The sequence below is a fragment of the Oncorhynchus tshawytscha genome, linkage group LG28 (genome assembly GCF_018296145.1).
Source record: "Oncorhynchus tshawytscha isolate Ot180627B linkage group LG28, Otsh_v2.0, whole genome shotgun sequence".
Lineage (NCBI taxonomy): Eukaryota > Metazoa > Chordata > Actinopteri > Salmoniformes > Salmonidae > Oncorhynchus > Oncorhynchus tshawytscha.
Genome location: NC_056456.1, coordinates 5,169,590 through 5,422,089, shown reverse-complemented (window position 1 = coordinate 5,422,089; position 252,500 = coordinate 5,169,590). Strand labels below are relative to the sequence as shown.

The 252,500-nt window shown below is 42.7% G+C and overlaps 4 protein-coding genes across 9 annotated transcripts in view; 3 read left to right on the top strand and 1 right to left on the bottom strand.

Annotated features, from left to right (window-relative positions):
* LOC112226549 (voltage-gated potassium channel subunit beta-1) overlaps window positions 1-32,323 on the top strand; it is a 72,949-nt gene extending 40,626 nt beyond the window's left edge. Inside the window, exons 3-14 of the mRNA XM_042308137.1 lie at window positions 461-498; window positions 1,649-1,728; window positions 3,651-3,695; window positions 4,398-4,442; window positions 5,654-5,697; window positions 10,250-10,336; window positions 28,402-28,487; window positions 28,849-28,969; window positions 29,140-29,234; window positions 29,328-29,448; window positions 29,570-29,658; window positions 30,506-32,323. Of these exons, the coding sequence (XP_042164071.1) occupies window positions 461-498; window positions 1,649-1,728; window positions 3,651-3,695; window positions 4,398-4,442; window positions 5,654-5,697; window positions 10,250-10,336; window positions 28,402-28,487; window positions 28,849-28,969; window positions 29,140-29,234; window positions 29,328-29,448; window positions 29,570-29,658; window positions 30,506-30,601 (947 nt within the window). The 3' untranslated portion in view covers window positions 30,602-32,323. The remainder of the gene's footprint in view (window positions 1-460; window positions 499-1,648; window positions 1,729-3,650; window positions 3,696-4,397; window positions 4,443-5,653; window positions 5,698-10,249; window positions 10,337-28,401; window positions 28,488-28,848; window positions 28,970-29,139; window positions 29,235-29,327; window positions 29,449-29,569; window positions 29,659-30,505) is intronic.
* Window positions 32,324-58,875: 26,552 nt separating this feature from the next.
* Window positions 58,876-124,168, top strand: klhl24a (kelch-like family member 24a). Its single transcript, XM_024390938.2, is given in 9 exon segments — window positions 58,876-59,151; window positions 63,148-63,251; window positions 66,916-67,760; window positions 71,420-71,466; window positions 71,469-71,603; window positions 84,265-84,383; window positions 108,034-108,222; window positions 119,290-119,478; window positions 119,736-124,168. Coding segments are annotated over 8 exon segments (1,803 nt in total). The 5' UTR covers window positions 58,876-59,151; window positions 63,148-63,176; the 3' UTR covers window positions 119,940-124,168.
* Window positions 124,169-129,617: 5,449 nt separating this feature from the next.
* yeats2 (YEATS domain containing 2) lies at window positions 129,618-188,817 on the top strand. Of its 6 annotated transcripts, none has more exons than XM_024390934.2 (31): window positions 129,618-129,910; window positions 130,742-130,847; window positions 131,016-131,113; window positions 134,840-134,932; window positions 135,028-135,261; window positions 135,542-135,675; window positions 145,433-145,594; window positions 148,971-149,082; window positions 150,243-150,287; window positions 150,475-150,673; window positions 151,304-151,546; window positions 151,941-152,102; window positions 155,127-155,221; window positions 160,943-161,137; window positions 161,830-162,058; window positions 162,201-162,362; window positions 165,337-165,455; window positions 166,557-166,706; window positions 172,379-172,564; window positions 173,064-173,505; window positions 173,697-173,831; window positions 173,922-173,999; window positions 174,461-174,616; window positions 179,155-179,329; window positions 179,686-179,762; window positions 180,234-180,313; window positions 181,727-181,937; window positions 182,749-182,984; window positions 184,987-185,061; window positions 185,311-185,384; window positions 185,507-188,817. In XM_024390934.2, exons 2-31 carry the CDS (start codon window positions 130,748-130,750, stop codon window positions 185,613-185,615), a joined length of 4,566 nt encoding a protein of 1,521 aa, XP_024246702.1. In that variant the 5' UTR covers window positions 129,618-129,910; window positions 130,742-130,747; the 3' UTR covers window positions 185,616-188,817. The 6 variants fall into 6 exon arrangements, with proteins under 6 accessions (XP_024246702.1, XP_042163573.1, XP_024246704.1 ...); XM_042307639.1 differs by having other exon boundaries at window positions 129,618-129,935; XM_024390936.2 differs by lacking the exon at window positions 173,922-173,999 and having other exon boundaries at window positions 174,464-174,616.
* A 3,206-nt stretch (window positions 188,818-192,023) lies between these two features.
* LOC112226545 (MAP6 domain containing 1) lies at window positions 192,024-199,496 on the bottom strand. The gene is made up of 3 exons (XM_024390933.2): window positions 198,671-199,496; window positions 197,431-197,785; window positions 192,024-192,737 (listed from the first exon to the last, which is right to left on the bottom strand). The coding sequence occupies exons 1-3, from the start codon at window positions 199,198-199,200 to the stop codon at window positions 192,660-192,662; spliced, it is 963 nt and encodes a 320-aa protein (XP_024246701.1). The 5' UTR covers window positions 199,201-199,496; the 3' UTR covers window positions 192,024-192,659.
* Between the last annotated feature and the right edge of the window lie 53,004 nt (window positions 199,497-252,500).

Sequence of the window (252,500 nt, the reverse complement as noted above, 5' to 3'; positions counted from 1 at the left end):
CATAACACACACACACATGAAAGGACTCACACGTACACACACACACACACATGCAGCTCCACCCAGGGTGGGTTTAGCAGTGGTGAATCATGGGTAAGTATAGTCGAGGCCAGGGTTGTGACAGGAAGAGAAACAAGAGGAGGAGTACTGAACCTGCCAGAACTTATCCTACTGTGCCCTCTGACCTTTCACATTTTTTGTTAGATGTTGGATTTGAGAGTGTTAGTCATATTTCTGTGTCCAAAGTTAGCAATTGGGTGACTTGTGGTGACACTTTCTATCACTATCAACATATAGGGGTTTAAAGTTAAGATTAGAATGTTCCATTTTGGGTGACTTGTGGTGACACTTTCTATCACTATCAACATATAGGGGTTTAAAGTATAGATTAGAATGTTCCATTTTGCACAAATGTTTTTTTTTGTTCCAGAATTATGACTTTGACATGTATTTTTCCTAGGTACTTGGGTAACGTTTGGAGGTCAGATTTCAGATGAGGTAAGTCAGGATTCAAATTACAAGCTATGCATGAGACCGTTAAAAGGAATTGCACCCACAACACTGGTGTTACCAGCGCAGCATTTCAACCAACTGAGCTATCCCGGACCCCTGGTTAGTGTGGTCGTCCCAAAACAGATCTCCTTCCCAGTCAGCTCCTGTTAGCACCAAGACCTCCTCTGCCTTATCACTCCCTCACCCTGATGCCTCTCAGATCCATGGGCCAAAACCCCAGAGGCTTTCTGGCTCACACGTGGACAGAGAGAAGGAGATGAAGACAGTTCACACACAGTTGAACAAACACACACACACACATTTACATACATGACACATGCATACACGTGCATGCCATGCACACACACACACACACACACACACACACACACACACACACACACACACACACACACACACACACACACACACACACACACACACACACACACACACACACACACACACACACACACACACACTGGTGGAGTGAGGGCATTGAACTGTGACATTTGTCTACTGGAGACGCTGATACGGGTAGACTGCATTGTCCTTGTGAAAGTGGCCTGCAGGTACAAAAAGTAGAATGATGTTGACAAAGTGTTGTGGGGAAATTACAGGGTGTTGATATTGTGTATTGTATGTATAGTAACAGGGAGATCCCACAGACTAGATAACAAGACAACATTCATTTAGCTACTAAAACATTGAAATAGTACAAAAAGGGATAGTTCACCCAAATGACACGTTGGTTTCCTACCCTGTAAGCAGTCTATGAACAACGTCTGAGAACAATCCATGCTTTGGTTTAGTTTCCCTGTCACTGTTTCCACATGTTAACGTTTTAGCATTCATGGCACAAATCCCAACCAAAATGTATTTCTCTCATTTGTTTTTGCTGAATTCTACCCAGTACAATATATGCTATTTAGCAGATGATTTGATCTGAAAAGATTTACAGTCATGTGTGCATACATGCGGTCCAGGAATCAAACCCATTATTCTGGCGTTGCAAGTGCCCTTGCTCTACCAACTGAGCTACAGAGAACTGTTTCATTTTGAGTTTAAAAATCTTTTCTCTTGCTTTGTCTCTGCCGAATGCCTCTCAGCTGCCAGCTCTCTGTTCTCTCCTGGGTTGATATCTTGTGTTTCTCAGGTGGCTGAGCAGCTGATGACCATCGCCTACGAGAACGGGGTCAATCTCTTCGACACAGCCGAAGTTTACGCTGGGGGGAAGTGAGTGTGATCTGAATACCTATTACCTACCTCCCTGAAACCAGAGGACAGGAACGGCTATTGTATTTGTTTCACCTTTATTTAACCAGGAAGGATAGTTGAGAACAAGTTCTCATTTACAACTGCGACCTGGCCAAGATAAAGCAAAGCAGTGTAGGGGTCAGCCAAGCTGACAGTGGTGTGAATCAACCATATGGAATGGGATTAGTTCTAAAGCAAGTAGGTTTACAGCGTGGGTGCATGCCAGACTGTTTGTGTATTCAACATAGTTGCCTTGCCAAGACAACGAGAATTCAGCTGAGGCTGAAACAAGCTGGCACCCACACTAGTACATTTACACTTCCATGCACACATGATTGAACGTAGTACAGGATGCATACAGGGTATATGGAGAGCATTGATAATGCAATGGTTCATTTGATCAAGTTCTAATAGTAGTTCCTGTTATACAGTATGAAACGTGCTATCTTCCCGAAACGTGCTATCTTCCCGAAACGTGCCATCTTCCCGAAACGTGCCATCTTCCCGAAACGTGCCATCTTCCCAAAACGTGCCATCTTCCCGAATGACTTCTGACGCAGCGTTCTGGGGCTTCGGTTTCATCCTCAACTGAATTCCACAGTAATGGGTTGGTTGGATTTAGCAACAGATTGGAACGCTTTATCAATGCTCAAGCACTTTACATTGTAAAGTCACCTACCAATGTGTAGCACCACTAGCATAGCACAGTTTCCCTGTGATCCCGCTCTCCTCCAAAAAATCTAATGCGTCAGCCACTCACAAAGAACAGACAATCACTGTCCATGGTCCTGAAATTTCGAGATCTATGCGGCTGCCTATCAGATTATGTTTTTATTTATTTAACTAGGCAAGTTGGTTAAGAACAAATTCTTATTTACAATGATGTCCTACCCCAGCCAAACCCTCACCCGGACGATGCTGGACCAATTGTGCCCCACTCTATGGGACTCTCAATCACAGCTGGTTGTGATACAGCCTGGAATCAAACCAGTGTCTATAGGGACGCCTCTAGCACTAAGATGCAGTGCCTTAGACCGCTGTGCCAGTCAGGTGCTAGTGCTTGTAGTAGCCTATAGATTTCCTTTAATGGATACATGTTTATTTGTATTTGGTCGCCATTTCCTCATGTTAAGCCTAATGTTTATGTTTCACAAAGCTATCTGCCTACGGTGTCGCAATGCTGCAATTCAGAATGCTGGCCTGCAGCAATAATACACAGTATTTACTTGTTCAGTAATTAAAGGGGGAAATTCAAACATTGCAGATTGTAAAACATATTGTCAATGCAACAGCATACTAATCAGTAACCAAAATATTTTTGGGACTATAGAACTAGAACTGTCCTGTAGGCCAAAAGCCTACCTTAGACGACTTCTGCTCTCGCGCAACTTTGAAATAAAGTCTGTGCTGCGTAAAACCAGTCCACTAGCCGCTGGGTCTCTGGCAGTCATCAGCTTGGTTTTCTGGGAGAGGAGGAGGAGAAGGAGGTCTTCACTAGTCACTATTCTCCAGGGGAGGAAGTAGAGGTGGAGCAAGGCCACTGTCATTGTCGGGCCCGGGCAGTGAGTTCTCTGTCGGGACTGGGAGGTTGCTAGTGCTAGCTGATGCATAAGTATGACTACTAGCTTCCACCTGCGATGGTGTTTCGTCAGTCGAGGATGATGTGGTAGCTTTGCTGATGTGGTTCCGTAATTTGGCACGAGCTTGATCAGAAAAAGCTTATTTTGCAGCTTTCTGTGCACCACTTGTTCTTGGCCTTTTGTTTATTCACCGGCACCGCTGGCAAACAGGCTAATTAAATGCATGACAACTGTATTGTCTGTCTGTCTCAGCTACTACCATGTAGACACACACACACACACACACCCTCCCTTAGAGTTAATCTCCCTGCTTTATTACAGAGCTGAGATAATCCTGGGGAACATCATCAAGAAGAAGTGCTGGAGGTATGTATCATCTTTAAACTGTGTGTATCTGACTGAGAGAGAGAGAGAGAGAGGAGAGAGAGAGAGGGAGAGAGGAGAGAGAGAGAGAGAGAGAGAGAGAGAGAGAGAGAGAGAGAGAGAGAGAGAGAGAGGGGGCCAGCTAACAAACGTTAATCTACCGTTAGTCTACCGTTAATCAAACCACAGATTTATCTCAATTCCATCACCAATATAACTCATCCACCCATCTGCTAAATAGGTCTGCAGCAGTAACCATGGCAATCAGAGGAAAGTTATGTGTTCTTGGCTATGCAAAGGCTGGTAGGCTGGTAGGTGGTCAGGCCTCAGCTATCAGCACATACTGATCTCATACATCTTTGCTGCTTCATTTTTCCAATGTACATTTCCAATCATAACGTCTTCACTCTCCAGTTCTTCAGTTCATGTCGGTTCACTGCCTCCGATTGAAACATTAAACAGCCAATCGATGGGGATTTGACTTTACTTTGAGGAGATACACTGTATCCTATCAAAGTTCAGAGAACGTGCCCCAGAATACTTTTCTTCATACTTGAATACCATGTATAAAAAGCTGAAGGATCCATATTGTTGACTCCCCTACAGTATTAAGACATTACATAAGGCTATATTCATCAGGATAAGGATGTCCATGTCTTTCCCTCTGTTTGTCTGGCTGATCTCTCTCCCTTTGTCTTCATGTAGGAGGTCGAGTCTGGTGATCACCACCAAGCTCTACTGGGGAGGAAAGTAAGTATGTTCCTCCTCAGACATTCTAAGCACCACGCCAATGTGATTCTGAGGTGTGTGAAGTAGGATAGATCTTTGAACGGTCTGTACTGAGGCTCTCCTATACTGTCTGAATTCTGTCTGAGTTCTGTCTGAGATCTGTCTTGACAGAAGTTGAACACGATCACCCATCAGTGAGCTCTAACCTGTTCATCTTCTCTTTATTAGACATATCCTGTCTATTTGAGGTTCCTAATGAGGATCTAGATAATTGGTCAGGTCGGAGTCGTTCCTGCTACTGACTCTGCCGTGTCTGCAGGTTAAATCTCAACTAAAACTCTCTTCCCTTTACAGTGCACTAGAGCCACAAAAGGCTGGATTTGCACTATGATGAAGGAGGGTGTCTAAGATCTGTGCACATACTCAGGCCAAAAGTAGCGCACAGCGAGAGAGAGAGAGAGAGAGAGAGAGAGAGAGAGAGAGAGGGGATGATTAACAACCAGCCTGGCAGTCTGTTTGGGGCCTGACGAGGCTCTCTGCATCTCTGAACAGACTCGCACACACAGCTGGGGGAGCCGATAACATAACAGAGAATAACACAGCCAGAGATCCAGGATGACTCAGCCCCACGCTACAGTTCTCTGTATGCCTGGAATATCAGTCCCCAACTCTCAGAGCAAGAAAGAGAGTATGTGTGGCTCTGTCAGTAGAGCATGTCAGTAGAGCATGTCACCACCAGGTTGTGGGTTTGAGTCCTGCTGGGGCCACCCATGTTAAAATGTATTCAAGCGGTATTGTAAGTTGCTTTGCCTGAAAGTGTCTGTTAACTGGCATATATTATAAAAAGAGAGGGGGGTGGGTGAGCATGAAGAAACAAATAAGGAGAGAAAGACAAAGAAAGGACTGAAGAAAGAGATGATGATGTTGCTGACGGTTTCTCATTGACTCAGACATCCACTATGAGAATAGCATTTTCAGTGCTGTCAGACCATAAACTTTGTTTTGTCGCTACCAACACTTCCCAGGGCCTGTTGTGTCTCTTGTCTATTCATCGATTTGTAGACAGCTCATTAGAGGCTTGTGGGACAAGTTCAATGCTCTAGTCACTGTAAATCTGTGTGTCTGTGTGTCTCTTTCTCTCTCTGTGTGTGTGTTTGTTTGTGCATGCACTGGTGTGTGCCCTTTTGTGTATACTTTTCTGTGTGTATATTTACTTCTGTGTTCTTTTCCAGAGCGGAAACAGAGAGAGGACTCAACAGAAAGCACATAATTGAAGGTAAAGTGGCTGATTTCCTCTCCTCCTCTTCCTTATGTCTTGTCCTCCACATCACTCCATGCCCCAGTTCACCTCTATAATCCCCTCCTTTTCATATCCACATCACTTTTTATTTTCTCTCTTCTCCCTCTCTCTTGTGATTGATTGCTGCAAGAATGCTGTTCAGTGACTACAGCTCAACACCATAGTACCCTCCAAACTCATCAGTAAGCTTGAGACCCTGGGTCTCGACCCTGCCCTGTGCTGGGCACTGGGTCCTGGACTTCCTGACGGGCGCCCCCAGGTGGTGAAGGTATGAAACAACATCTCCACTCCGCTGAATCTCAACATTGGGGCCCCACAAGGGTGCATTCTCAGCACCCTCCTGTACTCCCTGTTCACTCACGACTGCGTGGCCATGCACGCCTTCAACTCAATCATCAAGTTTGCAGACGACACAACAGTAGTAGGCTTGATCACCAACAACGATGAGACAGTCTACAGGGAGGAGGACAGGGCCCTCGGAGTGTGGTGTCAGGAAAATAACCTCTCACTCAATGTCAGCAAAACAAAAGAGATGATCGTGGACTTCAGGAAACAGCAAAGGGAGCAGCCCCCTATCCACATCGAAGGGACAGCAGTGGAGAAGGTGGAAAGTTTTAAGTTCCTCGGGGTACATATCACCGACAAACTGAAATGGTCCACACACACAGACAGCGTGGTGAAGAAAGCGCAACAGCGCCTCTTCAAATCAAAATCAAATCAAATGTATTTATATAGCCCTTCGTACATCAGCTGATATCTCAAAGTGCTGTACAGAAACCCAGCCTAAAACCCCAACCAGCAAGCAATGCATGTGTAGAAGCACGGTGGCTAGGAAAAACTCCCTAGAAAGGCCAAAACCTAGGAAGAAACCTAGAGAGGAACCAGGCTATGTGTGGTGGCCAGTCCTCTTCTGGCTGTGCCGGGTGGAGATTGTAACAGAACATGGCCAAGATGTTCAAATGTTCATAAATAACCAGCATGGTCAAATATGAATAATCACAGGCAGAACAGTTGAAACTGGAGCAGCAGCACGGCCAGGTGAACCGGGGACCGCAAGGACTCGTCATGTCAGTTAGTCCTGAGGCATGGTCCTAGGGCTCAGGTCCTCCGAGAGAGAGAAAGAAAGAGAGAAAGAGAGAATTAGAGAGAGCATACTTAAATTCACACAGAACACCGGATAGGACAGGAGAAGTACTCCAGATATAACAAACTGACTCTAGCCCCCCGACACATAAACTACTGCAGCATAAATACTGGAGGCTGAGACAGGAGGGGTCAGGAGACACTGTGGCCCCATCCGATGACACCCCCGGACAGGGCCAAACAGGAAGGATATAACCCCACCCACTTTGCCAAAGCACAGCCCCCACAGTGAGGGATATCTTCAACCACCAACTTCCCATCCTGAGACAAGGCCGAGTATAGCCCACAAAGATCTCCGCCACGGCACAACCCAAGTGGGGGTGCCAACCCAGACAGGAAGATCACATCAGTGACTCAACCCACTCAAGTGACGCACCCCTCTTAGGGACGGTATGAAAGAGCCATATAACAATGGGTAGGCAGACCATTCCAGACCATTCCATAAAAATTGAGCTCTCAACCTCAGGAGGCTGAGAAAATGTGGCTTGTCACCGAAAACCCTCACTAACTTTTACAGGTGCACAATTGAGAGCATCCTGTCGGGCTGTATCACCGCCTGGTACGGCAACTGCACTGCCCACAACCGCAGGGCTCTCCAGAGGGTGGTGCGGTATGCACAACGCATCACCGGGGGCAAACTACCTGCCCTCCAGGACACCCACAGCACCCGATGTCACCGGAAGGCAAAAAAGATCATCAAGGACAATAACCATCCGAACCACTGCCTGTTCACCCCGCTACCATCCAGAAGGCAAAGTCAGTACAGGTGCGTCAAAGCTGGGACCGAGAGATTGAAAAACAGCTTCTATCTCAAGGCTATCAGAATGTTAAACAGCCACCACTAGCACAGAGAGGTGGCTGCCTACCAACAGACTTGATACCATTGGCCACTTTAATAAATGGAACACTAGCCACTTAATAATGTTTACATATCTCGCATTACTCATCTCATATATACAGTATATAATGGATATTGTATCCTTCACTATCTATTCTTTACTATCTATTGCATCTGTCACTGCTAATCCATATATTTTATACTTATATATTCTTATCCCATTCCTTTACTAGATTGTGTGTATTAGGTTTTGTTGTGAAATTGTTAGATACTGCTGCACTGTCGGATCTAGATGCATAAGCATTTCACTACATTCGCAATAACATCTGCTAACCATGGGCATGTGGCCAATACAATTGTATTTTATTTCCTCCTGTGTGCTCAGTTGAACTTAACCTCCTCTTTTGAAGTACCTGTATGTCTCTACTACCGTTCAGGGTCGGATGTCTCTGGGTCTTGAGTTGGTCCATTTGTAATATGACATGATCACCCCTCTATCCATATCGTCCTGTAGTGTCCTCACCTGTTATCTTCTCTCTTAGCATCTCCTTTCCTCTCCTCTCCTCCCCTGTTATTTTCTCTCCTCTCCTCTCCTCTCCTCTCCTCTCCTCTCCTCTCCTCTCCTCTCCTCTCCTCTCCTCTCCTCTCTCTCCTCTCCTCTCCCTCTCCTCTCCTCTCTCTCTCTCCTCTCCTCTCTCCCTCTCATCTCCTCTCATCTCCTCTCATCTCCTCTCCTCTCCTCTCCTCTCATCTCCTCTCATCTCATCTCATCTCCCACCTTACCATGTTTCCCCTTTCAGTCCCCCCAGTCTCCTATTTGACCGTTTTTAGGGTGTTACACATCTAAACCTGACACCCAGGTTACCCCCATCCGCACGCTACCCCAAACCAATTCCCTGATCCAGCCCAACACAGCAGTGCCTGCACCTCCTGCAGCACTCTCATATAGTATTAACATTCATATCAGCTTCTAACTTCCCCCCAAAGAAAAACAGAATCATATGTTTAGCATGAGAGATAAAGGATGGGGAGAAGGGGGGGACAGAGAGAGAGAGAGGGAGGGAGGAGAGAGAGGAAGAGAGCGGGCAAGATAAATTGAGAGAAAGTAAGAAAACTTAGGGAGGGAGAGAAAGAGAGCATAGCAAATTAGTTGGGCTCAGCTGTCCTGTCTGGAGGATAGATAACAATACTGAGGCACAGCGCCTGTGTCACCATAATGTGGTGGATGTCACCGCAGGCTAACTGATGAAGCACACGATTGGCTGAGAGACACAGTTGTTGGCAACCTATTTAAACTGTTGATGTGGATGTCACTGCTGGCCAATCGATGCAGCATCTGTCTAAAAGACACAGCTGTTCACAGCATTTTTTGAAGGGCATTGGCAGGTGTGGTGGTGTCACCTCAAGATAATCGATGTTGGGCCGAGAAAGACAGTTGATGACCGTATTCATATCTCTAAGTGAGGTCTAAACTGGTTTCTATAGTAAAGAGTAGAGGACTAGTGAGGCAAACTGGTGTTGGACAGGGATGTTTTTTGGTGGTTTTATCTACTGATTGACAGGATATTTAAAGATATTTTTAAGCAGGACTTCGTTCATGACTTTGCTTGATTCCTCCTTTATCCAATATCCACCAATGGAATTAATTTGCTGTATTACCCTTCTATCCACGTCTCGCTAATCTCCACAAATAGAGGCACGTAGAGGCCTTAAGACTGCTTGATCAGTGCAAGTCGTGTGAGTGTGTGTGAGTCACTTCAAAATAGAGTCCCTTCAGAGTCTTATAAAAATCATGGCAGAGCAGGCTCAGATTAGTGTGTGTGTGCACGTGCACATGCGAGTGTGCGCGCATGTGTGTAATGCTCCTGGGATTACCGGGTTGTAGATGACAGGACATGGATTAAGATGTGTGAATGGTGACAGGGGAGAGCATGACTCCCTCACAGGATTAACTCTAAGGACTGGCATTCATCTGTCACAGAAATGTACACATGTATACACACACACACGCACAGACACTCATACAGTATACACGTAAACACACTTTTACAAACACTCATATGTACACACTCAGGTACACACCTCCTTTCTTTGCCTGTCTTATTGTGTCCCATCCTCTCCTCTCCATCCGTCTGCTCTCCTATTAGTTTTTGTGAATGGAGCTGAGCTGACAGACACAATACCTCATTCATCTCTCTCCTCTCCTCTCCTCTCCTCTCCTCTCCTCTCCTCTCCTCTCCTCTCCTCTCCTCTCCTCTCCTCTCCTCTCCTCTCTCCCTCTCCTCCCTCTCCTCTCCTCTCCTCTCCTCTCCTCTCCTCTCCTCTCCTCTCCTCTCCTCTCGGGATTCAAACAGCAAAGCCTTCATCTGACAGGATGAGAGAGACAGAGGAGGAAAGGTCTCCCTCACCTTCCCTCAGATCCTCTGCGTTCTGTAGCTGCAGGTTTCTAACAGGTGTTTACCTCTCTCTTTCATTTCCTTTTCTCTCTCTCACCATCCTGCTCCCTCTCTACCCACCTCTCTCTCTCTCTCTCTCTCTCTCTCGCAGGTCTGAGGAGCTCTCTACAGAGGATGCAGCTGGAGTATGTGGATGTGGTGTTTGCCAACCGGCCCGACAGCAACACCCCCATGGAGGGTGAGTGACCACGGGGGAGAAGGGAGGGAGAGGATGAGAGGATGACTCTCAGGGATGGGAATGATTGATGGTAGTTGTTGTTGGTTTACTTTGGCACTCGTTTGTTTCACATGCACACACAGTCATGTGCATCCATAAACACACACGCACGTACACACAAGCAAGCAAACAAACACAAATAAGCACACTCACACAGGCATATACACACTGACCCCCCCCACCACTCTGTGTTCAGTAAGTTTCAACAAGGCCTCTGTGTGTGTTGCTCCCCTCCCCTCATTCTATTGAAACAGGATTAGAGTCCCCCTCGAGGGTAGCTGGTGTATTTTGGGGTTAGTCTCCATGGAGATAGAAGCCCTACTGTGCTCTCTCTTTCTTTTCCTCTTCTTTTATTTCTCTTTCTCTAATTTGTGTCTCTTTGCTCTTTTTTTCTCTGCCTTTTCCTCGGCTTACTTACTTCCGCTCTTTCTTGGCTCTCCTATAACAGAGTGGGTCACAACACTAACTTGCTAGTGATTTCTTGTCTCTAAACCCCTTCTCTCTCTCCATCCCCTCCTCTATTTCTTGGAGTGGATAGACAGCCCCTACTGTTCTCTCTAAGCTGGGATCCCTCTTACTCCCTCAGCCCAAAACAAGCCACCGGGGGTCCAGACTGTACACAACCTGAGCCTGTCACCCAGAGCTGCTGATGTCTGTCACACATGCCAATTGGCAGACATTTTCAAAGAAAGATTGCTAGATCGTCTTTGCCCCACGGCCAACAACAGACAATGTTGACTCTTCTGATGTGCCCATCACTACCAAATACGATACTGATTGGCCGATTGACAGACACAGAAAGCAAAGCAGATGGATAGATGGACGGACAGATGGACTGACAGACAGACACGCGCACGCGCACACACACACACACAAACTCTATCTCACATGCACACACCCAGCTGTGATCCTATCCCAGCTAACAATTTTAGGGAAGTGAACGTTTTTGCAATGTTACCCTTAATGTTCCCCAGATATTTGAGTGTCTAGTTTTCTGTTAGTTAGGAGAACATTTTATGCTAGCAAAAACCTCATGAGAACCTATTTAGTATGTCCTGGTGTTAGAATTAGAAATGTCCTTGAAGACAAACAGAGCATACCAGAACGTGGTTGCCATGTTCTCAGAATATAACATATTCATGTTCTAGACACGTTTCATTGGAATGTTGCAAAAACAGTCCCGTGTGCAGCTTTCCGAGCGTTTGGACAATATCCTATCAACGTCCCACCAAACATAAACAGAACAGGGTTGCCGTGTTCTCAGAATAAAATATATTAATGTTCTAAATACGTTTCATGGGAACGTTGCATGAACATTTCTGTGTATCATTTGTCAGGATGTCACCTGATGATCCCAAAGAAATGTTCTCCCCAAAATAAAAGGGTTTCATTACCCACCACCCGTTGTTACTGTTGCCGAGCCCATCAAGGCCATAATTGGTGAACCACTGATCTTTGGCATATATATATATTTCTGTATTGTGGTCTAATGTTGGTGGGTCATTTTACCCTGTTTTAATGTTACTCCTGATCAATAAAACTGTTTTTCTTGAGTGTACTTTTAACAGAGCTGAGATTCACTTCAAAGTACATTTCAAGCAGACGATGGAGAGATGTCCAGCTACATAGAATCTAAAACCCCAAACAGCAAGCAATGCAGGTGTAGAAGCACGGTGGCAAGGAAAAACTCCCTAGAAAGGCCAGAACCTAGGAAGAAACGTAGAGAGGAACCAGGCTATGAGGGGTGTCCAGTCCTATTCTGGCTGTGCCGGGTGGAGATTATAACAGAACGTGGCCAAGATGTTCAAATGTTCATAAATGACCAGCATGGTCAAGTAATAATAATCACAGTAGTTGTTGAGGGTGCAACAGGTCAGCACCTCATTGGTAAATGTCAGTTGGCTTTTCATAGCCGATCATTCAGAGTATGCCTACCGCTCTTGCTTTCTCTAGAGAGTTGAAAACAGCAGGTCTTGGACAAGTTAGTATGTCCGGTGAACAGGTCAAGGTTCCATAGTCGCAGGCAGAACAGTTGAAACTGGAGCAGCAGCACGACCAGGTGGACTGGGGACAGCAAGGAGTCATCAGGCCAGATAGTCCTGAGGCATGGTCCTAGAGCTCAGGTCCCCCGAGAGAGAGAGAGAAAGCAAAATATTATATATATATATATATATATATAATATATAATTAAAAGTGACATTAAAGTTTGGCTACATTTTCAAGCGCTTCTCTCATGTCAGTATAGGTCTGACCATCACCTGCAATTCGATATGTAGGCTTATTTTAATAATTTATCTACATTTACATATACTTGTTTTTTTCATAACAGAATAGCTGCGATATTTCGGTTTTCAAAGCAATTTAATTGGCTATTTTGGTTAATGGCCTTGCTGCCCTTGTAGATTGGGCATCTCTTGAAGGCCAATTGGCATTTCCTCTAAAATCATGAAATTACAGGCCTGGTCCACACAAGACATGAAACAACATAACACAATACAGAACATTAATAGTCAGAACAGCTAAAGGTCAGAACTAAATACATTTTAAAGCAGCACACATAGACTTCATATCAATATATCCACACAAAATATCTAGGTCCAATAGAGAATGTGCAGTGAGGTGTTGCTTTATCTGTATATTTAAACCAGGTTTGCTGTTCATTTGAGCAATATGAGATGAAATGGAGTTCCATGCAATAATAGCTCTATATAATACCGTACACTTTCTTGAATTTGTTCTAGATTTGGGGACTGTGAAAAGACCCCTGGTGGCATGTCTGGTGGGGAAGGTGTGTGTGTCAGAGCTGTATGTAAGTTGACTGCGCAAACAATTTGGAATGTTCCATACATGAATGTTTCTTGTAAAAATAAGAAGTGATTGCAGTCAGTCTCTCAACTTTTAGCCAAGAGAGATGATTATTATGTATATTAGCCCTCTGATTACAATGAAGAGCAAGACATGCACTGACATGCACAGCTGAACTAGGTCTTTCTTTTCAGCACTTGACAACATGACTGGATAATAGTACAAAGAAAACAAAACTAGAGCCTGGGGGACTTGCTTTTTGGAGTGTGGTGTCAAAAGAATCTGAGCATCTCTTTATTATGGACAGACCTCCTCCCATCTTTACAACCATTGATTCTATATGTTTTGACCATGACAGTTTACAATTTAAGGTAACACCAAGTAATTTAGTATCCTTAACTTGTTCAACAGCAAGTGGCGCAGTGGTCTAAGGCACTGCAGCTTAGTGCTTGAGGTGTCACTATAGACACCCTGGTTTGATTCCAGGCTGTATCACAAGCAGCCATGATTGGGAGTACCATAGGGCGGCGCACAATTGGTCCAGGTTTGGCTGGTGTAGGCTGTCATTGTAAATAAGAATTTGTTTTTAACTGACTTGCCTAGTTAAATAAAGGTTAAATTAATAAATAAAATAAAAAACAGCCACACCATACCAGATTCGGCTGAGATTTAGAGTTTAGGGAATGATTTGTACCAAATACAATGCTCTTAGTTTTAGAGATGTTCAGGACCAGTTTATTACTGGCCACCCATTCCAAAACTGACTGCAACTCCTTGTTAAGGGTTTCAGTAACTTCACTAGCTGTGATTGCCGACATGTATATGGTTTAATCATCAGCATGCATGGACACACAGTCTTTGTTTAATGCCAGTGGCAGATCATTGGTAAAAATAAAAAAGGGTAGCAGGGCCTGGAGAGCTGCCCTGTGGTACACCACATCCTACATGTTTGACAATAGAGAAGTTCCCATTAAAGAAAACTGAGGTTATGGTCAATAATATCAAAGGCTGCTGATCCATTTCTTTCAACCAATCATCATCCATTTGTGTCAGTACATGTTGAGTGCTCTTTTCTATAAGCATGCTGAAAGTCTGTTGTCAATTTGTTTACAGAGAAAAGGCATTGTATTTGTTCAAACACAATTTATTCCAATAGTTTGCTGATAGCTGGAAACAAGCTGATAGGTCTGCTGTTAGAACCAGTAAAGTCCACTTTACCACTCTTGGGTAGCGGAATTACTTTGTCTTCCCTCCAGCCCTGAGGACAAACACCTTCCTCTAGATTCAGATTAAATGTATGACAGGCAGAAGTGGCCTTAATGGCTCACTGTTCATGGTTGCCATTTCCTGCCTAAGTTTGCCCACTTTGCCAATAAAGTAATCATTAGAATAATTGGCAACATAAAATGGTTTTGTGATGAATACGCCATCTGATTTGATGAAAGGGTGGAGTTGAATTTGTCTTTCTTCCAATAATTTAATTTAAAATACTCCAAAGTTTTCATCCTTTATATCATTGATCTTGGCTTCGTTTATTTTATTTTTGTTGAGTTTAGTCACATAATTTCTTAAATCTGCAATAAATCAGCCACAGATGTGCAGCCAGACTTATTAGCCACTCCTTTTACCCCATCACTTTCAACCATACAGTTTTTCAATTCCTCATTAATACATTAATATTTCTAAATGTGATTTTCTCTTCTAGGTGCATGTTTATCAATAATTGGAAGAAGCAATTTCACAAATTAAACAAGTGCACCAGTCTGGATGCTCTTTATTAATCACATCAGACCAACAAATATTTTTTAGATCATCCCACATAAGAGCCAAAGCAAAAATGTGATCACTACATGTGGCTGATCTTGTTCCTGTCGTGTTTGTAAACACCCTGGAGGTTGATTAATTAATAACCTGAACCAGATTACAGTCACTGGTTACAGTGGGAAGCTTCCTCTTGAGTGGACTGTTTGATGAAAACCAGTCAATATTGAGGTCCCAGGAAAGTTGACCTCTCTGTTAACATTGTTAGTTTTACTCTGGTTATTTAGAACCTAATGGACAACTAGGAAAAGCTCAAACCAAGTTTATTCACCCACTGGGTCAAACAGCTGCAAAGACAAAGACCTCTTTACACAAACACATATTTATACCCCCATTTAGGCAGAGTCTCATCCTTTTCTCTAAACACTACATTATTGTTGCTAGGCAGGAAGTTTAGTGATGTGGGTAATAAACTGTGCCTTCTCCCTTCATGTGACCTGACCACAAACTAATCAACACCTCTCCACCCTTATCAGTGACCGCAACCATGTGATTCCCTTTACCCTTTTCAGGGCGCTGGCTCTTATACAACCTCCATTGACCCAACCATATACATTCCTCATACATGTCAAATCAAATCAAATCAAATGTATTTATATAGCCCTTTGTACATCAGCTGATATCTCAAAGTGCTGTACAGAAATCCAGCCTAAAACCCCAAACAGCAAGCAATGCAGGTGTAGAAGCACGGTGGCTAGGAAAAACTCCCTAGAAAGGCCAAAACCTAGGAAGAAACCTAGAGAGGAACCAGGCTATGTGGGGTGGCCAGTCCTCTTCTGGCTGTGCCGGGTGGAGATTATAACAGAACATGGCCAAGATGTTCAAATGTTCATAAATGACCAGCATGGTTGAATAATGATAAGGCAGAACAGTTGAAACTGGAGCAGCAGCATGGTCAGGTGGACTGGGGACAGCAAGGAGTCATCATGTCAGGTAGTCCTGGGGCATGTTCCTAGGGCTCAGGTCCTCCGAGAGAGAGAAAGAAAGAGAGAATTAGAGAGAGCATATGTGGGGTGGCCAGTCCTCTTCTGGCTGTGCCGGGTGGAGATTATAACAGAACATGGCCAAGATGTTCAAATGTTCATAAATGACCAGCATGGTCGAATAATAGTAAGGCAGAACAGTTGAAACTGGAGCAGCAGCACGGCCAGGTGGACTGGGGACAGCAAGGAGTCATCATGTCAGGTAGTCCTGGGGCGTGGTCCTAGGGCTCAGGTCCTCCGAGAGAGAGAAAGAAAGAGAGAAGGAGAGAATTAGAGAACGCACACTTAGATTCACACAGGACACCGAATAGGACAGGAGAAGTACTCCAGATATAACAAACTGACCCTAGCCCCGACACATAAACTACTGCAGCATAAATACTGGAGGTTGAGACAAGGGGGGTCAGGAGACACTGTGGCCCCATCCGAGGACACCCCCGGACAGGGCCAAACAGGAAGGATATAACCTCACCCACTTTGCCAAAGCACAGCCCCCACACCACTAGAGGGATATCTTCAACCACCAACTTACCATCCTGAGACAAGGCTGAGTATAGCCCACAAAGATCTCCGCCATGGCACAACCCAAGGAGGGGTGCCAACCCAGACAGGATGACCACATCAGTGAATCAACCCACTCAGGTGACGCACCCCTTCCAGGGTGCAGGGTGTAACCATTAACTTCTAGTAAAGAAAGTATTTCAAACTAGAATTCAACAACATCACATACACTATCAAGCATTTCACACACATTATTTAGATGCTGACTGTTAGCACTTGGTGGCCTATAGCAACACCCCAAAATAATAGGCTTTAGATGAGGCAGGTGAACCTGCAACCACAGCACTTCAATAACACTTGACATGAGATCTTCTCTAAGCATTACAAGAATATGGCTCCTAATATATATATAGAAACACCTCCCCCATAAGCATTCCTGTCTCTTCTATAGATGTTATATCCTTGTATTGCTACTGCTGTATCATTAAAGGAATTATCTAAATGAGTCTCAGAAATGGCTAATATATGAATGTTATCTGATGTTAGTAAGTTATTTCATTAACCTTATTTCTAAGGCTACATATATTAATATAGGCCTTTCCTGTGTAGCTTCTCAGAGATTGACATAATATGGAAAATAACAAACTAAGCAAGAGAAAAAATTATAATTCCGTGGACCATTAATCAGTTGGTGTGTGTGTGTGAGCCTGTGGGGTTGAATCTACGAACCCATAGGCTTGGCTCTCTCATCCCTTCCAGGCTTTGGGAATGAGGGCGGACACTGGCCTGTCATAGCAGATGTAAGCATGGTCCCCACGAGCTCTGGCAGCTTTCATGGACGGGATAAGTTATTTTCTCTTCTGGCGCACAGCTTCATGATAATCCTCATTGAGGAAAATGTATGTTCCTCTCAAGTTGTTGGCTCTTTCCAGAACAGCTACCTGGTCCTTGAACATCAGGAACTTGATTGGCCTGGGCCTGTCACGTGGGCCGGTGGTGGGTTTTCCAATCCTGTGGGAATGCTCCACCTCAATCTTCCTGTGGTCCATCTTCCCTCACTTTGTTCTCAGACTCTGTCCAGGTCTTATGTGGAGATTCTGCAATTCCGTCCACAACAATGTTGTTCTGCCTTGATTGTCCCTCGAGATAATCTGATTTGTCCGTCATTGTTATCATGGATTCACATACATAATTAAAGTCCTCTCTCAATGACTTACAGATTGCTGTCATCTTGCCATTTTCCTGTTTAAACTCATCGAGCTGACTCTGGGAGAACTGCAAACTGTTCTTCGGGTCCTGGACCAGTTTGATCACGGCGTCCATTATTTTATTAGTTGACTCCACCAGTATTTGTACACAATTCTTGAAGTTATTTTCTTGATGTTGTAACAACTGCTTATAGCAATATTTTTGTTTGTCTAAAATATCCCTCAACTGTGATAGACAGACACCACTATCCTCAAAGGTACTCCCACCGCCTTTGGTCTTTCTCATGGTAGCAACGTAGGCCACGCTGTTACTCCTCGCCGTTCCAGACAGGTCAGCTTGCAGGGAAGGTGGAAACAGCAACAAAAAGCAGGGATCACATGGAAACCATGTGTTTGATGTATTTTATACCATTCCACTTATTCCGCTTCAGCCATTACCACGAGCCTATCCAACCCAATTAAGGTGCCACCAATCTTCTGTGATGTTAACATATTTTAATTATACTCCTGAATCACAATGATCAATAAACGCGTTTCTTGAGTGTACTTTTAACAGAGTTGAGATTTACTTCAAAGTGCGTTCACCCTATTTCTTACAGCCTTACACCTATAAAGTTGTTTCAGATTCACACAAGTACCTAGGGAGGAAGGGTTAGGCTTTTTCAGTACTGGACAGGGCCTAACTATACCGACCCAATAAGCACATGTCCTAGAGATATCCTTTATTGGGACAGTGGTTATGGTGTTTGTCATTGGTGCTGATGGCCTGGATTTGAGACCCACTAAGACAGGTGTGTCAAAGTCCTTACATGGAGGGCCTAGTGTCTGCTGTTTTATTTATTATTATTTGCAATTAAGATCAAGACAACCAGGCGAGAAGAGTTCCTTCCTAATTAGTGACCTTACTTCATCAATCAATTACAAGGGAGGAAGACACTCGGCCCTCTGTGGAATGAGTTTGAGAAACGAGCTAAGGGAATCACCCTACTCTCACATTCTTATCAAAACATGTTAATGTCCAAGTTAAAATACCTATCTGATATAGTTCAAATGAGTTTTTCACTCAAATATGGGAATCTGTAGGATTTCTTCTTGAACACGAATTTTGACCACTTTCCACATATTCAACTACAAAGAGGTTTTCCAATGCTCCGCTAAGAAGGGTACTCATTGGTAGATGGGTAAAACCCAAAAAAAGTAGACATTGAATATCCTTTTGAGCATGGTGAAGTTATTAATTACACTTTGGATGTTGTATCAATACACCCAGTCAGTACAAAGATACAGGCGTCCTTCCTAACTAAGTTAGAGAGGAAGGAAACTGCTCAGGGATTTCAACATGATGACTTTAAAACTTCTTAGGGATCAAATCCCGTTAGCGGGATCGATTTGACAACATCCGGTGAAAAGGCAGAGCACCAAATTCAAATAGAATTATTAGAAATATTTAACTTTCATAAAATCACAAGTGCAATACACCAAAATAAAGCTTAACTTCTTGTTAATCCAGACACTGTGTCAGATTTCAAAAAGGCTTTACGGCGAAAGCAAACCATGCGATTATCTGAGGACAACACCCCATCATACAAACACATGACAATCATATTTCAACCTGCCAGGCGTGACACAAAACTCAGAAATAACGATATAATTCATGCCTTACCCTTGAAGATCTTCTTCTGTTGGCACTCCAAAATGTCCCAAAAACATCACAAATGGTCATTTTGTTCTATAAATTCCGTCTTTATATCCCCAAAATGTAAATTTATTTGGCACATTATATTCTGAGAACACGACAACCATGTTCTGTGTATGTTTGGTGTGATGATGATGGATTATTTTCCTAACACAGGAAACTGTGCACATGCATATTCTTGCAATGTTCCCATGAAACATGTCTGTAACATGAATATCTTATGTTCTGAAAACATGATAACTATGTTCTGCGTATGTTTGGTGGGACGTAGATGGAATACTCTTCTTAGGCCCACAGAAAACTGGACAGATAAATGTTCTTGCAACGTTCCCATGAAACATGTCTAGAACATTAATATCTTATGTCCTGAGAACATGGCAACCATGGTCTGTGTACGTTTGGTGGGACATTGATGGAATATTCTCCTAACCCACAGAAACGGGACACATGAATGGTCTTGCAACATTCCCGTGTGTAGAACATTCATATCTTAAGTGAGTTCATGGTAACAATGTTTTAGGTAAGTTCTATTTGACTTTAAAGGGAATATTTTCTTGGAAATACTCCTAGCACATCCTGGGTCCGTTCCTATGTAAACGTTAGGTAATGACCTATAGAGGGAAGGGAACATTCAACATTTTTTTGTTAGCTGGGTTACTACAGTACGTCCATTTTTGGACTTATAAAATGTTGATATGTACCCATTGATTCTTGAAGAATATAACTTAGAAATGCCTCATGAGTATAGTTCAACTGACTTGCTTCATCAGAACCCAAAATAGAAGTATGTTTTACCCCAATGTTTGTAAACAAAGTAAATGTAAACCATGGTTAAAACTATTATTTTGTTATCATGGATGGTCAGTCTTTACATCCATAGCTCTGTCAAAGACAGTGCAGTATAAAGATAGACAGAAACTGCTTCTCCAATAAAATCCCAGATCACACTCTGCCATGTCATGTCAATGTTGGCTAGCTAAGGTCATGCGCATCTGTTCTAACAGTTCCCTCACACCAAACTGCGCATATGCAGGGCGTCAAATCAAAAGCACTTCTTCAATATATAAAAATGTTTTTGACAAAAATTAAAACGTGTCAGCTTGTCACTTTCACAAGGTTGGAGTAATCACATGTTCAGCTCTTTAAGAAGTTGTCTCGAATCTGGGTTGTGCCTTTTAGATTTTGAGAAAATGACAACAAAGGAAGGATTTTTCACTTCTCTCATTGTCTTCTCAAACCCAAGCCTGGTCTGTTTGTTTTCACTTCTCTCATTGTCTTCTCAAACCCAAGCCTGGTCTGTTTGTTTTCACTTCTCTCATTGTCTTCTCAAACCCAAGCCTGGTCTGTTTGTTTTCACTTCTCTCATTGTCTTCTCAAACCCCAGCCTGGTCTGTTTGTTTTCACTTCTCTCATTGTCTTCTCCAACCCCAGCCTGGTCTGTTTGGCAAGCGTTTCCGGAATTCTTATGACGTTGCACCTCCAGTTTTAGAAACTCTGTGAGTCTGTCTATGAATTTGAGAGTGGTTGCAATTCTCCAGCCCCGTCCCTCAGTTTTTAGCAAAACAGTGGCAGCAAGAACACATTTTACATTTTTTCAACTGCTGATTGCCTCTTTAAGAATTCATAGAATCTGATGAACAATGTACAGCTATCTCTTCCATTCTTTCTCCATTTCTCTCTTCCATCTCAGAACAGATGTATTGTTGTTCATGCCTGACATTTTCCCCTCTCCACTTCCCACCCGTTTCACCCACACACTCTGGCACTCTCCGCTGTTTGTAGGCTCACAGAATGAGTTGCTCATGAAAGGGAATCACTTTTTTTAATCACACTGACATAGGTTCATCTATCTTTTCCATCTCTCCCTTTTTTACAATTTCGTTGTTCAGCATGATTGTAGTTATTTATGGAGAAATGCACCCAAACCCAATACATCCTGTTGCATTTCTTGATTAGACTACACATTTGTAAGGGTAAGGGGAAAGGGGGATACCTAGTCCGTTGTACAACTGAATGCATTCAACTGAAATGTGTCTTCCACATTTAACCCAACACCTCTGAATCAGAGACAGATGTTTACCTTGTCAGCTCTGGGATTCAATCCAACAACCTTGTGGTTACTGGCCCAACGCTCTAACCACTAGGCTACCTGCCACACCGTCATTTTATCATCGAAGCTCTCTGTGTGAGATTTCACTTTTTTTTCTATATATATATGTATATACTGTACTGCATGTTGAGTTGTACTGTTATCATCTTACCAACGTTTTTTATTTTATTTTGTAAAGCTACCAAATTGCACCGTTTGCCAAGCATATTTGCCCTTGCGGGACATCTAAAGTATATGGAATTGAATTGAATGTTCTAGTTTCCTTACAATAGAGCTTCTGGTTGGTTACAACTTGAGTAGTAACATTTGATGTAGCAGAAGCCACCTGTAGTGGACCTTTGTCAGTTCTGTTTGTGCCTGAGGGTAGAGTGGTATTGCAGGGCCATTGTGGTGTGAAGAGCCATACACAAACACTGTTCAATGAGAGGAGAGAGGTTATTGAATTAGAGAGGGTCATAGGCAGCATTACAGAACTGACAAAGGTCCACTACGGGTGACTTCTGCTCCATCAAATGTTATACTACTCTGATTAGAGCCTCTACAAGCTACCCACTGGGCACACGCACACCACACTATTTCAACATGTAAATGTGGGTAATATTTGGGAGAGACGTCAATGAGATTACAACCTTTTTTCACCAACTCTAAAAGTCAGCCAGAAGTTTGATGAATTCCTAATGTGTTATCACTATGCTTTCAGCCATCTAAATGGACAACCAAATTCCGATCGAAAAACAAAGTCTGATTTCTTGTTTAGTTGTCATCTACAGTAAATGTATTATCACTGCGCTTTCAACCATTTTAAAGGACAACACAGTTTAAATGGGAATACAAAGTCAGAATAGTTTTATTTATTTTATACAACACAATGTTTGTGAGAAAGTTCCCACAGGGCACAAACTGGTTAATTAAATCAACGTTGTTTCAATGTATACTGAACAAAAATATAAACGCAACATGTTAAGCATTGATCCTATGTTTCATGAGCAGAAATAAAAAATTGCAAACATTTTCCATTTGCACAAAAAGCTTATTTTTCTCATTTTTTGTTGCACAAATTTGTTTACATCCCTGTTAGTGAGCATGTCTCCTTTGCCAAGATAATCAATCCACCTGACAGGTTTGGCATACCAAGAAGCTGAATAAACAGCATGATCATTACACAGGTGCACCTTGCGCTGGGGAAAATAAAAGGCCACTCTAAAATGTGCAGTTTTCTCACACAACACAATGCCACAGATGTCTCAAGTTTTGAGGGAGAGTGCAATTGGCATGCTGACGGCAGGAACACCCACTAGAGCTGTTGCCAGAGAATTCAATATACATTTCTCTACTGTAAGCCGTCGTCAAGGTCCGTTAGGGAGGCTGCGAATTTTCGCAGCTTTTTGTTAAAAATCGCGCAACATTTCAGCGCCCTGCTACTCATGCCAGGAATATAGTATATGCATATGATTAGTATGTGTGGATAGAAAACACTCAGACGTTTCTAAAACTGGTTAAATCACGGCTGTGACTATAACAGAACGTCTGTTTCATCGAAAAGCGCAGGAAAATCTGATCACTGAAAGAGGAAATAAATATCCATGCGCCACTTCCAGGAATTGTTAAAGGTGAACCGTATTAAATGAGGCCGAGGTTGCAGTACCTACAGCTTCCACAGGATGTATAGAGTCTTCTCATTTGATTCGGATTTGATTCTTGGTCGAACCGACCCAAGGGAACCGATTCCCTCCGACCTCAAACAGGATGTTTTGGTCGAGTTTTTTCCAGTCATTTTTTCCAGACGGTCGCCTATAGCATTTACATCGCCTCCTGATGAATTTTATCGCTTATTAACGTGTACTAATACCTAAAGTTGCATTACAAAAGTATTTCGAAGTGTTTTGTGAAAGTTTATCGTCGACTTTTTTAATTTTAAAAAATGACGTTACGTTATGAAACGCTATTTTTTTCCGTTTATCACACAGTCTTCATAGATCGATATCTAGGCTATATATGGACTGATTTAATCGAAAAAAAGACCCAATATTGATTATGGGACATCAAGGAGTGCCAACAAAGAAGATGGTCAAAGGTATTTTTTTATATTTTTTATATTTTATTTCTGCGTTTTGGGTAGCGCCGTCTACCGCAAAATCTGTCGTGTTAGGTGACGTTGCAGTATTTTGGGGGTACATGCTATCAGATAATAGCTTCTCATGCTTTCGCCGAAAAGCATTTTACAAATCTGACTTGGTGGATAGATTCACAACGAGTGTAGCTTTAATTCACTACCTTGAATGTGTATTTTAATGAAAGTTTGATGAAATTATGAGTTTTATCAAAAACTATAGGTGGCGCTCTGAAATCCGCTGAGTGTTGTTCCTGCATGGGAACAGTATTTTGCGTCATCCTTAAGAAGTTAAAGAGAATTTGGCAGTACGTTCAACCGGCCTAACAACCACAGACCACATGTAACCACGCCAGCCAGCGTCCACATCCGGCTTCTTTTTTCTATATTTTATTTATTTAAACTTTATTTAAAGTCAGTTAACCTCTTGATCCTACTTGAGACGCAGACGTCCCAACTAGAGCTCTGGAAATGCAAATGCGCTACGCTAAACGCTAATAGTATTAGTTAAAACGCAAACGTTCATTAAAATACACATGCTTGGTATTGAATTAAAGCTACACTCGTTGTGAATCCAGGCACCTAGTCAGATTTTTAAAATGCTTTTCGGCGAAAGCATGAGAAGCTATTATCTGATAGCATGTAACACCCCAAAAGACCCGTAGGGGATGTAAACAAAAGAATTAGCATAGTCGGCGCTACACAAACCGCACAATAAAATATAAAACATTCATTACCTTTGACCATCTTCTTTCTTGGCACTCCTTGATGTCCCATAATCAATACTGGGTCTTTTTTTCGATTAAATCGGTCCATATATAGCCTAGATATCGATCTATGAAAACTGTGTGATAAACGGAAAAAAATAGCGTTTCATAACGTAACGTCATTTTTTTAAAGTTAAAAAGTCGACGATAAACTTTCACAAAACACTTCGAAATACCTTTCTAATGCATCTTTAGGTATTACTACACGTTAATAAGCTATAAAAATCATCAGGTTCGATCGGCTTAAGAGGTTTTAAGAACAAATTCTTATTTACAGTGACGGCCTACCAAAAGGCAAAAGGCCTCCTGTGGGGAAGGGGGCTGGGATTAAAAATAAAAATAAATTAAAAATATAGGACAAAACACACTTCACGACAAGAGAGACAACAGAACACTACATAAAGAGAGACAAAAGACAACAACATAGCATGGCAACAACACATGACAACACAGCATGGAAGCAACACAACATGACAACAACATGGTAGCAACACAACATGGCAGCAGCAAAAACAGGGTGCAAACATTATTGGGCACAGACAACAGCACAAAGGGCAAAAAGGTAGAGACAATCAACAAAAACAAAGCAGCCATAACTGTCAGTAAGAGTGTCCATGATTGAGTCTTTGAATGAAGAGATAGCGATAACTGTCCAGTTTGAGTGTTTGTTGCAGCTCGTTCCAGTCGCTAGCTGCAGCGAACTGAAAAGAGGAGCGATCCAGAGATGTGTGTGCTTTGGGAACCTTTAACAAAATGTGACTGGCAGAACGGGTGCTGTATGTGGAGGATGAGGGCTGCAGTAGATATCTCAGATAGGGGGGAATGAGGCCTAAGAGGGTTTTATAAATAAGCATCAACTAGTGGGTCTTGCGACGGGTATACAGAGATGACCAGTTTACAGAGGATTATAGAGTGTAGTGATGTGTCCTATAAGATGCATTGGTGGCAAATCTGATGGTCGAATGGTAAAGAACATCTAGCCGCTCGACAGCACCCTTACCTGCGGATCTATAAATTACATCTCCGTAATCTAGCGTGGGCAGGATGGTCATCTTAATCAGGGTTAGTTTGGCAGCTGGGGTGTAAAAGGAGCGATTACGATAGAGGAAACCAACTATTCTATATTTAACTTTAGCCTGCAGCTTTGATATGTGCTGAGAGAAGGACAGTGTACCGTCTAGCCATACTTCTAAGTACTTGTATGAGGTGACTACCTCAAGCTCTAAACCCTCAGAGGCAGTAATCACACCGGTGGGGAGAGAGGCATTATTTTTACCAAACCACATGACCTTTGTTTTGGAGGTGTTTAGAACAAGGTTAAGGGCAGAGAAAGCTTGTTGGACACTAAGAAAGCTTTGTTGTAAAGCATTTAACACAAAATCCGGGTAGGGGCCAGCTGAGTGTAAGACTGTATCATCTGCATATAAATGGATGAGAGAGCTTCCTACTACCTGAGCTATGTTGTTGATATAAATTGAGAAAAGCGTAGGATCGGGCCTTGGGGTACTCCCTTGGTGACAGGCAGTGGCTGAGACAGCAGATGTTCTGACTTTATACACTGCACTCTTTGAGAGAGCGATAGTTAGAAAACCAGGCCAAAGACCCCAAAGCCCCACAAGAATGGAATGGTCTACCGTATCAAAAGCTTTGGCCAAGTCAATAAAAACAGTTTCACAACATTGCTTAGAATCAAGGGCAATAGTGACATCATTTCCAATTGACACATCCATAATTGCTAAACCAGATTGTCATTATTTCGCCATCAAGAAAGGTCAGTTGATTTATTGGTTTTTTTTTCAACAATCTACAAGTTCATTATAAATACACTGAGTTTACGACACATTAAGGACACATGCTCTTTCCATGACATAGACTGACTAGGTGAATTCAGGTGAAAGCTATGGTCCCTTATTGATGTCACTTGTTAAATCCACTTCAATCAGTGTAGATGAAGAGAAGGAGACAGGTTAAAGAAGGATTTTTAAGCCTTAAGACAATTGAGACATGGATTGTGTATGTGTGTTATTCAGAGGGTGAATGGGCAGGACAAAAGAATGAAGTGCCTTTGAACGGGGTTTGGTAGTAGGTGCACCAGACGCACCAGTTTGTGTCAAAAACTGCAATGTTGCTAGGCTTTTCATGCTCAATAGTTTCCACTGTGTATCAAGAATGGTCCACCACCCAAAGGACATTCAGCCAACTTGACACAACTGTGGTAAGCATTGGAGTCAACATGGGCCAGCATCCCTGTGGAAGCTTTCAACGCCTTGTAGAGTCCATGCCCTGATGAATTGAGAGTGTTCTGAGGGCAAAATATTAGTAAGGTGTCCTTAATGTTTTGTACTCTTAGTGTATGTTGGATTCACATCTCCATCTCAACCAAAAATCTAAGTTAAAAAAAATAGAACTAAATCAAATCAAACTATATTTAAAGTGCATTTAAAGTTGGATTGGATTTGATTTTCCTCTATTCTTTAACTTAGATTTTTGGATTGAAATGAGGACTTAAAGCCAACATATCAATAATTAATTTGTAGACAAACTGGAATTAAAGCCAGGCTCAGTGGCACAGATGGAGCTATCCAAGCAGAAAAAACATCTCCTTCATGTCACGATCGTCGTATGAAGCGGACCAAAATGCAGCGTGGTATGTGTTCATGATGATTTTTTAATAAAAGAAAGCACTGAACACTGAATACAAACTATACAACGACCGTGAAGCTATAATGAGAACTGTGCTGACACAAGCAACTAACATAGACAATCACCCACAAACAAACAGTGAAACCCAGGCTACCTAAGTATGATTCTCAATCAGAGACAACGGATGACACCTGCCTCTGATTGAGAACCATACTAGGCCGAAACATAGAAATCCCAAAATCATAGAAAAACAAACATAGACTGCCCACCCCAACTCACGCCCTGACCATACTAAATAATGACAAAACAAAGGAAATAAAGGTCAGAACGTGACACTTCAAATGTTGATTTTGTTTGTGTTGACAATCTAGCACAATTCAACAACACACTAGCAATACGGTAAATAGCCTATTAACTTGTCGACAAGTTAACAAATGATGTGTTGGATTCACGTCTCCAACTTAACCAACAATACAAGCTATATATATCAAATATATCAAATAATAGGATTAAGCCAGATCTAACTATCCAAGCAGTAGATACATCTCCATTAAATGTTCATATTTGGTTGCAAGACAGTAAATAGCGTAATGGTAAGGCTATCTAACAAGCTAATGTAACAGTATTTATTAATTTTAAAAATGAGTAACACATCCTTGGCCACAATTTGCGGTTACTGTAAAAATAAATGTCTTCTTATGTAATCATAGAAAGCGTTCAAGTTCAGGGTCGCGGGTCTGTGGAAATCTTCACAATTGCTATTATAACCTACACAGAATCTCAGACGGCAATGAAAAAACAACAAAAGTCAATATTTTCCTTTAAGAAGATTGAACAGGATTTTAAGCACTTTCAAATTGCTAACACATTGTAGGAATTGGAATTGGTAACATATACACATTTCAGGAATATTTTTGTATTTGATTTATTTACCAGAACGTTATCATAAAACATTATCGTGGACCCGTTTTGGCTTGTGAGCGCTACCTTCAAAACTACTGTCTGAAATGATACAAAGCCTTTAGTAATGCATCGTTTAGTAATGAGAAGTGATCTGTTGTAGGAGGAGGTGAGGCGCCCTCATGTCTCACACCTGCTCCTTAACATTGGAGTGTCTTCATCGTATCAGTTTCCCTCTATGTATGTTCCACTTAAAACAAAACCAGGCTTCCATTTACAGGTAAACAGACAATTCATGTATATTTTCAGGGGAACATCACTTTAAAACATAATGTATCTTATTTTGATATACTCTCCCAACTCCCTTTGTGCGGAAAGGGGCAGATGCCAACCTACACCAATACCCACAACATCCCATTTGTCCAAAAAAGCCATGTTTCCCTCCTGTAGCTAGCAGGTGTTTGTTGTTTTTGTCTCTGCAGAGATTGTGAGGGCGATGACCCATGTGATCAACCAGGGTATGTCCATGTACTGGGGGACATCACGATGGTCTGCCATGGAGATCATGGTGAGTAGGAACACACTTCCTCACAACCTCACAATACATGGATTTCATACTCTAATTTGCTGTTGACCTACTATCTAGATTCTGTCCACATAATTCACTAGCATGCTTGGGAAATGAATACTTCTGAAGTCTGACATTAGGAAGTAAACAAACACTACAGGGGGTTGACAAGGTAAATGAAGTCTGAAAAGTTCAGGTGATGTCTTGCAATATCAATGCTTTTGAAGATATTAAAGTTTGGTCTGACAAGAAATGCCAAGCTTTAAAAGATGAATGCAGTCAGTAAAGTTCAGATCCCCCTTTCCTCACCATGTTTCTCTCCCCTTCTTCCTCCTCTCTTTCTCATCCTTCATTATTTTAGGAGGCGTACTCTGTGGCTAGGCAGTTTAACCTGATCCCTCCAGTGTGTGAGCAGGCCGAGTATAATTTCTTCCAGAGGGACAAGGTTGAGACACAGCTGCCTGAGCTCTATCACAAGATAGGCAAGTGACATCTATATTGGACTGTGCATGCTGTGGTCTTTGACATACCAGTCAATATTCCATGCCTCAAAAGGTAAACTGTAGATACCAGTTATTTTGTCCTTCAGTACCATGGTCGTCTGATGATTACCTTGCCTGTCATGTGGCCTGACTACCACGTGCCATTGCAGGTGTGGGTGTGGTATCCTGGTCGCCTCTAGCTTGTGGAATCATCACTGGGAAGTATGAGAATGGAATCCCAGAATGCTCCAGGGCCTCCATGAAGGTACTGCTCGTATCTTCTTGTCCCAACAACATCTGAGGGGTTTTATGAATGTCTGCTTGGTCCTCAGATCCTTCTCCATTCTCTCTCCTCCAGCCGTATGCCTGGCTGAAGGAGAAGATAGTGAGTGACGATGGGAGGAAACAACAGGCCAAGCTGAAGGAGCTGACTACCATCTCTGAGAAGCTGGGTTGCACTCTGCCACAACTAGCCATCGGTAAGATATCGGTACAGACAGATAACCATGCTAAATGTAGAGGATTGCCCTATTTTGAGTCTTGGAAGGACTACCTCCACAAGGGACTTGTCCTGATTAACCTCTCTCTCTCTTTCTCTAGCCTGGTGCCTGAGGAATGAAGGAGTGAGCTCAGTGTTGCTGGGAACATCCAGCCCCATCCAGCTTGCAGAGAACCTGAGGGCCATGGAGGCAAGGAGCATCTCTCATATACTATCTAAATTTAGGGGAGCAGGACCCCTTTGAAGAATACATTTCAAGCTTTAATATATAATAATAATAACAATAACAACAACACATGACATTTAGAACACACATTTATCCTCATCTGTGGATACAATTTTTACATATGAGTAATCCCAGGAATAAAATCAACTATCCTGGCATTGCAAACACCATTGTAACGGTTTTCTTCTGGTGAAAGAGAAGCAGACGAAAATGCAGCGTGGTTATTTTTGTACATCTTTAATAAAGATGAAAATACAACAATCTACAAAACAAGAACCGTGAAAAACTGAAACAGTCCTATCTGGTGCCACAAACACAAAGACAGGAACAATCACCCACAAAACCCAACACAAAACAGGCTACCTAAATATGGTTCCCAATCAGAGACAATGACTAACACCTGCCTCTGATTGAGAACCATATCAGGCCAAACATAGAAATAGACAAACCAGACACGCAACATAGAATGCCCACCCAGCTCACGTCCTGACCAACACTAAAACAAGGAAAACACACAAGAACGATGGTCAGAACGTGACAACCATGCTCTACCAACTGAGCTAGACCTGCTGTCTTACTGACGACCAGGCCGGAACCTGGACCATGGATGTAGTAAATACATTTTAATTTTTTTGTCATTTTTATGGCATCCCTTTCTCAGCACTCAAAAACTGTTCCCTCTCTCTAGTCTACACTGTTTGTTGAATATTTTGGATACATTACATCTATTGTGGTGTATTTACTAACTACTGCTATCAACTTTACAACTAACTGAATCAAATGTTTTCTTTCTCCTCTTCATATATTGTAGGTCATTCCAAAGATGACAGCAGGCATTGTCACAGAGATTGACCAAGTCTTGGGAAACCGACCGCACAGTAAGAAGGACTTTCATCAAGCACATTAGGATAGACCATTTTACAGAACTGTGATTGATAGGCCTAATCTGGACAAGATCTCATCAGTGGCACCTCCAGTATGTGCCCAACCCTGCTCTTGTGTATGTGTGTGTGTTCTGCACAGCTCCTCCGCCTGCCTCGTCCGTATGAAGATCAGCCTGTACTCAATGTCGTTAACTGAGAGCTCTACTTGACAAAGCATGCATGCCACAGCTCTGCTACAGTGCAGACAGTTTAAACTTGCCTAAACAATCATTGTTATCAAGATGTGCTCATAAAAGAAAATCACACCATTTCTTGAATGGGGTCCATCTGTTTGTAAAAGTAATCTTTCTCTTGATTTGAGAGCAACTTCCTCTGTCTCTGTAACATCAGAGGATAGTATATAGTGCATCTCAAACAATAATTCATCCTCAGAGCTACCAATGAGCTTTAAAAGCATGTCTGTAATACATTTTTAGACATGCATGGATCAGGGGAGGTTAAACATAATTCCAAGCCACTAAATATCCCTTTGAGTATGGTCAAGTATGGTAATTCATCTCTGGATGGTGTATCATATCACCCAGACACTGCAAAGATCTGGCCACCCTTCCTAAATGTGCTGTGGCTGAGAATGGAAACTGCTCAGGGATATCGCTATGAGGCTAAAGACGTACATGGATTAACAACATCCCATTCACTCCATATTACTGGCATGTATGACAAAGTAAAAAGAAGGAAGCCTGTGCTAAACAATCCATTCCAAATCATCCATCCAGTTTGCAACAAGGCCATTAAGTAATACTGCAATACATCATGGCAAAGAAATGCACTTTTTGGACTAAATAAGGAAACAGGAAACGTTTGGGGCAAATCCAACGCAACACATCACAGAGTGAAAACCTCTGGATTTCCAAGTATTGTAGTGGCAGTATCATGTTATGGGTATGCATGTCACCGGCAATATCTGGGGAGTTTGTCCAGATCAAAATAAATATAAATGGAGCAAAGCAAATCTAACATTTTACAGGAAAACATGCCTCATTCCTCTGAAGACCTAACACTAGGATATAATTGTATTTTTCAGAGGGAAATTTATATGACTTTTAAAGCCAAAAACACTCCAGAATGGCTTTCGAATAGATGTGTTCCTTAGTGGTCTAGTCTCAGTCCTGACTTGGCCTAAATCTGCTTTAAAATCAGAGACAAGATTTGAATCTTCCTATACATCAATAATTCCCAACCAAACTGACTGAGCTTGAGCAATTTTGACAAACACAATGTATATATGTTGCCCTAAAACTTGTACAAAGTTGGTGGAATCTTATTCAAAATGAGTCATAGAAGTAACTGCTGCCAATAGTGCATCCACCAAGAGCTATGCAATCAAGATATCTTTACTTCTTATTTTTGAATCCGTTTAGACATTTTCTATGCATCTCCTTTCACTTTGAAAATGTGTGTAGATTGTCTAGATCAGCAGGAAAACAAAAATCCTATTTAATCCCATTTCAGATTTAAATTCAAGGCAGCAAAATCTGAAGACTGTACAAGCGGTGCGTAGGTTTTCACTAGGCACTGTACATGACTTAAGTGACAACGCATGCCAATATATCCTCCAAACACCGGCTTCGAGGACATTATCACTATCACTATTATCACATATTCCAGTAATGATTGACATATTTTCATTAAAAAAAATATTTTGAATAATTTATTAATACTATTTCATCCTTCCACAAGATATAGTCCCGACACAAATCTAGGGTTGCTACCCAAGCCGGCTGGTCGTTCGTTCTATCGGTTCGGTTGCCAGAGATGCGACCCAGTCGTTCAGTCTTTTTGTTCTGTATCTATGGACGTGACCCAGTCGTTCGTTCTAAATGTTCCATTGCCATACTGGCTGGCATCGTTCTTATCCCTTGCTTGCTAGGTAGCCAACTACGGCTAACTTACAGTCACATCAAAAGTGCTGACAGAATAACAGCAAAGTAGCTGCATTTGCATTTGTTTAAGCTGTTTACTGGTGACATTTAATTGGAAACATCCATAACAAGGAGCAAATGAGACACGATTTTGCCTGGCATTGAAATTGTGCTCACTCGTCAGGAAAATGTTGTTCAGGGGAGCTAACCAACAACACAGCTAACACAATGACTTCAAACTGAAGCTGGATACTGTTGTTCAGAGGAGCTAACCAACAACACAGCTAACACAATGACTTCAAACTGAAGCTGGAAAGACTGCAACCTAGCTGCACTTCGTTTCGTTTGACCATTTTTACAATTGACATTTCTTTGCATATATACATAAATATTATGCCAGCTGATTCATGATTTCGACTGGCTGACATGCTGACCACACCGCCCGCGTAGCGTGTGCGAGCTTTGCAAAATAAATCTACACATACATGTTATTCAATCATTGCATCCACACTGCTCGCATGCATCAACGAGCATCTACGTAGCCAGGTGCTAAAATAGAACTTGGCTCTTTTTGTGATGCTTGACGTGCTGTAAGTCCCGCCTTTCCCATCTCCTCATTGGTTTTTAGGAGCATATACACACGTGAGTGACTGAAAGATGAACTGAGGTCCACAATCCAGTCCAGTTGGTGCTGGTAATGCACCTTAAAGTTGGTGGTCAACCGCCAAAATCCAAAGAAGAAGACTGAAGGAGGACAGATTACTAGAAACTAACTCAGTTTACCCTTTGATCTGTGGATTAATTGTCGGAGTAGAGGACCTTGTGCATTTCAGGTATAACAACAACCCAATGTTTATATCCCAGGACAAATTAGCTAGCAACAGCAAGCTAACTAGCTAAATTACCATAAATGTTTAATGCTTTAGGACCTGTCCCCAAATTAATATATTTGGTTCAGAGTTCGTTTTGATATGGACAAAATCAACATGCGTGTGATGGCACACACAGATGCATGTGCGCGAGCAGTGTGGTCAGCATGTAAGAAACGCTGTCTGTCTCGTCCCAGCTCCCTACACATTCATTACTATGGGGCAGCTGGAGATCGAATTTGAATATTGAAACAATGTTACAAATATTGGAGAGATAAACTGCAAGGTTTATATAAATCTCTGCTGTTGAAAACTAAATGTTAGTCTAAAAGAAATGTGAGAAAATGTCTAGATGCTTTTTATAGTGGAGATCAAGTTTATAAAGTGCCTGGCTGGGCTGATGAGACAGCGGATTGCGTAGTCAGATGGAACAGAGTAAATAATTGATTTAGCTGGTGGTAACTTGTGGAATAGACACTGGCTGGAATGCAGTTTTAACCAATCGGCATTCAGGATTAGACCCACCCATTGTATAAATGTCAACGTTCTATGGCAGCCATGTTAGCACCTCATTAACATTGCATGGGGAATATTTAAATTAACTGAATGTCTAGAATTAGAACAATATTCAAAAAAGTGTCCTAACTCTATATACAGTGGCAAGAAAAAGTATGTGAATCCTATGGAATGACCTGGATTCCTGCATAAATTGGTCATAAAATGTTATCTGATCTTCATCTAGGTCACAACAATAGACAAACACTGTCTACTTAAACTAATAACACACAAACAATTATACATTTTCATATCTTTATTGAACAAACCGTGTAAACTTTCACAGTGCAGGGTGGAAAAGCATGTGAACACTTGGATTTAATAACTGGTTGACCCTCCTTTGGCAGCAATAATCTCAACCAAACGTGTTCTGTAGTTGCGGATCAGACCTGCACAACGGTCAGGAGGAATTTTGGACTATTCCTCTTTACAAAACTGTTTCAGTGTCTGGTGTGAACTGCTCTCGAGGTCATGCCACAGCATCTCAATGGGATTGAGGTCAGGACTCTGACTGGGCCACTCCAGAAGGCATATTTTCTTCTGTTGAAGCCATTCTGTTGTTGATTTACTTCTGTGTTTTGGGTCATTGTCCTGTCGCATCGCCCAACTTCTGTCGAGCTTCAATTGCGGACAGATAGCCTAACATTCTCCTGCAAAATGTCTTGATAAACTTGGGAATTCATTTTTCTGTCGATGATAGCAAGCTGTCCAGGCTCTGAGGCAGGAAAGCAGCCCCAAACCATGATGATCCCTCCACCATACTTTACAGTTGGGATGAGGTTTTGGTGTGGGTGTTGGTGTGCTGTGCCTTTTTTTTCTCCACACATAGTGTTGTGTGTTCCTTCCAAACAACTCAACTGTAGTTTCATCTGTTCACAGAATATTTTGCCAGTAGCACTGTGGAACAGCCAGGTGCACCTTTGCAAACTTCAGACGTGCAGCAATGTTTTTTTGGACAGCAGTGGCTTCTTCCGTGGTATCCTCCCATGAACACCATTCTTGTTTAGTGTTTTATGTATCGTAAACTCGTCAACAGAGATGTTAGCATGTTCCATAGATTTCTGTAAGTCTTTAGCTGACAATCTAGGATTCTTCTTAACCTCATTGAGCATTCTGTGCTTTCTTCTTGCAGTCATCTTTGCAGGACGGCCACTCCTAAGGAGTAGCAACAGTACTTGACTTTCTCCATTAATAGACCATTTGTCTTACCATGGACTGATGAACATCAAGGCTTTAAGAGTTACTTTTGTAACCCTTTCCAGGTTAATCTTAGGTCTTCTGAGATCTCTTTAGTTCGAGGCATGGTTCACATCAGGCAATGCTTCTTAACAAACCCACATTTTGCGAGTGTTTTTTATTGGGTAAGGCAGCTCTAAACCACATCCCCAATCTTGTCTCATTAATTATACTCCAGGTATAATATTAGCTGACTCCTGACTCCAATTAGCTTTTGGAGAAGTCATTAGCCTAGGGGTTCACATATTTTTCCAACCTACACTTTGAATGTTTAAATGATGTATTCAATATAGACAAGAAAATTACAATAATTTGTGTGTTATTAGTTTAAGCACACTGTTTGTCTATTGTTGTGACAAATTTGATAACCAATTGATGCAGAAATCCAGGTAATTCCAAAGGGTTCACATACTTTTTCTTGCCACTGTACATGGCTCTGGGTACACACAGCTGTCCTGCATTCTGTAGAAGCCAAAGTGAACCCTCTCTCTATCCATCCTGCTGACTTCTGTAGACTACAGTAGCACATTTTGAGGAAAAACTATTGGACTGTGTTCCTGTTTTCAAAGTGATTGACAGTGGCATACACTCATTATCTCTACTGTCCATGATGGTCAGTCATGGCTGAGCCCTTCCTACCCTACGACCTGAGTGCTATCCTAGCCCTGCATTGTTGATGTGATAATGAACTCTCTGGTACATGATGACATCTTGAGGCGTTTTTTGCATCATGATGCTAAAATACCAACAGAGGTGTGTGTGTTGGGTTGAATATTTCAAATTCAAAACATTTGTAATGACTGATAACTCATTCACTTTTTTCAATGATGGACAGCAGAACACACTATACTATTTTCATAGCATCTTCCCATTTCTCTCGATTGTCTCTTCTGCTGATAGATATTGAACTCATGTACGTAGTTTTATCATTGTGTAAACAACATTACCCACAAAGCACGTACAGAAACATTAAAACATATATATTAATATATACATATATATATATATATATATATATATATATATATATATATATATATATATATATTTATTTTTACCCCATTTTTGTCCACAATTTCCATCTTGTCACATCGCTGCAACTCCCCAACCTGCTTGGGAGGCGAAGGTCGAGTCCTCTGAAACATGACCCGTCAAACCACGAGAAGCATTTTCATTTTGTCCAAGCTATTAGCTGTGCCCTTTATCATTGCAGCAGGGGTAAAACTGAATAAAATGTCTGTTCAAATGCAAAATTGTATAATGAGATTTTGTTAGTGGTTGAGTTTTCAGTGAAGACTGTATTTGTTATTGTTGTTGTTAATTTGTACATATATTAATAAATATCCAGTGTGAACAATGGCATTCTCTGTTCAGAAAACACCTCATATTAAACAGCACTGTAAATATGTAATCAATTTTTAAAGTAAAAGACAAGTTTCCAGGACTAAGGAACATGATTCATATTTGTGAAATTAATGGTCAGAGTAGCATTGATGACTTTATTGGGAAAATGTTTGTCTAAAGTTAAGGATGTAGGCTACCAATTTCATTATGTAGCTTTTTCCACCAGAACGCAGAAGTCAATAAGACATCTAAATTGTCTCGATGTTCTATCTGAACAACATTAAACCTTTTATTGATTTCAAAGGAATATTAACTTTTGCTCTGATGCACACAATGCACTGATTCATCACTTTTTCACCAATGCACTCTTTGGTACCTCTGCCAAAGCCGGTTTTGTCTGGACGGGATACAGCTTCTGTCAAAATGGACTTTTCGTAGAAGGTATAGGAGAACCACACTCTCTATCAAGAGAGTTCTCATCTGTATTATTTGTAGCCGTCTATTTACCACCACAGACTGATGCTGGGACTAAGACCACTCTCAACCAACTCTATGAGGCCATAAGCAGACAAGAAAATGCTCCTCCAGACGCGGCCGGAAGTGGCCGGGGCCTTTAATGCAGGCAAACTTAAATCAGTTTTTTAGAGGTACCCAGTGTCACGGCTTCATTGCTCCAGACCACCGCAAGGGGGAGTTAGAGCACTCATTATGCATTTGGGTCCCAAGTTTTTTTTATATGACCAATCATATCGAGTGGTTCCAATGATGAATGACGAAGCTGGTGACTTTCTTCAGCAAAGATGGCTGACAAAACATTACGGTGGAACCAAATGTAAGTAGTTATAACGTCATAACCAGTCAAGCAAAACATTTACAATTGAGAGGAATATGTTAGTTAATGTAGAGACAAATGTTTGTGCATATTCTTCTGTCATAAAGTTAATTTACGAAAATCGCTATTAAGCTGGTTAACTGACTAGCTAACATTAGCTAGTCAGAAAAAAAATAAGCAAACATGTTTGGTGTTCACTAAATGGCATGTGGGAGACTCCCCAAACATATGGAAGAAGGTACTCTGGTCAGATAAGACATAATGTTGCTTTTTGGCCATCAAGGACAACGCTATGTCTGCTGCAAACCCAACACCTCTCATCACCCTGAGAATAACATCCCCACATTGAAGCATGGTGGTGGCAGCATTATGCTGTGGGGATGTTTTTCATTGGCAGGGACTGGGAAACTGGAAAGGGAAATTCTTGAGGGAAACCTGTTTCAGTCTTCCAGAGATTTGAGACTGGGGTGGAGATTCACCTTCCAGCAGGACAATGACCCTAAGCATACTGCTAAAGCAACACTTAAGTGGTTTAAGGAGAAACGTTTAATATTGACTATGAAACAAATAGGACATGGCCTGCTTCATGTTGCCATGAAAGAAAGTTAGATCAATTCAACTGAAAATGGCAAGAACAGGCGTTCGTAGCCAAATGTTTTTGGTTAGCTTGAGAATAATAATTGCATTATTTATCATTCTACTTTATGTATGTATCTATGTCACATTGTAGAATGTTATGAACCACCACTGCATCGTAGGAGCTAACTACTAGCTATGTAGAAGTTGGACGGAAGAACGACCAGTGCTGCTTACCTGAGATGTCAACATCACACAGTCCTTCGTAGGTGGCCGCTATGACTTCCTTTGTGTCGGAAAGAAAGGCTGAACAGTATTGTTGTAGCCAAACTGACACTCATAAAATTGACAAAATGGAGGGTGGTAGAAAGCGATTTTTTTGTTTTCAAATACATTTTTTGTTCTCTAAATATTTTAGGGGAATAAAATGCATAACGTTATGCCCTCTATTACAAAATATTTGAATGCAAAAACTTCTTTTTTTTAAAACTTTGAAGCCTAATTTTTGCTCTCGATAAAAAAGTTTTGCTCTCGACAAAAAGACATCCATTTGAAGCAAGTTGGGGAGGGGGGATAATAGCTGAACAATAGACTATTCAACCTTTACTAAAGAATAGTCCAATAGCCTGAGCTTGGTGTGAAAACCCCCCGTCCTATCACAGACCAGATTTGGGTCCCAATGCACTGCTGTGTCTCTAGCTGACAATGAATGGGCAATATAAACCAAATAATAAACTGATAATTGTGCAGACTTCAAATGAAACAAGCAGGGAGCAGGTTTCCAACCCTCAACCTTCTTGCCCGATGTCCAGCGCGCTATCGACTGTGCACCAAAAGCATGCTCAAGCCGCAGAGTCGTTGAGCGTTCTCAATGGACATTCTGGTGCATTCATAAATTCGCTCTGTCTCTCTACTCGGATTTCAGAGCACTCTCGACTGAGTACCAGAGCGCAGAATAATGAATTTAAGAGCGCTCAACACCTGTTGAATATGGCCGGTGTCAGTAAACGTCGGCAAAAAAAGCATAATTAAATTGTTTCCAGCAGCAACAGTTAGTCACCAACGCTCTGGTTAACACAGAAACGGCCTAACTATCTCTGCTAGGGTGTGTAAAATGGTCAGAGTTGTCTCATTTGTGTCTGGAAGTAGCTAGCAAGCTAGCCAATGTTAGCTTGGGCGCTTGACCGCCGTTGTAAGGCTAGAACGCTCATATCAATTCCTCTACCCGAACATCCAGTGTGCGCTCCAAGAGCGAGAAGGTCTGAATTTTGTTTTTCATGGAATAGAAACACCATAATATTAATCTAATTAATTAAGCAAGTACCAGTCAAAAGTTTAGACACACCTACTCATTCCAGGATTTTCTATATTTTTACATTGTAGAATAATAGTGAAGACATCACAACTATGAAATAACACATCAGTTAAGAACACATTCTTATTTACAAGGACAGTCTACTCCTTCCTCCTGGTTATCAAATGCTTCTCAAAGATGTCATCTGGTGGTCAAACTAGCAACAAATTCAATTAACAGAAAAAATGGCTAACAAATCGATAACATGCCACAGAATGCTGCAGCAGCCCGCAAGGTGTGCCGCAGTATGACACAACTTTTAAAGGAGGAAGCACTGTAGCAGACAAGCTAAATGCCTTTTATACTGTCTTCGAGTCAAGCAACTCTGAAGCATGCACGAGAGCACCAGCTGTTCTGTATGACTGTGATAATGCTCTCGGTAGCCGATGTGAGCAAGACCTTTAAACAGGTCAACATTCACAAAGCCGCAGGGCCAGATGGATTACCAGGATGTGTATTCAAAGCATGCGTGGACCATTTGGCAAGTGTCTTCACTGACATTTTCAACCTCTCCCTGACCGAGTCTGTAATACCTACATGTTTCAAGCAGACCACCATAGCCCCTGTGCACAAGGAAGCGAAGGTCACCTGCCTAAATGATTTCCGCCCCGTAGCACTCACGTCGGCAGCCATGAAGTGGTTTGAAAGGCTGGTAATGGCTCACTACAACACAATCATGCCAGAAACCCTAGACCCACTCCAATTCGCATACCGCCCCAACAGATCCACAGATGACGCAATCTCAATCACACTCCACACTGCCCTTTCCCACCTGGACAAAAGGAACACCTATGTGAGAATGCTGTTCATTGACTACAGATCAGCATTCAACACCATAGTGCCCACAAAGCTCATCAGTAAGCTAAGGACCCTGGGACTAAACATCTCCCTCTGCAACTGGATCCTGGACTTCCTGACGGGCTGCCCCCAGGTGGTAAGGGTAGGCAACAACACATCTGCCATGCTGATCCTCAACTCTGGGGCCCCTCAGAGGTTTGTACTTTGTCCCCTCCTGTACTCCCCGAGTCCAGTCGAAGCAGGGGGGGCACCTCCCTTCCCCTCTGTATTAAACCCCAGGGGGCGGTGGTGTGTGGGAAACCCCAGCAGCTGAGGGATGGTCTGCTGAGAACCCAAAGACACCTTTGGAGGACTCAAGAACTAGCAGTGTTCCCCCCTCCTCTCCTTCCCAGTCTACAGAGAACCAGAGCCCTCACAACACTGTGAGCAGCCAAATGGAAAGGAACTGTCCTCTGGTAGGACAGAGTGGTATCTAATATACATTTTCATCTTTATCATAGTTATGAGTTCTGCACCCTTCATTGTATTTTGAGGTAATGGCTGAGGGAAACGAGACTCATTTTATGGACCTTTTGTATTCAATAAGCTAAAGTAGCTTTTGTAGCTTTTTGTAGCCGTGTCCATATGCTGTAGTGGGCTCCCTAATGTAGCTCTATTGAATAGTCCTCAGTCAGTCTTTGGTCCCTACAGGATGTCACCTTCCTGATGCCTGCCTTCAATGAGTGTTCCTGTGGCTCGGAGAATGGTGCCAGTCCTCTACCCCATCATCCAGGGGGTGGGTTTCTACACACAGGCTCGTCCAGCCCCTCCACTAGAAACACGGTTGACTCTTCTAGTTCACTTTCTCTCTTCATTGTAGAGCAGTGTTCTTTCTCTCTTTGTTATAGGGGGCCGTAGTGTGTACAGGCTTTTGTTCCAGCCTAGCACTAACACACCTGATTCAGCTAATCAACAATTCATCAAGAAAGACTTTGATTGTCCCAGTTGTGTTAGTGCTGGGCTGGCACAAACGCCTGCACACACTGTCTCTCCAGAACCAGGAGTGAGGAACACTCACTGTTGTAGAGATTAACAATGTGTGTGTAGTGCCAGGGACACAAGGCATCTGAACCTCTATTGGTTTAGCATCAAGATTAGCACCTGGGCTGGGATGCATCCTGTAATCCAATTTGGCGCTTTCCACTGCATGAAAACAAACACTGTTGGAGGGCAGCCAGCTATGGGTGTTTGTCAGACTCCATATTTCCTGCATCTCTAGTAGACAGAGCAGTAAGTGTCTGTTCCTCTCCATCTCACTCCTTCCAGACCCCTGTAGATGCTCTCGTCGTTCTAACCCTGTCCTAGAATGGTCACTCATCGCAGTCACACACTCCCAATGGGAAGCAAACTTCAGCAGGGAAAAGTTTGGCTCTCACTCATCACTAACTTTTCTGATGTTTCCCGTGCTCGTGTTATTCATGATATCCATTTCCTTTTTGCATAGTCAAAGTGTGATTATCCTTCATACATACCAAAATGAACCTACCCTCCAAACCATTCTTCCTGATTTCAATTGTTGTGCTGATCACATCGCTGATTCTTCTTCATCGTGTCTCAAATCCCCAAATCACTGGTACTTTTATGTAATCAAAGTAAGGCTGCCAAAGAACAATTCAATAGGGATTGTGCTTGTTATTCAAATAATGACTTTTTTTTTCTAGAACCCACCTCTCTACTGGCTGGTGACATGGCCATGGCACAGCAGGCAGGACTGGGGAGAAACAGCTCCACTGGAAAGGGCAAGATCTTTACTGGGACCAGAACAAGAATGGAGCAGCAGGGCAGCACTCCCTCCACCATGGGCCCTTCTGATGTTACCTCCACACCCATGGTCAGGTGAGTCACCTCGTTACCTGTGGGCAAGTTAGTTCAGTCCCGAAATAACCACATAGCGTGGGTGCGTCATGCTCCCTTTGGTTTTCATACTGATTTTCATTTCCACTTTGGCTAGTAAATGGCACTGATACCTCCCACTGACACCTCCCACATATTAATCAAATACCAAATAAAATATAACGATAAATCAGCAGGTGTGAGGCCCTGAAGTAGGCGAATTGCATGTCTAATACAATCTTTGTAGATCTAAGTAAAGTTCAATTGTAGGGGCTAAGGGTGGATATGAGACTAGGCCTAACTTTCTCAGTGTTTCTGTAGGGGCAGAGGGTTGATATTGGAAGGGGCCTAACTAGGTCTCTCCACAAGGCTGATGAAACTACAGAGCTGTAGAGGCTAGGTGGAAATATGGGACTGAGCTTAACTGTGATATGGGATGGTACCTAAACTAGGTGTCTCTCCACAGGGCTGATGATAACGACACTACAGAGCTGATGGAGGAGGCATCCCAGGTGGTCCTGTGTCCCAGGGGGCTGAGACACTCTACCTGTCACCCACTGACCCTCCAACCCGTAGCCCAGGACAGCAGCTCCTCAACGGGGTGGGACCAGGTCTTAATGAAAAGTACATTTTACAGTGTTTTGGACAAGAAATATGATTTTGAAATCTTAAAATGTTATTAGGTCGATTGAGAGTCGTGTAGTAAATTCACATTCACTAAATATTATAGAGATGCCTAGTGTTGGGGGACATGCTGATAATGACGAGTTCCTACTATACCTCAGATGATACCACCAAGCTCCTGCACACCCCTTCCCCGGGCTTGGTCCGACCCGCTTTTTAGTTTTTTCTCCTCCCTCCAGAGGTGCAGTGTGACATCCGTAGGGCTGAGCTCCATGGGGGCAGGTGTGTGTTTGGTATGTGGCTGAGCAGGCCTGGCCAGCAGGATGCCATGTTGCATCATAGTGACATCTACAGCAACAGTGCTTCACTACAGGACGCATCCGCACTTAGTCTGGTAGAGGTCAGTATACAGACAATGGAAATTCCTGATTGATCTGGAAAAAAAATAGTTTTTATTAAATAAACAGGTAGTTGAAATGTTTTTATTTCCAGTAAACATATGAGAGTATTCCACTTTGTAAAACAAACAATGACTCAGTAATTCATGCCTTCTGGGAATTGTATTAAGTCTAAAAGTTATCGGCAGAGTTAGGGCTGTGGCGGTCATGAAATTTTGGCAGCCGGTGATTGTCAAGCAAATAACTAACTAACTAACTAACTAACTAACTAACTAACTAACTAACTAACTAGTAATTGACCGTTAATTAACATAAACCAATTTCTCCTGGCTTCCACACATCCACTGATGCAGACCTTTGGAACATCTACATTTTAAAAAGTCTAATAAACACATGTCATATAGCCTACACCTTCAAATAAATGCATTATTTGTTTTAGGTCTAAAGAAACATGTCGTGACTTTACTTTCATTAATCTGATGACTGCTATTTATCGAATCAACTAACTATGTTTAATTGTTACCTGGTTAAATTAATCAGGTAACAATTAACTCATTAGGAATTTGGGGCACCATGAGAGCAGTTGTTTAAAGAGTTACCGTCTCCCGAATTAAACTCTAAAGGTCTGTACCCATAACATCCATAAAACAGTCAACGTATTAATAATAACCTCTTATCAAATCATAATTCTGAACAGTCGTGACCTCCCACATCTGCAAAAAAACAGCAATACTTATGATTCAGTACTACACAAATTGGTTGAATAATTTCTTTCCTAGCTAACTAAATAATAACACAGGATAAACATACACACTTAATACATTAGAAAAAGGTCCCTAGCGGACTGACAAGAATATGGCTGCTTCTTACACAATGACATGGAGAGAGAGAGGGGGAGAGAGACTTATCGTTGATACATTTTAGAAACTATTCTCACATTAATCATATACTTTGCACACGAACCCGCCACCCGTTTGAAATAAGAAATCATTCATGTGTATTTACATGTGAATGTCTTTGTCCGTTGTGTAGTCCTGAACAGAACTACAGAGTTCACTTTGTTCCTGAAGCTGCTTATTTGAAGATAGGCTAGCCTGCCGTGTCGATGGTTCACCTTTTGGTTATTAGAGTAGCGTACTATGGTGATTTGAGAAGAGTAGTTGAATGGTCCCACGTAAATTCACCTTTGTAGATAATTCAGTTAGGACAGCTACTCAGCCATACCAGTGATTGTCTGAGAGGGGAGTTTTCTTCTCCACCTCTTGTTGGTATTCAGGGTTCAAACCATTTTACACAGCTGCAGCCTTGAGATGTTCTGGTCTATGAGATTCAGAGTTCAACCACTTTAGACGTGCGCTGCAACTCCCTGTCTTTCCTGGTCTAAATGTTAATTTCTTTACAAATCCTTTTATGCACTCTGGTCGACAGGGACCTCACTCTGGGTGTGGCTACTTACTATGCAAAGTTTATAGTAAACAATTATCTCTTATGGTGCCTAAAATCACTTTACTATCTTAACAAAAATACTTTCTGATGTTAGTATTGAAATATTGTTCCAGTATTCACTCTTTGAACGTGTTAGTCTGTTAACAAAGACCATTCCTTTGGTTAGCACTGGAGGGGGAGTCTTCTTCTGCTTTAATTTACAACAGGGCATGAATTGTCATCCCGGCCCAGTTCCCTCCTCCTCCTCCTCTCTGTGGGTGAAAGGGGTCTGGTTGATTTATTCATTGCAAACCTGATCTGACCCATTTGGATCCTCACAGGACAGTCATGACACATGATATGATGAAAATGTAGTCTATTTCAGAAGAACAGAATGTCATACTCCGAGTTGTCCTTCTGTTAGGTCCTGATCTGGCAATGCCATATGGCTGTGGGCTACACTAGTTCATTTAGCGAGATTTGCTTCGATTTCCGTGGCTTCATTTTATATTATTTTATAGTATGAAGAATACAATTGAACAAGGCTGAATAAAATCAAAATAATGTTTTCTCCAGGTGATTTGAGGGACTGCGCACATGCGGCTATTCAGTATTGAGCGGTTAACAAAGAAATAGGTACTCCTATTTAATTTAGAGTTGTCACGTGTGCTCCCTCTCCGGCCTCTAGGTCACCAGGCTGCTCGTTAGGGCACACACCTGTCACCAGCGGTACGTGCATAATGACACTCACCTGGTCGCCATCACCTCCTTGATTACCTGCCCTTCATATGTCACTCCCTTTGGTTTCTTCCCCAGTCGTCATTGTCTGCTTTGTTGTTTTTGCACATGCTGTACACACTTGAGAGACACATCAGTCTCTCATTCACAATTTGACAAGCACTTAATAATGCCTTGAATTTCCCGGCGGCATCCCCTTTATGTGGAGGTAATGCCCTCAACAACAAAAAATCCATGCATTTTGCGGCCAGTGGCCGTTGTACCCCTGGGTTAAATATGATAATTATAATTCCCTTCTCGCTGAGTGCTGCGTACTCCGAAACACCTCTCACTCACATGGCTCTCCATCATGTGATTGGGTCTTTCTCACACGCTGATTGCGTCCTTGTCCAATTCCGAGGTGCATATTGAAGATGTTGGAAGAACTGTCCACATTTGCTTTTTGTCAGCCAACAAGATGAGTAGGCCTAACAAACAGCAAAAGCACTAGCCTATATCAATCTACTATCCCCATAGTACAAAAGTTGACCTATTCTATTTCTGTGCCAGAAATAAATATTCCAAACATACTCTGGAACAGTTGTGGGATCAGATAGATCCCAAATGAATACAACCACTAGCATCAAAACATTTTTTTGACGCAATGTTGATAAACTATTAGGCTATTTCTTCACATAAACACAGCAATGCACACAGAGCAGTAGGCTATAAGCGCGAATGTTCCGTTAGCGTAAAAAAACATTATCAGAAGTGACCGCAAATTTGATTATGCGTGTAATGCTTCTATTATGAAGGTGCATTTTTATGGTGAAATCATACTTGCTTATGTCTGCCAGTTAGGCTCTACACCCTTGTAAAGCTGATTAATGTGCTTCATTTTAAGAAGTTATTTGGCCACATTAGTTGTGAAACCTACCTTATCAAATCATGTAGGCCTATGGGCTAGGCTGCATGAGGTGTGCAACTATAATTTGAAAAAGTAGCCAAAAAAAGGCATTGCTTCTTGCCTTACGCTGGGCATCATTCACAAGTGATAATATATAGTTCATAAGTTATGGGCTGATATTGTTACCCATCAGACTATTTTTGATTTTGTCTTTACATATACTAAATAATGTGTGAAATGTATTTCATTTAGAATGGACCATTATCATGCACCTGTTTCGAAACGGGGGCAGTGGAAAAAATACATGTCATCTATACACTTAAATAGCGAATAGTGGACTCTTTTCCCCTGGTTAATGTTCATACCAGCCAGGTAGGCCATGCTACTCTTGTTAAGAAAAGCAATGTGCTTAATATTAGGAAAGTTGAGGAATAAATATAGTAGGCCTAGTCTATAGAAAGATGATGGGATCCTCCTCTATTTAGTAGAAGCCATCACTCTGTTTTCTCACACAATTGCATAGCCTATAGAAATGTTGCGCAACATTATCTCATGGGCTCTCATTAAGTGTTTGGTTAGATTTTTGATTACATTTGCATTGATGTCAGAGTGGTTAGAGGGACAATAGAGTGCGGAGTACCAGGCAGTTAGCAAATATGGTAGGCTACTAAATGACCAACAGTAGCATCAGAGCTTGGAGAAGCCTAGTTACCGTGAGTAAACAGTCACATGGAATTTGACTACCTTCATGACTCATGACTGCCAGTTTGACCGTAATACGGTCACCGTAACAGACCTAAGTGGAGTTAGAAAGTTTGGTGTCAGAACTACAATCTACAATGTAAATGCACTTTTAATCCACAATGTAAATGCACTTTTAATCCATTTGTCTGCATATTTCAAGGCATGAGTGAGATATCCGATGGGTTGGACGATACTTTTCTCATCAATCTTGAAAAAACGTGTACTTAACCTGGAAATCAACCATCCTCCATCGTTAACACAATGGAAAGGAATAGCATGCTTTATTATCTAAATGTTGAAAGTGCGTGGGCAATGGAGAAAAACAAACAAAGTGGTGCAGTTTGAGGCCATGTGGCGGAGAGTGATACGGTAGCTGGAGACTGAGGTTGAGCAAGCAGGTGGGTCTGGGCAGGGGTGATGTTGTGTATGTTTGTGTGCATCTGTATGTTGCCATGTTAATGTTTTGTATTGTAAAAAAAATGACATAAACATAAAATCGTACAAATAAATAAGAGTATTCCACTTCAGACTATTGAAATGTATAATATCTTTGTATATTTTCACACACTCGACCATGGAGGTCAGACACAGCGGGGTCGGGGAGGCGTTGCACTCCATGGTGGACCTGGAGCACTCCCGTGTGTGCTAGGGCCAGTTCTCAGAGGAATAGATCCTTAGAGTTACCAGCCTCAGAAATTGCAGCCCAAATAAATGCTTCACAGAGTTCAAGTAACATACACATCTCTACATAAACTGTTCAGAGGAGACTGCGTGAATCAAGCCTTCATGGTCAAATTGCTGCAAAGAAACCACTACTAAAGGACACCAATAAGAAGAAAATACTTTCTTGGGCCAAGAAACACGAGCAATGGACATTAGACCGGTGGAAATCTCTCCTTTGGTCTTATGAGTCCAAATTTCAGATTTTTGGTTTCAACGGCCGTGCATTTTTGAGACGCAGAGTAGGTGAACTGATCATCTCTACATGTGTTGCTCCCACCGTAAAGCATCGAGGAGGAGGTGTGATGGTGCTTTTCTGGTGACACTGTCTGTGATTCATTTAGAATTCAAGGCACACTTAACCAGCATGGCTACCACAGCATTCTGCAGCGATACGCCATCCCATCTGGTTTACGCTTAGTGGGACTATCATTTGTTTTTCAACAGGACACTGACCCAACACACCTCCAGGCTGTGTAAGGGCTGATTGACCAAGAAGGAGAGTGATGGAGTGCTGCATCAGATGACCTGGCCTCCACAATCACCTGACCTCAACCAAATTGAGATGGTTTGGGATGAGTTGCACCACAGAGTTAAGTAAAAGCAGCCAACAAGTGCTCAGCATATGTGGGAAGTCATTCAAGACTGTTGGAAAATAATTTTGGGTAAAGCTGGTTGAGAGAATGCCAAGAGTGTGCAAAGCCGTCATCAGGGTAAAGTGTGGCTACTTTGAAGAATCTCAAATATAACAGATATTTTGATTTGTTGAACACTTTTTTTGGTTACTACATTATTCCATATGTTATTTCATCATTTTGATGTCTTCACTATTATTCTACAATGTAGAAAATAGTAAAATAAAGAAAAAACCTGGAATGAGTAGGTGTGTCGAAAGTTTTGACTGTTACTGTATATATGTATATATAATAATTACATTACATTTTACAACATGTTTGGTGTGTGCCACCCTTGTGTGTGTGTGTGTGTCCGCTGTTCCTCAGTTTTTAAAATCTGATTTTACTGCTTGCATGAGTTACTTGATGTGGAGAAGAGTTCCATGTAGTCATGGCTTTATGTAGTACTGTGTGCCTCGCATAGTCTGTTCTGGACTTGCCACCAGAGGTCTCTTCACAGTCCATTTATTGTGGGGTATGCATTAGTGTCTGAGCTGTGTACTAGTAGTTTAAACAGACAGCGCGGTGCATTCAATATTTTCAATCCTTCTTACAAATACAAGTGGTGATGAAATCAATGTCTCCTCTACTTTGAGCCAGGAGAGCTTGACATGCATATTATTAATGTTAGCTCTCCATGTACATTTAAGGGCCAGCCGTGCTGTCATGATCTGGGTCCATTGTTATTTTCCTAAGTTCCTCTTTGTGGTACCTGACCACATGACTGGACAGTAGTCCAGGTTCCACAATCATTTATTATCAATTTCTCTAATTTCTCAGGTGGTGATGGTGAAGTTCATCAGTAAGGGCAGGATAGTGAGTGACTGCTTGGTAGATGACCCCATGCTGGGCCGTGTCTGCCAGGAGATCGCCATACTCACCCACCTACAGCACCACAACATTGTCAAGGTAAAGAGGCAACATTTTAAAGGACTAGAGGGGATCACAACTTTTCTCTCATCCTCTTTGTGTTTTTCCTTCTCATTTCATACTTGCTTCTGTGGTAACCAACATCTAGAAACACAAAATAACACAAACCTTATACACTAAAAACACAGATCGAAATGACTCTTCCCTTCGTTTATCAGTTCATCCTCTTTATCTCTATACATCTTCTGTGGTAACCAACATCTAGAAACACAAAATAACACAAACCTTATACACTAAAAACACAGATCGAAATGACTCTTCCCTTCGTTTATCAGTTCATCCTCTTTATCTCTATACATCTTCTGTGGTAACCAACATCTACAAACACAAAATATATACATCTGTCTGTTTCTAGGTGTGGGAGGTGTTTGAGAACGAGAGATAGCATGGAGAGGGCCTTCAGACAGGTAAGGGACAGGAGAGGGAGACATTCTCTCTGGTTGACAATCTCAGGAAGAATGGGTGCTTTAATCTCTTGGCATAAAGGAAACTGTGAATTATGGGCACAAAAATATAAGTGCTAATGATGGGTATTGTGTGAAATGTCATCTCTTTATCTCTCCTCTCTTTCTTTCTCTCCCGTTCTCTCTCCTGTTGGTGGCAGCAGTGGCGTATCTGAGGAACAAAGGCATCTTCCACAGGGTCATAAAGGATAAGAACATCATCATCAACACAGAGTTCCACATCAGACTTATTGACTTTGGCTCTGCCACCCTGCTAGCACCAGAGAAGTATTTCTACACCTTCTGTGGCACACTGGAGGACTGCTCCCCAGAGGAACTGTAGGGCGTAAGTACATACAGTTGAAGTCGGAAGTTTACATACACCTTAGCCAAATACATTTAAACTCAGTTTTTCACCATTCCTGACATTTAATCCTAGTAAGAATTCCCTGTCTTAGGTCAGTTAGGATCACCACTTTATTTTAAGAATATAAAATGTCAAAATAATAGTAGAGAGAATGATTTATTTCAGCTTTATTTCTTTCATCACATTCACAGTGGGTCAGAAGTTTACATACAGTCAATTAGTATTTGGTAGCATTGCCTTCAAATTGTTTAACTTGAATCAAATGTTTCGGGTAGCCTTCCACAAGCTTCCCACAATAAGTTGGGTGAATTTTGGTCCATTCCTGGTGTAACTGAATCAGGATTGTACGCCTCCTTGCTCGCACACGCTTTTTCAGTTCTGCCCACAAATGTTCTATAGGAGTGAGGTCAGGGCTTTGTGATGGCCACTCCAATAACTTGACTTTGTTGTCCTTAAGCCATTTTGCCACAACTTTGGAAGTATGCTTGGTGTCATTGTCCATTTGGAAGACCTATTTGCAACAAAGCTTTAACTTCCTGACTGGTGTCTTGAGATGTTGCTTCAATATATCTGCATAATTTTCCTCCCTCATGATGCCATCTATTTTGTGAAGTGCACCAGTCCCTCCTGCAGCAAAGCACCCCCACAACATGATGCTGCCACCCCAGTGCTTCATGGTTGGGATGGTGTTCTTCGGCTTGCAAGCCTCCCCTTTTTCCTCCAAACATAACAATGGTCATTATGGCCAAACAGTTCTATTTTTGTTTCATCAGACCAGAGGACATTTCTCCAAAAAGTCCCCATGTGCAGTTGCAAACCGTAGTCTGGCTTTTTTATGGCGGTTTTGGAGCAGTGACTTCTTCCTTGCTGAACGGCCTTTCAGGTTATGTCGCTATAGGACTCGTATTACTATGGATATAGATACTTTGTACCCGTTTCCTTCAGCATCTTCACAAGGTCCTTTGCTGTTGGTCTGGGATTGATTTGCACTTTTCGCACCAAAGTACCTTCATCTCTAGGAGACAGAACGCGTCTCCTCCTGAGCGGTATGACGGCTGCATTGTCCCATGGTGTTTATACTTGCATACTATTGTTTGTACAGATGAACGTGGTACCTTCAGGCATTTGGAAATTGCTTCCAAGGATGAACCAGACTTGTGGAGGTCTACCATTTCTGTCTTATTTTCCACCATAATTTGCAAATAAATTCATTAAAAATCCTACAATGTGATTTTCTGGATTTCTTTTCTCATTTTGTCTGTCATAGTTGAAGTGTACCTATGATGAAAATTACAGGCCTCTCATCTTTTTAAGTGGGAGAACTTGCACAATTGGTGGCTGACTAAATACTTTTTTGCCCCAATGTATGTCTTGAGGTCGATATCGATTCTTACTGACACACGTCAGTCAGACTCATTCTGAACAGTTTTCAGTCTACCAAGGTAAACCCACCAGAGGGGGCTACGATGATCCACAAACCAGGACATCCCATGTTCATTTTTATGGTGGGTTGCAACTTGCAGAATCTTTCCAAGGTTGAACCCACCAGAGGGGGACTGTCATGATACACGTGAGGATCCAAGGGCTCAGATCAGCTTGGCAATGGTTGTCAATAGCCAGGCCCTTTCTCAACCACACAAGAGGAGAGGGGGGGCTGGGCCGGTTTCTGTCACCTCACAGCCGGTCGTAAATTAAACAGAAGACAACTACAATTGAAATCGGAAGTTTACATTCAACCTTAGCCAAATAGATTTAAACTCAGTTTTTCACAATTCCTGACATTTAATCCTAGTAAAAATGCCCTGTCTTAGGTTATTTTAAAAATGTGAAATGGCAGAATAATAGTAGAGAGAATTATATATTTCAGCTTTTATTTATTTTATCACATTCCCAGTGGGTCAGAAGTTTACATACACTCAATTAGTATTTGGTATGTGGCAGAACAGGGGGTTTGGTCAAGACGTTTACACAGATCAGACACTGACAGAGTAGGATTAGCTCAATTTCCAGGGTGTTTATTTAAATAATTAAAAAAAAGAAAAGGATAGGTCTCCCCCATGAGACTCTCTCCGGGATACCGTCTTCTTGGCTCCGGGTTTTGCTGTATCCTGTCGGGATCAAAACTGTACTCACTCCTGTTACCTCTGTAACCGTCCCCAACTATACAGGAGTCCTTTCTGGCAGCTTTATGGGCCTTGCACAGCTGGTGAGCAATCAGCCCTTTGTTACTCACCAACTCCCAATCAGCCCCAATTAGTCAGAGAACCCGTCGAGACCTGGCACGTCCAGCAGATGGAGCCATCGCCTCGTGATGTATACACCGTCTGTCACCAGGCCTTGACGAGTCTCCCCCTGGTGGCTGACCTGCTGTACGCCACAGGTAGCATTGCCTTTAAATTGTTTAACTTGAGTCAAATGTTTCAGGTAGCCACAATAAGTTTGGTGAATTTTGGCCCATTCCTCCTGACAGAGCTTGTGTAACTGAGTCAGGTTTGTAGATCTCCTTGCTCGCACATGCTTTTTTTAGTTCTGCCCACAAGTCTTCTATATGATTGAGGTCAGGGCTTTGTGATGGCCACTCCAATACTTTGACTTTGTTGTCCTTAAGCCATTTTGCCACAACTTTGGAAGTATGCTTGGTGTCATTGTCCATTTGGAAGACCCATTTGCGACCAAGTTTAACTTCCTGACTGATGTCTTGCTTCAATATATCCATCTATTTTGTGAAGTGCACCAATCCCTCCTGCAGCAAAGCACACCCACAACATGATGCTGCCACCCCCGTGCTTCACGGTTGGGATGGTGTTCTTCGGCTTGCAAGACTCCCCTTTTTCCTCCAAACATGACGATGGTCATTATGGCCAAACAGTTCTATTTTTGTTTCATCAGACCAGTGGACAATTCTCCAAAAAGTACGATCTTTGTCCCCATGTGTAGTTGTAAACCGTAGTCTGGCTGTTTTATGGCCGTTTTGGAGCAGTGGCTTCTTCCTTGCTGAGCGGCCTTTCAGGTTATGTTGATATAGGACTCGTTTTACTGTGGATATAGATACTTTTGTATCCGTTTCCTCCAGCATCTTCACAAGGTCCTTTGCTGTTGTTCTGGGATTGATTTGCACTTTTCACACCAAAGTACATTCATCTCTAGGAGACCGAACGCGTCTCCTTCCTGAGCGGTATGATGGCTGCGTGGTCCCATTGTGTTTATACTTGTGTACTATTGTTTGTACAGATGAACATGGTACCTTCAGGCGTTTGGAAATTGCTCCCAAGGATGAACCAGCCTTGTGGAGGTCTACAATTTTTTTCCTTCGGTCTTGGCTGATTTCTATTGATTTTCTCACGGTGTCAAGAAAAGAGGCACTGAGTTTGAAGGTAGGCCTTGAAATACATCCACTGGTACACCTCTAATTGACTCAGATGATGTCAGTTAGCCTATCAGAAGCTTCTAAAGCCATGACATCATTTTCTGGAATTTTCCAAGCTGTTTAAAGCCACAGTCAACTTAGTTTCTGACCCACTGGAATTGTGATACAGTGAATTATAAGTGAAATAATCTGTCTTTAAACAATTGTTGGAAATATTACTTGTGTCTTGCTCAAAATAGATGTCCTACCTGACTTGCCGAAACTATAGTCTGTTAACAAGAAATGTGTGGAGTGGTTGAAAAATGAGTTTTAATGACTCCAACCTAAGTGTATGTAAACTTCCGACTTCACCTGTATATCTTGGCTCTCTACTATCAACTAATGGAATGTCTTTGTCCCCAGAATACTTGTGCCAGCCCAAAACTCTAACGGGGAATGTGGGAAATGGTCAGTGGGTAGATGTAGAAAACTATTGTCATATTGTTTGTCATTTTTGATGTTATTAAAAACTGTATATACCAAATATTGTAACTTAGGAAGGAAACCCTGTTTAACTGTCAAGTTCTCATCCAATCTGATTTGAATACAATTTGAAGAATGATGAAAGTATGCTTTTAAGATAGGAATGTGATTTTGGTTTTCTTTGCACATTAAGTAGCAACGCCCCGAGCGAGGTCAGAAAGCTTGTCAGCGTGATGGAACCACCCTTTTTGACCAGAGTGCTTAAAAGGACTGGCTAAGAATGAACATATCAGACCAGACTTCTTCCTGTTTTTCCCATGCTGGTGCTGCAGGCACTACTGCCACCATGATGCCCTGGACCTCCCTAGTGGTGTCATGCCCTGACCTTAGAGAGAGGTTTTATTTCTCTATTTGGTTAGGTCAGGGTGTGATTTGGGGTGGGCATTCTATGTTTTTTATTTCTATGTTTTGGGCGGGTATGGTTCTCAATCAGGGACAGCTGTCTATCGTTGTCTCTGATTGGGAATCATACTTAGGCAGCCTGTTTTGCCACCTTAGGTTGTGGGATGTTGTTTCTTGTTAGCTCTGTAAAGCCTACAGAATGTGAAGGTCGGTAATCTTTTGTTGGTTTGTTTAGTGTTCTGAGAAAATAAAGAATCATGACCACATACCATGCTGCACCTTGGTTTACCTCGTACGACGAAAGTTACAAGTGGTGTGTAACATCTTCCTAGTGCTGCCCAAAGCTCTGGCACCGTACCTGTATGGCCTCAGGTACAGAGACCTGTGTGGGGCCCTGTTGTCCTTCTATGGGCTGATGTGTCCACGGATGTCTCACCTGTCATGTGACAATTGTATGAAGTGGGCTATGGGAGCAAAAAGGACTGTAAGGTCCTTGAATAATTGGGAAATATTTGGTTGAGACGTTGATCGATGAGAGTGCAACCGACAGGTAACCAAATTAAAGGAAACTTTTGAGTAAATGAGGGATACAAAGTACATTGAAAGCAGGTGCTTCCACACAGGTGTGGTTCCTGAGTTAATTAAGCAATTGATCATCATGCTTAGGGGTCATTTATTTCCAGTTGCCCATTATTTTGGCTCCATGAAGAGATCTCTGTGACTTTAAAAGAGGGAGCAGAGGGGGTTTAAAGAGTGTGTCTGTGTATGTCTCAATCTGGAGACAGCGTTTTCCACCACCATCAGCAAAATTCCAAATGATGGAATTTCTTCCGGAAGACTGGTGTCACATCCCTCCAATAGTGTTCCAGACACTTGAAGAATCAATGACGAGACACATTGAAGCTGTTCTGGTGGCTCATGGGGGCCTGTATATATTCATCCACTCAAAAAACTACCAAAAGTTAATTGAATTTGCAATGTGTTATCACTATGCTTTCAATCATCTAAAAGCGCAATTAAATTTAATTGGAAAAACAATGTACTGCTTGGGTAGTTCCATCTGAGCCACTGGCTTAATCCTGTTCTCTAACCTGTATTTTTGGTTGAGTCGGAGTCTTGAATTCAACATACAATTTGTTAACTTGTTGACAAGTTAATAGGCTATTTATTGTATTTCAAAAGTGATATTGGATTGTGTTTGGTTGTCAACGCAACCAAATATCAACATTTGAAGGAGGCTTATCTTCTGCTTGTATAGTTCCACCTCTGCCAGGGGCTTTAAATCCAGTTGGTCTAAAAATGTATAATTGATATGTTGTATTCAAGTCTCCATCTCAACCAAAAATCTAACTTAAAGAATAAGACTAAATCAAATCGAACTTTAAATGCACTTTTTAAATAACATTTGATTTAGTCTTATTCATTAACTTCAATTTTTGGTAAAGATGGAGATGTGAATCCAACATAAATTATTGCTTCAGAAGAGGAGGATGAGGCTCCCTCCCAAAATGGATTTCCATTGATCTGGTTTGGCAGTCAGGGAGACCAAAGGGTAACTGTAGATAGATATATACTCTAGCAGGAGGTGCTGACCAACCTATTGTTTTTTTTCTGATAGTGGATATAATGTTCAAGACCTGACGTTGTTTTAAAGGTACAAATGCAACATATTTCATATAAGGTTTGTCTATGTTGAAATTTGGTGACCATGATTACATAATCATGTGGTTGAAATTTGGTGACCATGATTACATAATCATGTGGTTGAAATTTGGTGACCATGATTACATAATCATGTGGTTGAAATTTCACCCCCTAAACAACAGTTGACTTATTTCAAAATCCAATGTATCTTCGATGTAGATTCCACATCACAGTACATATTTGAAAATGTCTAAACCCGTCCACTTTCCAACGGGGCTATACATTTGGGCTATACAACGAGTAGCCTCGTTTTGCTGCCAAAAATAAAATGAAACCACATCACGTTGACAAATTATGATGAAACAATGATGAAACCTAAATATTCTGATATAACTTTTTATTTTGTAGAAAGATAAGCTTGAAATGGTGATGGTCTAATCGATTTAACAAACGAAAAAACATATCTAAGTTTAGCTTTTAAAGTGAACCATAAAAATGACTGCTTATTTCTGGTTGCTCATCAAAGTTGGCCGGCTAAATCATTGACTCTGCTTTGTATTATGTCCCTCAGATAGTCAACAACATCTGGAATCCACATCTGTTGCAGGATGTTAAAGGTGCAGTACCACAGATCATGTGTATGTGACTACCTACCTATCTACTGTATCAACCATCATGTGGTTGATACACTAAACTAAAGGCAAAATGTTTTTTTCGAAAATCATTTCATCAAGAATGCATGTGCACTGAATATCCACTAGAGGGTAATGGTGTTTCAAAACAGGCTTTTGACTTATGATGACACATTGCATCGACAGGTTGGGACAAAACATTGAAAATGGGCCAGAGACCCAAAAACAGAAGTGATTCAGAGACGTGAGGAAGTAGCTCTCTAAGTATAGCTCTCCTTATCCGAGTAGGATTGTACAACATAATAATGTAGCTATGAACTTATGCCATGATCCATTTAACCCCTCCCCTTGTCCCTTGTGTAGAGCTGCAGCAGCATGTTTTCCACCATTCTACCCAAATGCCCCATATCGGGTTACACCTGAAAAACATACCCTTTGTTTACCCCATGCCTGAAAGTTCCAAGTATCTTCATTGCTTTTATGTAGATTTACAATTATACATACCTTGCAAGTCAAAGGTTTAGACTCCTACTCATGTTTCTTTATTTGGACTATTTTCTACATTGTAGAATAATAGTGAAGACATCAAAACTATGAAATAACACATATGGAATCATGTAGTAACCAAAAAAAGTGTTAAACAAATCTAAATATATTTTATATTTGAGATTCTTCAAAATAGCCACCCTTTGTGTTGATGACAGCTTTGCACACTCTTCGCATTCTCTCAACCAGCTTCACCCGGAATGCTTTTACAACAGTCTTGAAGGAGTTCCCATGCATGCTGAGCCCTCGTTGGCTACTTTTCCTTCACTCTGCGGTCCAACTCATTCCAAACCATCTCAATTGGGTTGAGGTTGGGGGATTGTAGAGGCCAGGTCATCTGATGTAGCACTCTATCACTCTCCTTCTTGGCCAAATACCCATACACAGCCTGGGGGTGTGTTTTGGGTCAGTGACCTGTTGAAAAACAATGATAGTCCCACTAAGAGCAAAGCAGATGGGATGGTGTATCGCTGCAGAATGCTGTGGTAACCATGCGGGTTAAGTGTGCCTAAAATTCTCAATAAATCACCGACAGTGTCACCAGCAAAGCACCCCCACACCATCACACGTCCTCCTCCTTGCTTCACAGTGGGAACCAAACATGCAGAGATCATCACTTCACCTACTCGTCTCACAAAGACACGGTGGTTGGAATCAAAAATCTTGAATTTGGAGTCATCAGACCAAAGGACAGATTTCCACCGGCCTAATGTCCATTACTCGTGTTTCTTGGCCCAAGCAAGTCTCTTCTTATTATTGGTGTCCTTTAGTAGTGGTTTCTTTGCAGCAATTCGACCATGAAGGCCTGAATCATGCAGTCTCCTCTGAACAGTTGATGTTGAGATGTGTCTGTTACTTGAACTCTGTGAAGCATTTATATGGGCTGAAATCTGAGGCTGGTAACTCTAATGAACTTATCCTCTGCAGCAGAGGTAACTCTGGGTCTTCCTTTCCTGTGGCGGTCCTCATGAGAGCCAGTTTCATCATAGCACTTGATGGTTTTTGCGACTGCACTTGAACATTCAAAGTTCTTGAAATTTTCGCATTGACTGACCTTCATATTTTAAAGTAATGATGGACTGTTGTTTCTCCAACCTTCTTTCCATAATAAGGACCATTTTTTTTAACCAAATAAGGCTATCTTCTGTATACCACCCACTACCTTTTCACAACACAACTGATTGGCTCAAATGCATTAAGAAGGAAAGAAATTACACACATTAGCTTTTATCAAGGCACACCTGTTAGTTGAAATGCATTCCAGGTGACTACCTCATGAAGCTGGTTGAGAAAATGCCAAGAGTGTGCAAAGCTGTCATCAAGGCAAAGGGCGTCTACTTTGAAGAATCTCAAATATATTTGGATTTGTTTAACACTTTTTTTGGTTACTACATGATTCCATATGTGTTATTTCATAGTTTTTATGTCTTCATTACTATTCTACAATGTAGAAAATATATATTTATATTTTTTTATAATAATACAAAAAAAAACTTGAATAAGTAGGTGTGTCCTAACTTTTGACTGGTACTGTATATAAAATACAATTAATATGATAGGATATAACACAACTATGTTATTGACCAGAGTGGGATTGTAAATCAAGTAAATTGTTGTTTTTCATCCAATTAAACTTTAAAACTCTTTGTCAGCATTCAGCAATAAGGAAAGTTACTGAAGTTTGTCTGATTTATACTTTACTAGTCTCCCAACTCATGCGCATACGTGACTCAATGAATAATCATTAGGCCTAGATTACTATTAGGCAATATCCTGTACATGATTACTCAATCGGTGTTGACAACAAAGTTTCAAGGGTTTTTGTGAAAAAGTGGACAACGTCAGGGGAGTGTTTGCAAACAAAGACCAGCCACGTGGAGGACAAAGGTACGTTGGGAAGTGCTGTTTCTGATTCCACAACTGAAATACACTACCCATAAGCACCAATATTTCTAGTTGACTAGGTCGGCATATCCCGAGGATGTGACATGTATCTCCGTGTGATGTTTACACTTTGTTACAGTTCTTTGTCTCGAGCATAATAAATCATGATGTCTGGGGCATAGATACATATATTTTTTTGTATAAGAAACATTGCCATCATACCATTTTTGGATCAAGAATTTCCGGATCAACATTTTCAGAACTTTTTTCTTGTTTTTTTTCAGCACTCGAAATAGCCGAGGCGGCTCATACGAAAACTCCAGGATAAGGTAAGGTCTTTAGTCCTAACGTACTGTAAAAATAGTATTTAATACTTTACGTGTATTTCAATACGTTCTTGTATTCAATTGTGGCACTGGATAGTCGTATCCTGTTTAAGTGAATTTGGTGTGCCTTTGTTGAGCTAAGCATAATTAAGCACCGTTCAAGGTTGACGAGAAGAGGTCATCGACAATAAAAACAAAAGCTACCAGATAGGCTAATGTATAATTTATGAGATTATAATGCCTGCCATAAAGAGAACTCACGGGGTTTGAACTTTTTTGCAGTTGTTATTGTGCATATGGCTACATGCATTTTATTAAAAACGATTTGACATTCACGTTCCATTAATTGCTGCATCAATATTGACATTTAATCATTCGCCTATAAACGAATCTCTCAAAAAAGACACATGACAAGATAGACATCTGGTCACTCTGGCTAGATAAGTGATAGCTGCATAGAACACTTTGTTGGTGTCTTTATGGCCAGGGCCGGGCTTTTTTGCTGGGGGGCTCTCAATGTATTATTGAGAGTCAGAATAGTAAAATTCATCAGGTGCAACTTCGATATTTGGTTGTGCATCCGCAATTTTTCCCTTATGTCAGTCACTGACAGCCACTCAATTAGCCATTTCAGCTAACAATTTTTAGATTGGTAGTTAGTCCAGCCAGCAATCAATCTAAACTTGTAGTAATCATGGCCAAATATGGACTGGACACCCAAGGCACATGCCCAGGGTCCCTGACCTCCAGGGGGCCCCATTGATTTTGTTAGTCATTCTCACTCAGATATCATATTAACATGGCATAAGTCATGGCAAAATGTGTAGAATTTCAGGAAATTAGCTTTAAAACTGCAAAAATGTATCTTCGCAGCATGGCAAAATGTGTAGAATTGCAGGAAATGTACTTTAAAACTCATGTTTCTCTCCGAAGTCAAGAGGGGGTCCACTAAAATGTTTTGTTTGCGAGGTGCCTCCCCCCAACCAAATCCCGCTTAGGGCCCCCAAAAGGCTAGAGCCACTGGCAAAACCTGACTTTCTTTGTGTTGCTTGATTAGAAGGAGGTGCTACGGACAATGATAAGCTAACAGGTTCCGCTTGTGCGTCTGGCTGTGTGTGCCAGGTTAAATATAGCCTGGAGGGAGAATGGCCTAATTTATCAGTAAAGCCAGACGCATTCGCTTTATGAACGACCTCTGTCCAGTACGTGCTCATGGAGGGACGGGGCACATGCTGGTGCCTCCAAGACAATGCAAGCAAATGTCAACTTCTTTATCTTTACGAGAAAGCAGTTGTTATGAAGGATTGCATTTTTAGAAGTAATTAAACGTGTATGGTTTGAGATCGTCAGCATAGGATAGCCCACGCCTGTGGGTGTGTGTGCGTGCCTTCCTGTGTTCCCGTTTCACTTTTACCATCTTACCAAAGTCAGAAAACATTAGACAAAATGTGTGAGTTGATGAACAGACATGGTATACTTTATACCCGTTTAATATCCCTCCGCCTTGACACTCTGTGGAGGTGAACAAAAGATACTTCAGAAGAGGAGGACGAGGCTCCCTCCCAGAATGGATTGACATTGATCTGGTTTGGCAGTCAGTCTTTCCGTTCGGCCCACGCAGTTAGATGATCACCGCTGAAAAGACTGTAGGCCCGGTTTTAACCGGCTTCACAGATAGCTAGCCCACTGTTGAAAACATGATGACGTGATGCCTGTCTTTCCTTCACCTGGTTTCTTTCACAACAAACGCAATTGACATTTGGGGTGGGCCCCGCTACCGTTGCACAACAACCTCTCTCTCTCTATAGTCTCTGTGATTATGGCCTTGTCAACTGTTGCACTGTGCCCCCGGGGCACAACTGCTTCAGTACAGAGCCAGAGGAAGGGTTTAGGAGATATTTGAAAATGTCTAAACCCGTCCTCTTTCCAACGGGGCTATACATTTGGGCAATACAACGAGTAGCCTCGTCACGCTGCCAAAAATAAAATGAAACCATCTAGTATTAAGCGAAATAAGAATGTCAAATGTCAAATTCTGGTAGCCTAGTCAAATAATGAACATCCGATCACATTAACCGTTACTCTCTCGCGGGAATTCCACTAATGGTCCGTATGTAGCCAAACGTATCTGCTGCTCATGTTGGTATACTGATGGCGCAATAGCCATGACAGGGAGACACAGTGGAGTGGTAACACACGTGCAAGCAGTTGCTCCCTACGCCACTTGGGTACACTGCAGCATCCACCGAGAGGCTCTCGCTGTCAAGTGAATGCCTGACAGCTTGAAAGATGTTTTGGACACTACCTTAGAAATGGTTGACTTTGTTAAAGCAAGGTTCCTAAACTCTCGTGTATTTTCTGCACTATGCACTGATATGGGCTGCGACTATGTAACGCTTTTACAACATACAGAAATGCGCTGGTTATCAAGGGGCAAAGTATTGACACATTTTTTTTAACAGAGTGACGAGCTTAAAGTTTTCTTTACTGACCATAATTTTCACTTGTCTGACCGCTTGCATGATGACAAGTTTCTCACACAACTGGTCTATCTGGGTGATGTTTTTCTCGCCTGAATGATCTGAATCTAGGATTACAGGGACTCTCCGCAACTACATTCAATGGGCGGGACAAAATTGAGGCTATGATTAAGAAGTTGGAGTTCTTCTCTGTCTGGATTAACAAGGACAACACACAGGTCTTTCCATCATTGTATGATTTTTGTGTGTGCAAATTAACTCAAGCTTACGGACAATGTCAAATGTGATATAGCGAAGCACCCGAGTGAGTTGGGTGTGCAATCCCGGATGACACAAACAACTTGATCCATTATCCCTTCCATGCCCCGCCTCCAGTCCACTTACCGATATCTGAACAAGAGAGCCTCATCGAAATTGCAACAAGCAGTTCTGTGAAAATTTTATTTAATCAGAAGCCACTGCCAGATTTCTGGATTGGGCTGCGCTCAGAGTATCCTGCTTTGGCAAATCGTGCTGTTAAGACACTGATGCCCTTTGCAACCATGTGCCTATGTGAGAGTGGATCCTCGGCCCTCACTAGCATGAAAACTAAATACAGGCACAGACTGTGTGTGGAAAATTATTTAAGACAGACTGTCTCCAATACAACCCACCAATGCAGAGTTATGTGCATCCTTTCAAGAACACCATTCTCATTAACCTGTGGTGAGTTATTCACCATTTTCAATGAACAAATACGGTTTTATATGTAAGATGGCTAAATAAAGAGCAAAATGATTGATTATTATTATATTATTATTTGTGCCCTGGTCCTATAAGAGCTCTTTGTCACTTCTTATGAGCCGGGTTGTGACAAAAACTCACACTCGTTCTTATGTTTAATACATTTATTGTATAGTGTGTGTGTGGCAGGCTTACAATGATGGCAAAAAAACAACATTTGAGAGTGCGCTGACCCTGGTGCTGGAGGGGGTGCGCAGCTGGAGGTTGAATGTTTGAAGGGGTTCGGAACTATAAAAAGTTTGAGAACCACTGCTCTATTGTGATGCAGGATACTGTATATCTCTACCCTGAAGGCTTTGGAATTTTTTGTTCAACTCGTTCTCTTCTCACTGAAGCGCAAAGTAGGTTGTTTCCCTTATGACTTCTTTATATCTACTGCCTCTGTTGTGTACTTCTTTTCTCCAATTCATCACAGCAACAATGGTTCAAGTTAAGCTTAAGTTCATGTAGCTTGTATAACTTGATTTATACTTATATATTGTACGATTTGATCTCGAGTTACACAGGCTTAAAACACATCTATAACACATGTATAATCAGATCTACAGTTCTATAGGGTATAACGCAAAACATATAAGCTGATTTACACTTATATAGGCTTATAACATTCTCTCTCTCTCTATAATGTATCGGGTATAATCTGATTTAAACATACAGGCCTGTAAAACCTGTAAATAGTAGCTTGTGCCACACATTAATTTACCAATTTATAAATGATTTTCTGTCTTTCTTCCAGGTATCCGGTAGTTCTACAGAGCAGCAGCCATGGTGTTGATCCTGGGCAGACGGCTGAACAGGGAGGACTCTGGGACCCGGGACTCCCCCGCTGTCAAACGAAAGGTGCACACCAAACCCACTCATTTCATCAGAATTCAGAGTTCATCTTAGCTGTTTATTTTGTCCAAAAATTGAAACATTATACTGAAATGATACTGCGGTGCATTTGTGCTGATTTTAAATCCAGTGTGTTTATCTTGTCTTGAAAATCAATTAGAAGTGCAATGTGAAGCAATCATTCCCCAGTGGCAAATAAAAACAGAATAAAACATAATAAAACATAATAAAACGTAGTAAAACATAATAAAAACATAGTAAAACATAATAAAACATAATGAAACATAATAAAAACATAGTAAAACATAATAAAAAATAGTAAAACATAATAAAAACATAATAAAACATAATGAAAACATAGTAAAACATAATAAAAACATAATAAAACATAATAAAAACATAGTAAAAAATAGTAAAACATAATAAAACATAGTAAAACATAGTAAAACATAATAAAAACATAGTAAAACATAATAAAAACATAATAAAACATAATAAAAACATAGTAAAACATAATAAAACATAGGAAAACATAATAAAACATAATGAAACATAATGAAACATAATAAAAACATAGTAAAACATAATAAAAACATAGTAAAACATAATAAAAACATAGTAAAACATAATAAAAACATAGTAAAACATAATAAAAACATAGTTAAACATAATAAAAACATAGTAAAACATAATAAAAACATAACATAAACCTAGTAAAACATAATGAAACATAATAAAAACATAGTAAAACATAATAAAAACAAAGTAAAACATAATAAAACATAATGAAACATAATAAAAACATAGTAAAACATAATAAAACATAATGAAACATCATAAAAACATAGTAAAACATAATAAAAACATAGTAAAACATAATAAAACATAATAAAACATAATAAAAACATAGTAAAACATAATAAAAACATAGTAAAACATAAAAACATAGTAAAACATAAAAACAATAAAACATAATAAAAACATAAAAAAACATAGTAAAACATAATAAAAACATAAAACATAGTAAAACATAAAAAACATAATAAAACATAAAAAAAACATATAAAACATAATAAAAACATGAATAAAAACATAGTAAAACATAATAAAAAAAACATAATAAAACATAATAAAAAAAACATAAAAACATAAAAAAACATAGTAAAAATATAAAAAAAAAGTAAAACATAATAAAACATAGTAAAACATCATAAAAACATAGTAAAACATAATAAAAACATAATAAAAACATAATAAAAACATAGTAAAACATAATAAAAATAGTAAAACATAAAAAAACATAGTAAAACATAATAAAAACATAAAACATAATAAAAGCAATAAAACATAATAAAAACATAGTAAAACATAATAAAACATAATAAAACATAATAAAAACATAGTAAAACATAATAAACATAGTAAAACATAATAAAAACATAGTAAAACATAATAAACATAGTAAAACATAGTAAAACATAATAAAAACATAGTAAAACATAATAAAAACATAGTAAAACATAATAAAAACAAAAATAAAGACATAGTAAAACATAATAAAACATAATAAAAACATAGTAAAACATAGTAAAACATAATAAAACTTAATAAAACATAGTAAAACATAATAAAACATAATAAAAGCATAGTAAAACATAAATCATAGTAAAACATAATAAAAACATAGTAAAACATAATAAAAACATAGTAAAACATAAATAAAAACATAGTAAAACATAATAAAACATAATAAAACATAATAAAACATAATAAAAACATAGTAAAACATAGTAAAACATAATAAAAACATAATAAAAACATAGTAAAACATAATAAAAACAATAAAACATAATAAAAACATAAATAAAAACATAAATAAAAACATAGTATAACATAAAACATAGTAAAACATAATAAAAACAAATAAAAACATAGTAAAACATAATAAAACATAATAAAAACAAATAAAAACATAGTAAAACATAATAAAAACATAATAAAACATAATAAAAACATAGTAAAACATAGTAAAACATAATAAAACTTAATAAAACATAGTAAAACATAATGAAACATAATAAAAACATAGTAAAACATAATAAAAACATAGTAAAACATAATAAAAACATAGTAAAACATAATAAAAACATAGTAAAACATAATAAAAACATAGTAAAACATAATAAAAACATAGTAAAACATAAATAAAAACATAGTAAAACATAATAAAACATAATAAAACATAATAAAAACATAGTAAAACATAGTAAAACATAATAAAAACATAATAAAAACATAGTAAAACATAATAAAAACAATAAAACATAATAAAACATAATAAAAATAGTAAAACATAAATAAAAAAACATAAAAAAAAAACATAGTAAAAACAATAAAACATAAAAAAACATAGTAAAACATAATAAAAACAAATAAAAACATAGTAAAACATAATAAAACATAATAAAAACAAATAAAAACATAGTAAAACATAATAAAACATAATAAAAACATAAATAAAAACATAGTATAACATAAAACATAGTAAAACATAATAAAAACAAATAAAAACATAGTAAAACATAATAAAACAATAAAAACATAAATAAAAACATAGTATAACATAAAACACAGTAAAACATAATAAAACATCATAAAAACATAGTAAAACATAATAAAAACATAGTAAAACATCATAAAAACATAGTAAAACATAATAAAACATAATAAAAGCATAGTAAAACATAAATCATAGTAAAACATAATAAAAACATAATAAAACATAATAAAAGCATAGTAAAACATAAATCATAGTAAAACATAATAAAAACATAGTAAAACATAATAAAAACATAGTAAAACATAAATAAAAACATAGTAAAACATAGTAAAACATAGTAAAACATAATAAAAACATAATAAAAACATAGTAAAACATAATAAAAACAATAAAACATAATAAAAACATAAATAAAAACATAAATAAAAACATAGTATAACATAAAACATAGTAAAACATAATAAAAACAAATAAAAACATAGTAAAACCATAAAAACATAAAAACATAATAAAACATAATAAAACATAATAAAAACAAAAAAAACATAGTAAAACATAATAAAACATAATAAAAACATAAATAAAAACATAGTATAACATAAAACACAGTAAAACATAATAAAAACAAATAAAAACATAGTAAAACATAATAAAACATAATAAAAACATAAATAAAAACATAGTATAACATAAAACACAGTAAAACATAATAAAACATAATGAAACATAATAAAAACATAGTAAAACATAATAAAAACATCATAAAAACATAGTAAAACATAATAAAAACATAGTAAAAACATAGTAAAACATAATAAAACAAAATAAAAACATAGTAAAACATAATAAAAATAATAAAAACATAGTAAAAACATAGTAAAACATAATAAAAACATAGTAAAAACATAGTAAAACATAATAAAACAAAATAAAAACATAGTAAAAACATAGTAAAACATAATAAAAACATAGTAAAACATAATTGGCCTAGAAGCTAAACACACAGTTACATTCCCCCTTCCCCACCCCCTTAGTTTACTAGTCAATGCAGGAATACCACTTTGGACCATAAAATCAAACTCATCATCACGATTTTCCTCCCTCCCCAAGGTGTTCGAGGTGGACTCCAAGACGCTGACCGGTAATGAAGTGCTGGACTTCTCCTCCGGCTCCTCCCACTCAGAGGCCATTTTGCAGGTGTTCAATGAGTTCCGCGACAGCCGCCTCTTCACTGACGTGGTCATCAGTGTGCAGGGCCGCGAGTTCCCCTGCCACCGCGCTGTGCTCTCTGCCTGCTCCTCCTACTTCCGCGCTATGTTCTGCAACGACCACCGTGAGTCACGCGAGATGCTGGTGGAGATCAATGGCATTCTGGCCGAGGCTATGGACTCCTTCCTCAGCTACGTCTACACGGGCCGCGCCAAGATCACCACCGAAAACGTGCAGTTCCTATTCGAGACCTCCAGCCTCTTCCAGATCTCCACACTGCGTGAAGCCTGCGCCAAGTTCCTAGAAGACCAACTAGACCCTTGCAACTGCTTGGGCATCCAGCGCTTCGCAGATGCCCACTCTCTGAAACAGCTAGCCAGCCGCTGCCGCTCGTACGCCCTGGCCAGCTTCCCTGATGTGGCCCAACACGAGGAGTTCCTGGACCTGAGGAGGGACGAGCTGGAGGAGTACATCTGCAGTGACGAACTGGCCATCGGGAAGGAGGAGGTAGTGTTTGAGGCAGTGATGCGCTGGGTGTACCACAGTGTGGAGCCCCGGAGGCCCGTGCTTAAAGAACTGTTGCACCACGTCCGTCTGCCCCTGCTGCACCCCAACTACTTTGTCCAGACAGTGGAAGGAGATCAGATCATCCAGACCGCTCCAGAGTGCTACCAGCTCCTCCACGAGGCCCGACGGTACCACGTACTGGGCAACGAGATGATGTCACCCAGAACCCGCCCACGCAGGTATAGTGCAGGGGATGCTGGGAGGTGTAGTTCAGAGGGATCCAACTTAGTCACTCTCTTCTATTCAATTCAATACAACTTTATTTTCCCTCAAGGCTAAATTAATATGGAACATCTTTTGGGACCGAATGTTCTGATACAATTAAGTAGGGCTAGTTATCTGTATTGTGTATGTTTCTCTGGAGTGGTGCTGTGTTGTGCATTCAAATCAAGTCACATTTTATTTGTGACAGGGGCTGAATACAACATTACTCTGAAATGTTTACTTACAAGCCCTTTCCCAACAATGCAGAGTTAGAAACTACCACCAAAGAAAAGGAAATAGTATCACAATAAAATAACAATAACGAGGCTATATACAAGGAATACCGGCACCAAGTCACTTTGCAGGGATACAAGGTAGTTGAGGTAATGGATGTCATATGTACATGTAGGTCGGGGTAAAGTGACATTGTTGTTGCTCTGTGTAGTGTTTCTGTGTTGTTGTTGTATTTCTCCACAGCGTCTAGTGTTTAGTTTATTTGTTATTTGGCATATATGCTGAAACGGGAAGTGTTGTGACTGTGTACGGTACAGTTCCAGATCTATCTTATTCCTCGCCAGAGAGCTGGAAAGCAGATTATGGGTAATTTCTATTTCCTCTTGGCTTGTCACTTATCTGACACTCATTTTACGGAGATTAACTCGGATCCCAAAGTATTAGAAATGTCTGTTTGCAAACGAAAACACCTGCCGTTTATCTTAGCTTTACTCTTAGTTCGGTCAAATAACCCGCCACCTTTTCTTCTGTGAGGGAGAGAGAGAGAGATGAGACCGAGAGAAAGGTGAGGTAGAATGTCAGTGCCCGCTGTTCACTGTTTTCTCCTCCACACTAGACGGTTTGTTCATGAACTCATAACCCTTTGCTTGTGTGTTATTGTGCAGACAGAGACTCATTTAGTTTGTTCTGTAGTCCCATTTTGAAATGGAAATGTGTCATGAGGTGGAAAGCCATACACATTCCGGTTTGCTGACAGAATAGGTAGGTTGCAAGCATTCGTAGCCTGAACCACATGTGCGTTGGATCTTGTTTTAATAGCAGAAGTGAAGCAGTGTGTCACATACAGTCCTGTTTATTGTAATGTTGTTTGTTTGTGTACAATATACTGTAGATAGGTTCATGTGAGTGTGTGTGCCTCTGAGTGTGTGTGCCATCCATATCATTTTCCATTGGTCTTAAAAAGCAACCTAGGTACATACAGTATCTGCTGTTTAGACGCCACTGGTTTAAACAGTGCTGTTCTCTTGTCTATGGAGTTAAGTATTATTTGACTCTGGGTGTCAGTTAGATAGCCAGGAGGTGACGTGTCTCTCTCAGGCGTACCGTGTTAGTATCCAGGCAGATCACAACAGACCAGACATAGAGCCTCCTGTATGTTTGTCTTTGTCTGTGTGTGTAGCCTCGGGGGCCACGAGTTTCAGCTCCTGCCAACAGATGCATGCCATCTCCATTCTCCACCCTCCAAACCCCAAAATGGTCCCCATGGGGAACGTCTGGGGGTCTGACTGCCCTCTATTGATCTCTCACATACATGTGTCTGACCTGAGCTAATCTTTACCAGACAGGTGGGGAATTTAGGACAATATAGGCTAATATAGGCAAAAGTGCACAAAACACGTTGTTAACTAGCATGTCATTGAGTTTGATTTCAAGTTAGCTTAGCATTTCATCCAGGTGGGGATGTTTTGAAGTTTAATTATAAAGATGAATGTTTCTTTGACAGTACCGTGGAGTTAAAGGGGATCATGCTATAGCCCTGGCATACACTTTCCAAACAGGCCCGATTGGGAAGCATTTGGATGTATTATTGAGGTCATTGATATTCAGTGGAGTAGAGCCTTTAGTAGGTCAATTCTATTCTTAAGAAGACTGTGCATTTTGCCAGGTAGACAAATACAATCATGTCAAGTATTACACATTACACGTTGTGAATTACCAATCTAAAGCTGTGCAGCATACTGCCTTCTCTCTTTCACTTTAGTCATGAATCAAAACTGACTCGCCTGTATTGTGGTGTTGCTGGGTTGTGTCTTGTTGCTGTCTCATTTTTCCACTATTACCTGTAGAGGTCGACCGATTATGATTTTTCACCGCCGATACCGATTATTTGGCCGATTTTAATTTATTTATTTGTAATAATGCCAATTACAACAATACTGAATGAACACTTATTTTAACTTAATATAATACATCAATAAAATCAATTTAGCCTCAAGTAAATAATGAAACATGTTCAATTTGGTTTAAATAATGCAAAAACAAAGTGTTGGAGAAGAAAGTAAAAGTGCAATATGTGCTATGTAAGAAAGCTAACGTTTCAGTTCCTTGCTCAGAACCTGAGAACATATGAAAGCTGGTGGTTCCTTTTAACATGAGTCTTCAATATTCCCAGGTAAGAAGTTTTAGGTTGTAGTTATTATTGGACTATTTCCCTCTATACCATCTGTATTTCATTAACCTTTGACTATTGGATGTTCTTATAGGCACTTTAGTATTGCCAGTGTAACAGTATAGCTTCCGTCCCTCTCCTCGCTCCTCCCTGGGCTCGAACCAGCAACACAACGACAACAGCCACCATCGAAGCAACGTTACCCATGCAGAGCAAGGGGAACAACTACTGGAAGGCTCAGAGCGAGTGACGTTTGAAACGCTATTAGCGCGCTAACTAGCTAGCCATTTCACTTCGGTTACACCAGCCTCATCTCGGGAGTTGATAGGCTTGAAGTTATAAACAGCGCAATGCTTGACGCACAACGAAGAGCTGCTGGCAAAGCGCATCAAAGTGCTGTTTGAATGAATGTTTACGCGCCTGCTTCTGCCTACCACCGCTCAGTCAGATAATTAGATACTTGTATGCTTGTATGCTCAGTCAAATTATATGCAACGCAGGACACACTAGATAATATCTAGTAATATCATCAACCATGTGTAGTTAACTAGTGATTATGATTTATTGTTTTTTACAAGATAAGTTTAATGCTAGCTAGCAACTTACCTTGGCTTACTGCATTTGCGTAACAGGCAGTCTCCTTGTGGAGTGCAACGAGAGAGAGGCAGGTCATATTGCATTGGACTAGTTTAACTGTAAGGTTGCAAGATTGGATCCCCCAAGCTGACAAGGTGAAAATCTGTCGTTCTGCCCCTGAACGAGGCAGTTAACCCACCGTTCCTAGGCTGTCATTGAAAATAAGAATGTGTTCTTAACTGACTTGCATAGTTAAATAAAGGTATAAAAATAAAAAATACATTTAAATTTAAAATAATAATAATAATTTTAATCGGCAAATCGGCGCCCAAAAAATACCAATTTCCGATTGTTATGGAAACATGAAATCGGCCCTAATTAATCGGCCATTCCGATTGATCGGTCGGTCTCTAATTACCTGTATTGTGTATGTTCATCAGGAGTGGTGCTGTGTTGTGTATTGTTGCTCTGTGTAGTGTTTCTGTGTTGACTTATTTCTCCACAGCAACTAGTATTTTGTTTATTTGTTATTTTGTTGTGTCTTGTCACTGTGCTGTTGTTTTATTACTGCCCCACCTCACCTGTATTGTGACCTTTTCTTCCCCTCTCCTATTCTTGTTCTCTCTCTCTCTCTCTCTCTCTCCCTCTCTGCAGGTCGACAGGCTTCTCAGAGGTGATCGTGGTGGTGGGGGGCTGTGAGAGGGTGGGGGGTTCAACCTGCCTTACACAGAGTGTTACGACCCTGTGACAGGAGAGTGGAAGTCCCTGGCCAAGCTCCCAGAGTTCACCAAGTCAGAGTACGCTGTCTGTGCCCTCCGCAACGACATCCTGGTCTCAGGTGAGCTCCTCACCCTTTGCTTGCCACCCTAAGGAGAGATCAACACGGATTAGTCATGGAAGAATGTCATATTGATTATTAAAAAAATTAATAGGTTATGTCATGACAGAGATCAGGAAGTACTCATGGGAGTCACCAATTCCAATTGGTCAATTAGTATTAACCCTCTTTCATTGTTTAACTAGAAAGACTGGTTAAGTCTGTACCATATAGCTGTCACTTAATCAGTTGTCTTGAAAATAAACGAGACGAGGATAGGAACCACTTAACACTATTGGAGGAAAGGAGACTATAGCTCTATTAAGGGAAGAACTCTATTAAAGCCTATTAATGCGCAGCCTTAAGAGTACCTCAGCTATGTGGTCCCTCACTGTGGAGTAAAGGAAAGGGAGTAATGTGATGGCCGTTTGCCACGTATTTGTTATACCCCAGCCCGTTTGAAAAAGAGGAAAATGTAAGAGCAACATCTGGACACACTGCAGGCGTGGTGCCCAGGGAGGCCCTTATTGGCCAGCTTACGCATCTCTTCCCATTGGCCAAGAGCCAGGGTCACAGGGCTCTTTGCTCTTTATAGCTTTCAAGGAAAAAGTTGCTTCTACAGTTTGATCTATGGTCAGTTTAAAATGTTTCCTCTAATGGTTGAGGTTAGTGTTTAGGGAAGGTTAGCTGATCCTAGATCTGTGTCAGTGGGCAACTTCTACCCAGAGTGTTTATAGCCTTTTGACCGGGCTGATTAATGCTGGGAGAAGTGTGCTGCCAAGTTTGGCACAAAATACCCTTTTTAAAGCCTCACTGGACCCAAATTGAACAGGGCAGCGGTATAATAACGTCATCTACACTCCCTAATGAAAACAGCATGGGTTCTATTGAAATACCATACCCCAGGCTTTCGCTCGAATTAGCTGTAAACAAACATTTAAACATATATTTTGTCATGACAGCTAACACATTAGAGGAGTTGGCTGCAAACTGATCTGAAACTATAGGCTAATAAAGAACCATCATCACAGAAACATAGAAATCTATCCAACTTTGACAAAGGTTGTATTGGGTTTAATGTGCATTGTGGGGTTTACATCATAGCATTGGTGCTAATTGGGATTGTTTTTGCTCAAAAGCAATTAATTAGCCTCAGATAACAAACATGCTAAAAGTACAAATCTGCCAAGTACAGGGAGAAAAGAGACAAAGAATGAAAAAAGAGAGAGAGAGGTTCACGGTCTGCCCAAGAGGGAAAGAGTGCTTTTTTTTTTGTCTTGTACTCTACTTGTGCCAAGTCCTCATGTGTGAGCTATCAATCTCTCTCTCTCTTTCTGTTTCTCTCTCTCCCTCTGTCCCCCTCTCTCCTTCCCTCTCTGGCTCTCTCACATTCTCTGGAGGGTGTCACTGCAGCAGTGCAGCTGCATTAAAGCCCCGTCTGAAATAGGATCAGAATGAGACGGGCATGGAACCCTCCAGTCTGTCTGGACCGTTACTGTCACTGACTGCGACCTTAACCCCAGACGTGACTGTCTTTCCCACACTGACCGCATAATTCAGCTCACAACACTCACTGTCAATGACCACAATATCTGACCAATAGTTTGCCTGTCAACTCTCCTCTAAGGGAATCCTGAGGTGAACTTTTATGTAATTGTCATGCCACATGATCAAGATCAACGGTTCATTTTATTGGACTCCTGAGTGACATGTTTTGTATGATAGGAAGATGTATGCAGTATCAACTGTCGACAGTTAGCAACGTTAGCAATGACATGTGTGGAAGAACAGGGGAATGTGGCTCAGAATCAGCATCACACACAGCATCAACCCTAAACATGACCCTGGCCATGACGGTCTTTCCCACAGTGACTGCATACTTGAGCTCACAACACTCACTATCAATGATCAATATGACCAAACGGTTCACCTCTCCACTCACCATTGTGGGAATCCATACTTGAGCTGGTGTCAGTGGGACATTTGGGTGGCCATTTGACCACGTTAACCAAACCAACCATGTTTTGTGTGATAGGAATAAAACATTTCTTAGCTGAATTTGGCTGTATTCTCCCTGATTATATGAATGTATACTGTATGAAAAGTCGACAGTTAGCCACGTTTATCTGAAGCTGCTTGGTCTGCTAGCATAGCTGCTATCAAGCTGGCTAGGCTTCCTTGACAGCTTGAACACAGCCCGCGATATGGTTAACCCTTGTGGCTGGGACTGCGGATTGTTCTGGGCTTGTGGCTGTTTAAATCACTGCTGTTGTCCATCTGCCCTGTGACCTGTCCTGGCTTGAGCTGCATGGAGTACAAGCAGTAGCCAACGTTGCTACCATGCTGTCAAAAGCTAATGAAGAGGACAGTGTTTCTCTATCACAGGTGCGTGATCTTTTAAATCAACAAAAATATGTCTAAAAGCAGTTGTCACAGCAACAGGAAAATAGCTTCAAGAGCTTTATCCAAATAATTGTCCATTCAACTAACAAAAGAATGGACGATCTGACCAGAGATGTCCAGTACCTTAACAACAGTTTGTAGTTCTACCAGGAAGAGGTGGATGTCCTGAAAGAGGCTTGCAACAAGATAACAACAAACTGTAAGTCTGTGAGAGATGACATCAGCAAAGTCTGTTAATCATTATTAACAATGACTGGGAAAACAGATGATCTATTCTAGAGGGACAGTCCAGATGGAATAATATTTTTGTGGATGGCATACCAGAGTCTCTACATGTGAACTGGACAGAGTCTGAGGTGAAATTGAGAAATATTATCACAGAAAAGCTGCAGATGGATCATAGGAAGATTGAGGTGGAGCACGCCCACGGGACTGGAAAACCTGTAACCAGCCCAGGTGACTGACCCAGGCCAATAGTGGTCAGGTTCCTAAGGTTCAAGAATAAGATGGCTGCTCTGAAGAGAGCCAAGAACTTGAGAGGAACCAACATCTTCCTCAACAAGGACTACTCGTAAGCTGTGTGCCAGAGGCAAAAAATAACGGCCAGAGACGGTGGGGATTTGCTACAGCAGGGTAATTGTCAACCCTCCCTCCCAAACATCTGGGAGAAGTGAGAGGGCTACATCTCACACACACACACACACACACACTGTGCACCAACTGACACTCACAAGTGCCTGATTGACTGACTTTATCGGCCGAACAAAGTTATTTTCATGCTTTTTTATTTATTATTATATTATGTCTATCTCTGATAAGTTACCCAGGAAAGGGCTAAAAATAGCCCATATTAATATACTGTATGTAGCCTTAGAAATACGGTTAATGAAATCAATAACTTCCTAACAACAGATAACATTCATATACAGTTGATGTCGGAAGTTTACATACACCTTAGCCAAATATATTTAAACTCAGTTTTTCACAATTACTAACATTTAATCCTAGTAAAAAATCCCTGTCTTAGGTCAGTTAGGATCACCACTTTATTTAAAAATGTGAAATGTCAGAATAATAGTAGAGAGAATTATTTCTTTCAGCTTTTATTTCTTTCATCACATTCCCAGTGGGTCAGTAGTTTGATATAAACTCAATTAGTAATTGGTAGGATTGCCTTTAAATTGTTTAACTTGGGTCAAATGTTTTGGGTAGCCTTCCACAAGCTTCCCACAATACGTTGGGTGAAGTATGGCCCATTCCTCCTTACAGAGGTGGTGTAACTGGGATTGATTTGCAATTTTCACACCAAAGTATGTTCATCTCTAGGAGACAGAGCGTATCTCTTCCTGAGTCGGTATGACGGCTGCGTGGTCTCAAGGTGTTTATACTTGCGTACTATTGTTTGTACAGATGAACATGGTACCTTCAAGCTTTTGGAAATTGCTCCCAAGGATGAACCAGACATGAACCAATTTTTTTTCTCAGGTCTTGGCTGATTTCTTTTGATTTTCCCATGATGTCAAGCATTGGGGCACTTAGTTTGAAGGTAGTCCTTGAAATACATCTACAGGTACACCCCCAATTGACTCTAATTGTCAATTAGCCTATCAGAAGCTTCTAAAGCCATGACATAATTTTCTGGAATCTTCCAAGCTGTTTGAAGGCACAGTCAACTTATTGTATGTAAACTTCTGACCCACTGGAATTATGATACAGTGAAATAATCTGTCTGTAAACAATTGTTGGAAAAATGACTTGTGTCATGCACAAAGTAGATGTCCTAACCAACTTGCCAAAACTATAGTTTGTTAACAAGAAATGTGTAAAGTGGTTGAAAAATGAGTTTTAATGACTCCAACCTTAGTGTATGTAAACTTCCGACTTTAACTGTATAAGCCCTCTCTGAGACCCACTTAGATAATTCCTTTGATGATACAGCAGTAGCAATACAAGGATATAACATCTACAGAAGAGACGGAAATGGGAAAATTTTTGCTTGTCATTTAGAGTTTTGTAAAGTTAGTGTGGGTGAGGTGGACAAATTATTGTTGTCCATCAATAATGAGAAACCACCTGGTATTGACAACTTAGATGGAAAGCTACTGAGGATGGTAGCAGACTATATTCCCACTCCTATTTGTCATATCTTTCATCTGGATATGGATGAATGTTTTTGTCCTCAGATCTGGAGGGAAGACAAAGTCATGCCACGACCCAAGAATGGTAAAGCACCCTTTACTGGTTCTAACAGCCGACCAATAGGCTTGTTGCCGATTCTTAAAAAACTTTGGGGAAAAAACGAATGAATTGCTATTTATCTGTAAACAAATTAATAACATACTTTACCTGCATTGCTTGCTGTTTGGGATTTTAGGCTGGTGTCATGACGTTGGCCTGGGGGTAAGTTTAAGACAGTCATAAATACCTCTTCCCCCCTTTTTCCTCTCTACCCTACTGATGTGACATTTGAAAACCCCTTGGTTAACATAGAGAATCTGGGAACATCAGAAGGTGGGGGAAATGAACTATATTCTGGTAATCTAACCAATTGAACATATGCGGTGGTACTTACTGAAAATGATGTCAGTTCGGTTGTCATCTGAGACAATGATAGGATGTCATCAATGATAGGATGACATAAACTCTACAGTGGAAAGTCTACACATCAGAGTTATCGGATTCACATGGAATTGTTGTTCAATTTAAATGTTTGAATATAAAATTATTGGTGAAGAGATTAAATGTAATTTTAGCTTCCAAATGAGAGATTTGGGCTCTGCTCAGTCAGTGGCCCGCCCCTGTGAAGAGACATGGGTTATACAACTTTTCAAACACACCCTTCTCGCTCCACTATATAAAGCCTTGACGAAAATGTAACCTCCTGTTCCGAGGATGTGAGGACAACGGTCCGATGTCAGAATGGTTCAGATAATAACTACAGAACGAAGCCAACCTCAGCGTGAGCTTTGGTTGCGAATGGTATGAACTTTGAACTCTTATTCACTACAGAAGTGATACCTCCTAGCCGTTGAGTTAGCAACAGCAGCTGCAAACGTAGGCTAGGAAAGAACAGACAGAGTATTCCGTCTACCACACAACGACGTTACTACAACGTATTCAATTTACCACCAGAGACATTTTTCAAAGGTCTCGGGTTGGGCAACACGGCCTTCCATCTACCACCAACCTAACGAAGCGCAGCTCAGAGTAAATATTCATTGCATTTTCCTTTTCCAAATGGGCGGTAATTTAGAATGCATAAGATACTGTATTTACGATAGCACAGCTTCGCTCAGTCTTCCCACTCTTTCACTCAAACCCAGCCCCTTTTCTTTTGTGTAACCAACTGTCATATCTGTTCCGCCCGCTAGGGACAATTTCCTTTATGACTTAATTTGTAATCAAGGTATAATTCATTCTGTGTTTATGTAATTCTGTTTGATTAGATAAGTATTTAGTAAATAAATATTTAACCCAATTTTGTATTGCTGATTCAACTTGTTAGCCAGGGTTCGTGAAGGTTTACAAGAATTTACAACTTTCAGATGAGACTGAATTAAGGTGACGATTAATATTGACTGCTATTGATGTAAAATATTACTAGGTCTTTAAGAGTTTATTCGGAAGATAACAGCTCTATAAATATTATTTTGTGGTGCCTCTAGGTAATTACATTTTCATGATTAGCTCAATCAGGTAATATTAATTACAGAGAAAGGATTTTATAGAAAAGCATGTCGTATCACTTAATCCGGCATAGCCAAAGACACGACACTGGGTTTCTGTACCGCACTTTGTGACATCAGCTGATGTAAGAAGGGCTTTATAAATACATTTGATTGGCTTTCAGCATGCTTGATAACAACAAATGACGGGACTGACACAAATGATTGATGAATGGTTGAAAGAAAGGAATAACAATAAGATTGTGGGAGCTGTATTGATAGATTTTAGTGCTGCTTTTGATGTTGTTGACCATAACTAGTTATTGGCTTTCAAACTCTGCCATATCACAGAAGCCTGTGTGTCTATGTATGCTAATGATTCAACATTATACACGTAAGCAACCATGTCTAGTGAAATCACTGCAACCCTAAACAAAAAGTTTACGTCTGTCTTAGAATGGATGGCCAGTTATAAACTAATCCTGAACATCTCTAAAACTAAAAGCATTGTATTGTGTACAAGTTTTCCCTAAGTTCTAAACCTCCACTAAATCTGATAGTGAATAATGTGGCTGTTGAGCATGTTGAGGAGACTAAATTACTTGGTGTTACGTTGGATACAAAAACTTTCATGGTAAAAACACATTGATTAAATGGTTAAAAAGATGGGGAGAGGTCTGTCCGTGATAAAGAGATGCTCTGCTTTTTTGGCACCCCACTCCACAAAACAAGTCCTGCAGTGCCAAGTTTGATCTTATCTTGATTACTGCCCAGTCATATGCTCAGGTGCTGCAAAGATGGACCTAGAAAAACGTGTTATTCACTGTAATCGGAGGGATAATATCAATAGTATGCATGCCGGTCTCTCTTGGCTAAAAGTAAAGGAGAGACTGATTGCATGGAACTACCTTTCATCTCGGATTGCTCAAGTGAACAGCAAACCTGGCTTTAAAAAACCTGTAAAAACCTTAAATGTAAGAGCAACACCTCATGGCACAACACCTCTCCCCTATTTGACGTACAGTGCCTTGCGAAAGTATTCGGCCCCCTTGAACTTTGCGACCTTTTGCCACATTTCAGGCTTCAAACATAAAGATATAAAACTGTATTTTTTTGTGAAGAATCAACAACAAGTGGGACACAATCATGAAGTGGAACAACATTTATTGGATATTTCAAACTTTTTTAACAAATCAAAAACTGAAAAATTGGGCATGCAAAATTATTCAGCCCCCTTAAGTTAATACTTTGTAGCGCCACCTTTTTGCTGCGATTACAGCTGTAAGTCGCTTGGGGTATGTCTCTATCAGTTTTGCACATCGAGAGACTGAAATTTTTTCCCATTCCTCCTTGCAAAACAGCTCGAGCTCAGTGAGGTTGGATGGAGAGCATTTGTGAACAGCAGTTTTCAGTTCTTTCCACAGATTCTCGATTGGATTCAGGTCTGGACTTTGACTTGGCCATTCTAACACCTGGATATGTTTATTTTTGAACCATTCCATTGTAGAATTTGCTTTATGTTTTGGATCATTGTCTTGTTGGAAGACAAATCTCCGTCCCAGTCTCAGGTCTTTTGCAGACTCCATCAGGTTTTCTTCCAGAATGGTCCTGTATTTGGCTCCATCCATCTTCCCATCAATTTTAACCATCTTCCCTGTCCCTGCTGAAGAAAAGCAGGCCCAAACCATGATGCTGCCACCACCATGTTTGACAGTGGGGATGGTTGTTCAGGGTGATGAGCTGTGTTGCTTTTATGCCAAACATAACGTTTTGCATTGTTGCCAAAAAGTTCAATTTTGGTTTCATCTGACCAGAGCACCTTCTTCCACATGTTTGGTGTGTCTCCCAGGTGGCTTGTGGCAAACTTTAAACAACACTTTTTATGGATATCTTTAAGAAATGGCTTTCTTCTTGCCACTCTTCCATAAAGGCCAGATTTGTGCAATATACGACTGATTGTTGTCCTATGGACAGAGTCTCCCACCTCAGCTGTAGATCTCTGCAGTTCATCCAGAGTGATCATGGGCCTCTTGGCTGCATCTCTGATCAGTCTTCTCCTTGTATGAGCTGAAAGTTTAGAGGGACGGCCAGGTCTTGGTAGATTTGCAGTGGTCTGATACTCCTTCCATTTCAATATTAGCTTGGGAAATCTTTTTGTATCCAAATCCGGCTTTAAACTTCTTCACAACAGTATCTCGGACCTGCCTGGTGTGTTCCTTGTTCTTCATGATGCTCTCTGCGCTTTTAACGGACCTCTGAGACTATCACAGTGCAGGTGCATTTATACGGAGACTTGATTACACACAGGTGGATTGTGTTTATCATCATTAGTCATTTAGGTCAACATTGGATCATTCAGAGATCCTCACTGAACTTCTGGAGAGAGTTTGCTGCACTGAAAGTAAAGGGGCTGAAAAATTTTGCACGCCCAATTTTTCAGTTTTTGATTTGTTAAAAAAGTTTGAAATAGCCAATAAATGTCGTTCCACTTCATGATTGTGTCCCACTTGTTGTTGATTCTTCACAAAAAAATACAGTTTTATATCTTTATGTTTGAAGCCTGAAATGTGGCAAAAGGTCGCAAAGTTCAAGGGGGCCGAATACTTTCGCAAGGCACTGTATTTGATGAAGCTCCTGACAAACAGTTATTGTGCTGACGTTAATTCCTGAGGCAGTTTGGAATTCGTTAGTGAATGTTGCATCCTAGGACAGACAATTTTTACACGCTACGTGCTTCAGCACTCGGCAGTCCTGTTCTGTGAGCTTGTTTGGCCTACCACTTCACGGCTGAGCCGTTGTTGCTCCTAGACGTTTCCACTTCACAATAACAGCACTTATAGTTGACGTGGGCAGTTCTAGCAGGGCAGAAACTTGACAAACTGACTTGTTGGAAAGGTGGCATCCTATGACTGTGCCACGTTGAAAGTTACTGAGCTCTTCAGTAAGGCCATTCTACTGCCAACGATTGTCTATGGAGATTGCATGGCTGTGTGCTCAATTGTATATACCTGTCAGTAATGGGTGTTGCTGACATAGCCACATCCACAAATTGGAAGGGGTGTACACATTGTTTTGTACATATAGTGTATATACATGTAGGTAGGGGTAAAAGTGACTAGGCAATCAGGATAGATAATGAACAGAGTAGTGTGTGTGTCAGTGTAGTATGTGTGAGTTTGTGGGTAGAGTCCAGTGAGTATGTATAGAGCCAGTGCAAAAAAAAGGTCAGTCAATGCAAATAGTCTGGGTAGCCATTTGATTAAGACAGGTTACCTTGGCGATGTTGGGCACAGGGGCTATGGTGGTCCGCTTGAAACAAGTAGGTATTACAGACTGGGTCAGGGTGAGGTTTAAAATGTCAGGCTGGTCCGCGCATGTGCTGAGTACGCGTCCTGGTAATTCACCTGGCCCTGCGGCCTTGTGAATGTTAACTTTGGCTACGGAGAGCAGGATTACACAGTTGTCCGGAACATCTGGTGCGCTCATGCATGGTTCAGTGTTGGTTACCTGGCGAGCATAGAAGGCATTTAGCTCATCTTGTAGGCTCGCGTCACAGGGATTGGGTTGCCCTTTGTAATCCGCGATAGTCTGTAAACGCTGACACATCCGATGAGCATCAGAGCCGGTGTTGTGGGATTTGATCTTTGTCCTGTATTAATGCCAGAAGCTGTTTTCAATCATAGGAAATGGAGGAAACATTATGTACAAAAAAAGTTCAGATCAGCGCAAAAATGACAAAATAGCGCAATTTGTCATGAGCCCGTAAAACGGTTGCTATTCACTGCAGTGCCATTCTTTTCTTGATGCCCCTCTCCTTGACATTTCCTAAGTGGTATTTTTGGCGTGCAAGTTTGTTCCTCTCTACGATCTCATGATTAGTAGTATGTGACCAACACTTGCTTCCTGTGAGAACAGACCTGGTTTGAAAGGCTTATGAGTAGGTTCAATGTCATGAAGTATTTGAGGCTTTTTTTGTCTTGGAAACTGGTTCTTGTCATATGCTTTGTTTGTTTTTTGGAGACCGATAGGGGCCTATAGGGTAGTCATCAATACCTTGTGTTCTGAATGACAGACAGACACAACTATTATTGGGTTATACAATAGTCCCATACCACTACCCACCCCTAAAAAGTAACAATGGCTGTGTACTATTACTGATAACATGACTTCTGGTGTCCTTTCCTTAATCTTCACCTAAAATAGGTGGCAGGTGGCAGCCACATATTATTATGTTTCAGACATAATTGTCACATATTGGAGGGATTTATCTCAATGGACATATGAACATAACTAGTTAACTGTCTTGGCGAGTCCCAAAAGATACCAACACGTTTGTTTTTGCTGGCCAGCCTTGTATATGTTGCTGTTTACTGGAGTACACAGCCACCCTTTCTTAATTATGGTTAAACACCCATTCTAAGCCCAACAGACTGTGACGGATTGAGAAATCATTTAATTTTGTTGTTAGATGATAAGCCCAACTATTATACTATGTTAAGTCGTTTTATTAAATCAGCTGCTCTTCCTGTCAGTTGGGGCATCTCAGTTTAGAACTGGAGGGGGAATGTAGATGGGACTTCTGATCTTTTAAAGCTTAGCAATTAGTTTAAAAACAATTCTATTTTATGTATCATACATTGTAATTAAGACACATGATTATGCTATTGGATATGTTTTTATGTCACAATATGACGATATGATCGCCTGGTTTACTTGCTTATTGTTGTTCATCTTGTTGTTGTGTGATTTTGTTGATGCTGAGTCTGGCTAATATGCATGGCCATACTGGTTAGTCTTTTTTCCTCCACTCTCTCTCAACATAGCCTCCCAATCACTGAACCATCTATTTGTTTAGAAGGATGATTCTGAAGAGGGTTTCTTTCTTGGAAACTCAGCATTCATGTCAATCTCCCAACATCTTCATATTACTTCAGAGGGAACTAATGTACAGTACTTTACTGCTTCTAAGTTAAAGTTTGCACCTCTCTTCCTTAAAATATATAACTTTTCCTGGTGTTTTTACGGCTTTATTCTATAGCCCTTTGTTTCTCTCTTGTGTTAGCAAAAAAGTAGTGTTTGTTCAGTGCCGTGTCTTGGTTTTTCACAAGGATCAGTGGGGCCTTTTGATTGACTCAGGCTGAGAGAGAGAGAGAGAGAGAGAGAGAGGCGCAGTAGGGGAAATAATCCGACTGCTGCTTTATAGAAAATGAAGATATCCTGTTTCTCATTTAAAGTCTTGTGCTAGGCAGGGGTATGCATGTGCAATACGTATGTGCTGTGTTTGAAGGCCCTGTAAAAAGTCCGGTTGCGCGTGGTTGTGTCATGCATGTTGTGTTTGTAAGCACCTGTAAAGAGCCATGGTGCTTGTGTGTTGTTTGCTCCGTGTCGTAAGCACCTGTAAAGAGCCATGGTGCTTGTGTGTTCCTGACATACGTGTGTGTTGTTTGCTCCGTGTCGTAAGCACCTGTAAAGAGCCATGGTGCTTGTGTGTTCCTGACATACGTGTGTGTTGTTTGCTCCGTGTCGTAAGCACCTGTAAAGAGCCATGGTGCTTGTGTGTTCCTGACATACGTGTGTGTTGTTTGCTCCGTGTCGTAAGCACCTGTAAAGAGCCATGGTGCTTGTGTGTTCCTGACATACGTGTGTGTTGTTTGCTCCGTGTCGAAGTAGACTTTGATCAGCAGGATTGCCCATAAAGCCTAGCTCAAACCTTTCGCTCAGATAAGACAGTGAGTATGTGTACATGCACACATTGCACAGTAATACTTTTTATATTAAACTGGCAGTAGGCAGATGATTCACAAAACACCTGGTTTTCTGAGCAATCTTTTTAATTCTTAGGACATGTTAACACCTTAAATGGCAGTATTTTTGATCTGCACGTGTTAGCACCAGCTGAGTGAGCCTCCTGAATGTTTGCATCTTAGAAGTAGCTTTCATATACAAACTTTATATGTCGGAATCAAATGCGCTTCCCAAACATAACATGCTCGCTGTGGTCGAACATACATATTGATTTGCAATTTTTTCCTGCATTTATCAGAGTGCCGTCAGGTAGCTTGTGTTCATGTAAACATAATTATTAGGGAAATCATTCTTGCAGAGCATGTAAACGTTTAAATCAAATTATTATATTAATCTGACTATCCACAATAATCGGGTTTATTGTGTGCATGTAACCGTACTTAGTGTCAGCTGTGCCTTACTCAATGTGGCCTTGACATTTCAACCCAAATACATAACCCATTCACAATTTGGATGTTGCTCAAGATCAACTTATTCTATTTATGAAGAAATGTCTTTATTAGATGAAATTGGTTTGAATTGGAACCAAGAGTTATTTTGGGGTAGATACAGGCTTTGTTTTTTTGGCTATTGCTGTGTGTCAATACAATTACATTTGAGATTAGTGAAAACAACCAAAGACGATGACAAGTTAGCTAAAAAACACTGGTGTAGCAGAGACGGTTCGGTAAACTACACTCACGTGTTGAGTAACTTTACCGAACACTCTGGCTAGCTCTCAGAGTTAATGCCTAGGCTTGAGTTCAGTGGGCTAACATCATCCTAAGTCACTCAGTGTCAAGGCTAACGGTGTTGTGTGTATTTTCCAGGGGGCCGTATCAACGGCAGAGACGTGTGGATGTACAACTCTCAGCTCAACATATGGATCCGAGTTGCTTCACTCAACAAAGGACGCTGGAGACACAAGATGGTGGTCCTACTGGGGAAGGTAAGCAGATCACTGTTCAGACACCCCGTTATTTCATCATCTTCGTCTTTATCTAATTATATATACAGTGCCTTGCAAAAGTATTCAGACCCCTTGGATTTTGTCACAATTTATTGTTACAAGGTGGGATTTAAATGGATTGAATTGTCAGTTTTTGTCAACAATCTACACAAAATACTCTAACGTCAAGGTGGACCAAAAAATATACGTTTTTCTTTTTATAAGATGAATAAAAATGAACTAATAACTAAAATATAGTTGTTGCTTAAGTATTCAGCTCCCTGAGTCCATACATAAACACATTTTGGCATCCATTCCAGCTGTGAGGGTTTCTGGGTAAGTCTCTAAGAGCCTTACACACCTTGATTGTGCAATATTTGCCTATTATTCTTCTCAAAATTCTTCAAGCTCTGTCAAGTTGGTTGTTGATCATGGCTAGACAGCCATTCTCAAGTCTCAAGTCTATTTCAAGCAGATTTAAGTAAAAACTGTAACTTGGCCACTTAGGAACATTCAATATCTTCTTGGTGAGCAACTCCAGTGTAGAATTGGCCTTGTGTTGGAAGTTATTGTCCTACTGAAAGGTGAATTCCTCTCAGTGTCTGGTGTAAAGCAGACTGAAGCATGTTTTGCTCTAGGTTTTTGCCTGTGTATCCCTTTGCCCTGTTTTTTGCAGTATTGCTTTATTGCCTTGTTGCATACAATATGCATGTTTTGGAATATTTTGTGTTTTCACTCTGTCATTTAAGTCATTATTGTGAAGTCAAAATGTTGTTGATCCATCCTAAGTTCTCTCCCGTCACAGCCATTGAACTCCGTAGCTGGTTAAAGTCACCATTGGCCTCGTGGTAACGTTCCTGAGCAGTTTCATTCCTCTCCTGCAGCTCAGTTCAGAAGGACGACTGTATCTTTGAGGTGTCTGGGTGGTTTAATACATAATACACAGAATAATTATTAACTAGACCATGATTAAAGAGATATTCAATGTCTGTGTCAGGTATACTACCTCTCCGGCGCTCGAGGTCACCAGGCTGCTCATTATTACGCACACCTGTCACCATCGTTACGAGCACCAGCGCCTGATCAGACTCACCTGGACTCTATCGCCTGCCTGATTACCTTCCCTACATATGACACTCCCTTTGGTTCTTTCCCCAGGCGTTATTGTTTCTGTTCCAGTGTTCATGTCTGTACGCTACCTGTGTTTCTTGTTTTGTTATATGTACATTTATTTGTTAAATACACTCCCTGAACTTGCTTCCCGACTCTCAGCGTACACACTAGTCTTGATTTGTGATTGTTACCCATCACTGCCCTTATTTAGGAGGCTTTCGAAAAGCTCGCTGCTCTTTGTAGTTGAATCTGTGCTTGAAATTCAATACTTGACTAAGGGATCTTACAGATGTTGTATGTATCTGGGACAGAGGAAGGGTTAGTAATTTAAAAATCATGTCGACAGACTGAGTCCATGTGATTCGTTCAGCCAAATTTTACTCCTGAACTAATTTAGGCTTGCCTAAACATGGGGCCTGAATACTTATACAATGAATATATTTTAGTTCTGAAATGTTTTTTAATCTTCCACTTTGAGTATATTATTGACAAAATTATTATTGACAAAAAGACAATTAAAACCATGTTAATCCCACTTTGTAACACAATAAAATGTGAAGAACTCCAAGGGGTCTGGACAAAGTAAGCAGGTGATCTCCCTTTACAGATCTTTGATCAGACACCCATTACTTATCTTCCAGTTTATCTACAGTGTCTTCAGAAAGTATTCATATCCCTTGACTTGTTCCACATTTTGTTGTGTTATATATATTTTTCTCTCTCTCTACACACAATACCCCATAATGACAAAGTGAAAACAGGTTTTGCAAATTTTTTGCTAGACAGCGATTCTCAACTCTTGCCATAGATTTTCAATCCGATTTAAGTCAAAACTGTAACTATGCCACTCAGGGACATTCAGTGTCGTCTTGGTCAGCAACTCCAATGTATATTTGGCCTTGTGTTGTTGTCCTGCTGAAAGGTGAATATGTCTCCTAGTGTCTGTTGGAAAGCAGATTTTCCAGGTTTTCCTCCAGGATTTAGCCTGTGCTTATCTCTATTCCGTTTCCTTTTATCCTAAAAAACTCCTTAGTCCTTGTCGATGACAAGCATACCATAACATGATGCAGCCACCACTTGAAATTATGAAGAGAAGTCCTCAGTGATGTGATGGGTTGTGTTGGATGTGCCCCATAATGCTTTGTATTCAGGACAGTTTTACTTTAGTGGCTTATTGCAAACAGGATGCATGTTTTGGACTATTTTTATTCTGTACAGGCTTCCTTCTTTTCACTCTGTCATTTAGGTTAGTATTGTGGAGTAACTACTGTCCTAACACAGCCATTAAACTCACCATTGGCCTCATGGTGAAATCCCTGAGCAATTTCCTTCCTCGCCGAAAGTATCTGGGTGTACTTATACCCCATCCAAAGTGTAATTAACAACTTCACCATACTAAAAGGGGTATTTTTTTTAACCCGTTTACCAGTAGGTGCACTTTGCGAGGTAGTGGAAAACGTACCAGGTCTTTGTGGTTGAATCTGTGTTTGAAATTCACTGCTCGACTGAGGGACCTTACAAATAATTGTATGTGTGCGGTACAGAGATGAGGTAGTGTGGTGGCATTTTTCTGCTTTACCAAATGAGGAGAGTTACAAACTTCACACACCAGTCAGAGTTACACTTAAACTACATATTTTTAATAAGAGCTTTGCAATAGCCTTTTTGACTTTCAATGATCTCTAATGAACCATTGCAAAGTACCAACAGAAAAGTACAAAGATCTTTTATAGCCAAGATACACCCCTCTCAACTTACATGACGAATCACAGGATCTTAGGAACAGTTCACAAAGTTTAAGATTTGTATGAAAGATAGCTATAAAACATACCAGACAGTTACTGCTGTGTCAACAGTTCTCATTGTAAAGACCCGTGTCTGGCCCTCCTACTCCAAACTGGAACCCGTCTCATCCTGGTACGGTATAGCACGATAACATTACCTCATGTTATCTGGAATGCTCTTTAGTCTTTATTACCCAAAGACATCGTAAATCTCCCCTGTCAATGCTATCTCATAGAGGCCCATCCTCATTGGAACACACACACAATACTCTATTCTGTCGATTGTAGCAACTATTATAATGTAATACAAGCATTGTAACATAATCTTTATAACATCATCTTGCAATTTTCCACGACAGTAGTCGTTCTAAAGTCAAGTTAAACACTATTATTGCAAGTAGGATTGCAAAGGGTCGGAAACCTTCCGGTAAATTTCAGACATTTTTCCAGGAATTTTCCATGGGAAGTTAAGCCTGGGAATTTTGCTTAAATTCATCAAAAAAGTTAGCTTATAACAGTGACCTTTGTTGTGGGATACACATATTATGTTTAAACTATCCCCAATTCAATGGAATTGAAACCCTCTGCATCACATGTGCAGTGCACTCTTCCATCACATGTACAGCCGATTCTCAAGATCTTGCACACTAATGAGATGCTATTGAGCCCACACTACTACACAGTCTGATCCAAGGACCACATGCTTACTGGTACGTTATGAATACAATACCGGGGGTTGGGGGTGAATATATTTTATGACACATGATATTTTGTTAACTAGTAAATAGTAGCCTACAGCAAACTTTGTTTAAGTAATTTCTAACTTGTTAACAATTTCTGCTAGTTAGTTTTTGGTACCATGTGGGTTTTAGCTGGCTTGAGCCTGCTAACTGAGGAGTGTTAATTCACCTGTTTCCATACATGTTTAATTTTAAAACATTTATCTTACAAAGAAGTTGTTTTAATCTAACTGCTTAAATATTTATCTGTACATGGAATATACATTTCATTTGTTTTTATTTTTACTTATTTTTTTATACTCTTTACAGGAAAATGCCATGGGCACTATCTGATGTGTGGAGACATTTCACTGCAGCTGATGTAGAAGTAAAAGCTGTGTACATTTGCGAATACTGTGCCAAATCATATGCAACAAAGATGCAGAATCATCTGGCCAAATGCATATAGTTCCCTCAGCGCTCACAGAAAGTAACCTCTGACAAAAGTCCCTCTACTTCTATTTGAGGTGAAAATGATGAATCAGACACCTTATCGATAGCAACAGCTCATGGTCCTCCTGGAATCAGAAGTTTTTTTTTACTCAATGGAGGAACGTAGTCAGAGAAATGCTGATGAATGTCTTGCTCGAGCTGTGTATACACCCCTCCAACCAGACATGCTTTATCTACTCATTTGCTGGATACAGAGTTCAACAGAGTTCAAATGAAGGTCAAGCAAATCATAGAGAAAGCAGACTGTATTGCAATCATCTCTGATGGGTGGTTGAATGTTCGTGGGCAAAGAATAATTAACTACATCATCTCCACTCCTCAGCCAGTATTCTGCAAGAGCACAGACACAAGGGACAACAGACACACCGGTCTCTACATTGCAGATGAGCTGAAGGCAGTCATCAATGACCTAGGACCACAGAAGGTATTTGCACTGGTGACAGACAATGCTGCGAACATGACGGCTGCTTGGTCTAAAGTGGAGGAGTCCTACCCTCACATCACACCCATTGGCTGTGCTGCTCATGCATTGAATCTGCTCCTCAAGGACATCATGGCACTGAAAACAATGGATACACTCTACAACAGAGCCAAGGAAATGATTAGGTATGTGAAGGGTCATCAAGTTATAGCAGCAATCTACCACACCAAGCAAAGTGAGAAGAATAAGAGCACCACATTGAAGCTGCCCAGCAACACCCATTGGGGTGGTGTTGTCATCATGTTTGAAAGTCTCCTGGAGGGGAAGGAGTCTCTCCAAGAAATGGCCATATCACAGTCTGCCGATATGGACAGCCCCATCAAGAGGATCCTCCTGGTTGATGTATTTTGGGAGCGAGTGGTAAAGCAGCCTGAAACTCCTGAAACTTATAGCAGTAGCCATTGCACGGATTGAGGGAGACAATGCCATCCTGTCTGATGTTCAGACTCTGTTTTCAGATGTAAGAGAAGAAATCCGTACAGCCCTTCCCACTTCACTGTTGCTCCAAGCAGAGGAAATTGCAGTTCTGAAATGCATCAAAAAGCATGAAGACTTCTGCCTGAAGCCCATCCACGCTGCAGCGTACATGTTGGACCGTAAGTATGCTGGCAAGAGCATCCTGTCTGGTGCAGAGATTAACAAGGCCTGTGGTGTCATCACTAACGTGTCTCGCCACCTTGGCCTGGATGAGGGCAAGGTTCTTGGCAGTCTGGCGAAGTACACTTCCAAGCAAGGGCTTTGAGATGGAGATGCAATATGGAAGTCGTGCCAATATATCTCATCAGCCACCTGGTGGAAGGGACTTTGTGGATCTGAGGCTCTTTCCCCTGTTGCCTCCATCTCTCTCCAAATCCCACCAACATCCGCCGCCTCAGAGCGCAACTGGTCCTTGTAAATTGTTTTTTCAATTTCTATTGGAAGGACTTAATCATTTGCATTTATGTCTACTTATGATAAGGTTTATGTTTCTGTCTCCATATGATGTGGTAAATATATCCAATGCAAAAAAACATCTATATTTAAATTATATTCATATTAATTTGCATATATTTCAGTTAATTCACATATATTCCCGTTAATTGCCCACGGAAAGTTTCCACCTCCTGAATATTCCCCAAAATGAGCAACCCAAATTGCAAGCTACAGCTAAAGTTGGAAGTTTACATACACTTAGGTTGGAGTCATTAAAACTAGTTTTTCAACCACTCCACAAATTTCATGTTAACAAACTATAGTTTTGGCAAGTCAGTTAGGACATCTACTTTGTTCATGACACAAGTAATTTTTCCAACAATTGTTTACAGACAGATTATTTCACTTGTAATTTTTTGTATCACAATTCCAGTGGGTCAGAAGTTTACATGCACTAAGTTGACTGTGCCTTTAAACAGCTTGGAAAATTCCAGAAAATAATGTCAATGCTTTAGAAGCTTCTGATAGGCTAACTGATATCATTTGAGTTAATTGGAGGTGTACCTGTGGATTTATTTCAAGGCCTACCTTCAAACTCTGTGCCTCTTTGCTTGACATCATGGGAAAATCAAAAGAAATCAGCCAAGACCTCAGAAAAATAATGTGTAGACCTCCACGTGTCTGGTTCATCCTTGGGAGCAATTTCCAAACGCCTGACGGTATCACGTTCATCTGTACAAACAATAGTATGCAAGTATAAACACCATGGGACCACGCAGCCGTCATACCACTCAGGAGGAGACGTGTTCTGTCTCCTAGAGATGAACATATTTGGTGCGAAAAGTGCAAATCAATCCCAGAACAACAGCAAAGGACCTTGTGAAGATGCTGGAGGAAACAGGTACAAAAGTATCAATATCCACAGTAAAACGAGTCCTATATCGACATAACCTGAAAGGCCGTTCGGCAAGGAAGACGTAATTTCTCCAAAACCGCCATAAAAAGCCAGACTACGGTTTGCAACTGCACATGGGGACAAAGATCGTACTTTTTGGAGAAATGTCCTCTGGTCTGATGAAACAAAATTATAACTGTTTGGCCATAATGACCATTGTTATGTTTGGAGGAAAAAGGGGGAGGCTTGCAAGCCGAAGAACACCATCCCAAACGTGTGATACAGTGAATTATAAGTGAAATAATCTGTCTGTAAACAATTGCTGGAAAAATGACTTGTGTCATGAATAAAGTAGATGTCCTAACTGACTTGCCAAAGCTATAGTTTGTTAACAAGAAGTTTGTGGAGTTGTTGAAAAAAATAGTTTTAATGACTCCAACCTTTGTGTATAACTGTGTTATAGTAGAATGAGGAAGAGTGGATACACAGTAGTTCTCCATATCCTAGATGTGATATGACATTGGTCAGCAGCAGGCAGAGAATATAAGTTAGTCATGAATTCCTCCAGTGTTTTTCATTGGTGTCCCCTCCCCCTATTCTCTTTAGAAATTGTATCATCAATCCACACTGTTGAACTTTTAGAGTCTCGTTTTCCATCTCTGCCTTCTGGCTAATAATGACATCATGTGATTAGCATCTCATGCTTCCCCCGGTTTCCTCAGGATCTACAAACCGCCACTTAAACTTAAACTCAATCTTCCTGTAGCCAGAGGGCCAGCCTAATATACAGATATGGAAATTCCCCTTTTATCTCATATAGAGGCCGGTTATGTCATATAGTTATGGAACCATAAATTCATTCAGCCTTTATAGATGGTTGAACTGTTGGCTTTGCAAAATCATCTTTCTGCCAATTCCGCTGTTATTTATTGAGCTCAGGGTGGGGTAGGTTACTTTCAAAATGTATTCCGTTACAGTTACTAGTTACCTGTCCAAAATTGTAACTTTTAGATTACCCAAAGTCAGTAATGTACTCTGGTAACATGAAATTACTTTTAGATGACTTTCCTCTTAAGAGGCATCAGAAATAGACCTAAAGGAGCCATCAAACACATTTGGTGTGTCAACATAGTGGTTGCTGACTTGTGGTCAGACTCCCTCAGGTGGAACAAATTAAAATATTTTTTATCATTTTTCTCCCCAATTTCATGGTATCCAATTGGAAGTTAGAGTCTTGTCTCGTCGCTGCAACTCCCATACGGACTCGGGAGATGCGAAGGTCGAGAACCGTGCATCCTCCAACCAAGCCGCACTGCTTCTTGACACAATGCCGGCTTAACCCGGAGGCCAGCCACACCAATATGTTGGAGGAAACACTGTACACCTGACGACCGTGTCAGCGTGCATTCGCCCAGCCCGCCACAGGAGTCACTAGAGCGCGATGGGACAAGGACATCCCTGCCGTCCAAACCCTCCCCTAACCCGAACAACGCTGGACCAATTGTGCGCCGACCCATGGGTCTCCCTGTCGCCGCTGGCGACAGAGCCTGAACTCGAACCACTATCTCTAGTGGCACAGCTAGTGCTGCGATGTAGTGCCTAAGACCACTGCGCCACTCGGGAGGCCCGGAACAAATTTAGACTTGCACATTTTTTCAATGCTGAATTGAATGTCAAAATAGAATGGTGTCATAATATATTTTTATCGTTAACATCCTTTCTGAATTTAAAAGTAATCCAAGAAGTAATCATAGTTTTTCAAAAGTATCTGTAATCTGATTGCAGTATGTTTTGCTTGAAAAGTAACTGATAACAGTTTGTTTGTAATCAGATTAAATGCAACTGATTCCTAAGCCTAACTACCGTATTTGGTCCCATCCAATTATATTTCACCATGGTTGTGTCCAAAAGACCCATACTAGCATACTACATACTTGAACTGCATACTCATTTCGGTGTTTGATCTAGTAGAATTCACTCATCTTTCCTGACTCACGTGCACGGCAACAGCTGAAAATCAGATAAATTGACGCGCTGTACCAAAATGAACGAGTGACGGGAGTCAATGCAATCGCGCATTAGATGATGCATACGGAGGACTGTTTTTGAAATTAGTATGCTAGTATGGGAATTCGAACTCAACCCATGTCTCCGCCCCATCTTAAACCATGATCATTACTTGCATCTTGACAATGTGTGGTGAATTGGAGTGAAACAAATGTAGTGTTTCCTATTTATTAGTATTTGTTTTCTTCTGTACCCAGTGGTTTTCACAAGCAAAGATGTAATTGGATCAGACTGTAACTGGAATACTGACTTATTCTCACCACCATCCTCCTATTATACAGAACTAGAAATGCCAAACTCAATGGAAACCATATCAAACCTGTTGTTTTTACCATATTCTGATGCCTGTGTATTTTATAGTTGTATTTTATTGGTCTGGTGTGCCCGTTTAGCTGTGTTGTGTGTGTGTGTGTGTGTGTGTGTGTGTGTGTTTGTGGGGTAGCTGGTTACTTCATTGTGTTGTGGTAAGGCAGGCCTATAGGGTGTAGTCAAGATTAGACCAATGCAGGCTGGCCATAATCAGGCCCTGTAAGTGCCAGAGAAAGTATGTTTTGAGCAATCGATGCAAATCACAACATACTGCTGTGTCATGCTGTTACTGACTGAGGCTGTTAAAAGACTGTCTTCATTTTGCCATTTTGTCATTAGACTGTCAACTTTAATAATACCAGGTAATAACAGCATGGAGGCTATTAAGAATAATATTAAGGAAAACATTGTTACACAAGTGGTCAGCATTTGTTTTGGTTAATGATGGTCTTTAAAATGTACTAATAAATGCTATGAAATGAAGATATACTTGATGACTCAACAATTTATAGTTTTAGGGAAAGGTAAACATTAGGTAGCAAAGCTACAATTACATCTGTTGAAATACATTGCATTCAGAAAGTATTCAGACCCCTTGACTTTTTCCACATTATGTTATTCTAAAATGTATTAAATTGTTTTTTTTTTCCCTCATCAATCTACACACAATACCCCATAATGACAAAAACAGGTTTTTAGAAATGAAAAACTGAAATATGACATTTACTTAAGTATTCAGATTAGACCATTTAGTCAGTACTTTGTTGAAGCACCTTTGGCAGCGATTACAGCCTCAAGTCTTCTTGGGTATGACGCTACAAGCTGGGCACACATGTATTTGAGAGTTTCTCCCTTTCTTCTCTGTAGATCCTCTCGAGCTCTGTCAGGTTGGATGGGGAGCGTCGCTGTATAACTTTCTTTAGTTCTCTCCAAAGATTGGGTTCAAGTCCGGGCTCTGGCTTGGCCACTCAAGGACATTCAGAGACTTGTCCCAAAGCCACTCCTGCTTTGTCTTGGCTGTGTGCTTAGTGTCATTGTCCTGTTGGAAGGTGAAACTTTGCCCCAGTCTGAGGTCCTGAGTGCTCTGGAGCAGTTTTTCAAACCACATGCTGTTGTCATTTGCATATTCCAGTGAAAGCATGTCAACAGAGATGTCACGGTATGTGCATCCGCAAACAGCTGTGTGTGTATTAGTGCTGAGCGATTATCCGAAATATCAGTTGTTTTTACAGTACCACTTTGAACACCTACTCATTCAAGGATTTTTCATAATTTTGTATTATTTTCTACATTGTAGAATAATAGTGAAGACATCGATACTATGAAGTAACACATATGGAATCATGTAGTAACCAAAAAAGTGTTACACAAATCAAAACATATTTTAAATTTGAGATTCTTCAAAATAGCCACCGTTTGCCTTGATGACAGCTTTGCACACTCTTGGCATTCTCTCAACCAGCTTCATGAGGAATGATTTTCCAACAGTCTTGAAGGAGTTCCCGCATATGCTGAGCACTTGTTGGCTGCTTTTCCTTCACTCTGCAGTCCAACTCACCCCAAACTATCTCATTTGGGAAGCATAGAATCTACTAGAATGTCATTGTAAGTAGCATTAAGATTTATGATAACTAAAGGGCCTAGCCTAAACCATGAAAAACAGCCCCAGGCCATTATTCCTCCACCACCAAACTTAACAGTTAGCACTATGCATTGGGGCAGGTAGCGTTCTCCTGGCATCCGTCAAACTTAGATTCTGCCAGATGGTGAAGCGCGATTCATCATTCCAGAGAACACGATTCCACTACTCCAGAGTCCAATGGCGGCGAGCTTTACACTACTCCAGCCATTACGTGATTCAGCACTCGGCGGTCCCGTTTTGTGAGCTTGTGTGGCCTACCATTTGGCGGCTGATCCGTTGTTGCTCCTACATGTTTCCACTTCACAATAACAGCATTTAGATGACCCCGGCAGCTTTAGCAAGGCAGAAATTTTAAAAACTGACTAGTAGGAATGGTGGCATCCTATGACAGTGCCACGTTGAAAGTCACAGAGCTCTACAATACGGGCCATTCTACTGCTAATGTTCCCTATGGAGATTGCATGGCTGTGTGCTTGGTTTTATACACCGGTCAGCAACGGGTTTGGCTGAAATAGCCGAATCCACAAATTTTAAGGGGTGTCCACATACTTTTGTGTATATATATATATATATATATATATATATAGTCCATCTCTACCTGAAAATCCATGATCTATTTGATTGACTGTTGGCATTCAGCAGTCATAAAAGTATACCTTATTTACCTTGAAGAACTACTGAAATTGTGAATTTGTCAGACAGCATAGGCAACAGCTCTAAAAAGATGAGATGATTACTTGGAATTAAATAATGAAGTCATCAAATATAACAAAATGATATCAAGTTAAAAAATAATAAAATAGCTGACACCATTCAATATTGTTTCAGATAGAACCTTAGAACTCTAAGTTATCAAGTTATTCTTGTGAAACCATTAAAGCCACAATATGTAACTTCTTGGGCGTCCCAAACAAATTCACATCGAAAGTTGAGTTATAGATATTTTATTCTCATCGAAAGCAAGTCTAAAAGGGGTAGATCAAATCAAATAGGATTTGACACATGCGCCAAATACCACAGGTGTAGACATTACAGTGAAATGCTTACTTACCAGCCCTTAACCAACAATGCTTTAAGAAGTTTTAAGAAAGTGTTAAGTAATTAAAAAATAAATAAAACTAACAAATAATTATATACAGGGGGTGCCGGTACAGTCAATGTGCGGGGGCACTGGTTAGTCGAGGTAATTGAGGTAATATGTACATGTAGGTAGAGTTATTAAAGTGTCTATGCATAGTTAATAAACAGATAGTAGTAGCAGCAGTGTAAAAGGGGGGGGGGCAATGCAAATAGTCTGGGTAGCCCTTTGATTAGCTGTCTCATGGCTAGGGGGTAGAAGCTGTTAAGAAGCCTTTGGACCTAGACTTGGCGCTCCGGTACAGCTTGCCGTGCGGTAGCAGAGAGAACAGTCTATGACTAGGGTGGCTTCCTCCGACACCGCCTGGAATAGAGGTCCTGGATGGCAGGAAGCTTGGCCCCAGTGATATACTGGGCCGTATGCACTACCCTCTGTAGTGCCTTGCGGTTGGAGGCTGAGCAGTTGCCATACCAGGCAGTGATGCAACCCGCCAGGATGCTCTCGATAGTGCAGCTGTAGAACCTTTTGAGGATCTGAAGACCCATGCCAAATCTTTTCAGTATCCTGAGGGGTAATAGGATTTCTCGTGCCCTCTTCACAACTGTCTTAGTGTGTTTAGACCATTCTAGTTTGTTGGTTATGTGGACACCAAGGAACTTGAAGCTCTCAACCTGCTCAACTACATCCCTGTCGATGAGAATGGGGGTTTGCTCAGTCGTCCTTTTCCTGTAGTCCACAATCGTCTCCGTTGTCTTGATCATGTTGAGGGAGAGTTTGTTGTCCTGGCACTACACGGCTAGGTCTTTGACCTCCTCCCTATAGGCTGTCTCATCGTTGATGGTGATCAGGCCTTCCACTGTTTTGTCATCGGCATACTTGATGATGGTGTTGGAGTCGTGCCTGGACATGCAGTCATGAGTGAACAGGGTGTACAGTAGGGGACTGAGCACGCACCCCTGAGGGACCCTCGTGTTGAGGAGCAGCGTGGCAGATGTGTTGTTACCTACTCTTACCACCTGGGTGCGGCCTACCAGGAAGTCCAGGATCCAGTTGCAGAGGGAGGTGTTTAGTCCCAGGGTCCTTAGCTTAGTGATTAGCTTTGAGGGCACTATGGTGTTGAACGCTAAACTGTAGTCAATGAATAGCATTCTCACATAGGTGTTTCTTTTGTCCAGGTGGGAAAGGGCAGTGTTGAGTTAAAGAGATTGCATCATTTGTGGATCTGTTGGGGCGGTATGCAAATTGGAGTGGGTCTAGGGTTTCTGGGATAATGTTGTTGATGTGAGCCATGACCAACCTTTCAAGGCACTTCATGGCTACAGACGTGAGTGCTACGGGTCAGTAGTCATTTAGGCAGGTTACCTTAGTGTTCTTGGGTACAGGGACTATGGTGGTCTGCTTGAAACATGTTGCTGTTAGACTCAGTCAGGGACAGGTTTAAAATTTCAGTGAAGACACTTGACATTTGGTCAGCACATGCTCAGAGTACACATCCTGGATATCCGTCTGGCCCTGTTTAAAGGTCTTACTCACATCGGCTACGGAGAGCGTGATCACACAGTTGTCCAGAACAGCTGATGCTCTCATGCATGTTTCAGTGCTACTTGCCTCGAAGCCAGCATAGAAGTAATTTAGCTGTTACTGGGCAGCTCGCGGCTATGCTTCCCTTTGTAAGTCTGTAATAGTTTGCAAGCCCTGCCACGTCCAACAAGCGTTGGAACCGGTGTAGTACGTTTCAATCATAGTCCTGTATTGAAGTGACTCATCAATGCCATCGGAAGAATCCCCGGAACATATTCCAGTCTGTGCTAGCAAAACAGTCCTTTAGCTTAGCATCTGCTTCATCTGACCACTTTCTTATTGACCGAGTCACTGTGGCATGTCAAGAAGCTGTTTAAACATCATGATCATTACACAGGTGCACCTTGTGTTGGGACAATGAAAGGCCACTCTAAATGTGAAGATTTGTCATACCACTCAATGCCACAGATGTCTCAAGTTTTAACGGGAGGGTCTTGACCTGACTGCAGTTTGGCATTGTATCCGACATTAGTGGGCAAATGCTCACCTTTGATGGCCACTGGCACGCTGGAGAAGTGTGCTCTTCATTGATGAATCCCAGTTTCAACTGTACTGGGCAGATGACAGACAGTGTATATGGCGTTGTGAGGGCGAGCGATTTGCTGATGTCGGCGTTGTGAACAGAGTGCCCCATGGTGGCGGTGGGGTTATGGTATGGACAGGCATAAGCTACGGACAACAAACACAATGCATTTTATCGGTTGCAATTTGAATGCACAGAGGAACAGTGATGAGATCCTGAGGCCCATTGTCGTGCCATTCTTCGGCCCCATCACCTCTCTACATCAATTCCTGGAAGCTGCAAAAGTCCCAGGTTCTGCTGCAACAGTGGACCACAAACAGATCCAGGTATGTGTCTGTGGTTGGAGGAAAGTTACATCACACCATGGGTTGAGGATCCACCAGGGGAAGAAGGGGTGTTTGGGTAAAGAGAGACAGAGAACTCGCATTGATTACTTTCTGCGAAAGCGATCAAATCAGTCGAATGAAGCACAGCAACTGGACGTAAACCATAGTTTGCAGTGCATCAGTACCACTGTCATGGAGGACGTAAACTCAAGCACCGAAGTAACAACTGAGGTGGAACCAACAACAGGAGTGGAACTCACCCAGCCTCCCAGACCTGCAGTCGAGAGGAGACTGCCAGGGCACAGACCGTATGTGAAGTGGCCTGGCGCCAGTGACAAGAAGTTGTGGGAAACAGTGAATACTGACCTTACCTTGACCCTCAAGAAACTTCGAGGCACAGTGGAGAAGAAGTTGGAGAGGATGGGGGACATCATCTATGAGTACGGGACAGAAAGATTTGGAGTGGAAGAGGCAAAAGGCGGGAGAAAGGTTCCAACCCCACCAGTTTCCAGGAGGCAACAAGAAATCAAGTGCCTCGTTCAAGAAAGGCGGCAGCTTAAGAAACAGTGGAAGAAGGCCTCGGAAGTGGAAAAGGAGGGCATAGAGGCACTTCAGGCTGACATCAAAACCCGGTTGGCATCCCTCCGTAGAGCAGAGAACCTACGGAAACGCAGAAGGAAGAAAGAACAAACTAGAACTCGATTCTATAAAGATCCCTTCAAGTTCCTTAAAAGTCTCTTCACAAAGGAAAAAAGTGGAGCTCTAAAAACAACAAAGAAAGACCTAGAGGAGCACCTGAGAACAACAAACTTTGACTCAAAGCGACATGAACATCTGGCCATCCCATCAGATATCCCACCCGTTGAACCCCCGGAACATCATATTGAGACCAGCCCTCCGACATGGAAAGAGGTGGAAAACACAGTTCGACGGGCAAGAACAGCATCAGCCCCGGGGCCAAATGGAGTCCCGTACAAAGTGTATAAGAACGCACCAGACGTCCTGAGGTTCCTCTGGAGGCTTATGAGAACAGCTTGGCAGAAGAAGATAATACCCAAAGTGTGGCGTAGGGCAGGCGAACTCCTGTGGTCTGCCTTCAGATTTTTCCACATACCGGACACCATCACAAACCTGATGAAGTCGTATTTCCAGGATCTGCAGTTCTGCTTCACCACCTCAGAGTTCAACACCTCATGGCAGTGCCTGAATGTAGGTATAATGGCGGGATGTACCATTTCTCCGTTGGCATTCACAATGGCAATGGAGGTTATCATCAGATCCTCAAAATGGGTTGCTGGTGGACAGCGAGTCGACTCTGGTTTCCGCCTCCCTCCACTCAGAGCCTACATGGACGGCATTACAACATTGACCACCACTGTCCCATGCACCAGGAGACTGCTCAGAAAACTCGAGGAGAACATCAGCTGGGCCCGTATGAAGATTAAACCATCCAAGTCACGCAGCATCTCGATTGTGAAGGGAGTACTCTCTGACCTGAAATTCTTCATCGGAGATGACCAAATCCCAACAGTGTCTGAGCAGCCGGTAAAAAGCCTTGGAAGGTGGTATGATGCAAGCCTGAAGGACAAAGACCAGGTGCAACAGCTGTGCAAAGACATCAGTAGTAGCCTACAGTCCATCGACAACACCCAGCTACCTGGAAAGTTAAAGGCCTGGTGTCTGCAGTTTGGTCTCCTACCCCGGGTGTTGTGGCCCTTAGCACTGTATGAGGTTCCAATCTCAACAGTGGAGAAGATGGAAAGAGGAGTCACAGGCTACTTAAAGAAGTGGCTCGGAGTTCCACGATGCCTTACCACCATAGGCCTCTAAGGAGATGGTGTCCTCAAGCTGCCCCTCACCAGTCTAACAGAGGAATTCAAGTGTGCAAAAACCAGGCTCCAGATGACACTGAATGAATCTCGACACCCAGTGGTGAGCAACAACGCGCCGACCTTGGCAACTGGGCGAAAATGGAGGCCAAGAAAAGCAGTCCAGGAGGCAACAGCAGACCTCAGACATGCTGACATTGTGGGTCATGTTCAGCAAGGGAGAGGAGGCCTTGGGCTAACTAGCCGTGCTGCTTGGAGTAAGGCCACTGCACCCGAGCGGCGGAAGATGGTAGTGCAGGAAGTACGCCATCAGGAGGAGGCTGCAAGGTGGGCCAAGGCAGTCTCTCTTGCCAAACAGGGACAGTGGACTTGATGGGACAGTGTGGAGAAGAGGAAGATCAGCTGGAAGGATCTGTGGGCCATGGAAGCGAGGCGGTTGAGCTTTTCCATCAGAGCAACATATGACGTCCTTCCAACACCAGTTAATCTTCACCAATGGTATGGTGAAGATCCGGACTGTGCCCTCTGTTCCATGCCAGCCAACCTCAGGCACATTCTCACAGGGTGTAAAACAAGCCTCACCTAAGGACGCTACACTTGGCGTCACAACCAAGTCCTTAAAAACCTTGCGTCCGCCCTGGAGGACAAGCGAGCTGCCACCAACTCCCTACCACCCACAGCAGCATCACACTCCTTACGGACAAACTTTGTCCGCGAAGGGGCTAAACCACCGAAGAGCGGCTCTACACCATTAGAGCGAGACCAGCTGTGCTTGGCCCGCGACTGGAAAATGCTAACTGACATTGGCCGGCAACTTGTGTTTCCTCCGGAGATCGCAACCACCACCCTAAGACCTGACATGGTGCTCTGGTCCCGTTCGCTCAATAAGGTCTTCATCATTGAGCTCACAGTACCCTGGGAGGACTCAGTAGATGAGGCTTATGAGCGAAAACATCTGCGCTATGCTGATCTAGCTGCCGAAGCACGGCATCATGGCTGGAACACAGAAGTCCGACCAGTGGAGGTGGGCTGCAGAGGTTTTGTGGCAACATCTACAACCAGACTGCTTAGAGACCTGGGAATTAAGGGCCAGAGCCAGCGTTCGGCAATCAAAGCTGTATCGGAGGCGGCAGAAGGCAGCAGTCAGTGGCTCTGGATGAAGAGGAAAGACCCCAGCTGGGCCCCGAAGTGAGAGGGCCAGGAGGTATGCGGTCAACAATGCTTGACTCAGGGAGGAGGACGCCCCTGCCATGCATAGTCCCATGGGATGTTGGCTATCAACAACAAGGCAACTCCTATGACTAATTGGGAATGGGACGCAAGCGTAGGATTGATCACCCTGTCGCTGGCCGCCTTTGGGGAGGGTGTATAGTGTGAAAGGCCGAAACACCCTAGGAACCAAAGGTACACTACTGACGATGCGCTCCCCAAATTTCACCACGCTCACTGTTCATTAACTCTTGGAAGTGCTTGCACAAAGGATAGTAACATCTCATCCTGTGTTCTTGGAATCTATATCTCTTCTGTGAGTCATATCTGTTGCATTTGTTTAAGGAGATTATGTGAGATGGAGGGGAAACAGGAGTGTTGGTCTGTCCTGTTGTTAGCAGCATGTGGCTCTGCTCTGACTCCTGTGGGTAGTATGGTGCATGGTTTGAACACAAACACGCACACATACGAACACATAAAAAATACCTACAGTAGCTATATTTATTTATTTCTCTCTCTATCTATCTATCTATCTATCTATCTATCTACCTATCTACCTATCTACCTATCTACCTATCTACCTATCTACCTATCTACCTATCTACCTACCTACCTACCTACCTACCTACCTACCTACCTACCTACCTACCTACCTTCCTACCTTCCTTCCTTCCAGTTTGGAAAGTAGGCCGAATTTATGAACTGCCTCAGTTGCTATGCAAATAGTTAGGTGTCCGGTCTGCTTCCCGCTCTCTGCCTCCTCCCCCATCTCTTCGTCCTTTATTTGTCTCTTGCTTACCTTTCTGTTTCTCTAAAAGTGTCTAGTTCAATTCAATTTTATTTAACGGCTTTTTTGGCACGGGAAACATTTGTTAACACTGCCAAAGCAAGTGAAGTAGATAATAAACAAAAGTGAAATAAACAATAAAAATTTACAGTAAACATTACACTCACAGAAGTTCCAAAAGAATAAAGACATTTCAAATGTCATATTATGTCTATATACAGTGTTATAACGATGTGCAAATAGTTAAATTTCAAAAGGGAAAATAAAAATGGATTGTATTTACAATGGTATTTACAATGGTGTTTGTTCCTCACTGGTTGCCTTTTGCTTGCGGCAACAGGTCTCAAATCTTGCTTGCTTGGATTGTCACACTGGTATTTCACCCAGTAGATATGGGAGTTTATCAAAATTGGGTTTGTTTTTCAAATTCTTTGTGGATCTGTCTGATCTGAGGGAAATATGTGTCTCTAATATGGTCATATATTTGGCAGCTCAGTTTCCACCTCATTTTGTGGGCAGTGTTCACATAGCCTGTCGTCTTTTGATAGCCAGGTCTGCCTACGGCGGCCTCTCACAATAACAAGTCTCTGTCTCTTTCCTTTCTTCCTATTTCTCTCTTCCTCTCTACCTCCACCCCCCCTCGTCCTCCCTCGCGATCTCCCTCCCTCTCTACCTGCTCACCTGCCTATGTAGAAGAGAGGCAGGAACAGCCAAGAGGCAACAGGTTGCATAAGAGACGTGTTGATGTGTTTGTATATCAGAACCAGTCACTGTCTGCTCTGTCTCTCTGGCACCCATACAGATCTTTCAGTTTTTCCTCTACCTTCCTGAATTTATATGCTTTGAACCCATTAACATCAACCACCAGGGGACTGTCAAGTTTTAGTCCAATACTACATGGAAAATCTTATTTACCATTGACAATTCTTTCTATTCAGCAGTTCAAAAAGAACAGTTTTGAAATGTGTATTTTTTGCTATTGGATTAAATGGTAGTTACAGTTTTTTTCGATTGCTAAACGACAGTGGGCACAACTGGAGTCACATGTGCAAAACTCTAACTACAGTCTGCACTACCAACAGTCACCTGAGCTAAACAGTTCACATCACCTGCAAAACTCATTCCAAGCAACACAACTCTTAACACATGGCTCAAAACACGCTCAGTGCAGCCAAACACTATGCACAACCCTCACTGAGATAACACACACTGTCACTCAGAACACACTAAGAGTAAAAACACTAGCATCAAACACCAATACAGAAAATACAAACTTTTCATCTTTACAGTTTGAACAATTTCAGTGACTTCATACAAAGTAATATTTTCTTCAAAGAAAAGTGACATTCTTTCACATGATTTATTCCATTTTTTAGAACATAACAATTCTTTAAGGTAAATGAAAATGAGCAGTTTGCTTCAATAGTCTGTAGTAATTTACAGAATTACAGTAATGAGAAAAAGAAGGTAGAAACTAAAAGTACATACTGTAATTTGAACAAATAATTGAGGGGCTAATCCTGCCTCTCTCTAGCATCAGGCCACATGTTTTCTTCAACATCACATCTAATGTTTTCTCTTGCCATGCACCTGGGGAAGAACCTTCTGGAGTGCCTTATCCATCCCTGGCAGTCCTCTGGACTCATGTCCTCACATCCGGCACGCATGGCTTCCAAAAGAGACATTTGGTCATGTGGGTGGTGACCAAACACTTTCCACCTCCAGGCAGAGAAAAACTCCTCTATTGGGTTGAGGAAGGGTGAATATGCAGGCAGGTACAAAACCATAAATCTGTGATGTGCTGCAAACCAATCTGTGACAGCTGCAGAGTGGTGAAAAGCAATGTTATCGCAAACTATGACAAAAACTTGGGGGTTTCTTACTGGCTCCCCCTGTTCTGCTGGCACTAGCTGAGCATAGAGCTGTTCTAGGAAAGCTATAAGCCTTTCTGTGTTGAATGGGCCAATGAGTGGTGTGTTGAGAAGCAAACCATCATTGGCCATTGCAGCACACATGGTGATATTTCCCCCCCTTTGGCCTGGAACCTCCACAGTGGCCCTTTGACCTATAACATTCCTTCCTCTGCGCCGTGTTTTGGCAAGGTTAAATCCAGCTTCATCGATAAATACAAATGAATGTGGTCTTTCCAGTGCTTCCACCTCCATTACTCTCTGAAAAACAGTAAGTGCACAGTTTTACTGTAGAAATGCTAGTGTTTTTTTTACTGTAAATATTTTGTATAGCTGTGTACGTAACCTCAGACGTCTTACCTGGACATATTGGTATCTTTGCTCTTTTACCCGTTCACTGTTTCTCTCGAATGGTACAGTGTATAACTGTTTCATTGTAACTTGGTGTTTCTTTAGGACTCGAGCAATTGTTGTTGTGCTGACAGAATTAACATTTTCAAATATATCATTATCAGCCAGCACTCTATCTTGAATCTCCCGCAGTTTTATTGCATTGTTGACATCAACCATGTCAACAATAGCATTTTCCTGCGCATCTGAAAATATTTTTCCTCTTCCCCCTGTTGGGGGCAGCCTTTGGGTCCTGTTGTAAAAATATATTTTACAGTCAAACTTACTGTAATATATATCTGTGTAAATATTCTATAATTGCAATACAAAATAGATTCCTGTAATGTTTTCATTTACTGTAAGGATGTAACTCTCACCTGTTTGCATGATGGAAAATTCGCATTACAGATGCCACTGTGGATCTTTGCAGATTGGGTTGCACCCTCAACCCTGCCTCACTCAATGAGAGACCATGGTTTACGACATGGTCTATAAGTGTAGCCCTTATTTCATCTGAAATAACAGCTCTTTGTCTTCTTTGTCTTCCTCCACGCATCCGCCCTCTCCCTGCCACCCTTCTCCCTCCACGAACCCATCTTCCTTGTTCCATTTCCAAAATGAGTCTTTCTGAGCTCTACCTATATATACTGTAATATGTGTGTGTGTTCACTAACAAGTCTAAAACAAGACACCTGCTTAGCCTTTCAGCTGAAATTGCAATCAGCAGTGTTTGAAAGGCACAAGGCTGAAATCTATTCCGTTTTGAATGTGTGGTTCACAGTTTTGACAGCAGTGTGTTAGCATTTGAACAAAGTGCTGTAAATCCACAGTGTTGTGCAGGTTGTGGTTAAAGTCATGGGATAAGTGTGTAGAGTTTTGAAAACTGTGTTCAAGCAATGAAAAACGAACTAGAGTTTGGTCCACATGAACTGCTGCTGTGCAGACTGTAGTTAGAGTTTTGCACATGTGACTCCAGTTGTGTCCACTGTCGTTTAGCAATCGAAAAAAACTGTAAAATGACTAAATGGTGAGCCCATCATTATCTGATGTATTGTTGACTAAACAATGTTCTCATGCTATTTCACGGAAAACTGTGATTATACATGAATGACTCGGGTGAAAGATATGTGAAACCCAATGAATTCACATTCAAAGGTTCTGAACATGAAATGAGTTTAAATCAGCCATCCATTCCAGACCGGAATTTGGAAATTGGATGTATGTGTGAATGTGCATGTGCGCGTGCGTGCATACGCGGTGTAGTGTGATTGAGTTGAAGAGCTAGTTCATCTGATGTGATTACTGTCTGCTATGTCTTTCATATATTACCCGTGACACACACACAAATAGGAGGGTTATGGTGCCAGTTGTAATAAAGTCACATATTGTTGGTTTCTCAAATGACTGCCTCGCCTGGTTCACCAACTACTCTCAGACAGAGTTTAGTGTGTCAAATCGGAGGGCCTGTTGTCCGGACCTCTGGAAGTCTATGGGGGTGCCACAGGGTTCAATTCTCGGGCCGACTCTTTTCTCTGTATACATCAATGATGTCGTTCTTGCTGCTGGTGATTATCTGATCCACCTCTACGCAGACAATACCATTCTGTATACTTCTGGCCCTTCTTTGGACACTGTGTTAACTAACCTCCAGACGAGCTTCAATACCATACAACTCTCCTTCCGTGGCCTCCAACTGCTCTTAAATGCAAGTAAAACTAAATGCATGCTTTTCAACCGATCACTGCCTGCATCTGACCCCCGTCTAGCATCACTACTCTGGACGGTTCTGACTTAGAATATGTGGACAACTACAAATACCTAGGTGTCTGGTTAGACTGTAAACTCTCCTTCTAGACTCACATTAATTATCTCCAATCCAAAATTAAATCTAGAATCAGCTTTCTGTTTCGCAACAAAGCATCCTTCGCTCATGTTGCCAAACATACCCTCGTAAAACTGACTATCCTTGACTTCGGCGATGTCATTTACAAAATAGCCTCCACACTCTACTCAGCAAATTGGATGCAGTCTATCACAGTGCCATGCGTTTTGTTACCAAAGCCCCATATACTACCCACCACTACGACCTGTATGCTCTCGTTGGCTGGCCCTCGCTTCATATTCTTCGCCAAACCCACTGGCTCCAGGTCATCTATAAGTCTTTGCTAGGTAAAGGCCAGCCTTATCTTAGTTCACTGGTCACCATAGCAGCACCCACCCGTAGCACGCGCTCCAGCAGGAATATTTCACTGGTCATCCCCAAAGCCATTTCCTCCTCTGGCCGCCTTTCCTTCCAGTTCTCTGCTGCCAATGACTGGAACGAAATGCAAAAATCACTGAAGCTGGAGACCCATATCTCCCTCACTAACTTTAAGCATCAGCTGTCAGAGCAGCTTACAGATCATTGCCCCGGGACATAGCCTATCTGTAAATAGCCCACCCAACTACCTCATCCCCATACTGTTATTTATTTTGTTGTGCCTTTGCACCCCAGTATCTCTACTTGCACATTCATCTTCTGCACATCTATCACTCCAGTGTTAATGCTAAATTGTAATTATTTTGCCACTATGGCCTATTTATTGCTTTACCTCCCTAATCTTACTTCATTTGCACACATTGTATATAGACTTTTCTATTGTGTTTTTGGACTGTACGTTTGTTTATACCACGTGTAACTCTGTGTAGTTGTTGATGTCGCACTGCTTTGCTTTATCTTGGTCAGGCCGCAGTTGTAAATGAGAACTTGTTCTCAACTGGCCTACCTGGTTAAATAAAGGTGATTTTTATTTTATTTTTTTAAAGCATGAATTAGGTCATCTTATACCGTTTACTGGATTGACTGGTTCTACCTCAAGAGGCAGGAACTGGTATACACACATGGAACAGTGGCTTCTTGTAAACAAACCTGTCTCTATGCCACAGACAAAGGCACTGTGCATGCATGGGTGCGTGTGTTCGTATGTGTCATACAGTACCAGTAACCAAAGAAGTGTTAAACAAATATAAACAAAATATACAATATATTTGAGATTCTTCAAAGTAGCCACCCTTTGCCTTGTTGCACACTCTTGTCATTCTCTCAACCAGCTTCATGAGGTAGTCGCCTGGAATGCATTTCAATGAAGGTCAATTAACTTATAACAAGGCACACATGTTAATTGAAATGCGTTCCAGGTGACTACCTCATGAAGCTGGTTGAGAGAATGCCAAGAGTGTGCAAAGCTGTAATCAAGGCAAAGGGTAGCTATTTGAAGAGTCTCAAATATAAAATATGTTTTGATTTGTTTAACACTTTTTTGGTTACTGCGTGATTCCATATGCGTTTATTCATAGTTCTGATGTCTTCACTATTATTCTACAATGTAGAAAATAGTCAAAGAAAAACCCTTGAATGAGTAGGTGTGTCCAAACTTTTGACTGGTACTGTATATGCAGTGCTTAGGCAGGATTTTGTGTGTGCACAGGTTGAGCACTCTTGGCAGGGGAATTCTTACCAGAGGTGTTTGTGTATTGTAGCCAATGCAAACGCTAATCAATATTGTTCTAACCACTGTGATTATATGTGTGTTCTCTGTACAGGTCTATGCAGTGGGAGGGTATGACGGTCAGAGTCGTCTGAGCAGTGTGGAGTGCTATGACTCCTTCTCTAACCGCTGGACAGAGGTGGCTCCCATGAAGGAGGCGGTCAGTTCTCCGGCCGTGTCCAGCTGTGCTGGGAAGCTCTTTGTCATCGGGGGAGGGCCCGATGACAACACTTGCTCTGATAAGGTGGGTAGACCCATAGGGTACACCATACACATGGATAACTGGCTAAGATGCACCTTAAACTTTCGTAGATACACCACACACGTTAGATAATCATGGATAATATAAAAGGTTTGATACACACCATACCTTTTAGATATCAACCTATAAATCATAGTAATGAATGAATGTTGTTAACTTACCTTTACTGTCCTTATTTGTCATTCAAGAGGAAATTCTTTCCACAGTTCATAACAGTTACGCTTATACAGTACATCAACAACCCTCTGTCTCCACCACCACCATCACCACCCCTCCCCTTATGCATTCATAACAGTAAACAGGGAATCTGATTTTGGAATCAAGTACTTGTGAGATTTGCGCCTACGCTACACCTCGGTCCAATAACACTGTCTAATAACCCAGACTGACATTACAACACAAGGGTTGAATAAGGTGGAGGTTTATTCAGATCAAGTACAGCGAGTGATACCAGAGTCAGATGAGTCATACCATGTTTTCCATGTTAAAATAGGCAATATTTTAATGAGGTTTAATGAGACACCTTTTATAGTTAATCAGTTGTCATTGGAGGTGTTGTGAGATCAGACAGAGAGCAATATCACCACACCTCCCCATAGTTGGAGGGAGGACGGAGGACTAGGGAATGGCCCTATAGCTGGAGGGAGGATGGAGGACTAGGCAAGGTATATCACCACACCTCCCCATAGTTGGAGGGAGGACGGAGGACTAGGGAATGGCCCTGTAGCTGGAGGGAGGATGGAGGACTAGGCAAGGTATATCACCACACCTCCCCATAGTTGGAGGGAGGACGGAGGACTAGGGAATGGCCCTGTAGCTGGAGGGAGGATGGAGGACTAGGCAAGGTATATCACCACACCTACATATAGTTGGAGGGAGGACGGAGGACTAGGGAATGGCCCTATAGCTGGAGGGAGGATGGAGGACTAGGCAAGGTATATCACCACACCTACCTATAGCTAGATGGAGGACTAGTGAAGGGCCAAGACTACAGTGGTGGTCATAATGGATCAAATCCAATCAAATTTTTGTTGGTCACATACACAAGGTTAGCAGAGATGCTTGTTATTCTAGTTCCGACAGTGCAGTAATATCTAACAAGTAATCTAAAAATTCCCCAATAACTAACTAATACACCCAAATTTAAAGGGGTGAATGAGAATATGTACATATAAGTATATGGATGAGCGATGGCCAAGCAGCATAGGCAAGGTGCAATAGATGGTATAAAATACAGTATATAAAGTTGAAGTCGGAAGTTTACATACACTAAGGTTGGAGTCATTAAAACTAGTTTTTCAACCACTCCACAAATTTCTTGTTAACAAACTATAGTTTTGGCAAGTCGGTTAGGACATCTACTTTGTGCATGACACAATAAATGTTTTCAACAATTGTTTACAGACAGATTATTTCACTTATAATTCACTGTATCACAATTCCAGTGAGTCAGAAGTTTACATACACTAAGTTGACTGTGCCTTTAAACAGCTTGGAAAATTCCAGAAAATGTCATGGCTTTAGAAGCTTCTGATAGGCTAATGACATCATCATCAGAGTCAATTGGAGGTGTACCTTTGTACCTTTGCTTGACATCATGGGAAAATCAAAAGAAATCAGAAAATGGTAGACCTCCACAAGTCTGGATCATCATTGGGAGCAATTTCCAAATGCCTGAAGGTACCACGTTCATCTGTACAAACAATAGTACGCAAGTATAAACACCATGGGACTACGCAGCTGTCATACCGCTCAGGAAGGAGACGTGTTCGGTCTCCTAGAGATTAACGTATTTGATGCAAAAAGTGCAAATCAATCCCAGAACAACAGCAAAAGACCTTGTGAAAATGCTGGAGGAAACAGGTACAAAAGTATCTATATCCACAGTAAAACGAGTCCTATATCGACATAACCTGAAAGGTCGCTCAGCAAGGAAGAAGCCACTGCTCCAAAACCGCCATAAAAAAAGCCAGACTACGGTTTGCCACTGCACATAGGGACAACGATCATACTTTTTGGAGAAATGTCCTCTGGTCTGATGAAACTAAAATAGAACTGTTTGGCCATAATGACCATCGTTATGTTTGGGGTAGGCTTGCCAGCCGAAGAACACCATCCCAACTGTGAAGCACGGGGGTGGCAGCATCATGTTGTGAGGGTGCTTTGCTGCAGGAGGGACTGGTGCACTTCACAAATAGATGGCATCATGAGGTAGGAAAATGTTACATTTTGTGGATATATTGAAGCAACATCTCAAGACATCAGTCAGGAAGTTAAAGCTTGGTTGCAAATGGGTCTTCCAAATGGACAATGACCCCAAGCATACTTCCAAAGTTGTGGAAAAATTGATTATGGACAACAAAGTCAAGCTATTGGAATGGCCACCACAAAGCCCTGACCTCAATCCCATAGAACATTTGTGGGCAGAACTGAAAAGGCGTGTGCGAGCAAGGAGGCCTACAAACCTGACTCCGTTACACCAGCTCAGTTAGGAGGAATGGGCCAAAATTCACCCAACGTATTGTGGGAAGCTTGTGGAAGGCTACCCAAAATGTTTGACCCAAGTTAAACAATTTAAAGGCGATGCTACCAAATACTAATTGAGTGTATGTAAACTTCTGACCCACTGGGAATGTGATGAAAGAAATAAAAGCTGAAATAAATCATTCTCTCTACTATTATTCTGACATTTCACATTCTTAAAATAAAGTGGTGATCCTAACTGACCTAAGATAGGGAACTTTTACTAGGATTAAATGTCAGGAATTGTGAAAAACAAAGTTTAAATGTATTTGGCTAAGGTGTATGTAAGCTTCCGACTTCAACTGTACATTTGATATGAGTAATGTAAGATATGTAAATGTTATTAAAGTGGAATCATTTACATTGGCATTGTTTAAAGTGACTAGTAATCCATTTATTAAAGTGTCCAGTGATTGGGTCTCAATGTAGGCAGCAGCCTGTCTGAGTTAGTGATTGCTGTTAAGCAGTCTGGTGGCCTTAAGATAGAAGCTGTTTTTCAGTCTCTCGGTCCCAGCTTTGATGCACCTGTACTGACCTCGCCTTCTGGATGATAGCGGTGTGAACAGGCAGTGGCTCGGGTGGTTGTTGTCCTTGATAATCTTTTTGGCCTTCCTGTGACATTGGGTGCTGTAGGTGTCATGGAGGGCAGGTAGTTTGCCCCTGGTGATGCGTTGTGCAGACCTCACTACCGTCTGGAGAGCCTTACGGTTGTGGGCGGTGCAGTTGCCGTACCAGGCGGTGATACAGCCCAACAGGATGCTCTCGATTGTGCATCTGTAGAAGTTTGGTGTCAGGGTTTTGGGTGACAAGTCAAATTTCGTCAGCCTCCTGAGGTTGAAGAGGCGCTGTTGCGCCTTCTTCATCACACTGCCTGTGTGGGTGGACCATTTCAATTTGTCTGTGATGTGTACACCCAGGAACTTAAAACTTTCCACCTTCTTCACTGCTGTCCCTTCCATGTGGATAGTGGAGTGAGTGCTTCCTCTGCTGTTTCCTGAAGTCCCCGATCATCTCCTTTGTTTTGATGACGTTGAGTGAGCACAGAATACAGTGAAGTTAGATTAAACAATATTAGTGATATTATGTATTGAATATTCCCCATTTTAGCCTATACTATTAGAAATGTGTGGGGCGTTATTTAAAGGAGAAGCTTTAAGTTTGAGGACACACAAAGACTGAAAGTATTGGTGGCAGGCATTTGCCAGAGGATAAAAAATTAGAGCCTTAGAAGTTAGTCAATACAGAATAGTGTGGTTTGAGATGCTGTTAAATTAGACAGTAGTCTTGAACATACACTTTTACTGTATATCACATTTACAGAGAGCAGACAGGGCTTTTCACAGACATGCAGGATGCTGTGTTCATCTACTGTAAGGAACACCCCCTATGGAGACTGCAGACAGCCTTTGTTGGTTAGGTGGCTGGAGCCTGGATGTAAACTGAACTCAAAATCTAGGACAATCATATCTCCTGGAATTAGAGTGGCAGTAGGGTTTCTCTATTCTCTTCTTTGAACCACTGGTGGTGTCTGATACATGCACACAGACACAGACAACAAAGGCTGCAGTGTCTCTGTCTCTGAATCTGTCTCAGGTAGCACAGGGATCACAATTGGGCTGGGTTCTAATTGTTGAATAGCTTTATATCTCATTATCCTGTGTATTCCCAGCAAACATGTCCACATTGGCACAATGTTGGCCCGAGGGCATGCTAAAATGTTGGCCCATGTAGGCTGCCAATATTGGGCCAATGCGCCTTTTTTCATCGACTCCACGTAGGCATTGAGTGTGGCCCAGTGTTGGCAGCCCATATTAGGTGAAGACAGCCCTCACTTTGCCTGAACAAAGCTTTTCCCAGCAAACATACCCACATTTGCCCAATGCGGACCAAAATATTGGCCCCATGTAGGCTGCCCACATTTGGCCGATGCTCTTTTTCTATTTAATATGAATGTATTTATTTATATAATTTATTCATTACAATTTAGTTCAATGCATAAATTGCATAGTTTTCGAGCCTTAAAGTTATATAAGGAACATGATACATTGTATCAGAAATACAACCAAGTTGTTACTATCCTACATATATTTTTACAAAAGTGTATTTGGGTGATATTTATCATATACAGTGCATTCGGAAAGTATTCAGACTCCTTGACTTAAAAACATCCCCTCGGCATAATGCTTCACCGTAGGGATGGTGCCAGGTTTCCTCCAGACATGATGCTTGGCACTTAGGCCAAAGAATTCAATCTAGTTTTTTTTTCAGACCAGAGGATCTTGTTTCTCATGGTCTGAGAGTCCTTTAGGTGCCTTTTGGCAAACTCCAAGCGGGCTGTCATGTGCCTTTTACTGAGGAGTGGCTTCCATCTGGCCACTGTACCATGAAAGCATTTGGTGGAGTGCTGCAGAGGTGGTTGCCCTTCTGGAAGCTTCTCCCATCTCCACAGAGAAACTTTGGAGCTCTGTCAGAGTGACCATTGGGATCTTGGTCACCTCTCTGACCAAGGCCCTTCCCCCCCTGATTGCTCAGTTTTGCCACTGTGTTCTTGAGGACCTTCAATGCTGCAGAATTTTTTGGTACCCTTCCCCAGATCTGTGCCTCGACACTATCCTCTATGGACAATTCCTTCAACCTCATGGCTTGGTTTTTGCTCTGACATGCACTGTCAACTGTGGGACCTTTATATAGACTGCTGTGTGTCTTTTTAAATCATGTCCAATCAATTGAATTTACCACAGGTGGACTCCAATCAAGTTGTAGAAACATCTCGAAATTGAGCTCAGGTGCATCCTGTTTCCATTGATCATCCTTATCAATGGAAACAGGATGCACCTGAGCTCAATTTCGAGTCTCATAGGAAATGGTCTGAATACTTACAGTACCAGTCAAATGTTTGGGGACACCTACTCGTTCAAGGGTTTTTAACTATTTTCTACATTGTTGAATAATATTGAAGACATCAGAACTATGAAATAACAGGTAGTCACCTGGAATGCATTTCAATTAACAGGTGTGTCTTGTTAAAATTGTTAGAAGTTAATTTGTGGAATTTCTTTCCTTCTTAATGCGTTTGAGCCAATCAGTTGTGTTGTGACAAGATAGGGGTTGTATACAGAAGACAGCCCTATTTGGTAAAAGACCAAGTCCATATTATGGAAAGAACAGCTCAAATAAGCAAAGAGAAACGACAGTTCATCATTACTTTAGGACATAAAGGTCAGTCAATCTGGAAAATTACAAGAACTTTGAAAGTTTCCTCAAGTGCAGTCGCAAAAAACATCAAGCGTCACGATGAAACTGGCTCTCATGAGGACTGCCACAAGAAATGAAGACCCAGAGTTACCTCTACTGCAGAGGATAAGTTCTTTTAGAGTTATTGTACCAGCCACAGAAATTGCTGGCCAAATAAATGCCTCACAGAGTTCAAGTAACAGACACATAATCAAAATCAACTATTCAGAGGAAACTGCGTGAATCAGGCCTTCATGATAGAATTGCTGCAAAGAAACCACAACTAAAGGACACAAATAATAATAAGAGACTTGCTTGGGCCAAGAAACACGAGCAATGGACATTAGACCGGTGGAAATCTGTCCTTTGATCTGATGAGTCCAACTTTGCGATTTTTGGTTTAAACCGCCTTGTCTTTGTGAGACGCAGAGTAGGTAAAGGGATGATCTCCACATGTGTGGTTTCCACCGTGAAGCATGGAGGAGGTGTTGTGATGGTGCTTTTCTGGTGACCCTGTCGGTGTGTCCAAACTTTTGACTGGTACTGTATGTAAGTAAGGTATTTCTGTTTTTGTTCTTTAATACATTTGCAAAAATGTCTAAAAACCTGTTTTGTCTTTGTCATTATGGGATATTGTGTGTAGATTGCTGAGGATTTTTTAAATTGAATCCGTCTTAGAATAAAGCTCTAACGTAACAAAATGTGGAAAAAGTAAAATGGTGTGAATACTTTCCGAAGGCACTGTACCCTGTATGCATAACATTTGACCCCTAATAAAGACTGTCCAGTTAATGTGATGAAAGTCACATCTATGTGTGATGACCTGAGGGGGTGGACTGGGTACAATAGAGCATTTCTGAGAGGATAAAAGATGTCCTTGAATACAGTGTCACAGAGATCATGCATCCATATACAGTAGATGGCATCAATGTTCTCCTCGTCGGACAAGTTTTTAGATAGATACCAAACATGGCTGCAGTAGTATTACATATTCCAATAGTCAGTCCGCTGGATACTGTAACAGAAAGACATTTTGGCCCCTCTGCAGGGGCAGGGCTGACTAGCCCCTACAAGTATTTTGTTGGGCCATTTGAGATGGGGCCAGAGGTGACAGAGAGCACATAGTTCAGGGCTGAGCCTACAAAAAAAACTGTTGAATTTCTCATATGTCAAATGCACTTATTTAAGTATATTTAAAGACTTCATCATTGGTAGTGCACAAGATTAAAACTTTTTTTTTGACATCACACAAGACTTGAACTGGAATGACACTCTAAGTGACGGTTGCACAAAACGAACTGTATGCAAACCCAAATATTCTAATGAGCCCCCACTTCTAGCTGGGCTTGGTGTGGGCTAGCCTGTGTTGGGCTTGGTGTGGGCTAGTCCCTGTTGGGCTTGGTGTGGGCTAGTCCCTGTTGGGCTTGGTATGGGCTGGCCTGTTTTGCTATGGTGTGCGCTTGCCTGTGTTGGGCAGGGGTGGCCTAGCCTGTGTTAGGAAGCGTGTAGGCTAGCCCATGTTGGGCTGATGTGGCATTGTTGTGGACTAACCCATCTTGGGCTGGTATGGGCTTGGTGTGTAGGCTAGCCTGTGCCCACCTTTCCAATCTGAATACCCACATGGGGCCAATGGGGTCATGTTTTCTGAGGCCCTTCCTATTCCCCTATGTGTCATTTTCTAGTTTTCTTTGTCTCCTTGCCTATTTTACAGTCACCTCTTCACCTCTCTGTCTCTATGGAGGTCTGTGTAGGAGGGTAGGAGCCAAGTGTTTTAGCACCTGCTCAGTTTGTGACCATGAGAGATGAAGGCCAGAGAACAACTCATTAGAGAGCTGGCCGGACAGACAAATAAAGAACCCCAAGCCCAGGGGATCCCACCCCCTCTGAGCACCCCGTCTGTCAGCCCCCATGATAGCCCTCCTGACAATGCCCCCACACCCACTGAAGACATACACAAGTCACAGATTGTACTCCTTTTGTACTCAAACGGGAAATATATACAAGAAAATTAACTTTTTCCCAAACACACTGTCACTAAACTCTGGTGTCCAAACACCCAGCACACCCTAGACCTTCTGTGTGGGGACAGCCTAGGGTCACTCAACCACATAATAATACACACAGGCACAAATGACCTGAGAGCATAGCAGGAAAGGGTGGCCACAGCACTCAAGAGAGTGATTGAAAAAGCTTATTCTACGTTCCCCCATGGACAAGTGGGTATCTCCACCCTGATACCATACAGCGGGTAAACGCAGGTATTTCCTGTGACTGTGCCTCAAAACCAAATGTTTACCTGGCCCACCACTACACCCTGGACTAGAACAGCCTTTATGACCAGATCCACCTATAGGCAGCAGTGCCCACCACTACACCCTGGACTAGAACAGCCTTTATGACCAGATCCACCTATAGGCAGCAGTGCCCACCACTCCACCCTGGACTTGAACAGCCTTTATGACCAGGTCCACCTATAGGCAGCAGTGCCCAACACTCCACCCTGGACTAGAACAGCCTTTATGACCAGGTCCACCACTCCACCCTGGACTAGAACAGCCTTTATGACCAGGTCCACCTATAGGCAGCAGTGCCCACCACTCCACCCTGGACTAGAACAGCCTTGGACTATGACCAGGTCCACCACTCCACCCTGGACTAGAACAGCCTTTATGACCAGGTCCACCATAGGCAGCAGTGCCCACCACTCCACCCTGGACTAGAACAGCCTTTATGACCAGGTCCACCTATAGGCAGCAGTGCCCACTACTCCACCCTGGACTAGAACAGCCTTTATGACCAGATCCACCTATAGGCAGCAGTGCCCACCACTCCACCCTGGACTAGAACAGCCTTTATGACCAGGTCCACCACTCCACCCTGGACTAGAACAGCCTTTATGACCAGGTCCACCTATAGGCAGCAGTGCCCACCACTCCACCCTGGACTAGAACAGCCTTTATGACCAGGTCCACCTATATGCCCACCACTCCAGGCAGCAGTGCCCACCACTCCACCCTGGACTAGAACAGCCTTTATGACCAGGTCCACCTATAGGCAGCAGTGCCCACCACTCCACCCTGGACTTGAACAGCCTTTATGACCAGGTCCACCAATAGGCAGCAGTGCCCAACTTCACCAAGACCCTAAAAGACATCGCCCATCAACCGCAGCCCCAACACTTCACACAGAAGCAACAGATCAACAGACACCCCCAGCCCACCCACCCCAACCAATCAACCCCCCTGCCCCAATCAACCCCCCCAAACCAACCGTGCCCAAACCCCTTATAGGCCCCTTCAGATCAGACCTATGCCCTTCCTGCCCACCCCATGCCCCCCACACCCGCAAAGAGGGCCTCAACATGAAAGTCACACATAAGCCCAGGCCGTGAGTAGGCATACAGTCCCAACCCCCATGCGTACACTAGCCCAAGCCAATGGCATGTACCAGCTGCTTAGCAGGCTCTGCTCACAGTTACTGGTCTGAGGTCAAGTCATACGACTAACAACATTGGACACTTTATGGAACACAAAGCCTTCACCCTCTCATCGAGGCCTGAGGTCATCTGCCTTTGGCCTAAAGAGCAGGCCCAGGTCCACCTAACACCACCACCTCATCGGCCACCCACCACTCCACCCTGGACTAGAACAGCCTGGACTTTTATGACCAGGTCCACCACTCCACCCTGGACTAGAACAGCCTTTATGACCAGGTCCACCACTCCACCCTGGACTCCAAAGAAATTAGAAATACAGACATTGCCATGCTACAGGAAACATGGTATAGAGGAGATGGACCCACTGGTTGCCCTCTAGGTTACAGAGAGCTGGTAGTCCCATCCACCAAACTACCAGGTGTGAAACAGGGAAGGGACTCAGGGGCACCCGAAAAGCAGCACCTAAAATTGATAAAAGGGGAAGGGAGAGAAAGGAGGAAAAGGGGGAGGTAAGAGAGATGGAGGGTTTTGCCTCCAGCCTTCACAGTGTCTAGGACCAGATGCAGACCACAGAACAACATTTGCATAATCTTGCCTTAAATTCCAGCGCTGACTTCCGTCAACTGACATGAAATATTTCAGCATTTAAGTCAAATAAAAAACATGAGCTGGCGCACACCCAGAGAAAACTATTTTATGTTGAGGTGCTGACTAACAGCGAATAAACTATAAGCTACAACAATAAAGAGAGTCGCGCACTCATCAAGAAGGCACAGTGATGCCGAAACGTTGGTGATTTACCCAATAAATGACTGGGAGTTCATATATAGAGTGTGCGACTCTCTTTATTTTTATAGCATTTAAATTAACCCAGGGATTTACACTGAGTGTACAAAACATTTGGAACACCTTCCTAATATTGAGTTGCAACCCCCTTCTGCCCTCAGAACAGCCTCAATTTGTCTGCATTAACTACAAGGTGTCGAAAGCGTTCCACAGGGATATGCTGGCCCATGTTGACTCCAATGCTTCTCACAGTTGTGTCAAATTGTCTGGATGCCCTTTGGGTTGTTGACCATTCTTGGTATACATGAAAAAGGGAAAGGAGAGCCGCACACTCTAGGAGCTCAGATGCAATAATTGAATAACCAACGTTTCGACAGACAAGCTGTCTTCATCAGGGTATAATGACCGTTCTTGATGAAAAACCCAGCAGCGACACACTCAAAGCGGTGCGCAATGGCACCTATTACCATACCCCGTTCAAAGGCACCTACTACCATACCCCGTTCAATGGCACCTATTACCATACCCCGTTCAAAGGCACCTATTGCCATACCCCGTTCAAAGGCACCTATTACCATACCCCGTTCAAAGGCACCTATTGCCATACCCCGTTCAATGGCACCTATTACCATACCCCGTTCAAAGGCACCTATTACCATACCCCGTTCAAAGGCACCTATTACCATACCCCGTTCAAAGGCACCTATTACCATACCCCGTTCAAAGGCACCTATTGCCATACCCCGTTCAAAGGCACCTATTACCATACCCCGTTCAAAGGCACCTATTGCCATACCCCGTTCAAAGGCACCTATTACCATACCCCGTACCCCGTTGATTGAAGTGGATAAAACAGGTGACATCAATAAGGGATCACCTGGTCAGTCTATGTCAGGGAAAGAGCAGTTTCTTAGTGTTTCACCAAGACAATAAATGTTGTACTTCATAAGGTTTTCATGCATTATGTTCTGAGTCCAATTATCCTTTCAAAGCTATGTTTCATACCACACTTTTTCAAACCAAAAAGAATCAATCAATCATTAATCACTCAATCCACATGATCTCTCTAGGTCCAGTGCTATGATCCAGAGGCAGACACCTGGGCGCTAAGGGCAAGCATCCCCATCGCTAAGCGCTGCATCACGGCGGTCTCCCTGAACAACCTGATCTATGTGTCAGGTGGTCTAACCAAGTCTATCTTCTGCTACGACCCTGCGGAGGACTACTGGATGCACGTGGTGCACACCTTCAGCAAACAGGTAAGGATTTCATTTATGGCACAGGAAATTCTGTTTCATTTCGACTTCAGAGCTGCTATGAGGTTTTGCAAGTAACAATGGTCTATGAAAACAAATACAATGTTGACCTTTTTGATTTCACAAATAAGTTGTTGTTTTGTCAAGCCCCCGATAAGTCAACCGTGGTGAGGCATATTTCGCTGACTCTCTCACTCTGTCTCGCTCTCTCTCTCTGTCTGTCTCTCTCTCTCTCTCTCTCTCTCTCTGTCTCTCTCCAGGAGAGCTGTGGAATGTCGGTGTGTAATGGGAAGATCTTCATCCTGGGTGGGCGGGGTGAGAACGGCGAGGCCTCTGACTCCATCCTGTGTTACGACCCGGCAACGGGCATCATCACAGGCGTGGCGGCCATGCCTCGCCCCATCTCTTACCACGGCTGTGTCACCATCCATCGTTACAACGAGAAGTTCCACCACCGGCCCTGACCCCACAAACACACACACAAACACACAGGCTTGTACATAAACATGCTTTAAAAGACATTCACTCACACAAAAAGATTCTTCAGACACACGCTCTCTAAAAAGGGTGCAGATAGACATGCACACACTGTCAACCCTTTTTTTTCCTCTCAAGAAGCAACTAATTTAGAAATTCAGACCACAGCCCCAGTTTCAGTTTCACTTGTTTCCTTATTGTCCCATGAAGCAACACTCTGGTGCTGGTATTGTGGTATTCCTGCTATGCTACTCCAGATCCATCTATGCCTGCCAGCTGACTTTGTTAGGGTGGTTGTTCAATGGAAAACCAAACCATAGACTGGCTGGTATGCCTCCAGACACCACTATGTCTGTGTTTAGATAGAGCCTTCATGGAGCCCGTGGCAGGATCAGATCAGAGCAGGCAGACATGCGCCAGGGTTGTGGCGGTCATGACATTTTGTCGGCCGGTGATTTTCAAGCAAATAACTGCCGGTGTCATGGTAATTAACCGTTAATTAACATAAACACATTTAGCATCTCCTGGCTTCCACTCATAGCCTACGAGCCACTAATGCAGACCTTTGGAATATATACATTTTTTTAAGTCATAAGAAATCCATTTAATATGGCCTACACCTTCACAATTAATCCATAATTTATTTTAGACAGGTCTAAAGAAACATGATATGAAGAAACCACCATTCTCAAAAGGGACCGCAAATGTGATTATGATTGTAATGCTTTATTATCTTCCCCAAACTTGGAACTCACAAGCAGCCTATGTATGTCAGTTATTCTCCACGCCGGTTGTAAAGGGGATTCATGTGCTTAATTCTAAGAAGTTATAGGACCACTTGAGTTGTAATACTAACCTTATCAAAACATATAGGCCTATGGGCTAGGCTACATTAGGTGTGCGACTATGATTTGAAAAAGTCGCCAAAAAAAGGCATACACTGTTTCTTGTCTTACTGGACACACTGGGCATCATTCACAAGTGATAATACACCATTCACAAGTGATAATATTGTTATCAGACTATTCTTAATTTGTTATCAGACTATTCTTAATTTTTGTCTTTACTGTACATATACTTAATAATATATGTGTGAAATTAGTTTTGATTTTGAATGAACCATTATCATACACTTGTCTCAGAACAGGGGCAGGGGAAAAAATATGTGTCATCTATGCAGTTAAATAGCGAATGGAGGACTCTTTTCCCCTGGTTAATTTTCATGCCTGCCGGGTAGGCTGTACTCCTGTTGTAAAGATAAGCATTGTGGTTAATATTAGGAAGGTTGAGAAATACATTTAGTAGGCCTAGTCTATAGAAAACCGATGGGAGCCTCCTCTTTTTAGGAGAAGCCATCACTCTGTTTTCTCACACAATTGCATAGCCTATAGAAATGTTGCGCAACGTGAGCTCATGGTCTCTCATGAAGTGTTTGATTTGATTTTCCAATCACATTTGCATTGATGTTAGAGTGATTATAGTGACAATATAGTGCTGAGTACCAGGCAGTTAGCAAGTTTGGTAGGCTACTAATGACCACCAGCAGCATCAGAGCGCAGTTTTGGAGAAGCCTAGTTACCGTGACAATACAGTCACGTGGAATTTGACTGTGGTCATGACTTGTGAACAGCGGTAATATGGTCACTGTAACAGCCCTAGACATGCCTAGCAGCATCTCCTCTTCCTAAGAACCAGAGATAGTCTATATCTGCACATCAAAGATCACAATCTTTGATGGACAGATAGGGAGTCGTGATAGTGGATGAAACAAAGTGTTGCTTTTAGAGATTATCTCCTTCATCTTTAGGTGTTCAGGTGGACAAGTACTGACAGATAGTGAATTGTGATAGTGAACAGGAAAGCTTTGATTCAGACTTGAGAGAAATTCATAGGAATCTGCCACTGATTGACAAGGGGTGGTACAGTAATTCTTAGAACCCAGTTTTAAAAGGCAATATGCATTCCAACCATCTTAAAATGGCCTCCTCTTTCTTCGTAACCACTTGATAGTATCATGGAAATTGGAACAGTATCATGGAATGTATCAAGCACCTGGTTGCCAGAGGGTAGGAATGTGGTTCCATGACTTCAATTGTATATGTCGTTAAGCAGTGATTGTTTGGTATAAAACAAAACAAGCTGGCCTATGCTAATCCAAAAACAGAAGCCATGTCCAAATAGAACGAAACGTCTTATTTTCATTGTCTTCTTTTGTCTCATTGCCACTAATTTCAAATGACATTCATTTTAGGAAGCTACCTCCTGCTGTGGTCTGAACTCTGATTCCGCTGACTCCTATTTCCTTTTCCTGTTAGAGGTTCCCTTACTTACTCTTTCCATATCATCTCTTTCCTCTTCTCATATCCTACCTCTTATCACTGACACTTTCATCATAATTCCCTTGAATCTTTGCTACACACACACACACACACACACTGATTTTTTTGTTGTTGTTCAATTTATTAAATTATATTTGTCTTTTTGACTTTGGATATGTGTGCTGATTTTATACCTTGTGCTTGGTGGTGTGCTTGTTGCTACATAGAGTTTAGATAGTTGGTTTGGATGTTGGGTGTGTGGGTGATTTAGTCAATATCAGCAGGGCCGTTTTCTAGCATTTTGGGGGCCCAAAGCGAGATTTGGTTTGCAGAGAGCAAATGTTGCATTATTAAAGCAAATTTCATGCAGTTCTACACATTTTGCCATGGGTTGGGGGCCCAATAGTGGCCGCTTATGTCGCGTGTGCCTAGAAACAGCACTAGATATCAGATGCCTTAGTAGATGAAATCTCAAAGACTGTTATAAGTGAGTGGTATATTGGGTGATTTTTATTATATGTAAACCAGTTATAGCTTTATATCATAACAGTCTGTTTACTATTGTGCTGCTTACCCAGTGGCCTTGCCTCATATATGCAAATTCTATAGAACTCTGTGCCATACATAGACAATGGCACCTCTCACCTGTATACTCATACAATGTATAGCTCATGTACACAATGTAGCTCGGGGTAACCATGGAAACCTCCAGGTGTGTGTGTGCCGTTGGCTTTACCGAGCTGACACCTGTGTATTAACTCATAGGATATGATTGATTGGCAGGTGTGATAGTAGTAATTGTAAGTCTTGATTCTGGTCAGTAAAAGTCACCTTTTACTTTTGTGTCGTTAGAATAAGAGATGAATTGCTGTGAATTGATGTATTGCTGTGATACGGTGACGTTGAGGCCTTCTCTTTGCCACATTTTTATTCAAATGTTCTGTCATCCTTGTTTGCATGTGGTTTGTGTCTTTTTGCTGTTTTTTTTTGTATCCGAGAGCCCCAATTGTGTTCTTTTACTATTATATCACAATGTAAATATGATTTTTTAAAATTTCCTTTTATTACTGTATCAGTAAATGCTATTTGCTTTCATGTGACGTATGTGAGTGGGGTGAATGGAGCCTGTCAGCGCCTCGTACTGGTCTGCCTGCTATTGCTGTGGGTCCCCACAAATAGCACAACTATAATATGTCAGATCAAGATCAACACAGGGAGAGAAAGAGGGGGGTAGAGGAACATGCACTACGTTATTGGGTCAAGGGTAAGGAACTGTTTTGTTTCTCAATTATGTTTTTACTAAATAAATCAAAGTGAAAGAAAATGTGAGGCATGTTCGCTTAATCTGCATTCCAGTGTTTTGTTGAGCGAGAGAGACTTGTTGTTTCTTGTTGTGGTGGCGAATGCTGGGATTGTGTGTGTTGTTGATGAGTGATGCTTGTTTTTGACAGTCTGCCACAGGTAAGTCGTCTGCTCTATATTGGATGACTCTCAAGGGGAGAAGTGATTGAATGATGTAAATGCAGAGTTAGGCATTTGGCCCAGATCAAATCCCTAAGGTGATGTTTTGAACTTGCTTTCATGGGAACCCTGGATTTGAGCTATGGATTGATGAATTTGTATAGCCTACAGTACTTGTGTACAAGATGAGGGCTAGTTCCACCTAGAGAATGCAATCCTTTGTGCCTGGAATAAGACAATATTGGATTAAAATCTGTCTTTCTGATATTAAGGAAACAACATTACATTAAATTATGTATGATGTGATATTCAAATCTCTCTTTCGCCTTGGTTCTTCTGTTTCTTCTGAAAATCAGTGTGGACTGTCTGAGCTATAGTATGTCGGACTGTAATTGCTGGCTTGTGTAAATGAAGCATCAATAAAGTTATTCTCTATACTGAACGTGGTGTGCAGTTCTTATGACATATTGCAATACAATACAGTGGGACAAAAAAGTATTTAGTCAGGCACCAATTGTGCAAGTTCTCCCACTTAAAAAGATGAGAGAGGTCTGTAATTTTCATCATAGGTACACTTCAACTATGACAGACAAAATGAGAAAAAAAATCCAGAAAATCACATTGTAGGATTTTTAATTAATTTATTTGCAAATTATGGTGGAAAATAAGTATTTGGTCACCTACAAACAAGCAAGATTTCTGGCTCTCACAGACCTGTAACTTCTTCTTTAAGAGGCTCCTCTGTCCTCCACTCGTTACCTGTATTAATGGCACCTGTTTGAACTTGTTATCAGTTTAAAAGACACCTGTCCACAACCTCAAACAGTCACACTCCAAACTCCACTATGGCCAAGACCAAAGAGCTGTCAAAGGACACCAGAAACAAAATTGTAGACCTGCACCAGGCTGGGAAGACTGAATCTGCAATAGGTAAGCAGCTTGGTTTGAAGAAATCAACTGTGGGAGCAATTATTAGGAAATGGAAGACATACAAGACCACTGATAATCTCCCTCGATCTGGGGCTCCACGCAAGATCTCGCCCCGTGGGGTCAAAATGATCACAAGAACGGTGAGCAAAAATCCCAGAATTACAAGGGGGGACCTAGTGAATGACCTGCAGAGAGCTGGGACCAAAGTAACAAAGCCTACCATCAGTAACACACTACGCCGCAAGGGACTCAAATCCTGCAGTGCCAGACGTGTCCCCCTACTTAAGCCAGTACATGTCCAGGCCCGTCTGAAGTTTGCTAGAGAGCATTTGGATGATCCAGAAGAAGATTGGGAGAATGTCATATGGTCAGATGAAACCAAAATATAACTTTTTGGTAAAAACTCAACTCGTCGTGTTTGGAGGACAAAGAATGCTGAGTTGCATCCAAAGAACACCATACCTACTGTGAAGCATGGAGGTGGAAACATCATGCTTTGGGGCTGTTTTTCTGCCAGGACGACTGATCCGTATAAAGGAAAGAATGAATGGGGCCATGTATCGTGAGATTTTGAGTGAAAACCTCCTTCCATCAGCAAGGGCATTGAAGATGAAACGTGGCTGGGTCTTTCAGCATGACAATGATCCCAAACACACCGCCCGGGCAATGAAGGAGTGGCTTCGTAAGAAGCATTTCAAGGTCCTGGAGTGGCCTAGCCAGTCTCCAGATCTCAACCCCATAGAAAATCTTTGGAGGGAGTTGAAAGTCCGTGTTACCCAGCAACAGCCACAAAACATCACTGCTCTAGAGGAGATCTGCATGGAGGAATGGGCCAAAATACCAGCAACAGTGTGTGAAAACCTTGTGAAGACTTACAGAAAACGTTTGACCTCTGTCATTGCCAACAAAGAGTATATAACAAAGTATTGAGAAACTTTTGTTATTGACCAAATACTTATTTTCCACCATAATTTGCAAATAAATTCATTAAAAATCCTACAATGTGATTTTCTGGATTTTTTTTCTCATTTTGTCTGTCATAGTTGAAGTGTACCTATGATGAAAATTACAGGCCTCTCACATCTTTTTAAGTGGGAGAACTTGCACAATTGGTGGCTGACTAAATACTTTTTTGCCCCACTGTATAACATACCATAGTTTAAAAACATCAGTGGCAGCAATACTATGGTATAGTGCAAATGTAGTAGATAAAACAAGCCATACATGTTGGAAGTGTGAAACTATGCTGTCTTATAAGCACAGTGATCAGAATAATGTAAAGATATTTACCTGCCTGACTACCACCCCCACTTACCTACAGACTGGAGCAGAGGAATTACACTAGTATTAAACACTATACAGGCTATTACAGTGGTGTTTACCTGTCAATCATCTAAGGGAAGTTGCCTAGGGGAGAAGTTACACGGAAATGCCTTATCACATTTCAATCACATTCTGACAGCAAAATACAGTGCATTTGGAAAGCATTCAGACTGTTTGACTCTTTACACATTGTGTTACGTTACTGCTATAATGTTTCAGGTAAGTCCCAGATGCAGGAACGTCGAACTAACAACAGTTTATCCGACAGGTCAAGGGTAGGCAGGGGACAGTAATCCGGACAGGTGGGTTAATGGTACAGGACGGCAGGCAGACTCAGGGAAGGCAGAGTTCAGTAATCCAGATAGGAGGGTTAAAGGTAGAGGACGGCAAGCAGAATCAGGGTAGGCAGAGTTCAGTGATCCAGATAGGTGGGTTAAAGGTAGAGGACGGCAGGCAGACTCAGGGTAGGCAGAGGTCAGTAATCCAGATAGGTGGGGTACAGGTAGAGGACTGCAGGCTCAGGGTAGGCAGGGGTCAGTAATCCAGATAGGTGGGTTAAAGGTAGAGGATAGCAGGCTCAGGGGGCGGGGTCAGTAATCCAGACAGGTGGGGGTACAGGGGTAGAGAGGTCAGTAATCCAGATAGGTGGGGTACAGGCAGGCTGCAGGCTCAGGGTAGGCAGTAAGATTGGGTTAAAGGTAGAGGATGGCAGTTATCCAGATAGGTGGGGTAAAGGTACAGGACGGCAGGCAGGCTCAGGGTAGGCAGAGTTCAGTTATCCAGATAGGTGGGTTAAAGGTACAGGACGGCAGGCAGGCTCAGGGTAGGCAGAGTTCAGTTATCCAGATAGGTGGGATAAAGGTACAGGACGACAGGCAGGCTCAGGGTAGGCAGAGTTCAGTTATCCAGATAGGTGGGTTAAAGGTAGAGGACGGCAGGCAGGCTCAGGGCAGGCAGAAAAAAACGGGAAAACAGGAACAATCGAGAGACAGGAACAGAGGGAAAAACACTGGTAGGCTTGACGAAACAAAACAAACTGGCAACAGATAAACAGAGAACACAGGTATAAATGCACAGCGGATAATGGGGAAGATGGGCAATACCTGGAGGGGGGTGGAGACAATCACAAAGACAGGTGAAACAGATCAGGGTGTGACAACGGCCTTATTCTAAAATGGAATAAATAATTGTTTTTACTCATCAATCTACACACATTGCCCCATAATGACAGAGCAAAAACAGGTTTTTAGAAATCGTTGCAAATGTATTACAAATAAAAACATAAATGTTATTTACATAAGTATTCAGAACCTTTCCTATGATACTCGAAATTGAGCTCGGTGCATCCTGTTTCCATTGATCGTCTTGGTGTTTCTACAACTTGACTGGAGACCACCTGTGGTAAAGTGAATTGATTGAAAAATAAAAAGAGAGCTGCACACTCTAGGAGCTCAGATGCAATAATTGAATAACCTAATAACCAATGTTTTGACAGACAAACTGTCTTCATCAGAGTATAGACAGCTTGTCTGTCAAAACATTGGTTAGAGATTGTTAAATTATTGCGTCTGAGCTTCTAGAGTGTGCGTCTCTCCTTATCTTTTTCAAGTATTCTACTCCGCTAGCCAGCACCTCACCGTAACAGGTGTGTGTTTCTTTCGCCTCCAAATTCAATTGATTGAACATGATTTGGAAAGGCACACACCTGTCTCTATAAGTTGACAGTGCATTTCCGAGCAAAAACCAATCCATGAGGTCAAAATAATTGTCTGTAGAGCTCCGAGACAAGATTCTGTTGATGCACAGATCTGGGGAGAACCTGATGGTCACCCTGACAGAGCTCCAGAGTTCCTCTGTGAAGATAGGATAACCTTCCAGAAGGTGGGGGTGGCAGCATCATGCTGTGGGGGTGTTTTTCAGTGTCAGGGACTGGGAGACTAGTCAGGATCGGGGAAAGATTAAATTAGCAAAGTACAGAGAGATTCATGATGAAAGCCTACTTTAGAGCGCTCAGGACCTCAGACTGGGGCGAAGGTTCACCTTCCAACAGGACAACGACCCTAAGCACACAGCCAAGACAATGCAGGAGTGGCTTCGGGACAAGTCTCTGAATGTCCTTGAGTTCCCAGCCAGAGCCCGTACTTGAACCTGATCGAACATCTCTGGAGAGACCTGAAAATAGCTATGCAGCAACGCTCCCCATCCAACATGACAGAGCTTGAGAGGGTCTGAAGAGAAGAATGGAGAAACTCCCCAAATACAGGTGTGCCAAGCTTGAAGTGTCATAACCAAGAAGACTCAAGGCTGTAATCGCTGACAAAGGTGCTTCAACAAAGTACTGAGTAAAGGGTCTGAATATTTATGTAAATGTGATATTTCAGTGTTTTATTTTTTATAATTAAAAAACAACAACTGTTTTTGCTTTTTATTTATGGGGCATTGCTTGTAGATTGATGAGAGAAAAAAACTAACTATTTAATCCATTTTAGAATAAGGCTGTAACGTAACAAAATGTGGAAAAGCCGAAGGGGTCTGAATACTTTCCAAATGCACTGTACATCTGAAAACAACTAAACAACAACAAGGATGCTAAATACATCAATATTCTGGAGAATAATTTCACTACTTTGGAAAACGTTTATTGTGGCTTCATACTTTATTCATGGGTTTCTGGTTTGTTCTTGGCAATTTCACATAGGCTACACATGTGAACGCATTTGTTGCTAAACCAAGATGATGTTTCACTTAACGGATGTTTACTCTCATGGGGAACCATCTGTTGTGCTGGCAGTCTGGAGGTTGGCTGTGGATCTGTTGGGGCAGTGTGCGAATTGGAGTGGGTCCAGGGTGTCTAAGATGATGGTGTTGATGTGTGTCATGACGAGCCTTTCGAAGCACTTCATAATTACAGATCACAGATAGTCATTTAGGCAGGTTACCTTGGAGTTATTGGGAACAAGGACAATAGTGGCAGTTTGAAACATGTTGGGATTACAGATTATTATTATTTAAAATATGCATACCACTATTGCCCAGGATTCAATTCCTTTTATTTGTATTCTAATGTTGAGGCATTACATCAAAACCTCAGACATTTTTAAAAACAGTGTCTCAAAGGTTTATGAAGATCAATTTGTATCTATGACATCTTTACAATTAACCTGACTGTGTGATCTAATAAATTCAGTATGTGATGCAGACATTTGGCACCAGTTTGCAATTCTTCTCACATCTCATCTCACCCACATGCACTGTTTCAGGGCATATTTATACAATATTGTTAGGGTTACTGTACCAAACAGATGTGGAACAAGCCAGATTGTTTTCTATTTGATAAACAAATAAATCAAGTAGGATATGGTCTTGACATTAGAAACCCTTGGCCACTGTATAGTGTGTTTACAAACTATTTGAAGTGGGTAAAGCTGACTGCGTCTTTTGAGGGAAAGCAAAGGGCCAACAAGAAAAGTAAAGATTTTTCAATAACTTCTTGATTGTGTGTGATGTGTTTTATGACATTAGTTACATTATTTCCCTATTTCTTCAGTTTGAAGTTAAATTATTATAAGGATACTGTAGTGTAAGGCAGGTCACTGTATTCAGTGCAGTCTGGATTATGATTCTGTTTTCTAGTGCACCCCTCTGGTTCATCGCAGGAATCGCAAGGCCCATCTGTTTGCAGGCGAATGCCATGGGGCTAGCTCGAGACTCTACAAACCAAGCAAAACATTAACAAACATAGATAGCTAGCTTTGAATGAAAACTCACTTTATATAGCAACGTCCGCAGAAAAGTAATTATTAAACTACAGAAGCGGGCGTATCGGCTTGCTTGCAAACAGAATCACAACACACGTTCAGCTAGCTAGTTAGCCTGCTAGCAACTTTCTCCAGCACGCCTCCCAGTTCCTGCACCACGAGCGTGAGGTAGGGTAAACTGTCGAACATTGGGGTATGTTGTGAGAGTGGGTAAACTATTCCAATATAATGTTATCGTAATGGCTTAATGTACCATAGATGACTGCATTGTCAAGTTTGGTAGCAAAGTGTTTTCACAAATCACTGGTGTACCACGACACAATGCTAGCTAGCTGCTCGCTAATAACGTCGTTACTGTAGTTCAAAGGCCTTTCTAGACATCAGGGTCGAGTAGCAGAGTGATCCGACTTGCTCCATGTTATGCTAGCTAGCATTTAGCACCTACATAGCTATGCTTAATGCTACATTTTTGCATAGATCTCCAGTTAGATGGCTGGCTAGCTAGTTAGCTAGCTAACTAGCTAGATATATGCTACATTATAACATCTAGCTAGCCACTGTACATATAATTTAGCAAAGGTAAAAATCTATAACCATTCAATAGAATGCCATGTTTTGTGGGGTTTGTTGTTGGAAACGGGCAATGTTTTTTATTTTCTGTTAGCACTTATTCCCCTTTTGACATATTATGCTAGCTGACATGCTAGGCTAGCAGGTGCAGTGATTTCATACAATATTGTTTGTGAACTGCACAAATACCATTTAGGGAAATGTAATAAACTTATAACAAGCTAGGTTGTTATTTGATTACCTGGAATAATATTGAGAACTCAGCAATTGTTGCTGCTACAAGATAAAAAGCTTTACTGCCAGCATCTTCTCCATTTTAGTTAGTGATAAATATATCTAGCATATATCATAGAGCAAGCAACAGGGACATGGTTACCAGAGCACAGCGGTTGAATTTACACATTGCCGTTGTCTATCTCTATCTCTCAGTCAATCATGTCGGGCATCAAGAGGAAGATTGAAGACAAGGACCCAGACTATGAAGACATCTCACAGGTTCAGGAGAACAAGCGACACAAAGTAGTGGAACAAAATGGTAAGACTGGAAGTTCAACAACCCATGCTATTGTACTATTAAAGCCTTCCTGTACTTGTGAACTTAGGCTGTATGGACAATTGCTGGTTCACAGTATCTTTAGGATGATGCTAACATGTGACCTAGCTCACTCTGTCTGCGTTTTCATACTTTTTTGAAACTTGCCAGCGAGGGAAGCTACGGTGCAGAAGATTGAGGCCATTATCAAAGACCAGTTCTCTTTGGAGATGAAGAACAAAGAACATGAGATCGAAGTGATCGGACAGGTAACTGTTAACCTCATCTACTGAATGAGTATCATGTCACCATACATGAATCATATCAGAACCATGAGGGTACAAAAGTACGAACACCTTAAATGCATGCAAAGACAAACACTCTGTTTTCATGTTTATTACCTTTAATTGTGTGTAATTACAATGTACAATATAGAGCTGGGATGATAAACCAAAAATTACTGACACCGAAATCACCTTCACTTACCAAAGCATTTTGCTCAGTAATTTACAGTGATTTTGCTGTCCAACGTTCCTGTAGATTGTTCCACAACCATAATTTGGTCAACATTAATAGCCTATGCATTATGCTGATTCCTGCTATGAAATTATCTGCCTGTCCCTGTTTTGGCTGCTGTGTGAGCAAGCCACTCTCACTTCCTCTCCCCACTGTGCGCACAGAAGAGGAGGGAGAGATGCATTGGGAAAAATACATTTTTCAAGGCAACTACTGTTCTAGTTAGAGAGAGTAGAGGCACAGCTTTCTGTGAGTATATCATGTACAGTTGAAGTCGGAAGCTTACATACACCTAAGCCAAATACATTTCAACTCCGTTTTTCACAATTCCGGACATTTAATCCTAGTAAAAGTTCCCTATCTTTTTTCAGTTAGGATCACCACTTTATTTTAAGAATGTGAAATGTCAGAATAATAGGAGAGAGAATGATTTATTTCAGCTTTTATTTATTTAATCACATTCCCAGTGGGTCAGAAGTTTACATACACTCAATTAGTATTTGGTACCATTTCCTTTAAATTGTTTAACTTGGGTCAAATGTTTCGGGTAGCCTTCCACAAGCTTCCCACAATAAGTTGGGTGAATTTTGGCACATTCCTCCTGACAGAGCTGATGTCACTGAGTCAGGTTTGTAGGCCTCCTTGCTCGCACACGCTCTTTCAGTTCTGCCCACAAATTTTCTATAGGATTGAGGTCAGGGCTTTGTGATGGCCACTCCAATGCCTTGACTTTGTTGTCCTTAAGCCATTTTGGAAGTATGCTTTGGGTCATTGTCCATTTGGAAGACCCATTTACGACCAAGCTTTAACTTCCATAACATCATTTTCCTACCTCATGATGCCATCTATTTTGTGAAGTGCACCAGTCCCTCCTGCAGCAAAGCACCCCCACAACATGATGCTGCCACCCCCGTGCTTCACGGTTTGGATGGTGTTCTTCGGCTTGCAAGCCTCCCCCTTTTTCCTCCAAACATAACGATGGACATTATGGCCAAACAGTTCTATTTTAGTTTCATCAGACCAGAGGACATTTCTCCAAAAACTACTATCTTTGTCCCCATGTGCAGTTGCAAACCGTAGTCTGGCTTTTTTATGCCGGTTTTGGAGCAGTGGCTTCTTCCTTGCTGAGCAGCCATTCAGGTTATGTCGATATAGGAGTCGTTTTACTGTGGATATAGATACGTTTGTACCTGTTTCCTCCAGCATCTTCACAAGGTCCTTTGCTGTTGTTCTGGGATTGATTTGCACATTTCGCACCAAAGTACGTTCATCTCTAGGAGACAAAAATCTCCTTCCTGAGCGGAATGACGGCTGTGTGGTCCCATGGTGTTTATACTTGCGTACTATTGTTTGTACAAATTAACGTGGTACCTTCAGGCGTTTGGAAATTGCTCCCGAGGATGAACCAGACTTGTGGAGGTCTACCATTTGTTTTCTGAGGTCTTGGCTGATTTCTTTTGAATTTCCCATGATGTCAAGCAAAGAGGCACTGAGGTTGAAGGTAGGCCTTGAAATACATCCACAGGTACACTTCCAATTGACTCAAATGATGTCAATTAGCCTATCATGAAAATGAAAGCCATGCTATCATTTTCTGGAATTTTCCAAGCTGTTTAAAGGCACAGTCAACTTAGTGTATGTAAACTTCTGACCCACTGGTATTGTGATACAGTGAATTATAAGTGAAATAACCTGTCTGTAAACAATTGTTGGAAAAATTACTTGTGTCTTGCACAAAGTAGATGTCCTAACCAACTTGCCAAAACTATAGTTTGTTAACAAAACATTTGTGGAGTGGTTGAAAAACTAGTTTTAATGACTCCAACCTAAGTGTATGTAAACTTCTGACTTCAACTGTATTTCTCACCTGTTAATATTGAGTTCATGGTACTAGGGCTGGGCGATGTCAACCTTTGTCCTATCGTGATTATGTACCCTTAAAACATAGTGATATATAATAATAATTATGGTAATAATAATACATTGGACTTATACAGTACTTTTCAAAGAGGGGGAAAGAGTGTGTTGTGTTAGTGTATGGGGAGGGTTGGGATTTGGATATGAACCCAGTGTGGGGTTAGGATACCATCCCGGTTTAGGGTAAGGGTTTGGTTAGGGTGCTGCTCAGTATGGTGAAGAGAGGAGTGTATTTTTGGGGGGGGAGGATTAAGGGTATACGGTGCACTTGGAAAGTATTCAGACCCCTTCACTTTTTCCACATTTTGTTACCTTACAGCCTTATTCTAAAATGGATTAAATCAAACATTTTCCTTATCAGTCTACACACAATACCCCATAATGACATGAAAACAACAGTCTTTTGTGTGTTTTTTTTGCAAATCTCTATAGCACATTTATTGAAATAGGCTACAGCAAATAGGAATAGGCAAATTACTCACAATGTCACTTGTGCGCTGCGAGACTCAGTCAAGTTCAAATCCACATTTTCTTTGTAAACAACAGGTAGCCTAACAGTGAAATACTCACGGGCCATTCTCAACAATGCAGAGAGAAAAATATAGAAAATAATACACAATGAGTAACGATCACATCACAGTGTCGTCACCATCGACGATGGCCGTCAATCATTGTCGATAGACAATGTTATTGTAATATCGGCCAACCCTACATGGTACCACTTTACTACCTGAGTAGGCTATGTAGCATGGTGTTGATATGCCCGCGGAGCTGAGCAGAGCATGCCATTTGTCGGTAATAGGCCTACATCAGTTAGCCTAGGCCCAGTGCTTGAAAGTTTTTGTCAGACATTGTATTTATTGATAGATGAATCAATTAGCTTACATGGCTATCTAGCAACAAGATCATATTTCGAGTAATCAACCTATCTAAAGAGTTCCCACTTCCTCAGGTGGTGAATAATAGGTGTAGCCTAGGTCAATATGCACTAAGATGTCGGACAATTCATCTCCGCAGAGCCAGAAATAAGTTGGATCATTTTGGATCCTGTTTAGACAGGTTGCATATCCAAATATCAATCATGTTTTTCCTGGATATGTTAGATGCAATAGCTTACCTTTTGAGTCATAGGCTACCATCTCAGTTGTCTTACTTGGCACTGGAAAAAAATTGTCTAGACCCTGCCGCTAATGCAAAGTAGTAACTGTCCATAAAAAATAGTGTGTTGTATTTGTTGGTATCAAGCAAAATAGTTACATTTATTGCGATACGAATTTTTTCCATATCTCCCAGCTCTAATACAATACTGCTTTATTGTCCATATGTTACAGAGAACAATGGAAATGTGTCTTCTCCATTCTTAACACCCTCAGACAGCACACATCACACATTCAGTTGAGACGAGCGCATGGTCAAGCCGCAGTGCAGCGCCCCTGGATGGAGAGCAGGTTGTGCGGTTAAGGGCCTTGCTCAAGGGCAGCAGTCATCCATTTGCCAGATCAATTCCACCCTTTATACTGCAGGAGAAAGTTTCAGTGTTGCTGTTCATTTGTCTGTTACAGCGTCTGAATGAGGCCAGGCGAATGATGGACAAGCTCAGAGCCTGTATCGTGGCCAATTACTATGCCAACGCTGGGGTGCCCAAGCTCCAAGAGGTAAGGTTGTTTTAAGTCTAATTTCTTATTTGTACCCACTTTGTATTCAACAACTATAAATCCTACAACTTCCTCTCCTTTCCTACGTTTACCAGCAGGCATCCAAGAGCGACCCGGCGGTGCTGAACCACCCGGCCATCAAGCGTTTCCTGGAGTCACCCTCCCGCTCCTCCTCCCCTCTCAACCAGGGCTCGGACGCCCACTCCCTGGGGCCCTCGGAGTCTGAGTCACTGTCCCAACAGGGTGAGGGGCCGGATAGGGACGGGGAGGGGGCCTGGAGAGAGGACAGGGGCAGGCAGGAGCGCAGGCCGGGCCGCAACACAGGGAAGGTGAGTGGACTCTGGAGTCTGAAGTGGCTTCCTCTCCCCGTCTCCTTTCCTTCATCTGTACTGATCTGAAAACCCTATAAGCAAATTGCATTCACCCATCCTGTCTTTTCAGACCTATGCAGATGAGGCAAAGGAGCTGAAGAGAGGGGGCACTGTAGATTATTGAGACGCACCCTTGGGAAGGCAGTCATATGATGACCCTCATGATTATTACTGCAGAGGTAAAAGGCTTCTGATACACCATCTAACATTAATACTATGACTGTCTCCTTTGTTGTAGGACACGTTTGGCGTCCCATCGTCAGGTGTGCTGTCCTCAGACGGGGGGGAGCAGAGGGTGACCTACCACACTACAGGAGATGAGGCTTCCAGGCTCTACATAAAGAAGACCATCGTGGTGGGAAATGTCTCCAAGTATGTGAATGACATTATCAATGAGTGTTTCACTTTTTTTACTCAGTAGAATCTGAGAGCTTTTCAAGGCAGTGGTCTCATTCTTTTTTTGTGACAGATACAGGAAGATATGAACAACACTAGTGTGTAGCAAGCCCTTGTTATACAGTTGCAGGGTTGCAAACTCATCACTTTTAGGCAAAATTTGCTGTTTGGATGTCTAAAAAGGTCATCCACATGAATCGTGTAGATCCGTAAAAAGTGCGCAGACCCAAGACTGTATCGCCCATTGACCAATCAGAGAGACACGTGAACAGATTTTCTCCCATGTGATCACTAAATATAATGGTGTATCTTTCTGATATCCACGTTCATGACTGAGCACAGAATGCATCACCTTTCGTTCTGCAAATACCCCTAACCCTGACCCTGTCTGAAGAGTAGGCTAACGATCTTCTCCCCCGTGTGATCACGAAATAAAGTGGTGTATATTTCTGATATACACGTTCATGACTGAGCACAGAATGCATCCCTACGCGGTCTACAAATACCAGTGTAGAGCGTGATGTCAGATATTTCATATCAGAATGAGTGTTTCATCCAATATAAGGTGTGACAACTGTGAGCAGCCATCCCACATCCCCTAACCAGCCATAACCCTACTCAGCTGCTTCTCTCAGTCTGTTCTTTCTGCACATCTCCATCAGTTTTAATGTTATTTAGCTGTGAGCAGCCATCCACATCCCCTAACCAGCCCTTAGTCTACTCAGCTGCTTCTCTCAGTCTGTTCTTTCTGCACATCTCTATCAGTTTTAATGTTATTTAGCTGTGAGCAGCCATCCACATCCCCTAACCAGCCATAACCCTACTCAGCTGCTTCTCTCAGTCTGTTCTTTCTGCACATCTCTATCAGTTTTAATGTTATTTAGCTGTGAGCAGCCATCCACATCCCCTAACCAGCCCTTAGTCTACTCAGCTGCTTCTCTGTCTGTTCTTTCTGCACATCTCCATCAGTTTTAATGTTATTTAGCTGTGAGCAGCCATCCCACATCCCCTAACCAGCCCTTAGTCCACTCAGCTGCTTCTCTCAGTCTGTTCTTTCTGCACATCTCTATCAGTTTTAATGTTATTTAGCTGTGAGCAGCCATCCACATCCCCTAACCAGCCATAACCCTACTCAGCTGCTTCTCTCAGTCTGTTCTTTCTGCACATCTCCATCAGTTTTAATGTTATTTAGCTGTGAGCAGCCATCCACATCCCCTAACCAGCCCTTAGTCTACTCAGCTGCTTCTCTCAGTCTGTTCTTTCTGCACATCTCCATCAGTTTTAATGTTATTTAGCTGTGAGCAGCCATCCACATCCCCTAACCAGCCATAACCCTACTCAGCTGCTTCTCTCAGTCTGTTCTTTCTGCACATCTCCATCAGTTTTAATGTTATTTAGCTGTGAGCAGCCATCCACATCCCCTAACCAGCCCTTAGTCTACTCAGCTGCTTCTCTCAGTCTGTTCTTTCTGCACATCTCCATCAGTTTTAATGTTATTTAGCTGTGAGCAGCCATCCACATCCCCTAACCAGCCCTTAGTCTACTCAGCTGCTTCTCTCAGTCTGTTCTTTCTGCACATCTCCATCAGTTTTAATGTTATTTAGCTGTGAGCAGCCATCCACATCCCCTAACCAGCCCTTAGTCTACTCAGCTGCTTCTCTCAGTCTGTTCTTTCTGCACATCTCCATCAGTTTTAATGTTATTTAGCTGTGAGCAGCCATCCACATCCCCTAACCAGCCATAAGTCTACTCAGCTGCTTCTCTCAGTCTGTTCTTTCTGCACATCTCCATCAGTTTTAATGTTATTTAGCTGTGAGCAGCCATCCACATCCCCTAACCAGCCCTAAGTCTACTCAGCTGCTTCTCTCAGTCTGTTCTTTCTGCACATCTCCATCAGTTTTAATGTTATTTAGCTGTGAGCAGCCATCCACATCCCCTAACCAGCCCTTAGTCTACTCAGCTGCTTCTCTCAGTCTGTTCTTTCTGCACATCTCTATCAGTTTTAATGTTATTTAGCTGTGAGCAGCCATCCACATCCCCTAACCAGCCCTTAGTCTACTCAGCTGCTTCTCTCAGTCTGTTCTTTCTGCACATCTCCATCAGTTTTAATGTTATTTAGCTGTGAGCAGCCATCCCACATCCCCTAACCAGCCCTTAGTCTACTCAGCTGCTTCTCTCAGTCTGTTCTTTCTGCACATCTCTATCAGTTTTAATGTTATTTAGCTGTGAGCAGCCATCCACATCCCCTAACCAGCCCTTAGTCTACTCAGCTGCTTCTCTCAGTCTGTTCTTTCTGCACATCTCCATCAGTTTTAATGTTATTTAGCTGTGAGCAGCCATCCACATCCCCTAACCAGCCATAACCCTACTCAGCTGCTTCTCTCAGTCTGTTCTTTCTGCACATCTCTCCATCAGTTTTAATGTTATTTAGCTGTGAGCAGCCATCCACATCCCCTAACCAGCCCTTAGTCTACTAGCTGCTTCTCTCAGTCTGTTCTTTCTGCACATCTCCATCAGTTTTAATGTCAGCTGCTTCTCTCAGTCTGTTCTTTCTGCACATCTCCATCAGTTTTAATGTTATTTAGCTGTGAGCAGCCATCCACATCCCCTAACCAGCCCTTAGTCTACTCAGCTGCTTCTCTCAGTCTGTTCTTTCTGCACATCTCCATCAGTTTTAATGTTATTTAGCTGTGAGCAGCCATCCACATCCCCTAACCAGCCATAACCCTACTCAGCTGCTTCTCTCAGTCTGTTCTTTCTGCACATCTCCATCAGTTTTAATGTTATTTAGCTGTGAGCAGCCATCCACATCCCCTAACCAGCCCTTAGTCTACTCAGCTGCTTCTCTCAGTCTGTTCTTTCTGCACATCTCCATCAGTTTTAATGTTATTTAGCTGTGAGCAGCCATCCACATCCCCTAACCAGCCCTTAGTCTACTCAGCTGCTTCTCTCAGTCTGTTCTTTCTGCACATCTCTATCAGTTTTAATGTTATTTAGCTGTGAGCAGCCATCCACATCCCCTAACCAGCCCTTAGTCTACTCAGCTGCTTCTCTCACCAGCCCTTAGTCTACTCAGCTGCTTCTCTCAGTCTGTTCTTTCTGCACATCTCCATCAGTTTTAATGTTATTTAGCTGTGAGCAGCCATCCACATCCCCTAACCAGCCATAACCCTACTCAGCTGCTTCTCTCAGTCTGTTCTTTCTGCACATCTCCATCAGTTTTAATGTTATTTAGCTGTGAGCAGCCATCCACATCCCCTAACCAGCCCTTAGTCTACTCAGCTGCTTCTCTCAGTCTGTTCTTTCTGCACATCTCCATCAGTTTTAATGTTATTTAGCTGTGAGCAGCCATCCACATCCCCTAACCAGCCCTAACTACTCAGCTGCTTCTCTCAGTCTGTTCTTTCTGCACATCTCCATCAGTTTTAATGTTATTTAGCTGTGAGCAGCCATCCACATCCCCTAACCAGCCATAACCCTACTCAGCTGCTTCTCTCAGTCTGTTCTTTCTGCACATCTCCATCAGTTTTAATGTTATTTAGCTGTGGCAGCCATCCACATCCCCTAACCAGCCCTTAGTCTACTCAGCTGCTTCTCTCAGTCTGTTCTTTCTGCACATCTCCATCAGTTTTAATGTTATTTAGCTGTGAGCAGCCATCCACATCCCCAGTAACCAGCCCTTAGTCTACTCAGCTGCTTCTCTCAGTCTGTTCTTTCTGCACATCTCCATCAGTTTTAATGTTATTTAGCTGTGAGCAGCCATCCCACATCCCCTAACCAGCCCTTAGTCTACTCAGCTGCTTCTCTCAGTCTGTTCTTTCTGCACATCTCCATCAGTTTTAATGTTATTTAGCTGTGAGCAGCCATCCACATCCCCTAACCAGCCATAACCCTACTCAGCTGCTTCTCTCAGTCTGTTCTTTCTGCACATCTCCATCAGTTTTAATGTTATTTAGCTGTGAGCAGCCATCCACATCCCCTAACCAGCCCTTAGTCTACTCAGCTGCTTCTCTCAGTCTGTTCTTTCTGCACATCTCTATCAGTTTTAATGTTATTTAGCTGTGAGCAGCCATCCACATCCCCTAACCAGCCCTTAGTCTACTCAGCTGCTTCTCTCAGTCTGTTCTTTCTGCACATCTCCATCAGTTTTAATGTTATTTAGCTGTGAGCAGCCATCCACATCCCCTAACCAGCCATAACCCTACTCAGCTGCTTCTCTCAGTCTGTTCTTTCTGCACATCTCTATCAGTTTTAATGTTATTTAGCTGTGAGCAGCCATCCACATCCCCTAACCAGCCCTTAGTCTACTCAGCTGCTTCTCTCAGTCTGTTCTTTCTGCACATCTCCATCAGTTTTAATGTTATTTAGCTGTGAGCAGCCATCCCACATCCCCTAACCAGCCCTTAGTCTACTCAGCTGCTTCTCTCAGTCTGTTCTTTCTGCACATCTCCATCAGTTTTAATGTTATTTAGCTGTGAGCAGCCATCCACATCCCCAGCCATAACCAGCCCTTAGTCTACTCAGCTGCTTCTCTCAGTCTGTTCTTTCTGCACATCTCCATCAGTTTTAATGTTATTTAGCTGTGAGCAGCCATCCACATCCCCTAACCAGCCAAAGTCAAAGCTGCTTCTCTCAGTCTGTTCTTTCTGCAAATCAGTTTTAATGTTATTTGTCACATCCACATCCCCTATGGTTAGTCAGATGTTAATGTTATTTAGCTGTGAGCAGCCAAATGCTTGTGCTTCTAGTTGTTCCTGCACATCTCCATGCAGTAATGTTATTTAGCTGAGCAGCAAGCCATAACCCTACTCAACTAACAATTTTAATGTTATTTAGCCAAAAAAAAAAGCTAGTCTGTTCTTTCTGCACATCTCCAGTGTAAGGGGATAAAGAATATGTACATAAGGATATTTCTGAATGAGTTTGGTACAGAGCAGCCATCCACATCCCCTAACCAGCCATACAGCTGCTTCTCTCAGTCTGATCTCCATCAGTTTTAATGTTATTTAGCTGTGAGCAGTATCCCCTAACCAGCCCTACATAGCTGCTTCTCTCAGTCTGTTCTTTCTGCATCTCTATCAGTTTTAATGTTATTTAGCTGTAAAGCCATCCACATCCCATAACCAGCCCTTAAAGCTGGCTCTCAGTCTGTTCTTTCTGCACATCTCCATCAGTTTTAATGTTATTTAGCTGTGAGCAGCCATCCACATCCCCTAACCAGCCATAACCCTACTCAGCTGCTTCTCTCAGTCTGTTCTTTCTGCACATCTCCATCAGTTTTAATGTTATTTAGCTGTGAGCAGCCATCCACATCCCCTAACGCTGCTTCTCTCAGTCTATGTTTTAATGTTATTTAGCATAGCCCTGAGTCTGTTCTTTCTGCACATCTCCATGTTTTAATGTTATTTAGGTGAAGTAATCCCTATCCTGCTTCTATATAAGGTAGCATCTGTTTAAAGTGGCTAGTGATATATTACATAATGTTATTTAGCTGTGAGCAGCCATCCACATCCCCTTAACCAGCCCTTAGCTTCTCTTCTCTCAGTCCCTGCATCATCATTTTAATGTTATTTAGCCAGCCATCCATGATTAAAGTGGCTGGAGTAGAGTCTGTGAGCAGCCATCCAGTGTCATTGACAGTGTTATTTAGCTGTGAGCAGCCATCCAGCCACTCAACATCTCCATCAGTTAGTGGTGGCTGCTTCTCAGTCTGTTCTTTCTGCACATCTCCATCAGTTTTAATGTGTTTTTCAGTCCACATCCCCTCCAGCCCTCGGTCCCAGTTTTAATGTTATTTAGCTTTGATGCACCTGTCTGTTCCTGCACATCTCTGGTTTTAATGACAGCAGGTGAACCCCTAACCAGCCCTTAGCTACTCAGCTGGTTGATCTGTCTTTCTGATCTCCATCAGTTTTAATGTCTTTAGCTGGCCTTCCTGCCCTAGCATCAGGTGGTGTCTCAGTCTGTTCTTTCTGCACATCTCCATCAGTTTTAATGTTTTTAGCTGTGAGCAGCCATCCACATCCCCTAACCAGCCCTGATCAGCTGCTTCTCTCAGTCTGTTCAGATCCTTTTAATGTTATTTAGCAGCTACCCAGCCCTGGCTTCTCTCAGTCTGTTCTTTCTGCACATCTCCATCAGTTTTAATGTTATTTAGCTGTGAGCAGCCATCCACATCCCCTACCAGCCGGTATACTCAGCCTTTCTGCACATCTCCATCAGGATGCTCTCCACATCCCCTAACCAGCCCTTAGTCTACATGTGCATCTGTTCTTTCTGCACATCTCCAAGTTTTAATGTTATTTAGCTGTGAGCAGCTTTCCACATCCCCTAACCAGCCCTTAGTCTACTCAGCTGCTTCTTCAGCCTCCTGAGGTTTTGTTATTTAGCTGCTGCGCCTTCCTCAGTATTCTGCAGTTTTAATGTTATTTAGCTGTGAGCAGCCATCCACATCCCCTAACCAGCCATAACTTAGTCTACTCAGCTGCTTCTCTGTCTGTTCTTTCTGCACATCTCCATCAGTTTTAATGTTGTCTGTGTGAGTGGATCCAATCCCCTCAGTTTGTCTGTGATGTTCTCTCAGTCTGTTCTTTCTGCACATCTCTATCAGTTTTAATGTTAACTGTGAAGCCATCCACATCCCCTAACCAGCCCTAGTCTACTCCTGCTTCTACTGTTCCATCTCCATCAGTTTTAATGTGGATGGGGGTCTACTCAGCTGCTTCTCTCAGTCTGTTCTTTCTGCACATCTCCATAGTAGCCATAACCCTACCAGCCCTCAGCTGCTTCTCTCAGTCTGTTCTTTCTGCACATCTCTATCAGTTTTAATGTTATTTAGCTGTGAGCAGCCATCCACATCCCCTAACCAGCCCTTAGTCTACTCAGCTGCTTCTCTCAGTCTGTTCTTTCTGCACATCTCTATCAGTTTTAATGTTATTTAGCTGTGAGCAGCCATCCACATCCCCTAACCAGCCCTTAGTCTACTCAGCTGCTTCTCTCAGTCTGTTCTTTCTGCACATCTCCATCAGTTTTAATGTTATTTAGCTGTGAGCAGCCATCCACATCCCCTAACCAGCCCTTAGTCTACTCAGCTGCTTCTCTCAGTCTGTTCTTTCTGCACATCTCCATCAGTTTTAATGTTATTTAGCTGTGAGCAGCCATCCACATCCCCTAACCAGCCATAACCCTACTCAGCTGCTTCTCTCAGTCTGTTCTTTCTGCACATCTCCATCAGTTTTAATGTTATTTAGCTGTGAGCAGCCATCCCACATCCCCTAACCAGCCCTTAGTCTACTCAGCTGCTTCTCTCAGTCTGTTCTTTCTGCACATCTCTGTCAGTTTTAATATTAATTAGCCGTGATCGCACGCTGCGTTGTACAGACAGCGTTTTCTGTTGTTACATTTGTTTTATTATTGGAGCGGCTCGCAGCAGGAGGGAGGTGGATACGTACCTTTTACTTTATCCTGTAGGAACAAGCCAGTCGGACTAGGCAGAATGCCACTGCCGTAGAGGAAAAACAGTGACAGCCATGACCTTTACATCACTGAAAACCACACGTTTCTAACCCAAACCAGCGGTGCTACCTTCTCCCCTTTCTACCGCCAATTTATATCATTTTATAAACCCTGTCGCTGGCCGTTTTAAACTACTTGCGGGTCGCACGTTTTTGGTTTGATAGCAATCAACCTTGTTTAGTCATGTTACCTGGCTAGCTAGCTAACAACGTGGTACCAATTGGCTATGCACAAATTTGGATGGCACAGGAAGAGCTGAAAAGGGATATATAGCCAACTCAAGGAGATGCTTCAAAGGTAGGATGCATATATATGCTGTGTCAATGTAATTATAAGCTACATTTAAAAAATATTTTTCTGTTTCTTAAATTCTGTTTGGTGCTTAACTTTTGGGAGCATTGTGTGTGTGAGAGGGAATGAGAGAGTGGTGTGTGTGTGAGAGAGGAAGAGGATGTGTGTGAGGGAGGGAGTGTGTGGCAATGTGTGTGAGTTGTCTGAAGAGTAGGCTAACGATGGTTTCATATAGGCCCAGTGTGTTTTCTCCTTACTGCCACAATGAAAATGCAGATCATTATGCGTTTATATTCCTCCTGCCCAATCACAGGTAGGCCTATGGATGAAAGCATTTTATACAGTAAAATGCAGTAAAAAGTGTGAGGGGCAGCGGCAGACCCTGTGGTATCACGATACTACTCGCTTGGCCTGGTAGCACATTGTTTGTAAAATGTTGGTATTGTCACCATCCGACTCTGAAAATAGGCACATTTTCAGTTTGCAGTTTACAGATTTTTTTGTGTGTGTCCATGCAGGAAAATAGTGTCACCTTTTTGGGTGCGACAGTTTGCATCCCTGCAGTTGAGTTTCTCAGTAGGCAGTCAGCACACCTTGTTTTTGTTCCCTCCCATCACAGTGAGCAGTTGGGTAACTGGGTGCCTGTCATGCAAGCCCAGACTTGATACAGAACTCCTGATCACTGACATGTTTTCTCCCTGGATCACAAGCCTGTGTTTAGGGGTTACAGGGAGACACTCGACTAGAACACAACAAGTAGGCTGTGACGTGTGTCATAACGGTGACATGAAACAGTAATTATTACTTATGTCTCTTGACTTAACAAAGTAGCTAGGCTCCCTATCTGTAAAAGCTTCATCATGTACTAGCACCTTACTTTACTCTATGAAATGTATTTCAAAAATGTATTTCAAATGTTAGCTATATACACTACTGTTTTAAAGTTTGGGGTCACTTAGAAATGTCCTTGTTTTTGAAAGAAAAGCACATTTTTTGTCAATTAAAATAACATCAAATTGATCAGAAATACATTGTAGACATTGTTAATGTTGTAAGTGACTATTGTAGCTGGAAAGATCAGATTTTTAATGGAATATCTACATAGGCGTACAGAGGCCCATTATCAGCAACCATCACACCTGTTTTCCAATGGCACGTTGTGTTAGCTAATCCAAGTTGATCATTTTTACACGGTAGTGTATATATGTATATATACGTGCTAATTAAGTCTTTAAAGGTTTAAGTGCACTGTTGTTTTAATAAAAGCTGTTTTATTTTCACATATGCCGGCAGGGTTCCTGGTTGCACTGCATAGTATTTAGACGCATTTGCGAGTAAAATTGTTGCACTGTAGAGCCCTGACTGGATAGGTTCAGTGAAATGTGTTGTTTTACAGGGTCAGCCAGAGTAGTAAGGCGCCACTGGAGAAAATGTGGGTTAATGCCTTGCTCAAGGGCACATCGATTGATTTTTCACCTTATCGTCTCGGTTAACTCTGTCTGAGCTCCAGCTTGTCTTTCTATCTCCTCCTTTCCTCCTGCGAGGCAGCTCCCTCTCTTTGTCACTCTCTCCTCCCCTCCATCTGTCAATCCGAGGTAAACAAACAGAACCGGGGCACAGTGACCGACAGCTCTGCTAGACAGCCTTTCCTGCATACCTGTCTCTCTCTGATTCTTTCTTGCCCTCTTTTTTTTCATTGTTTTTTATTCTCTACTTTTCTCTCTTTCTCCCCGTCCCCCACCTTATCTTTCCTTCTTCCCCTTCTCCCTACCTTCCTTGCTTTCTCTCTATCTTTGGTGGTCCTACAGTATGTGGCTCTGTTGGTAAGAGAGTGGCACTAGTAATGCCAGGGTCCTGGGACCACATATTCCTACCTAAAAATGGCTGCTAAATGGCTGAAATATATTATCTCCCTCCTGTCTCCCAGGTATATCCCTCCTGATAAGCGGGAGGAGAATGACCAGTCCACCCATAAGTGGATGGTGTACGTCAGAGGCTCCAGAAGAGAGCCCAGCATTGACCACTTTGTCAAGAAAGTCTGGTTCTTCCTGCACCCCAGCTACAAGCCCAATGACCTGGTGGAAGTCAGGTATGTTTGTGTGTACGCACGTGTCTGTACTTTGGAGGTAGTGCTCGTCTTGTTATTGAATAGATCACTGGGGTGTTGTTTTTAAATGCGAACTGCTGCTGCTCACCCAGATGCCCTTCTTGGTCACACGTGACAAAGTTGTCAGAAGAAGAAAAACCGGTCTTTCTGATGGGTAGATGTTGCGTCACTGCAAATGGAGTTGATTGAGCTGCAATAAAACGTGTCTTTGAAGGAGCAGGCTGGTGGTTGTGACCCTGTCACTTTCTGGGGAATGATGGTGCCTGCAGCTGATGTCCCTGTTCTCAAAAAACTGGCACTATACATCCTGACCATGTTTGGAACCACATACAACTGTGAATCAGCCTTCTCCACAATTAACTTTATTAAAAACAAATATCGCACCGGACTCACCAATGAACACCTGCACTATTTGTGCCATAATTCAAAGCATTGGCAGGAGACAGAAAGTGTCATTTCTCTCATTAATGCAGGGCAAGGCCCAGAGTGATTTATACATGAATATTGCATGGCCCACAGTGACGTTCTGTGCATTCAGATTATTATTTTTGTTAAACTCTCAAATTGGTCTTATGTAGCAAAATTTGAAAGTGTTTTTTACATTGGATAAAAGTAGAGCTACAAAACGGTATATCATACACTACAGTTTAGGAACAATGGGAAAGTAATTTTGCTTTGAAAGTTGATCAATTTGTAAACTCACTTTTGTGGAAATGGCCTTAGATTGTTTTGTTTCTACTATTGGAGAGCCCTTCTTTGTCTACACCCATTCAACGTCGTTCACACCCTCTTAAGCTTTAGCCCCACCCATCTCTTTAAAGGCTGATCTGAATGTACTAACAGCAGTCAAGCACCCAAGCTAACTTACTAGCTATTATCAGACATCTAATTGAGAGAGAACAGCTCACTGAACATTACTCGCCATAGCAGAGGTGGTTATGCTGTTATGTTATCCAGAGTGTTGGTGACTGCAACTGTGCTGTCAGATTGTCCGTCATAAATTCAGAGCGTTTCGCATTCAGAGCGCACACCGGATGCTCTGGCCAATGTGTAGGGTTGATCTGAATGTTCTGACCTTACAACGGCAGTCAAGCACCCAAGCTAACTGGTTAACATTGGCTAGCTACTTCCAGTCACATAATGAGAGAACACCCCACTCTGACCATTTTACTCGCCCTATCAGAGCTGGTTAGGCTGTTTTCATGTTATCCAGAGCATAGGTGGCTGTAACTGTGCTGCTGGCAACAATTTAATTACGTTTTTTTGCCAACGTTTACTGTACCTAGCTAGACTATCTTAACCATATACATCATTCATGGTTGGATGCCATGGTTGTCCGTTTAAAGATGTAACCCAGGGACTGGTGTTTTCTCCATCTCCAGAAAGTGGAGAGCAACACTTGTGAAGTTTTAACACCATACATTAAAAACAATAGCCACGTTAGACAGGATTACCTAGACATACTGACCAGCTCAAATAGACAGAAGCGTGTTATATTGCAGACCATTATCTCAGCCAATCATGGCTAGCGGGAAGGTTGTTGGCTTCATCTTTGGCTCAACCAACTAGGCTCATAATTTAACCATTTTATTCGTATTTACAGATGGCATTTTATATAACAACGTGTTTGCTATGTTGTAGATGACTGTTTGTTACTACGCTGTACGACAGTGCTGATAAAAGACATCCGGACCATTGACACCTAGGAAATGTTTGTCTCTGGACCTTCTCAAATAGTACTTATAGCAGGCCTAGCCAACATATAAAGGCCTATTCGCTAACCAGAAAAGAAAGTTGGCGGATAATCATATTTTTGGGGTCTAGGTCTGGTTGTCCATTCGGGTCCAGCTTTTTGGACCCAAGAAGAACCGAGTGTATACCTTGATAAAGGCGTCAGCAAGCTTCAGCTCGGCTAGGCGAACCGAACGTGTGCTCGCATACTCGCCTAAAAAACTTTAGCTTGAAAACTGAAAAGGCCACTAGTGCTGTTTGTCCATTTTGAGACGCCGTAGCCAAATAGTCCTCTAAATAGTCCGAATGAATCTACGTTAACTCAAGAAATCTCCTTTTCATTTTGACGTTTTTGCAGAGGAGATCTTAGTCCCATGATTTTACATCTAAATAAGATATTTGGTGCAGTATTTCTCAATGAAAAAATGTGCATGAAAACGACTCGTCTCTCATTTAATGACAACAAAGACTTTACTGAATAATCCCTACTGTTGACCAATCACCGGCTTCCGACTTTGGCTTGCCTCAAGACATTTATTTGTGCCCGAACAGTCGAAAACCCCCTTGGCGAAGTCCAAAACAAACAAAAACACAACAAAATGTCTTCATCATACTGTATATGCACAAACTCTTCTGGACTGTTCTGCTGGGAATGTCTTAATTAACACTCCCATCGTAGTAATCAAACTGAAATGCCTTGGAGTAATAGTGCCCCATGCGACATGAGACAATGCAGACACACCTTTCAGCCAGCCCACAGGCGTTAGGTCAAGTTGCCCCTAGACACTGCTCTAAGACCAGCTTGCCCTTTGGGATTTGTGGTGGGAAAGCTGATCCTAGACCTGTGCTTAAGGGCAACTTCTGCACAGAGCCCCCTGACACATCTGAAACATACTTTAGTTCCTATGATTTGTGTGAGCAGTATGAGTCAGAAATGGAGTTAACAGTACACATGAGTTATGACTAACCGTGCTGACACACCCTTTACCTACAGACAGTGTAATCACTCAGAAAACTAATATCTAATACCTCAGAATACTTAGAGCCCTGACACGGCATGCAGGTTGATCCTGCTTTACATCCCCATTCTGAATCAGAGTATCAGTCAGTGTTTAAAAAAAAATCCTCAGCCCTCTGGCTGTTTTTAGCTGACAAGACACAGTCTGTAACCCCGATAGATGCATCCCGACTGACTGACTGAGCAGAGGATTCAAACTTACTGAACCCCACAGAGCTGTAGCTCAAGCTCTTTGCTGATTCTAACACATCCAAGGTCTTCAAGTGTGGGAATAAAACACAAGCGGACACACTGTCAGCTCAGGCTCTGGGCCACAAGGATGAGAACCGCAGGCTTCAAAGAGAGAGGAGATGAGAGAGAAAGCCTCCCGCTCATTGAATTTGGGGTAGAATGTCTACAAAGAACAATGAGTCAAGAGTATAGGGGGTGATGGGATACCTTCTCTGTCTGGCTGTATTTAATATAGGGGTAGATATGATGTTTTCATGGATGATGTTTATTCTCAACCATGGTGTCTGTGTGTGTGTGTGTGTCATAAAGTATTCAAAATGTGTTTGTCCCTGATCCAAGTGTGTGTGTTTTCATGACTCTAAATGTGTCTGTTGTTAGTGAGCCTCCGTTCCACCTGACACGTCGAGGCTGGGGGGAGTTCCCTGTCCGCATCCAGATCCACTTCAAAGACCCCCGCAACAAACGCATAGACATCATACACCACCTTAAGGTCTGATTGTAGATTCATTACAGCTTTATTTGCACTGTAAACGCATGTTTCGTTCACAGAGGAGCACTTCTGTCTTTCTGCGTCTTCCACTCTCTGTCTCTCTGCGTCTTCCACTCTCTGTCTCTCTGCGTCACTCTGTCTTCCACTCTCTGTCTCTCTGCGTCACTCTGTCTTCCACTCTCTGTCTCTCTGCGTCACTGTCTTCCACTCTCTGTCTCTCTGCGTCACTGTCTTCCACTCTCTGTCTCTCTGCGTCACTCTGTCTTCCACTCTCTGTCTCTCTGCGTCTTCCACTCTGTCTTCCACTCTCTGTCTTCTCTGTCTCTCTGCGTCACTCTGTCTTCCGTCTCTGTCTTCTCTCTGTCTCTCTGCGTCTTCTCTCTGCGTCACTCTCTGTCTCTCTGCGTCACTCTGTCTTCCACTCTCTGTCTCTCTGTCGTCACTCTGTCTTCCACTCTCTGTCTCTCTGCGTCACTCTGTCTTCCACTCTCTGTCTCTCTGCGTCACTCTGTCTGTCTTCCACTCTTCCACTCTCTGTCTCTCTGCGTCACTCTGTCTTCCACTCTCTGTCTTTCTCTCTTCGTCACTCTGTCTTCCACTCTCTGTCTCTCTGCGTCACTCTGTCTTCCACTCTCTGTCTCTCTGCGTCTTCCACTCTCTGTCTCTCTGCGTCACTCTGTCTTCCACTCTCTGTCTCTCTGAGTCACTCTGTCTTCCACTCTCTGTCTCTCTGCGTCACTCTGTCTTCCACTCTCTGTCTCTCTGCGTCACTCTGTCTTCCACTCTCTTTCTCTCTGCGTCACTCTGTCTTCCACTCTCTTTCTCTCTGCGTCACTCTGTCTTCCTCTCTCTTTCTCTCTGCGTCACTCTGTCTTCCTCTCTCTGCGTCACTGTCTTCCACTCTCTGTCTCTCTCTGTCTTCCTCAAAAGAGGACTCTTGGATGCCAATTAAGTGTAGTGGTTCTTTAAAGTTGTATTAGTCTAGCTACTTGAGAATGTTCTAAAGGTTTCTCACAGGCTTCTTAAGTGAGATTCACTGATATGGTTTCTTCTTTTTTTACACAGTTTTGAATGTTTTTTTTTTACTGTTATTTTGTTACTCAGTCATTCTCTTTCTCTATATAAAAGTGCATAATAAATCCTACTGTCTCTCCCTATAGCTCGACAGAACTTACACAGGCCTGCAGACACTGGGGGCAGAAACAGTAAGTCTGTTATTCATTTACTGTGTTCAAACTTCTCTATCAAGTCTACTAGCCAGACACCTGTCTTACATTTCATGGGACCATAGCCTCAGCATTGATCTCAAACTTGACTCATTGTGTTGAATACACCATTTTTTTTTTTTTTTACCACTGTGAACGTTGACCCTTGAACTTACTTTCCTCTCAGGTGGTGGATGTCGAGCTCCACAGGAACTCCCTGGGGGACGACTATGTGCTCTCTTCCTCCTCCCACGCCCACCACCACCAGCGTGAAGCCAGCCCCTCGTCCCCATCCTTCCTGCCCCAAACCCCAGGTCCTCTCTCTGGCCGCTGCAGCTCTCCACTCCCCCTCTCACAGGACAACCACCCCACCACCGCAGAGAAAGGTGAGATACATGGGAGGTTATATACATTCAAGTCCCCTTTTTACTCACCTGTTCTATCAGCTAAGAATGTGAATGAGACTTTTAACTCCACACCAGGGTTTCACAATCTGGGTCCTTCCATCCCCCCGATGCACGTTTTGGTTTTTGCCCTAGCACTACACCGCTGATTCAAATAATCAGAGCATGACGATGAGTTGGTTATTTGAATCAGCTGTGTAGTGCTAGGGCGAAAACCAAACCGTGCACCCAGGGGGGACCCTAGGACTGTGTTTAGGAAACCCTGGTCTATATCATAGAAGTTTCAAATAAGGTCCGAACACACTGTGCACTGCAGAACATGGAGCTGTTTCCATTGGAATTATGTCAATTTCTCCTTTTCAGTGAACCTGTCCAAGTGTGCCATGATTTTCTACAATTTCTCTTTTTTGTTTCTTTAAATCCTTTCTTCTGCAGGCCTATAGTGAATTATTAATGACTGGACTGAGAAATAATCTCTCTCTGCCTATCTCTCTGTGCCAGGATGAGGATAATTATAATGAAGATTATGCCTAGAGTGGATTTGAATGGTTATCATCGTCCTCACTCCTCTCTCTCCTTTTCTTTCTCTTTATTATCTTCCCCTCCGTTTAGGTCTGCCCGTCAAAACCGAGACTGGGAGGTCTGGGGTGTACAGCGCGCCCCCCTCGGCTTCGGAACGCACCCCATCCCGTCCTAAAGTCACAGAGAAGATCACACTGGGTTCCCATGGCAACTCGGCCTTCCAGCCAATCACGGCCAGCTGTAAGATCGTCCCCCAGGGACAGTTGCCAAGCCCCTCCGAGTCCCCCGGGAAATCCTTTCAGCCAATCACCATGAGCTGTAAGATTGTGTCAGGTAACTACCTCCCAATGGGATCTGGCTGTACTGGAGTGGGGGGAGGGAAGGGGTTGTGAGTTGATTAATAATTCAATGGTGTTATTTAGATTTTTGTTTTCATAGTCAGTCAGACCCACTCTTAGTGTCAGTGGAGACATTTGTTTGATTTGTTTCGTTATTCCCCCCAACATTAAGAAACTATAGGCTAATCTCAGTTTTTAAACACTGTCTCTTTTAAGATTGAAAAGGTTTTGAATTTCCAAAGTGAGGCACAAGCGCATTAAGGAAATCTTTAAATCGATTTTTGTTCATGGCCTTTTTTTTAAGATACAGAGCTTTAGAAAAATGCATGTTTTAAAATTAATATCTTTATAATGAGCATGTTGTTTGTGATTTTGTTTTGATCCCAAAGGTTCACCCATCTCCACACCCAGCCACTCGCCCCTCCCCCGTATCCACACCTCCACCCCGGTACACACCAAACAGGGCTCCTCCGTACTCAACAACCCTTACATCATTGTCGACAAGCCTGGCCATGTCATCGGCATGGCAGCGAACTCCGGCGCCTCCACAGGTACGCTACTGCTCCGCTCGACAGCTCCACTCTTGCCCCTAGATTCTAGACACTGATCTAAGAACAGTTTTGCTGGTTTTCCCTAATGGTTAAAGTTATGATTTGGGTTAGGTTTTTGGGTTAGCTCCTGCAGCACAATGTGAGGATGTACTGTAGACTGTGCCTCCCACACAGCAGATGATAATGGTGTTGTAGGCTCTCCTCGGCCACTGTAGGGCCAACGTTCCCCTCCCACACACCACCGTTACAAACATCCCAAGGCTGAATCTAGTGCACTCTTACTTCTCTCCTCTGATAAACCTCCACAGTTGACTATATTCTCAAAGCCTGAACCCTTTCAGTTGTCTCCTCTCTCTCTCCCTCCTTCTGTCTCTCTCTCCATAAACCATGACTTGATGCTGCAGCTTTTTGATGGTATGAGAGGGGCTTCCATTGTGACAGGAACTACTGCTGTACTGCTGTGTTCAACTTTTTGATGGTATGAGAGGGGCTTCCATTGTGACAGGAACTACTGCTGTACTGCTGTGTTCAGCTTTTTGATGGTATGAGAGGGGCTTCCATTGTGACAGGAACTACTGCTGTACTGCTGTGTTCAGCTTTTTGATGGTATGAGGAAAACCAGCTTTATGAGGAATGCTTTTCCAAGTGTCTAGAAGGAGTTCTTACTTATGCTGAGCACTTGTTGACTGCTTGTCCTTCACTCTGCGGTCCATCTCATCCCAAACCATCTCAATTGGGTTGAGGTCGGGAGATTGTGGGGGCCCAGGTCATCTAATGGATGGTGTATCGCTGCAGAATGCTGTGGTAGCCATGCTGGTTAAATAAATCACAGACAGTATCACCAGAAAAGAACCCCCCTACACCATAACACCTCCTCCTCCATGCTTTACGGTGGGAAATACACATGCGGAGATCATCTGTTTACCCACACCGCGTCTCACAAAGACACAGCGGTTGGAACCAAAAATCTTCATCAGACCGAAGAACAGATTTCCACCTGTCGAATGTCCATTGCTCAAGTTTCTTGGCCCAAGCAACTTCTTATTGGTGTCCTTTAGTTGTTGTTTTTTTGCAGCAATTCAACTATGAAGGCCTGATTGACGCAGTCTTCTCAGAACAGTTGATGTTCATATTTTTCTGTTACTTAAACACTGTGTAGCATTTATTTGGGCTGCAATTTCTGAGGCTGGTAACTCTAATGAACTTATCCTCTGCAGCAGAGGTAACTCTGGGTCTTCCTTTCCTGTGGCGGTCCTCATGAGAGCCAGTTTCATCATGGCGGTTTTTGAGACTGCACTTGAAGAAACTTTCAAAGTTCTTGTAATTTTCCAGATTGACTGACCTTAATGTTTTAAAGTAATGATAGACTCGTTTCTCTTTGCTTATTTGAGCTGTTCTTTCCATAATATGGACTTGGTCTTTTACCAAATAAGGCTGTCTTCTGTATACCACCTCTACCTTGTCACAACACAACTGATTGGCTCAAACGCATTAAGAAGGAAAGAAATTCCACAAATTAACTTAAGGCACACCTGTTTACTGAAATGCATTCCAGGTAGCTATCTCATGAAACTGGTTGAGAGAATGCCAAGAGTGTGCTACGCTGTCATCAAGGCAAAGGGTGGCTCACCTTGGTTTCACCAGACCAGAGAATCTTCTTTCTTGGTCAGAGTCCTTTAGACCTCTTGGCAAACTCCAAGCAGGATGTCGTGCCTTTTACTGATGAGTTGCTTCCCTCTGGCCACTCTACCATAAAGGCCTGATTGGTGGAGAGGTGCAGAGATGTTTGTCCTTCTGGAAGGTTCTCCCATCTCCACAGAGGAACTCTGGAGCTCTGTATGTATGTGACAAATAAAATTTGATTTGATTTGATTTGAGTGACCATTGGGTTCTTGGTCTCCTCCCTGACCAAGGCCCTTCCTCCCCGATTGTTCAGTTTGGCTGGGCGGCGAGCTCTAGGAAGATGGAGGCCACTGTGTTCTTGGGGACCTTCAATTCTGCAGAATTTTTTAGGTACCCTTCCTCAGATCTGTGCCTCAACACAATCCTGTCTCGGAGCTCTACGGACAATTCCTTCAACCTCATGGCTTGGTTTTTTTCTCTGACTCTGTGGGACCTTAATATAGACAGGTGTGTGCCTTTCCAAATCATGTCCAATCAATTGAATTTACCACAGGTGGACTCCAATCAACTTGTAGAACCATCTCATGGATGATCAGTGGAAACAGGATGCACCTGAGCTCAATTTCAAGTCTCAAAATGGTCTGAATACTTCTGTAAATATGTTTTTCCTGTTGTTTTTTTTTTTTATCTAAGAAATCTAAAACCTGTTTTCACTTTGTCATTATGGGGTATTGTGTGTAGGTTGATGAGGGGAAAAAAATATTTAATCCATTTTAGAATGAGGTTGTAACGTAACAAAATGTGTAAAAAGTAATCGGGTCTGAATTCTTTCCGAATGCATTGTATATATTTTTTGTTTTTGTAATTTGATCCGGGGCTTACATTATTTTGTGCACAGGGCTGCCAGTTGCCCATCCCTGGTGTATACTGACTAGGCTATGCTTCATTGTAAATTCAATTACAGAATGTGTGTGTTGGCATTTGGCCGTTCAATGTATCAGTGTCAGTCTCAAGTGGAGCACAGTGAAATCACATTCTCCCACTGCTGTACTTCAGCGCTTTGTAGCTACCATTCACATTCCAGTCATGTGCTCTGCTCTCCCACACAGCCTCTCCCATATCCCATACATCCACCAACGCTTAGTTTCAACTGATCCAGGGCGGGCGGAGGGGTTTAAAGTGTTCCAGGTTATTTCAAGCTGATTTTGGAGTTTGAGCTGATTCACTTAGTTTTCCTTAGTTTCTCTTTTTCTCTCAATAGCTTAGTTTTAGTGCTGTAACCCACCTTAAGCTTTTGAATTCAATATCACTGTGAACCTGACAGATGTCATTACCAGGACCCAGTCTCATGCAGTGACCAAAATACATTTAGATAATTGATTGATGGTTTCTGTCTTACAGGAAGTCCCACAGCCAAGCAGTCGGTTGCGGCCCAGGGGACTCGCTCTCCGGCCCCCAAGGTTCATACAGGCAGCTTCCTGTCCTCAGGGGTCAAGGTGAGTTACACAGAGCTGACATAGACAATGGCTGGGTCACCACGGTAAAATATTCAGGAAAACCGTTTAATATCCAGGGCCCGATTTCCCAAAAGCATCTTATGGCTAAGTTCATTGTTAGAACCTTCACAGGAGCATTGTTAAATCTCAGAACTGTTTACCGAAACCATTGTTATTAACGTTGCACTTGAAAACACGCGTAATCTAACACCTGCCTCTGACAACTCATAGAACAGCTAAGTGACTCATTAGATGCTTATTTGTGCTTCACATTATACAGATAAACAGAATCACACTAGCTGTGTTTGAATACTCATACTAACCGCACTAACTGTGCAATTTGTGACATGAATTGAGTATATAGTATGGTTATTGGTCATAGTATGGATATAGTTAGTATGCCAAAAGTTCTTGGATGTCCTACTAAATTCGCCAAAATATGAAGTATATACCTAGAGGACACTATTTCCCTACTTTAGGGCCCATATGCAGTTCTTCAGGAAATGGGCGTGGCTTCACATCGTTTTCAGATTTGGCGGAAATATGCAGACAAAGTACAACGAGAGCGGATACAAGTTCATTTGCTTTAACTAATTATGACAAATGTTGAACAATGTAATAAAGTAATGACTTTTCAAATAAGTTACCTTACAGCATATGTTGGTTGACAATTTGTTAACTACGCTGTCCTTACGAACCACATAGCATATCATTACAGCAGTATGTACCGGTATGTTAGCTAGCTACTTACATATCAAACTTGCCAGTATATTAACTACAGGCTATCTAACTAACGACCCAACGTTTATTGACTTGGTTATTCCTGTCATTCTTACCTTAGCTAAATGGTATAGTCGTTGTGCGTTCTCAATGGGTGCTTTCGTAAATTCAGTCTGGCCATCTACTCGGATTTCAGAGCACTCTCGTCTGAGTACCAGAGCGCAGAATAATGAATTTAAGAGCGCTCAACACCAGTTGAATATGGCCGGTGTCAGTAAACGTCTGCAAAAAGCGTAATTAAATTGTTGCCAGCAGCACAGTTAGTCACCAACGCCCTAGATAACATGAAAACAGCCTAACCAGCTCTGCTAGGGCGAGTAAAATGGTCAGAGTCTTCCCATTTGTGTCTAGCAAGCTAGCCGAAGTTAGCTTCGGTGCTTGACTGCCGTTGTTATGTCAGAACGCTCAAATCAACCCTACTCCTCGGCCCGAGCGTCCAGTGTGCGCTCCGAGAACTACACGCTCTGAATTTACAAACGGACCATCTGACGACGCTCTGAATTTACAAACGGACCATCTGACGACGCTCTGAATTTACAAACGGACCATCTGACGACGCACTGAATTTACAAACGGACCATCTGACAACGCTCTGAATTTACGAGTGCACTCTGGCACTCAGATTGAATTTAAGAACACACCCAAAGTCGTAAAATGTCAAACTAGTCATTTGTTACGCTAGCAAGAGGTTGCATAGCAACAGCATCAACTTCCGGTAGACGGGTGAAGGGCTAGTACGCTCAACTGAAGGATACTGTTAATTTACAGTATACTAAAATGAACTAATAGTATGTAGTATATACTCATTAAGTATGTAGAATACAATATGTTAGTATGGGTATTCGAACACAGCTACTGAGTGCCTTTATCACGGTAATGGCCCGCCCCTTAATGGGGCAGCTGAACATTCTGGACATTTTTGTCTCATCTAATGACTCAAATATTTGGGGGTTACTAATATGACTAGGATTATCATCAACTAGCAGGGTTGCTATAATGACTAGGATTATCATCAACTAGCAGGGTTACTAATATGACTAGGATTATCATCAACTAGCAGGGTTACTAATATGACTAAGATTATCATCAACTAGCAGGGTTACTAATATGACTAGGATTATCATCAACTAGCAGGGTTACTAATATGACTAAGATTATCATCAACTAGCAGGGTTACTAATATGACTAGGATTATCATCAACTAGCAGGGTTACTAATATGACTAGGGTTGTCATCAACTAGCAGGGTTACTAATATGACTAGGATTATCATCAACTAGCAGTGCTGAAGCGCATTGTGTTTACAAATGGTCTGTCCTCGGTTGCAACACACTACCGAGGTCCAAACTGCCTCTGGAAGCAACGCCAGCACAATAACTGTTTGTTGGGATCTTCATAAAATGGGTTTTCATGGCCAGCAGCCACACACTAGCTTGAGATCACCATGCGCAATGCCAAGCGTCAGCTGGAGTGGGATAAAGCTACCTGCCCCAATGCATAGTGCCAACTGGAAAGTTTGGTGGAGGAGGAATAATGGTCTTGGGCTGTTTTTCATGGCTCTTGCTAGGCCCCTTAGTTCCAGTGAAGAGAAATCTTAACGCTACAGCAATACAACGATTCTATGCTTCCAACTTTGTGGCAACAGTTTGGGGAAGGCCCTGTCCTGTTTTAGCATGACAATGCCCCTGTAAACAGAAATGTTTGCCGAGATCAGTGTGGAAAAACCTGACTGGCCTACACAGAGCCCTGATCTCAACCCCATCTAACACCTTTGGGATGAATTGGAGCGCCGACTGCGAGCCAGGCCTAAACGCCCAACAACAGTGTCCAAACTCACTAATACTCTTGTGGCTGAATGGAACCAAGTCCCCACAGCAGTGTTCCAACATCTAGTGGAAAGCCTTCCCAGAAGAGTGGAGGCTGTTATAGCAGGAAAGGGGGGACCAACGCCGTATTAATTCCCATGATTTTGGACTGTGATGTTTGACAGGCAGGTGTCCACATACTTTTGGCAATGCATATGAGTCTGAGAGTGGTTACATTTCTCCAGCCCCAACCCCTTAGCTTTTTACCCAAGTGGTGGGATATGCCTTGTTATTATTTCAACTGCAGATTGCCCCTTTCCATTTTAAACCCTGAATACACAGGAGTCTTCCATGAATGACTTTGATCACCAAAGTCTTAACCTGTCATGAGTACTTTTCATAGAACTCTTTCAGACCTAACAGTGTTGAGCTTCCAGGAGATTTATGTCAGAGCCAACCCAGCAGTCTGTGTGGTATAGTGACTTCCTGTCTCTGTAGACACTTCCTCCCTTGAACAACACTCTCTCTCTCGCTCTCTCGCTCTGTGTATTATTAATAGTGTGCCACTCTGCCAGGGTGCTATCTTCAGCAGCTGTAGGCAGCCACTTGGCAAGACATTTAACTGGGACATCATTCTAAAAGGGAATTGCATTGCAGAGGGAATAACTGCAAGGTTCTATATCTAAACACACGTGTTTGTTTTGCTCTCCTTGTGGGGACCAAACAATTGATTCCCATTAAAAAATGATACTTTCCCTAACCCCTAAATGTAACCCTTAACCTAACTTAAACCTAACCCTAATTGTATCCCTAACCCCTAAATGTAACCCTTAACCTAACTTAAACCTAACCCTAATTGTATCCCTAACCCCTAAATGTAACCCTTAACCTAACTTAAACCTAACCCTAATTGTTTCCCTAACCCCTAAATGTAACCCTTAACCTAACTTAAACCTAACCCGATATCATCTACTGTATCTTGCCTATGCTGCTCTGTACCATCACTCATTCATATATCCTTATGTACATATTCTTTATCCCCTTACACTGTGTATAAGACAGTAGTTTTTTTGGAATTGTTAGTTAGATTACTTGCTCGTTATTACTGCATTGTCGGAACTAGAAGCACAAGCATTTCGCTAACTCGCATTAACATCTGCTAACCATGTGTATGTGACAAATAAAATTTGATTTGATTTGATTTGATTTAATTGTTTCCCTAACCCCTAAATATAACCCAACTTAAACCTAACCCTAATTGTATCCTTAACCCCTAAATGTAACCTTTAACCTAACTTAAACCTAACCCTAATTGTTTCCCTAAACCCCTAAATGTAACGCTTAACCTAACTTAAACCTAACCCTAATTGTATCCCTAACCCCTAAATGTAACCCTTAACCTAACTTAAACCTAACCCTAATTGTATCCCTAACCCCTAAATGTAACCCTTAATCTAACTTAAACCTAACCCTAATTGTTTCCCTAACCCCTAAATGTAACCCTTAACCTAACTTAAACCTAACCCTAATTGTTTCCCTAACTCCTAAGCCTAAAATAGCCTTTTTTCTTGTGGGGACCCACAGGTCTGTATGTTCCTTGTACTATCCTTTTGAGGACTTCTGGTCCCCACAAGGATAGTAAAACCCCCCAAAAACACACAGAGATGGTGTCAAACCCCTGTAATAAAATCAACCCACTCCCCAAACTCTCCACAGATGATGAAACCCAATTTCAGGGCAGATGAATTCCGACAGTACTGTAGGCAGGAACGCGGTGCTGCTGTGATACTCAGCATCAAACCTGAACCCACAGCACTGTTTCTTTCTCTGCTGGGCAGCACCAAACCTTCTCTCTCTGCGGGGGCTGAAAATAAAGCAGGGTCCTTTGTGATCTGTCAGTCGCTGTTATTAAAACCAATGCCTAATCACAACAATGATATTGACTTATTGTATTAACTAACCAATGGTGAGTGCTCACTCTTTTTTGCTTTGCTGTTTTTTTCTAGCCTGTTTCGAAGGGGACAGAATTTTAATACCTCTTGACTTATTCCACATTTTGTTCTGTTTACAGCCTGAATTCAAAGTGGGTTAAAAAAGTCTCTAAGTGCTTTCCACACCTGTTTTGTGCAGCATTTGTCCATTTATTCTTTTTTTTAAATGCGTCAAACTGTGAAATTGGTTCTTGATCATTGTTAGACAACCATTTTCAGATCTTGCAATAGTTGTAGTACATATACAGTACCAGTCAAAAGTTTGGACCCACCTACTCATTCAAGGGTTTTCTTTGTAGAATAATAGTGAATACATCACAACTATGAAATAACACATATGGAATCATGTAATAACCAAAAAAGTGTTCAACAAATCCAAATATATTTTATATTAGAGATTCTTCAAAGTAGCCACCCTTTCTGCAACGTTTGTGATTCATCCACAGTCATTTAACTCTGTATCTGTCTTAAAGTCACCATTGGCCTCATGGTGAAATCCCTGAGCGGTTTCCTTCCTCTGCGGCAACTGAGTTAGGACCCCTGTATCTTTGTAGTGACTGCTTGTATTGATACACCATCAATACACCATTTAATAACTTCACCATGCTCAAAGAGATATTCAATGTCTGCTTTATTTTGACCTATATTCCAATAGGTGGCCTTTGTGAGGCGTTGGACAACCTTCCTGGTCTTTGTGGTTTGAATCTGTGTTTGAAATTCACTGCTCGACTGAGGGACTTTTAAAGATAATTGTATGTGTGGGGTACAGAGATGAGGTAGTCATTCAAAAATCATGTTAAACACTATTACTGCATTATTGAGTCGATGCAACTTATGTGGCTTGTTTAGCAAATGTGTACTCATTAACTTATTTAGGCTTGCCACAACAAAGGGAATGAATACTTATTGACTCAAGACATTTCAGCATTAATTCGTGAAAAATTAGTAAAAACTATAATTCCACTTTGACTTTATGGGGTATTGTGTGTGTAGGCTAGTGACAAAAAAATCTAAGTTGTATCCATTTTGAAATTCAGGCTGTAACACAACAAAATGTGGAGAAGTCAAGGGGTGTGAATAATTTTTAAAAGGTTGCTTCTAGCACTGGTAGTCCTTGTGGTAATGTTCTTTCTCTGACTTCTGCAGGTCATTATCAAGCAGGAGCCGGGAGAGGTTCCCACTCAGCACCAGCAGCAGATGGTTTCCTCGGTAACGGCAGCCCAGCAGACCGCCGCCGCAGCAACGCAGCAATTTGTCGCAGTGAAGGGAGGTCACGTGATCTCCATGTCGCCACAGAAACAGACAGGAGGGGCCAGCGGGGCAGGGGCCCCACCCAGCAAGGTGTCAGACACACACACGGACACATACACACACACACACTTGAACTTCTAGTCATGGCTCATCCTATGTAACTACTGCTATACACACCTTTTCTATTCACATACTGTCTATACGCACCACTTAAACACATATATTTATGTTCCAGACTCTGGTCCGGAAGAATTCCTGGAATTCTATCCATTTTGCCATGTGGTTTTGTACTGTATATTTAAATACTGTATTCTCGACATAGCTCATTCTAATATTTCTACTACTGTACATTGCATTTAATGATACTGTTTATATATTATACCGCAAATGTATAATATAATAGCTCACTCTGTATCTACTGCTGTACATATCATTCTTAGTATATCTAGTGTAAATTCACCCTGTGTAGATACGTGTAGATTGCATTTAGATTACTCTAACAGTGCTATTTGGGTTGTTAATTGGATTCATACCGACATTTATTGATTTATACATTTTTTGTATTTTGTTTATGTACTTGTTTGATATTGTACTGCTTTGTTAGGCTCAAATAACATAATCATTTATTTGCACCCGCTTTAACATCTGCTAAAATGTGTACGTGAACAATAAGCATAATTTTGATTTGACATGCACACACACACACACAGCCAGTGAGCACGGTATCAGAGAGCAAAGGCTTTGAACTGTAAAACTACATTTCCAATGTTCCCCCTCTCCAGGTTCTGGGTATCCCTGCCCTCCAGGCAGCGGTGAAGCAGGTGGCCATCAGCAGCGGACAGATCCTGGTCGCCAAGGGTAACCCCTCCGTTTCCAAGGTGATTGGCGGGAAGCAGGTGGTCGCCCAGGGGGTTGCCAAGGCCATCGTCAGCGGAGCGGCTGGTAGCATCGTGGGTCAGCAGGTTGTTGCTAAGGCAACGGGGGCCGCAGGGGGAACAGGAAAGAGCGGAGGTGAGGGTCACTTCACTTTTGTTCGTTCACACGCATACAAACATTGGGAAAAGGTGCCTGTTTATTTGAGACATGCAGACACGTAAACACAAACAAACACTCTTGACAGACAAACTCTCTGCCCCCTCTCTCTCTCCCACAGTGATGGCTACCCTCCAGCTGCCAGCCAACAACCTGGCCAACCTTGCCAACCTGCCTCCGGGCACCAAGCTGTACCTCACCACCAACAGCAAGAACCCATCAGGGAAGGGCAAGCTGCTTCTCATTCCCCAGGGAGCCATCCTCAGAGCTTCCAACTCAGCAGGTAACACACACACACACCTCATTATCCTCACCAACTCCTCTCCTTTCATTTCCTATTTTCTTCTTCCTCTCCAACCCCATCCTTGTATCCAATCCAGTTTGTCACATAAACAAACTGACTAGTGAATATGCCATGGGGTTTTTCACCTCTTTGGTGTATGAATGCAGGTTTATTTAGGTGTTTATGTCTGTATAGGATAGCAGTCTCTAGGTCAGGGTTTTCCAACCCTGTTCCTGGAGAGCTACCCATCTGTAGGTTTTCACTCCATCCCCAGTTGTAACTTAGCTGGTTCAGCTGATCAACCAGCTTATTATTAGAATCAGGTGCGCTAGATTACGGTTGGAGTGAAAACCTAAAGGATGGTAGCTCTCCAGGAACAGGGTTGAACCTACAGGATAGTAGCTCTCCAGGAACAGGGTTGGAGTGAACCTACAGGATGGTAGCTCTCCAGGAACACGGTTGAACCTACAGGATAGTAGCTCTCCAGGAACAGGGTTGAACCTACAGGATAGTAGCTCTCCAGGAACACGGTTGAACCTACAGGATAGTAGCTCTCCAGGAACAGGGTTGGAGTGAACCTACAGGATGGTAGCTCTCCAGGAACAGGGTTGGAGTGAACCTACAGGATGGTAGCTCTCCAGGAACACGGTTGAACCTACAAGGTAGTGGCTCTCCAGGAACAGGGTTGGAGTGAACCTACAGGATGGTAGCTCTCCAGGAACAGGGTTGGAGTGAACCTACAGGACGGTAGCTCTCCAGGAACAAGGTTGGAGTGAACCTACAGGATAGTAGCTCTCCAGGAACAGGGTTGAACCTACAGGATGGTAGCTCTCCAGGAACAGGGTTAAACCTACAGGATGGTAGCTCTCCAGGAACAGGGTTGAACCTACAGGATGGTAGCTCTCCAGGACCAGGGTTGGAGAGCCCTGCTCTAGGTGTATTATGCTGAAGCATGTCTCTCTGTGTCCAGGAACAGGGTTGGAGAGCCCTGCTCTAGGTGTATTATGCTGAAGCACGTCTCTCTGTTTCCAGGAACAGGGTGTCCAGGAAAGGGTTGGAGTATTATGCTGAAGCCCTGCCAGGAACAGGGTCTAGGTGTAGAGCCCTGCTCTAGGTGTATTATGTTGAAGCATGTCTCTCTGTGTCCAGGAACAGGGTTGGAGAGCCCTGCTCTAGGCGTATTATGCTGAAGCATGTCTCTCTGTGTCCAGGAACAGGGTTTGAGAGCCCTGCTCTAGGTGTATTATGCTGAAGCATGTCTCTCTGTGTCCAGGAAAAGGGTTGGAGAGCCCTGCTCTAGGTGTATTATGCTGAAGCATGTCTCTCTGTGTCCAGGAAAAGGGTTGGAGAGCCCTGCTCTAGGTGTATTATGTTGAAGCATGTCTCTCTGTGTCCAGGAACAGGGTTGGAGAGCCCTGCTCTAGGCGTATTATGCTGAAGCATGTCTCTCTGTGTCCAGGAACAGGGTTGGAGAGCCCTGCTCTAGGTGTATTATGCTGAAGCATGTCTCTCTGTGTCCAGGAAAAGGGTTGGAGAGCCCTGCTCTAGGTGTATTATGCTGAAGCATGTCTCTCTGTGTCCAGGAAAAGGGTTGGAGAGCCCTGCTCTAGGTGTATTATGCTGAAGCATGTCTCTCTGTGTCCAGGAAAAGGGTTGGAGAGCCCTGCTCTAGGTGTATTATGCTGAAGCATGTCTCTCTGTGTCCAGGTGTATTATGCTGAAGCATGTCTGTCTGTGTCCAGGAACAGGGTTGGAGAGCCCTGCTCTAGGTGTATTATGCTGAAGCATGTCTCTCTGTGTCCAGGAACAGGGTTGGAGAGCCCTGCTCTAGGTGTATTATGCTGAAGCATGTCTCTCTGTGTCCAGGAACAGGGTTGGAGAGCCCTGCTCTAGGCGTATTATGCTGAAGCATGTCTCTCTGTGTCCAGGAACAGGGTTGGAGAGCCCTGCTCTAGGCGTATTATGCTGAAGCATGTCTCTCTGTGGCCAGGAACAGGGTTGGAGAGCCCTGCTCTAGGTGTATTATGCTGAGTCATGTCTCTCTGTGTCCAGGTGTATTATGCTGAAGCATGTCTCTCTGTGTCCAGGAACAGGGTTGGAGAGCCCTGCTCTAGGCGTATTATGCTGAAGCATGTCTCTCTGTGTCCAGGAACAGGGTTGGAGAGCCCTGCTCTAGGTGTATTATGCTGAAGCATGTCTCTCTGTGTCCAGGAACAGGGTTGGAGAGCCCTGCTCTAGGTGTATTATGCTGAGTCATGTCTCTCTGTGTCCAGGAACAGGGTTGGAGAGCCCTGCTCTAGGTGTATTATGCTGAAGCATGTCTCTCTGTGTCCAGGAACAGGGTTGGAGAGCCCTAATCTAGGTGTATTATGCTGAAGCATGTCTCTCTATATTTCCATCTCTGTCCATGTGGCCGCGCTCATTTGCAGTGAGCAAATAGTATTTTGGAGCATTCGTCCGTAGGCCTACCGCTGTGTGCACATTGCTGCTCTTAAAATGTGAAAAGATGATTGTTTATCATAATTTTAAGCCAAACATTCAGATCTGTTCCATCAGCCTTAATATTTGATACGGCGTATACCTCCACTACACTACTTTGATACACATTGTGGGGATTCAGAAGTGACGATACGCTATTCCCGCTGAGAAATAAGATATAAAGTATGTTGAAAAGATAATGGACTTATACATTTTTTATTAATCTTTGAGAACTAACGATCACCAAAATAAAAGCTAGACATCCAGGGAGAATTGACAATAACCAAAACAAGGAATTTAGCAGTATAAAGCATTAGCCATGGCAAAATGCATGGAATTGCAGGGAATTAGCTTCATTTTCTCTCAGTTGCATGGCAAAATGTGTAGAATTACAGGAAATGTTCTCTATAGCCGGGCTGTCCGTGCCCACCAGCTAAACCCTTTTTATGTTGTATTATGCTGAACCATGTCTCTCTCTATGTGTATGTGTGTGCAGGTCAGCAGTCCCAGGGCAGCTCCTCTACAGGCTCTGGCTCCCAGACCCCCACCTCCTCATCCAGCAGCCTGCCCTCTAACCTCTCCTACACATCATACATCCTCAAACAGACCCCACAGGTACACACACAGGCGCGCACACATACACACACAGGCGTACACACACACACACACACACACACTGATAATCACATCTTCTCACTCTCTCTCTGTTCACCCTTGTATCCTCTTCGATTAATCTTTGAGTGAAACAAGCTGCTGTCTTTCATGTCTTATTCTTGTGGAGAGTCTCATGTCGTGCTCAGAGTAGAATAAAAGTACTCTCTTCAGTCTCTCAAATCCATCACACCTGTTCATTTTAAAGACTACTTGCTAGCAGATTCTTTTCTCGGTAAAGAATACATTTTTGCTGTTTTGTGTTCATGAAGGCTGGGATTTTCATTTTGTAAAGCCTGTCTTTAGTATTCCGGTAGTGATTATTTGAAGACTTTTCCCTTTATAAGTACATTCTCTGGGTAATTTACTTTAGTAAAGCCTATCTTTAGCTTTTCAGTAGTGATCGAGCCTGCTGCTTCCTATGTCCCTGAAGTAGATTCATTCATTATCGAGCCATTGATCCAGCTCTTAACTCTAGAACAATATCGTCTCCAACAACTCCTAATGAAGTATGTGTGTCCTCTCTTCCTCCCACCTGAAAACCTAAATCTGGGGCAGAGATCATTTCATATCACCGCTCGCTGTTCTCACTCTCACGTCAGTCCAACCTTTGCCATCGGTGTGCCTGCAGAGAGTACGGACACATTTAGACATCCTCTTCCTTTCCACTGTTCCACTGGTCGGTGGCAGCAAATTCATGTGACCAACCACACACTTACTCATGCACACAAACACACACACCCCTCCTCCATCCTTAAACAGCCTAACTAAAGAAATCGCCCGCCCCTGTTATCTTCCTCCCTAACTGCTGCCTAAATGTGCCAAAGAGGATGTTCAAATTTATCAACCACAATGTGCCACCCATTCATCCCACCAACCCTTATTACCAAACTGTTGAATAAACCAATTAATAAACAACAAATACATGTTACCAACCCCCTCCATACTTCTAAACTCTTCAAGAAAAGCTCTAACAAAAACTCTCAGATGGTATTGTAAAACCCATTGCTGTTGATATTATCTTTTGGTGTATCGACCAAGCTGTTTCTGATTGATCTTTTCCAGGGCACGTTTCTGGTTGGCCAGCCGGCGTCGCAGGGCGTGGGGAAACAGGGCGCGGCCAGTTCCACAGGTCACGTAGTGTCGTCCCCTGCGACCGTCAGCCAGCAGGCCATCCGGGTCACAGCGGGTCAGAAGGCTGCCATCCTGGCTCAGGTCAGTACTGTCTAGACACAAAATGGTGGACAGGTATAGCCTGTCCACCATAGCCATAGTTACTTACACTATAGCCATAGTTACTTCTGGGAAGATGCTGTTAATGAGCTATGTTGTTTATTTATGAGCTGAATATCAACTGTCAGCTGTAAAGAGTGCTCAACCCCTCACACTGCTGATTGCTGTGCAGAGACACATGTGTTCTAATAAGGCCAGTCACTGCGCCAAAAAAAATCCTAAATTCAGTCTGGTGGAAAAGACAACAGTTTTGATGACAATTATTGAAAAGAGCAGTAGGTATCCCACTTTTAAGTGCTGTTAGATTTCTTTATCAACTGAAATGTTTGCGCAATTGGCATCGTTTTTACAATCTCTGTGTCTGGCATGACAATATAAAAGATTACTGCGGGTAGCGCGTCGGCCAATCAAAAGCATAAACTTGCCAGTATATATTTTTTTAGGACAATAAACAAGCAACAATGATATTTAGAGTCTGTGATCTAGCTAACGATTAGCCCTTTGTGGTAAACAATGCAGAGGAGCAACCCCATGCTTCAGCCAAGTAGCCACCATGCTGCATCAGACAGGTGATGATGCTAATTGCTAAAATAGCACACCTGCCTGATACCAACCATGTACAGGGCCTAAAGATATTGCCTTTCATCTTAATGGGCTCATTTCTGGAGATCGATGTCCGAGCCCCCGCGGAAATATAATTAGCATAATATACAAATCCCCATAGAATTAAGCTAGAGATATCCTTTTTTTAAGCGTCTCAGTCCAGCGCGTCTGCCTATGTCGCACTTCCCGGATCTGCGGTGAAAGATGACAGAGCTAGAGCGGTGTTTGTCAGACCATGAGACATCTCAAAAATTGGTCTTCTCACAAAGTTGTCTGTAGCGTCCGAATGGTTTGGCCTCCAAACAAACTACTCTCACGAACACAATAGGGTTCTCCGTTTTGTTCTATGACCCCCACAAGCGTTTTGGGACTCTGAAGTCGGTATAGGCGATCTGCCAATTTCTGTCTGAGCAGTTTGAGCTACACACTGACCCCTCTGTGGAAAGGTGAGACTCTCTCTCAAACATGTACAGTTCCAGTCAATAGTTTGGACACACCTACTCATTCAAGGGCTTTTCTTTATTTTTACTATTTTCTACATTGTAGAATAATAGTGAAGACATCAAAACGATGAAATAACACACATGGAATCATGTAGTAACCAAAAAAAGTGTTAAACAAATCCAAATATATTTTATATTTGAGATTCTTCAAAGTAGCCACCCTTTGCCTTGATGACAGCTTTGCACACTCTTGGCATTCCCTGATTCTTTGCTAATTTATTTTTCAACTCTGTTGTAGTCCACCTGTGGTAAATTCAATTGATTGGACATGATTTGGAAAGGCACACACCTGTCTATATAAGGTCCCACAGTTGACAGCGCACGTCAGAGCAAAAACCAAGCCATGAGGTCGAAAAGATTGTCCTTAGAGCTCCGAGACAGGATTTTGTTGAGGCACAGATCTGGGGAGAAGTACCATAAAGTATGTTGGCAGCGTTGAAGGTCCACTAGGTCCCCTCCATCATTCTTCAATGGAAGAAGTTTGAAACCACCAAGACTCTTCCTAGAGCTGGCCGCCCGGCAAAACTGAGCAATCGGGGGAGAAGTGCCTTAGTCAGGGAGGTAACCAAGAACCCGATGGTCACTCTGACAGAGCTCCAGAGTTCCTCTGTGGAGAACCTTCCAGATGCAGCTCTCCACCAATCAGGCCTTTATGGTGGAGTGGCCAGAGGGAAGCCACTCCTCAGTAAAAAGCACATGACAGCCCGCTTGGGAGTTTGCCAAAAGGCACCTAAAGACTCTCAGACCATGAGAAACAAGATTCTCTGGTTTGATAAAAGGTTGAACTCTTTGTCATGAATGCCAAGCGTCACGTCTAGAGGAAACCTGGCACCATCCCTACTGTGAAGCATGATGATGGTAGCATCATGTTTTGGGGATGTTTTTCAGCAGCAGGGACTGGGAGACTAGTCAGGATCAAGAGAAAGATGAACAGAGCGAAGTACAGAGAGATCCTTGATGAAAATCTGCTCCAGAGGGCTCAGGACCTCACGGTTCACCTTCCAACAGAACAACGAGCCTAAACACACAGCCAAGACAACGCATGAGTGTCTCTAAACAAGTCTCTGATTGTCCTTGAGTGGCCCAGCCAGTGCCCAAACTTTAACCCGGTCAAACATCTGGAGAGACCTGAAGCGATGGATGCTCCCCATACAACCTGACAGAGCTTGAGAGGATCTGCTGAGAAGAATGGGAGAAACTCCCCAGAAACTCGTCATAACCAAGACAATTAATCCCTGCCGAAGGTGCTTCAACAAAGTACTGAGTAAAGGGTCTGAATACTTAGTTAAATGTGACATTTCAGTTTTACTCTTTGTCATTATGGGGTATGGTGTGTAGATTGATGAGGGGGAAAATAATAAGTTAAATACGTATTGCCTCAATACTTATTGCCTCAGCTATTCGTTTGTAAAAAAAACACAACACTTTGACATTATATGGTATTGTGTGTATGTCAGTGACAAAACAAATCTCAATGGAATCCATTTTGAATTCAGGCTGTAACACAACAAAATGTGGAATAAGTCAGGGGTGTGAATTCTTTCTGAAGGCACTGTATATGTCATCATTGAGAGGGGCGATGGATTTTTTTTTGTATTTTATGGTTAGCTATGATAATAAGGTACTCGCCCAGACTGCATTTGAAGCATGAAATAACGGCAGACTCTGCCAACTTTTTGTGAGTTGCAGTGGGTACACAGTACACACACAGATACACACTGCCTTGTTGTATCTAGGTCACACCATGCATGTTCTGGGGGATAAATCTATAGCCAGCCAACTTTTCTATATCCGTCTATCCTCACACAGGCACAAACACACTGTAGCACAACATCGGTGCACTAAAGGCATTATTATACCATCGTAGTAATGGTCATTTAATCTAGTAGCTTCAAGAGGATATAAAGGCAGTGATTTAAGCCATAATTTGCATAGATATAGAACACTATACCGTGTAATTAAATGTGTGTTTCTCCAGTAGGTATCCTAAAAATAAATGGGACTCATTGAGTGGGCTTTAAAAAGGCATTTCACAAGGGAGTTCTTGTGTGTTTTCCTATGTGTGTGTGTGTTGTCTGGTTTTTTGTTTGCCCTGACTATATGATTAGTGCTAATAATTATGCCTTTGGCAGAAGTCTGAGCTTTAACTTCAGCTAATTATTTCTCTCTCTGTCTCTCTTTCTGTGTCTCCCTCCATTTAATAGCAAACATTCTCTCATCCTCTCCTCTGCCAGTATATTTTATCATTGCCGTGTTCTGAATTGATTAAGCTATTTAGTATGGAGTCAGACAGTAGTTATGTCCTCTATGGATATATAGTTTAACTTCTCTTTCTCCTTTTATGGATTAGTCCTTCTTCAAAACAGCAGGTGCAAATACTACTAAACTGAGCTAGTAATTGACTCTAAGTGCCTTTTCAGATGCCAACCGTGAGGGCTGTGACAGTGATTGAATAACCCTCTAACTGACGGTTATGGATGAAGACAGTCAAAATAAAACAACCATCAACACCGTTTCAATAGGCCTCCATTGATTGTAGGTTCATGTAGATAAACTTGACCTAATAACAGGAGTGTTTACTAATGATTATAAGAGCTTGTTTTGCTAACTTCATCCGTCTACTAAACGTTCTCCATCTCCTCTTTCCAACTTTCCTTTGATGCTCCAGCAGCTAATCTGCTAGATGTGCGGGGGGGGTAGAGCGCTATAGGCTACGGCACTTCGGTAATCAAATCTTTGATGTGTGGACTTTTTAAAATGTAAATATAAACCAATGCACATTTGCTTGCTGGTAAATAAGTACATCGGCGTTCTTTAAAAAAAAAAGCTTGGATGTGTCTGACTTTATTAATTATTCAACAGCAGTCGACAAGGTTGTTCTGGCTCTGAGGCCTATAATGCGCTAATATTGTGTCAAGTAGACAATGCGCCTTAGGCGGGACCAACACAAATTGCCGCCCTCCTATCCCCGCAAAGTAGAATAGTAGCCTTGGCTATACAGTATCGGCCCGCAATGCACTATTATGAATGCCCGTGTGGTGGACTACCGTTTGTAAAACAGGCATTTTACCGCTAATCCCTTTTTTGGTTGCATTTCTGTTAATGCATGTATTAATTACAGCAATTTACCATTCTCATTCTCGGAGTGGAAACATTGTTCACAACCTGTTAACGCTTGTGAGAAACAAGTTTGGGTTCATTTCATACCATAATTTATGCTCTCCATGTGAGCAATGAGCATGTGTCTGCTGTTGACGGAGCACGCGCCCCTGAGAACGCATAGAAGTACCGGCTTCTCGCGAATGTCAAATGTAGGAAAGTGCCCAGCTGGGCTTGTCATTCATTTTATCAGTCAACAAAGTCTTTATTTGTTATTTTAGTATTTGATAATCCTCTCCCCCTCTGATCAGCATCTCTGATAAATAGGCTATGGATGCATTTGTTTCTATTTTAATGATTGTCAATTTCATTTTCATACTATAGCATAGCTGTCCCCTTCATACTTTCCTAGTCAATTCATTATCTCCTACTTTTGGAAAGCCTCAAGTTAGGCCCTGTTTTTTTTCATATGTTTTAAGGAAAGAAGTAAGATCTGCTCTTATGTCTGACATACGCTGATGTATTTGATTGGGGTTGCTTTTACCGGCAGTGTGTGTGTGTGTGAGTTGGCTGATTCTCTCTGTAGGCCTATATGTCCATTCAGAAAGTTTGCTAAATGAACCTGTCTGGATCTCTTTAATAAGAATAAAATGCTATTTTCACGATGTGATCTCGTTGAAGAATATATGCCGCTGCCATCGATTGACTGCAGCCTCAGGGTTTGTGATAATAATGAAATGTCATGATGTCAACAGTGTAATGGCTTGTTCAACTTTGTACTAAGAAGCATATCTACCGACAGTATTGGGTGAGAGACAGCTGTATTAGTGTGTGTGTGAGACTATCAGTCTAGGACAGTGTGTTTGTGCACGCGCCAATCCGTGCTGCTGTTAGCTAGAGGAGAAGAGTCTGACACTGTTACCGTTCACTCTCTTTCAGCTTACATAACCACAATAGCCATTTTCACCTCTCTCCCAAATGACCCTCCTGTCCTGAGCTCCTCCCTCTGTTCCCTTGGAGCCTTGGCCTGCCTGCCTGGGTATTCACATCATGTGGCGTCATAATACTGGGGCTCAATGCTCTAAATTCTCTGGATTCTATTACAAAAGGTTTTGAGTGCATGCTAGAGCTTTGTGTTGGGTGTGTTTGGTCACACTAAGTGCAGTTCGTTGGAGGACATATCTGCCTCATGTGGGTCAGTCAGAAACATCAGAGAAACACGGTGTAGATGACATAGATCTCTCTCAATGTAGAGCAGGAGAACTTGTGGAATTTACTATTGAACGATTGTCTCCAATTAGGCATTGTCTATTTTCTGCATAAGCATTGATAATATTGTCCTGCACCTTTTCCTATATGCTATACAGGGCATTTCCTGTAAGTTATAACTTTATTGATTCTTGATTCTTATATCTAATTTATTTGTGTGGACTGTATGTTGATTGACAGGCGCTGGGCGGGTCCCAGGTGAAGCTGTCTGATGGCTCAGTGAAGACGGTAAGCACGGCGACAGCGGCCCACCTGTCCAAGCCCGCCACGACCATGCTTAGGATGACGGGCGGAGTCATCACAGCCACTAGCTCCACCCCCAGCGCTGTCTCCACCGCCGCTGCCACGGCAACTGCCAGTCAACCGGTGAGTGGGAGGAGTTTGGGGTTACCTCTGAATAGACCCTGTATCAGAACAAGATTATCTGGTCCTTTATGGAACCAAGAAGCTTCTCTTCCTGATCCCCATTTTGAAACTCCGCTCTTCCAGAACTGTTCATTAGAATGTTAGCATCTTGCCAGAGAGAAATGTGTTCCTTTGTTTCAGCTAGAACTCCCTAAACCCAATGGCCTAGCTTTATCAGTCCGCCTCTTCATTTCAATGAATGGGATTTATCATTGAAGGGGAGCACAGGGCTGTGGACCCTAACATATTATGAAAGAGTTATGAAACTAGAAAGGTGTATTACCCATAGTTTGTATCATTCTTTCTCTCTAAAAAAGTTGTTTTTCTCAGTGTATTTATTTCATACACAGACTGAAACCATGTGGTGATATTTCGGGCAATAAAACTGTGAATCTGTCTGTTTGTGTCTGTGTAACTACATCTTCACGAATGCCAGCTGTTTGTGGTTGTATGGTTCCAGGTAGCGGAGGTGTCCGTTCAGGCCAAACCTGTATCCCACGCTGTCCTGGTGGCAGCCAACCAGGCAGCAGTCATCAACGCCGCAAAGAACGCCAGCGCCGCTAATGCCGTTACCATGGCAAGGAACACCACGGCTGCCATTACCATGGCAAAGAAATCCACGGCAACCTCCGTTACCATGGCAAAGAGCGCCGCCGGTTTGGTAACCATGCAGAAGGGCGCCACGGCGCCAACTGTCACCTTGGCAAAGGGTCCCACTACCTCTGGCACCGTTGTTACCGTTGCTAAGAGCATTACCAACATGCACGTCATCAGCATGGCCAAAGGGGCGGGTTCTATGGTAGTGGGTGTGCCCAAGAGCGCCAGCACGTCATTGGTCAGTGCGGCATCGCTGTTCAGTGGGATGGTGGCAGGGGGAGGAAAGACTGCTGCTACCCTATCAGGTAGGAAGAGAATATCTCTTATGTTGTTTGAGAAAGTGGATTGCTGCTATTTTGGGACAGGTCTCCATTTTTTTTCTCAGTAGGATCACCTGTGTAAAAACAAAGCATAGATTTAAAATAAATAGATACTTTAAGTGGCCAAATGCCCCATCCAGGCTAAAAGTTGTCTCCTGTGCTCTGGTCTTGTCCAGGTATGCTGAAGATCCACTCTGGCGGGTCCAGCTCCCAGCAGACAGTGCTGACCGTCCCTGCCAACCAGCCCAAACAACTGGGGGTGGGCACGGGCACAGGAGGCGTACAGACCATACACATGCCCGTCAACAGAGGTAAGTCAGTCCATCCATGGTAAATTATTCCATAATATAGTAATCAATCCATCAGACAATCCAGCGTTTTTCCTGACATGTATTTTTCAGACAGTGACACAAAGGCCCAAGCAGCATATGACTCTTCTCCAGAGTATCTGATATCTATTGAAATCAATAGAAAACCAGGTAAACAGACTTTCACAGCACCCGCTGAGGACTAGAGAGCAGAAGTCTGTGTGCTGTGGGATTCTACTTATTCCCCAGATCCAGACAAAGTACATGATATGGGCAGGGCCTGGGAGACGGAGATATGCATTTCGGTGGGCTGGGGGGGCAGGTGTGTTGCGATATTAAAACTCCTCGCACACAGACACACACACACACAGTGCACCTGGGCTTTGAATGAACTGGCTCACACACTGTGTACTGAGGAAAAGGTCTAGCCATCAGCTGAGCTCCAGGCCTACATGTGTGAATATAGAGGTTTTGGTGCGTAGTCATGAGAGCCAGAAAAGCAGTCACCTTCATAGCTAAAGTCACTGTTTTATTCATTATACATTCAGTATTCATGTGTGAGTTTGTTCTTGTTGTCCCCTCGTGTGTGTGTGTGTATGTGTGTGTGTGCGTGTGCGTGCGTGCGTGTATAGTAGTCCAGTCCAGCTATGTGTCTAAAGGGCCAGCTCCCAGTAGTAGTTCCACTCCCTCCCCTGGAGCAGGAGTGGCTGCAGCTGGATTCTCCCCCAGTTCTGCTGCTGCTGCCCAGGCCTCGCCTTCCCCCTCCCTCACCCTGCCCCTGGCCCAAGGTGAGAGGAGCACCATTCGCCTCCCTCTCTCTTGCCTCTCCTTCAACATCCTCCTGTCCCTCCTTCATTCCTCTCTGTGGGTGGCCCTCCCTTAATGTTTCGGCTAGGCGAGCCAAACAAGTTTTCTCGCATACTCCCGTAAAAGACCTTCGCTTGAAAAACGAGAAAAAAGTGGCAATACTTCTGTTTGTCCATTTTGAGACGCCGTAACCAGCATACACTCAGAATTAATCTAAGATGACTCAAGAAATCTGTCATGAATTTTGACGTTTTTGTCGAGGAGATCTTAGAAACGCAATTTTGCAATTGACTAGGATGTTTAGTGTAGTATTTCTCAAGTGAAAAAATGTGCATGCGGGCGAGTCGTCTCAGGCACTTTTATTTTTAATTTTAATTTTATTTCACTTTTATTTAACTAGGCAAGTCAGTTAAGAACAAATTCTTATTTACAATGACGGCCTACCAGAAGGCCTCCTGCGTGGACGGGGGCTGGGATTAATAATAAATAAAATTATAAATATAGGACAAAACACACGTCACGACAAGAGAGACAACACTACATCAATAGAGACCTAAGATGACAACATAGCAAGGCAGCAACACATGACAACACAGCATGGTAGCAACACATGACAACACAGTATGGTAGCAGCACAACATGGTAGCAGCACAAAATGTGGTACAAACATTATTGGGAACAGCACGAAGGGCAAGAAGGTAGAGACAACAATACATCACACAAAACAGCCACAACTGTCAGTAAGACTGTCCATGATTGAGTCTTTGAATGAAGAGATTGAGATAAAACTGTCCAGTTTGAGTGTTTGTTGCAGCTCGTTCCAGTCGCTAGCTGCAGCGAACTGAAAAGAGGAGCGATCCAGGGATGTGTGTGCTTTGGGGACCTTTAACAGAATGTGACTGGCAGAATGGGTGTTGTATGTTGAGGATGAGGGCTGCAGTAGATATCTCAGAAAGGGGAAGTGAGGCCTAAGAGAGTTTTATAATAAGCATCAACTAGTGGGTCTTGCGACGGGTATACAGAGATGACCAGTATAGAGTAGAGGTCGACCGATTATGATTTTTAAACACAGATACCGATTATTGGAGGACCAAAACAGCCGGTACCGATTAATCGGCCAATTTTGTATTTATTTATTTGTAATAATGACAATTACAACAATACTGAATGAACACTTATTTTAACTTAATATAATACATCAATAATATCAATTTAGTCTCAAGTAAATAATTAAACATGTTCAATTTGGTTTAAATAATGCAAAAACAAAGTGTTGGAGAAGAAAGTAAAAGTGCAATATGTGCTATGTAAGAAAGCTAACGTTTCAGTTCCTTGCTGTTCCTTGTTACATTAGCCTCATCTCGGGAGTTGATAGGCTTGAAGTCATAAACAGCGCAATGCTTGACGCAAAACGAAGAGCTGCTGGCAAAACGCACTAAAGTGCTGTTTGAATTCATGTTTACGCGCCTGCTTCTGCCTACCACCGCTCAGTCAGATACTTAGATACTTGTATGCTTGTATGCTCAGTCAGATTATATGCAATGCAGGACACGCTAGATAATATCTAGTAATATCATCAATCACGTGTAGTTAACTAGTGATTATGATTGATTGTTTTTTATAAGATAAGTTTAATGCTAGCTAGCAACTTAACTTGGCTTACTGCATTCGCGTAACAGGCAGTCTCCTTGTGGAGAGCAACGAGAGAGAGGCAGGTCATTATTGCGTTGGACTAGTTAACTGTAAGGTTGCAAGATTGAATCCCCTGAGCTGACAAGGTGAAAATCTGTCATTCTGCCCCTGAACAAGGCAGTTAATCCACCGTTCCTAGGCCATCATTGAAAATAAGAATGTGTTCTTAACTACCTTGCCTAGTTAAATAAAGGTACAAAAATATATATATTTTTTTTAATGGGCAAATCGGCACCCAAAAATACCGATTTCCGAATGTTATGAAAACTTGAAATCGGCCCTAATTAATCAGCCATTCCGATTAATCGGTCGACCTCTAGTATAGAGTGCAGTGATGTCTCCTATAAGGAGCATTGGTGGCAAATCTGATGGCAGAATGGTAAAGAACATCTAGCCGCTCGAGAGCACCCTTACCTGCCGATCTATAACTTACGTCTCCGTAATCTTCTGAATCAAGGTTAGTTTGGCAGCTGGGGTGAAAGAGGAGTGATTACAATATAGGGAACCAAGTCTATATTTAACTTAGCCTGAAGCTTTGATATGTGCTGAGAGAAGGACAGTGTACTGTCTAGCCATACTCCCAAGTACTTGTATGAGGTGACTACCTCAAGCTCTAAACCCTCAGAGGTAGTGATCACACCGGAGAGGGGCATTCTTCTTACCAAACCACATGCCCTTTGTTTTGGAGGTGTTCAGAACAAGATTAAGAGTAGAGAAAGCTTGTTGGACTCTAAGAAAGCTTTGTTGAAGAGCATTTAACACAAAATCCGGGGAGGGGCCAGCTGAGTATAAGACTGTATAATCTGCATATAAATGGATGAGAGCGCATCCTACTGCCTGAGCTATGTTGTTGATGTAAATTGAGAAGAGCGTGGGGCCTAGGATAGAGCCTTGGGGTACACCCTTGGTGACAGGCATTGGCTGAGACTGCAGATGTTCTGACATTATACACTGCACTCTTTGAGGGAGAGGTAGTTAGCAAACCAGGCCAAAGACCCCTCAGAGACACCAATACTCGTCCCACAAGAATGGAGTGGTCTACCATATCAAAAGTTTGGCCAATTCAATAAAAGTAGCAGCACAACATTGCTTAGAATCCAGGGCAATAGTGACATCATTGAGAACCTTTAAGGTTTCAGTGACACATCCGTAAACTGAGCGGAAACCAGATTGCATACCAGAGAGAATACTATAGACATCAAGAAAGCCAGTCATTTGATTATTGACAAGTTTTTCCAGCACTTTTGATAAACGGGGCAAAATAGAAGGCCTATAACAGTAAGGATCAGCTTGATCTCCCCCTTTAAATAAAGGATGAACCGTGGCTGCCTTCCAAGCAATGGGAACCTACACAGAGAGGAGAGACAGGTTTAAAAGGTCAGAGAGAGGCTTGGTGATGACAGGGGCAGTAACTTTAAAGAAGAAAGGGTCTAAACCATCTGACCCAGATGGGATGGGAGGCCAAAAGTCTGTGTAACCAATAGAGAGTCAGAGTCCCGAGTGTGGGAACAAACACAGTCTTTCCCACGGTTGGGTGAACATGAAAGTTCATAGTCAACAAAGCATGCAGGAGTCATGGGGCAACTAGCAAAATGCACGAGAAAAAAATATATATAACGACTTGGGGACATCCATTGTAAGTTTATAGTCACTCGCCACAGCAGTGCCTGTGTGCTGGAGGTGAGCGAAAGCTCGGGAGAGAGGGGGGAGTGTGGTGGGGGTACCTGTACCAGACAGGTGGAGACATGCCAGGGCAGACGGTGAACAGAGAGGGGGGAGTGCAGTGGGGGTACCTGTACCAAACAGGAGGAGACAACCAGGGCAGACAGTGAACAGATCACCAGGTGGAATCCAAGCAGCAGTGCAGCAGGCAACAGTAGTAGGTGTCACACCCACTTCGGAGAAGCTTTTATTTCTGGAGGCAGATTTCTTGTAGAAAATGCCAGTGGATGGTCACTGAACATTCTTCAAAGGTCTCTGGATTTGGGTGGGGTAGCCTGTGAGACTCCTCTTTGTTGGGCTCAAAGGATTCAACACCTCTCACTTCACACCTCAGTTCTACTTGAAGTTATACCTGGTCTTTCTCAGTTCCAGGTTGGATGGTGTCCTCTGGTCTCTGCTGTTTGTTTGCCAGAGCACCCTCTGTATAGCTTGGAAAAATGAATCTTTGGTAGTAGTAATCCTTCCAGGTAATTTTGTCCAAAATTAGGTTGTAGGTTTGGAGTTTTGATCTGGAGTGAAGGTTATGCTGTGGAGGGTAGCATCCTGTATGTCCCTGCCGAAAAATCCAAGTTTATCTAACTCCAAATCTATCTTTTTGTTTTAAAAAAACGTTGGAAAATGCGAGAGCTCACATGCAGCTATGTCTCTCCCTCCCTTCCTTTTACTTCATTGACTAATCCCTACTGTTGACCAATCGGCAACGAGGGGTCGTAGACTTCGGCTTGCCGAAGAACCCTTGCCAAAGTCCAAAACGAACAAAAACGTCACAAAATGTTGTCAATAAATGGTTAAATAAAGGTTAAGTAGAAATAAATAAAAAATGATATACACACAAGCTGTTACAAGAGGTTTCGGCTGGGAAGCGCCCGGTCGCCCCTTAGCCTTCCCTTCTCTTTCCTCCACACATTCAGTTCTCCATCTCTCCTTTTCACCTCAAGTTTCTACCACTTAACAATTCCTCCACTTTTTATACTTCCACCCTCAACCCCTCTCTTCCACTCTCTCCCCCTTCTTCCTCATACCCCGGTCCTTGTAAAGGTCGCATTTTGTCTTGTTTGTATTTTGAGCCCCATCTCGTTCTCTGTATCTCCCGTCTCCTCTACAGTGAAGACAGAGCCAGGAGTCTGTACACCCGTCTCTGCTACACCTGCCCCGTCGCCCCCTGTAACAGCCCCTGTTGCCTTCTCCACCCATGTAGCTGCTCCTCCCACTGCCTTCGCCTCGGTCAAACTGGAGCAGGGGGCCGACACCAGCTCACACCAGCACGTCGAGGTCATCAAGTAAGGACAACTCGGGTGCAATATGAGTTATTACAAAGGGGTCCCAGGAGAACCTGAACTAAGCTCATACCACATCAGTTACACTATAAATGGCATTGGCAGTTGGCTAACAAGTAAGGACTACTTAGATATATCTCAGACAAAACAGTATATGCTATGAAAAGGACGGGCTATTGGCGAACAACGAAGCACCAAACCGTTAGCATAGCAGCACTAGCATTGTTCTACACCACAGAAGCAAAGTGGGCTATTGGATGTGGATGGTTTGGGCACTACACCCAGACCTATGGGTTTGCTTGAGAGTCTGTTGGTGTCTTGTGTGTGGTCATGTGTTTGTGCCTCTCCTGGCTCCTCAGCACGGAACACATAGAGACCCTCATGCAGCTGCTCACTGCCGTGGTGAAGAAATCCCCCCTCATCGTACCAGAGAAGAGTAAGCTCCCTTCCTCATTTTCTTTGTTCTCACTCCTGATTCTCTTTACATCCATTCTTCTAAGACCAGGTGCCATGTAAATAAAGCTTGAGTGAGACGGATGGGATGTTAAACCGGTGTCCTGACTTTGTGGTCATTAAAAATCCCATGCCACTTATCGCAAGACTAGGGGTGTTAAAAGTCCCAACCTGCTCCCATTTCTCATTCTTAATTGGCGTATCACTCCTCACCTCTCCACCATGCTATCTAATGTGTGGTGAGCGTTCGGGCACATAATGGTCGTCGGTGCATCACCCGAGTGGTTGCCACACATTGGTGGTGGATGAGGTGAGTTTCCCCCTTACGATGTAAAGTGCTTTGAGTGCCTTAGTTGGTAGAATGGCGCTATATAAATCCAATCTCTTAGTATTATTATTGTGTAGATAGTGTATGCTGTGTGTTGTCTGGTTAATATTGTGTTGTATTGTTCAGCCGAGGACTCCCATCCGTTCTGTGCAGTGTCTACTGAGCAGTATTACTCCTGGAACATTGGGAAACGCAGGGCAGCAGAGGTAAAGATTGTTTGTTTGTGTTGTTGGCTGTGTGTTTGTTAGTCTGGCTGTGTACAACATGTGTAAACATGTCAGTGTTCATTAGTGTTGTTTATGCGTGTGTTTACACGTGACTTTGACTCTGCATATTTTCTGCTTACCTCATGTCTCCCTGTCCAGTCGGATTCTTCTCTCTCTATTTTTGCTCCGTCATCATCCTCCTCTTTCATCTCTACAAAATACACACACACACACACGTTTACCCCTAGAGCCCCTGTAAACCCATTATCTATGGAGACAGTCTAGACTGGTTTTCTTCTCTCTATCTGACAGTCAGTCTCTCAGACAGCAGTGTTCTATGCTGCCTGCCTCAGAGCCCAGACTTATTCTACCCAGGAAAATAGTATGATGATTATGAGGTTAATGGTCCACCCGAGGCTTACTACTGACTCTGTTATGGTTTGATTTGATAACTCATATCTCATATGAACTCATAAAGGAGGTTCAGAGGGAGTAATGCCCGAAGACACCCTGGAGAGGACTGGCTCTGTGCTGTCTAGCTAAAATCCAATTTGTTAAAATCCTCTGTTTAGTCCATATCAACAGACTCCATGTGATTAATATGCTAAATAATATTTGAGTGCCAGGTGCTGAAAGAGAATAAAGGGAGATTTCTGAGAATTGTGAGGAATCAGAGCTGTCATTCGTCTATTAATTATATTGTACTATGTCTTCTGACCCATGTTTTACAATGTGATTGTCATTAATAAAGACATTAGGAAAGAAAAAAGCAATCAGAGCTATCTCCATTATAATGTGCAAAGTGTGTTCACTGTTTTGTATTTAGTATGTATATACACGTAACTGCCAAAATAAAGGAAACGCCATCATAAAGTGTCTTAATAGGACGTTGGGCCACCACAAACCAGAACAGCTTCAATGCATCTTGGCATAGGTTCTACAAGTGTCTGGAACTCTACTGGAGTGATGTGACACCATTCTTCATCGAAATTCCATTATTTGGTGTTTTATTTGATGGAAAACTCTCTCAGGTACCGCTCCAGAATCTCCCATAAGTGTTCAATTGGGTTAATATCTATTGACTTGATCCCATGGCATATGGTTTACATTGTTTTCATGCTCATCCAACCATTCAGTGACCACTTCTATCCTGTGAATGGGGGCATTGTCATCCTATGGGAGCATAGCCATGGTAGCCAAAATAATGGCCTGCTCAGCATTTTTATACATGACCCTAAGCATTATGGGATGTTAATTGCATAATTAACCCAGGAACCACATCTGTGTGGAAGCACCTGCTTTCAAAATACTTTGTATCCCTCATTTACACAAGTTTTTCCATTATTTTGGCAAGTACCCGTGTGTTGATTTGAGTGCACTTGAAATAAAGTTGATATGGTTGTCTCATTGTAGCTCCAGCGTGCGGTAGCAGTGAAGCGTGTGGTCCAGGATGTATTGGAGCGCTGCCCCCGCCTGCAGGCCCTCACCCCCCCTAAGACCAGAGAGGTGGTCCAGTGGTGCCGACAGAGAGGCTACACACCCCCGGACCCCGAGCCCCTACGCAGCAGCAGGCCTGACGAAGGAACCATAGAGGACATCCTCACACAGATAGACAACGAACCAGGTAGAGGAAGGTAGAGGAAGAGAGAGAGAGAGAGAGAGAGAGAGAGACTCTATTATGTGGCATTTTGTAACCTTTTTCAATGTACTGTTATTAGTGCTAGTATGCAGGCCTGCCTGGTATTCACAGGCAGTCCTAATTAATTCTGTCTATTGTTCCTGTGTGGAGGAAAAAGGAGGCTTCTAGCCTGATGAGTCACACACCAGGCTGAGAGCCCGAACAGCCAAGCTCTGTTCTTTGCTCTGATCGCTATGGCCCAAATGCACACACTCTTTGGCTCTCTCTCTTTCATACACTCTCTTTACCTCACTCACTCTCACTGTCTTTCTCTGCATGTCTAAATACAGTTAGGAACAGATGTGCTCAGCCTTCACACCTGTTTAAAGCTCTCACCTGTTTAAAGCTCTCACCTCTTAGCCTATTTTCGGACGGTTATTTTCAAGATGTAATTCATATAAAGAGCAAGGAAGTCTTTATTTACGGTACACCAAAGTTGTTTATTTACATTTCTCTAAATTGTCCATTTATCTTGATTCAACCTCTGTCCTTCAACTCCTTCTATGGAGTACAGAGCAACATACACTGTGTACAAAATGACTGACCAGGTGAAAGCTATGATCCCTTATTCAATCAATGTAGATGAAGGGGGGGAGAATTCATTTTTTTATCTGAGAGACAACAATTGAGACATGGATTGTGTATGTGTGCCGTCCAGAGGGTGTACGGATAGAGAACATAGATAGAGAACATTCTCGGTTTTTGGAACCTCTACCTTTGTGTGTGTGTTAACTTGTGTGTATACATCATTGTTTAGAGTGCCCCTCTACCCTGGGTAGCTGTGAGGAGTTGGTCCAGCGGTTGGAGCAGCTGCAGACCCTGCTGAAGACTGAGCCAGAGGATGATGATGATGAAGTCCTAGACATCGTCAGTGTGACCCCGCCCTCTCAGAAGTTAAAGGTCAAAGAAGAGGAACAGGAAACGGACCCCGAGCCCAAGTACTTCCTGGCCCCATGCCCCTCGGCCCAGTTTGTCAGCGAAACAGCCCAACAGGTGAGGAGCTACAGTGCCTTGCAAAAGTATTCACCTCCCCTGGCGTTTTTCCTATATTGTTGCATTACAGCCTGCAATTTAAATGGATTTTTATTTGGATTTCATGGAATGGACATACACAAAATTGTCCAAATTTGTGAAGTAAATTGAAAAAAATAACTACTTTAAAAAAAAAAAACTGGTGCGTGCATATGTATTCACCCCCTTTGCTATGAAGCCCCTAAATAAGATCTGGTACAACCAATTACCTTCAGAATGCACACAATTAGTTAGATAAAGTCCACGTGTGCAATCTAAGTGTCACATGATCTGTCACATGATCTCAGATATATACACCTGTTCTGAAAGGCCCCAGAGTCTGCAACACCACAAATCAAGGGGCACCACCAAGCAAGTGGCACCATGAAGATCAATAAGCTCTCCAAACAGGTCAGGGACAAAGTTGTGGAGAACTACATATCAGGGTTGGGTTATAGAAAAATATCAGAAACTTTGAACATCCCACAGAGCACCATTAAATCCATTATTAAAAATGGAAAGAATATGGCACCACAACAAACCTGCCAAGAGAGGCCCCCAACCAAAACTGACGGACCAGGCAAGGAGGGCATTAATCAGAGAGGCAGCAAAGAGACCAAGGACTACCCTGAAGGAGCTGCAAAGCTCCACAGCGGAGATTGGAGTATCTGTCCATAGGACCACTTTAAGCCGTACACTCCACAGAGCTGGGCTTTACTGAAGTGGCCAGAAAAAGGACATTGCTTAGAGAAAAAAGTAGGCAAACGTGTTCACCAAAAGGCATGTGGGAGAGTCCCCAAACATATGCAAGAAGATACTCTGGGTCAGATGAGACTAAAATGGAGCTTTTTAGGAAAACGCTATGTCTGGCGCAAACCCAACACCTCTCATCACCCCGAGAACACCATCCCCACATTGAAGCAAGGTGGTGGAAGCATGCTGTGGGGATGTTTTTTATTGGGAGGGACTGGGAAACTGGTCAGAATTGAAGGAATGATGGATGGTGCTAAATACAGGGAAATTCCTGACTGAAACCTGTTTCAGTCTTCCAGAGATTTGAGACTTGGACAGAGGTTCACATTCCAGCAGGACAATGAACCTTAGCATACTGCTAAAACAACACTCGAGTGGTTTAAAGGGAAACATTTAAATGTCTTGGAATGACCTAGTCAAAGCCCAGACCTCAATCCAATTTAGAATCTGTGGTATGACTTAAAGATTGCTGTACACCAGCAGGAAGCCATCCAACTTGAAGGACCTGGAGCACTTTTGCCTTAAAGAATGGGCAAAAATCCCAGTGGCTCGATGTACCACACTTATAGAGACATATCCCAAGAGACTTGCAGCTGTAATTGCTGCAAAAGGTGGCACTACAAAGTATTGACTTTGGGGGGGTGAGTAGTTATGCACGCTCAAGTTTTCCGTTTGTTTGTTTCACAATAAAAAATATTTTGCATCTTCAAAGTGGTAGGCATGTTTTGTAAATCAAATGATACAAACCCCCCCAAGGGGGGTGAATACTTTTGCAAGGCACTGTATCTGGTCAGCACCGACAAATAAGGGCGTTGGTCGAAGTTGACCCTTACTTAGGATTGCACAACTTTGATCCTCCATGGCCACAGTGTGTGCTGGCTTTTCTTCTTGCCATATAAGTATACCGATTTAGACCTGGGAGGAAACCAAGTATGTGCACTTTGCAGTGAAATTCAATCCTCAGTGGACAATTGTCCTTTGCAGACTAGAGGTTGGCTATGAAAGTTGATAAGCACCTAAAAATCGGCAGCTTTCACAGTGCTGTATTAAGATGCTAGAGGATTGTGGGATGAGGATAAGCCTGGAAAAAGAGTGTAAAAATATACACTCATAGCATCAGCACAACTGTGTAAAGTATCTTCTGGTAACAAGACACAGCATCTCCTAACTTAAGTCTCACTCTTTCGCTCTCCCTTCTCCCCTAACCCTCTCCTTTCTCCATCTCTCTCAGATTGGCGTGGCCTTTCAGCAGGTGGAGGTGGAGAAGAATGTTTTTGCTCCAGTGATCGAGGCCATGATTCTCAAGGTTAGTTACTCCGGATGCCTCAAACACAACACAGCATAATGAACAATGAGAATGAAAGTCGGCCTCACCTAAAGATAGGCATCGAGTCGGCCTCACCTAAAGTCGGCCTCACCTAAAGATAGGCACGAGATTGACAATACATTTTTCCTGTGTCCCTCTGTGCACCAGTCTTTGTTCTTGTTCTGATATAAGATGTTCTGTAATCTTGTGTAGATTGTAGGTTATGATAAGTGTTTCTGTCTTCTGTAGGCGACAGAGCAGTTTGCTAGTGACATCCTGAGAGAAGCTCTGGCTGGAGCCCACGTAAAATCCCACCAGAACAGGTGAGACAACCTCATTTTCCCATTGCACACTGAGCTGGTATACTAACCACTGAGAATGTATTATATTTGTCCCTATTAAATACACTATTAGGTCAATGAATATCTTCTTGATGTGTCCTCAGGGCTCCCAGAGAGATCACAGCCATAAACATTCACCAGGCGTCCAGCAGCATCCCCACATGTGACTTCCTCACCAACACGCACATGGGCTACATGACCAAGGAGGACTGATTACACACAACCTTATTCACAACCTAACTAAGAACAACGGCCACTCAGACTGAGAGAGATACATGCACACTAGCTACTAGGGCTGGGAATTACCAGGGACCTCACGATACAATATTTATCATGATACTTACGCGCCGATACGATATGTATTGCGATTCTCACAATTCTATATGTATTGCAATTCAATACTGTGATTTCATTGCGATTTGATGTTCCAAACATATTGCTCACCATATGTCTGCTGCAGAGGGACAAGAGAGAGCCATGAGAACAAGTTTTTATCATGGAAATAAAAGTGATGAAAACAAATTGGCTCCCTATTTAAAAAGATGGAGAACCAGCTATGAAATTATCACAATACCATATGTCTGCTGCCGAGGGACAAGAGAGAGCCATGAGAACGAGTTTTTATCATGGAAATAAAGTGATGAAATCAAATTGGCTCCCTATTTAAAAAGAAAATGAAGAACAAACTCTGAAGGAAAAATGCGAGAGTTTTGGTGCAGGTTACAGACAGCTAGCGCAATAATAATATTGCTAAATTGTCAAAACGATACGATATATCATCAGAAATAATGTCCCAATATGTAACTGTGTCGATATTTCCCCCATCACTACTGGCTACTCACATCAGTCTCACTAGCTGAGAGACGGGCAGTAAGAGCTGCAGAACGAGCATATAGACCTGCCTGTGGGGTTAAACTGAACTGTCGGGCCTGCAGAAGAACACAACAGAGAAACAGTCCGAGCGCTGCAGGAATGCTCCGACCTTCCCTGGAAGACCATCTCACCAACTGACATTTTAAACCATTAGTCAGCTACTTTTCATATCTCAGTATCATAAAGTAGAATCAAGAACACAGACAACACCAAACACCTGGGTGGAATTCAGGACTCCACAACCTTCTGAACATTAAGATATGACATGATCTCTAAACCCTTAGCAGAGTCCAAAACGTGTACATTTCCTCCAATAGTTCTAGAATACTGGACCGTTGGCTTTCATCGTTTTCCAATTATCAGCGCTGCTCAGGCTATTTCTCCAACCGTCGCCACGTTCAAATGAATAGCGGGAGCCATGTTGGTCGGGAATTTGGGGGAGGTGCGCAGTCAGGCTGTGCATCCCCTGCGGATGGTGGTCGTAGATCCAGATGTGTCACAGTGGGCCGCAGGACTATCGCGTCTCTGCGTCTGTGGACTCTGAATTAGCTTTATTTTGTTATGGGGTCCCCACTCCCCTGACATTTTAGTGATAGAAAATGGGGTCCCCGTTGGTATACCGTTGCTTTACTCTATATGACGACAGATCAGTATATCTGTTCTACTCAATAAACAGTATTTATATAACGCTGTGCCCTACTGAATGTGACCCCGGGGATCAATCATAACATACCTGGCATAACCGTTTCTTTCATAATCTGTTTTAGTTTGTATAACTGGTTTACCGGACAGCCAGACTAATGTACTGTATCCACTGACTTAATCACAGCTGGGCTCAGTCTGGTCCCTTTAAAGCACCACACAATGTGAGATAAACCTTGTATTGAACATTGTGGGTCTTAAACATTGTCGAATGCTTCAAAATAGATGTCTATGGGACTGTGTGTCTGGTGTCCTCTCTCTCACCTTGTAACAGGATTATGTGTGAATCAAATGGTTGAATTTTTCTCTCAAATGGCCACAACAATGCACGCCACTAGGCCAAATATGTGCTTTGATTGAAACTAAACACATGTAGGCTGTGCTAGTTTGTTAACGCCATCTGCTCGAGAATTTGCTCGCTGGCCTAATTCAAAGCAACAGTGTAGGTTCCTTTGAAACTGTACCCTATAACTCAAGAAGATGTAAATGCATATCCTCATGAAACTCTGTTGAGATCAAATGGTCGGGATGCAAATGCCGCATGGAAGTGTCACCAGTAAAACTTGAAGAATGATAATTCACGATCGACAGTGAGAAATGCACAAGTAGAGCAGAGACTGTGTAGAGTAGAGAATTCTGCTTCGGGACCTGTAGCTGTCGTGAAGAAAGATCCAGAGAAGTCCGATCCGCAGCCTCGACCATTAAAGTATTGTCTGTCTGACAGTCACAGGGAGGAGAGTAAAGTGGCTTACAGACCTACTGTACATCAGACCAGATGATGACCCCCCCCCCAATAACAGTCTTAATACCATTGTACTCTTCTGGGAAACAGTGTTCTTTTCATTCAGTCAATTCAAGATTTAGAAATCAGAATGCAATTGGTTCAATTATTTTCCATGAGGGATTTTAGACTCACAGATTATTTAAAAAACTTGTCCTGAATTGACTGAGTTGAAATGGAACAGGGCCCAATCCTGACTGTTGTGTTTGTGTCTAGACTGTTCTCAAGTGTCACATATCAGCCTGATCACAGATCTGTGTGTGTTTCAGCCGACTAAGCATGTATGCAATGACAACAATAGCCAGAGGAGTCGAGCTGAACATGCACATATAGATCTTGGACCAGGCTAGATGGATATGTCAATGAAGTAGTGCTATAACTTGAAATGTTGGACAGTAGGGATGCAGGGGCCACATCTGTGTGAGTCCAAGGTTAACGTTGTGTTTTTTACTTGGTCCACTCCCCTCTGGAGTAGGGTTGACCGTTAGTTGTTGGTAAAGTGCATTTGTAATGTTATGTTTTCGATACAGTATGTATGTCCCTACCACTATGACTGTGTATTTGTGTACATTGTGTGTATGACTGACTCCAGTTTTTGTTTGTTCACTTCATATCAAGCCCCGCTACCAGCAAAGTCATTACTATGGTGTGTTAGAATGTGTTTGTGTGCATTATTTATGTTTTTTGTGTTAGTGTGTGTGTTGGGGTAAATGTGGTGTGAATATGGGTGTACTGTGTACCTGTATACGAGAGTGAGAGAAAGTTAAGGTGAATTAATGAAAATATCTTTGAATATGATGCATTTTGGATGTTGTGTGTACATGGTTGTTGGTGGACATTTAGCTTGTGTAGGAGTGAAGATGATAGGTGTTATGTTTCAGTATGAATCTGGTAAGTGTGTGGTGTGCTCACTCTAAACTGAGTGGTCACCTTGCCCGTTTGACCAAACTTTATGTATTGTAGAAATAATATCAATTGACCATTATATTTTCATTTTCCAGTGCACACCAAAAATATGATCAATATTCTTGTATTAAAATGGAAAACTTGTTTATAAAACTGTGGTTGTTTTTGAAGTGACTTAGCGTCTTGTTATCCCCCTCCGCCCCAGGATGCCCTTTCCCGATTCCCTCACTCCCTCTTCCTCCCTCTATCTCTCTTTCTCTGAGAGCTTCTTCACACTTTTCAAAAAAATACAGTCGGCTACTCATATTACTCAAATGTAAACTTGCCTACTTGCTACATCTCGCCCGCTTCCTCTGGAAGTAGAGCAGGACACTCGTCCGACCATTGCCGCCCTTGAAACAGAGTAAACAGAATTGCTTCGTTGAGCCAACATTCCGACAGTATAAATGGTAATAGCAGAGCAATGTTTTTGAAGCAGCTGAAATGCATTGACATTTTTAGCTGAAATTGCAGTAACAGCCCGTTCCATTCATTTTCTAATAATAATCATATTTAGCGGATGCTTTAATCCAAAGTTCCATCCAGCTATGCATGCATATGATATCATACGGTTGGCCTCAGTTGGAATCAAACTCATAGCCCTTGGCGCTGCAAGTGCCATGCTCTACCAACTGGGCCACATTTTCTCCACCTCTCCCTCTCTCCTTTTAGCACAGCCTGTGTGATAGGGCTGCAGTAGATTTTGAGAGATTACAGGGTGCTGGACTGAGGAGGCTTTGGTGGGATGGTAGAATCAGATGGCAGTACTTTACATTCTCAGTGTGGCTCAACTCCCATGCCTCGCTCCCTTTTTTTATACACGAAAGGATCTGGTTCATTGAGGGATTAAACTCTTTAAGTAGTGGCCTTTGACCCTCAAATATCACTTACTATTCTAGAAGCCAGAAACACAAAGCCGCAGGTCACTGACATAGCCCACCGTTGGACACATCAGAGCCAGTATTTTTTTAGATACCTAGGCAGGGATAGAGACAGCCAGGTTTCCAAGTACTAGCCAGAATGACCCGACATGCAAACATCAGAGAGAGCCATGTTTGTCAACAGATGCTCCTTGTTATCATATTCTGTGATGGTATCAGAGCTGTGTGACAATATGGTCATGTTCAGCATCGCAGCATTTGTTCCAATAGTGTTTCGCTCATTACTCTTAGATCAGGTTAATGTTAGTTAACTTTACATTTTGGTCAGGTTGCGGTAAGGTTAGATTATATATTTAACTAGGCAAGTCAGTTAAAGAACACATTCTTATCCACAACGACGGCCTAGGAACAGTGGGTTAACTACCTTGTTCAGGGGCAGAATGACCGCTTTTTACCTTGTCAGCTCGGGGATTCGATCTAGTAACCTTTCGGTTATTGGCCCAACGCTCTGACCACTAGGCTAGATTAGATTGGGTTTGGTTTCTGTAAAATTTGGTTACTGTAAGGTTAGGGCTGGGATAAAGGGACTGATCTGAAAAAGGGGTTATGCATCTGATCCTGTGGACCTTGTGTTTAATTTCCAACAGGCTCCGTTAAACGAATAGATTGAAAAAACAGGTACCGAATTCATTCATACAATGTACTGTAGTATTATGTGTTGTGTTGTTTCATTCTGTGGATCATGTTGATGGACCAGGGAAATGAGTCATTATTGCTTCCGATTTAGTTGCTGTGAGCATAGATTTTGTCATGAACTGCTTGTGCATGCAAAACCACACACACCTCATGGTGCTCCTCCACTGTTGTAAGATGTTACATAAAAGGGGAACAAAGAAAACATGGTGTGCCACTCGAGGGCTCCCGAGGGGCGCAGCAGTCTAAGGCAGTGCTCGAGGTGTCACTACATACCCTGGTTCAATCCTGGGCTGTATCACAACCGGCCTTGATGGGAGTCCCATAGGGTGGCGCACAATTGGCCCAGTGTCGTCCGGTTAGGGGAGGGTTTGGCCGGGGTAATCCGTCATTGTAAATAATAATTTGTTCTTAACTGACTTGCCACGTTAAATACAGTGCCTTGCGAAAGTATTCGACCCCCTTGAACTTTGCGACCTTTTGCCACATTTCAGGCTTCAAACATAAAGATATAAAACTGTATTTTTTTGGGAAGAATCAACAACAAGTGGGACACAATCATGAAGTGGAATGACATTTATTGGATATTTCAAACTTTTTTTACAAATCAAAAACTGAAAAATTGGGCGTGCAAAATTATTCAGCCCCCTTAAGTTAATACTTTGTAGCGCCACCTTTTGCTGCGATTACAGCTGTAAGTCGCTTGGGGTATGTCTCTATCAGTTTTGCACATCGAGAGACTGAAAGTTTTTCCCATTCCTCCTTGCAAAACAGCGATTTTGACCATTTTTTTAATCATCATCACACTTATGGAGATGCCAGCTGCTCTCTCAGCAGATTCAGCTCCATCACATCAAAGGTGTTATAGCACTCACATCACAATGTGTCTAACCCCCCCATGTTCACCCTGTTGGATAATGTGTCTAACCCCCTCATGTTCACCCTGTTGGATAATGTGTCTAACCCCCTCATGTTCACCCTGTTGGATAATGTGTCTAACCCCCTCATGTTCACCCTGTTGGATAATGTGTCTAACCCCTCATTTTCACCCTGTTGGATAATGTGTCTAACCCCCTCATGTTCACCCTGTTGGATAATGTGTCTAACCCCTCATGTTCACCCTGTTGGATAATGTGTCTAACCCCCTCATGTTCACCCTGTTGGATAATGTGTCTAACCCCCTCATTTTCACCCTGTTGGATAATGTGTCTAACCCCCTCATGTTCACCCTGTTGGATAATGTGTCTAACCCCCTCATGTTCACCCTGTTGGATAATGTGTCTAACCCCCTCATGTTCACCCTGTTGGATAATGTGTCTAACCCCCTCATTTTCACCCTGTTGGATAATGTGTCTAACCCCCTCATGTTCACCCTGTTGGATAATGTGTCTAACCCCCTCATGCTCACCCTGTTGGATAATGTGTCTAACCCCCTCATGTTCACCCTGTTGGATAATGTGTCTAACCCCCTCATGTTCACCCTGTTGGATATTGGTTCACTATCTTAAGAATGAATCTGGTTTGTATTCATAAGGCATCTCCAGAGTAGGAGTGCTGATCTGCTTTGAGATCATGATGAGTGAGATTATATGGGGGATCCCAGATCAGCACTCCTACTCTGAGATGCTTTATGAATACGGCTCCTGATCAAATAAAACAGTTCATCATATAGATACTGTAGATATAAGATGGGTGTAGCAGAAACATCAATTGGACAAACAGAAGGTAAGAACCTAATATTCTTTTATTGTAATATACTGTACATTATATCATATTTCACTTTTATTTTCTGAAGCAGATTTACAAAATGAACGTATACACCAGAAACAACTATTTTCTCAATAGTTACCTACCAGTAATTGAATAGAAATGAAATAAATATTTTTTTTTGTTTCCGTTAACAAAAATCAACACCCTTTCTGGACAAAGTGTAGTGTGAGCATACATTTCTTGTCATTTCACTAGATCCAACAGTATGTACAAAAATGATGTATTAACTTAAATCATTCCAAGTCAACAGGTGCACACACATACCTGTACATACAGTACACACAAACACACATTACAGAGCAGCCGTGTTCTCTTGGAGTGTCTAACGGCAAAAAAGCCTGATTTCAAACTAGTTGGTTTCATGCAAATTACATTTTCATAGCAATAGAACAGAATTGTAAAATGATTTCTTGTTTTATGACATCTAGTTTCTCATTCACTCTCATCTCTGATTTACTATACTGGACGGTAAGCTAACTTTTCCTTTCTGGTTACATTAAAAAGATGTACATTCCTTTGCATAGATTTTGTTATAGTGTGGAATGGACAGAGAACATTCCCTAATTGGTTCTTTGGACTCCCCGTAACCAGTAGAAGGATTTGGAGAGTCTGTCATATGTTGAAGATTCTGGATCCGCTTTGAAAAACCGCAGAGGGGTTGGGAGAGAGCTTAGTCCTAACCAACTGCTCCTGCAAAAAGACAAACAACACATGGGTTATTCAAAGATGATCACAAGCAATGCAGGTCTTGTGCTGTTCAGATAGGATATGTGATATACACTCAGAGGCCAGTTTATTAGGTACACCACCCTGTTCACGAAAATGGTTCGCTCATACAGTGAGTCATGTGGCCATGGCTTGCTATATAAAGCAGGCATAGAGGCATTCAGTTACTGTTCGATTGAACATTAGACTAGGCCAAACTAATTACTTAAGCAACTTTGAGCGTGGTATGATCGTCTGTGACTGGCGCGCCGGTTCCAGTATCTCAGAAACGGCCGGCCTCCTGGGCTTTTCCTGCACAACAGTGTCTAGGGTTTACAGAGAACGGGGCGACCAACAAAACACATCCAGTCAGCGGCAGTCCTGTGGACGAAACCAGCTCATTGATGGGAGAGGTTGAAGGAGAATGTCAAGAAACGTGCAAGCTAACAGGCGGGCCACCAACAGGCAAATAACAGTACAACAGTGGTGTGCAGAACGGCATCTCGGAATGCACAACTCTTTGGTTCTTGTCATGGATGGGCTATTGCAGCAGACGACCACACTGGGTTCCACTCATATCAGCCAAAATCAAGAAGAAGTGGTTCCAGTGGGCACGCGGTCCCCAACACTGGACAATTGAGGAGTGGAAAAAAACATTGCCTGGTCCAACGAATCCCGGTTCCTGTTGCGTCATGCTGATGGCAGAGTCAGGATTTGCCGTAAACAGCATGACTCCATGGACCCACCCTGCCTGGTGTCAACGGTACAGGCTGGTGGCGGTGGTTTAATAGTGTGCGGAATGTTTTCCTAGCACACATTAAGTCCCTTGATACCAACTGAGCAATTTTTGAACGCCACACCTTGTGAAATTCTCCCCCCCCCGAACAATTCAGGCTGTTCTGGAGGCAAAGGGGGATCTGGCCGGTACTAGATGGGTATACCAAATAAACTGGGCACTGATGGTACGATAATATGAGAGGTGACTTGTTTGGTTGTGCAGTCATAGTGCATCAGCCCTCCTGTCAGTGGACTGGTAGACATAATTAATCACAGGAAATGCTACTGATGCTACATTCTGAAAGAACATCCAGCCGGAACCTACATGAATGGAACTTCATTCAACCCTGAAATGAAGTATGCATGCTGCATCCATCAAGTAGCGTGTTCCAGGCTTGATATGATGATTAGATATGGATCTGCCTGTTCCAATGCAGCTGATTAGTAGTGGTACAATGGCCAAACGGAAGGTTTGTTTGGCAGAGTCGTAGTCTGTGGTCTCAGTAGCAGTCTCTTCAGCCAATGACAAATAGGATATGACTACTACTGTATTTGCTGGATGTGAGGCTGTGTCTGTACGTGAAATTTGTCAAACTTCAGCTTCGAAAAAAAGTGTGTGTGTGTGTGCTTCAGTCTGTTTGCATGCGTTTGTGTATCTGTGTGTATGTTCACCTCCTCCCACACACACTCTTTTCCACTCAGTATAGCAGCCAGGTCTGCCTCTCTCCTAAATGAGATTCACGCTGAAATGACTGCAAGCCACTGCATCGCATCACACTGGCAAAATGGCAAATAATCCCTTATTGCTCACTTTATCGCTCTCTTCCTCTCACCCTTTCCATCCCTCACTCTCTGTTTTTTTCTATCTCCCTCCCTCCCTTGATATAACCCTGCTGGTTTGGCTCATGACAGTGGCTGTTGTCATACACATCGTGGGAAAAGGGAAAAGTTCCAATTCAACCGAACAGGGGAACAGGAAAGAAAGAGAAAAAAGAGGAGCGGGACTGGAGGGAGGGAGGGCGAAAGGAGAGATGATGAGAGTGAGGAAAGGGGTGCAAAGGGAGGTGATTTGCAGGATGCTTTGTGTCTGCACAGTTTGATCCTCTCTTTATGCAGCCCATTGTAAACCACATCCCCATTTCTCCCCTGTTTATCTGTTTCGGTACAAAGTGGGAAAAAACTCTTTGTATCACATTTAAAAGCTGAGGCAATGTTCTCCATCAGTGCTAAAAACAAGATTCTTAATGTCTCATGGGAGAAAAGACTCTCAGTAGACGCATTGATGGGAACAGAATGTTATGTCTAGGTGTTTACCAGAAACATTCATGGAGCACTCAGAAAGCTTGCATGTGTTTCAGAAATACATGGCTTGTAGCCTCTTTCTTAACTGTAAGGGTACTGCTAATTTGAAAAACATATATATACATTTTTAATCACTCCCTCTCATAATCAAGTTTATTGATTTTGGTTCCAGAAGCATAATGAGGACGACAGTATTAATTCCCTTGATGGGTGGGTGAATGCTATGAAAGCGGATCAACTTCTCAGAGGTTTATCAGCACACACTGTAATGGTACTAACCGCTCACTACCTGTATGCATGGCTCTGTGCACTATGCTCTAATGTTGCCCGCATCCCTGGGGAAACGTTACACAGCTGTGCTTTTGTCTATCCATGACCTTGACGAGTCAATGAAAAATGTTTCCATTGACCCATCATGTCGATGGACAATACCCCGAGGTCTGTGTGTGTGGTCAGAGAGCTTAGTGGGTTGGGGTGTCAATAATGACTTGGCAGTGTGTGGGGACTGGGACCGGATTGTTTAATATAGATCCAATGGCTTTTGTGTCGTGTTGGCAGATTGCTCGGTGACCGATAAAAAGGATGGAGCACTAGGTCGTTGTTTGGGGTTAGAGGGGAGGTATTACTGAAGTAGAAGTTGATTGATGGGTTAGGGGGTGTACAGAGAGAGGGTCCAATATGATGACAATAGCCTGTAGTTGGTATCTGATGTCTACTTTTCTGGGCAGGAGATGGGGTTAAATCCTCTGCACCCAATTTGTACAACAGCTCTTACATCGTAGCCTACTGTGGTGTTGTACCTTTCCCTGCATGGACCCTGAACACACACACATCTCACCCTGTTTTCTGGGCCATGGTTATTAATAGACTATGACCTAGAGATGACATGTCTCATATTAAATCCTGTGGCCTGTCAAACACTGTTGGACTGGCCTTCTACAACACAGGTCCACCCAATCAGATTGAACAGAAAAACAAGTGTTCTTTTATTTTTATGCTCTCTACTTGTCAGTGTTCCAAACGGGACATTATTTGTCTTTTTCCCTAAACGTGCAAACGGCATCAGATAGAATGAATAGCAAGCGGCGTACTGGAATGACATTCAGTCTCATGGGATGGGTGGCCAACAATAACTAACTGAAAGCCACACCCCCCACAAATATAAGTGCATTGAGGCATATGTCACTGTGCTTGTACAGCTATATGCACCATGCCACTGCCCACTTCATTTGTTCATTTAGTGAATAAAACAGCTCACAATCCACTACCTTTATCACAGTCAACACACCTAGATTTTTTAGCTTTAATTAGTATTAAAAATGCTAAATGTTCTCTCAGCCTCATCGCAAAATGTGTAACATAGCATGAGATTATCTATAAAACTGCACATTTTCCTCTCTCCCCTATTGCAAAATATGTAAAATTGCAGGAAATTAGCTTAAAACAGCAACAATTTCTCTCAGCCTCATGGCAAAATGTGGATAACAGCATGAGATTAGCTATAAAACCGCAAATGTTTCTCTTTGCCCCATGGCAAAATGTGTAGAATTGCAGGAAGTTAGCTGTTTTGTCTGGCTACGCTACTGCTACAACAGAAAGACTATACACTAAAACATGTTCTCCCATGTGATTGGCCAAAAATATGTTTATTTCAACTTGTTATTAAATTGACAACTGAAACATTCCTAGCAAGCAGTGTGCAGGAGTTTCTTCTTTCTCTAATCTCTCTGGCATAGATGACAACGAGTGAAAGCGGAAAAGCCGAGTAAGTCCAGGCCAGCCCGGCCCGTTCTCCCCTACTCTCCGCTGGCAGATGGCGCAGAGGAGCGTGGGCGGGGGGGTGGCACTAAACCCCTGGAGATTCCCCAAAGAGTTCCACTCCCTGTCACGCTAGGATCAAAACAGCAGAAGAATTATAGTACTGCTCTTTCTCTCTCTTGTCTATATGCATTTCAATCTCTGTCCGTCCCTCCCACTCCCTCCCTCTCTCCACACCTGAACCCACTTTGACACACCATCTCAGTGATTGAGTCTCCATATCCAATTGACCAGATGTCTGAATATGATTGACTTTCTTTTCTCCTCATGTAATGCCTGTTCTAACCAGGTCAATGTCATAAGCCTGGCCATGTTCTGGTGTTACATAATCATCCGAAACAGCTGGGTCACTTTGAGCAGATTTAGGACAGGACGGGATGCTGCATCACCTAATTTACTCCCCTTGACTGCAATGTATTGAGAAAAACATTAGCTACTGTGACATTTTACCTTTGTGCAAAAATGTGTCAGGATGACCTTTTCAGGCTAATAATGGGCTGCTCTTAGAGATGCCTCCGCTCCACTGGGAACACCTGGTACCTAGCTGGAACAATAGCTATATCCCAAACCATATCTTTACCCTATATTCCCCATCCAGTGTCTATGTCTTTCACGTGCCTTTACCTTTAGCCAGAAATAGTACTCTCTCAGGAATAGGAAATCAGAGATGTATACAATGACTCTTCTATAGGACGAGACACTACCACTTTGCTCACATCAAGGATCCGGCCTGAAACACCCTGAAACACACTGTGAAACACAAAAATAGGAGTCCTCTAACCTCTCCCATGGTTCCTATACTGAGGTCAGGTCTCTCTGGCAGGCTGCTCTGCTGGAGGCCGGCGGTGGTGGTGATAGGGGTGGTAGTGGCTATGGAGTAGGGCTGGAGTGGAGTTACGGTGTTTTGGGGGACCGTGGGGGTCAGCAGGTCAGCAGTGGAGGTGCTGGGAGTATGGTCCCTCTGGTGAAGCTCTGTGTGTCTGAAAGCCTCCCCACCTCCGTTGTAGGCGGCTTGGTAGCTGGTCTCATTAGGGAGGTGGGAGACCCCCGATCCGGGACTGGCATACGGGGCAGGGGGGCGTTGTTTCCTGGTGGTCTTGGCTGGTCTTGCCCCCGTCCACGGCCTGTACTCCTGTCTACGAGGAGGAGAGGATGGAAGGGTAAGAGAGAGCGCTCACGGTCTGCAAAAGTAGTTTTATTTTACAAACACTGCAAACATTTGGCCTTTAGCTTTTTGCTCTTTAAACTGTAGGCTATTTAACATAGAACATTTAGCGATTGAACCAACCAAATGATGAAGGAACCAATCAGAGAGCAAGGTAAGGCCTAATGACAGGCTTATCATTGAATGGTAATGACATGATTGGGGCTACAGCAGAGTGGGTAGAGGGGCTCAGGTGGGTTCTGGGGCAAACGTTTTCAGTTTAGTGCATCTAGGGAATGAGGATGGTGGCATGCTATCATCAAATAAAAAAACAACAGTATTATTCAAAGTTAGCTGCTGCATCGGATTATCATTACATCAGGATCTCAGGCAGAATAGCTTCAACTTGTTTTTTAATGGATTTAAAAATAAAAAAGTGTGTCCAACATGGGAGGGTATAACAAGTGTGTGAGTTTATGAATAATCGAAAGCGTTTTGCTGTGTTTCTACTTCAGCAGCAGCCAATTTTACAGATTAAAGATATTGATTATTTCTGTAGCATGACACTTAATGTATCCAATTTCTTTCGCGCAAACATACACACACGGAACACAAAGACCTAGCCTGATAGCAATTTCCGTTGAAAAGGGTATTACATGATTATGCATACTGCAGATTAAATTCAGGACAATGCCCCACTGTACATAATCCAACCAAATGATAACGAATTTCAGCGCGTGCATCACGAATGGAATCGTTAGGTTTGAGCGCAATGGGTTATCAATGTTTTTTTTTTTAGTGAGTGAAGAGCTCCAGGTGCTGAAATGAAAGAATCACAGCGGTTCTGAAAGAACATCGTCAGAGTGATGGAACCTACCTGTAAGAGCTTTTGGCGGTTACCGTCCCCTGCTCCCCCCACCTCTGTCTGCCCCGCTCCTCTCTCTCCCCCATGTCCCCTCTAGTCTGGCTCGCATTGGGGTTACTGTTCACGGGGCTATCCGAACCAACTTCACCCCCTTTTCCGACATTGCTAATCCAGGGGAAATTCTCCTTCTTCGGAATAGGCCAGGGTTTGTAATCCTGCTTGTACTGGGTGACAGTGGAGAAAGGCACACCGGTTTGTTGGTAGTCCTCCTGGGGTTTGAAGTTGGGCTCCCTCCGGCCCCTCAGTGACCTCTGGGTCCCCGGGGCATCTCCCGGTGTCTGGGGGGATCCGCGATGTTCCGTGGTGGAATAGTTGTGCCTCAGAACCCGGTCCGTCGGTACCTGCCTGGTGACGGATTGTACCTCTTGGTCGGTGATGTCCGAGTAGTTCTGTATGGTCAGTGGCACTGAAAGATCGGATTTATCAAACTGGTTCCAGAACCGAGCCAGACAGCACACTCTGCTTATGCACGGCCAAGCCATGGCGATTTGGTTCGAATAAAAAAAAAATAGGCTAAGCAAAGAAAAGGTGGAAAAAATAAAAGAAAATAAGGAAAATTGAAAAAAAAAGATATATATTTATCAAACGTTAGCTACATTCAGAAGTGCCGCCGTGTGTATGCGCCCATTCCTGCAAACCTTCGCCAGCGTGCTGTCTCCACGCCACCGCTCTGGAATGCCAAGATGGGAGCGGAGCCGCTCGTAAACTGTCATTGCACATTCTTCTCACGTGGTACTGAAGGCTTCGAGTTGATGCAGAGAAATCTATAGCAAATGATTCATCTGAAGTCCAACAAAGAGAAAAGCTTTGCGATTGCTATTCAGGTCAAGTTATTCCATTACAAATTCAGCAAGAATATGTTATTCTCTGTCATTCCAAAACTGCATCAAACATAATGGGCCCATCATGCACAACCCATGATTAGCCAAGTAATCAAACTCATGGTAGCCTATGCTGTCTGAACATAAATCTGAAACTGACATTAGGCTGAGGCTATATGGTCTAAACTTGAAGTATAAAAATAACAATTGAGAGGTCAATCACATCATGGCTCTGACAAGGCTTTATAAGGAGTAATTGCAGTCATCTGCTTTTGTGTGAAACCCTCCACATGGCTGCCATGAGACAGCTCTTGCTCATGTTGCCTCTGGTTACCACAGGTAAATAAACTGTTGAATCTATACTCTGGTAGTTGTCATATTTTCCCAGATGAACGCATTCATGTAATAAACCAGGGAAGCTTGAAGATCCAGTCAATTAACCAATTATACTAAACAAAAATATAAAGGCAACATGCAACAATGTCAAAGCTTTTGCTGAGTTACAGTTCATATAAGAAAATCAGTCAATTGAAATAAATAAATTAGGCCCTAATCTATGGATTGACTGGGCAGCGGTGCAGCCATGGGTGGGCTTGGGAGGGCATAGGCTCATCCACTGGGGAGCCAGGTCAAACCAATCCGAATACATTTTTCAAATCAAATCACATGTTATTTGTCACATGCACCGAATACAATAGGTGTTTATTTACCTTACCATGAAATGCTTAATTACTAGCCTTTAACCAACAATGCAGTTCAAAATCAGGTTTTCCCCACAAAAGGGCTTTCTTATGGACAGAAATACTCCTCAGCACCCCACCTCCCCCCTCTGACAACCCTGCAGACGAAGAAGCTGTGGGGCAGGTTGGACCTACTGCCAAATTCTCTAAAACGACATTGGTAGAGAAATTAACATTCAGTTCTCTGGCAGTTCTCTGGTTCACATTCCTGCAGTCAGCATGAGAATTAGATGCTCCCTCAAAACTTGAGAAATCTGTGGCATGACAAAACTGCACAGTTTAGAGTGGCCTTTTATTTTACTCAAAACAAGGTACACCTGTCATTTTTTTATTTATTATCTTTATTTAACTAGGCAAGTGAGTTACAAACAAACTCTTATTTTCAATGACGGCCTAGGAACAGTGGGTTAACTGCCTGTTCATGGGCAGAACTACAGATTGTCAGCTCGGGGATTTGAACTTGCAACCTTCTGGTTGCTAGTCCACCACTCTAACCACTAGGCTACCCTGCCTCCCCATTGTTGTCTTTGTAATGATCATGCTGTTTAATCAGCTTCATGATATGCTACACCTGTCAGGTGGATGGATTATCTTGACAAAGGAGAAATGCTCACTAACAGGGATGTAAACACATTTGTGCACAACATTTTTGATAAATACTATTTTTGTGCGTATGGAACATTTCTGGTATCTTTTATTTCAGCCCATGAAACATGGGACCAGCACTACACGTTTATATTTTTGTTCAGTGTAGCTATAGAAAACCCAATTCTTTCTTGTTTCTTGTGATTAGGCTACCTCTCAGCATTCTGTCCAGAGATTTTAAAAAATCATGACTGAATTACTTATAAAACGAAACTACCCAGCAAATAAGTCTCTAGATAAACTTGAAGATGGAGAGATGTGTTTTTGTTTTGATAATTATAGATGGCGTGCTGGCATGGGAGGAAGGGAGCTTAACAGAGGTCCTAAAAACTGGAAATGCGTTACCTCTGGTTCATTAAGCCATTCCTATGTGACAAATGAATAGGGAAATAATGGGGTTTTGGGAAGAACACTGAAAATACAGCCCATTCTCAGCCTGACAACGTCATCCTGGCAAGTTTTTGTAAAAAGGTAAAATGTCAGAGTAGCTGATATTTTTCTGAATACGTTGCAGTCAATTGGAAAAGATAAGCGTCAAACAATTCAATCTTATGTCAATACATAGCAGTCAATGGGAAAAGATAAGCGTCACAGGGTTGATTCTTATGTCAATACATAGCAGTCAATGGGAAAAGATAAGCGTCACAGGGTTGATTCTTATGTCAATACATAGCAGTCAATGGGAAAAGATAAGCGTCACAGGGTTGATTCTTATGTCAATACATAGCAGTCAATGGGAAAAGATAAGCGTCACAGGGTTGATTCTTATGTCAATACATAGCAGTCAATGGGAAAAGATAAGCTTCACAGGGTTGATTCTTATGTCAATATATAGCAGTCAATTAGTGTCACAGGGTTGATGGATAAGGTAATACATCGCATTCAATGGGGTAAGATTAGTGTCACAGGGTTGATGGATAAGGTAATACATCGCATTCAATGGGATAAGATTAGTGTCACAGGGTTGATGGATAAGGTAATACATCGCATTCAATGGGGTAAGATTAGTGTCACAGGGTTGATGGATAAGGTAATACATCGCATTCAATGGGGTAAGATTAGTGTCACAGGGTTGATGGATAAGGTAATACATCGCATTCAATGGGATAAGATTAGTGTCACAGGGTTGATGGATAAGGTAATACATCGCATTCAATGGGGTAAGATTAGTGTCACAGGGTTGATGGATAAGGTAATACATCGCATTCAATGGGGTAAGATTAGTGTCACAGGGTTGATGGATAAGGTAATACATCGCATTCAATGGGATAAGATTAGTGTCACAGGGTTGATGGATAAGGTAATACATCGCATTCAATGGGATAAGATTAGTGTCACAGGGTTGATGGATAAGGTAATACATCGCATTCAATGGGGTAAGATTAGTGTCACAGGGTTGATGGATAAGGCAATACATCACATTCAATGGGGTAAGATTAGTGTCACAGGGTTGATGGATAAGGCAATACATCACATTCAATGGGGTAAGATTAGTGTCACAGGGTTGATGGATAAGGCAATACATCGCATTCAATGGGATAAGATTAGTGTCACAGGGTTGATGGATAAGGCAATACATCGCATTCAATGGGATAAGATTAGTGTCACAGGGTTGATGGATATGGTAATACATCGCATTCAATGGGGTAAGATTAGTGTCACAGGGTTGATGGATAAGGTAATACATCGCATTCAATGGGATAAGATTAGTGTCACAGGGTTGATGGATAAGGTAATACATCGCATTCACTGGGGTAAGATTAGTGTCACAGGGTTGATGGATAAGGTAATACATCGCATTCAATGGGATAAGATTAGTGTCACAGGGTTGATGGATAAGGCAATACATCGCATTCAATGGGATAAGATTAGTGTCACAGGGTTGATGGATAAGGTAATACATCGCATTCAATGGGGTAAGATTAGTGTCACAGGGTTGATGGATAAGGCAATACATCACATTCAATGGGATAAGATTAGTGTCACAGGGTTGATGGATAAGGTAATACATCGCATTCAATGGGATAAGATTAGTGTCACAGGGTTGATGGATAAGGTAATACATCGCATTCAATGGGATAAGATTAGTGTCACAGGGTTGATGGATAAGGTAATACATCGCATTCAATGGGGTAAGATTAGTGTCACAGGGTTGATGGATAAGGTAATACATCGCATTCAATGGGGTAAGATTAGTGTCACAGGGTTGATGGATAAGGTAATACATCGCATTCAATGGGGTAAGATTAGTGTCACAGGGTTGATGGATAAGGTAATACATCGCATTCAATGGGATAAGATTAGTGTCACAGGGTTGATGGATAAGGTAATACATCGCATTCAATGGGATAAGATTAGTGTCACAGGGTTGATGGATAAGGTAATACATCGCATTCAATGGGGTAAGATTAGTGTCACAGGGTTGATGGATAAGGTAATACATCGCATTCAATGGGATAAGATTAGTGTCACAGGGTTGATGGATAAGGTAATACATCGCATTCAATGGGGTAAGATTAGTGTCACAGGGTTGATGGATAAGGTAATACATCGCATTCAATGGGGTAAGATTAGTGTCACAGGGTTGATGGATAAGGCAATACATCGCATTCAATGGGGTAAGATTAGTGTCACAGGGTTGATGGATAAGGCAATACATCGCATTCAATGGGGTAAGATTAGTGTCACAGGGTTGATGGATAAGGCAATACATCGCATTCAATGGGGTAAGATTAGTGTCACAGGGTTGATGGATAAGGCAATACATCGCATTCAATGGGGTAAGATTAGTGTCACAGGGTTGATGGATAAGGCAATACATCGCATTCAATGGGATAAGATTAGTGTCACAGGGTTGATGGATAAGGTAATACATCGCATTCAATGGGGTAAGATTAGTGTCACAGGGTTGATGGATAAGGTAATACATCGCATTCAATGGGATAAGATTAGTGTCACAGGGTTGATGGATAAGGCAATACATCGCATTCAATGGGATAAGATTAGTGTCACAGGGTTGATGGATAAGGTAATACATCGCATTCAATGGGGTAAGATTAGCTTCAAAAAGGCATCACATACGACACCCTAAACACTCTTTCCCCCACCCCTCTCTCCACTTTCCCCCACCCCTCTCTCTCTTTCCCCCACCCCTCTCTCTCTTTCCCCCACCCCTCTCTCCACTTTCCCCCACCCCCCTCTCTCCACTTTCCCCCACCCCTCTCTCCACTTTCCCCCACCCCTCTCTCCACTTTCCCCCACCCCTCTCTCCACTTTCCCCCCCCCCCTTTCCCCCACCCCTCTCTCCACTTTCCCCCACCCCTCTCTCCACTTTCCCCCACCCCTCTCTCCACTTTCCCCCACCCCTCTCTCCCCACCCCTCTTCCCCCACCCCTCTCTCTCTTTCCCCCACCCCTCTCTCTCTTTCCCCCACCCCTCTCTCCACTTTCCCCCACCCCTCTCTCCACTTTCCCCCACCCCTCTCTCCACTTTCCCCCACCCCTCTCTCTCTTTCCCCCACCCCTCTCTCCACTTTCCCCCACCCCTCTCTCCACTTTCCCCCACCCCTCTCTCCACTTTCCCCCACCCCTCTCTCCACTTTCCCCCACCCCTCTCTCCACTTTCCCATCTCCACAGACGGTATTTTGGTGCATAAATCAATACATTGCATTCAAGGCAAAAAAAAGTTTGTGACAGAGCTGAAATGGGTAAATTGATGAAATACTCAGACAGACATATCCACACACAGATGGACAGTAAGAGTTGAGGGTTCAGCCAGGAGGTGATATGAAGCTTGGGTTAGGGTTAGAGTTTAGGCTAGGTTTAGGGTTCAGCCGGGATGCGATATGAAGCTTGGGTTAGGGTTCGAGTTGAGGCTAGGTTTAGGGTTCAGCCGGGATGTGATATGAAGCTTGGGTTAGGGTTCGAGTTGAGGCTAGGTTTAGGGTTCAGCCGGGATGTGTACATAAAGCTAGGGTTAGGTCCTCAACCTTAGACATAATCCTAACCTTAACGCAATTAACAATTATTTTATGTGCCCCTCCCCCACCACATGGAAGAAAGGTAGGCCTCACTTGAAGCCTGAATTAGTGCTTTTGAGTGACATTGGCAGAAGGGTTGAGTCAACATGTGGAAATGAAGTGAGGGTTAGGGTCAGGGTTAGAGTTAGGGTTGAGCTGGGAGTTTATATGAAGCTAAAATTAGGTTTATGCTGAGAGAAAGAGTTGAGCTGGGAGTGGACATGAAGCTAGGGTTAGGGTTAGGGCTTCAACCCTAGACATAACCCTAGCCAACTAACAAGTCATTAATGTGCCCCTCCCCCACTACATGACAGAAAGGTGGCCTCACTTGAAGCTTGACCTATAGTTAATACTTTTGAGTGACATTGGCAGAATGGTTGAGGCTAGTTGTGATTGGTTGTGTGCAACCATGAGGAAGCGTCCTTGCACACAACCAACTGTAACCTCATAGGGATGCCCTGTGTTGAGGTTCAGCTTCTTGTGGCAACAAGAAGTGTCTTAATTCATCCTCATCATGGTCCTTCATTCTCTCCCTGCAGTTACACAAAACAACTGTCTCCCATCCTCTGTTGATTGGCCAAATCTGAACATAAAAACTCAGGGCATCGTTGAAGAGTGTCCCCAGGAAGCCGTACATTGAATATCAGCTTCCTGTGATTACAGGAAGTGAAGTAATTGGGGGTCATAGGGGCAGTTTGGAAGTTTAAAATAGTTTAGGGGGAAAGAGAGAGAGAGAAGGGAGAGGGAGAAGGGATAGGGTGAAGGAGGTACATGGAGAGAGAGAAGGGAGAGGGAGAAGGGATAGGGTGAAGGAGGTACATGGAGAGAGAGAAGGGAGAGGGAGAAGGGATAGGGTGAAGGAGGTAGGGCAAAAACACCAGTGGGGCAAAAAAGTATTTAGTCAGCCACCAATTGTGCAAGTTCTCCCACTTAAAAAGATGAGAGAGGCCTGTAATTTTCATCATAGGTACACTTCAACTATGACAGACAAAATTAGAAAAAAAAATCCAGAAAAATCACATTGTAGGATTTTAAATTTATTTATTTGCAAATTATGGTGGAAAATAAGTATTTGGTCAATAACAAAACTTTATCTCAATACTTTATTATATACCCTTTGTTGGCAATGACAGAGGTCAAACGTTTTCTGTAAGTTTTCACACAGTGTCACCAACAAAGCACCATCACACCTTCTCCTCCATGCTTCACGGTGGGAACCACACATGCAGAGATCATCCATTCACCTACTCTGAATATCACAAAGACACGGAGGTTGGACTCATCAGACCAAAGGACAGATTTCCACCGGTCTAATGTCCATTGCTCGTGTTTCTTCTTGATGTCCTTTAGTAGTGGTTTCTTTGCAGCAATTTGACCATGAAGGCCTGATTCACGCAGTCTCCTCTGAAAAGTTGATGTTGAGATGTGTCTGTTACTTGAACTCTGTGAAGCATTTATTTGGGCTGCAATTTCTGAGGCTGGTAACTCTAATGAACTTATCCTCTGCAGCAGAGGAAACTCTGGGTCTTCCTTTCCTGTGGCGGTCCTCATGAGAGCCAGTTTCATCATAACGCTTGATGGTTTCTGCGACCACACTTTCAAAGTTCTTGAAATGTTCCAAATTGACTGACCTTCATGTCTTAAAGTAATGATGGACTGTTGTTTCACTTTGCTTATTTGAGCTGTTCTAGCCATAATATGGACTTGGTCTTTACCAAATAGGGCTATCTTCTGTATACCACCCCTACCTTGTCACAACACAACTGATTGGCTCAAACGCATTAAGAAGGAAAGAAGGAAATTCTACAAATTAACTTTTAACAAGGCACACCTGTTAATTGCATTCCAGGTGACTACCACATGAAGCTGGTTGAGATAATGCCAAGAGTGTGCAAAGCTGTCAAGGCAAGGGTGACTGCTTTGAAGAATGTCAAATATAAAATATATTTGGATTTGTTTAACACTTTTTTGGTTACCAAATTATTCCATGTGTGTTATTTCATAGTGTTGATGTCTTCACTATTATTCTACAATGTAGAAAATAGTAAAAAAATAAAAAAATAAACTTTAATGAGTAGGTGTGTCCAAACTTTTGACTGTTACTGTAGATGACAGCATGTCACACCACGCGACCAAAACAAACATCTACACACATGCAAGAGGCGTTTCTCACTCTACACAAAACATGGATTTATTATCTTTCTGAATGTTCTATGGTTTTTGGAGAACCATCTGCAACTGGGCATGGACATTTATAAGACACACTTTTTACAGAATCTAGAACAAAGAAAGTATCGCCAAGGACTGGTTAGTTGGAAAATTGATTGCGAGGCTTTCCATTAGACAATCTGTAATGTGTATGGAGCATCACATATCTCGTTAACCATTTTCTTTAAGCAATGACTTTTCTGGCCACTCTTCCGTAAAGCCCAGCTCTATGGAGTGTATGGCTTAAAGTGGTCCTATGGACAGATACTACAATCTCCACTGTGGAGCTTTGCAGCTCCTTCAGGGTTGTCCTTGTTCTCTTTGCTGCCTCTCTGATTAATGCCCTCTTTGCCTGGTCCGTGAGTTTTGGTCGACGGCCCTATTTTGGCAGGTTTGTCGTGTTGCCATGTTCTTTCAAATTTTTTTATGGATTCAATGGTGCTCCGTGGGATGTTTAAAGTTTCAGATATTTTTTATAACCCAACCCTGATCTGTACTTCTCCAAAACTTTTTCCCTGACCTGTTTGGAGAGCTCCTTGGTCTTCATGGTCCCTCTTGCTTGGTGGTGCCTCTTGCTTGGTGGTGCCTCTTGCTTGGTGGTGCCTCTTGCTTGGTGGTGCCTCTTGCTTGGTGGTGCCTCTTGCTTGGTGGTGCCTCTTGCTTGGTGGTTTAGCAGACTCTGGGGCCTTTCAGAACAGGTGTATATATACTGAGATCATGTGACAGATCATGTGACACTTAGATTGCACACAGGTGGACTTTATTTAACTAATTATGTGACTTCTGAAGGTAATTGGTTGCACCAGATCTTATTTAGGGACTTCATAGCACGCACCACTTTTCAGTTTTGAATTTTTTTAAACAAGTTATTTTTTTCATTTCACTTCACAAATTTGGACAATTTTGTGTATGTCCATTACATGAAAGCCACATGAAAATCAATTTAAATTACAGGTTGTAATGCAACAAAACAGGAAAAACGCCAAGGTGGGTGAATACTTTTGCAAGGCACTGATTGAAGAGCTCTTCCCGCCTCTGTCACAGCTGATCCGGCAGGCGATGCTAGGGGACAGGGTGGGATTGGTGGATTTCCCAGGGCCTTCTGACAGGCCCGAGGCTGGCCAGAACTGCATGGTGTCTGGGTTCGGTCTAACCAGAGAAGGGACTCCTGTTACATGGGCCGCTGAGGGCTGCTAACTTCACCTACAGGACACAGTAACAGCTCCTATGAAGGAATTATCACACACATGATGTTCTGTTCCGGGGACCAGGGCTGGCCCTGGGCATAAGCGACATAAGCAACCGCTTAGAGCCACACATATTCTTTTAGCAACTCAGTCACGGTCTCAACTTACTGTTGAGAGTTTGAATAGTTTGATACATAAGGTGCAATTTGAAATTTGGTTTTGCATCAGCAGTTTGTATCTCATATGTCAGTCACTGACAGTCACTCAAATAAATTGGTAAGTTAGTCTAGCCAGCTATCTAAACATGGTTGAATTACAGACCGTGGGGTCTCCCATAAATTTTGTTAGTCACTCACTCAGATATCAAATTAACATGGCAAAAGTGGTAGCAGAATGTGTCGAGGTCTCCCTCTGCTGGGAGAAATTAGAACTTGCTACTCAAAACATCAAATTGCCACTACTTTTTAAAATTTTATATTGAACCTTTATTTAATCAGGTAAAACCCATTGAGGTTAGAAACCTCTTTTGTGAGGGTGACTTGGTAAGAAGGCAAAACAGGGAAAATAGCAGCGTGTCCATAAAACATTACAGAAAAATACAGAATACACACAAAAGACAGAGTCACAAGTTACAAATACATGTGTCAATGGCCCATGAGAGGGATGGACTGATTGAGACAAGGTTGGAATAACATGTGTCAATGGCCCATGAGAGGGATGGACTGATTGAGACAAGGTTGGAATAACATGTGTCAATGGCCTATGAGAGGGATGGACTGATTGAGACAAGGTTGGAATAACATGTGTCAATGGCCCATGAGAGGGATGGACTGATTGAGACAAGGTTGGAATAACATGTGTCAATGGCCCATGAGAGGGATGGACTGATTGAGACAAGGTTGGAATAACATGTGTCAATGGCCCATGAGAGGGATGGACTGATTGAGAGGTTGGAATAACATGTGTCAATGGCCCATGAGAGGGATGGACTGATTGAGACAAGGTTGGAATAACATGTGTCAATGGCCCATGAGAGGGATGGACTGATTGAGACAAGGTTGGAATAACATGTGTCAATGGCCCATGAGAGGGATGGACTGATTGAGACAAGGTTGGAATAACATGTGTCAATGGCCCATGAGAGGGATGGACTGATTGAGACAAGGTTGGAATAACATGTGTCAATGGCCCATGAGAGGGATGGACTGATTGAGACAAGGTTGGAATAACATGTGTCAATGGCCCATGAGAGGGATGGACTGATTGAGACAAGGTTGGAATAACATGTGTCAATGGCCCATGAGAGGGATGGACTGATTGAGACAAGGTTGGAATAACATGTGTCAATGGCCTATGAGAGGGATGGACTGATTGAGACAAGGTTGGAATAACATGTGTCAATGGCCCATGAGAGGGATGGACTGATTGAGACAATGTTGGAAATACATGTGTCAATGGCCCATGAGAGGGATGGACTGATTGAGACAAGGTTGGAATAACATGTGTCAATGGCCTATGAGAGGGATGGACTGATTGAGACAAGGTTGGAATAACATGTGTCAATGGCCTATGAGAGGGATGGACTGATTGAGACAAGGTTGGAATAACATGTGTCAATGGCCCATGAGAGGGATGGACTGATTGAGACAAGGTTGGAATAACATGTGTCAATGGCCTATGAGAGGGATGGACTGATTGAGACAAGGTTGGAATAACATGTGTCAATGGCCCATGAGAGGGATGGACTGATTGAGACAAGGTTGGAATAACATGTGTCAATGGCCTATGAGAGGGATGGACTGATTGAGACAAGGTTGGAATAACATGTGTCAATGGCCCATGAGAGGGATGGACTGATTGAGACAAGGTTGGAATAACATGTGTCAATGGCCCATGACAGGGATGGACTGATTGAGACAAGGTTGGAATAACATGTGTCAATGGCCCATAAGAGGGATGGACTGATTGAGACAAGGTTGGAAATACATGTGTCAATGGCCCATGAGAGGGATGGACTGATTGAGACAAGGTTGGAAATACATGTGTCAATGGCCCATGAGAGGGATGGACTGATTGAGACAAGGTTGGAAATACATGTGTCAATGGCCCATGACAGGGATGGACTGATTGAGACAAGGTTGGAATAACATGTGTCAATGGCCCATAAGAGGGATGGACTGATTGAGACAAGGTCGGAAATCTTGCTTCCAATAATCACCTACAGATTAGCAACATGACTAGAGAAAAAAAAAAGTATATAATTTTAAACTATTCTTTCTTCGCCGGGGTGACTGGTGTTACTGTGCTGTTGGAGATGGTGTCCTGGAGTGTGGGCTGTCAGATGGTCCAGTTCCCAGGGTTCTATACAGCTGTCACACAATAACTGGACTGGGTACACACTGTCATCAACTCGAACAAGCGTCTGAAGAAGAAGAACATGAAAAGTGGTAGACTTCAGTTGAATACCTCAGAGGAACATGGGGTAACTGAATGGATTGTGAAAGATGGGGCACACACACACAAATGCACACACAGGTTTGTATGTTTATATAGTAGATACTATAGTGGCCTTATAGTTTTTTTAATAGAAATAGATTTTCATGTTCCAAGTACTATCACTGCTTTGTGCCTTAATTTGTTTATATAAATCACTGATTTATATTTACAAGTGAAAAAAAAATTGTTCATCGATTTAAGTAATTTCTTTGTTCTTTTAATATTGCAAAAGGATGTGACAGTTTCACCTCTGATAGGGTTAGGGCTGCAGACCACGGCTGACTCAGCAACAGCCTGGTGTTCTATCAAAGCGCTCTCCACCTCAAAGGGACCAATATGGTACCTAAACAACCAACCCAGACATAGTCAACTAAACATTTTCATTCGGTTTCCCAGACTCAGATTGAACTTCTCCATGGACAGAAGAATTTAGAATTTACATTTGTTCCCCACAGATATAGGTTGGGTAAAGGGTGCGTGTTGGTGGCAGGGAAGTCAGGCCCAGGAGAATGAACTTGGTATAAACAGAGTCGTTTAATAAGTGCTGACAAAACTACAAAAACCAAAATATACAAAATAACAAAAGTGGGTACAAAACCCACACACCAACACATACTAGAACAATCACATACAATCAAACAATCTCCGACAAGGACATGAGGGGAAACAGAGGGTTAAACACACAACATGTAATGGTGATGGGATTGGAACCAGGTGTGAAGGAAGACAAGACAAAACCAATGGAAAATGAAAAATGGATCAGTGATGGCTAGAAGGTCGGTGATGTCGACCACCGAACACCGCCCGAACAAGGAGAGGGACCAACTTTGGCGGAAGTCGTGACAGGTTGAGTTCCTGTCTGACTACATTCCAGACAGATGCCAACTCTTGCAACGCCCAGGTTGGTATTTAACATAATCCGCTAACCACATCAGATGACATAGAAATCTGATGCCTGACTACACAGCCGATAACATGGCACACAACCATTGTTGATGCAATGCAAAGCCTGCACATGTAGTCGGGCAGGAACTCAACCATAGTGTATTACCCAGCTGAGAGGTGACGTTATTAGCCCGACCCACAAACCCCAGGTAGCCACCCTCATCCATTACGACCCCAACGTCCCCAATATAGCACTCTTCTGTCCGCACAGGGTCACACTGCATGGATGTGTACACAAAATATTACAACATTAAGCTACAAGGAAACAAACCAACACTGAATCTCATAATGCTTTTCAGAAAGTTCAGATCAATTTCAAATAGAAGGACCAATCAATCAATCAATCAAATAACCAGTCAATCAATCATGGGGATGTTTAATAAATCCCTATTGGAAGAAAACAGACAGGGAGACGTAGTGGCATCTAGTTGACTTGCAGTGAAGTGGTCCTTCATACCGTGTATTCAGGAAAGAGGGAAAAGGTTCCCCTCCACTCCATTGGCCAAGACACTACCAGCTTCATCTACCACCTGAGATAGGAACACATATGTCGCCAATGTCCGCATTTTGTATCAAAAAGTGGCAACTTTATTGCATTCCCATTGACTATTTGTTGATGGTTTAGCACACATCACATGAATGAATGAATGAATGACTTTGATCACCTCCAACACTGTTGCTGTGCCACAGACACACTGTGGTTGGTCGACTGCACCTACCTGCATATCATACGCTGGTGAAGCCTTCCCGAAAGACCCGGCTTTGATCTTTGTGCCCTTAAAGGTACCTGCTATCAATACCTGGAAGTGAAATGACAGAGTAGCTAAGACCATTCTTCTTGTGCAACATTTTAAAACACGTCTTGCAGGGCTCTCTAGTGGTAAAATTCAGTGCTTGCAGATCTGAAGTAATACATTTCCCTAAGATGTGCTGACATCAAAGAGGTAATGTAAGGGAATAAGTGTTTTCAGACCATATGGTGTATGAACACACACACAAACACACACACCTCTAGTACAGTATGACTGTTGAGGCGGGGCATTGTATGGATGAAGACACCCAGGGAGCGTAGACACTGCTCCAGGCAGACTTGGCCCAGCATGTATCTGACATGTTCCACAGGACATCCCTCTCCGTCAGGCCCGACCAGTACCTCCACACAGACAGGAGAGAGGGAGGGAAGGAGGGTGATGGAGACAAACCTCAATTAGGGTTCATTTAAATGGGTTTTAGTCCAAAGCCATTAGTGCCAGTGCAATCTAAGTTCAACCCATCTTATGGTTGTGTTCTGGTTGTGGATGGGTATTGGCTGTAGTTAAAGTTATGGTTATGATTATGATGGAGGGACTACCTTCCGTTGACAGTGAGACCTATCCCATAGCTGCTGCGGCTGTGTTGGGTCATCTTAGGTGACCCTGTGGTCCCACTGGTGAAGAAGATGGGCATAGGGTCATTTTTGCGAGTCTCCACACACACATGGTCGATAGACGCATTTCTATGGCGAGACAAAGTTATTTTAAGTTGGGACGTTATTTAAGTTGGGAGTTATTTTAAGTTGCTGATAGTAACAAGCAATTAAAGGAGTAGATCAACCAATAGATCAGACAAAGCGAATTGGAGCCATTATGATAAAACTCTCAGTATCATTACCTCACCAGATCTCCAAATGTCATCCATCCCCCCATTATGATAAAACTCTCAGTATCATTACCTCAGCAGATCTCCAAATGTCATCCGTCCACCATTATGATAAAACTCTCAGTATCATTACCTCACCAGATCTCCAAATGTCATCCGTCCACCATTATGATAAAACTCTCAGTATCATTACCTCACCAGATCTCCAAATGTCATCCATCCCCCATTATGATAAAACTCTCAGTATCATTACCTCACCAGATCTCCAAATGTCATCCATCCCCCATTATGATAAAACTCTCAGTATCATTACCTCACCAGATCTCCAAATGTCATCCATCCCTCTCTCTTGGTGGGGGACACCAGCAGTTTGTGCTGCAGGCTGGAGCACTGAGAGGCCACGGCAGGGAGGCCAGGGACTCGTCTGTGATAACACAGTGGGCCTCTGCAGCCGGTGGAGGATGACCCTGGTTGTCAGCTGAGAGGTGCATGGTAGCAGGACTGTACCTGTGAGGGGACAAAACTATGGTCTTAGGGACTTGTAATAAGTACAGACGAATAAAGAAGTGGAAACATGAAACAATCAAATAATACCAGCATTTAAAGTAAAAGTGTTTTTCTTCCAAAGCTTAAACATAGTATTGTATTGCACCAAAAAAGTTTATTTGCAACACATCTCAAAACATTTTCTGTACAATCAATACCATGCATTTGGACCACAATGGTCCTATCAACGTACTCTTGTACTCTGTTCAATAATGTTGATCTATTAGATCTTTCCCAGCTCACCTGTTCTGAGATGGACCACATTGATGAGGCACCCTCTGGGACCCTGGGTAGTACCAGAAACACCGTGTCCTGCTGGTTGAGACCACAGACTCCTGAAGGAATTAAAGAACGCTCCTGAAAGAACAATTATCATGTCATTTTGGTTAATCTGAAACTGTGAATTAATGCCTTCTGCCAATATGAATGATATGTAAGCTCTCGTACCTAAGGCCATCATGATAATGTTGTCATAACACTGACATAATAACGCATGTCATTAGGAGTTAAAAAACAACTGTTATAACAACTATGTCAGATTCAAATCAAGTGTTAAAATTGGTTCATTCCTCCATAACAACTTATATTCATGCGAGGGAAGTTGTCGGCTAGATGAGAAAGCATCCTTTTATTTCTTTGCCCACACATCAAGCACATATCACATCAAGCACAAAGTTGAAGTTCACAGGTATGTATCTGAGGATATTATTGTTGTTTGACATTCTCATAGTCAGTGAGGTTTTGATATACCCTATGTCCACAGATCTGATATTTAAAGTCATTTGGGAATATGCTGAGAGTTCAGTTGAAAGGAGAGTTTCCCAGTGGCCATTGTTCACAGGTATCTGAGGATATTATTGTTGTTTGACATTCTCATAGTCAGTGAGGTTTTGATATACCCTATGTCCACAGATCTGATATTTAAAGTCATTTGGGAATATGCTGAGAGTTCAGTTGAAAGGAGAGTTTCCCAGTGGCCATTGTTCACAGGTATCTGAGGATATTATTGTTGTTTGACATTCTCATAGTCAGTGAGGTTTTGATATACCCTATGTCCACAGATCTGATATTTAAAGTCATTTGGGAATATGCTGAGAGTTCAGTTGAAAGGAGAGTTTCCCAGTGGCCATTGCGCAAAGGAGAAAGAAAACACTACTTTCGTATTAACTTGATAAAATAATAAAATACATTTTGTGGGGGACTTGTACATGTATACAGAAGAACAATTGAGTACATAGCAAGAACAATCTGTCATTCTATGCATTATGCAAATCACTGATTTGAGAAGAACACTGGGCAGAACTTATAAAGTTGATACATGAAAGTCTCATGAAGTTTAAACCCCCTTCAACACCTCTCAGGTCTCCAAGATCCCCTCAAATCATCATGTTGTTCGCAGTTCAGATTGCTGTGTCTGGAGGCTGGAAAGTAGGAATGGTGCCCAAGAAATGTCTCTGGAACGGCGTGAAGGACAAGGCAGGATTACCACAGTCCAACTCCCCGACATGTGGCAAGTTCTGTCCATTCCTTAAACGGAATGGGTGAAGTAGGCACAGTGCTACAAGTCATTATTCTGTTTATTTAATAAATCACTACAAAGGTACATGGGGAACACAATGATACATAAAAAGTATACAAAGGACAGTTGGGCTAGGGTGTACAATAGCATATTACACAAAGACCTTAAAGGATATACAGAAATGTATCATTTTAACAGCTTTTTTTTTGTAGAATATTTAATTATCTTAAATTATTGTTTAATTTCCTTTTGTAAAGTAAAAATGTATATACAGTGCCTTGCGAAAGTATTCGGCCCCCTTGAACTTTGCGACCTTTTGCCACATTTCAGGCTTCAAACATAAAGATATAAAACTGTATTTTTTTGTGAAGAATCAACAACAAGTGGGACACAATCATGAAGTGGAACGACATTTATTGGATATTTCAAACTTTTTTTACAAATCAAAAACTGAAAAATTGGGCGTGCAAAATTATTCAGCCCCTTTACTTTCAGTGCAGCAAACTCTCTCCAGAAGTTCAGTGAGGATCTCTGAATGATCCAATGTTGACCTAAATGACTAATGATGATAAATACAATCCACCTCTGTGTAATCAAGTCTCCGTATAAATGCACCTGCACTGTGATAGTCTCAGAGGTCCGTTAAAAGCGCAGAGAGCACCATAAAGAACAAGGAACACACCAGGCAGGTCCGAGATACTGTTGTGAAGAAGTTTAAAGCCGGATTTGGATACAAAAAGATTTCCCAAGCTTTAAACATCCCAAGGAGCACTGTGCAAGCGATAATATTGAAATGGAAGGAGTATCAGACCACTGCAAATCTACCAAGACCTGGCCGTCCCTCTAAACTTTCAGCTCATACAAGGAGAAGACTGATCAGAGATGCAGCCAAGAGGCCCATGATCACTCTGGATGAACTGCATAGATCTACAGCTGAGGTGGGAGACTCTGTCCACAGGACAACAATCAGTCGTATATTGCACAAATCTGGCCTTTATGAAAGAGTGGCAAGAAGAAAGCCATTTCTTAAAGATATCCATAAAAAGTGTTGTTTAAAGTTTGCCACAAGCCACCTGGGAGACACACCAAACATGTGGAAGAAGGTGCTCTGGTCAGATGAAACCAACATTGAACTTTTTGGCAACAATGCAAAACGTTATGTTTGGCGTAAAAGCAACACAGATCATCACCCTGAACACAACATCCCCACTGTCAAACATGGTGGTGGCAGCATCATGGTTTGGGCCTGCTTTTCTTCAGCAGGGACAGGGAAGATGGTTAAAATTGATGGGAAGATGGATGGAGCCAAATACAGGACCATTCTGGAAGAAAACCTGATGGAGTCTGCAAAAGACCTGAGACTGGGACAGAGATTTGTCTTCCAACAAGACAATGATCCAAAACATAAAGCAAAATCTACAATGGAATGGATCAAAAATAAACATATCCAGGTGTTAGAATGGCCAAGTCAAAGTCCAGACCTGAATCCAATCAAGAATCTGTGGAAAGAACTGAAAACTGCTGTTCACAAATGCTCTCCATCCAACCTCACTGAGCTCGAGCTGTTTTGCAAGGAGGAATGGGAAAAAATTTCAGTCTCTCGATGTGCAAAACTGATAGAGACATACCCCAAGCGACTTACAGCTGTAATCGCAGCAAAAGGTGGCGCTACAAAGTATTAACTTAAGCGGGCTGAATAATTTTGCACGCCCAATTTTTCAGTTTTTGATTTGTTAAAAAAGTTTAAAATATCCAATAAATGTCGTTCCACTTCATGATTGTGTCCCACATGTTGTTGATTCTTCACAAAAAAATACAGTTTTATATCTTTATGTTTGAAGCCTGAAATATGGCAAAAGGTCGCAAAGTTCAAGGGGGCCGAATACTTTCGCAAGGCACTGTATATATTTTTTGTAAATTAACAATTGTGAGTATGAAATTTGGCCAAAAGAATAATGAAATTGATTTTTTTTTTTAAATGTTGTTATCGTAGGTAAAGAATCCAAGCAGTACATCTCTCCATAATAGGGTAAAACCTTCAGAATTATGATTAATTATAAATCTACAGATATGAGCAATAAAACGATTCCATTAAGGCATGACATACAACATCCTGCGGAAACAAGGCACGCATAGCTCTGTTGTTGTTGTACGGACATCTTTCCTACTGGTGAGTCAACAGGGGTAATGGAAGGTAAGTTCTCAGTGTCAGGTCTTGACATGTTCCTCAATAATAGAGCAACACCTGAGTGAATGGCTTTTAAAACGATTGCAAAATCTTTAGGTGTTACAGGGATCTTGTTGAGTGATAATTAAGATCGTCTGCATTTACAAGGTGTTTCACCAATAGGATAATCTTTCCCAATTAAATATGTCCCAATTATTCCAGATATAATATATGTGCAGAGAGAAAATATGCTAATAAATTAAGGACCATGACAAGATAACCTGCCGTTGAAAAGCAGAGAGTTTCACTGGAACTTGGCCAATCTTATAATTGCAAAAGAACACGAAGTTAAGGCCACCAAAATTAGAGAAGACTTGATGAGGAATAAGGTTGCACATAGAAGAGGGTCTTCTTGGAATGGTTTTATCCAATTGATCTTAAAAGTATAATTTAAAGGTAGAAAAGTCAGGAAAATTAAGCCCCCATAATCATGTGTTCATTACAACAGTTTTCCTAATGTAATGGGTACAGTTTTTCCACAAAAAAAGTTCAAAAGCATCTGGGCTACAGTTTAAATGCATCTGGTCTACAGTTAAAAAGCATCTGGTCTACAGTTAAAAAGCATCTGGTCTACAGTTAAAAAGCATCTGATCTACAGGTAAAAAGCATCTGGGCTACAGTTAAAAAGCATCTGGTCTACAGTTAAAAAGCATCTGGTCTACAGTTAAAAAGCATCTGGTCTACAGTTAAAAAGCATCTGGGCTACAGTTAAAAAGCATCTGGTCTACAGTTAAAAAGCATCTGATCTACAGTTAAAAAGCATCTGGTCTATTAAAAAGCATCTGGGCTACAGTTAAAAAGCATCTGGTCTACAGTTAAAAAGCATCTGGTCTACAGTTAAAAAGCATCTGGTCTACAGGTAAAAAGCATCTGGTCTACAGGTAAAAAGCATCTGATCTACAGTTAAAAAGCATCTGGTCTACAGTTAAAAAGCATCTGGGCTACAGTTAAAAAGCATCTGGTCTACAGTTAAAAAGCATCTGGTCTACAGTTAAAAAGCATCTGGTCTACAGGTAAAAAGCATCTGGTCTACAGGCAAAAAGCATCTGATCTACAGTTAAAAAGCATCTGGTCTACAGTTAAAAAGCATCTGGGCTACAGTTAAAAAGCATCTGGTCTACAGTTAAAAAGCATCTGGTCTACAGTTAAAAAGCATCTGGTCTACAGTTAAAAAGCATCTGGGCTACAGTCAAAAAGCATCTGGTCTACAGTTAAAAAGCATCTGGTCTACAGTTAAAAAGCATCTGGTCTACAGTTAAAAAGCATCTGGTCTACAGTTAAAAAGCATCTGGGCTACAGTTAAAAAGCATCTGGTCTACAGTTAAAAAGCATCTGGTCTACAGTTAAAAAGCATCTGGTCTACAGTTAAAAAGCATCTGGTCTACAGTTAAAAAGCATCTGGTCTACAGTTAAAAAGCATCTGGTCTACAGTTAAAAAGCATCTGGTCTACAGTTAAAAAGCATCTGGGCTACAGTTAAAAAGCATCTGGTCTACAGTTAAAAAGCATCTGGTCTACAGTTAAAAAGCATCTGGTCTACAGTTAAAAAGCATCTGGTCTACAGTTAAAAAGCATCTGGGCTACAGTTAAAAAGCATCTGATCTACAGGTAAAAAGCATCTGGTCTACAGTTAAAAAGCATCTGATCTACAGGTAAAAAGCATCTGGTCTACAGTTAAAAAGCATCTGGTCTACAGTTAAAAAGCATCTGGTCTACAGTTAAAAAGCATCTGGTCTACAGTTAAAAAGCATCTGGTCTACAGTTAAAAAGCATCTGGTCTACAGTTTAAAAGCATCTGATCTACAGGTAAAAAGCATCTGGTCTACAGTTAAAAAGCATCTGGGCTACAGTTAAAAAGCATCTGGTCTACAGTTAAAAAGCATCTGGGCTACAGTCAAAAAGCATCTGGTCTACAGTTAAAAAGCATCTGGGCTACAGTTAAAAAGCATCTGGTCTACAGTTAAAAAGCATCTGGTCTACAGTTAAAAAGCATCTGGTATACAGTTAAAAAGCATCTGGTATACAGTTAAAAAGCATCTGGGCTACAGTGCGAAAACAGGTTTTTATACATTTTTGCAAATGTATATATTAAAATATAAAACAGCAAAACGTATTCAGACCCTTTGCTATGAGATTTGAAATTGAGTGCAGGTGTATCCTGTTTCCATTGATCATCCTTGAGATGTTTGCACAACTTAATTGGAGTCCAACTGTGGTAAAATCAATTGATTGGACATGATTTGGAAAGGCACACACCTGTCTATATAAGGTCCCACAGTTGACAGTGTAAGTCAGAGCAAAAACCAAGCCATGAAGTCGAAGGAATTGTCCGTAGAGCTCCGAGAGAGCTCCAAGGCAGGATTGTGTCAAGGCACAGATCTGGGGAACGGTAGCAAAAAATGTCTGCAGTACACAGTGGCCTCTGCAGAACACAGTACCATAAAGTATGTTGGCAGCGTTGAAGGTCCACTAGGTCCCCTCCATCATTCTTCAATGGAAGAAATTTGGAACCACCAAGACTCTTCCTAGAGCTGTCCGCCCGGCCAAACTGAGCAATAGGGGGTGAAGGGCCTTGGTCAGGGAGGTAACCAAGAACCCGATGGTCACTCTAACAGAAAGACAACCATCTCTGCAGCACTCCATCAGGCCTTTATGGTAGAGTGACCAGATGGAAACCACTCCTCAGTTAAAGGCACGACAGTCCGCTCGGAGTTTGCCAACAAGCACCTAAAAGACTGTCAGACCATGAGAAACAAGATTCTCTGGACTGATGAAACCAAGATTGAACTCTTTGGCCTGAATGCCAAGCATCACGTCTGGAGCAAACCTGGCACCATCCGTACGGCGAAGCATGGTGGTGGCAGCATCATGCTGTGCGGATGTTTTTCAGCGGCTGGGACTAGTCAAATCAAATAAATCAAATCAAATCAAATCAATTTTATTTGTCACATACACATGGTTAGCAGATGTTAATGCGAGTGTAGCGAAATGCTTGTGCTTCTAGTTCCGACAATGCAGTAATAACCAACAAGTAATCTAACTAACAATTCCAAAACTACTGTCTTATACACAGTGTAAGGGGATAAAGAATATGTACATAAGGATATATGAATGAGTGATGGTACAGAGCAGCATAGGCAAGATACAGTAGATAGTATCGAGTACAGTATATACATATGAGATGAGTATGTAAACAAAGTGGCATAGTTAAAGTGGCTAGTGATACATGTATTACATAAGGATGCAGTCGATGATATAGAGTACAGTATATACGTATGCATATGAGATGAATAATGTAGGGTAAGTAACATTATATAAGGTAGCATTGTTTAAAGTGGCTAGTGATATATTTACATCATTTCCCATCAATTCCCGTTATTAAAGTGGCTGGAGTTGAGTCAGTGTCAGTGTCAGTGTGTTGGCAGCAGCCACTCAATGTTAGTGGTGGCTGTTTAACAGTCTGATGGCCTTGAGATAGAAGCTGTTTTTCAGTCTATCGGTCCCAGCTTTGATCCACCTGTACTGACCTCGCCTTCTGGATGATAGCGGGGTGAACAGGCAGTGGCTCGGGTGGTTGATGTCCTTGATGATCTTTATGGCCTTCCTGTAACATCGGGTGGTGTAGGTGTCCTGGAGGGCAGGTAGTTTGCCCCCGGTGATGCGTTGTGCAGACCTCACTACCCTCTGGACAGCCTTACGGTTGTGGGCGGAGCAGTTGCCGTACCAGGCGGTGATACAGCCCGCCAGGATGCTCTCGATTGTGCATCTGTAGAAGTATGTGAGTGCTTTTGGTGACAAGCCGAATTTCTTCAGCCTCCTGAGGTTGAAGAGGCGCTGCTGCGCCTTCTTCACGATGCTGTCTGTGTGAGTGGACCAATTCAGTTTGTCTGTGATGTGTATGCCAAGGAACTTAAAACTTGCTACCCTCTCCACTACTGTTCCATCGATGTGGATAGGGGGGTGTTCCCTCTGCTGTTTCCTGAAGTCCACAATCATCTCCTTAGTTTTGTTGACGTTGAGTGTGAGGTTATTTTCCTGACACCACACTCCGAGGGCCCTCACCTCCTCCCTGTAGGCCGTCTCGTCGTTGTTGGTAATCAAGCCTACCACTGTTGTGTCGTCCGCAAACTTGATGATTGAGTTGGAGGCGTGCGTGGCCACGCAGTCGTGGGTGAACAGGGAGTACAGGACTGAGGGAAAGATGAACGGCGCAAAGTACAGAGAGATCCTTGATGAAAACTTGCTCCAGAGCACTCAGGACCTCAGACTGGGGTGAATGTTCACCTTCCAACAGGACAACAACCCTAAGCACACAGCCAAGACAATGCAGGAGTGACTTCGGGGCAAGTCTCTGAATGTCCTTGAGTTGCCCAGCAAGAGCCCGGACTTGAACACGATCGAACGTCTCTGGAGTGACCTGAAGATAGCTGCGCAGATACCCTCCCCATCCAACCTGACAGAGCTTCAGAGGATCTGCAGATAACAATGGGAGAATCTCCCCAAATACCAGTTTTCCAAGCTTGAGTCCAAGAAGACTCGAGGCTGTAATTGCTGCCAAAGGTCCTTCAACAAAGTACAGAGTGAAGGGTCTGAATACTTATGTAAATGTGATATTTGAGTTTGGTATTTTGTTTTTTTTTGTTAACATTTCTAAAAACCTGTTTTTGCTTTGTCGTTATTGGGTGTTGTGTGTAGATTGATGAGGGGGAAACATTTTTAATCTATTTTAGAGTAAGGCTGAAAAGTAACAAAATGTGGGAAAAGTCAAGGGGTCTGAATACTTTACGAAGGCGCTGTATCTCTTTGCTTATTTTACTATCAATATATAAAGATAAAGCAGCGTATGTTAGTCTAGAGATACCCTCAGCCTTGGTTATTAGGACTCTTCCTTTTAAAGATACTGTAAGTCCAACTGTAGCCATTGATTTAGCTTCTTCTTGGGTTAACATTTAGGAAGACTAGATTTTTTTATCCATGGTAAAGGTTATGCCTAAATATGTAAGTTCTTCTTTCAGTGAAATACCACAATATGAGGGTGTCACAGAATCTTTGACTGCCATGAGTTCGCATTTATTCATGTTAAAACAGAATCCTTTCCCAAAGCATCTGGTCTATCACACTGATCGATATGGGAATCGACTAGAGTCTTTCAGAAAAAGTGTAGCATTGTAAACCATCTGGCTTATAATCATTTATTTACCAGCTATGGAAATACCTTTTACAGGACTATTATTAGTAGATTATGTAAGAAGTTGGGTGACTAATAAAAACAGATATGGTGAGATAGGGCAACACTGCCTAATTCCTCTCAAATCTAGGTGAAGTGCTAGGTTTCAGTTTGATAGAGCTGTTACCATTCGTATAGGGTCTTAATAGACCTACAGAAAAAGTCCCCGAAGCAAAATTACTTAAGGGAGTAAGAAGAGGAACTGTGTCTACTGTGTCCAATGCATTATAGAAAATACACTAAAATATACAGCTATCCTCAGTTATTAGGTCTGCATAGTCAAGTATGTCTAATACTATTCTGATATGGTTAGAGATATGTCTGTGTCTCATCAATGATTGCGTCCAGGACTTCTTTAATTATCTTTAACACTAGTAAGGTTAATATCTTATAGTCATTATTAAGAAGACTAATTGAACGTCAGTTATTGATGAGAAGCCAGGATGTTTTTGGCTTAGGGATCCGTGTTAATAAACCTTAATTCGTTGTAGGAGGGAAAACATTGTTTTTAATACTCTCTAGAATGACTTCAAGTAGGAAGGGAGCTACTTGTTCAGAGAATAACTGAGAATAACTGATACAATTCACTGAAAAGTTCAGTGACTTTCAACGTGGCATTGTCTTAGGATGCCACCTTTCCAACAAGTCAGTTTGTCAAATTTCTGCCCCGCTGGAGTTGCCCCGGTCAACTGTAAGTGCTGTTATTGTGAAGTGGAAATGTCTAGAAGCAACGGCTCAGCCGGTAGGCCACACAAGCTTGCAGAATGGGGCCGCTGAGTGCTGAAGCGTGTAGCACGTAAAAAGGATCTGCCCTTGTTTGCAACACTCACTACCGAGTTCCAAACTGCCTCTGGAAAGCAAGGTCAGCACAATAAGTGTTCGTCGGGAGCTTCATGAAATGGGTTTCCATAAGGCTAAGATCACCATACACAATGCCAAGAGTCAGATAGAGTGGTGGAATGCTCGCCTCTATTTTACTGTGGAGCAGTAAGGAGTCATGCTTCACCATCTGGCAGTCTGACGGACGAATCCAGGTTCGGTGGATGGCAGGAGAATGCTACCTACCCGAATACATAGTGCCAACTGTAAAGTTTGGTGGAGGAGGAATAATGGTCTGGGGCTGTTTTTCATGGTTCAGGCTAGGCCCTTAGTTCCACTGAAGGGAAATCTTAACGCTACAGCATACAATGACATTCTAGTAGATTCGGTGCTTCCAACTTTGCGTCAACAGTGTGGGGAAAGTTCTTTCCTGTTTTAGCATGACAATGCGCCTGTGCACGAAGCGAGGTCCATACAGAAATGGTTTGTCGAGATCGGTGTGGAAGAGCTTGACTGGTCTGCACAGAGCCCTGGCCTAAACCTCATCAAACACCTTTGGGATGAATTGGAACGCTGAATGTGAGCCAGGCCTAATCGAGCACGTGTACACATACTTTTGGTCATGTAGTGTATTAATATGTCATGTAGCAACTAATATGTTTCAGAACACAATTAGAGTAATCTGATGCTACAGAAAGTAATGGTTATTAATATAGCCTATGAAATACATATTTTGTTGTCCAAAATATTAGGCTACTGTGCAAATTAGATGGAATTCAAGTGCTGTTACATCTGTCACAATGTAAAAAAAATAAATAATAATTGGTTGTTTTACACATAAAAACAGGATGCTTGCTTGCACAGTGAATACAATGTGATTGCAAATGGTCATGTGATTGCAAACAGAGTGGAAATTATTAAAAGGGAAAACATTTGTCCAATCTACTCCATACGGGAAACAAGCCTGGTGCCCAAATTGATGAAGTATGTAGCGCAGCTGAGAGTCGAGTGTGGAGTGGAATGGATTCGGTTCAGTCAGTTGTCCTGATGAGCTCTTCCCAGCTACCAATTTTTTAACGGGCTGGCTAGCTGGCAACAACATCATCATGGCACTAGTTAAAACATGTAATATAAAGTGATGTGTATTTTAATGGGCAAGGGAGAAATAACTTGTAGTATTGGTAACCAACTGGATGTAAGCAATTGGCTAACGTAACAAGCCAGGGTGAATGACCAGCACAACGGTGTTGTATCGGGGTGCTTTGCCGATGTGAGTTGCATCCCAATGGGCAGCAGTTGCTTCCCACCGGGCATCTGTCAGCTATCACATTTAGCAGGCGGTAGCTAACGTGACAAATTTGTTCCATCCCACTTGATTTTATTTGTGTGATAGCAACCTACATGAGAAATAACTTGTAATATTGTTAGTAACCATCTGAATGTCACGTGGTACAGTCTACTGCTCAATGGGGAAACTGACAACTGACGCTGCAAACTGACAACACAACAACACCGGGCACGGTGCCCTTCGTTCCCACTTGCTGTAGTAAGGAGGGGGAATTAGCTATATAGTGTAACCAATATCAGGCCAGGGTACAGCTAAAGCACATTTATTGCAGGCTAGTGATTTTCACTGAAATGTACAACTATGGCATTGAAGTCAGACAAGTTGAGACTTCTGAAGTTTCTAGCCACAAGGACAAACTAGCTAGCTGGAAAGATATCATCAGGACCACTGACTGAACTCGACTCTCGCTGCGCGACATATGTCATAACCGACTCAGATAGCTGTGATAGTGACCTGCTCTTGGGCATTCAACTCGGGCATCCAACTGGCACTTTAATGACCAGTATGATGACACGCCCAACATGGTGAGGGAAGTGCCAACCAGTGTTGTGGACCCATTCAGCTTCAATGCTAAGGATGGGTCAGAAGAGTCATTCCAAGGCTCTGACTAACTATGCGCTGTCCTGCGGTCTTAGCTAGGCTGGAGCTCTCAAGCCACAGCCTCTGCCACTAACCCTTTATTTAAGAATGCTGGCACCTACACCGTTCGGTGTGCCACCTTCACCGGCTTTTCTTATGGAGCTTCTGAGATGCTGGGCCATCCCACATGTTCTCGCCCACCAAGGCAAGGATAGTAGGATGCTATTTGCCATGCGCAACGCAAAACAACATGGGTTGGACCATATGCCTATGCATAGCAGAGCTGAAGCTCTGAAGGATGACGCCTGCTTCCGCAGACCTCAGTGCAGGGCCACTGATGACCTACTGTGACAGGCTTATTACACAGTGGCCTGCATTGAGAAAGTTCTCCACTTTCACAGACGGACAACATCTGGATAGGTCAACGTCTTCCAGACCGTAGCCGAAGGGGAATGGTTCAGTTCTTTGGACTTACAGAGAGCTTATTTTCATGTACCTGTGTTACCAGAACACAGACATTTCCTGCGGTTTGCCTTCCAAAGCCAGGCATACCAGTTTGCCTTCCAAAGCCAGGCATACCAGTTTGCCTTCCAAAGCCAGGCATACCAGTTTGCCTTCCAAAGCCAGGCATGCCAGTTTGCCTTCCAAAGCCAGGCATGCCAGTTTGCCTTCCAAAGCCAGGCATACCAGTTTGCCTTCCAAAGCCAGGCATACCAGTTTGCCTTCCAAAGCCAGGCATGCCAGTTTGCCTTCCAAAGCCAGGCATGCCAGTTTGCCTTCCAAAGCCAGGCATGCCAGTTTGCCTTCCAAAGCCAGGCATGCCAGTTTGCCTTCCAAAGCCAGGCATGCCAGTTTGCCTTCCAAAGCCAGGCATGCCAGTTTGCCTTCCAAAGCCAGGCATGCCAGTTTGCCTTCCAAAGCCAGGCATGCCAGTTTGCCTTCCAAAGCCAGGCATGCCAGTTTGCCTTCCAAAGCCAGGCATGACAGTGTGCCTTCCAAAGCCAGGCATACCAGTTTGCCTTCCAAAGCCAGGCATGCCAGTTTGCCTTCCAAAGCCAGGCATGCCAGTTTGCCTTCCAAAGCCAGGCATGCCAGTTTGCCTTCCAAAGCCAGGCATGCCAGTTTGCCTTCCAAAGCCAGGCATGCCAGTTTGCCTTCCAAAGCCAGGCATACCAGTTTGCCTTCCAAAGCCAGGCATGCCAGTTTGCCTTCCAAAGCCAGGCATACCAGTTTGCCAGTTTGCCTTCCAAAGCCAGGCATACCAGTTTGCCTTCCAAAGCCAGGCATACCAGTTTGCCTTCCAAAGCCAGGCATGCCAGTTTGCCTTCCAAAGCCAGGCATGCCAGTTTGCCTTCCAAAGCCAGGCTTGCCAGTTTGCCTTCCAAAGCCAGGCATGCCAGTTTGCCTTCCAAAGCCAGGCATGCCAGTTTGCCTTCCAAAGCCAGGCATACTAGTTTGCCTTCCAAAGCCAGGCATGCCAGTTTGCCTTCCAAAGCCAGGCATACCAGTTTGCCAGTTTGCCTTCCAAAGCCAGGCATACCAGTTTGCCTTCCAAAGCCAGGCATACCAGTTTGCCTTCCAAAGCCAGGCATACCAGTTTGCCTTCCAAAGCCAGGCATACCAGTTTGCCTTCCAAAGCCAGGCATACCAGTTTGCCTTCCAAAGCCAGGCATACCAGTTTGCCCTTTGGCCTCTCCCTGGCTCTTCATGTCTTCACAAGATGCATGAGTGCAGCCCTGAGCTTACAATTATTTAATAATCTTTCATATAATAATAATAATAATAACTACCTCTACGACTGGCTCATCTGCATCCCCTCTCGCGCACTAGGGTCTTACCGTGAACAACTAAAAGAGCAACTTCACTCCAAGCCAAAAGGTCAATTTTACTGTCATGACTCTGAACTCCCACACCATAAAGGTGTGCAGCATTCTTCTGCAACAATTCCAGTTGAACACATTGGTGAAAGTACAAACATTCCCACAACTGATGGGCATGCTTGTGGTGGCCTCCACAGTGACACAGCCTGCTGGCATTTGTTACATTTTGGCAGATGCTCTTATCCAAAGCCACGTACAGTTGTGAGTGCTTACATTTTCTTCTCGTACTGGTCCCCCGTTGGAATCAAACCCACAATCCTGGCATTGCAAGCACCATGCTTCAGCTACCTGAGCCACACAGGACTGCTGCTTGGAACCCAAGAGGGACAGAAACACCTAAATCTGAGTGACAAGGGCGTGCTACTCTACTCTGCAGCTGTGGAGAAAGAGAATCTACCTGACTACAGGTATCCCTTTCGGATCAATTCTGTCAAGGCAGGAAGTAGTGATGGCCGATGCTTCACTAACAGGCTGGAGAGCAGTGTAGCAACACAGGATTGTACGTGGAGAGTGGTGCCCCCGCTTGGCAGTTTACCTAGCCCTGAAACACTTTCTGCCTGTTCTCAAACATAAACATGTCCTGATACGATCAGACAATACATCGACAGTGTTTCACATCAACCATCAAGGGCTGATTGAGGTCTGTACGGTCCCTACAGGTGGCCCAACAACTCCTGACATGGCCTCCCTATGAGCTGTCCATCTCCCAGGCGAGTTGAACGAGGTGGCGGATTTCTTGTCATAAGAGAAACTGCCCCGGGAGAATGGAGACTTCACCCACAAGTAGTGCCGATGATATGGCAGCGGTTCGGAATGGCACTTGGAAATGTTTGTCTCAGAGCAAACATCCCACTTCTCCCTCTGGTTCTCTGAAGGCCTGCTGTATGCATTGATTGTGAAGATAGCGCTGCAGTTGATAGCTGGTGTCTTATGGGCTCCTGATCAATCCTGCTATTTAGTTTTTTTTTACTCTGATCGTAACGCTTTTTGTACATAATATTTCCAACATGATTTCCTATGACCGAAAACAGCTTCTGATCATCAGATCAGTGATTCCTAACCTCAATTTAGATGGAGATATATACTTCAAATAGTCGGCCGCTGTGGATGTACTTCCTATTCCAGACCAGGCCCTAATCCCCAGGACTCGAAAGAGGAAGAAATGGAGCAAGAGAGGCAAACGAGCGAGCTCTCTGGTGAGACTACGACGGCTCTACCCTCCATTCTGTTGGCGAACGTACAATCGCTAGAGCAAAAACTAGATGAGCTCTGTTCAAGACTACCCTATCAACGGGACCTGAAGACCTTTAATGTCTTATGTTTCTCTGAGTCGTGGCTGAACATGGACATGGATAATATACATCTAGCTGTTTTTTTAGCATCTTCAAGACCGAATGGTAGCTTAAGGTTAAGGGGAAGGTGTGTGTCTCTTTGTTAATAAAAGCTGGTGTGTGATCTGTAATGTTAACAAAGCTTTGAGGTTTTGCTCGCCTGAGTTAGAATACCTCATGATAAGCTGCAGACCATACTATTTACTATTTTTCATAGCTGCCTATTTATCACCACAAACCGATACTGGCACTAAGACCACACTCAACAAGCTGTATAGGGCCATAAAATGCACATTCAGAGGGGGCGCTCCTAGTGGACGGTGATTTTAATGCAGGGAAACTGAAATCTGTACTCCACATTCAGAAATGCATACAAAGCTCTCCATCGCCCTACATTTGGAAAATCGGACCATAACTTTATCTTCCTGATTCTTGCTTACAAGCAAAAACTCAAACAGGAAGTACCAGTGACACGCTCAATACAGAAGTGGTCCGATGAAGCGGATGCTAAGCTACAGGACGCCAGCACAATCTGGAATATGTTTAGGGATTAATCCGATAACATTGAGGAGTTTACCACATCAGTCTCTGGATTCATTAATAGTTGCATCGACGACATCATCCCCACAATGACCGTATGTACATATCCCAACCAGAAGCAATGGATTACAGGCAACATCCTCACTGAACCGTCAATACATCAATACAGGACTAAGATCGAATTCTACTATGCCGGCTCTGACTCTTGTCGGGTGAGAAAGGGTTTGCAAACTATCATGGATTCCAAAGGGAAACACAGCCGTGAGCTGCCCAGTGACGCGTGCCTACCAAACAAGCTAAATTCCTTCTATGCTCGCTTCCTGACGCCCTCACGCAGGTGGTGAGGATAGGCAACAACAAATCCGCCACGCTGATTCTGCCAGAACCATGCTGGTCCCAGGGGGACATCTTTCCCAGGGGACATCTTTCTATCCTTTAAAAAAAATCTATTCTCTCTTCATCCCTCCTCCCACCATCATTCTTTCTACCTCTCTATCCCTCCCTCCTTCATCCGTACTCTCCCTCCCAAGTCCCTCCACTCCCCTCTCTTTCTACCTCTACCTCCCAGTCCTTCCACTCCCCCTCTCTCTACCCCCACAGTCCCTCCACTCCCCCTCTCTCGACCTCTCCCCCAGTCCCTCCACTCCCACCCTCTCTCTACCTCTCCCCCCAGTCCCTCCACTCTACTTCCCCAGTCCCCCCACTCCCTCCAAGCTGATTCTCAACACGGGGGCCCCTCTTAGATGAGTGCTCAGTCCACTCCCGTGCTCCCTGTTCACCCAACGAATGATTGGCCGAGCATAACTCCAACACCATCATTAAGTTTGCTGACTATGGTGGTGGCCTGATCACAGACGACGATGATAGGGAGGAGGTCAGTGACCTGGCAGTGTGGTGCCAGAGCAACAACCTCTCCCTCAATGTCAGCAAGAAACAGGAGCTTCAAATTCCTTGTTGTCCAGCTCACTAAAGAATCATCATGGTCCACACACACCAAAACAGTCCTGAAGAAGGCACAACAATGATGCTTCCCAATCAGGAGGCAGAAAAGATTTGGCATGGGCCCTCAGGTACTCAAAAAGGTATACAGCTGCACCACTGAGAGCATCTTGATTGGCTGCATCACCGCTTGGTATGGCAACTGCTTGGAATCCGACTGCAAGGCGCTAAGGGGGTAATGCATATGGCCAAGTACATCACTGGGGCTGAGCTTCCTGACATCCAGGATCTCTATACCAGGTAGTATCAGAGGAAGGCCCTAAAAATGGTCAAATACTCCAGCCATAGTCATAGACTGTTCTCTCTTCTCGCGCATGGCAATCGATACCGATGGACCAAATCTGGAATCAACAGGACCCTGAACAGATTCTACCCCCAAGTTGTAAGACTTCTAAATAGTTACAGTTGAAGTCGAAAGTTTACATACACTTAGATTGGAGTCATTAAAACTTGTTTTTCAACCACTACACAAATTTATTTTTTACAAACTATAGCTACTATATCTACTTTGTGCATGACACAAGTAATTTTTCCTACAATTGTTTACAGACAGATTATTTCACTTATAATTCACTGTATCACAATTCCAGTGGGTCAGAAGTTTACATACACTAAGTTGACTGTGCCTTTAACCTCAGCTTGGAAAATTCCAGACAATTATGTCATGGCTTTAGAATCTTCTGACAGGCTAATTGATATCATTTGAGTCAATTGGAGGTGTTCCTGTGGATGTATTTCAAGGCCTACCTTCAAACTCAAAAGAGTGCCTCTTTGCTTGACATCATGGGAAAGTCAAACGTAATCAGTCTGGGAGCAATTTCCAAACGCCTGAAGGTGCCACGTTCATCTGTACAAACAATAGTACACAAGTATAAACACCATGGGACCACGCAGTTGTCATACCGCTCAGGAAGGTGATGTTTTCTGTCTCCTAGAAATGAACGTACTTCCGTGCGAAAAGTGCAAATCAATCCCAGGACAACAGCAAAGCACCTTGTGAAGATGCTGGAGGAAACAGGTACAAAAATATCTATATCCACAGTAAGACGAGTCCTATATCGACACAACCTGAAAGGCTGCTCAGCAAGGAAGAAGCCACTGCTCCAAAACCGCGATGAAAAAGCCAGACTACGGTTTGAAACTGCACATGGGGACAAAGATCATACTTTTTGGAGAAATGTCCTCTGGTCTGATGAAACAAAATATAACTGTTTGGCCATAATGACCATTGTTATGTTTGGAAGAAAAAGGGGGAGGCTTGCAAGCCAAAGAACACCATCCCAACCATGAATCATGGGGGTGGCAGCATCATGTTGTGGGGGTGTTTTGCTGCAGGCGGGACTGGTGCCCTTCACAAATAGATGGCATCATGAGGGAGGGAAATTCAGTGGATATATTGATGCAACATCTCAAGACATCAATCATGAAGTTAAAGCTTGGCTGGATCTTCCAAATGGACAATGACCCCAAGCATACTTCCAAATTTGTGGCAAAATGGCTTAAGGACAACAAAAACAAAGGAATTGGAGTGGCCATCACAAAGCCATGACCTCAATCCCTTGGAAAATTTGTGGGCAGAACTGAAAACACGTGTGCGAGCAAGAAAGTCTACAAATCTGACTCTGTGACACCAGCTCTGTCAGGAGGAATGGGCCAAAATTCATCCAACTTATTGTGGGAAGCTTGTGGAAGGCTACCTGAAAAGTTTGACCCAAGTTTAACAATTTAAAGACAATGCTACCAAATACTAATTGAGTGTATGTAAACTTCTGACCCACTGGGAATGTGATGAAAGAAATAAAAGCTGAAATAAATAATTTGCTCTCCTATTATTCTGACATTTCACATTCTTAAAATAAGGTACATTTTTACTAGGATTAAATGTCAGGAATTGTGAAAAACTGAGTTTAAATGTATTGGGCCTAGGTGTATGTCAACTTCAACTCTAGATAGATAGTTAACCAATAGCTACCCGGACTATCTGCATTAAACTCTTTTGACTCATCACATACGCTTCTACTACTGTTCATCTATCCTATTGCCCATTCCCTATTCCTTCCCTATTCCTACCTCTACGTTCTACCTCAATTCCCTTGTACCCCTGCACATCGACTCGGTACTGGTACTCTGTGTACATAGCAAAATTATATACACAGTGGCGCAGCGGTTTAAGGAGCTGCATCTTAGTATTAGCGGCATCACTACAGATACCCTGGTTCAAATCCAGGTTGTGTCACAACCAACTGTGGGAGTCCCATAGGGTGGTGCACAATTGACACAGCATTGTCTGAGTGTTGGTTGTCATTTGAGTTTGTTCTTAACTGACTTGCCTTAGTTAAACTCAATGTGTTATTATTTCTCTTTTTTTTCTGTAAGGAAGCATTTCACTGTTAGTCTACACCTGTTGTTACGAAGTATGTGACAAATGACCTTTTATTTGATTTGGTGGTTACTGACTTAATTACATTAGTATAGGCTAAAGTACCAACATCCTTAAACAAAGCATTCCTATGTCAGAAATGTATGAACTTTTATTGAAAAAGTATTAATTTCAGCAAAGAAAGAAAGGCACACAACTCCAGAGGACAAACATAGGTGGGTGTTTCATAATTATTATTTCCACAAAGCCTGGTCTCGGCTCCACTACATTGGTGAAGTTCTTCCGGAACTTCCTTCACCATGGAATGGAGTTTAGTCCGCTAGACAGACAACTAACTACTTGTATTCCACATTTTAGCAATACCAGAGCTTGCAATATTGGGTTAAATTATCTTATTGGGTTACATTAGCTTTTTGAGTTTAGGGGGTGTGTGACAAAATCTATCAATTGAACCACTTTTGCAGTAAAATATTTTACACAACCATTAAACACACATTACATAAATGGGAGACATTAATGATGTGAAGAAACATGGTTGTGTTTTGCTCTACCTCGAGTAGGAGTATCTAAAAAATCTGGGGCCCTTGCCACTAGCCGATCTGTCATCAACTCAGCAATGTCACTCACAGTCACAACATACTAGTGACTGGCAGTACATGTCATGTTCCTTTTTATACAGGAAAGATGTTTTAATTACTATATATTGTGTATATCATCCGTTGTAGTGAGTGACAGCGTAGTAATGGAGTATCCGCCCGACCACAACTCCAGGCATAAAGACCTGGACTACTGGGATGAGAGATGCAAGACAGAGCAGTCTTTTGTTTCAGTCTCCAAGTTACAGAATCTACTGGAGCAACACGCCTGAGAATGTCATCCTTGTGCTTGGTATGTGTTTTGTCCCTACTTGCTTAGCTATAGCTATTTGACATAATTTCTGAAGAAATATTGGGCCTTAGACATATTGCACAAATTAAATATTTCTGTCATCATTTGGTAATGTTGATGAAAAGAGTGGATAGGGACTGTTTGAGTTTTGGCTCTACAGCTAACATGACAGAGCACAAGATGTCGCTGTAAGACAACCTTTGAAAATGTCCATGTTCAGGTTGCTCATAATATAATTATCCCAACCCTGCAAGTTTTTCAGCGCCTGATTAGGAAATTCTACACGAGTGATTGAAAGAATTTGTAGAGATGTATAAGCAGGTTTTGTAGCTTTTTAGTGCAATGCATCAATTTGAGCTACAAACATCTTTCACTGATACCGGCAATAGACTGATAGCTGTGGTAGCCTACGCTGCCTATTATTTGAATGCAAGTGTTAACAGCATGAATTCATAAAAAATCTATATATCTATATATTATTCTTTGCTATCCTACAGACACCCTACCCAAGCCCATGTGGCTATCTATCCCAGTTGTGAAAACATTTCCTTGTGGAATACTACAGAATGTTTGTTTATGTTGACAAAGGTGTTCAACATGCTGGCCTTATTTTGATGGAATATCCTTCAGAAAACGCCCTGAATAATTTTATCCCAGTGCAGAGGATTCCAAAGTCAACCTTGCTGATATTTGTTTTTCTCTGGCTTAAAGTGTTGCACTGTAGTTACAGTGACCATGCATGGGCCTAGGGGGCACTGTTGCTACAGTGATCTGTTGTCACTGCGCTACTGTAGGTTCCTTGTATGCACAGCAGCACTCTTGGTTGGGAGGGTGTGATGTTGAAAATGAGCATCAGGAAACGACAGGGGCTTTCTGGAATATGATGGGGGTAAGACCAGTGTCGTCAAGGGACTATGATAGGGTAAGACCAGTGTCGTCATGAGCTAGGCACCCGGCACGCACTCCTCCATGGAAAACTGTCGTCTTTCACGCAACACTGGGAGAGAAATTTCCCTCAGGTCAAACAGGTTCATTTAGATCTGATATCAAATCGCCTCTCTGCTCATACAGTGGTATGGTGTTGACTACAGTGCTGAGAAAACGGTTGTGAACCCTTCTGTATTTCTGCACAAATTTGACCTAAAATGCGAACAGATTTTCATCTAAGTCCTTATAATAGATAAAGTGAACCTGATTAAACAATTAAGACAAAAACAAGTTATTTATTGAGCAAATTGATCCAACATTCAATTTCTTTGTCCGAAACAGTATGCAAACCTATAGCTTGACCAGCTCAATTAAATCAAATCAAATTTTATTTGTCACATGCGCCGAATACACCACCTTACAGCTTACTTACAAGCCCTTAGCCAACAATGCCGTTTTAAGAAAATCCCTAAAAAAGTAAGTGATAAGAAAAACAAATAATTAAACAGCAGCAGTAAATAACAATAGCGGGGCGATATACAGGGGGTACCAGTACAGAGTCAATGTGGAGGCTATATACAGGGGGTACCGGTACAGAGTCAATGTGGAGGATATATACAGGGGGTACCGGTACAGAGTCAATGTGGAGGCTATATACAGGGTGTTACGGTACAGAGTCAATGTGGAGGCTATATACAGGGGGTACCGGTACAGAGTCAATGTGGAGGCTATATACAGGGGTACCGGTACAGAGTCAATGTGGAGGCTATATACAGGGGTACCGGTACAGAGTCAATGTGGAGGCTATATACAGGGAGTACCGGTACAGAGTCAATGTGGAGGCTATATACAGGGGGTACCGGTACAGAGTCAATGTGGAGGCTATATACAGGGGGGTACCGGTACAGAGTCAATGTGTCAATGTGCCGAGGCACCGGTGTTGAGGTAATTATGTACATGTAGGTAGAGTTATTAAAGTGGCTATGCATAGATAATAACAGAGAGTAGCAGCAGCATAGGCAATGCAAATAGTCTGGGTAGCCATTTGATTAGGTGTTCAGGAGTCTTAAGCTGTTTAGAAACCTCTTGGACCAAGACTTGGTGCTCCGGTACCGCATGCCGTGCGGTGGCAGAGAGAACAGTCTATGACTAAGGTAGCTGGAGTTCTTTGTATTAAGAGTAGTAAAACATTTAGTACTTGATTCCATAAGCCAAGTCAACAAACAGGTCACTGACCATCTCAAATCCCACCGTACCTTCTCCGCTGTGCAATCTGGTTTCTGAGCCGGTCACGGGTGCACCTCAGCCACGCTCAAGGTACTAAACGATATCATAACCGCCATCGATAAAAGACAGTACTGTGCAGCCGTCTTCATCGACCTTGCCAAGGCTTTCGACTCTGTCAATCACCATATTCTTATCGGCAGACTCAGTAGCCTCGGTTTTTCTGATGACTGCCGTGCCTGGTTCACCAACTACTTTGCAGACAGAGTTCAGTGTGTCAAATCGGAGGGCATGCTGTCCGGTCCTCTGGCAGTCTCTATGGGGGTGCCACAGGGTTCAATTCTCGGGCCGACTCTTTTCTCTGTATATATCAATGATGTTGCTCTTGCTGCGGGCGATTCCCTGATCCACCTCTACGCAGACGACACCATTCTATATACTTCCGGCCCGTCCTTGGACACTGTGCTATCTAACCTCCAAACGAGCTTCAATGCCATACAACACTCCTTACGTGGCCTCCAACTGCTCTTAAACGCTAGTAAAACCAAATGCATGCTTTTCAACCGTTCGCTGCCTGCACTCGCACGCCTGACTAGCATCACCACCCTGGATGGTTCCGACCTTGAATATGTGGACATCTATAAGTACCTAGGTGTCTGGCTAGACTGTAAACTCTCCTTCCAGACTCATATCAAACATCTCCAATCGAAAATCAAATCTAGAGTCGGCTTTCTATTCCGCAACAAAGCCTCCTTCACTCACGCCGCCAAACTTACCCTAGTAAAACTGACTATCCTACCGATCCTCGACTTCGGCGATGTCATCTACAAAATAGCTTCCAACACTCTACTCAGCAAACTGGATGCAGTTTATCACAGTGCCATCCGTTTTGTCACTAAAGCACCTTATACCACCCACCACTGCAACCTGTATGCTCTAGTCGGCTGGCCCTCGCTACTTATTCGTCGCCAGACCCACTGGCTCCAGGTCATCTACAAGTCCATGCTAGGTAAAGCTCCGCCTTATCTCAGTTCACTGGTCACGATGGCAATACCCATCCGTAGCACGCGCTCCTGCAGGTGTATCTCACTGATCATCCCTAAAGCCAACACCTCATTTGGCCGCCTTTCATTCCAGTTCTCTGCTGCCTGTGACTGGAACAAATTGCAAAAATCGCTGAAGTTGGAGACTTTTATCTCCCTCACCAACTTCAAACATCTGCTATCTGAGCAGCTAACCGATCGCTGCAGCTGTACATAGTCTATCGGTAAATAGCCCACCCCTTTTTACCTACCTCAGCCCCATACTGTTTTTATTTATTTACTTTTCTGCTCTTTTGCACACCAATATCTCTACCTGTACATGACCATCTGATCATTTATCACTCCAGTGTTAATCTGCAAAATTGTAACTATTCGCCTACCTCCTCATGCCTTTTGCACACAATGTATATAGACTCTCTTTTTTCTCTACTGTGTCATTGACTTGTTAATTGTTTACTCCATGTGTAACTCTGTGTTGTCTGTTCACACTGCTATGCTTTATCTTGGCCAGGTCGCAGTTGCAAATGAGAACTTGTTCTCAACTAGCCTACCTGGTTAAATAAAGGTTAAATAAAATTCCTTGCATGCAATGACCACACCAAGCTTGTGGCTCTACAAACTTGTTGGGTACATTTGTAGATTGTTTTCGACATGGTTATATTTTGCGCCCATTTTGGAGTCACTTTTATTGTCAGTAAGAATAGACAATGTTGTGAATGAATAGATCATACTTTTTGGAGAAATGTCCTCTGGTCTGATGAAACAAAAATAGAACTGTTTGGCCATCACGACCATTGTTATGTTTGAAGGAAAAAGGGGGACGCTGGTAAGCCGAAGAACATCATCTCAACCGTGAAGCACGGGGGTGGCAACATCATGTTCTGGGGATGCTTTGCTGCAGGAGGGACTGGTGCACTTCACAAAATAGATGACATCATCAGGAGGGAAAATTTTGTGGATATATTGAAGCAACATCTCAAGACATCAGTCAGGAAGTTAAAGCTTGGTCGCAAATGGGTCTTCCAAATGGACAATGACCCCAAGCATACTTCCAAAGTTAGTGCAAAATGGCTTAAGGACAACAAAGTAAAGCTATTGGAGTGGCCATCACAAAGCCCTGACCTCAATCTCACAGACGATTTGTGGGCAGAATTGAAAACGCGTGTGCAAGCAAAGCGTGTGTGAGGCCTACAAACCTGACTTGGTTACACCAGCTTATTGTGGGAAGCTTGTGGAAGGCTACCCAAAATGTTTGACACAAGCTAAACAATGTAAAGGCCATGCTACCAAATATTAATTGAGAGTATGTCAACTTCTGACCCACTGGGAATGTGATGAAAGAAATAAAAGCTGAAATAAATCATTCTCTCAACTACTATACTGACATTTCACATTCTTAAAATAAGGGGGTGATCCTAACTGACCTAAAACATGGATTTTTTTACTAGGATTAAATGTCAGGAATTGTGAAAAACTGAGTTTAAAAGTATTTGGCTAATCTGTATACACTACCGTTCAAAAGTTTGGTGTCCCTTAGACATGTCCTTGTTTTTGAAAGAAATTGATCATAAATACAGTGTAGACATTGATAATGTTGTAAATGACTATTGTAGCTAGAAATGGCAGATTTTTTAAAATGGAATATCTACTTAGGCGTACAGAGGCCCATTAACAGCAACCATCACTCCTGTGTTCCAATGGCACGTTGTGTTAGCTAATCCAATTTTAAAAGGCTAATTTATCATTAGAAAACACTTTTTCAATTATGTTAGCACAGCTGAAAACTGTTGTCCTGATTAAAGAAGCAATAAAACTGGCCTTTAGACTAGTTGAGGATCTGGAGCATCAGCATTTGGGGGTTCAATTACAAGCTCAAAATGGTCAGAAACAAATAACTTTTGGTCCCCCCCTTTGTTCAGGGACACATTATTCCATTTCTGTTGGTCATATGTCTGTGGAACTTGTTCAGTTTATGTCTCAGTTGTTGAATGTTGTTATGTTCATACAAATATTTATGCATGTTAAGTTTGCTGAATCAAAACGCAGTTGACAGTGAGAGGACGTTTCTTTTTTTTTTTTTTTGCTGAGTTTACATACACCGGACAAAAATATAAACACAATATGCAGCAATTCCAAAGATTTGATTGATCTACAGTTCATATAAGGACATCAGTCAGTTGAAATAAATGTATTAGGCTCTAATCTATGGATTTCACATGACTGGGAATATAGATACCTCAGATACCTTGGTCACAGATACCATTAAAAAAAAGTTAGGGACATGGATGAGAAAACCAGCGTTCCACATCTGCTTCGCATAGAGTTGGTCAGGGTGTTGATTGGGGCTTGTAGAATGTTGTCCCACTTCTCTTCAATGATTGTGCAGTGAAGTTTTGGATATTGACGGAACTGGAACACGCTGTCGTACACGTCGATCCAGAGTATCCTAAACATGCTCATTGGGTGACATGTCTGGTCCGTATGCAGGCCATGGAAGAACTGGGACATTTTCAGATTCCAGGAATCATGTACAGCTCCTTAAGACATGAGGCCGAGCATTATCTCGGTGAAACATGAGGTAATGGCACCGGATGAATGGCAGGACAACGGACCTCAGGATCTCTTCACGGTATATCTGTGCATTCAAATTGCCATCTATAAATGCAATTGTGTTCGTTGTCCATAGATTATGCATGCCCATACCATAACTCCACAGCCACCATTGGTGCACTCTGTTCACAACATTGAAATCAGCAAACCTCTTGCCCACCCGATGCCATACATACTGTCTGACATCTGGCCGGTACAGTTGAACCTAGGATTATTCCATGAAGAGCACACTTCTCTAGTGTGCTAGTGGCAATCAAAGGTGAGCATTTGCACCCTAAGTCAGTTATGATGCCGAACTGCAGGCCAAGGCCCTGCTGAGGATGAAGAGCACGCAGATTAGCTTCACTGAAACGGTTTCTGATAGTTTGTGCAGAAATTCTTTGGTTGTGCACACCCACAGTTTCATCAGCTGTCAAGGTGGCCGGTCTCAGACCATCCCGCAGGTGAAGAATCTGAATGTGGAGGTCCTGGGCTGGCGTTGTTACACATGGTCTGCGGTTGTAAGGCTGGTTGGAAGTACTGCCAAATTCTCTAAAATGACGTTGAAGGCAGTTTATGGTAAAGAAGTTAACATTCTATTCCCTGGAAATAGCTCTGGTGGACATTGTGTGGCATTGTGTGACAAAACTTCACATTTTAGATTGACCTTTTATTGTCCCAGCACAAGGTGCACCTGTGTAATGATCATGCTGTTTAATCAGCTTATTGATATGCCACACCTGCCAGGAGGATTGTTTTGGCAAAGGAGAAATGCTCACTTAACAGGGATGTAAACAAATTTTTCAAAACATTTGAGAGAAATAAGCAAATGGAACATATCTGGGATGTTTTATTTCAGCTCATGAAACATGGGACCAGCACTTTACATTTTGCGTTTATGTAGTTTTTTGTGTAAGTCCTAACGATAGGTAAAGTGAAACTGACAGTTTGATCCTCTTAAACAGGACCGTTGTCCCCCCCGCGGGACAGTTGAGCTAACGTGTGCTAATGTGATTAGCATGAGGTTGAAAGTAACAAGAAAATTTCCCAGGACATAGACATGTCTTATATAGGCAGAAAGCTTAAATTCAATTTACAGTATCTATTACAGTGAAAACCATGCTATTGTTTGAGGAGAGTGCACAGTTATGTACTTGAAAATGTATCAAACTTAATCAATCAAATGTATTTATAAAGCCCTTCTTACATCAGCTGATGTCACAAAGTGCTGTACAGAAACCCAGCCTAAAACCCCAAACAGCAAGCAATGCAGGTGTAGAAGCACGGTGGTGTTGATGATGGATTTGGAGTCGTGCCTGGCCGTGCAGTCATGAGTGAACAGGGAGTACAGGAGGGGACTTAGCACGCACCCCTGAGGGGCCTCTGTGTTGAGGATCAGCATGGCGGATGTGTTGTTACCTACCCTTACCACCTGGGAGTGGCCCGTCAGAAAGTCCAGGATCCAGTTGCAGAGGGAGATGTTTAGTCCCAGGGTCCTTAGCTTGGTGATGAGTTTTGAGGGCACTATGGTGTTGAACGTTGAGCTGGAGTCAATGAATAGCATTCTAACATAGGTGTTCCTTTTGTCCAGGTGGGAAAGGGCAGTGTGGAGTGCAATAGAGATTGCATCATCTGTGGATCTGTTGGGGTGGTATGCAAAGTGGGTCTAGGGTTTCTAGGATAATGGTGTTGATGTGAGCCATGACCAGCCTTTTGAAGCACTTCATGGCTACAGTAGTGAGTGCTACAACTTGATGCAGCATTTTGAACAGAAATACAATGGTTCATTGGTTCAGTCTAAAAACTTTGCACATACAGTGCTGCGATCTAGCGGCCAAAATCTAAATTGCACCTAGAGTCCTAAGTCATATAATGGCCTTTCTCTTGCATTTCAAAGATGATACAACATTTTTTATAGAAAAAGCCTGTTTTTTCCATGTATTATCTTTTATCAGATCTAATGTGTTATATTCTTCTACATTTATTTGACATTTCCACAAACTTCTAAGTGTTTCATATCAAATGGTATGAAGAATATGCATATCCTTGCTTCATGTCCTGAGCTACAGGCAGATTTTAAGGGATCTCGTCCTCCTCTTCTGAGGAGGAGAAGCGAGAAGGATCAGAGGACCAAAATGCAGCGTCGTAAGTGTCCATAATGTTTATTTTAAAACATAAACTGAACACTATGAAATACAAAACAATAGACGTGAAATGAACGAAACAGTCCCGTGTGGCGACAAACACTGACACGGAAGACAAACACCCACAAACCAAAAGTGAAACCCAGGCTACCTAAGTATGATTCTCAATCAGGGACAACAATTGACAGCTGCCACAGATTGAGAACCATACTAGGCTGAACTCAAAAACCAACATGGAAAAACAAACATAGACTACCCACCCCAACTCACGCCCTGACCATACTAAAAAAAAAGACAAAAACAAAGGAACTAAGGTCAGAACATGACAGTACTTCCCCCCAAAAGGTGAGGACTCCGGCCGCAAAACCTGAACCTATAGGGGAGGGTCTGGGTGGGTGACTGTCCGCGGTGGCGGCTCTGGCGCGGGACGTGGACCCCACTTCACCATAGTTTTTTTGCGCCTCTTTGCCCGCCTCCGTGGCCTCTTTAAAGCGGCGACCCTCGCCGCCGACCTTGGACTGGGGACCCACGCCACGGGTCCCGAATGGACGGGAGACACCGGCATCGCCTGGCTGGCTGACGGCTCTGGCAGCTCCTGGCAGACTGGCGGCTCCTGGCTGACTGGCGGCTCTGGCGGCTCAGGACAGACTGGCGGCTCTGGCGGCTCAGGAAAGACTGGCGGCTCTGGCGGCTCAGGACAGATGGGAGACTCTGGTGGCTCATGACAGACAGGAGACTCTGGCGGCTCAGGACAGATGGGAGACTCTGGCGGCTCAGGACAGATGGGAGACTCTGGTGGCTCAGGACAGACGGGAGACTCTGGCGGCTCAGGACAGACGGGAGACTCTGGCGGCTCAGGAGAGACGGGAGACTCTGGCGGCGCTGGGCAGGAGGAAGGCTCTGGCAGCACTGGACAGGCGGGAGCACCTGTAGGGAGAAGACTGAGAGACAGCCTGGTGCGGGGGGCTGCCACCAGAGGGCTGGTGTGTGGAGGTGGCACCGGATAGACCGGACCGTGAAGGCGCACTGGAGCTCTTGAGCACCGAGCCTGCCCAACCTTACCTGGTTGAATGCTCCCCGTAGCCAGGCCAGTGCGGCGAGGTGGAATATCCTGCACTGGAATGTGCTGGCGAACCGGGGACACCATGCGTAAGGCTGGTGCCATGTACACCGGCACGAGGAGACGCACTGGAGATCAGATGCACAGAGCCGGCTTCATGGCACCTGGATCGATGCCCACTCTAGCCCGGCCGATACGGGGAGCCGGGATGTAGCGCACCGGGCTAAGCGTACTGGGGACACCGTTCGCTCCAACGCATAACATGGTGCCTGACCAGTACGACGCCCTCTCTTTCCACGGTAAGCACGGGGAGTTGGCGCAGGTCTCCTACCTGACTTCGCCACACTCCCCGTGTGCCTCCCCCAAGACATTTTTGGGGCTGCCTCTTGGGCTTCCAGCCGCGCTGCCGTGCTGCCTCCTCATACAGGCGCCTCTCTGCTTTCGCTGCCTCCAGCTCTGCTTTGGGGCGGCGATATTCCCCTGGCTGTGCCCAGGGTCCTTTGCCGTCCAGAATCTCCTCCCAAGTCCAGTTCTCCAAATATCGCTGCCTCTCCTCCTGCTGCTCATTACCACTGCTTGGTCCTTTTGTGGTGGGTGTTTCTGTAACGGATGTCGTTTGGAGATAGAGAGGAGGTCCAACGTGAGCTGAGTGGTAAGTGTCCATAATGTTTATTTTAAAACATAAACTGAACACTATGAAATACATAACAATAAACGTGAAATGAACGAAACAGTCCCGTGTGGCAACAAACACTGACACGGAAGACAAACACCCACAAACCAAAAGTGAAACCCAGGCTACTTAATAAGTATGATTCTCAATCAGGGACAACAATTGACAGCTGCCTCTGATTGAGAACCATACTAGGCCGAACTCAAAAACCAACATAGAAAAACAAACATAGACTACCCACCCCAACTCACGCCCTGACCATACTAAAACAAAGACAAAAACAAAGGAACTAAGGTCAGAACGTGACACAGATAGATTTGGATTTGTCATTTTAGGCAAAAATTGAAAAAAAGGGTCAAATCCTTAACTTCTTGCGGATTAGTGGGACGCTTGCGTCCTATTTCGACACCTTCCAGACAAATTAAAAAATTACTCTAACTATTAAACTTTCATGAAATCACAAGTGCAATACATCAAAATAAAGCTTAACTTGTTGTTAATCCAGCCACCATGTCAGATTTCAAAAATGCTTTACAGCGAAAGCAAACCATGCGATTATCTGAGGACAGGGCCTAGCTACATATGCATAACAAATCATTTTCAATCAGGGAGTTGCAACACAAAATCAGAAATAGCAATATAATATATGCCTTACCTTTGAAGATCTTCTTCTGTAGCACTCCAAAAGGTCCCAGTTACATTACAAATGGTCCTTTTGTTCGATAAAGTCCTTTTTTATATCCATAAAAACTCAGTTTAGCTGGCGCGCTTCAGTCAATAATCCATTTCCCTCCTTCAAAATACATACAAAATGAATCCCAAACATTACCAATGAACTTATCCAAACAAGTTAATCAATGTTTATAATCAAACCTTAGGTACCCTAATACGCAAATAAACGACAGAGTATCGTTATTGTCTTTACCGGAGAAAAATACCAAAGAACGCTCTCTCATTCACATGCTTGGAAACACTAAAGCCAAAATGGGAGCCACCTAGAAACAATACAATTTCTGTCTCATTTTTCCAAAAACCAGCCTGAAACTCTTTCTAAAGACTGTTGACATCTAGTGGACGCCCTAGGAACTGCAATCGGGCACGATTTCGCCCTATTATAAAAGTGCCAGCTATTAAAATCAGTGGTAGTCTGAATTGTTTTATTTGGGACGGTTAGTCCTCAGGGTTTTGCCTGCCATTTCAGTTCTGTTATATTCACAGACATTATTCTAACAGTTTTAGAAACTTTAGAGTTTTTTTATCCGGATCTACCGATTGTACGCATATCCTAGCTTCTGGGCCTGAGTAGCAGGCAGTTTTCTTTGGGCACGCTTTTCATCCGGTCAAAATACCGCCCCCTATCCCAAAGAAGTTAACAGACACAAAGCATAATGGAAGCATTGGTGAGACAGCTGGTGGAGGCGAACATAGTACAGCAGGCTATACATCAGGAGCTGCTGGAGGAACAGCATCAGCAGACCGCTCTCCTGTGAGCTGAACTCAGCCAGCTGACAGCCGCCCAGGCTGGCATAGCGGCAGTGCAGCAGTCTCTTGTCCCAAACCTAGTAGGTTTAAATTGACGCTGACAGAGGCTGACGACATCGAGGCTGACCTACAAGCCAGCAAAAGGATGGCAACTAGAGAGAAATTGCCAGCCTGTTAGCACCCTTCTTGTCAGGTGCACCACAGAAGACATATCAGGATCTGACGGTTGACCAGGCGACGCATTACGAGGTGCTGAAAAAGAAAATCCTGCGCCGGTATGGTTACACCCTGATTAGCAGGGCACAAAGATTCCATGATTGGGCGTATGATCTTACAGAATCCCCCCGATCACAAATGCATGATCTAATTAGGCTGGCCCCTGACTCTCACGATCATCGAGAAAGTGGTCATAGATACATTTATACGCTCTCTCCTGTTCGAAGCTAAACTGGTTGAAGGACAACAGTTGGCTTTGGAGGTCCTGCGCAGTGGAAAACCATGTAAGGCGGAACCTTCCACTCGCCCGAAAGAGCGACAAGGAAGGAGTACCACGCCGGGACCCCAGCCAAGGATGGGGGGGACACCAACAGCCAGCTCCCCGAGATTATGCCCCTTCCTGAACCTGTACAGCAGGAAGTCCTTTGAGTGTGGTGAGCATTGACACATCGCCTGGAACTGTCCAGACAGCGATGTCCCAACGCCTTCGGCCTCAGCCAGTGAGGTAGCCACCGGGTGTCCCTGCGGCTTCCTGATGGCATGCTGGGCTGAGGAGAGGGGTCCTTCCCCTGTCACCCCTGTAAGAGTCAACGGAAAGGACACTATGGAACTTTTCGAGTCCGGGAGTATGGCGACCCTGATCCGACCTGACTTTGCCCAGTCCTAGTTCCTGACTGACCCCGTGGCTATCACGTGAGACCAAGGAATGCCCAACCACACTCCTCCACCTACAGACCACAAAGAGACAACACACGGGACCAGTGGGAGTTGTCCCAAACCTGCCTGTGCCTATCCTTATCGGACAGGATTTCACAAGGAAATCAGAAGGGAGGAGGAAGTCGGAGAGGTGGGAGGGACACCAGAAGGAGGGATGCCCAGATGTGTGGATTCCAGGAAGTGGACCCTCAGTCATCAACCGATCCCCTCTCGGAGGGGGGACTCTGAAGGAGGGAGAGGTGGCGAGTCTGGAAGACATGTTCCCAATGGACCGTGAGATGGCACCAGAGCCTGCCTTTCTTGCGGGCCAGTTCGGTAAATCTAATAACCTACCCCCATTTTTCTATAAGGAAGAAGTTGCTGTATCAGGTCATGAAGAAGAATGCTGAACGTCTGGAGTTGTTGTTGGTGCCCGGCTCCTTTGTACTATCTGTCCTGCAGTTGGCACACTCCCAACTTCTTGGGTCTCACCTAGGGGTGGAAAAGACCTAAGACAGAATCAAGGCATGATTTTATTGGCCAAGGGTGATGAAAGCAGTGGAAGAATACTGCCGCAGTTGCCCAGAGTGCCAGCAGGTGGCTCCAAAGACCCATTTCCACAGTCCCTTAATACCCCTACCCATTATTTCAGTTCCTTTCAGCAGTATCGCAATGGACCTGGTGCGACCTCTACCCAAGAGCAACCGAGGGCACCAATACATTCTGGTGATTTTGGATAACGCCACCAGGTATCCGGAAGCCATTCCCCATGGCACCATGGCCACCAAGGGAATCGCATGTGAGTTGGTTATGCTGTTCTACCGAGTAGGCATTTCCAATGAGATATTGACCGACCAGGGCATCCCGTTCATGTCATGAAGGATCTATGCAAGCTAATGAGAATAACGCAGTTGCGCACCTCAGTGTATCACTCTCAGACCAATGGATTGGTGGAAAGATTAAATCAAACCCTAAAGCAGATGATACGGCTGACGGAAAGAATTGGGACCAGCTTCTACCCTACCTGATGTTCTCGATCCGAGAAGTGCCCCAAGCTTCAACAGGATTCTCTCCCTTCGAACTCCTGTATGGGAGACAACCCCGAGGATTGCTGGATTTAGCTAAAGAAGCATGGGAACAGCAACCGTCACCCCACCGAACCTTGGTGGAGCATGTGGGAGAAATTAGAGAATGGATGGCAACCCTGAGGCCCCTGGTATGGTAACACATGCTGGAGGCCCAGGAGGCCCAAGTGAGGGTGTACAATAGAGGGGCACAAACAAAGGGACTTTCAGCCAGGAGACAAAGTGTTGGTCCCCACCTCAGAATGTACGTTTTTGGCCCAATGGAACGGGCCATACAAAGTCATTGAGAAGGTGGGTGAAGTCAACTATTGGGTAAGACAGCCGGAACGTAGGCATCTGACCCAGACTTACCATGTGAATCTGCTAAAGAAATGCAATGCACTTGATGTACTCTATTCTATTTCCCCAAAGAAGGCTACCACAGAGACCGAGCCGGCTGATGTGCCAATGGTGGAGCAGCTGAGCCAAACCCAGTAGCAGGAGCTGAGGGAGTTGGTCGGCCAAAACCAGGATGTGTTCTCCAGTGAACCAGGACACACTGATTTGGTACAGCACCACATCATCACTGAACCTTGGGAAAAAGGTGAAGTTGAGACCCTACCGCATACCGGAAGAAAGGAGAGAGGCTGTCTGGACCGAGGTAAAAACGATGTTGGAAGCTGATATAATCAAAGAGTTGAACTGTGAGTGGTGCAGTCCCATAGTGTTGGTGCCAACTCTGTAATTAGGTAGGTAAATGAAATCTCAAAGTTCGACGCCTACCCCATGCCCCGAATTGATTAACTCATCGAACGGCTAGGGGCTCCCCGATTTATCAGCACGCTCAACCTGACAAAGGTTTATTGCCAGGTGCCCTTGGCTCCCAAGGCATGGGAGAAAACAACTGCTTACACCACCCCAGATGGTTTATTCCATGACAAGAAGCTGCCCTTTGTACTGCACGGGGCCCCGGCCACCTTCCAGAGGTTGATGGACCGGGTTCTCTGACCCCATGTACGCGGCAGCATACATTGACGGTATTGTGATCTATGGGACTGAGTGGGAGACACATCTAAACTAGCTGAGCGCAGTAGTGCAGGCCTTACGGGAGGCGGGGCTAACAGCGAACCCCAAAAAATGTTGGCCTGGCCTGCGGGAGGCTGAGTACCTGGGGTACACGATCGGGAGGGTGTGTCAAACCCCAGGTGAAGAAGGTGGAGGCGATTCGGGACTGGCCCTGCTCCTCACCAAGAAGCAGTTACGCATGTTTGTGGGGTTGACTAGTTACAACCGGAGATTTATTCGCCACTTTTCCTCTCTAGCCATCCCCCTGACAGATCTGATCAGGAGCCGTCTGCCCGCCCAGGTGACGTGGACCGAGGAGGCGGAGAAAGCCTTCCAGGAGAGAGCTAAGTGTGTGATGAAGAGTATAACAAGAGAGAGCAATATCTGTGAGATTACCCATTGTGACCTGGACTACCCCCCTTGTGTACCGGATAGATTCATGTAGTAACCAAACAAGTGTTAAAGAAATCAAAATATATTTTAGATTCTTCAAAGTAACAACCACCTTGATTGACAGCTTTTTACACTCTTGGCATTCCCTCAACCAGCTTCACCTGGAATGCTTTTTCAACAGTCTCCCACATATGCTGAGCACTGCTTGGCTGCTTTTCCTTCACTCTGTGGTCCAACTCATCCCAAACCATCTCGATTGGGTTGAGGTCGGGTGATTGTGGAGGCCAGGTCATCTGATGCAGCACTCCACTACTCTCCTTCTTTGTCAAATAGCCCTTACACAGCCTAGAAGTATGTTGGGTCATTGTGCTGTTGAAAAACAAATGATAGTCCCACTAAGCGCAAACCAGATGGGATGGCATATCACTGCAGAATACTGTGGTAGCCATTGCTGGTTAAGTGTGGCTTGAATTCTAAATAAATCTCCAGCGAAGCACCATCACACCTCCTCCTCCATGCTTCACGGTTGGAACCACACACGTGGAGATCATCCATTCACCTACTCTGCGTCTTACAAAGACACAGCGGTTGGAACCAAAAATCTCAAATGTGGACTCATCAGACCAAAGGACAGATTTCCATCTTTCTCATATCTATTAATCGTGTTTCTTGGCCCAAGCAAAACTCTTCTTCTCATTGGTGTCCTTTAATAGTGGTTTCTTTGCAGCAATTCAACAATGAAGGCCTGAATTACACAGTCTCCTCTGAACAGTTGATGTTAAGATGTCTGTTACTTGAACTCTGTGAAGCGTTTAATTTGGGCTGCAATCTGAGGTGCAATTAACTGTAATGAACTTATCCTCTGCAGCAGAGGTAACTCTGGGTCTTCATTTCCTGTGGAGGTCCTCATGAGAGCTAGTTTCATCATAGTGCTTGATGGTTTTTGCGACTGCACTTGAAGAAACTTTAAAAGTTCTTGAAATTTTCCACATTGACTGACCTTCATGTCCTAAAGTAATGATGGACTTTAATTTGTCTTTGCTTATTTGTGCTGTTTTTGCCATTATATGGACTTGGTCTTTACCAAATAGGGCTATCTTCTGTATACCACCCCTACCTTGTCACAACACAACTAATTGTGTCAAACGCATTAAGAAGGAAAGAAATTTCACAAATTAACATTGAACAAGGCACACCTGTTAATTTAAATGGGTTCCAGGTGACTGGAGAAGAGAATGCTAAGAGTGTGCAAAGCTGTCATCAAGGCAAAGGGTGGCTACTTTGAAGAATCTCAAATATAACATATATTTTGACTTGTTTAACACTTGTTTGGTTACTACATGATTCCATATGTGTTATTTCATTGTTTTGATGTCTTCACTATTATTCTACAATGTAGAAAATTGTAAAAATAAAGAAAAATCAAATCAAATGTATTTATATAGCCCTTCGTACATCAGCTGATATCTCAAAGTGCTATACAGAAACCCAGCCTAAAACCCCAAACAGCAAGCAATGCAGGTGTAGAAGCACGGTGGCTAGGAAAAACTCCCTAGAAAGGCCAAAACCCAGGAAGAAACCTAGAGAGGAACCAGGCTATGTGGGGTGGCCAGTCCTCTTCTGGCTGTGCCGGGTGGAGATTATAACAGAACATGGCCAAGATGTTCAAATGCTCATAAATGACCAGCATGGTCAAATAATAATAATCATAGGCAGAACAGTTGAAACTGGAGCAGCAGCACAGCCAGGTGGACTGGGGACAGCAAGGAGTCATCATGCCCGGTAGTCCTGAGGCATGGTCCTAGGGCTCAGGTCCTCCGAGAGAGAGAAGAAAGAGAAAATTAGAGAGAGCATACTTAAATTCACACAGGACACCGGATAGGACAGGAGAAGTACTCCAGATATAACAAACTGACCCTAGCCCCCCGACACATAAACTACTGCAGCATAAATACTAGAGGCTGAGACAGGAGGGGTCAGGAGACACTGTGGCCCCATCCGATGACGCCCCCGGACAGGGCCAAACAGGAAGGATATAACCCCACCCACTTTGCCAAAACACAGCCCCCACACCACTAAAAACCCTGGAATGAGTAGGTATGTCCAAACTTTTGACTGGTACTGTATGGTGCACGTACTGTATGTGTGTCTAACTTTACCAACTAACTAATTAACCTCTAGCGTCGAGCAATCCCGTATCCGGGAGCGTAATTATAGCCTCAAGCTCATTACCATAACGCAACGTTAACTATTCATGAAAATCGCAAATGAAATGAAATAAATATATTGGCTTACAAGCTTAGCCTTTTGTTAACAACACTGTCATCTCAGATTTTCAAAATATGCTTTACAACCATAGCTACACAAGCATTTGTGTAAGAGTATTGATAGCTAGCATAGCATTAAGCCTAGCATTCAGCAGGCAACATTTTCACAAAAACAAGAAAAGCATTCAAATAAAATCATTTACCTTTGAAGAACTTCGGATGTTTTCAATGAGGAGACTCAGTTAGATAGCAAATGTTCAGTTTTTCCAAAAAGATTATTTGTGTAGGAGAAATCGTTCCGTTTTGTTCATCACGTTTGGCTAAGAAAAAACCCGAAAATTCAGTCAATACAACGCCAAACTTTTTTCCAAATTAACTCCATAATATCGACAGAAACATGGCAAACGTTGTTTAGAATCAACCCTCAAGGTGTTTTTCACATATCTATTCGATGATAAATCATTCGTGGCAGTTTGGTTTCTCCTCTGAACCAAATGGAAAATTGCACGCAGCTGGAGATTACGCAATAATTTCGACGGAGGACACCAAGCGGGCACCTGGTAAATGTAGTCTCTTATGGTCAATCTTCCAATGATATGCCTACAAATACGTCACAATGCTGCAGACACCTTGGGGAAACGACAGAAAATGTAGGCTCATTCCTGGCTCATTCAGAGCCATATAAGGAGACATTGGAACACAGCGCCTTCAGAATCTGGGGCATTTCCTGTTTGAAATTTCATCTTGGTTTCGCCTGTAGCATCAGTTCTGTGGCACTCACAGATAATATCTTTGCAGTTTTGGAAACGTCAGAGTGTTTTCTTTCCAAAGCTGCATAGCTTTATTTATTTATTTGCATAGTCGAGCATCTTTTCGTGACAAAATATCTTGTTTAAAACGGGAACGTTTTTTTATCCAAAAATTAAAAGAGCGCCCCCTATATCGAAGAAGTTAATGGATTAATAGTCCCACTCCAATCCCTCTCTTTCTTTATCTCTCTCACCCCCTCTTAGTAACAGTAACAAACTCAATAATGACCCCATACTCCCAGGGAACATTCTTCCCAGTGGTGATGTACACAGCAATTATTGACTGTTGCACCATTTGCATTAGCACTAAGGTGACTAAGGAGTGACTAAGGTTTCTATGGTTCATTGTGTAACTGTTTATGGCCCAGTAGTTCGAACCCGCTGTTCAGTCATCTAGCCACTCACATTACATCACTGTTCTAATGCCAGTCACTCCACTCACCGCCATCGATTCTCCACAACGTCCATCAGTATTGGGTATCAAAGACCCCCGTCGCTAGATGGTCGTTAGCCTATATATAGAAGTAGTGGAAGTGTTTATGACTCCATCTAGATTCTAGAGCAGCAGTTTCCACAGACTGGTGTTGATTTAGGCCTGTTTGGCTTGCTCACTAAAATGAACTGCAATGTTGTCTGTCAAGAAGCAAATGAGTTATATCACTGAAAGATGATTTCATGAAGAGAAACAGATTTTCTTTTTAAATGTATGAATGCTAAACTATAGTTGGATTGTTATTCAATTCTTGAATTCCCTAATTGAACCAAAAGTTAAAACTGATCCAAGATGAAGGACCAGGAACTGTCCTTCTCATCTTGTCACGCCCTGACCATGGAAAGCTGTTTATTCTCTATGTTGGTTGGGGTGTGATACTGACTAGGTTGGTTCATCTAGGTGTATTGTATTTCTATGGTGGCCTGGTTACTGTTACGCCCTGACCATGGAAAGCTGTTTATTCTCTATGTTTGTGATAGTGACTAAGGTGGGTCATCTAGGTGTATTGTATTTCTATGGTGGCCTGATATGGTTCCCAATCAGAGGCAGCTGTTTATCGTTGTCTCTGATTGGGGATCATATTTATGTAGCCATTTTTCCCCATTGTTAGTTGTGGGATCTTGTCTACATTTGGTTGCCTGAGTGCACACCAGTAG

What these genes read in the sequence shown, in the direction of transcription:
- yeats2 (XM_024390934.2), top strand. Translation starts at nt 130,748, where the DNA reads ATGTCGGGCATCAAGAGGAAGATTGAAGACAAGGACCCAGACTATGAA. An exon ending in AATGACCTGGTGGAAGTCAG is followed by an intron (nt 145,595 to 148,970) that starts GTATGTTTGTGT and finishes GTCTGTTGTTAG; the next exon opens with TGAGCCTCCGTTCCACCTGA. An exon ending in GACTGCTGCTACCCTATCAG is followed by an intron (nt 173,506 to 173,696) that starts GTAGGAAGAGAA and finishes GGTCTTGTCCAG; the next exon opens with GTATGCTGAAGATCCACTCT.
- LOC112226545 (XM_024390933.2), bottom strand. Translation starts at nt 199,200, where the DNA reads ATGGCTTGGCCGTGCATAAGCAGAGTGTGCTGTCTGGCTCGGTTCTGG. An exon ending in ACCGCCAAAAGCTCTTACAG is followed by an intron (nt 197,786 to 198,670) that starts GTAGGTTCCATC and finishes TCCTCCTCGTAG; the next exon opens with ACAGGAGTACAGGCCGTGGA. An exon ending in GTATAGGAACCATGGGAGAG is followed by an intron (nt 192,738 to 197,430) that starts GTTAGAGGACTC and finishes GTCTTTTTGCAG; the next exon opens with GAGCAGTTGGTTAGGACTAA.